Raw genomic sequence first — 279,744 nt, forward strand, 5'->3', positions numbered from 1 at the left:
CCCTGCTCGCTTCAGGGGCAGCACCAGGCACAGCAGCTCTCACCGAGCCCCTTCACAGGAGGCACTCTGCTGGGAGGCTCCTGTGGTGCACCCCTGATGTGCCTGTGCCTGTCGCCAGCAGGTCTCTGTCTCTCTTGGTCTGGGGAGTCCACAACTGAATGCAGTATTGCAGGTGTGGTCTCCTCAGGGCAGGGCAGGGCAGAGGGGGAGGAGAACCTCCCTAGCCCTGCTGGACTGACACGTGTGTATGTCTGTGTGCAGGTAATTGCCTTGCTGTTGGAGAAAACTTCATTGTCTCACACTTGTCTAACTCTCTATGCAGGCAGAGAAATACAGAGAGCACTCAGGTCTCCAGTGCAGGTTTAATCCTCTGAAGTGTTTAATGCCTTGGAGTGGAGTGAAATAGAATAGAATAGACCAGACCAGGTTGGAAGAGACCTTCAATATCATCGTGTCCAACCCATCAACCAATCCAACCCACCTAAACAACTCACCCATGGCACCAAGCACCCCAGCAAGTCTCCTCCTGAACACCTCCAGTGATGGTGACTCCACCACCATTTGACCCTGATCCAGCAAATCACAGAACCATAGACTGGTTTGGGTCAGAAGGGATCTTAAAGATCACCCAGTCCCAACCCCTTTGCCACAGGCAGGGACACCTCCCACCAGCCCAGGTTGCTCAAGGCCTCATCCTGCCTGGCCTTGAACACTTGCAGGGAGGGGGCAGCCACAGCCTCCCTGGGCACCCTGTGCCAGTGCCTTGCCAGCCTCCCAGTGAAGAATTCCTTCCCAATGTCTCATGTAACTCTACCCTCTTTCACTTTCAAGCCATCCCCGTGTCCTATCCCACAGGCAAAGGTCAGGAGCCCATCTGCATGAGTTGGAGGCTGAGAGATGCACTGAAGGGGAGGTGAGGTTTAAGCATCTCTGGCACTGGCAGGTGAGCACGTTTTCTTCTCCCTGCTGCTGGGAGAATTGGCCTGCAGGGGTTGTGCTGCTAGGAGTCCAACCAGAATAAGCTAGATAAGTAGCATCCTTGCACACCTCCTTATCCTTTAAGTTATCCTCTGCAGAGGATTAGGTATGTAAGAGAAGCATTAAAGCCTTCATAGCAAACAAACTGCTTTCCTTCTCTAATGGTGCATCTCCTGGATCTCCATGATGTGGACAGTCCTCAGCCTGGTTCTTGTCAGCTCCCTTTTTGTACTCAAAAGTAAGTCAATGCTTCCCTTTTCTTTCCTTTGTTATTTCTCTTTCCACTTCCTACTTGGGGCATGCCTGAGCCTCTTTGCTGCTGTGGGCTTCTGTCCTGGGCTGGGTCAGTGTCAGGGTGTTTTGTGTGTGTGGCTGGCAGCACAGGGTTTCACCTCTGCTGTGTGATGTACACAGGAATGTGTGTGCTGAGACATTTAAATGCCCTGTGCCTTCTGCAGGGGTGCCTTCTGCTCAGTTCAGCTTGCCTTTGGAAGTGGCACACGCTGAGGGGTGGTGGTGTGCCTTCCAGGTGGATTGGTGCCGTAGGAGAAAGCAAAATAGGGACCACAGTAAGAGTTGATGTGCTTGCAGTGTGCTTTTGGATGGCACTGTGGGCCAAAGAGCATGACAGAGGGGCTAAGCCCCACGATACTCTAACTTGTCCTGGGGGACTGTGCTCTGAAAGGGTCACAAGGAGGTGTGGAAGCAGCTACAGAGCATCAGGTGTTCTTGGGTTGGCTTAATTGCAAACTGTAGCAAGTAGTGAATGGTTCTGTGTGTCTGCTTTCTCTTCAAAGTGAGCATCTGGACCACCTCTATAAAACAAAAAGGCAGGATTAGCAGCAGCTTTAGGGGTTTCTGAAACCCTGGCAGCAGCTTTAGGGGTTTCTGAAACCTCTGCAGTTTTGTTGTATGGGCTCCAACCAGAAGAAGGCAGGCTGATGTTTTCCAGCACTTCCTGTGAACACTGCTGTTCTAAACCTTCTTCTTTCCCTCCACACCAGGTGAAGCACTGCAGTGTTACACCTGTGTAGGCTCTAGTGATGAAGACTGTAACAGACAAGGAGCCCAGCAGTGCCCAGGCTATTCAGATGCCTGTGCCATCATTAGAGGACAAGCAAGTAAGTTGTGGCTACCAGTTCAGACTCATTAGTTTGTTACTGATTGGTGGTGGAAAGAGAGGAGCATGGAGTCAGAGACCTGTTGAGGTTGGAAGAGACCTTTGAGATCCTGAGGTCCAACCACTCAGAATCTCACCAAGGAGAAAAGCAAAAATGAACCTTTGCTCTCCAAGGAAACTCTGCTAATAACTCCCAGTCCCTAACTCTGCTGCTTCAGCAGCAGTCTGAAACAAAATCCCCCAGGGTGTGATCTGTCAGTGTGCCATGGTAAATACCCACACTCCTTGGAAGCTTCCAAGTATTGTCCATTCCTTACCTGAGTCTGTCATGGTGTAGTTAAATGACTGATGTGGACATGAGGGATGAAAAGAAGCTCACAAGGTGCTGCACTTGAGGGTGTTCAGGGATAGTTAAGCTGCATCAGTGCAGCTAAGATCATAGAATCACAGAATGGCTGAGATTGGAAGGGACCTCAGAGATCATCTCCTCCAACCTCCCTGCCATGGGAGGGACTCCTCTCAACCGGCTTGGCTGCTCAAGACCTCATCCAGCCTGGCCTTGATCACCCACAGGGAGGAGGCATCCACAATCTCCATAGGGAGCCTGTTCCAGAGTCTCACCACCCTTGTATTGGAGTTCTTCATGAGATGCAATCTAAACCAGCCCTCCAGCCCTGAGCAGACCTCATGCTCCCCTAAGCACAGGAGCCAAGTGGAAGTGCCATGGGAAGCTGAATTTCAGTTACGAGCTGAAGTTCGTTAGTGTGCTGCAGCCTGATGGTAATCACTGACTTGTAAGGAACAGCCAAACCCCGGGGGTGGTGGTCAGGCTGGTGCTGAGGGGATGACCAGCAGCATGCAGGTCCCTCTGAGCTCACTGTGGCTCTGTTGCAGGTGGTGTGATGAAGTCCTGCTCGTTCAGGTCCTTCTGCGAGCGGGCGAGGCGGGACGGATCCAGAGCGCCCGGAGTGAGCGTCCACTGCTGCTACACAAACAACTGCAACGCAAAGGGCCTGGCCCCAAGGGTCACCGCCTCCACAGGATACTTCTCTCTCCTCATCTTTGCATTGCTGTGGCACTTGATGAAGCTGACATGAGGGGGGCACCAGGAGAGTGTCCTGAAGCAACGACCTGCCGCCTTCGGAAGGGATGAGTCTGTTTCCGCCCCACGTTACTCCCTGTCCTGTATTTCTCAGTAGGCAAAAAGCAGTAGGCAGAGCTGACAGATGTTCAGATAAAAATTGTTCCATCTGCTGAATAAGTCTTGAGCTCTCTGTAAGAAACACTGCCCTCTTCTTCTGTGTTGTCAGGGGTTGGTTGTGAGAATCTGTGAGCTTTCCTTTCAGCGTAGTGTTTAAGGAGAAGGACAGAACGTAGCTGCGAGTAGCCTTTGTGGTAGGGGAGGAGCACCAACGCCTTCCAGATAGCTTTTTCCTGTTGGCAGACGTTCAGAAGCCAGCTAAAATTTTCAAGCACAAAGTGACTGAAAACTCTAGCAAGCAAAGGAGTCTGTCAGGGGATGTTTGTGAGCTGGGCAAAGCCAGGGAACCTGAGCTGAAGATGGCTTAGTATTGATGCAAGCTGGTGAGAGGAGGTCGTAAAGAGAACAGTGCATGGAGGCACCTCGTGCTGTGTGTGCTTCCTGGGGGACACCTTAGAGTCTTCTCTGTTCTGATGCTTTGAGAATCCTACCACAGCACTGAAAGGAGAAAGAAAAAGAGCATGGAAGTTGTTTTGAACTGGGAGGTCCCCTCCAAAGGTCAGCTCCTTCCAGCTCTGCTGCTTGTTCAGAGAACAAGTGGTTAATCCCTGTCCTGTAGGCAAACTATAACCTGAGTAAAAGCAGACTTCTTTAGCCAGATTCTTCTTGTGCTGTAGGCTGTGTGGTCAATCCCTCACTGTCCTAACCTTCATTCTTTGAGAGTAAGAAAGGTATCTCCCCCTTCAGTGATGTGATTGAGTTGGCCTGTGGTGGTTTATGGGTCCTTTTCATTTAACAAAGCGAAGGAAACCACTTTGAGACTTGTGGAGATCCAAGGAACTCAATCCAAGGAAATCAATAGTTTCAATAATCCCCTTTGTTGCAGCCTTGCCAAAGAAGTGACCCAGCATGGGCCACGTGGCAGAAGGCATCCTGCATTAGGAGGGCAAGGAAGCTGGGAAGGGCCTGGAGAACAAATCTGATGAGGAGCAACTGAAGGAGCTGGGGATGGTTGGTTTGGAGAAGAGGAGGCTGAGGGGAGACCTCATTCTCTCTACAACTACCTGAAAGGAGGTTGTGGAGAGGCTGCTGCTGCTCTCTTCTCACAGGTACTTAGTGATAGAACAAGAGGGAAAGGCCTCCAGCTGCAACTGGGTAGCTTTAGACTGGACAGTAGGAGAAAATTTTTCCCATGCAGAGTGGTCAGGGACTGGAATTTGCTGTCCAGGGAGGTGGTGGAGTCCCCAGCTCCAGACATGTTTCAAGGTGGTTTGGATGAGGTGCTTTGGGATGTGGTTTAGGGGTGACCCTTGTAGGGTTCTGGGTTGGAGTTGGTGATCCTGGGTTGGAGTTGGTGATCCTGAGGGTCTTTTCCAGCCTGACTGTTTCTGTGCTTCTGTAGTCAGTGGCTGGCAGGCAGGTGCTCCTTTGAAGTGGCTGTGTGGATGCTGTGCAAGGTGAGGAGAGACTTAATGTACGATGTGGTAGTGCCAAGCAGGCTCTTGGGTCTGTGATGTTGGAGAGAAGCGTGGGACCTCCTTTGACTCCAAACTTGGAGGCACAGAGCAGCAGATGAGTGATATTTCTAGATGTTGATGTCCATCTGTGATGCTCTGGTCTAATCTCTGGCACACAACAGCCAGGAGACTGGCTTTAGAGTCCAGCTGGTGTCACTGGAGTAGAGGTTCTTGTTTCCAGTTCTAGTTTTAGTTGGTGATTTGCAGAAAGATTTGCTCATCAGGCTTATGGAACTCACTAAGTCCAGGGCAAAGTAGCCTTCCCACTAGCTTTGTTCTTGGAAGAATCAGTTCCAGGCAGAACTCTGCAGGTTCACCAAAGTGTTACTAAGACTGCAAACTCTAGAGAGCTTCTTCAGCTGGTGCCAGTGAAACCTCCACCTAGACCATAGCCCAGGCCTGTGCTGTAGCTGTTGCCTGTCACATGGACCAAACTGTCCTCTTCCTTTTGCTGTCCTCTTCCCTCTGCATGGCTCAGTACGTCATCTCCTGTGGGCTGTGGCCTCAGACTGCACTGGGGCTCTGTTGGAAAGGGCTCTCAGGTGGGGAGGATCTGCTCTGTGTTTAGTCACTGGACACAGTGCTGATAAAGCTGTGGAGTACAAAGATGGCAACAGTGCAGCAGATCTGGGCTGGGAATGTTCATTTGCCCTTAAATATCTCACCAGTGTAAAGATAAATTGCTTGAAGAGTTTTCCATTCCATTCTCAGCTCGAATGCCTTCCTTGGACCTGCTCTGCTGCGGGAAGCGTTGTCCTGATGGTGTCTTTGTGTTCTGCTGGCTCTGTAAGGATAAGTCTGTGGTGAATGTAATCCCTGTGTAAGCTCAGTGCACTTCCTGAAGGAGAAAATAAAACACATGCAGTGGCTGATGCTGTCTCTCCATAAACAAAGCTGCATCTTTAACCTGGGCTCTCCAGGTGCCCCTGGAGAGAGGAACTCTCTTGCTGGGGGCTGTGTTTCTCGGGTCTGGGGGATAAGAGAGTGGATGGTGATCCTTGTCTTCCTGTGATGTTTCCATGATAAAATAAGAAGGTAAGGCTCTGTCCTCTTGACAAACACCATCTGTCACTCCTGGCTGCAGCCAGGGCTGGGATCTTCAGGCAGCTCACAGCCTCCCACCACCTCCGTTCGGTTCTGTCACCCGGCACGTAGCAGGCTGTGGTTTGCTTTGTACAGCGCTGGCACTCCCCTGCCTCGTTATGAACCTGGAGACTGCATGCCTCTGTTTGCCTGGAAATGGTAGACCATACTGGTGGGCTGATGGTACCAAGGGGGTTTCACCATGGTCCTTGGCATAAACACAAACAGGAAGACAAGCACAGAAGAAAATGGAGCAAAGCAGAAGGAATCCTTTTTAATCCCTGTTAAACCTGGGGTTCAAAACACAATGTGCTACACCAAAAACACAGCAAAAGCTTCAACCTTTCCCTTGCTGTGAATTTGTGCAGGGCTAACCCCAGTCACATGCAAGACAGAAGGTAAGTGGGTTTGCTTTGGCTGGTCTGAAGTCTAATCATCCCTGGCTCAGCAGTGTACTCTTTGTCTTCCTTCATGTCACAGTATCACAGTATCAGCCAGGGTTGGAAGGGACCACAGGCATCATCTAGTTCCAAGCCCCAGCAGACAGTTGGGACAAGAGGAGCAGAGAGTGATAACAAAATGCCTTCTGCTGCAGCTGGGAATGATAAGGCTTCCTTTTCATCTGTTGTGTTAGGTGGATTTATGCAGTGGATCAGTTGGGCAAGTACTAGGTTGGAGTTTAGTGCCAGCCTCTCACCTTGAAGAAAGGATCTCCAAGGCTAGAGATTGATCATTTCTGATGGGTAAGTGAGAAACTCTCAGTGATAACTGTCGCTTGCAGGACTTGGAGCTGGCCTCCAATCATGATTCCCATGGTTTCCTTCTATCCTCTTGCCTTTGGCACTACAGAGAGAGTGTCCTTGTTTTTCCAGCCTTGGCCAAGGCAGGAGGCTCTGGGAGCTGCCAGGAGGGCACATCTGAAGGCTGCCCCCATGCTTCCCCCAGGAGCTGCTGTGCAAATGGAGGGCTTCATGTGAGTCACTCTGCATCCACACTGGGAGCAGGCTTCCAAGCTGTCTTTGTTATTAGTCAGGAATGAGCAACTCTGGAGGCTTGGGAGCTTTCAAAGCTGGGTCAGGGAAGATTGCCTTGATAGCAGCTCTGCTATTCAGCAAAAGGAATGTGGAGTACATCTCAGTGTCACAGGCCAGAGCTCTGCACTAACCTTGTGGTGAGTGGGAAAGGTTAGTCTCGTGGCTCCTCCATTCAGCAGGGATTCAAGCACCTTTGTACCTTGGGCTCTCATCTCTTGCCGTGCACCTAAAGCCCAGCTGTGAGAGGTTTCCTTGTGAGCATTCCAGCCCCTAATACCCTGTGATTCTCTGTGACCCTATAGATGTTCAGGGCACAGCCTGGGGCTGTCAGCTGTGGCTGGCAACTGCCCTTGGGGGGCAGAGTTTCATGCTTTGGGATAGGGAATTCCTGACAGCAACTCGTAGAGCTCAAGGTTATCACCCTGCTAACACACACTGCCTCTGATCCTCCACAGCCAGCAGGGCACAGGGGGAGTTTCAATTGGGGAATTGATGATGTGCTTACCTGGAGCATATTCACTCACCATGGGGTGGAACAGAACTGGTAAGAGCATTAATCTGAGGGCTTTGCTGGAAACTGGTGGTGTCAGGGACAAGTCAATTTGGTCAGCATCTGAACAAAGCTGGGGAAAGGCTGGGATTCAGCTCAGAAAGAGCCACAGAGGCAGTGTGTGGTGCTTGGCAGGGAGGCTTTATGGACAGTAGGTCCTGTCAGAAACATCTCATCTGAGGGAGTTTTGCTGATAAATGCACTGGTTTTGCCACACATTTCAGATGAAATCACAGTCATGCCACACAGACTGAGCGCTCCAGAGCTGGAAGAGTGAGAAGCTGCAAAGCCAAGTTCTCAGCAGCAAATCATCCAAAGGGTGTCTCAGGCACAGGCGATCTCCCAGCACTGACAGGCTCGGGATGGTACCACCAGAAGTGTCACAGAAAGCAGCTGTCAACTCCCAGCCTCGCTGCAGCAAGATGGTCCTGAGTCTTCCCTCTGTGTTGCCATAGGGACAGGTTTCCAAGGGAGACAGGAAATGCACTTTTCTGGGAGAAAATGAAAGCAGAGAGATGAGAGTGGGGGGAGGGGGGGTCAAGCATTCTGTAGCCACCCAGCCCCTGCTCTGCCCTTGGCACAGTGCTCTGTGAAGCAGCAGTGACCTGAGGAGGGGACCACTGACAACTACAACTGCTCACACCTGTGCCAGGAGCGGGAGTCAGCCTGGCAGGCAGTGCTGCTTCCAAAGGATACCCTTTGAGACTTGTAAGCATGGGATAATGTGTGAAAGCTGAGGGGCAGTTGCTCAGAGTCCTCTCCCTTTTCTGCAGACTTCCAGCTCTTCATCCTCAACAGAATGTTTTTCTTAGTCTATTATTTCAGCTGAAACATTGAAGGTGGAGGGGTTTGAAGGAGGTGCTTGCCAACAGAGGCTTGGCCAAAAAAATGAAGACTGATGTTCAAGTGCAACCCTGATGGCCATGAGGATGAGCAGGGGCCTGGAGCTCCTCTTCTATGAGGACAGAGTGAGAGAGTTGGGGCTGTTCCCTTTGGAGAAAGGAAGGCTCCAAGGAGACCTCATTGTGGCCTCCTGGTATCTGAAGGCAGTTACAAGAAAGCTGGGGAGGGACTGTTTAGGGTTCCAGGGAGTGATAGGAGTGGGGGGATGGAGAAAAACTAGAAATGGGGAGATTGAGATTGGATGTGAGGAAGAAGTTGTTCCCCATGAGGGTGGTGAGAGCCTGGCACAGGTTGCTCAGGGAGGTGGTGGAAGCCTCCTGCCTGGAGGTGTTTGCAGCCAGGCTGGATGTGGCTGTGAGCAACCTGCTGTGGTGTGAGGTGCCCCTGCCCATGGCAGGGGGTTGGAAGTGGCTGATCCTTGAGGTCCCTTCCAGCCCTGACAATTCTGTGATGCTGTGATTCCTACCACCTGCACTTCAGACTTCTGTTGTCTCATTTTAAGCACTGCTGCTCACCCTCAGGTTTGTGAGCTCCAGAGCTAAAAGGTCAGTGTGTGCAGAGGTGGCCTGGAGCTCAGGCAGGCTGCATCTCTTCAGTCAGGTAAGAGCCTGAATTTGCTCAAAGGCAAGTTTCTGGTGCAGGGTTGTGCTCTCCCAGTCCTCACAGAGCTTTTGCAGCCTCGTGTCTCCCTTCAGCAGCTTCTTCTGGTCCTCCTTTGCAGCTTTCAAAGGACTTTTACCAAATGCAAAGAAAATCCCTAGCAGTTTCAATGAATGTCAGGTCCTCCTATCTATGTGTCAATAGAGTGGAATTAATGGCTAGTAGCATAACTACTTCTACATTGTGATTCCCAGTTATCAGCCTGATAGGTTTCACTCTGTTGTATGTAGTGCTGAGGGTATGAAAATTGAATGGCTGAGGCCCCCAGAAGCTGTGGGGAAGAGGTGCTGCCACTGGCAAGTGTGCCAGAAGCTGTGGTTAAGGCAGAACCCATCTAGATCACAGTTAGCTGTGGGCACAGAGGCTTGGGGGGCTGCAGAGCTGGGGGCTAGGTCACACATTTGAAGCAAGCCAACCCCCTGGCCCAGAAGCACCCTCCCTGTATCAAATGGCCTCAGTGCTCTTTTCAGTCTGGCCTCTATGATCCACTGCCCCAGTGAGAGCTGCCACCACCAGCTGGGCAGGTAAGGGCAGTTAGGGACAGTCCCTGACTGCATCTCTCCTCTTGTTCAGTTGTAGAATCACAGAATGGTTTGGAAAGGTCCTTGAAGGTCATCCAGTTCCAACCCTCCACTAGCCCAGGTGGCTCAAAGACTGCTCCAAGCTGGCCTTGAGCACTTCCAGAGATGGGGCATCCACACCTTCTCTTGGCAGGGTGGTCCAGAGCCTCATTACTCTCACAGTGAAGAGTTTCTTCACAGTATCTAACCTAAACCAACCTTGACCTCAGGCCTTGTAAGGGTTAAGCTTACTCTTGGGAGCCATCTCTTTGGAGATGTCTTTTGCACTGTGCTGTTAGCAGTGATTATGAGTACTTGGCAGCCTCCATCACTCCAGATTCCACATTCTCCCAGCCAGCCATGGCTCCTCATGTTGGATAAACACATCTGGGTTTGTTAAATATTCAGTTTCAAGGCGTATGGCTCTGGAAAGAGCACATCAGGTACCAGGATGAGGGGAACTGATGAGTGGGGCAGTTAACTGAGCCAGGAAAAGCGTTCCTGGGGAAGTCATGCAGCAGGCTGTGCCCGTGGGGCATTGGCAGTGGGTTGGTAGCATTCCTGCAATCAAGCCTGGGAGGAGCTCGTGGAGAGGAGAGATCTACCAGGCTGCTTTGCAGCTGGCAGTGGCTGTGCAGCAGGGGCAAAGGAACAGTTCTGTCCCTGGGCTGGTTTGGTTAGCTCTCCCCAAGGGACAGCAGAGGGAGGAGCTGCTGCTAAAGCACCTTCCCAACTCCTCTCAGCTCTGTTGGGGTTTTCCAGATTTTGTAGATGATCCTTGTGAATCCCAGCACAGCCTCAGGGCCAAAACCCCGGCCCCAAGGTGGATCTGTGCAGACTGAGAGTTGGGGCTGTTCAGTCTGGAGAGGAGAAGGCTCCCAGGAGACCTCATTGTGGCCTTCCAGGATCTGCAGGGGGCTCCAAGAAAGCTGGGGAGGGACTTTTGAGGGTGTCAGGGAGTGATAGGAGTGGGGGGGATGGAGCAAAACTAGAAATGGGTAGATTGAGATTGGCTGTGAGGAAGAAGCTCTTCCCCATGAGGGTGGTGAGAGCCTGGCACAGGTTGCCCAGGGAGGTGGTGGAAGCCTCCTGCCTGGAGGTGTTTGCAGCCAGGCTGGAGGTGGCTGTGAGCAACCTGCTGTAGTGTGAGGTGTCCCTGCCCATGGCAGGGGGTTGGAACCGGCTGATCCTTGAGGTCCCTTCCAGCCCTGAGAGTTCTGTGATGCTATGACCACAGTGTCTGTGTGTTAGGGATGGTTCTCTTGAGGATGCTCTTGCAGCCAAACAGGTTTCACCAACTGCTGCCAGTTTCAGCTGTGATACTTTAGGAAGGGTGCAAGCCATGAAGGCATCCAGAGCTGGCCCTGATGAGATTCTTCTGAGGATGTGATGACAGGAGGGAAAGAAAAGGAGGCTTTGATCTGACAGCTCCTGTTAACTTTAGAGAGAAGCAGTCCCTCAGAAAGCCATCTTCTGCCTGCTGTGAAAGCAGGGTCCCTTGTGGCAACTGAAAATAATACTGTGCTCCTTGGGGATCAGCAGTGCCCTGATCTCATCTGACCTTTGCTTTGACATGGCTTATCCAAAGCCTTTTATGCTTATCCAAACTTTGGCTCCAGATCACACTGTGAGCCCAGGCTATTTGGGGCAAATCCTGGTGACCTCTCTTTCAGCTTGCTCTCATCAGGAGGATGAAGAAAGGATTATTAGCTCATGGATGGAGTGTCTGGAACCAGCAAACACAACAGTCCTGGCTGTCTTGGAGCTGAATTCTAAACCGTGGTGTGCTGGAGGATCTTTTTGTGCCCAGCCTCAGAGACCATTTCTCCAGGAGACAGATGGCCTGAGGGCTGCTTTGGTCTCAGGAACTACAGAGTCAGCTGCAGTGCTTAAAATAGTCCTTAAAACGTTCACTCCTCTCTCTCCATTTCTTTTCCCTCTTTCTTTCCCGTGTTTTTTTCCCCTTAAGCAGTTTTGCTCCAGATTTGCCCAGCAACCACAGAAGCATTTTCATTCAAACCGGGAAACTGAGGCCAAGGTGGCCACAAGCCCCAGCCAGGTGTTGGGGATGGCTGAATCGGGCCAAGGCTTAGCGATGCTCCTGTCACTGGAAGTTTGCCCTGCCGGGAGCGAGGAGCCTGCAGGCAGACACCAGCCCGCAGGGGGCTCAGCCCTGTCCCAGCGCCAGCTCCCCTCTCGGAGCTGGCCGTCTGGATGGCAGCTTTGTCCTGCTCCCCTGCTGGCTGCTGCTGGGAATTTGGATGCATTTGAAATCGGATTAGACTGTGCTAGTGCTGCATGAGAAGTTCAGAGGCTGCAGCGCCAAAGCAGGGCTCCTTTGTGGAGTTTTGGCTGAGCATCGGCGTGCTCATCCCTCCTGCTTGCTGTGGCGAGAGCAGCTTCATTGCTTGGCTGCAGCGCTGGCAGGAGGAACTCTTCAGGGTCTCATTTAATCAGTGGGCTCCCACTCAGCCCACAGAAAACTTGTCTGTGAGCCCTTAGCTGAGGCACGTTGGTGTCCCCAGGCAGTAGAGCAGGTCTGGCATCTGGGCTGGGCTGCACAGGAAGAGCTGCTCAGATGCACATCCTGCTGCGAGCTCTGTCTGGCAAGGGGCAGCTTGCTGGACAGGTAACACAGACACATCTGCTGGGCTTGCTGCTTGTCTGCAGGCAGAAAAGCTGCACAGCAGCAATAACCATTTGGCATAGGAAACAATGGCACAGGTAGGTTTTGCTTTGGGTAATGCTCTTGCAGCTGTGACAGAGCAAAGGCAGAGTTGAGGGAAGGTTGGGAGGAAGGGGAGAGACTTTACTGACCCAGTGAAAAGAAGCAGACACCTAGGTCCTTCTTCAGGTAGGAAAACTCCTCATGCTTTTTCTCCCATATTTCTTTTCTTCTTCTTTGAGGTTATGTACCCAGAAACCAAAGGGATTTGTTTTGCCACAGGCAGAGAAGCTGCTGGTCCAAGTCAGGAACAGTGACCCTGGGAGATGTTCCTTGGAAACTGCACTTCATTTCCCCTGATCCAAGCAGCAAGACTTCAGTGCAAGTCTTGTGTGTGCTGTTAAGTGTTGAGCTTCCTGTGGGATCCTCGCTGGGTGGGTTTATGTAAATCCAGGAACTCTCAGAGCTTTTTGCCTTGCTTGTGGGTGTGCTCCTGAAAGCTTGACCTCAGTCTCAGCAAGGGGAGTGGATGGCAAGCACAGGACACTGCAGATCAAGTGACCGAATGGTTGGCCACTGCCAGCTCCCCTCTGTCTTCAGCCTTACCCTGCTGCTGCAGCCCTGCCCCTCTGCAGGAGGGTGATAACAGATCACAGAGCTCACTCCACACGAGAGGGAAAGAAGCCTGCAGCTTGGTTTCTCCCAGCTGGGCACATCTGTATTCTTTGCTGTGGGGGTGCTGAGGCACTGGAAGCAGAGAAGTTGTGGCTACCCCATTCCTGGCCATGTTCCAGGCCAGGCTGAATGGGACTGGTCCAGGGCAGGTGTCCCTGTCCAGGGCAGGGGAGTTCATAGAATAGAATCATAGAACTGTCAGGGCTGGAAGGGACCTCAAGGCTCAGCCAGTTCCAACCCCCTGCCATGGGCAGGGACACCTCACACCACAGCAGGTTGCTCATAGCTACATCCAGCCTGGCTGCAAACACCTCCAGGGATGAGGTGTGGCCCTTCATTCTCTTCAGGTGAAAGAGCAGCAGCACTGCTGCTCACACCTGCAGAAGGACAGGAGACAGCCAAGCTACTCCAGAGGTGTCAGCTGCCTGCTTGATTTGCTGATCCTCAGCACTGGCTGTGCTAAAAAGCAGGAGAAATGGGACTGGGGAGGATGGGAGTGGGACAGAAGCTGCAGCTCTTACAGACCACTATCAGGACAGAAAGGAAACAGCTCTCAGCCACAAAGGCTGTGGTGAGCTGAGGCAGTTCCAAGGAAGAGCTATCTGTAGCATTTTTGTGACCTCAAAATCCAGTTCAGAGCAGGTTCTTCACCTGGAATTGCCTATCTCAGCAGCACCAAGAGGCCTACAGCTGGCTGCAGGTAAGCACCTGGACTGGCAGGGACTGGGGGGAGCCTGCGGGGGGCTCTCACTCAGCTCTTTCATTGCTCTGACAAACAGCAGCAGACACGAAGCAGTGTGTTAGCCCACGAAGAGTCAGACTGCCTCACTGATGGCAAGGGAACTGCACTCACCCCCAGGTCATGCCCCAGAGGGACACTGATGTCAGCAGGCCCCAGTTTTCTCCTACCCATCCCGGTGACGGGGCGGGCAGGCTGGCAGGAGCTGCTCTTGCCATTCATTTGCTGCCCAGCAGCCATGGAATGCTTTTTGCTGGACCAGTTCCCCAGCAATGCCTCCAGCCCCAGAGCCAAGCTGTTCTCTCAAGATAGCTGAAGCCCAGGGTTTGATGAACACCACCACACAGGACAGCTCTGTCGTGCTGACAAAGCCTGCCCAGGATGAAAGCAGTCTGAAAACTCCATCCCAGGCAGGAAAGGGAATCCCTGCCATGGTGTGTGCTCATCTCATGCCCTGGGGGGAGGAATGGAGAGCTGAACGGGGAGCTTTTGAATTTGAAACCAAACTAAACCCAAACTAACAGAAAACCAACAACAACAAGCTAACAAAAAATCCCAAAGGAAAACAAGCTCAAAAAAACCTCCACCCAGCCAACCCCCCAAACCCCCACCCAGCCAACCCCCCACCCAGCCAACCTCCCAAACCCCCACCCAGCCAACCCCCACCCAGCCAGCCCCCACCCAGCCAACCTCCCAAACCCCCACCCAGCCAACCCCCCAACCCCCCAACCCCCCACCCAGCCAACCCCCCACCCAGCCAAACCCAGCAGTAGAAGGGAAATCTGCAGCACCTTGTCAAACCCTCTTGATGTCTGCAAGGAATGGGATGAGAGGCTCTGGAGTGTGGCACTGGAAACACTGCTGTGTGCTCTGAGAGCAGTGATCAGCTTCAGACAAAGCTTCAGCCTTCCAGCTTTGGAGGATTGCTCTTGGAAGGAGCCTGGGTTTGCACTGCTGAGCAGTAGAGTATCTGCAAAGTCTCTTGCTGGGATGAAGAACCAAGTACTCAGCTCTGGGGAGGCCGCACCTGGAGAGTTGTGTCCAGTGTTGGGCACCTCAGCACAGGAGAGATGTGGAGGTGCTGGAGCCAGGGCAGAGCAGGGCAAGGAAGCTGGGAAGGGCCTGGAGAACAAATCTGATGAAGAGCAACTGAGGGAGCTGGGGATGGATAGTGTGGAGAAGAGGAGGCTGAGGGGAGACCTCCTGGCTCTCTACAGGTACCTGAAAGGAGGATGTGGAGAGGTTGGTGCTGGTCTCTTCTCATAGATAATTAGTGATAGAACAAGAGGGAACGGCCTCAGCACCACATCTTGGCATCTTTTTAAACTCCTCCAGAGATGGGGATTCAAGCCCCTCCCTGGGCAGCCTGTGCCAGGCTTTGAGAACCCTGCCAGGGAAGAAGTTTCTTCTAACGGAATGGAATGAAGCTGGAGGTGGGGAGATTCAGGCTGGAGGTGAGGAGGAAGTTCTTCCCCATGAGAGTGGTGAAGCCCTGGAATGGGTTGTCCAGGGAGGTGGTTGGGGCCCCATCCCTGGAGGTGTTTCAGCCCAGGCTGGATGAGGCTCTGGCCAGGCTGATCTAGTGTGGGGTGTCCCTGCCCATGGCAGGGGGGTTGGAACTAGGTGATCCTTATGACCCCTTCCAACCCTGACTGATCCTATGATACTATAATATCCAACCTGAACCTGCCCTGGTGCAACTTGGAGCCCTTTCTTCTCACTCTAGCACTTGTTCTTTAGAGAAGAGACCAGCCCCCACCTGCCTCCAACCTCCTTTCAGGGAATTGCAGAGAGAGGTCTCCCCTCAGCCTCCTCTTCTCCAGCCTAAACAATTCCCTGTGCTCCTCCCCAGCCCTGTTCTCCAGAGCCTTCCCCACCTTCCTTGCCCTTCTCTGGACCTGCTCCAGCACCTCGACGTCCTTCTTGGAGTGAGGGGCCCAAAACTGAACCCCCAGTAGCCAAGGTGTGGCCCCAGCAGTGCCAAGTGCAGGGGAGAGCCGCTTCCCTGCTCCTGCTGCTCACACTATCTACTGCTTTGGGATTTACACTCGAAGTAACACACAAATATTTACATCTTTTTCCATTTTCTAGATGGAGCAGAGCAGCAAAACCTCTTGGCAAGCAGCAAGCAGCTGAACTTCTCTTACAGTCAGAGGCTGCCATTGCCTCTCTCTCTTTCTTGTGTCTGCATGTGCCTGATGTGATTTATTCAGCTGTCTGGTTTGCAAACCCCGTTTTTCTTCTGCACATCAAAAATAATGACAGCAATGACTGACAGGGATGCTGAAAACAAGGAATTAAATCCTCTGTGCTTTCATCTGCAGCCCCACTCTGCTAGTATCGCAGTGGCCTTGAATTGCACTTAATTTGCAGATCCATGGTTTGTTGCTTTGATGGAGCAAGGTAGCAAACAGCAGTGGGGAGCTGGCTGATTAGGATCAGCAGCAGTCCTTTCTGCTGGGCTCCTTAAGTTAATTCACAGCTGCCTGATGTTCTCCAAGCAGGAGGAGGGCTGGAGGAGCGTTGGTGCTCAAATCAGGTGAAATAAAATAAGTAGCACAAAATAAACCAAGATAAGATAAAACAAGAAGATAAAATAAGGTAAAATAAGATAAGATGAATGACATTAAAATGATATAAAATGAAAGGAGTCTGTCCAGAGGAATATGAATAATTACCAGGGGCCTGTGTCTGAGTGTGGGTACCCACTGATAGCCCCCAGCAGGCTGAAGAGCTGGAGTGCCTGTGTTACCTTTTCATGCTGATGAAAGGGAGAGGCAGGAACTCAGCTGTGATGGCATCAAAATCAGGCAGATGTCTTTACAAGGGGACATAGATTGGCTCCTGGGAATGGAAAAGGGTTTTTCAGCAATGAGGTGATACAAGAGTTAAAGCACCTTGCACCTGAGGGCTGGGGAGCCCTCCAGACAAGCGCCTCCCATCCAGCTCACACCTTCCCGAACGCCTTCTCTTCTCTCTAGGATTATAGAGGGCGTTAGCAGCCGCCCTGTTCGGGAGTGCTGCGTCTCTTCCCTCTCGCAGCTCCTCTCCTGCTGCCCCTGGTCTCTTCAGAATCGCTACAGCATTCCCCCACCTTTTCCTTCAGACACTAAAATACCAGAGCCGTGACGTTTCATGCTCCTGCCACTCGAACTCGGATTCAAATTCCTTCTGAGCTTCTTTGGTTTGTTTGTTTTTAAAGGAATTCCTTCTTTCTTCCAGTTGGCAGCAGTGCCTGGTCACTTCTCAACTGTTCCTCAGCCGCTGCCCTGGCACCAGGCTCCCACGCAGAGCACCAAGCTTCCCATGCTTTGCTTACAATTATAGGAAGCTTAAAGCCCATTAGCTGGAGCCCATTAATGCGAAAAGGTCTTTTGAGGTTTCCTCAGAGAAAATGCCAGGGAATGTTTTGTTGGCAAACAGCTGGCTTTAGCCAGAGTCCTCACTCCCTTTCTGTTTAACTATTAAGGTTACCTCTCTAACTTTCATCTCTTTACTCTGATTACCAAACAGAAATATTCCTCTTGAAAGGCTTAACAAACAATATATTATCTTCTCCTCTTTGTGGCAGGTGCCAGCCCCCCCTGAACTGTGGACTTTGCTCAGCTCCATCTCCTGCTGCTGGCCAGGTGAGACAGAGGCACTGCTGGGGTCTGGGAACACTCACTGGGGTGGGAGATACCGAGGTGATAAAACTTAGGACTGGCCTGGGAGCCTTCAGACTGCTGTTAGACACCTCTAAGCTCTTGGTGAAATCCTTTCACAGGCACTGACTTGCAAATCCCTTCACCCTCTATGTCTTTATCTTATGTTAGCCGACAAAAATTGGGCGTCAAACCTAACTGACATCTGCCCGACTGCAAGGTGCTGGATAATCCCCCACCCATTTCTGCCTGCCTGGGGTGAGGTCTTTCCAGCCCATTAACTTCTTTTCTTCGGAGTCTAAGCGTGAACAAGGCGCTGAGAGCATGCTGAGGACAAAACGCCTGCCGCGGGGGTGCGGAGGGCTGCCCGCAGCCCCGGCCCGGCGCAGCCCGCTCATGCCGCGGCACTGCCCGCGCTCGCCGGCAGATGGCAGCAGGGAGTCGCGGATGGACCCCGGCCCGCGGGGCTGCGCTCGCCCCTGCTGCCTCCAGCGCTGCGCCGCCCCGGCGGCAGCCTGCCGGGAGCAGCCCCCAAGAGTCATAGCTTCATAGAATCATTAGTGCTGGAGAAGAGCTTTAAGATCATCGAATCCAACCCTAACCCAGCTGCCATGACCACTGACCTGTACCCTGAAGCGCCACAGCTACACTCCCAGGGATGAGGACTCCACCACCTCCCTGGGCAGCCTGTTCCAAAGCTTCACCTCTCTCTCAGTAGAGAATTTTTCCCTAGTGTCCAATCTAAACCTCCCCTGGCACAACTTAAACCCATGTCCTCTTGTCCTTTTGCTAGTCACTCAGCTTCCCTGCCAGATGCCACTAGGGACCCTGCCCCAATACTCAGTGCCTTGTGTGCCTCTTCCTAACCTCCAGCCTAAACCTCCCCTGGCGCAGCCTGAGACTGTGTCCTCTTGTTCTGGTGCTGGCTGCCTGGGAGAAGAGACCAACCTCTGCCTGGCTACAACCTCCCTTCAGGTAGTTGTAGAGAGCAATAAGGTCACCCCTGAGCCTCCTCTTCTCCAGGCTAAGCAACCCCAGCTCCCTCAGCCTCTCCTCACAGGGCTGTGTTCCAAGCCCCTCACCAACTTCATTGCCCTTCCCTGGACACCTTCCAGCAAGTCAATATCCTTCCTAAACTGAGGGGCTAATGTGCTTGCTCATTGCAGGAGGCTTGGACTAGATGATCTTTAAAGGTCCCTTCCAACCCAAGCCATCCTATGGACAGGTTGCCCAGGGAGGTGTTTGGGGCCTGATCCCTGGAGATATTCAAGGTGAGGCTGGACAGGGCTCTGGGCAGCCTGAGCTAGTTGAGGATGTCCCTGCTGGCTGCAGAGGGAGTTGGAGTGGCTTTGGAGGTCCCTCCCACCCCAGCCCATCCCGTGGTTCTGTGTGACATTGGCATTGTCAAGAGTTTGCTTGTTACGAAGGCAGTGAAGTTCCTGGTCATGTCTGCCAGCTACAGGAGCAACCACCAAAACACAGTTGCATGTCAGCCATAAAACTATGAAAAACACAGTGCCAGGTCTGCCCTGTAAACATGAGCACAGTGACCCAGAGCAGAGGGGAGGCTGATGGGACCAGGCTCTGTCCAGGACATCAGCCTTTCACACCCACAGACACAAACAGCTTCTTTTGAAAAGATAGCTAAATCTTTCCCCCCAGCTTCATAAACATTCCTCCATGTCTGGGAAGGCTGTGCTGTAAGCCAGCATCCCATGGCCACCAGCAGAGTGGAGCAATGCAAAACAAACAAACAGCAAAGAGCTCGCCATGGCCATGAGCACAGCACAGCCAAGCCTCTGGAAGGGTTGCTGTAGCTGCTGCCCTTACCAAATGAAACTGTCTGCAGGCTCAAAACATTGACAGTCTCCTTCCCCTGGCTTTATTGTCTCTGAGCTCTTCCACCTGCAGCTGTGCCCTGCAAGGCCTTTGGATCCAGTGCACAAAATCCCACCTGCTGAAGGCAGTGCTGGGGTAGCAGCTGGAGCTGGGGAGGGACTGCTCACAAAGCCAGGTAGCTAATGGCTTTACACTGGAGAAGAGTAGACTTAGGTTGGACACTAGGAAGGAGTTCTTTACTGTGAGGGTGGTGGAACACTGGAACAGTTTGCCAGGTGTTTGTAACCATGAACTAGGAAGGAGCAGTAGGGAACACAGCTTGAGGAGGGCAGGTTTAAACTGGAGACTAGGAAGAAATTCTTTAGAGTGAGGGTGGTGAGAGCCTGGCACAGGTTGCCCAGGGAGGTGGTGGATGCCTCCTTCCTGGAGGTATTCAAGGCCAGCTTGGATGTAGCTCTGAGCAACCTGATCTAGTGTGAGGTGTTCCTGCCCATGGCAGGGGGGTTGGAACTGGATGACCTTTAAGGTCCTTTCCAGTCCAAACCGTTCTATGTGATTCTGCCCAGCCTCATCCCTGGAGACATTCAAGGCCAGGTTTGGTGGGGCTCTGGGCAGCCTGACCTAGTTGAGGTTGCCCCTGCTGACTGCCGGGGGGCTGGACTGGATGACCTTTAAAGACCTTTTCCAACACAAACCATTCTATCATTCTATGGTCTTAAAGGTCTTTTCCAACCAAAATGATTCTCTGATTCTAATTCTGTTCTAGCAAGAAAGAAACTCAGCTTTGGTGCGAGGCAGCAGTGCTCAGAGAGTGCCACAAGCCGCTCATCACCAACGCTGGCTTAGGATAAACCTGCTGAAGAGCTTTTTCCCTCCAGGTGCCTGCTTTCAATACCTAATGAGGAGCTGAAAGTCAGTAAAATGAGAACAGTCTTGATAGCTAAATCTAGCCAACACTCTGGTAAACAAGAGCAGCCAGCCCCTAGCCCATGGAATATTCTCATTACTGTTAATTAACTGGAAATGAAAGAGCAGGCTGTGCAACGTCCTCAGAACTGATGCAGCATCTTCACTGATCTCCTGCTGACAGGAGGGAAGGCTGGGGCTGAGGCAAGGCTGGGGCCTTGACTCACTCACGTTTGCCATTTACCAGCAGCTGGGGTTTGCTGCTCTAACAAGGGGTGGAGGAGGCTCCTGTGGCCCTGGGCTCCACCGGAGGTGTCAGCTGTGGGAGCTTCACTTGCAGGCAGACACAGCACAGAAGTTTCATTCTAGAAGGACCCAGCTCTGCTCTGCTGAGACCCCACCTGGAGCACTGCATCCAGTTCTGGAGCCCCTAGTACAGGAAGGACCTGGAGGTCCAGAGCAGGGCCACAAAGATGAGCAGAGGGCTGGAGCTGCTCTGCTGTGAGGACAGACTGATGGAGTTCGGGGCTGTGCAGTCTGGAGAGAAGAAGGCTCCCAGGAGACCTAATTGTGGCCTTCCAGTATCTGAATGGGGCTACAAGAAAGCTGGGCAGGGACTTTTGAGGTGTCAGGGAGTGATAGGACTGGGGGGGATGGAGCAAAACTAGAAGTTCTTGCCCATGAGGGTGGTGAGAGCCTGGCACAGGTTGCCCAGGGAGGTGGTGGAAGCCTCCTGCCTGGAGGTGTTTGCAGCCAGGCTGGATGTGGCTGTGAGCAACCTGCTGTGGTGTGAGGTGTCCCTGCCCATGGCAGGGGGTTGGAACTGGCTGAGCCTTGAGGTCCCTTCCAGCCCTGACAGTTCTACAGTTCTGTGAACATCTGTGCTATTACCTCCAGCTTCCCATGCATCACCCAAGCCTCCCTTTGCAGAGGCTGTCCTTCCTGTCAGGTTTTGGAGGTGCTAGTTCCCAGCTGCACTAACCTTTTCCCTCCCCAGCCCAACTTTCCAGCTTGAATGTCAAGTTTTAGGTAGAAGCAGAAATCCCTGGCTGCTCCTGTTAGCTCACTGCCCTACAACAGATGCCTTTCTGACTCCTGGTGTAACTCATTCTGACATTGCCTTTTCCACTGGAAGGCCAGGCCTTTTTCCTTCCCACCAGCTGTCCCCACAAACACCCATGGCCACTGGGCTCCTCCAGGCAGCCATCCACCTTGCCACACACATTTTCTCTGGCAAGGGCTGGCTTCCTCCCGGGCAGCCAGGAATGCTTTCTGTCTTCTGGCTCTGAACAGCTCACTCAGAAAATCTGCTCACTCAGGCTGGGATGAGTTCCCTGCTTTCTCCCTTCCAGGTTAGTGCTGGGTATGGACTGCAGTGCTCCTAAGCCTCTCAGACTCGATGTGGCCCTGGGCAGCCTGCTCTAGTTGGAGGTGTCCCTGCTCACTGCAGGGGGGGTGGACAAGGTGACCTTTGAGGGTCTCTTCCAAGCCAATGCAATCTGTGTTTGGATCCCCTGCAGCCTGAGCTTGTTTCAGAGTCTCTCTTCTGCAGTTCTCTGTATCCCTCTGATGCCCATAGTCTGCAGGCCTTCCTCCCCAGCTGATCCAAAATCTTCAGGCCCTATGGAAAGGCTGATGTTAGGAAAAACCTCTTCCCAGCAAGAGAGATTGGCCATTGGGATGTGCTGCCCAGGGAGGTGGTGGAGTCACCATCCCTGGAGGTGTTCAGGAAGAGCCTGGATGAGGCATTGGTGCCATGATTTAGTTGATCAGCTGGTGTTGGGTGGGAGGTTGGACTGGATGATCTCAAGGGTCTTTTCCAGCCTGGTTAATTCTGTGTTCTGTAAAGTCATGGTGTAGGTCTCACTACTCCCAGCTGCTTTCCTTTGCCTCCTGACACAGAACTCACCTGCCACGTTTGGGGTTTTGTTCTTTGCTTGTTTGTTTCCTCCCTACTAATTAGGTGGCCACTCTCTAACACAGAAGTTGAATGAAAACACGATTTAATAAGCAAGGAATGCCAGTATGCCTCTGGTAGGCACAAAGGCACAGTGAAAACCTATTGCATTTGTCATTGTGATAAGGACTTCTGATGATTTAGGCTGCTGGACCCAAGACTCAAGCACTCCCCCCTCTACAAGCTCTAATGCAAGAGAGTGGCACTGAGGGGTGGTAGGAGTGACACTGCTGCAGTGCTTTCTGAAAGGCAAGGTCTGGTGTCCTTGCTCTGCCAGTGCCCTCCAGCAGGCACCTGCACCCCTGCAGCCAAGGGAGAACAGGACAACCAAAAACTGGAAAGTGTTTGGCTCCCACCTGTGGGCTGGGAACAGCTGCCTGGGGCTGGAGAGCTTTGTGCCCAGCAGCAGGTGCCTTGGTAGATGCTTTAGCCCTTACCCTGGAGCCTTCACCAGCAGCCATGCAGGGGGAGATGAGTCCTTTGGGCTGTTACATCTTGCAGGACCAAAGCCCCTCTGGATATACAGGCTTGCCCAGTCTGTGACTTCCCTCCCAGTGCTTCCCAGTCTGGCACAGCTGGTTTAGGGCTGATCCCTCCCTGGAAATATGGAGTAAATAGTTGATACCAATCCCTTACTAATCAATCTCTTCTCTTGCAGGGTTTTTACATGCCCTGAATGTCACCTACTGCAAACAGCTCCCTGGTGGCTGTTCCTAGGGATGGATCCAACTGTCCAGCTCATTCCAGCTTGTGGAACAGTTCTGCTGCACTCCTAGGGATGGATCCAACTGTCCAGCTCATTCCAGCTTGTGGAACAGTTCTGCTGCACCTTAAGAGGTAAGGAAGTGAACTGGAGTGGGGAGAAGTTGATTAAGTTCCAATCCAAGCTTTCTTTGGAATGCAAATTTGAACTTTGGGAGGCATTTGCCTACACCAAGAGGAGGCTGAGGGGAGACCTCATAGCTCTCTACAACTCCCTGAGAGTAGGTTGGAGTGAGGTGGGGGTTGGTCTCTTCTCCCCTGTTACTCACAGTAGGGTGAGAGGAAGTGGCCTCCTGCTGTGCCAGGGGAGGTTTAGTTCGGATATTAGGTCAGAGGTTGGCACAGGCTGCCCAGGAGGCTGTGGAGGTGTTCAGATAATATGCAGACATGGGGCTTTGGGACAGGGTTTGATGGGCCTGGTGTTATTGGTTGGCAGTCAGACTCGATGATCTTAGAGCTCTTCTCCGACCCCAATGAGTCTGTGACTCCTTGATGGCCAAGAACTAGCTCTGAAATAAGCCTTCCAAAGGGCAGTCCTCCTCTAGGAGCAGAGCAATCTGATGTGTTTCTCACAGCAATCCTAGCACATGAGATCCGTTTGCTGTGGCACCCCTGTGAAGGAAAGTTGTTGAGCAGGTAATTGCCCCCAGGCTCCAAGTTAGATCTTGCTGGAACCTGAATGGCTTCCTTTTTTTTCTGAAAGCTCCTAAAATGTGTGGGAGAGAGAAATGATCTGTACTGAGGTAATGCAGATCACTCTCCACAGGCTGAAATTAACTGGTCCTGAGCAGAGCCTTAAATAAGTGACAGTGTGGCTGTCCATGGGTCCGTGTCCCAGGGGAGGCCAGGGAGAAGCAGAGTCCCTCAGGGATCAGCCCTGGGCCCAGGCTTGTTCAACATCCCTGTGGGTGCCAGGGACAGTGGCACTGAGTGCACCCTCAGCAGGTTTGCTGATGACACCAAGCTGTGTGGTGCAGCAGACAGCTGGAGGGAAGGGATCCATCCAGAGGGACCTGGACAGGCTGGAGAGGTGGGCACAAGCCAACCTCAGGAGGGTTTGGAACACAAGCCCTATGAGGAAAGCCTGAGGGAGCTGGGGCTGCTCAGCCTGGAGAAGAGGAGACTCAGGGGTGACTTTATTGCCCTCTACAACTACCTGAAGGGAGGTTGTAGACAGGCAGAGGTTGGTCTCTTCTCCCAGGCACCCAGTACCAGAACAAGAGGACACAGTCTCAGGCTGCGCCAGGGGAGGTTTAGGCTGGAGGTTAGGAAGAAGTTCTACACAGAGAGAGTGATTGCCCATTGGAATGGGCTGCCTGGGGAGGTGGTGGAGTCACCATCACTGGAGGTGTTCAGGAGGAGACTTGATGGGGTGCTTGGTGCCATGGGTTAGTTGTTTAGGTGGTGTTGGATTGGTTGATGGGTTGGACACGATGATCTTGAAGGTCTCTTCCAACCTGGTCTGGTTTGGTTTATTCTAAAACAAGACCAAGTGCAGGGTCCTGCAGCTGGGTGGAGGCAATCCCAGGCACAAATCCAGGCTGGGCAGGGACTGGCTGGAAAGCAGCCCTGAGGAGAGAGACTTGGGGGTGCTGGGGGAGGAGAAGCTCAGCAGGAGCTCTCAGTGTGCACTTGCAGCCCAGAAAGCCAACCAGAGCCTGGGCTGCAGCAGGAGAAGTGTGGCCAGCAGGGCAAGGGAGGTGATTCTCCCCCTCTGCTCAGCTCTGGGGAGACCCCACCTGGAGTACTGCCTCCAGGTCTGGAGCCCCTATGCCAAGAGGGATCTGGAGGTGCTGGAAGGTGTCCAGAGACCTCATTGTGGCCTTCCAGTATCTGAAGGGGGCTACAGGAAGGCTGGGGAGGGACTGCTCAGGATCTCAGGCAGTGATAGGACTAGGGGGAATGGAATGGGGCTGGAGGTGGGGAGATTGAGGCTGGAGGTGAGGAGGAAGTTCTTCCCCATGAGAGTGGTGAAGCCCTGGAATGGGTTGTCCAGGGAGGTGGTTGGGGCCCCGTCCCTGGAGGTGTTTAAGCCCAGGCTGGATGAGGCTGTGGCCAGGCTGATCTAGTGTGGGGTGTCCCTGCCCATGGCAGGGGGGCTGGAACTGGCTGATCCTTGTGGTCCCTTCCAGCCCTGACTGGTACTGTGGTACTCCTATGATTAAAGCAGCAGGTAGCTGCCCTACAGGAACAAGCCTCCCTGCCTTCGGGTGCTGCACCATTGTCTCACTTTGTGTCTCTGGCCACACCGTGTCGGCCCTGGGACAGGAGGCAGGATCTTTTAATTAGTCATAAATCATTATGTAAATGTAGCTAGCAGTGCTGGTTTAAATTAATCATCCATTAGCACTCTGGGAAACACAGAGATAGAGGGAGAGAGGTGGTGATCAGCTGAGACTGCTGCTGAAGGCTGAGCTGAAACCCTGTCTGGTTTCACAAGCAGCTTTGATGGACCGTGCCTGATGAATACCAATTCACCCTGATGAATAGATCTGCCTGGGGGAGGAGACACTTCCCAGAAAGGACAATTAATATTTGTAGCAATTCAAGGACCATCAAGACACCACAAAGCAGTTTCTGGAGGAGGATGAACGGCTCTTAGTCACGCTTGTGAACAGGAAGAGTAATGCAAAAGAGACACTGGAGTGAGGTTAGTGAAAAGGTGCTGGGGTCCTTTGTTCTGGAGGGGGTCCAGAGAAGGGCAACAAAGCTGGGGGGGGTCTGGAAAACAGGGCTGGGGAGGAGCAGCTGAGGGAGCTGGGGGTGCTCAGCCTGGAGAAGTGGAGCCTGAGGGGAGACCTCATTGCTCTCTACAGCCCCCTGAAAGGAGGCAGGAGGCAGGTGGGGGTTCATAGTATCATAGTCTCATTCAGGGTTGGAAGGGACCACAAGGATCATCCAGTTCCAACCCCCCTGCCATGGGCAGGGACACCCCACACTAGATCAGGCTGCCCAGAGCCTCATCCAGGTTGGTCTCTTTTCCTAAGGGACAAATGCTAGAATGAGAAGAAATGGCCTCAAGTTGCACCAGGGGAGGTTTGGGTTGAATATCAGAAGAAACTTCTCCACTGAAAGGGTTCTCAGGCACTGGCACAGGTTCCTCAGGGAGGTGGTGGAATCCCCATCCCTGGAGGTGTTTAAAGGAGGCAAAGATGCAGTGCTGAGGGCCATGGTTTAGCAGCAGCCTTGGTAAAGTTAGACAGCAGTTGGGCTTGATGATTTTAAAGGTCTTTTCCAACTGAGATGTTTCCATGAGTCTGTCCTATCACTACAAACCCAAAGGTGCCTGCTGGCTCTGCACTGTCCCTTCCACCACAGATCACTGGCACAGAACTTGCAGGGTCACTTTCCCACCCAGGACAACCCAGGAAAACCTCCACTCCCAGTGTCTTGTAAGATGGTGTGAAATGAGTTCAGAAGTCTGATTTTGGGTTCTTTAACCAGCCCCTGGGCTTAGGCTGGCCCTTGAGGTGCAGAATGGAATAGAATTAACCAGGTTGGAGAAGACCTTTGAGATCATTGAGTCCAACCTATCACCCAGCACCATCTGATCAACTAAACCATGGCACCAAGTGCCTCATCCAGGCTCTTCTTGAACACCTCCAGGGATGGTGACTCCACCACCTCCCTGGGCAGCACATCCCAATGGCCAATCTCTCTCTATGAAGAACTTCTTCCTCACATCCAGCCTAAACCTCCCCTGGCACAGCTTGAGACTGTGTCCTCTTGTTCTGGTGCTGGTTGCTAGAGAGAAGAAACCAACTCCCACCTGGCTATAATCACCTTTCAGGTAGTTGTAGAGAGCAATGAGGTCTCCCCTGAGCCTCCTCTTCTCCAGGCTAAGCAACCCCAGCTCCCTCAGCCTCTCCTCCCGGGGCTGTGCTCCAGACCCCTGCCCAGCTCACCTCCCACAGAGCCTCAAACCTTTCCTCCTTGGGGTGCTGCCCCTGCCTTGGCAGATGCCCGAGGAGCTCTGGGGGAAGAGCTGTGGCAAGAGGGGCTGGAGAGTACTGAGGAGGCCACAGGCACATCACAGAACCAGCTGAGGACCTTCTCTGACCTTTTGCCCTCTACTTGGTTACTTCAAAGTGAATTTTCTTGTGTTGGGGTTTAGTTTTTGGTTATTATTTAGCTTTTTCTCCTGCTACCCCCATGAGACATTCTTTCCTATGAGTCATGCACACCATAAAGAAATTACTGTTTGGCTCAAAGCTCTGCTCCCATGCCTGGAATCAACATTTCTTCAGTGAGAGATAGGAAATGAGCTGAATTCGTGGGTGATTCACTCTTTACTATTTTGACCTGGGATGTGTTTCTGCCACTAAGCTTTAACAGACAAGAAACTCACACAATGAACTCCCCAGCCCACAAAAGCCAGCCCTACCTATGGCTCAAGACACTGAAGGTGCTCTGGAATGGCTTCTTTACATCCCAAGCAGGAACCTTTTGATGAGGAGCTGATACTTTATCAGGATTGTCAGTGTCATTCATTTTATCCCTTGGGTGGTGTCTCAGTTAATTAAAATCCCCCTCAGAAGTATATTTGCTCAGAAACACAGTGGTCATCTCTGTGTGCATGATGCAACGTAAGGAAGCTCGTTTGAAACACCAAAATGGGCTGGCTATAGAGAGAGATTGGATATAGATAGAGACTACATATGGATAGGGATTAGATATATAGATTAGATAGAGATTGGATTTAGATAGACATAGATCATATAGGTACAGATATAGGTAAATGGAGCAGTCCTGAGCACCAAAGCCTATCTAAGCTCAGAGTCCCAAATTTGAACCAAAACAGAGTTCCAGCTGACAAAAGAAGCAAAAGCTGGCAACCAAAACCTGCTGCAAACCCCAGAGGCAGAGACCCAGAAGCCACTTCCACTGAGGCCAGCTGGCAGGGCCCCAGCAGCAAGGCTAGGAATTGGAGTCCCAAGTGGAGGCCTTCCCATGAGCAGGATAATTTTAAAGGGCATTTCACTATCAGTTCCAGGGGGATTCTAACCAGTTCCAGTTGCTTTTCCAGCGTTACTTGCCTGAGGTCCAGCCCAATGGGCAGACCCAAAGGCAGCCCAGCACAAACCACTAAAATCCTGGAATCCAAGAAGGTGAAACCTAAGCACTGCTGCCTGTAGTAGGAATATTTGCAAGGTACCTGCAAAGGCTGACCCTGGGATCAAAGGTGATTGCAGATTGTCCAGGGCAAGGACTTCTTGGACCACACCACTGCTGAAGGTTGGCTAAACACCGAGTTCTTTCCCTGCCAGGTGGTGCACTGAAATCTCTGTCCCTACAGGTCTGCCTCTCTGTGTCAAACCATTAGTGACTGTAAGGGGTTGAGCCTCCTCCATCTGTCTCAGAATCACAGCATGGTGGTGGTTGGAACAGACCTCTGGAGATCATCTAATCCAAACCCCCTGCTAGCACAGGTTTGCCTGGAACGAGTTGCACAGGGACCTGTCCAGCTGGGTTTCAAATCTCTCCAGAGAAGGAACCCCCACAGCCTCTCTGGGCAGCCTGCTCCAGTGCTCAGGAAGCTTTTCTTTAAGTTCCAGTGAAAACTCCTGTGCTCTAGTTTGTGCCCACTACCTCTTGTTCCATCACCTGCCACCACTGAAAAGGACCTAGCCTAGGAAAAGAACCTAACCTCCACCCCACCTCTTGACCCCCACCCTTTAGATATTCATATGCATTTATAAGACCCCCTCTCAGTCTGTTCTGTCCCAGGCAGTAGAGCCAAGGTCTCTCATCCTTTCCTCCATCACAAACAGCACTGATGTGCTTCTCTGAGCATGTAGAGGTCTTGCCCCAGGTGTGAGTAGGGGTCACAGCTCAGCTCAGGACCCCACTGTGGATCCACAGAGCAACAGCGGCGGTGGAACGGCCACGGAGCAGCTCCTTGCCGAGAGGAGCGCAAATGAACCCAGACCCAGCTCTGAAAGCCTTGCTTGAACCCTCTGCAAGTCACTTTCTAAACTTAGATTTAGACATTTAGGTCATTATGCAGCAGATGCTGCCACCAAATTTGTTTGGATGTAAGTTACTGAGGCACTTCTGCCAGTAGAAACAAATTAGCCACTGCTGGCTGCCCCATCAGGCCCTACTGATTTATTCATCCGGGGCTGGGGCGGCTGCAGGCAGGGCTGCGGTGTGCATCTCCCTTCTGGGCAGATGGCTGTGACAAAGGCAAGGCTTTGAGGGCTTACTGCAGCAAATGCAACACGTCTGGGATCGAGAAGGCTCTTTCACAGTGCCTATCGCCTCAGGTGGGAGGGGAGGAGGAGGAAGAGGAGGTGAGGAAATGAATTCCCCAGGAGAGGACACTGTGTGTATATAAAAACAAACCCCAACCCCCAACCCCCAAAATCTCGTTCAGGATGCTTTCTCCTGGCTGCAGTGGCCATTCCTCGTTTTGTTCTCCCAAGGATTTGCAGATGGGTCCTGACAAGCCCTTCTGACTGGCTCCTGCAACCTCAGAGAGCTAAGATGGTGTGGCAGGGAGGCTGCCCTTGCTCTGCTTGCATGCAGACAGAGGAAAGCAGAAGCCACCCCTGACCTCTTCTCCTGTAAAAGCCACCCAATATCTGCACACTGTGGCCAGCTTGCCAGCTTTGTCCCAAGCTCCATGATCTCCAGGTGAGAAGGAGAATGAGTTTCAGAGCCCCACAGGCTGGAAGCAGCTGGCTCAGCCTGTACCAGCCCGGAGTATCTCCACGTGCATAAAGCCAGAGGGGAGCGAGCAGAGCCCCCAGACTAAAGCTGACAACCACCACCACCATTTGAAGTCATCTCACCCTCTCTGCAGCCTGATTAATGACCCTGAGCAGTGGTGTGGGCAAGCAGCACACAAACAGCACCTAACATTTTCCAGTTTCTGCTTGGCTGCCACTCCTTTAAACAATTACTTCAGAAGGGGTTTGAGTCCAGCTGGGCATATGCTGTGCTGCCTGTGGCAAGGGGACCGAGGCCTGCTGCCCATCATGGGACACCTCTCTCAATTACCAGGCGTGGTGAGGGTGTTCTAGCGGCAGAAAGGTCCTGAGGCTTCCCTCCCACTCTTCATCAGAAGAGGTGAGTGGATCACAGAATGATAGAAGGCACTGGGTTGGAACAGACCTCTAGAGGTCTGCTAGTCCAACCCTCCTGCAGTCAGCAGGAGCATTCCCAAGTAGATCAGGGTGCTCAGAGCTCCATCAAGCATGACCTCAAGTGTCTCCAGGGATGGGGCCTCCACCACCTCCCTGGGCAACCTGTTCCAGTGTTCCACCACTTGGAAAGTGAAGAATTTCTTCCTGATGTCCAACCTGAGCCTACCCTTCTCTAGTTTCAAACTGTTTGTAACTAGCCATTCCTCAGCTTTCTTCTACATCCCTTCAGGCATTGAGATGCAGAGCTCTAAGGTCTCTCTGGAGCCTTCCCCTCTCCAGACTGAGCCACCCCAACTCACAGCACTTCTTTGTAGGAGAGCTACTCCAGCCCTCTGATCGTTTTTGTGGCACTTCTCTGGACCCTCTCCATCATGTCCATGTCCTCCTTCTGCTGAGGGTCCCAGAGCTGGTCACAGGACTCCAGGGGGTCTCTGCTCCCCTTCCAAAGAGGCTGTCCTCAGCTCAATCTGCCCAAGCTCTTAGGGCTCTCTCACTGATTAGAAGAGAGCCATTTTTAGTCTCTTTCATCTTGAGTGAGTGACTTCAGGAGGGCGCAGCTGATGTTACAAATCACAACACTACTCAACCCCAGCCCCGGTCTGCAGAGACCGAAGCTCTTGCAAGCTCCTGCACAGGAAATGAAATCTCAATGGCATTTCTGTCTCGTTTCTGCAGGAGCCCAGCCCGTTCCTCTTCCTTTTCAGCACACAACAATGTGCAGGACAGAATATATATGTCTGGATTCCTGCTGCAAACTGTGGGGCTGTTCATTTTTAATGCAGTAAAACCGACAGGCTTCTCACAGAGCTTTCTTTGCGAGGCCAGCAGCTGGCGAGAAGGAAATGCCCTGCAAGAACAGGATGCACGTTTTGGGGCAGAATGCTCCTGGACTGGCAAAGCCAGATCCAGCAAAGCAATTCAATGATGGGATTAAAACTCCCTATACAATCCTGAGCCTCTGCCACAAGCACTGTAACAACTGAAGAACCATTTTTGTCACCACATCCCTGCTGCAGAGAGAAAAAGTGTTCAAAGGTGAGCTGTCTGCATGGCTGTCTTCTCCTCCTCATTGCCCACTGCATCCTGCAATGAGCTGCTCAGACCTCATTTCTTTAAAACCATGCCACTCCAGGTCACCAGCAGGCTTCTGAGGGTTCTCATCTCAGTCTTGCCCAGTGAACGCTGCAGGGGTTTGTTCATGATGTATTTTTATCCCAGTTTGATGGGTGAAGGTGAGACACCTCTGAATTCTCCTCAGGCCCCCCCTTGGGGGCTGGGCTGGATGACCTTCAGAGGTCCCTTCCAACCCAGACCCTTCTATGATTCAAGGGCAGGGACACAGAGGCAGGAGTGTGCACTTTCCCTGAGCTTCTTCCCTTTCTCTTCTTCTTTTGATTTGTTTGACATGCGACTTCAGCTGCCCCCAGATACTCTGAGCTCCTGCCAGCTCTGGGGCTCTGAATCAGAGCCACTCAGAAAGTAGACCACTACTAACTGGTGACTGGCCAGCCTGATCTAGTGTGGGGTGTCCCTGCCCATGGCAGGGGGTTGGAACTGGATGATCCTTGTGGTCCCTTCCAACCCTGACTGATACTATGACACTATGATACTATGACTGTGTGGGGAACTCCCTGAGGCAGCAGATGTTAGAGGCAACTCAGCCTCTTTTCCTAGACAAGCCTGATCCATGCCTGGGCAAGGTCCATCTCCTGCAGGGCAACAGGCAGGTGTCATATAGGCAAAGTAAAAAGCAGTATCGATGGAATTGTGCTGAACAAGTGCTCTGTTGGGACACTCTGAACTCATTTGGGATATCATCAACTCATTTGCCCTATGAGAGGACGCTGAGGGAGCTGGGGTTGTTTAGCCTGGGGAAGAGGAGGCTCAGGGGAGACCTTCTTGCTCTCTACAGCTACCTGAGGGGAGGTTGTAGCCAGGTGGGGGTTGGTCTCTTCTCCCAGGCACCCAGCACCAGAACAAGAGGACACAGTCTCAAGCTGTGCCAGGGGAGGTTTAGGCTGGATGTGAGGAAGAAGTTCTTCAGGGAGAGAGAGATTGGCCATTGGAATGTGCTGCCCAGGGAGGTGGTGGAGTCACCATCACTGGAGGTGTTGAGGAAGAGCCTGGATGAGGCACTTGGTGCCATGGTTTAGTTGATCAGCTGGTGCTGGGTGGTAGGTTGGACTGGATGATCTCAAAGTTCTTTTCCAACCTGGTTAATTCTGCATTCTGCATGTTTTAATGTGCCTTTGTGCATGACTTCCCTTACGCCTGGTTGAGATAACCACACGAGGGGAGGTGATGCTGTCCAGAAGGACTGGCTTGGTTTCAGTACCTGTGCCATCACCCTCTGTCAGAGGCAAGAGTGCACTTTCTGGGTTGAAAAGAGTAAACATGAGAAGCACTCACCAAAAGCAGAGCTGTCAGGTAGAATTTCATGCTGGGGAGACAGGATAGGTTTGTGTCTGGACATGAAAGCTGGTGTGAAATGTAGCAGTATGGTTTGGAGGGGCTGGTTCAGAACAAAACAGAAAGAGGATCTGAGGCTTTTCCAGAGGCACTCTTGCAGTATGTTAAAAAGTCAGAGTGAAAAAGCCACTTGCTGGACACTTGTCTAGGATCCCCCCACAGCTCAGTGGGTGAGCCAGCCCATACAATGTCAGTCATTTGTCCCTTGGAGTTCATTCCTGCTCAAGAGACTGACTTTAGGAGCAGGTCAGTGTGTTTCTTGTTTTTCCCAGCTGAGGTTCTGCAGCAGGGCTGCCACCTCTCAGGTGTGGCACACTGTGTGTGAGGCAGCAACCCCCAGCCAAGAAGCCAGAGACACACTGCACCTCCAAGTGGCACGGTGCTGTGAAGCCTGAATGCTTATTTACCCCGGGGAGAGGCAATCCAGACAACGTGTTCGCTTCCAGAGGTAAGATGAGCTTGCTCTTTAACTCCTGTGTTACCAAGGGCTGCTGAACTCCCAGGCCATAGCACGGCTGAGACAAATGACCATTTCCTCTTCAGAACATGGAAGTGCTCTACAATTGGCTCTTTTTAATTGTGTTTCTTTTCTTTTTGTGGGAAAAAGGAGTTCTGAGCTCCTCTACCACTTTCTGAGCTACAATGGGGCCAACTGTGACCTTGCACAAGGTGGGGGAGGAGACATGATGGACTTCACAGCTTGGTTCTGGTTTGTGAGGAGCCCTTTGTAAAACACCACCTCCGTTTCCAGGCCCCAGGAGTGCACAGCTCCACAGAGGAGCGAAAGAGCAATCTTCCTCTTTTATCTGCTTCAGGAGCTTCAGCAGTGGCAGTGTTCAGCTGACCCACAAGTGAACATACACACAGGTATCTCTGTGTGTGTGTGTGCTCTCTTCAGAGCATTTGCAGCTCCTCAAAACACATCAGCAGATGGGAATTCCTGGTTGCAAACACAGGGGAAGTTGCCTCAGAAATGGAGACTGTTTTCTCCTCTGGCCTTCTGCGGATGTTGGTTTGCTCCACTCACAACTATTTGGGGAAAGAGCAGGGAAAACACATTTCCTTTCTTTTGCTGAGGGCCCTCCAAGCCCTGTGGATTGATAGCCTCAGCACTGCTGAGACCTCTATCACCTTCTGCCAGCTGAGAGAATTTTGTCTTGAGTCCTGTGCTTCCTACTGACAATTGCTCAGCCCAAGTTTGGGGAGGGATTACTCAGAGCTTTTCTCTGAAGCCCTTGACACCACCTGCACTCCACTCTGAAAGCCTGAGTCAGCTTTCACAGATCCCCACCAGGTCTGGCTGTCACCAGAGGAAAAATAGAACTCTTACAGTAAAACTATTTCTTGCCTTCCCCCTCCCCTTCCTAGCTGTAATTGTTTCAATTATTTACCACTTTGTTTCCTACCAGTAAGCAGCTGCAGCTCCGTGCCCTGGCTGTAATTGTGTTCTGGTTAATGCCAGAGACAGGACAGGGAGCCACCACAAAGAGTGGAAACGATCCTAAATCACCTTCACTCACGGCTTGTGTCTGGCACAGCCTCATTCATCTAACAGAGCTCCTCTGGTTCTGTGCAGCAGGCAGGAGCCTGCGTTCTCACACCACCACGAAAATCAAACTGAATCAGCTGTGGACTTTGGAAAGAGTGTTAATCATTGCAGAAAGCTAAGCTGCCAGCATTACATGTCCTGCAGCTTTCTTCTCCTTTATCCTGTGCACCTCAGGCTGCTGCAGCTCTTCAGTGTGAATAGCAGAGCCTCACATGGACCTTTCAGGCCAAGGAGAAAATAGGCAATGTGCTCATGAAGTGGTTTGGGTTGGAAGTCTCCTTAAAGATCATCCAGTTCCAGCCTTGCTGCCACGGGCAGGGACACCTTCCACTAAACCAGGTTGCTCAAAGCCCCATGAGGAGAGGCTGAGGGAGCTGGGGCTGCTTAGCCTGGAGAGGAGGAGGCTCAGGGGTGACCTTCTTGCTCTCTACAACTACCTGAAGGGAGGTTGTAGACAGGCAGAGGTTGGTCTCTTCTCCCAGGCAGCCAGCACCAGAACAAGAGGACACAGTCTCAGGCTGCACCAGGGGAGGTTTAGGCTGGAGGTGAGGAAGAAGTTCTACACAGAGAGAGTGATTGCCCATTGGAATGGGCTGCCTGGGGAGGTGGTGGAGTCACCATCACTGGAGGTGTTCAGGGGGAGACTTGATAGGGTGCTTGGTGCCGTGGGTTAGTTGGTTGGGTGGTGTTGGATTGGTTGATGAGTTGGACACGATGATCTTGAAGGTCTCTTCCAACCTGGTCCGGTCTGGTCTGGTCTATTCTATTCTATTCTATTCTATTCTATTCTATTCTATTCTATCCAGCCTGGCCTTGAACACTTCCAGGGAGGGGGCCGTATAACCAGGGTGATTTATGCCATGTAAGTCTAAATTGACAGTTTCTTTCTGTCCACAAACAAGAGGGGGAAAAATGAACACAAACCAAAAACCAAACCCAAGCCCCCAAGAGAAACAGAAGGATCTGGCAAGGAGGAGGTGAGCTTGGGAGGTCCCTTCCAAGCCAGAGCAGGCGATGAGTCTGTGACCGGCGCCGCAGTGCACGTGCCTGCTCCAGGTGCTGCTCCTGCCAGCACCACAGAAAAAGGCAGATGCAGCCTGCACCACTGCACTTGTAAGCACACAAAGCTTCTCATTTCACTTTGCATTCAGATGCTGGGTTGTAATCAGATGGATGTTGGGCTGGGGAGCCAAGCAGCTACAGAAGCTCCCTGTGCAGTAGGGCTAAAGCTGGGCAGGAGCTGTGGCAGGGAGTCCTGGTGGGTCTCATGGTGGGGAGGGGGTGCAATGCAGGAATGTAGCCTGGAATTGCCTCTCCTAGCCAATCTGTCAATGCATTCATCACTCCTTTCAATGATTTTTCTCGCAGCGGACCAGAGGCAGTCTCAGCTCTGGCAGGAAGTTCAAGCAGTACTTTACTAACACAGTTATTTTGTACTTGCACAAGTTGTTGTGGTTTTGGGGTTTCATTCACTGCCTTAAAAATGGTTTCTTCTCTTCCATTCCTCTTCCTCCTCCAGTGTCACTGGACTGAGGTGAGCAGCAGGCACTCTTTGGTCATCGGTGCAGTGATAACCTGGTACCCTGGTAGGTATCTCCCTACCCTGGACTGACTCCCACCACAAAACCCTGATGCTCAGGTAGGTATGAGAAGCAGCACTGTGTTGTGGGCTCTGACTTCCCCAAACCTCTACATGCAGAAGCAGCATTTGCTCTCCATTTTAGAGAGCTTCTGTTACTCTCCTACAGAACCATGGAATTGTTTCATTGGAAAAGGCCTCGAAGACCATCCAGTTCCACTGTTGTTTTCCCTCCAGAGTGCATACACCTTGAGCTGACAGCAGTACAAATAATTTCTGGCCTTAAAATGAAAGGGCTTAGAAGGGCAGAGGCAGATGGAACAAATAAAGTTTCAAAAACTTTCCAAGCCATTTGTCAGAGCATTTTTGTTCCTGTAGCAGGAGGCTGGCAGCAGCGACCTGTGCTGGGAAATTCTCAGTGCCCCAGCGTGGCCTTGCTACTTGTAGGCTAGTTTTTGTTTTGAGTATAACTTTTGACTCATGGAAAAATAATCTAAGTGTTTTGGGCCAGTCTCTGACTTGATCTTCCTTGAACTAATGACTGTCTGTTTCAAAACAAGTGTGGAGAAGCTTTTATGATAGTGTTTTTATCCCCTTGCTCTCTTCCTCGCCTGCTCTCTGCGCAGTCACTGCAAGTCAGTTCCCAGCAGCTCTTCCCTAGGTGGGGTGGTTGGGCTCTTCCAGGGAGCAAAACTCAGTGACCTGCTCTCCTGCTGCCACCCCAGCACTGCTGTCTCCAAACACCAAGTGACATTTCAGCTCACAAATTCATGCTGAGATGTGAAGCTCCATCAGCCAGTTTGAACCGGAGGGCGACCACGGCTGCTGGAGGCGAGCGGCAGACATCCCTCTGCGAAGGGAGGGAGGCACACACCCCCCAAGCAAAATCCCAGCAGCTAAATTTAGTCTGGATAGGAAATTAGCTGGAGGTTAAGTAAAGTTTTCTGCTACTTTGTTTTGTTTTTAGATTACCCAAGAGATGTTCCTTCCTGGAAAGGGAAATAGGACGGAGATACAGAGCTGTTTTTCACTCCCTCCCTTTACGTGGACTCGTTTCAAGTACGTTTTATTGTGTGTTGGTGATCTAAACCTCAGCAGCTCCTACTTTCAGATGGAAAGATTGGCAGTGCCAGCACCAGGTCTGTGTGAAGCCCAGCTCCTCTCAACACCTCTCTCCTGGGCAGGGGGGGTACCTTGCTTGCAAGCCCTTCCCTTCTCTGAACACAGGTGGACAGTCTGAAAGTTTCTTGTCAGAGCTTCCTCCGCACCCAGCGCTCTGAGTCGGTGTTCATTGCACAGCTGCCTTCCAGGAGAGGTGGAAAAGGAGCAGCTCTGCTATGCAGTGTCTCAGCCAGAGCAGACAGAGCTCCTCAGTCCAGCAGCACCAGCCAAAGCTCAGTATAATCTAAGCCACAGACTTCCTGGATTCACATTTTATCACCCACCCTGACTTTTTCTTTATTCTCAGAGACCTGCTTCTAAAGCTACATTCTGCAGCTAGGCAGCCACCACTCTCTGTGTGTCTGTGTGCACACATCAGGCTGGGTCCAGACTTGCTGGGCTTTTGCCTTCAAAGACAGCAGTTCTCTCAGTGTGTGTGTCATTCTGGTTTATGTTGCAGTAACCAGGGTAGAAGGAGCTGTAGGAAAGCAGAGAGTTACAGCTTTAGTTACTGATCCAGGATCTAGACCTAGCTGCCTGAGCAAACACAAACCTTGAAACAATTGGTTAAGCAAACATGCAGGATGAGGTACGCTGGGAAGGCTTTTCAAATGCTCTGGAAATGGAGGGGTTTGGTGGGATTCCTGTTTAACATGGCTCTGCCGTCACTTCTTATAACAGCTGGGGAGGTGATGGGAGAGAAGGAGGACCCTCAGCACTTGTGCAATGAGGGTTTATGTGTTGGTGAGCTGCAGCCTGCGCTGCTGAGGAGTGCTTGCAGGGAACTTGTACTTCTACAACCTCCTGCAGTGCAGTCCCTGCAGCCTAGGGGGGCAGAAAAAGGTAGACAGAGGGGGCAGCTGGCCCTGGCTGGGTCTCTCTCCATCCCCTTTTGCTAGAAGCATGGCAGGGTGGGGAAAAACTGGTGCAAAACTGCTGTGATGGCACAGAGCGCTCGGGGACTTCCAGAGCTGCGGCTGTGCCAGGCTGAACAGCACTGCAGTGGAATCTCCCTTGGAAGAAGGCTTCTGTTTGCCTATGCCAGAGTTGTTCTTTCAGAGGAAGAGACAGGAATGCACAGCTCCAGAGCAGGAAATACCTCTGTCTTAATAATGCTGTGTGTAGGAATGCAGGGGAGGGTTGGGGTGGCAGCAGGCTGGAGAGGGAGCTGCCGAAGCGCTCTTGCAGCTGGGGGGCTTGCAGGAACCACGGAAGCCTTTAGGCTGGAAAAGACCTTTGAGATCATTGAGTCCAGCTGGTGACCTAGAACTGCCAAGTCCACCACCAAACCTTGTCCTTAAGCACTGCAGGAGACTGACTGCTTCCCAGTGCCCCAGCTGATGGGGTCCTAGCCAAGCATGGCTGTGCACTGAGGTGGAAGTGTCGTTTGTAGAACAGGAACACTGGAGGTTGTTCCTTGAAACTCAATTTCTTGTTGCATTGCATCCTTATGGAGTGCCCTGAAGCCCTGGCCAGCCCTGGGCCAGAAGAAGGGTGTCAGAAACAACCTCTGAACTGCAAAGCTTTGACTGCCCTGGTGCATGCATAAAATGCATTTGGAACTACAGCTCAGGGTGTAAGGTTCCCTGTAACTACTGCTAAAGAGGAGAGGACAGAAAGACCTCTGCAGCTCAGCACACAGGCTCCTGGTATCCTCCCATGCACTTCATAAATAATTGTTTTTCACTTTCTGGAGGTTTCTGAGGAGTGCATTATTCAAAGCTAGTCCTTCTGAGGCCGAGAGTGCTCACTGGCATCTGATGAAACACTCACTGCATTTCATTATTCATAGCTTTTCAAGCAGCCTTGGCTCTTACCACTCTGCACAACATGGGCAAGTTCAGCTCTCCAAACAAGAAGGGAGATGGGGCTGGGAGGTCATCCTGGCCATGACACCTTTCCCATTGGATTTCTTGCCAACTTGCCTCAGGACCCTTGTCAGGCCAGCCTGGTTTCATCACAGCATTTCACCCCACGGCTTCTGATGAGGCAAGATGAGATGTGCTGCTGGAGAGGACAAAAGCCAAGCAGAAAGTGCTTGTTGAAATGACAGACTGGATCAGAATTGTATAGGGATTTCTTTTGCATGTTCTGCCTTCAGAGGATCACAGCACCACAGAATGTTAGGGGCTGGAAGAGACCTCAGAAGATCATCCAGCCCAGAGCAGGAGCACCTAGAGCAGATCACACAGGAACACATCCAGGTGGGTTTTGAATATCTCCAGAGAGGGAGACTTTATGACCCACCCTGGGCAGCCTCTTCCAGTGTTCCACCACCCTCACAGTGAAATAAGTTTTCCTCCTGTTTGCATGGAACTTCCTCTGCCTCAGCTGCCACCACTGCCCCTTGTGCTGGCATTGGCATCACCCAGCAGAGCCTGGCTCCAGCCTCTGGGCACTCAGCCTGCACAGCTTTGTCAACATGAATGGGGTCACCTCTCAGGTTCCTCCTGTCCAAGCTACAGAGCCCTCAGCTCCCTCAGGCTCTCCTTGTGAGGAAGATGTTCCACTCCTTTAATTGTCTTTGTGGCTCTGCACTGGACTCTCTCTAGTGGGTCCCTGTCCCTCTTGAACTGAGGGGCCCAGAACTGGACATAATATTCCAGATGAGGCCTCACCAGGGCCTTAGCAGACATCAGGACAGACCTTAGCAGACAGGTCTGTCCTACAGCTCCTGATGCTTCATCTCCTTGAACATTCCCTAGGCTCCTGTGCCACTGGAAAAAGCCATTACAGATGGCACCAGTTCCAATCGTGTTCCCTCATAAGGTGCAACCACTTTCCTTTAGTGGAGAGTGGTGATGGTTCCTTTAGTGGAGAGTGGTGATGGTTCAAGAGACCACAAAGAATTTCCCCTGGTGAGCTGTGGGATTCAGTGTGGTGTCTGAACACGTCCACAAGGCAGAGGAAGAGGAGCAAGATGGTGGCAGTTCCAAGATGTAGCGTGCTCCCCAGCGGGTGCTGCATGTGTCACCTCTGTCCTTCTGGAAAATCATGAATCACATACTGCTTTCCTGGAAAAGGAACAGCTGGTTTCTAGGATGGCAGCTCTGTAACTCCTTCCAAAGAGCAAAACAAATTAAGTAAGAGCAGAGCAGAGCCTCCCACTTTGCAGAGGGGCTGGCTTCAGGAGAGGGCCATGAGGAACACGTGCTCCACGCGGGGGACTGATGCATGGCAATAAAAACGGTTTCTCTTATCAGACATCATTCTGGTGATGACTGAAGGAGGATTTTCCTAAGGATGAGGGCTTCTTGCTGTGGTCAGCGTGCCTGAGGGACAAGATGACATCCAGAGAGACCCTGAAAGGCTTGAGAGGTGGTCCCATACCTCACCTCATGAACTTCAACAAGGCCAAGTGCAAGTCCTGTAAGCTGGGTCAGGGCAATCCCAAGCACAAACCCAGACTGGGCAATGAGTGGATGGAGAGTGGCCCTGAGGAGAAGAACATGGAGGGTGTTGGTTGAGGAGAAGCTCATCTTGACCCAGTGGTGCTCACTGGCCACACAGAAAGTCAACTGGATCCTGAGTTGCCGTGGCCAGCAGGTCAAGGGTCTGCCCCTCTACTCTGCTCTGTTGAGATCCCATCTGGAGTACCTCATTGAAGGTCATGGATCTGCTGGAGCAAGTCCAGAGGAGGGCCATGAGGATGAGAGCTCACCACCCCTCCTACAAAGACAGGTGAAAGAGCTGGGGCTGTTCAGCCCAGAGAAGAGAAGGCTCCAGAGAGACCTTCTAGTGAGCTTCCAGTACCCAAAGGGGTGCTACAAAAAAGCTGCAGAGGGACCTTCTATAAGGGCCTGTGGTGACAGCACAAGGGGCAATGGCTTCAAACTGGTTTGCATTAGATTCAGAATAGATATTGGGATGAAATTCTTCACTGTGAGGGTGGGGAGGCCCTGGAACAGGTTGACCAGAGAAATTGTGGGTGCCTCATCCATGGAGGTGTTCAAGGTCAGGTTGGGTGAGGCTTCAAGCAGCCTGGTCTAGTGAAAGTTGTCCCTGCCCATGGAACAGGGTTTGGAGCTAGCTGATCTTTAAGGTCCTTTCCAACCCAAAGCACTGTGTGCTTCTCTGATTCTTTACTACACAACACAGTTCACACATCTGCCTGCTGGCTCTTCTCCTCTGGGTGCCAGACTAAAGGCTGCAGCAGATCATCTGCAGCAAACCAGGTGAGACACCAGCTCCAAATGGGCAAGGACCTTCTAGCAAACACTGAGCATAAAAGAGCCAAAGTCCAACAGTCTCAGAGAGGATGTGCTGCAGAGACAGGAGCAAACTTGCACACATTTGGGAAAGGCTTCATGGCCTTTGCAGTGCTGCAGTGTGCTCCTTTCTGTGTGACACCTGCCCCTCTTAGTGAGCTTATCTGCTACCAGTGCTTGTCTGCTGCAACCACCATTGAGCAGCCAAAGCACCACAAAGGAACAATTCCCATGCAGGAGCTCTTCATCCTGGCAGAAGCACTTCAGTGTGAAGCTTCATCAGGCAGGTTTCAGGCTGGAGTCAGAATTCCCCCAGTGAAAATGGTGTTCCTGCCTGTTTGTGCAATTACCTTCCTTTAAAGCAGTAATTTGCTGTGGAGAAGGCAGGCAAACAATTACAGCACTCACTGCTGCAAGTGCCTTCATGCTTCTGCCTGCTGACTGCAAAGACAATATTGACACAAGCACACAAACCATATCACACCTTGGCCTGGTGCTAGCACGGCAAATACTCAGACTGCAGTGCCAGTCTGCTGGTACTTCAGCCCCTGCTGATGAGGAAATGCCAAGGCAGCGATGGAAGGGCTGGCTGTCAGCTGTTTTGAGAAGCCCATCTTCAGGAAGGCCCTGCTGAATGTCTGCAGGCATTAAGGGACAGGAAATTCATGCCATCAGCTTATTTCTGATGAAGCCAACAGGGCATGACAGAAGAGACCCATCCTGGCACTCAGCTGGCACTAGAGGTGTTCAAGGAATGTGTGGACAGGGCACTCTGGGGCATGGTTTAATGGCCAGGGTAGTCTTAGGCTGATGGTTGGACTCGATGATGAGGCTCTGTCCAGCCTGATCTAGTGTGGGGTGTCCCTGCCCATGGCAGGGGGTTGGAACTAGATGATCCTTGTGGTCCCTTCCAACCCTGACTGATACTATGAAACTATGAAACTATGATGCATCACAGAATGCACTAGGGTGGAAGGGACCCTCAAAGGTCATCTTGTCCAAACCCTTTGTGCTAACTCAGTAGAGTTGCTGAGGGCCCCATCAAGCCCTGCCTCAAATGTCCTCAGGGAGGGGGCATCACAGCCTCCCTGGGCAGCCTGTTCCAGTGTCTCACCACCCTCACTGTAATGAGCTTCCTCTTCATGTCCAACCTAACTGTACCCTGCTTCACTTTCAAACCACTGCCCCTTGTCCTAGCACTGCAAGTCCTTGTGAAAAGACCCTCCCCAGCCTTCCTGGAGACCCCCTTCAGGTACTGGAAGGCCGCTGTAAGGTCTTTCCAGAGCTTACAGCTCTGATCTTAGAGGGTTTGGATTGTTTAGCCTGGAGAAGGGGAGGCTCAGGGGAGACCTCATTGCTGTCTACAACTACCTGCAGGGAGGTTGTAGCCAGGTGGGGGCTGGTCCCTTCTCCCAGGCACCTAGCAACAGAACAAGGGGACACAGTCTCAAGCTGTGCCAGGGGAGGTTTAGGCTGGCTGTTAGGAAGAAGTTTTTCACATAGAGAGAGATTGGTCATTGGAACGTGCTGCCCAGGGAGGTGGTGGAGTCACCAACCCTGGAGAGCTTCAAGAAAAGCCTGGGTGAGGCACTTAGTGCCATGGTCTGGTCGATTGGATAGGGCTGGGTGATAGGCTGGGCTGGAGGATCTTGGAGGTCTCTTCCAACCTGGCTGATTCTGTAATTCTGTGACTTCCCCAAGTGAAGCAGTTCCGTGGTCCTGTTCCCCCTAGGAGCAGGTAATGCTCTGGGAATGTAAGGAGCAGCACTGAGAGTCCTGCTGCCTTCAGTAGCAAGCTGTCTGCTCAGATGCTGATGGAGAAGATTATCACAGCCCACATGTTGTTGGCATTTAATTATTCCCTTTCCTGTAAAGAGCCTGGCTTTAATTAAATGGCAAAACAAAGTGAGAAGTTTTCTCCAAGCCATTTTCAAGGGCTGACTTCCTCCTCTGTGTGTTCTGTGGTGGTGAGATTTGCATGAGTAATGGGGTGCTTGCATTTGTTCAGTAAAATTAAAGTGGTCAGTAACAACTTCCCGGCTGAGCAAGCTGCTGGCCCATTAATAACATTGGCGTGGGGGTTGTGAGCAGGGGGGGTTGCTGCTGCTGCTAGGGGGTTTCCAGAGCTGCTGGCACTTAGCAGGCTCAGTCTCACCCCGCACTGAGGTGAAGGCTGTGCGGGCAGGGCAGGGCTGGCACAGCCCTGGCACAGGGAAGGTGCCTCAGAACTAACCCCAAAGCAGCGTGGAGGAGAGGTGTTCTGAACCAAACTTCATCTTCCTTCCTACACAAACACTAATTGATTTGCAGCACTGCAGACACTGGTGAGGGGGTTAGGCTTGGAACATGTGTCTGGGATGGTGGAGAAAGTGTTTGCCTGCTCCTCTCCGTTTGCCAGCCTTGAGGCAAGAATGGCCATCCCCAGCAGGGAATCCCTTTGCTTTTAACTGAAAAGCATTTGCCTGGTCTTGCTGGGGCAGACTCCTAGGCCAGCTATGGTCTGCAGGACATTAGCAGTTTGGAGTCAGCCAGGGCAGCTGACCTGAGCTGGCTGCAGGTGTGCCCTGTGCTACAATCAGGCTCACTATAAAGGGGGAAGTTTGGCAGGGGGAGGAGGGTCTCCTGCTTGGGTTTCCTGATGATCCTGCTCCTCTTCCCTCTCCTGAGGCTTGCCTTCCTGGGTGCTGTGGCTGCTGTATCTTCAATGGGCTGAGTATAACTTTACATACTTCATGCCAAGCTGTAGATCTGCTAGAGGGCTTTACAACAGGATCTGTGCAGGTGAGACCCATGGGCCAAGGCTGATTGTGTGAAGCTCAACATGGCCAAGTGCCAGGCCCTCCAGATGGGTCACAAGCACCCCATGGTGAGCTATAGATCTGGAGATGTGTGGTTGGAAAGCTGCAACTTGGAGAGGGTCATGGTTGAGAGTTGACTGAATGTGAGCCAGCAGCATGCTCAGGTGGCCAAGAAAGCCAATGGCATCTTAGCTTGGAGCAGAACCAGGGTGGGCAGCAGGGACAGGAGGTGACCATCCCCCTGCACTCAGCCCACAGCTCGACTGTTGTGTTCAGTTCTGAGCCCCTCACTCCAGGGAGGACATTGAGGAGCTGTGAGCGTGTCCAGAGAAGGGTAACAAGGCTGGAGAAGGGCCTGGGCTATGAGGATTGGCTGAGGGAGCTGGGGGTGCCCAGGCTGGCAAACAGGAGGCTGAGGGGAAACCTTGTTGCTTGCTACAGCTCCTTGAAGGGAGGTTGGAGTGAGGAGGGGGCAGCCTCTTCTCCTTGGTGGCAAGCAAGAGGAAAAGAGGAAACGGTTTCAAGGTGTGCCAGGGGAGGCTCAGGCTGGATGCTAGGATATATTTCTTCACTGAAAGGGCTCTCAAACACTGGAATGTTCTGCCCAGGCCAGTGCTGCAGTCCCCATCCCTGGAGGTGTTTAAGCAGTGTGTGTACCTGGTGGTTAGGGACATGGCTCAGTGTGGACCCTTCAGTGCTGGGTTGAGGGCTGAACTGGATGAGCCTGGAGGTCTCTTCCAACCAGATGCATTCTGTGATTCTGTGACAGTGGTAACAGTTCTGCTGTTTCATTAAATCTGTTTTCATTTCAACCTATGGACAAGAGGTAATGAGCATGAACTTGACCATAGGAAGCCCCACCTAAATGTGAGCAGGGACCTCTTTTCTTTGAGGGTGGTGGAGCACTGGAACAGGCTGCCCAGACTGGTGGTGGAGTCTCCATCTCTGGAGTCATTCAAACCTGCCTGCCAGGTGAATCTGCTCTGGTGGGGGGTTGGCCTAGATGATCTCTGGTGGTCTCTTTCAGCCTCTAACATTCTGTGATGATCTCTCCTTTCCCTGATTCTCTTCCTGTGCTGAGGAGGAGTTATCAGGTGGTAGAGCAGCTGCTACCATCTGGCCCCAGATGGGGCTAAATGCAGGTATGCATTCTTCTGTAACCTGCAGGGAGACATTTTGCACAGCCTTGTGATTCTGAGTGGAGCTCTGGCAGGGGACTCAGTATTTTCACTTCTGCTGAAAAGACCTTGGAGAACTTTATCTCTCTTTATACCTGAGTTTAAAAAGGCCACACATAAGCAGAGGCTGCAGTCTCCCTGAACTGCAATGGCAAGTGGACACAAATGGTGTTTAGCAGGAGGGTTTTCTCCACAGGTTACAGATGTTGGGGTTTTTGCCTGAACTTTATTCATTGCCTCTTCAGCAAGTCAGAGGCACAGATGGGTATTGATCAGCCAAGCCAAACTCCAGGGTGACACAATCCTTTGCAGGAGGCATTTGGGGAAAAGGATGAACTCTACCACAGCTATTCTTGCTATGCCTAAATGCTGGTGTGGTATTTGTGGCAAGTAACTGCATGTGGAAGAGCTTGGACTCTGATATGACAAAAAATAATGGGGGGTGGAAATAGGCATAGTCCTTGGCTTTTACAATGTGGTGGCAGGGAAACATCAGACTTGTTGCAACACCTATTGAGTCCATGACACAGCTGCTGCTGTCTCCAGTTATTGCTGTTCACTTGATGACAATCAGAATGCCTTTGCCATTAGTAGGCAAATACAGGGGCCTGTCAGCACAGAAGGCTTCAAACCCCTGCATCAACAGCCAGCAGTCTGTTTAGAGAGCTGATTCAACAGACTGCTGACATGGCTTGTCACCAGACTTACTCCTTCAGCCTCTGCTTGCTGAGCCTCATGTCTGCAGTGACCGCTACCCACCTCGGCTCCTGCTGGGAGCTGCAGAGAGCTCCAGGGGCCTGGGGGGGCTGGAAGGCTGAGGGGAACACATCCTGTAAATAAAATACTGAGTAGCCAGCTGGGGGTTGGTCTCTTCTCCCAGGCCACCAGAACAAGAGGACACAGTCTCAAGCTGTGCCAGGGGAGGTTTAGGTTTGATCTTAGAAGTTCTTCACAGACAGAGGGATTGGCCATTGGACTGTGCTGCCCCGGGAGGTGGTGGGGTTGGTGTCCCTGGAGGTGTTTAAGAGGAGCCTGGACAAGGCACTTAGTCTGGTTGATTAGGGTTGGGTGATCAGCTGGACCTGATGATCCTGGAGGTCTCTTCCAACCTGATTGATTCTGTGATTCTGATTCTGTGGACACCCACAGCAGTGATTGCTGTGGAGGATGCCTGAGTGTGAGCAGCCTCCCAGAGAACTGTTCCACCCAAAGTTCAGTTCTGGATGATTTGATTCCCTGAGTTTTTACTGGCACTGGTGTGAAAGGAGATACTTAGCCCTCCAAAGAATGTGTTGGTGGTACATGGTCTCAAGCCCTCATGGAACAGGCTGAACTGTTATCTCGGGGACCTAATGCATTGGAACAGTTTTCAGCTTAGGGAAATAAATAAAGATCCAATGCCAAGCACAGGCTAAGCAGCTCTGTCTGAAATAGCAGACATGTCAGAAGGGCTTCTCTCCTTCATCACCCTTCCTAAGGCAGACAGCAACCAAGCCTTGCACAGAAAGGAAGTCAGAGCGATGACGCTGTTCCCTGTGAACAAGGCTGCGTGGGTGTAGCTGGCATCAGCAGTGGCACTAATAAATAATGGCTCCTCTCTGACGGGCCCAAGTGCCCTGCAAATGTTAGTTCAGCTGAGCAACAGGGGTGGGCAAAGATGTTACAGTTCTGGAGCTGAAGGCTGGGAGAAGTGCAGCAAGGCATCTTGCTGGAGGTGAGGCACAGGGCTGCCGAAGAGCGAGAGCAATGTGCCTGTGTTCGGACTTGCAGAGCTGTGGTCTAACCACCAGGCAAGAAAGGGCTTATTAAAATTTACAGTGTTAGAGGGGAAAAAAATCCTGCTCCCTACCAAAACAGCAAGTTCCTGTGAAGACCTGTGAGTGGCTTGTGCAGCCTCTGCAGAAAGTGGTTGAGGAGAGCTTGGCTGTGGTTCCTCTGGGTGCGCATCTACGTCAGGGCTCTCCAAGAGCTAGTCAGAAGCCCAACGTGTCTCTGTGCACCTTGTCTGCAAGACTCAGATTGCAGGTATAGATTACACCCTGTCTGCTCTGTGGCAGGAGAACAAAGAGCCTCCAGCCACCCCTTCCCCATTTCAAAAGAAGCTGTCTCTTTGCCACAAGTTCAAAGCCAAGAGGCTGCACTTCCTTTGCCCAAGCATTGTTTCACCAGGAGCCACCTGGGAATGTAACTGACTAGGAAGTCAGATCAGTCCCTCCAGCATGGATCCTGGTCTGGGTTTGGGTGTGGGTGCTGAAGCATGGCTACAAGCTGTCCCAAGCCAGGTGACACATGCCCATCCTCTTCCACCTCTTTGAGTCAGTCCTGGTGTTTCCTCACTTGAGGAACTGATTTGGGCACCTGATTGGGTCGGTGAGGCAGCAGTGATCACTTCAGCCCAAATCCCGTTTGGCAGGGAGTGACAATAAGCAACTGCAGCCTCTCCTCGTGTCACACTCATTTGGAGGGTAAATTTGATCAAGAGCCAGTTTCCACTGCCCCCAGGCCCTTGCTGAACATTGGCAGTTCCCTCTGTATTAAGGCCTGTGCTTGGATGAAAAACCTCTGGCTCAGAATTATAGGAAGAAAACTCTTGGGGGTGTCCAGGCCTCAGCTTTCCTGCAGGTCCCCACAGTTCCTAATCTCTTTTTGGTAGAATAAGACTTTCTGATTGGGCTCTAACTGTACAAGCCATGATTGAGCCTCATTTGTGCAGCTGCTTTTGTGACCCCCTGTGAGTCTTACACAGCACACAAAGTGCTGTCCCTTCCTTCTACACCTTGAATTTTAGCTCTCTTGGCAGCCTCTGGTCCCTGCAGGTCTGGTGACTTCTGCAGCCCCCCATGAAACCCTGATGCTTCCAGAGGGGATTCAATGTAGCCTGTTCCAGAGCAAGAAACCTTGTTTGATGCCACTAGATCCACACCTTGGGTATGAAGTGCTGTTTGCAGGAGGACTCTGCTCCAGAATGTCTGTTACAGCAGAAGTGTTGTGCAACACAGCGATATATGGAGAGACAGGCTCAGGCCAGGACTGATGCAACAGTGCAATCCCATACATGGGTTATGATCACCTCTGCCTCTCAGCACATGAAACACAGGCCATCAGTCCCTTCCCCTCTTCTGCTTTAGGCTGAGCCACAGACACTACCTGAGCTCTACTGCAGAGCCCTAGAGGACGCTCATTGCTTATTTGGAGTAACTGCAATGTGGTCGATGGAGCGTGTGGTGGGCTCTGGGCCAGGGAGCAGGTTGTGGTGTTCTGGGCCCTGGTGCAGACAGCCTACAATCAGGGTTGGCAAATGAAAATCTGGGTCAACTCACAACTCTTGGACAGCTCATCTTGGCTGCAGCCCAGCTCCACTGCTGGTCCAACTGTACCCTTCTGCTTGACTCTCCCATCGCATGTGCTGGGAGCAAAACAGGCTCCAGCTCTAGATGAGCCCTGAACCCCTGGGGGACTCCAGAGACAGGGCACTCAAAGCTGTGTTTCCAGGCAGCCTCTGGGAGCTGCAGCTGCCTTCTGAGCAAGCATTTCCCACACACAGGGACAGGCACCGTGGGGACACTGATGGATACGTCAGGATCATGTTTGATCTTGCCTGAAGTCCAGGTGGTGCAGCGATCAGCCTGGTGCTGACCACCGTGCAGGCACCAGGGGCAGGTTTTGCTTGGCACTGGGCATCCTTCCTGTGAATACAGACTGAGATGTCTTAAGGGAATTACTGCTAAACTTTAGCTTCCTGTGCCTTGCCAAGTTCTCACTGTGCTCTCCAGAGGTCCCTGCACCCAGGGGATGGTGCAATGGTCAGAGATGAAAAGGAGCATGTGTCAAAGCCAAGCCGCACCGCTGGGGAGCAAAGTCACGTAGCCATGGGAAAAACATGTGTCTGTGAAGCCTTCCCCTGGCTGTAGCACACACATTCTGCTCCTTATTAAGTGTCTTTTTATATAACTTGACCTAACAACATCTGCAAAATTCTTGCCTTTCTGAAACAGCTATGAATAGGTCACTGTTTATTTCTGATCAAGCCCAACTCATTTATCATTCTGGTCAGGCTTTCGTTTCTCTAAATACATTCGCTCTCCAGACTCTCAGGATTTAAAGGAGATCTTTCACAGTAATTCTGAGGGCAGCAAAACACTCTGCCAAAGACCATGTGCACATTTCTACAGCACAAAGTTTATTTTCTTTCTGTACTTCCTAAAAACCCCCCAGCAGCATGCTTGCACCAAAGCACTGCTTGGAAAGGAAATTTAAGGCAATCGTTCCTGTAAAGAGCCTTAGCAGTTAACACTTGGCTGAGTACTCAAAGGCAAGCTGTGCCTAGAGACAGTTCAACAGCCTCCCCTGTTTAGTTGGTTGTACAGTTACAGCACTGGTGTAGTTGGTTGTACAGTTACAGCACTGGTGTACCATAGGCAATGTCGAATGTTGAGGGAGAGCTGTTAGTAGGTAAATTGTACAGGTAGCAAGCTCCCAGGCTCACACTTTTTCACGTGCCCCCTATAGAAAAGCCAATTTTGAAGTAGAATTGTGGCTAAAACACCTTTGGTCAGAATTCAGAACCCACTGGCTGGTTAAAATCAAGTTTGCAGGAGCCTGGCAAATCCCAGAGATAACAAAATCCCTATGTGATAACAGTGAGCAGGCAGGAGGGGAGATGGACATCTGTCAGGGTGCTGGTGGAGAGGAAGAGGGCTCCTGGGCTGCAGTCCTGCCTGCCGGGCAGCTGCTCGCAGTCCCAGCCCGCACCAGGGGACAGCCAGGAGGACATGGGAAGGAGCTGGGAGCCTTGTGCGTGGGCACAAGGGTCAGACACAAAGAGCAGTTTGTTCCTTTGCAAAATTTCCACTTGAGGCTTTGATCTTGTGGTTTCCATGTACTTCCCAAACTAATTCTGGTTCCAGCACCAGGTAACCCCAAGGGATGCCCTGGGAGGTGAGCTGCAGGTTGAATCTGTTGCAGGATGCACGCAGGGATGAGCCAGGAACTGCTCCAAGGGCCGAGGGGGCTCAACTAATACCCAGCCCCAGCTTGTAGCCATTCCACAGGTTTCAGCTCCAGCTGCTGTAAAGCCAAGCAACAACTGCACCAATTCTCCCACTGCTGTTGGACTAATTTTGGCCTGACAACAGAGGTGAAAAATGAGTTGCTGCTTCTCTGGACAGCTGCACTCTGATCTGGTTGTGCTTTCATCTGTATTTCTAGAAATACAGAAAATATCCAGACATATCTGGCTGTGTAAGCTCTTTGTGGATCTTCATGATCCTCACCAGGTCCTAGCACTCCAGCTCTTGGTTAGCTAAACCGCCACAGACAGGCTGGGGCAGCTCTCATCCCCTGCGACCTTGCCACTCTGGCGTTGTGCAGAGCGAGTTCGGCCACAGGGCATCCGAAGGAAGACAAACCAAACTGACCTTCCAAGAAAGGTCCATGGGCAAGGGTGGGAGCCTGCAAGAAGCATGAGGTAGCTGCTGGGAGAAGGCAGACAGATGTTGGAGACGTTGCTCTATTAGCAAACAAACAAGCAGGCTGACACCCGAGTCTGGCCAGCCTGCTGGAAAATATCAAAGTCATGACCTCCACCAGATCAGAGCAAACAGATGACACACCAGTGGGGCTCACTGTTTCCCCCATCTCTGGGGGAGTCATGCTGCCTCGAGGAGGCTCTCCAGGAGAGCTGAACCGAGGTGACCGCTGTAGGTGCCCCTCAGGACCTTTCATTGCACCATCACCATCTGAAAGGGCACAGCCTACTCTAGGCTTGGATTTGTTCTCTTCCTGGCAGTTTCCACTGGTTTTATGTCTGCTCCATAATTCCCTGTCTTATTTTTTTCACTGCTCCATGTTCTCCTCCTTTCCTCTCCTGTTTTAGCATTTCCATTTACTGTTGCTCTGTTCAGCTCTCTAACTCCTTTAGAGCTCTACAGTTAAAGCTAAGTCCTTAACCCACCCCTGTTATTTGTATGCATATTTGCTCGAGCAGTTGAGCTTAACCTGCCACTTGTCCTTCATGGAATGCTGGTGCCCAGCTGCAAGCAGGCCCATAGCCTACTGTAAACATTCAAACAAATAAAAAAGGGCTATTTTCAGCTAGTTTTTCGTGTGGCTGAATCAACTTATTAGACACAACTCAAGCAGTTGCAAATTCCTGGCCAAGCCTTTACTCCTGCTAAGGAACTGTTCCGTTATGCCACGCTCTCGTTCCTAGCAGCCAGTCACAAACTGGAAGCAGCACATGGCTTTGGCCACAGCGTTGGAGAGACAAAGCTCCATGGTGACGTGCTCCTCGTTTTGAGTTGGGGTGCCTCGCTCCTTTCCAAGGGGTGGGCTTCAGAGGTGAGCTCCCAGAGTGGGGTGGTCTGAGTTTGCAAACAGCCTTGGAGGTATTTAAGAGCTGTGCAGATGTGGTGCTGAGAGACATGGTTTAGTGGTGGCTGAGCAGTTCTGGGCAGAGTTGATGATCTGAAAGGTCTCCTCCAACAAAAATGGTTCTGAGAGTTAGCCAAGTGTGTGTTTGAAGGAGTGTGCAGCCAGGGCATCGCTGCTTACCTGCTCTACATGCCTGAAAGTGGTGACTTGGAACTGTATCATAGCTTCTGCAGAGGTCCTCCTCCCCCTCTACAGTGCCCTGGTGAGGCTGCATCTGGAGCATTGTTCAGGAAGGACAGGGAACTGCTTGAGAGCTCAGCACAGAGCCACAAAAATGATTAAGGGAGTAGAACATCTTCCTCATGAGAGCCTGAGGGAGCTGAGGGCTCTGTAGCTTGGAGAGGAGGAGCCTGAGGGGTGACCCCATTCATGTTGATAAAGCTGTGCAGGGTGAGTGCCCGGACAATGGAGCCAGGCTCTGCTGGGGGATGCCCAGTGACAGCACAAGGGGCAGTGGTGGAAGCTGAGGCAGAGGAAGTTCCATGCAAACAGGAGAAAAACTTATTTCACTGTGAGGATGACAGAACACTTGGAAGAGGCTGCCCAGGGGGGTGTGGAGTCTCCCTCTCTGAAGATATTAATAACCTGCCTGGGGGCGTTGCTGTGGGATTTGCTCTAGGTGCTCCTGCTCTGGCAGGGGGGTTGGACTGGATGAGCTTTGGAGGTCCCTTCCAGCCCCTAACACTAGTTCTGTGATTCTTCATAGAGGTTCACCATGGCCCCTGGGCCCCTGACTGCTGCACTGCTGCTCAAAGAGCAGTGGAGATGCTCCAGCGGGAAAGTCTTCATTGTTCTTGACTGGGGACTTTCCATCCCCCTTCCCCAGCTGTCCCTAGACACCTTCCTCTGGGACAACCCCACCTCAGAGCCTTCCCTGCTGGTAATCCATCCCTACCTTGCTCGCAGTGACTCACTGCTGTCCCCAGGGACGTAAGAAATGAATCACGATCTCAGCAACTTCTGCTGACCCTGCTCAGAGCCTGCAACACAAACACAAGTGGCAGACCAAAGCGGAGGTGGAAAGCTGAGCTTTTCATGAAGCAAGCACATTGTGGGACCTTGGAAAGGAGGATTTGTTTGCATGCTGCTCTCCCCAGCATGCCTGTGCCTGCTCGTGCTGCGTTCCCGAGGGAAGACGGGAGCTGGATCCGGGGCGGGAGCTGCATGGGAAGCCAGCTGCTCCAGACCCGCTCTTGGATAAAGCGGTGGTGGAGTCCACCTCTAAGAGAAGCACTTCTGTGGGCTTTGCTTTGGCAAGACTGGCCTCTAAGAGTAAATTGGGTTCCTTGCTTTGTGGTCTGGGAGGATTTTAAATCTCTTTTTTGAAGTCAGTCAGAATAATTAAAGTGGGGCTGGCAAACAGGCAATCTGCATGTGCCTGGGATCCACCTGATGAATAAAATGAAGCCAAAGGAGGACAAGCTAGTGGGGTTAGAGCAGGTAAGGAGAGGCAAACCCAAATTAGGCCTTTGTAGGGGAAAATAAGAAGAGGTACCACTTGTCCTCTTCAGACTAGAACTCATGCAGATAAGGTGGCTCCCCTGGCTCTGCAAAGAGACAGAGCCTCTGACACACTGCTTCATCTCTAGGGATGGCATGGGAGCTATCTGCACTGCATGCTCAGCATCTCAGGCTGAGGCTAGGCCAGCCAGAGGACCCCTCCCCATTACAGAGCCCCCTGTTAGGGAGGGTGGAGGGAGCTGGGAGGCAGATGCAGCCACGCTCGTCCCTCGCGTTCTGACCTTGCAAGGAAGACAAAGCCTTTGGGGAATTCAGAGGGGGGTTGTGTGTTTGCTTAGCTTGTGGGAGTTTAATGTTTAATCACGGCAGAGGAGTGAGTGGATGAGTCATGTAATTGTTAGCCAGGATTCCTGCCTCTTTCCCTTTTGTTCTTTGTTCTTCCTTATCATGGCTCTTGCGTACAGAGGACTCAACTGGCTTCCTATCACAGCCTGCTGGTCGGTGGCTTCACACCAAACTGCACCTTTCTAGCCTTTGCAGGAGGCTCTTCATTTAAACAGCTCACATTAAGGGCATGGGAGCCGGGGGTGGTTGACACTTAAGACTCCCTAACCCCAAAGGAGGAGGATGCTTGCCCAGGTCCAGGCTGGTGCCCATGGCTGGGAGTACCACCTTTCCCACACAGCTACACCGTGCCCCCAGCCCTCACCCAGGAGAAGCACCACTGACACTCCCCAGATTCCAGCAGTGAGCAGAGAATCACAGAATGGCTTGAGTTGGAAGGGACCGTAAAGATCTTCTAGTTGCAGCCCCCTGCCATGGGCAGGAACATCTTCTACTAGACCAGGCTGCTCAATGCCTCATCCAATCTGATCTTAAACACTTCCAGGAGTGAGGCATCCACAACTCCTCTGGGCAACCTGTTCCAGTGTCTCACAACCCTCACAGTAAAGAGCTTCCTAATTTCCAGTCTAGTTCTGCCCTGCTCTAGTTTAAAGCCATTGCCCCTTGTCCTAACACTTACAAACAGTCCCTCTGCTTCTTTCCTGCAGCTGCCTTCAGGTACTGGAAGGCTGCTGTAAGGTCTCCTTGGAGCCTTTTCTTCTCCAGGCCGAACAGACCTACTGCCCTCAGCCTGTCCTCATAGGAGAGGTGCTCCAGAGGTTGCTGATTGCTCAGATGAAAGACTCCCAAAAGGAATACATGGCACCAATAAGTGGCATAACTCCAAACAAAGGAATTGTTTGTGTGGAGTGAGCAGGGTGCCAGCCTCAAACTGCAGAGCAGCTTACAGGCTTGTTGGTTGGTAGGTAAGCATGAAGTGACTTGCAGCTACCTAAAGCAACCCCACAGGGCTGTTGCCTAAGGGGCAGGTTCGTGCCTCAGTGCAGCTCAGATCTGCCCCCCAGCAAGGGTTCACCTCTGCTCTCTCCCAGCATGTGCCACAACCCCACCCTGTTCTTCCCAGCCTTTTTTTCCTCCTTAGCAGTGTCAGATCTGGCCCTGGTCTGCTGCTGCAGCCCACACTGCTATGCTTTGAGCAGAGAGAGCCCAACTTACTGAATGATCTTGATTACTCTTGCTGGTTAATAGTGAATTCAAAGCAGGTCCCTAAGACACTTCTCCTGGGCTCATACTGCTTTTAACCAAACTGAGGGATGCTTTGAACCAACCTGTAACTCAATTAATCTCTGTAAAAGAAAGATAAGCATCTTCATTGCCATCAAATATTTATTTCCTCTTTCCCTCCCCCCTGTGTCAGCTCTACCTCACTCCTCTCTAATCTGAATTCACCCATGTGTTAGTGGTTCAGAACACATTCCTCAACATGTAGAGCAACGAGCTGGAGAGGGGTTTGGAGGGCATGTCCTGTGAGGAGCAGCGGAGGGAGCTGGGGGGCGTAGTCTGCAGAAGAGAAGGGTGAAGGGAGATCTTACTGCTCTCTACAGCAACCTGAAAGGAGGTTGGGGTGAGGTGGGGGTTGGTCTCTTCTCCCAAGTAACTAATGATAGGATGAGGGGAAATGGGCTTAAGTTGTGCAGGGGAGGTTTGGGTTGGTCATCAGGAACAATTTCTTTGCTGCAGGAGTGGCCAGGCACTGGGACAGCCTGCCCAGGGACGTGGTGGAGTCACCATCCCTGGAGGTGTTCAAGAAGCTGCAGCTCTGGCCCTTCAGGATAGAGTTTAGCTGGGTTAAGGCTGGGCTCAATGATCTTGGAGGTCTTTTCCAGCCATACTGATTCTCTGGTCGACAGAGGCATTTCCATAGCAGTCAGTTAATTACAAGACACGTGGCTTACACTGTTGGAGCTGATTTGAAGTGCTCCTAAGGTACAATAAGTCTGCCACATGACCCAAAGGATGTCCTTATGCTTTCTTTCCCCCAAGACAAACCAGGATTGACAGAACCACTCATCTTTTCATATTAATAACACAACTGCACTCAGCTGTACAAACGAAATCTAGGAGACACCATTCAAAGCACAGCTGTCTACAGAGCCTAAAGTGCCAGAGAGCAGCCCACTTCACCTGCTGCAAATGTTGCCAGGTAGCAGGAGAAGCACAAATCCCACCCACCTACCATGGAAAGAGAGCCTCTACTTTGAAATACAAACCCCCCTGGCTAACAGAGCCAGCAATGAGCTCTTGTGGCCAAGAAGGCCAATGCCATTCTGGGGTGGATTAGAAGGGCTGTGGTTAGTAGGTCAGAGAGGTTCTCCTCCCTCTCTTCTCTGCCCTGCTGAGGCTACATCTGGAATATTGTGTCCAGTTCTGTGGCACTCAGTTCAAGAAGGACCTCAGGAAACCGCTTGAGAGAGTTCAGCACAGAGCCACAGAAATGATTAGGGGAGTGGAACATCTTCCTCACAAGGAGGAGCTGAGGGCTCTGTGGAAGAGGAGTCTTGGAGGTGACCTCATTCATGTTGATGAAGATGTGTGGGGTGAGTCCCCAGACAATGGAGCCAGGCTCTGCTGGGGGATGCCCAATGCCAGCACAAGGGGCAGTGGTGGAAGCTGAGGCAGAGGAAGTTCCATGCAAACAGGAGGAAGAATTACTTCACTGTGAGGGTGACAGAACCCTGGAAGAGGCTGCCCAGGTGGGTTGTGGAGTCTCCCCCTCTGGAGATGTTCAAAACTAGGCTGGATGTGTTCCTGTGTGATCTGCTCTAGGTGCTCCTGCTCTGGCAAGGGGGTTGGACTGGGTGAGCTTTGGAGGTCCCTTCCAACCCCTAACACTCTGTGATTCTGTGGCTGGACGAGCACGATAGCTTGATGCAAAGGTAGCACTGGTCCTGAGAACAGCTGTCAACATCTGTCTGCTTTAGGGTGACAGATTGCAGGGCTCAGAGACGCCAGCACTGCCACCGGCTGCACAGAGGCGCAGTGGCCTGGCAGTGCTGCTGTTTACATAACCCCTCCAAGCTATTGCCACAACCTGTGGAGCTGGTTCCAGCAAGAGTGGAAAATGTGTGGAGAGGAAGGAAACGCTGAAAAGCCAGGACAAGCTAAAGCAATGTCTGGAGAGGCACTGGGTGCATTGTCAGTTACATCATTTTCAGCAGCAGTTCAGTTTCGTCCACATTCGGCCCTGGGTGTACTCCTGGATGGCCTCAAGGCTTAGAGAGAGGCTCCAGACAAAGAGAGCTATCTCCTAAAGCATCCTTGGGGGCCAAGGCGAGGCTGTGATTGCACCCAGTGGAGTATCCCTTAGTCTGGCAATAAATCAGCTTTACATTGTGGTCTGCTCTGCTGTGTAGACCTCCAACCCTTCACAAGAGGTGGTGACCAGGATCTGCTGAAGGGTGTCTGCTGCAAGCTCAGCACCCCACCTGTGACACAGCCAGAAAGCCAACTCACACATTCTGACCTCCTATTGTCACCTCAAGACCATTCAAAAACTGGGTGCTGGCTTTCTCTAGGGTGAGCCCAACAGCAGACCCCCAACCCTGAGCTGAGTAATTGACTCCAACAGCTGAAAGCCCCCTGGGTGGTTTGCATACATTTCAGTGCAGGAGGTGTCCTTTTCTGAAGAAGATTAAGCTCTTATCTCTCAGGCTTTGGAATGAAAGAAATAGTCCTGAGCTGAAGGAGACCCTTCAAGCTCTTTATTGCAAAGATACTCCAGTTTAAGGACAAGTTGCCTTCCATAGATATATATATTTCTATACAATTCTAGAAACATCTTCTATAGAAGATATATATTTCATATCTTTACAATTAAAGAGATATATATTATATATAATATCTATTGATGTGGAATGGCTTTGGGCTACAATGGAATAAGGGTGGGGGGGGAAGGGGCTGTTTGTTTTTCAGTCATAAACTTTATCTCTAAAAAGGATGGCAGCAAAATGAGGAGGCACTGCTTGATGGAGAATGAAGATGCATCATCTGTGGTTTAGTATAATGCTATGCACATAGGAATGAGGAAAACAACCTCAGCCTGGGAATATTAAACTCCTAGGACTAATGAACTCCAAGTGCTTAAATGTGACTTTCATGGAAATGGGGCACTTAAAAGGCTGAGAAATTACTTCATCGCTGTGTGTCAGTACTGATACATGGCAGTTGCAGCAGGGTATGCTTTTCCAGCTCACTATCAAATTAATAACAAGATGCAGGGACTGGCAGCTGAATCTGAATGAATTCAAGTTCCATGTGAGATTAAATTTCCAAGCTCTGTCAACATCATTTCATCAGAGGAGCTGAAGTGTCAGCTCTCACTCAGAGGCTTTAAAGTGCATATTTGTAAATACTCTGAAAAGCAGCTTTTGGATTAAACTCTCTGCTTAGATCTGCAGGGATTTTAATGCTTCTGCTCCTTTCCTCCCCCTGGGAGGCATGGAGGCAAGAGGTTTGCATTGTCCTCAAAGTGCCCCTTCCTCACAGGGCGTTGCTGTAAAGCAATGGCTGTAAGGAGGTCTCCTTCTCCAATCTTTTAGCTGATTGCCTGCAGGGATGCAAAGGCTGTTTGTCCTTCACTACCTGTTAGCTAGCAATAGCTTGGGGATCAGCACTGTCACCCTCTCAGGCTTCAGAAATTCATAGAATCACAGAACTGTCAGGGTTGGAAGGGACCTCAAGGGTCAGCCAGTTCCAAGCCCCCTGCCATGGGCAGGGACACCTCACACTACAGCAGGTTGCTCACAGCCACCTCCAGCCTGGCTGCAAACACCTCCAGGGATGAGGCTTCCACCACCTCCCTGGGCAGCCTGTGCCAGGCTCTCACCACCCTCATGGGGAACAACTTCTTCCTCACATCCAATCTGAATCTCCCCACTTCTATCTTGGATCCATTCCCCCCCAGTCCCATCACTCCCTGACACCCTCAGAAGTCTCTCCCCAGCTTTCTTGCAGCCCCCTGCAGATCCTGGAAGGCCACAATTAGGTCTTCTTGAAGCCTTCTCCTCTCCAAACTGAACAACCCCAACTCCCTCAGTCTGTCCTCATAGCAGAGCAGCTCCAGCCCTCATGGCTCTTCTCTGGACACCTTCCAGCACCTCCAGATCCTTCCTGTATTAAGGGCTCCAGAACTGGACCCAGAGCTCCAGGTGGGGTGTCACCAACTCTGTAGCAGGAGGTGAACAAGGATGTACTCCCGAGGTGGAGAACACAACCTTGTTTCTCAGACGCTGTCCTGCTCATATGTTTGACGTCACTGCAGCCAGGAGCCCTGAGGTACAAAGGTTGGTTCTTCCCCAGGTCATGCTGACAGCAGCCTTGGAGAACTTTTGTCTGTCTCTATGTTAACAGATCATTTAACTGGGTAATAAATATTACCCCATGGATCCCATGCCACTGCAGAACTCAGACATTCATCCTCTGGGATAAAGTTTAATGGCTGAAAAGATTTCCTTGGGTGCTAACACTGAAGGCATTAGCAGAGGCAGAGTTACTGAAGCAGAGGAATGTCCTCTTCTGATCACAGCCTCTAAGAATAGCAGTTTGGTAACACCCCTCTGAAGACAGTGCACTGGAGGAATACTGCATGTGGATGGAATCTGCTATGCTGGACCCATAAAAAAAGAAAAGGACTTTATTGAGAGCCTTTTGCTCTGCTCTTGGCAATTCACTGGCCAAGCTTTTTCCTGTTTTCCACTGTAGCAAAACTGTTAGTGTTAACAAAACCATTTTGTCCAAGGCAGAATGAGCTTCTCTAAGGCAATGAAGTGAGGGTTTGTTCATAGCTCTTTGTTTCTGCTTATGTATAAAGTTGCTGAACTTCCTCAGCTGGATAAAATTATCCCTCATCAAAATACAATTAGAACAGTCAAGGATGGGGTGGTTGTGAATTGATGAACCTTTCAGCTTCGTTGCCAGGACATGCAGGATGTGTGTTTATATAGGGAGGGCACACGTGTGATGATGTCCTGGTTCTGCTGGGCCAGAATCCTAGGCCAGTCATGGGCTGCAGGTCACTAGCAGTCAGCCAGGGCAGCTGGCCAGAGCTGGTTACAGGTGTGTCCTAGACCATAAACATCACACAGCACAAAGAGGGAAGCTTGCTGAGGGCAGGGGATTTTCTGCTTGCTCTTGCCTGGGCTCCTCCTCCCCTCCTGCTCTTGACAACTGCTTTGCTCTTTAGCATGACTGCTGTACCTTTAGCTGGGCTGAGGGTAGCTTTGTGTACCTTATCTGCCATTGGTACTACTGCTGCTGCTTCATTAAATCCATTTTCATTTCAGCCCATGGATCCCCTCTCCTTTCCCTGATTACTGCTGGGCAGGGCTCCTCCTGTATGAGAGCAGCTGCTGCAGCTTAGCCCCAGATGCAGGCTACACATAGACAGCTGTGCATTTTCACCCCTGTGTATCACAGAATCGTAGAATGGGTTGGCTTGGAAGGGTCCTTTAAAAGCCATCTCTTCCAGCTGCCCTGCAGTGGTCAGGGACATCTTCAACTGGAACAAGTGGCTCAGAGCTCCATCCAACCTGACCTGGAATGCTTGCAAGGGTGGGACTTTTACCACCTCTCTGGGCAAGCTGGGCCAGTGTTTCACCATCCTCAACACAAAAACATTCTTCACTATACCTAGTCTAAATCTCCCTTCTTTCAGATTAAAGAGGAGGTTCCAAGGAGACCTTACTGTGGCCTTCCAGTGTCTGAAGGGAGCTACAAGAAAGCTGGGGAGGGACTTTTGAGGCTGTCAGGCAGTGATAGGACTGGGGGGGGGAGGTGGGGTGGTGGAGCAAAATTAGAAGTGGGGAGATTCTGACTGGATGTCAGGCAGAAGTTCTTCCCCATGAGGGTGGTGGTCTCGTGTGAGGGGTTGGAACTGGGTGATCCTTGAGGTCCCTTCCAGCCCTGACAATTGTATGATCACCTCTTCTCCTGCCACAACAGGCCTTGCTAAAAAGACTGTCCCAAACTTTATTATAGTCCCCCTGTAAGTCCTGAAATGCCTCCCCATCAGCCTTCTCTTCTCCAGGCTGAACCACCCCAACTCCCTGCTCTTGTTCCTGTAGGTGTCCCTGCACTGTAATCATAAGGTCCATGCCCTTCTTGTGCTGAGGGCTCCAGAGCTGGCCCCAGATGGACCAGCACTGCAGGTGAGGTCTCACTGGAGCAGAGCAGAGGTGGCAGAATCACCTCTCTCAATCTGCTGGCCATGCTGCTTTTGATGCAGCCTAGGATGCAACTTGCCTTCTGGGCTACAAGTGCACATTGCTGGCTGGTGTCCAGCTTCTCATCCACTGTATGCACATTGTACATATACTGTGTGTAAACAGGGTATTTATAGCTCATATAAATACACATCTATCACTCCTTTGGACATAACTGTTACACAGGTATAGTAGAACTCCCACTCTCTACCAAGAGTCTCCCAGCCCTGTGAAATGAACACTTGTTCTGTAAGGTTCACACTGCTGCAGGTCACCCACCCAGTGTCATTTGTTACAGACAGTATCCTGAGCACTGGAAGCCCAGCAGGAATTGATGTCCAAACTCTCTTATTCCTGGCAGTGATGAGAATCATAAGCAGCTCCTGAGTAACATATTGGTACAGAGGGGGCCTGCCAATATTTTTCCCAGGCCTGAAGTCTGCAGTGAGAATACCTGCCAGCTTCTGGAAACTATGAATAGAGACAAGTGGAAAGGAAATAAGTGCCTGTCTCATCATTCTGCTGGAACACGCTGGGCTCCCTGCCAGCTTCTACACTGTGGCACTGCATGGGACAGGAGATGCTGCAGACTTTATTCTTGAACATTTTTAGACATTACAAGGTAGGTGAAAAATAGATTCTGACCTTTGTGGTCTCTGCACACCTACTTTGTACTGCAGAAAAATGGGAAAGTATCCACATGATCTAATCACTCCAGATCTGAACTTTGCCTGTTTGTCACCACAGTTTCTTTCAGCTGTCACGTTTGCACGCTGGACAGAGTGGAACACTGAAGATACTTGAAGTCAGTGAGCTCAGCTGAGCTTTAGCAGCCTGTGTGCCAGTACAATATCATGAGGATGAGCAGAGGGCTGGAGCACCTCTCCTGTGAGGACAGACTGAAGGAGTTGGGGCTGTTCAGTCTGGAGAGGAGAAGGCTCCCAGGTGACCTCATTGTGGCCTTCCAGGATCTGAAGGGGGCTACAGGAAGGCTGGGGAGGGACTGCTCAGGATCTCAGGCAGTAATAGGACTAGGGGGAATGGAATGAAGCTGGAGGTGGGGAGATTCAGGCTGGAGGTGAGGAGGAAGTTCTTCCCCATGAGAGTGGTGAAGCCCTGGAATGGGTTGTGCAGGGAGGTGGTTGGGGCCCTGTCCCTGGAGGTGTTTAAGCCCAGGCTGGCTGAGGCTCTGGCCAGGCTGATGTAGTGTGGGGTGTCCCTGCCCATGGCAGGGGGGTTGGAACTGGATGATCCTTGTGGTCCCTTCCAACCCTGACTGATACTGTGATACAACACCAGAACTATGAGCAGCCTCCTATTGAAAGAAATTTTGCTTTAAACTGAGGCATTAGGGATGACAATATTTATGTTTCTATGCACAGAAGGTTGTCTTGGACATCAAAGATTGATACCTAAAGGGTTTAGTGTTGAAACATAACCCTGTTGGGTTCACCTTGCATATCTGTAATTCCTGGGGGAAAAGCTGTGGCAGGGGCAGATGATTTCTCCACCTCAGCTTGGTCAGTGGCTGAGCTCTTCACCCTTTGGCTGCTCACAGGCACAGTTTGTGAATACACTTTTTGTGGCCTGTGGGGCTAACACAATTTGGCTATCTAAAAAAGGTTGTATCTCAGCTCAAGCAAAGAGAAGTTCTTTAGATACCTGATAGAGAAGCCCAGAGAAGATGTGGACACCTCATCCCTGGAAGTGTTTTAAGATGAGGCTGCATGAGGCTTTGAGTAACCTGGGCTAGTGGGAGGTGTCCCTGCCCATGGCAGGAGGGTTGGAACTGGATGATCTTAGAGGTCCCTCTCAACTCCAGTGACTCTGTGATTGCCTCCTCACTAAATAGAGGAAGAACCAGGCCATTTCTAAAGGAAGGTTGCAGAAGTATTCCATGAAGGAAATTAAGGTAAACAACAAGAGGAGGTTTGCTACCCGACTTCAGTGGAGGAGACTTGATGGGGTGCTTGGTGCCATGGGTTAGTTGTTTAGGAGGGTTGGATTGGTTGATGGGTTGGACACGATGATCTTGCAGGTCTCTTCCAACCTGGTCTGGTCTAGTCTATCCTATCCTATCCTATCCTATCCTATCCTATCCTATCCTATCCTATCCTATCCTATCCTATCCTATCCTATCCTATCCTATCCTATCCTATTCCCCAGTTTAAATGTCACCATCATCTTTTTTCCCTTCCTTATCACAATGCATGGTTATCCAAACCTTGTTTGGGAGGCTGGAGAAGGTGCTTGGCAGACTGCAGGCTGCCACGGTTCTCTCTCCCCCATCTTCTGCAGGTGTGCAACGAAATGTTTTTTGACTGCATGGCTTTATGATGCCCCAAAAGGCATATTGCTTTTGCAAATGGCTCTTCCACGAGCAGGGCAACCGCAGGCCACATCCTGCCATCATTTAGTGGGCTTGCCAGAGTCTTGATAGTTCTGTCAGCACCAGAAGTGTCAGCCTGGGACCCAAGCGGGGGAGGGACGCAGAGCTGGCTACTGTTAATTGTCTTACATTAACCCCAGTAAAACACTGTTAAGTGAAAATCATTCCAAAAATGTATGAATAATTGTGAATGGAGTCCAGATTGAAAAGCTTTTTGGCTCTTGCAGCTGCAAAGTATGTGACCTAGCCGGGCTTTGATAGGGAAAAGCTGCCATGGGAATGGTATGGCATTGTTTGGGGCTGACTTCAGCTTTTATTGTTGAGCTCTGATTGCAGCTTTTGTTTCACTGCAGAGCGAGTTTGGTCCTTAAATGCCAGCCCCAAACAAAGATGTATTGACAGGCAATGGCCGAGTTCAAATGGTTTCTATTTTTAGATATATCATGGCTTTAAGCTAGCAGGGGAAAAAATAATGTATTACTATTTGGGAAAGCATTGAGCAAAAAAGAGTCCAGTGGAGGGTTACAAAGATGAGGAAGGGACTGGAGCATCTCTCTGATAAGGAAAGGCTGATAGCCCCGAGACTGTTTAGCCTGGAGAAGGGCAGCCTGAGAGGGGATCTGATCAATAGCTAAAGGGACGGGGGCAAGAGGATGGAGCCAGAGTGTTCTCAGTGGTGCCCAGCACCAGGCACAAACTGGAGCAGGAAGTTCCACCTGCACATGAGAAACAATTGTTGTCCTGCGAGGGTGCCGGAGCCCTGCAGCAGGCTGCCCGAGCCCTGCAGCAGGCTGCCCGAGCCCTGCAGCAGGCTGCCCGAGCCCTGCAGCAGGCTGCCCGAGCCCTGCAGCAGGCTGCCCGAGCCCTGCAGCAGGCTGCCCGAGCCCTGCAGCAGGCTGCCCGAGCTCTGGAGCAGGCTGCCCGAGCCCTGCAGCAGGCTGCCCGAGCCCTGCAGCAGGCTGCCCGAGCCCTGCAGCAGGCTGCCCGAGCTCTGGAGCAGGCTGCCCGAGCCCTGCAGCAGGCTGCCCGGAGCGAATCTCTCCTTCTCGGGAGAGATTCCACACCCGCATGGGCATTGCCATCCCAGGCAGCCTGCTCCAGCAGGGAGGTTGGGCGGGGTGGCCCCCAGAAGAGTTTGGAGTGTAATTCCCGGTAGAACTGGTTCAGCATCATTACTGGAAGTTGCTGTTTGCCGCTAGAATCGTAGTGACAGTGCCTTCAGAAGGCTTTGTGGTGGCATCTAAGCTGACAAAGGCTCTGTGGGAGGTGTAGGGAAGCTTCTCCCCGCATGCAAGCTGCTCATTCCGCCTCTGAGAGTCCCTCTGCTTTAAAGGCAACACCAAACCCAACGTAACCGCACATCCCCCAGAGAGCAGAGCTGCAGGAAATCACTGTGAGCAGTGACCGGTGTCTTTGTGTCACGGCCGATGCCTTCCCCCGGGCTTCCCTGACGCGCCCCAGCACCCGCAGCCCCACAGCCAAGCCCACGCCCGGCTAACAGCTCCCAGCAAGCCTCGCTCCTCAGGGCACCTTCCGGACTACGGCTCCCGTCAGGGCCTGCGCGGCAGGGCAGCGCTCCGCGGGGCCGCGCCGACGCTGCCCTTCCCAGCGCACTACAGCTCCCAGGAAGCCCCGCAGCGCCCGGTGCCGCCCGGGAGGTGGCGCTGCGGCGCATGCGCACGGCGGGGCGGGGGCCTCGGCGCTGTCGCCGCGGTCAGTGAAGTTTCTTGGGAGGAAGAAGGGGGCGGGCGGCGAGAGCGCCGAGCCGGGCCGGGAGGGGAGCGCGGCAGCAGGCGGCGAGTCCCCGCACGGCCCGGCTCTCCTCACGGAAGCTCCTGGACTGCACTGGGCTCCAGTAAGTGTCTCGGCCCGGGGCGGGATCGCTGAGGCGGGGCAGCGCGGTCCGGCCCTGTGGGGAAGGCGCCTGGGTGATGCTCTTCCTTCCTTCCTTCCTCGCTTGCTCGGTGTTGGACCGGGCAGGGCACTGTCCTGGTCCTTCGGCGCTTCTGCCTTTGTGTGGCTCCCCCATCGCAGCCGCTTCGTGCCCTTCCCTCCCCTCCTCCGTGCTCCTCCAGCCGCTGCCTTGCCGTGGGGACTGGCCCCTGTGGCACCTCGGGGACGGCGTACGGGAGGGCTGGGGCGGACCTGTCCTGGTGAAACAATCAAGGCTCTGTCACGTCCCCAGAGGTAAGAGGATGATCTCATAACCCGTAATATATTTGTGTGTTTTTCCTTGCCCCCCCCCGCGCCTCTCTCTCCGTCTGAACTTGGGTCTTTGAGCAGGACGGGAAGGAGCGATCTTATCTGGGCAGCGCCTGCCGCGATGGTGCCTGCCGCGATGGTGCCTGCCGGGCTGTGGGCTCCGTGGGCACCCGCCTGCCCGGCGGGGCCTGCCTCGGTCCCGCTCGCCTGGGGTGCGGGAAGCTCAGCTGGAGCTCCCTGGGCAGCCGGGTGTGACCGGGACAGCTAACGTGTGGTGGCTGGCTTTCGAGGGCGCTGGTTCTGAGGAGCGCTCTGCAGGGAAGCTGGAGCCTGTGCTAGCAGTGCCAGCCGGCGCCCTGCGAGCTGTGTCCCAGCTTCCCTGTAACTGGGGCTGGTTATTTACTGAAGCAGAGCGTCTTTACGTGGATAACTGGACTGTAAATCAGTGTTAAACTGTAACTAAGGCTGTCGTGTGCGCTGGCTTTAGCAGATGCACAGGTCCAGGTAGGCGTTTGACGTGCTGCTAACCTAACGCGGATTTGAATGCCGCCTGTGTTATGGGCTTCCCTTAGGTGTAACCAATGCATAGCCTTCATTGGAGGCGTTCTGTTAGCACGGAAAATGTTTGAGAGGTAACATCAAGAGGACAACAGCTCCTCTCTGGGGAAGGGCCTCCTGTTCTGAGGTCTCTTTTCAAACAATACTCCTCCTTGGTCAGGTTGTAACCAAGCAAAAGGAGCAGTTTACCTTCAGGTGTGGAAATGGCTATTAGTTTCTTAGGCACGGACACAGTGACGGTGCTTAGCTGAGCTAAGCTGCACGGGAGAGAGGTTTTCAGTCTCATTTTTTGAGATTCTGAAGAGCTGGGTTCTCTCCCTGTTTCACCCTCTTAAAAAAAGCACAGTGCATTGAAAGAGTCTGCTAGACTGCTGCCTTCTGCAAATGTTCTAGTGTACTAAAAGAGGCCATCACATCTGCAAGGATCTCTTTTCTGCCCTCCTTACCTAATCCCAAACAGGACAGAAGACAGTGCCGTGTTTGATTATGCAGTTTGGGCCTATGGGGTGCCAGGGATAGCTTCTCCCTGTTGAAACCGGCAGGATTTGGGTTTTTTGTTGTGTTGGTTTTGGTTTTTTTCCCTTTTCTCAGGTTTCTTTCTTTGATTTGTTCACTTCCTCTTTATCTTCAGCTGTGTTCATTATGATGCAGCACAAACAGTCTTCGCTGTGCATGGCAACTTAGCCTGCTTGCCCTGCAATGAGTTAGTCTGTCTCTTAATGACTGTGCTGCACTTCTAAGGATGGGGGTTTTAGTTGTGATGGAGTAGGATGAAGTCTTGTGTCAGTTCGTTTCACAACAGGTGCAGCTTTAAAGCAGCTTCAGTGGTTCTTATGAAGGTCTGTACATCCAGTTACAGATAGGAAGGCTTTCTGAATTTCATCACTTGCTCTCCTGAGGCTCTGTGTTGACAAAATCACAGGACACTTGCTGCACTCTAGCAGGTCTTTGCAATGGGTTTGCAACAGTGCGTTTGCCTTCATGGTCCCTGCAGTCTTGTCTCCTACTTCTGGTTGTTATTTTGACTTGAGAGAGTCCCACAAGCAGCAATACACAAAGCTGTCAGATAATGTGGAGCAGAGAAGTGTAGAAGTGCTGTTTTCCTGTTTGTCACATGAGTCACTGTTAAAAGTGGGCTGAAATCTCTCATGGTAGAGAGATTCTTAGCCTGGTTGATATTTGGAGAAGAGCCTTGCAATTCAGGGATAAATAAGCACTGATGCTGCAGAAAGTGGTAATTCAAGAGGCAGTATGTGGGGAGTCTGTGTATGTTGGATATCACTGATGCTGGACTGCTGGAGACAGCTTTGCATGAACAACAAAACTCTGTGGCTCTCTCACGTTCACTGCAGTTATCAGGCACTGTGATGTTGTTTTGGTAGTGTAGAAGACTGAGCTTTGAGCTGGTAAATGATGAACACAGAATTCATTTTCTTAGGCTGTTTCTGTGTTTTCTAGCTGTGGTTTGCCTTGTGTTCCGTTGCAGAGCTCTGCATTTCAGGGGCAGAAAGAAAGAAAGAGATGTGCAGAAGGTCACTGACAGGTACAGGGCAGCATTGAAATGCTTCAGAGGAGCAGATGCATTTGTGGAGTCATAGAATAGGTGAAGTCCCAACAGTTGATAAAGAAAATAAGAAGCATTTTACTATTTCCCCTTCCTTTCTCCTTTGATTTATCCTTCCTCGGGAGTGGTAACTGAGTGACAGGAGAGAGGCACACACAGGGCAAATGAGGCAGGCCTGTAGGTGAGGGGAAGGCCTGAATACAGGAGGCCTTGGGTTTCCCAAGTAGCTGTGGCTCATTTCAGAAGGTGAGGGAGCTACTTCAGCAGAAATGATGGAGGCTGGCTGTATGTCAGGGAGTCAGAGTGCAGGAGAGGAAGTGCAGAAGGCAGTTTGTATTGGCTGTAACGAATTAGAAAGAACTTGAGGACGTTACTGAAATGTGAACAGATCTCCACTTGTAATGCAGCCTCCAGTGTGGTGTTGGACATGACCCAGACTGCCAGGCCTGCACAATTCCTAATCTATTTTAGTAGATTTGGAATTCCATCAGTGCCTTTGTTACCCAGGGTTGCTGGCCATTTAAGCTGACAGTTATCACGGTAAGGGTAGCTCCTTCAAATGCAGCAAAGCGGCGGCAGGGGGGAGTCACTGCATGTTACAAGTGAGACGTGGCCTTGCATCCTGGGATGCCCTCCTCCTTCTGTCCAGCTGGATGTCTGAAGAGCAGCTTGTGACACAAGAGCAGGCCTCTTTCTTGTCAGGGGGGCCTTGGGGTTTATTTCTCCTGATTAATTCGGAGCAATAGAAAGGTGATTAGAAAATACTTAGCGAGGTTTGGATCCAAAGAAACCTTTGTGCAGCTGTGTGGAAATACAGGAGAGCAACTTCAGTGCCAGAAGATGGGAGTTCTGCTAAAGCCAGTTAGCTAAAAAGATTTTCTCGAAGCAGAGCAAGTGCTGTAGATGGCAGCAGGAAGCAAATGAAACCACAGATTGAACAGTGCAGGTATTTTGGGGGATTTGAGCCCAACTGCATCCAGATATGGCCAGAAGCACTGCTCTCAATGCTTTTTGAAGTTATACATCAATGTCACAGCTCTAGAGAGCTTGTCTGGCACCTAGAAATAATGCAGCTGCTTTTCAAAAGCCCCTACCTGCTAACAGGTAGGATTCAGGTTTTGAAGGCTCACTGTAATGCACAGAATGACTGAAATGAGTTGGAATGGGAGGTGTGGCTGAGCTGTTCCAATGTTGTTGTTTTGCTCTGCTCTTGCAGTGATCTCTCATGTTAGGCCTTTGAAAATGTCTAAGTCTAAGGTCATCTTGCTGCATGCTGTAGCCTGCCATTGATAAACATGTAGATATGTATTCATATAGGGCTCAATTGTATAAATAACACTTTCCTGTTAGTGCTAGGTAAAGCAGCAGGGGTTTGTTGCTGTTGAGGAAGGAAGCTTGGTTCATTGTCTCAGCACTAAGCAGCATTTTTTCCCTCCAGGGACTTGCAGAAGCATCTAGAATGTGTAGGTGTTTCTTTAATCTTGAAGAGGGAACTCATTAAGCTTTCTGGTGCAGAACTGTATGAGCCACTTTCAGCAGATGTTATCTGCATGAGCAGGGAGTTGCAGGTCTGGTAGACATTTGTGGCATTCAACAGTTGAAACAGTTTTCAGGTTTGAACATATGCCCTTGCCTTGAAAATCTGAATAGTTTCAGGTATTTTATGTAGAAGAAAGGTGGTTCAGTGGTGAGGTTGCTGCTCTGGGACTTGGGAAACAGGTTCAACTCACTGTGTTGCCAAAAGCTTCCTGTGTGGCCTGGGACGAGCTGCTTCTCTGTCCCTCGGTTCTCATAGTGAAAGTGCAGAGCAGCAGCAGCCCTGCGTGGCATCGGTGTCACAAGGAGACGTCAGCCAGGTGCGGTGGTAACACGGGGATGTGGCTCCGTTGTGCCAGGAGGAAGAGGTGCAGAGACTGCCTGCATTACAAGCTGAGGATAAGCCCCAGGCAGAAGGAATAAAACCAGAAAAATAGGGCAAGGGGGAAAAGGTTTGACTGGAAATCTCTTGTGCCAGCTGAGAAAGCAAGGCAAGTCCTTCAAACTTAAGGAGCATTGCATGGTGCTGTTTGTTTAACAGAGTATGAAAACAATGCCCAAAACACCTGAATGAGCCAGGCAAATCTTTTCTCTTACAGTTCAGCCACACAATGAACAATAGCAAAACTGTCTCTGTCTGCTCTTTGGAAAGCTTTTAATTCTGGCTGGCCATTACATCCAAACCTTTGAGCTATCAATTCTGTTCCTTTGCTCTGCTGACATGATAGACAGCATCTCTTAAATTCAGTCTGATTTATTGCCTCTTCATGTGAAAGGGGTTGAGGAAAGATAGCTTTTCTACTTCCCTGCTCTCCCAAGGGGAAGCAGATTTTGCAGCCACCTCTGAAGAGCAGTGTCTTTAAGTTTGTAAAGCTTGAAGTGGTTTGGATTTGAAATCCTCCTGGTGGAACTACCAGATGGCATCGTCATCGCCTTAAACTGAGCATGGGGACTAGGCAGCAGTCACCGAGCTTTGTAAACATGTTTTCATCGGTGAGAGGCAGCACTCCCAGGAGCAGTCTCCCTGTCCTGGCAGCGAGGTGATAGATTCAGTAATTGAATATGGACTTGTTTATGCTCTTCACGGGTGCCGTGGTACCCACCGCCTTTACATCCCGTGGCCAAGGCAGTGTGTTTGGACTTGTTCAGACTAGCGACTTAATGAAGTGCTCTGCTGCCGAGTGCTGAAACAGTTACATGTCAGGTTTGTTGTGAGAGGGAGCCGTCCTCTTCAAGCTGCACTTCAAAAGATGTTGTTAAATGTATTGGTTAACTCTTTAGGGAGGCGTATCATAACAAAGGGAGACTTAGGCTGTGCTGCTAGCTCCTCTAGCGAGTTATTTCTATAGCTAGCAGACACTTGTGCTGCAAAGTTATGTAGCACTGCTCAGAGGATGTTCATGCCTCAGAAGTGCTCCTGCTTATGCAGGACTTCAGGCCTTGGTTCTGTTTCTTCATCCTTAATCTGTTCTTTTTCTGCTTAAATCAGGTTCACTGTGGGTGCTGTAATTTATGCTGTCTTGCTGATTAGGTGCTGGGGGCCTGAGTTTTGGCCTGAGGAGCAGGATTTCATTGGGAGGGCCATTTGCTCCCTCCGTGGGGGAAGGCCCCAGTACAGTCTGTTGAAACCCAGGCTGTTGCACACTCCTGGTACGTTCAGGATTCCCAGGCACGTTGTTGCACACACAGGGAACCTGTGATTCTCCTGGAGTGCTTCCATTTCACTGTGTGTAGGTCGGGCAGCAATGCTGTGAAGTGCCAGGAGCCTGGTGACTTCCTGGTGCAGCTGGGATTGCTCTGTAGATGGAGCATTGTTGTTCTCCATACTTCTGCTTTGAGAAACAGCAGTGTCAGTGCAGGCCAGCAGCTGTGCACAACTGGCATGTGTGTGTCACTGCACACCTGAGAGGAAAGGTAGGGAGGGTCTGCACCAGACGTGGGCTGTACCTGCAAGAGGACAATGCCTTGGGCTCGTGGCTTGCTTCCAAGGCTGAGGCCTGCTGGAAATGAGTTGTGTGAGAAGTTACAGTGGAGCATGTGCTGCCAGGGGAGTGTTGGTGTGCTGGTACTGTCTTACATGACCTGCCCTTGCAGATAAGCCTTTATTTTGTGGGCTTTCACTCTGTATCAGGGGAGGCTTTTGTGAAATACACCTAAGTGGCATTTGATTTGCTTAAATTAGAAGTATAAGAAAGCAGGGGAGGGGAAGGTCACTGCTTGAAAATGTTGCCATTTGATGGGAGTTTAATGTTCTCCTCCCCCCGTGCTAAATGAGTATTGGTTCCCTTTCATGAGATAGACAAAGCTTTCTTCTTTCCAAAGAACTTTCACTAAATGTGAGCTTACTGAAGGCTCTGGGATTAGTCCTAATTGCTGCAAATCCTTGTGTAGTGCTAATGTGGCTGGTGGATAAGCTGGATTCTGGAGGATATACCCAGTCTTCCCAGTAACAGGAACTTTGCCTCACCGAGGGGCTTGTGCAATGGAACGTGGTCTGTACTGCAAAGCCCACGGCTGAAGTGAGTGAAGTGAAAGCTGAATGGCCACAGTTTTTCCTTCCCAGAGTGTTAGTGTAGATGGAGCACTGCCTTTTTGTTCTGTTTGGTTTTGAATTGTGCATTGGATACAAAAAGTTGGTAATCAGTTACTTGTGTTTTCTGTTTGGTCTCATTGAGGCCTTTTGATGTTTTCAGTAAGGTCAACCCAAACATTCTTCTGATGGTGCTCTTTTCATTCTTTGATACTTCATATGGGCTGAAAAATCAGTTATTTGCAGCCCTTAGACTGCAGTTGGCTTGCCAGAGCTCACAAAGATGCATCTGTGCTGAGGTCACTGTGGATGAGATGGTTAAATGTCTTGAGCCTGTGTTCAGATGGCCTGTTGCTGCTGGTAGACATGTAATGTGAAATCACAGCTCCCAAGCACTGAGCTCTTCAGAGCTGCCTTTAGTGTGTGCAGTTTAATGGAATTAGTCTGAGGACAGGATTAGTGCTTTCAAACTTGGAACTTGCCTTTGGATCTGTATGGAGAAGGAAATCTTTTACTACTCCAGTGCTCTCTTAAGCTTCCCCCTCTCTGGCTTCCACCCAGTATTTGCAGCACAACCTTTCGGTGCTACTGAGGCACGTAGCTTTTTTTACTGTAAGTAGTACTTTCAAAATGAATTCACCAGACTCCTCTGCACATGCTGCTGTGTCCTCACTGATCTAAGAGGGCTCTGTGGAAACTGAAGAAGGCATTTTCAACTTGCTAATTTCCTAACCAGCTGGTCTTGTGAAGGTTTTTTTGTACTTCACAGGAAGGAGGTCTGTGTTTGTGCTGGGGAGTTTACACCCAGGATTCAGAGTGAAGTTCTGGCTCAAACATGGCATTCTTTGTTTGTTTTGGTTTAAACCATCCTCATCTTGCTGCATGGCACTTCCTCAAGTCAAGTAAGCATCCTCAAGATTGGTAGTCTGATGGAGAGAGTCTTTGTGCTTCAGAGTTGTGGGGATGCTTTTGAGACTCTTGCCCTTTCTTATCTGAACCCCATTTTGGGTTGAATTTGAAATAGCTGACAGCTGTGGCATCTGAGTGCTTGGAGTGGTTGGCCTAGAAGGAACAGTTGCTAGTAACTGAAATGAGAAAGGTTTCTGCTCATGACTGACTAGTAATAATAAGCAATCCTAGCAGGTAATGTGCTTCTGCCCTGCTTCAATTCTAATTGAGGTTAGTTGCCAGCAATGGAGCCATTCCTTTGGAGCAGTGCATGTGGGCATTTTGAAGAGCAAGCACCTCATTTGTCATATTTGGAGTTGCACACACAGCACCAAACAATTGCAAATACCAATCACTCTGAAGCTGCTGCATTAAGCACTGTAACTGCTCTGTAACTGGGATCAGTAAGCTCTTACAGATTTGTTTGGAGGCTTGCATGCAGTAAGTCCAAGTGAGTTAGTGTGACTGTGGTTTCTTTTCCTCTGTTGTCCTTATCTCTAGTTTCATCTCTTCTGGAGTAACTTTGTATTACCTACATTTAATGTGGAGTGATGAAAGCTGTTCTGTCTGTTGTGGAAATGCATTGAAGTGCTCTCGCTGTCTTGTAGCTTTGTTTTGCTTTCTTGCTTTCTAGGCTAGTCATCACTCATATTTTATTAATAGACAGATTTCAAGGCTGGCTTCATTACACAAGATGCTTCCTTTTTATTTGTGTTACTCAGTGCAGTTAGAGGGACAGTTAAAATGCTTGTTTAAGCTGGGCAAAAACCATCAATAGGTGAGGGGGTTTGTCTGGGCTGTTTTCAGAGATCAGCAATAGAGAGGATGTTTGCCTCCTGTGCAGGGCACTTCCTCATTTCATCCCATCCCAAAGCCTTGGCTGCTGTTGCACACACCTTAGAATGGAGGAAAGGAGTCACATTCAGAGCATGAAACCTCACTTAGAGAAATTCCTGCAAAAGCTTTTGGGGAAGTAGGATTCTGTTCCATGGTGGAACCTGTAGATATTTGAAACGAGCATGATGGATTCAAGGTAACTTGAGAACGTTTTCCTAAGCATTCCAGTTTTCCTCTAGGTCCCACTGATTGTCTTTACATAGTCCAGGGCAATCTTGCTGCACTTAGCTAAAGGTGAAGAGCTGCTGCGTGGGTTGATGCCATTGTCGTGGTGAGTGTGGTTTGCTGCTGAGCAGTGGGGCTGGGGGGCTGTGAAAAACCTTAGCTGCCAGCGTAGCAAGGAGGGAGGTGATGCTCTGAGTTAATTCACTGCATTTACCTTTGGTGATTAACTTCATCTCAGTTGTTTCTTGCTTCACTTTGGGCCAGTGGTTTCTCATTGTTATCCCAAGGGTCTTGAGGTGTCACAAGTCTGACTGGATTGAATCTGTGCTGAAACAAGGCTTGTCAGCTGCCTGCTTTGGTGCTTTTCCCTTGTGAAAGGTGTGTTTGCATACATGTTGGTTATGTGTGGATGTTGCTGTAGCATTTCAGTGAAGGGTATGGAATAAAATTAGTCATTCAAGTTGGCTGAGATACAATGGGAAAGAAGGGAATAGTTAGTTGGCTTACCCTGGTTTTTATAGCAAGTCTTCCTGGAAAAGAGCAGGCCAGATCATTCTGGAGACAGAACGGTGAGGGAGACTCGAGTGCAAGATAAGGTAGCTGGTTTGGGGAGCTGATGCACACCTGCAAATGATGATTCTTCTCTCTTGCAGCCTGGTTGGAATTTGGATTAGCTACTGGGGAAGGGATGTGTTGTTTGCTTGAGGACAGGAGAGGTCAGTGATGCCAGCATGTATTTCAGGGGTTTTCATTTTGAAGATTAACTTGTGCCCAGCAATTCCCTCGCAGGTGAATAATGGCCTTTGGCAGCTGCTTTCTTTCCTGCCTGACCACGTTAGAGAAGGAGTCTAAATTTAGGGAGCAGCATATCCTGGAGTTCTCATTTGTTGATGTAGGTAAAATGTTGCTAGTAGTTTCACACACTTGAGCAAATCAAAGCCACGTCTCTTCTGTTGATCAGAATCGCAGAGTCTGTTGCACCCTCCAGAACCAACGTGAGCCACTGAAGCCCCTGTGAGAAATGGGAAAGCTCAGCCTGTGGTTTAGAGCAATCCCAGATTATCATTGGTTGTCATCAGAATTGTGCCCAGGCTCTCTCTCCAGTTCCTGGAACAGTGTTTTGCTGTCATGTTTGGCTATGTGGGAAATAGTGGCTTTAGGGGGTTCTGGAACGTGAGCAGAGGTGTTGGCTCTCCGTTTGAATCATATGTAGGGTTTTGTGCCTCTACTGCAAGCTTTTCAAGGTGTTGAAAATACAGCAGCTTGAACAGCTGTCCTGGAAGATTCATATGACTTGTTCTCAGAGGTTGTTCTAAGCTGGCTGTCTCAGGGTTGGGCTGGTTTCCACTCTTGTCCTCTATCTTGTCCTGGATATATGCAAGGAGGAAAGTTTTCATTGCTGCGTTCTGCAAAGTATAAGCAGTATAAGTATAAGTATAAGTCTGAACTCATCCTTTACCCTGGGGAGTCAGCAAATGCAGTCAGTGGCCAGTAAAAGAGATGACCAACGGGAGAGTAGCTGATTTACAGCAGGAAGCTGGTAGCAATTGCCTAGGCAAAAGCCAAGAGCACTCAATCTTGGAATTACAGGAGGGCCTGGGAACTTGCTGGGGGTGCTGCTCACCTTCCCTTTGCCCCCGTGGAGCTGTTGATAATGGTAGAGCTTTAAGAGGGAATGGGGAAGGAGGAGGATGGGCATGAGTCATGGCATCATAATATATTTATTGAGTGGAGTTTTATGAATGGGGTTCATCATTTCATGGGGATGAATAAGTAGGTATTGTCTGTTTGTTAATCTTCTTAGCTAATAGAAGAACAACCCCAAAGTCATCTCCTGTGGTAAGTTAAACCCGGAGGCCGACGCTTCGACAGGCTCCCAGAGCAGGGAGGGAAACTCTTACTCTGAATTTAAAGAAATGTAAAACTCTGTCCCAAGCTTGGGGAAAACCCATGTAAAAATAAAGCTAAAGGTATTAAAAGCAGTGTTCTTCCTTCTGTATTTCTTAATCCAGCTCTGCTGTGGGTAGTGCAGAGCCTTGCGTGGGTATTTAGCCCTACAAAGTTCTACCTTCTCCAGTAAGCCACTGGTCAGTGGTTTGTGCCTGCTGTGGAAACCAAGTGTTAGCTGTCAAAGGAGAGTGGCCCATAGCAATGCTCCCTTGCATGCTACTTTACTACTCTTGTATATGGCCTTTGCACTTGAGGATGGGGAGGCAAACTGGAAAGGAGGAGAAGGCAAGAGCAGGTGCTGGCGTGGCACTAAAAATAGAGATTCCCGTAAGGGAGTTGAAGCAGCCAGCGAGAGGCTGGTGTGCTTCAGCAGGTTCCAGTTGTGCAGCCATGCATTTGCAGCTTCAGCCTGGGAGAAGGTGAGCTGTGGGTTTATTTATAGTGGTGCCCAGGAGGCCAGGCAGCCCTCAGTTTGAGATATAAATGTCGAGGCGTGTTGGCGCCTGGTACAGCTCGGAGGAAGAGCGCGGCGAGAGGGGAAATCCGAGAGAGGCCGGGCTGGTGAGCCATGTACCTGCTGAAATTAGTACACTGCTGCTGGAAAGAGGGATGTGAGACTGCAAAAACAAGTGAAGCCTCCTCTTTGGATTCTAACACAACCCTCCAAGAAGGAATTTTAAGGAGCTGAGAGTTTCTGAGCTCTTGAATGTGAGTGTCAGTATGCAGGACAAAACAAGCTGTAAAACTATTCTAGCTTCTGGTGGATTGTGGCAAGAACAAAGAGGAAATGGGCCACAGGGATTTGGGGTTTGTCTGAAGCAGCACTATGTCACTGACCCACTCCTCCCTCCCCTGCCTCCCATCCCCACCCCCACACAACCCTCTGGGGAGGGAAGGCAAACTAAAATGAAGCTGTATGTAATCTCTTAGGCGCTTAATGCCTTCGGCTTTCCTCTCTAAGAGTCCCTAATCTGCTTCTCTTATTTGATTCTAAAAATGGGTGGAAGTTATTACACTGTGCTGCAGGTTCTGCTGCAGGAAAGAGCTCAGTGTGCATGGAATAAGAGCTGTAAAACAAACAGACTTTTTTGTTGTAGAACCACCTGGAATAATGTCATGAGGAATAAATCCTCTGTGTAAGGAGGGATCTGCAGGCTGAGGACACTGAAGTTGAGGCTGTGGTGAATTGGGAGGCTCATCTTCTTACACATCTCTTACAGTGAGGAATTTGTGTTGGAGCTCTGTAGTTCCTTTTATGCACCTTAAGAAGTGAATGTGGAAGGTGTCCAGAGAAGGGCCAGGAGGATGAGCAGAGGGCTGGAGCACCTCTCCTGTGAGGACAGACTGAAGGAGTTGGGGCTGTTCAGTCTGGAGAAGAGAAGGCTCCCAGGTGACCTCATTGTGGCCTTCCAGGATCTGAAGGGGGCTACAGGAAGGCTGGGGAGGGACTGCTCAGGATCTCAGGTAGTGATAGAACTAGGGAGAATGGAATGAGGCTGGAGGTGGGGAGATTCAGGCTGGATGTGAGGAGGAAGTTCTTCCCCATGAGAGTGGTGAAGCCCTGGAATGGGTTGTGCAGGGAGGTGGTTGGGGCCCTGTCCCTGGAGGTGTTTAAGCCCAGGCTGGCTGAGGCTCTGGCCAGGTTGATGTAGTGTGGGGTGTCCCTGCCCATGGCAGGGGGGTTGGAACTAGGTGATCCTTGTGGTCCCTTCCAACCCTGACTGATACTATGGTACTGTGATTCCATGGGTGCTGCTGGTTTGGGCTGTCTGGGGCTGTCAGGAAGGGTGTCGTGGTGGTGGCTCTGCCATGTGTGTGTTCAGTGCTTTAGGAACTGGGAGGAAGGCACAAATTGATTTGTTTTGTACTGCACATTACACATTGTGGTTCCTCAATGAATGCTGAACACAACTGGTATTAAATTTGAGTGGAACCATGCCAAGGTGTAACATGGTGAAAGCAGAGTTTGAAAGCTGGAAAGCAATTGCATGATTTCATCTTTGTTTGATTTCAGTTTTACACTAAAGTTAGAGTGGCTTCAATCACTCTTTCTGTAAGACCATCCATCTGGTAGCATCAGTCATTCCATGAGGATTGTTGGGCTGATAGGAGGAAAGCATCAGTTGCACCACTGAACCCTTGAATGATAGTTTATGCTGTATTTTAATCAGAGCACAAAAGAACTGCAAGTAGCATCCTTTGGTGGACTAGGAATTAGCTAGCTTTACTCTGAAGTAGAAAATCCATCAGTGTAGGGCTGGTTTCTTCCCACTTACAAATTGACTTAATGGCAATGGAGAGCTGCTCAGTTTTGTCATTTGCCAGGTGGGGAAGTAAGTGTTAAGTTCAGCAGCAGTGAATTGCATGCCCAGGATGGAGCACTGGGAGTATTCTCCTTTCATTTTTATTAGAAGGGTTTCTGAAGCATAGAGAATAGAATAGAATAGACCAGAATAGAATAGACCAGACCAGGTTGGAAGAGACCTTCAAGATCATCACGTCTAATCCACCTAAACAACTAACCCATGGCACCAAGCACCCCAGCAAGTCTCCTCCTGAACACCTCCAGTGATGGTGACTCCACCACCTCCCCAGGCAGCCCATTCCAATGGGCAATCACTCTCTCTGTGTAGAATAGAATATATGTATAGAATAGAATAGATTCTCCTGTAGGAGAGAAGTGCTTTGAAAATCCAGTTGGTTTTAGTCAATGATTCTTAATCCATTTGTATTTAAAATGCCAGTTTTCCTTGTTTCATTTTCTTCACATCTGCAGAGGACACAGCTTAAGCCTCCTCAAACTGCAGACCAGCCTCCAATATTTGCCTTTTTTAAGCACAGGGCTTTTCTGGGCATCAAAAATTGATGATGTTAGGCTGCCTTGGTGTCCTGGAACTGCCATGTGTTTTGTTGAGAGAGCACCTGGCACAACTTAGGACAAGAGTAGCAAAGGACACGTTTTATCTTATCTAAATGAAAGCAATGTGTGCTGCCAAGTTCTGCCAGCCAAAGGTGTGACTGAGAGAGCAGCCACCCTTGAGCTCCCTCCTCACTGCAGATGTGTTCATGGTGAGATGTTGCCTCCATGTAAAGTGACCCCAGGAGCCAGAATGTGAATTACTGATGAATGTTTGTCATCATCATAACATTGTCTTAAGAGTGCTTAAGTGTCCCTGCTGCTACTTAGAACTGGGTTACAGAAATTGCCTTAGCTCTGTGGTACTGCATTTGAGGAGCACACCAAGAACATGGAGATTACCCTAGTAAAGTTTGCTACTCCTTTGAGGAGTTAAATTCAATCAATACCTTCAATGTGGAGTCTTCTGCCTGCTGGAGGCAGAAAGAAAACCAAATAGAGTAGAATAGAACAGAACAGACCAGGTTGGAAGAGACCTTCAAGATCATTGTGTCCAACCTATCATCCAACACCACCCAACCAACTAACCCATGGCACCAAGCACCCTGTCCGATGACCAGCAAGCCCTCAGTGGAAGGTTTATAGACATTGAATGTCCTTGTAGCTGTATAGAAAATGTCTTGCCTCTCAAACAAGTGTGTAAAGTTTGTTGTACACAAAACTGCCTTTGGCTTTCGAATGTAATGGCTAAGATTAAGCAGCCCAAAGCAGCAGTGTGCTTAGCAGTCACTGCTGTCATACTGCAACCTCTGCAGCTCTTCTTTGCAAGCACTGCTGGACTGAGACTCTTAGATCTGGTCCCTGCTGCCAGACTTCATGTACTGGCCTTGAGTTCACAGCAAGTGTTGGTGTTGGGCACAAAGCAGGTTGGTTAGTTTACAGGTTGAGTTAAATCATGGAATCATTGAATAGTTTGAGTTGGAAGGGGCCTTAGAGATCTAGTTCCAACCCTGCTGCCATGGGCAGGGACCCCCGGCTATTAGCCCAGGTTGCTCAAGGCCCTATCCAGTCTGGCTCTGAACACTTCCAGCTCTGGAGCCACCACAGCTTCTCTGGGCAGCCTGTTCCACTGCCTCACCACCCTCAGAGGGAAGAATTTCTTCCTAATGTCTGATCTTAAAACTGCTTAGTAGAGATTCTTCTCCCTCGGGATGAGGATCATGATACTAGATGTTAAGTAATTGCTTTCCAAAGTAGCTGAAGCAAAATCTGACTAATGTTCTAATCAGTCATCTGAACTGTCAGATGTAAATGCAAGCATCTATCTATATATTCCTACATCTGGACCTCCAAAAGAAATGTGTGCTTAGCTGGAGAGCTGACTCCTCGAAATCCACGCTTCCAAGTGTGCTTAACCCTGTGCTGGGTTTACTGGGCTGTATCAATAGCTAGCTACAGGTAGTTATCAGACATCTGCTTCACTGTGTGTGTTTATAACTGTATTTAAATCAAATAAATTAAGGAAGCAGGAAAGGTAAACAAGCTCAAGAAATATTGAAAAGAAACTTGCCCATTCCCCAGGGAAGGCTGGAAGAGGTTTCGCAGTGTGAGACGTGCTTGAGCCTCCTGTGTCTCGTGTTCATGGTTTTAGCTATGTACTCTCTCTGAGATTTGTAACAAAGATTGGCAGCAGCCTGGTTTTTATCATACTTAACTCTTGGTGCAATTTCTAGATGCACATGCAAGTTCATCTTTGCTCTTAAGTTAGATGGCTGTGCTGCAAGGGAAAAGGAAGCAGGTAAAAAGGGCGGCCAGGGGCTTGCGGTAAGACAGAGCAGTAAAAGGTGAAGCAGGCAGAATGGGAACAGGTGGTCAGCAGGACAGATTTGTAGTTAGTTTCTAAAGCAAAATAAAACCTGTCCAAAAATCCCCAAACCACCCCAAACTGATCAAAAGCCTGCCAGGCTCGAGCTTAGTAGCATGTGGGGGCTGAGGATTTCGGCTGTGTGCTGGCAAGCGTGTTCAGTCTCTGCTGCTGCACTCAGGACTTCACTCTGACTATTTAAGGATGAAAAGATGTCTGTTCTTAGACATTGTTAGCATCCAGTTCTGTCTGTGGGAGAAAAGGAAAATGGGAAGTGTTTCTAAAAGCCTTTTGTTGGATTTGCCTTAACCAAATCTGAGGAATCCCTCTGGACAGTAGAGCTGCTATACAAAGTTCCTTTCTTGACCGTGAAAGGCAACGTCCAAGAAGGAAGTCTAAACCTAGTTGTCTTGACTTGGTGTTAGTTGTGGAGGTGAATCTCTGATTATTCTGTGGTGATCTTGTGAAAGCTACTCTTCATGCTCATGGGCTGTTTAGCTCTTGTATCTTTGCACTTAGGGTGTTAGAAACCTCAGAGAGATGCCTCCAAGAAGTGAGACTGACCTGTGTGAAAATAAAGGGGTGGGTGTGGGGGAGCAGCTCCACCTCACTGAATTCCTCTCTAGAAACTTCTCTAAGCTGTTGGTTGAAACTGCTCAAAATGTCATGGGTAGGCACAGAAGAGTCTTGAAGTCAGTCATGAGGAACCTTGCTGAATGTCTGTGCTTTGTGTTGTGCAGTGTGATGTTGAGGGTCAGCAATGCCTTATGTGGATCGGCAGAATCGCATCTGTGGTTTCCTAGACATTGAAGAAAATGAGAACAGTGGCAAGTTCCTGCGGCGGTACTTCATCCTGGACACCAGGGAAGACAGCCTGGTGTGGTACATGGATAACCCACAGGTGAGACGTTCTTGGCAAGAGTTTTCTGGCTTCTGCCAATTGCCACCTTTGAGATACTTGTAACAAAGTTTAAAGTGGTGTTAGCCTGTGGAGCCAGAAGGGAGGGAGGAAAACAGTTGCATGAGTGCAAGAATTGCAGCCAGTGTTTCTTCTTTGCCCATCTGTGCACTCTCTTCAATAGAAATATGAACTGTATTTTTTCCCTGTAGGACTTTACCCATTACTCTTAATAGTAAAACCTCCAAAACAGCTTGGACAGAAATGAATTGCCAATGTATGGAATCTCAATATTGGCAGGGGATACAGGGGACAGAGGGAAGTGAGAGTTTGATCCCACTTAAAGTCAGTAATTACTGCTGAATTGTGATGAGCTATATTTGTTTTCTATTGAGTATCTTGAGTGTGCATGGCAGGTTCCCACAGGCACTAGGCCAGTGCTGTACAGGATAACCAGATGAGCCAAATCACATACTAGTTCTACTACACAGGTCTTTTAATTCTCCTTAAACCCTGGGTGCCAGTATGTAGTGCTCTTACCTCAGCAGAGTCAGCCATTGAAAAGCAATTTCTAAGGATGCCTTCAGTTTCCGCACACCATGACTGGTCTGTGAGTGAGAAGAGCTTGTGTCCCCCATGATGGACAGCATCCCTTACACAAATGCTACTTCTGCAAAGTACACACATCACTGTGTTTTCTAGCACAGAGGAGAGCAGAGAATTACTTCAGGTTTGGGCACAGAGTCAGTAAAAGTGTAGGATCTGGGTCAGCTGCCAAGTGTCAGCCAGCAGAATATTCATGTACTGTTTTGCCAGAAAGACCAGACCCCCATGCAGTACAACCTGGCTGCTCAAAGGAAGCAGAAAGAAGGCCTGAAATGGTGTGCAGCTCGATGCATGTGGCTTGTGATCGACCCATTTGGCAGTTCTTGCTGAGCAGAAAAAGGGAGGTTTTGGGAAGTAAGAGAGGCTGCAAGCATTTGATCTCAGGCAGTGAGATGAAGCAATTATTGTTACAGTTTCTCCTGTGATACACCCAGGCCACATGGGCAAAGACTTGAAGTGCTGTAGCAATGGCATTTCTTCAGAAGCGTTGAGACTAATGATCTATGCAGCACACACCTCCTGCAGCTTTCACTTCAGGCTTCCTCATTTGCTATGTACAAATGAAAGGCTGCCTTGCAAGAGGCAGGCTGAAGCTGCTTGGTTTTCTTCCACTGCTTTGGTTTTGGAGAAGGACAGTTTCTGCAGAGCCACTGTGTGGAGATTGTTCTTAATCCTTGAAGTGCTAAAACTCCTCATACAGGATGAGGCTGAGGTGTGTGCAGAATGTCACTGGGCCCTTTGTTGCTGGTAAAAGGGCTCCATTTGTGTCTGTGAATACAATTCATCTGTTGAAAGAAACAGTGTTTTAAATGCCACTGTTAACCACACATCATTATCCTAGTAGAAAACCTGGGGTGCAGTCAGGTAAAGCAAAACTGAAATGTGTCTGGACAGAATGGACAGGCTTGGTGAACTGAATGGCAGTCCTGTTAGTCTATAGTAAGCCTAACCTACTTCTTACTGTTGAGATACAAATGGAGGACAAACCAAGGATTTGTCTCTCTGACTCTCTGGCCAGTATTAGGCTTTTCATTGCAATGGCAAAGTTCCCAAGGAATGGAATAATGATGGGCACTTGAGCTGGGGGAAGGATCAGCAAGCAGATGCAGTTCCATTGTAGTGGCTGCCAGAGAAGCCTGGGGGTGGGGAATGATACTGTAATACAAAAGGCCACTTGAAAAGTCAAAATTGTATGGGGGAAAATTGTTTGGGACACCTTATATGGAGGGATAAAATCTTGGGACACTTTATATGGAGGGATAAAATCAAGGAGACTGTCAGGAAGCTGACCATGTTTGGTGACTGTCAGTCTTTCAGCTGTTGTGTTTCTAGGCTACTAGCTGCTGTGAGGAGTAAAGTACATGGTAAAACTAGTGGGGAAGTTTTGAAGGCCAGGCTGCATGTGCTTCTGGGCAACCTGCTCTAGTGTGAGGTACCCCTGCCTGTGGCAGGGGGCTTGGAACTAGAGGGTCCTTGAGGTCCCTTCCAACTCTGACAGTTCTGTGATCCAAAGCAGCAGATGGCTCCTGTTTGGACTAAGGAAATGTACTGAGGTTTAACTGCAGTCTGCAGAAGAGAAGGCTCCGAGGTGACCTAATTGTCGCCTTCCAGTATCTGAAGGGGGCCTACAGGAAGGCAGGGGAAGGACTTCTCAGGATATCAGGTAGTGATAGGACTAGGGGGAATGGAATGAAGCTGGAGGTGGGGAGATTCAGGCTGGATGTGAGGAGGAGGTTCTTCACCATGAGAGTGGTGAAACCCTGGAATGGGTTGTCCAGGGAGGTGGTCGAGGCCCCGTCCCTGGGGGTGTTTAAGAGCAGGCTGGATGAGGCTCTGTCCAGCCTGATCTAGTGTGGGGTGTCCCTGCCCATGGCAGGGGGGTTGGAACTAGATGATCTTTGTGGTCCCTTCCAACCCTGAATGAAACTATGAAACTATGAAACTATGAAACTGCAGCTTTAGGAAGTATCAGAGTCTTCCCCTGCAAGAAATTTCCAATCAAATGAGAAGACTGCTTGCTTGATTCTTTGTTGCAAACATCTCTTTTTGCAGTCCCTTTGGGAAAAATCTGAGACAGCCTTTGAAGCTTCTGACATAAGAGATGGGTGTCCCTTCTTGTCCCTCCCTCCTGCCCTGCTTAAACCACAGCAGGCTCCAACATCTGTTGAGGAAAAAGTATTCTTCCCAGATTTCCTGGATGCAGACCTGCAAGAATCCTTTTTCCTCTAGCAAAATACAGAAAGCCCTGGAACAATTGCTGTTGGTATTGTTTCTAGCAGTGGCTCTGTTTTTAGGTGATTAACAGATGTGTGTGTAATAAACAAGCAGTTGAGATCCTGTTGGGGGCACACATTGTGTATTGTCTGTGAAACCACGCAGGGGCTTCCTTTTGGGGCTGGAATGATTTGCTTTTGCTGTAAACACTGACTGTGATATGAGAATAAACAAGTTTCACTTTGGAACATGTGATTTATTTCAGAATCTTCCTTCTGGATCCCCACCTGTTGGAGTCATCAAACTTACCTATATTTCAAAGGTAAGACAGGACACTCACTGCTGGGCTTTTGCTGCTCTCTCCCAAGGGCCACTTCTGAAGGCCTCAACTTGAGACAGTTTTAAATGCCTCTTCCCTAGCACCTGGGAAGCTTTTTGCTTATGTGCTGCTCCTGAGTTTCTAGAGAAGTGCTACAAGCACTCCAATGGTATCAAGTTAAAATAAGAGCAGACTGGTTGTTGCCTGGGCTTGTCTTGTGATTTCAAATGACAGCTCTTTGTGCTGCATAGAATCAGTGTTTCTGAAGTGTTTGCTTCAGGTCTTTATGAGTGTTTAAATTTCAGTTAGTCTTGGAGAAAAGACAAGGCATTTATGAAGTTAAATAAGCCTCTGTAGATAAGTCTCTGGGTGTGATAGTTTGCAAGTAGTAATGAACTGTAGTAAACAGAACAGAAAGAAGTCTAGAAAGTGCTCAGTTCATTATACTCGCTGAACACTCCCCCAAATGCCTGGAGGAGGACTGGACCAAAAGTCTCAATAGGTAAAACTGTGGCAGGATCTGCTGCAAATAAATTATTAACCAATAACTTGATGATGAACCTGTTAACAAATAATTGACCTCCTCTTGTCTTTCCACTCATTTCTTGTCCTGTCTTTCCTTTTCTTGTCATGCTGCATCACCCCACCTCCCTTCTTCTGGGGTTTTAATTCTTGTGAAAGACGTTATTGATGCTGGTTGTATCATTAGTACAGAGATGTCTGTGGGAACTTGCTGGTTTCCTCCTCCTCTGCTTATTTTGCCCCAGAGCTCACAGTTGTCATCTTAAGAAATCTGAAGTCTTGTATCCCACTTCTGACAGGAGCAGGGATGGTCCCCTGTGCCTGCTCACCTGTGTGCAGCTTGGAGGGCAGCTCAAGCGTGTGGACATGTCACTTTCTGTAGTTCTAGTCATGTAGCATGTGGCTTTTGTTTCTGGCCACAAAACAGAGGTTTTGATGTGGGCCTGCTTTGCCTTCTTCCCCACCTTTGCTAGGAATGGTTTCCACTGCAAAAGTACCAACAAAACAGGGCACCTGCATCCCTCCTCCAACACTGCAACATTTTAGAGCCTCCTGAAGAAAACTGCTCTTTTTGTGTTAATGAACCAAAATACAGCTGATGGCCTTGACAGTATGAAATGCCCTGGGTTTTTCAGTTCAGCTGAAATGTAGAACTTCAGAATGCAAATGGAAGTGTGATGTTGTCAGAGTTCAATGTTTCTCTGGTGAGGAATCCTGAAAATTGAGGAACGGGAATGTGTGACTGAAGGTGACCTCTGCCACAGGCTGCATGCCTTGAATCGAATGCATGGAGCATTTGCTGTTATATTTGTATGTCTTTGCACCTAACAAGTTTGCTATGCTGCTAATCTTCCAATGCTGCTACTTGAGAGGGAGGAAGCTGTGCTAGCTGATGTACATCTCTCTGTGCACGGTGGTGTTGATGATCTTCGTTTCCCTACTAGGTGAGCGATGCAACGAAGCTAAGGCCAAAGGCAGAGTTCTGTTTTGGTAAGTTCCCTTCCTGTGGCATCTGTATCAAGTACAGCCTTCAGAAATCTGCAACAAAGATCATGTTCTGCAGTTCTGTTACTGGATACAACTGGGAGCTAAAGACAGCTTCATTTCCCTGTTTCTGCTGTAGTGTGATGTAAACGTTGGCTTCTTTCTAAGGGGCTTCTGTGGCTTTTCTTATTGCAGCTCCATGAGGAGTAGGTGAGAGCTCTTTTCCAGACATTTGAAATTCCTGAGGCATTAATAAGCTGGTCAGTAGTGCTGGGTGTTTTCAGACTCAGGGCATGCCTGCCAGCTCTAGAAAGGGGTGGTTTAACTCTCAATCTATATTGCTGATGAAAGAGTTGATTTAGTTGCTCTCAGCCAAGGCTCCTGCATTAAACTTCAACCTCTGCTGCTGCACCCAAGAAAAAGAATTTGCTTGGGGTACCTTCTAGTTTTATTGGTAATTAAACTCAAGTAAAGCTTCAGATAGTCATAAAAGTCCCTTTTAAGTCATTAGTCCAGCCTTTGCCATAATCCCAGATTCTCTGTGGTCTTCAAGGTTCAGCTGAAGTAATTCTGTGAGTCTAGGATTCTTTTGACCAGCAACTGGCATTCACCAAAGCCATGTGCAGAAGCTGGACTCAGCCTCAGCTCTCTCTTTATGGCTAACCATTCTTTATGGCTCCATTCATCTAAGAGTTTCAGCTCAGATGTGGGGGCTGAAGCAGCCTGAAGGTTTTATGACAGTTAAGTGTCCCCTACCATGTGCAGTGTTCTACAGGCCTAGGGAGGGCAGCTCCCCCAGACTTGCACCATCTCTGTGTTGGAGCTCCTGCAGCACTTGGGAAATCACCTCTGTGTAAGGCTTCAGGGATTCTAGGCTGGTACTTCGTGTGTCAGCTCAGTGCCATCTACAGATTCCTCTGCACATGGCTTTGTAGAGGGCTTTGCCTTTGTTGCTTGTCAAGTTGCTCCTCTCAGTGGGCCAGCTCTAAAAAGCCTTCATGATCCAAGATGCTGGCTGAAAGGCTCTAATACTTCTGATGTACTGCAATGGTTTTGTTACTTTCAGGGGGAAAACTGACCTTTATGTTCTGTTTGTTTAAATACCAGGAGTTGTTGTCTGGAGCAACTCCTTGTCCTGAATTTCTGTTTGCTTCCAACTATACACTTGAGAAGAAAGATGGCAGAAGAGTAAGAAGTGGCTGTCTCTGGCATGTGGTTGCTGCTGGGGATGATCTGAAGAGCTGTCATGTTCTAGGCAGAGCAGGGAGATCTGTTCAGACTTCAGCTGTAAAGCTTCCAATGTCTGGGAATATTTTAGTTACTGGTCACCTTAAAAATCAATTTCAAGTTCATTTCTTCATCTGTGAGAAAACCAACTGTGCTTTTTCTGCTTCCCTTTTGGTTTGGGTTTTTCCCTCTCCTGCTGTTGTGCAGGAATGTTTGTGCTTTTTGGATACAGCTTTGCCTGGAGCTGCCAGGTAGAGAGATAAACTTAGTCAAAAGTAGACTTTCTCTGCCAAGGCACTGAAGCAAAATGGAGTTTTATTTTGTGTCTGTTTTGAAGTGGGTTGGTCCTGCACATCATATACTTGGTAACTGAGACTGACTTTTCCACAAACCAATAAAAAAAAGAATTGAAATGAGTGATCAGAGTCATGGTCATGGATTTGTTGTGACTGATAACTGGACTCAAAGGAGAAGTTGTGGAGATCCCCAAACAGAAAACTTTCTGTTGCTTAGGGAAATGGAGAAAAGGGAAATGGGACTGTAGAAACTGCTGCTAAAATTCAAGGCTTTATTTCTGTGGGATAAAAATAATTTCCCTGTGATGCTCTTTAAGTGGAGAGCTTAAAACAGTAGAAAAGAGAGAGGTAGGGGTTTGTTTTAAACTAAAGCAAGCCTGTCAAATGCTTTAGGGATCTTAAAATGACTTGTTAGAAAGCACTGCAGCAAGGAGCTTCAATACTTCAACGTTTGCCATCTGAAATCAGATATTTTGATGCTGGTGTTATGTTTGCTCTTCAGTGTCAGTGGTGGTAACTTCTCATACTGCTCTTCCACAGTTATGAATGCAGGGATGAGAAAATACTTTCTACAAGCCAATGATCAGCAAGACCTGGTTGAATGGGTAAATGTTCTGAACAAAGCTACCAAAATCACAGTAAGTGCTTTGGTTGATACTTGGCAGTGCTTTCGAAGGGTGACTGTCTCAAGGAGTTTAAACCTTTGCCTCCAGTTTTGAGCCTAGAGTAGTCTCTCAATCACTACAAACAAGCTTTGGGCCTGGCTTTCCAAGAGTTGGGAAAAACTGGACAGAACTCCCCCTAACTTGAGTGTCCAATTTCCAAAGGAAAATGTGAAACAAGAGTTGTGATTTGAAGATATGAAGAATAGAATAGAATAGAATAGACCAGACCAGACCAGACCAGGTTGGAAGAGACCTTCAAGTTCATAGTGTCCAACCCTTCAACCAATCCAACACGACCTAAACAACTAACCCATGGCACCGAGCACCCCATCAAGTCTCCTCCTTTCACTACACATATGTTGGGTTTTAATAATTTAACATTAACTCTACAGACTTAAGATGAATTGAAACCTCCAGAGGACACTTGCAAGCACTGAAGAGAGACAAGCTGAGAGGAGACCACATTGTGCTTTACAACTTCCTGAAAAGCAGTTGTAGAGAGGCAGGGGTTGGTCTGCTCAAGTAACACACAACAGGACCTGAGGAAGTGGCCTCAAGTTGCATCAAGGGAAGTTGAGTTTGGATGTTAGGAAGAATTCCTTCTCTGAAAGGATTCCCAGGTGTTGGAATAACTTGCCCAGGCAGGTAGTGGAATCCCCATCCCTGGAGTCATTTAGTAGGCATGTAGATGTAGTGCTTAGGGCTATGGTTTAGACAAGGACCTGTCAGTGTTTGGTCAGTGTTTGGACTCGATGATCTTGAAGGTCTTTTCCAGTCTAGGCAATGCTGTGATTCCCCTGGTGTCAAAAGTTTGTACTTCTCAGAGTACCACTAAAGCACTGAGCAAACACATCTTGCCATGCTCCTGGTTTCAGGTAACAGCCATTCAAAGACACCCAAATGCATTCTTCTGATAAGGGTTAAATCACTTCCCTGGTTTGGAGCAGGACAGCTTGTTAACACACAGTGAGAACCCTCCATACTGCCTCAGTTATTTCAGGAGGCAGAAGTTATGGGCTGGTTTTCTCTTCAGTTTTGGGGAAGTGCTGACATGATCTGTTCTGAGGGCACAGCCTTACAAAGAAGGGGCTCTGAGCACAGGTACACTACTAACTGTCAGTAACTTTCTCATTCTTGGGTTATGGGAGGGTGTTTCCACGAGCTGTCTGCCTCATTTTAATAGAGCTCGCTCTTTGGAGCTATAAAAACGTTGCCTGTAACTAATAACTAACCCCAGAAGCTGCAAGCCCTCTCATTTGGGATTTTCAGGAGGCCACAGCACGGCCAGGCTGGAATTGTTGCTGCTTCAAGAAGTAGGGTGAATAAGAATTAATTGCATCCAATGAGAATTTAGTCTGAAAGCTGTTTGTTTATGTGTTTAACTTGCCTCCTGAGTGGCTGGTGAAATCATTACTCATTTTTTGCCTTTGAAAGAGCAAGCCTTTGAACTCTTCATCTGCTCAGAGGTTATTTAGTGTGGCAAATTACTTAATCAAATAATGAAGATCATTCAGTTAGTAATTTCCATGTGCTGTAGATGGTAATCTTCCAAGAGCTGTTGCATGTTTTCAGTGCTCTGAGTGCTGAGAATTCCAAAGCAGCTCTGAACCTTTGCAGCCCAGCACATCATGTACCTGTTTGAGATTGCATTCATGTGAGGAGAAGGTGGCTGTGGCTTTGCCCTGTGACACCTCAAGGAGCAGTTTGTGATGGCTGAGGCACTCACCCAGAAAGCTGTGGCTACAGGCCCCTTCCCTTGAAAGGGTGAGGCCCATGAGCTATGTGCACTAGGAGGGTGTCTTACCCTCCAGCACAGGCTTGCCTGTAACTGGAGTCACCTTGTACCCGTGTCAGCTAAGCTGGGTGTTGTGCAAGGCTGAGGGGACATTGGAAGCGAGAGAATGAGCCTGAGGCCACAGCAGAGCAAGCTGCTGAGTGCCACCTTCCCTTAGCCAGGAGGAGGCTGTCCTAATGTGACACTTGTGCTCTCAGGACTGTTTGTACTTCCTTGCAGGCTGGGGATTTTTGTGAAATAAGCAGTCCTGGGTGCAGGAACCAGACTCACAGCAGGCTATAGAGTAGCTTTGTGTTTGTCTGGATCAGTGCAGTCTCGGGCTTCCAGTGTGCCACAGTCTCGTGTGGGTTTCCCTGTGTAACAACACTCTGTGTCCCTTCTTTCTGTAGGAGCTTGGAGGTTCTGGGCACATATCCAGTGGGCTGCTGGCTAGAATGTTTTGATGGGAGGCTGGATCTCTGCTTGTTGAAGTCACTTGAAGTTTCCTATAAGAGAGAATGCAAATGCCTTAGGTAGCCAGCCAGTGCTTTTCTTTGTGCAAGCAGTAAATACCTACAACCTAGCTCATAAATCCCAGTGCCCAGTTGACATCAAAATGCTTACTGGGGAAATTAAATTCCTGTGGTGGTTTAATTGCTTTGTTAGGTAATTCTCTCAAGTGTGGCTCTAGTTAATGGTAGCTGGAAAGAGGTATTTAGGGGCATTTGGCAGAGTTCAGCACTATGGTAGGATTAATGGGGGCAGTGCATGCAGTCATGATGCCAAGTGCTGGAATCTGAGTGCAAATGTCACGCTGCTCAGGCATCCTCTTTGACAAAAGCCAATGCTCTTGCCCTGTGTTGGTGGCCTTACTGTGCTAGCTCTCCAGGCCCTGGGGCACTTCCAGTCTTAGCATTTACTGCTAGAACCGAAACCAAGTGAAAAACAGGGCACCAGTTCTTCTACAGACTAGCAGTGCTTCTGGGAGGAGGAGCATAGCACTTAGGGCAGTTGGAATTGATGTTTAGACTGCAGGACAAGTGGCAAAATGTCTTTACTGGCACCAGTTTCCTTCTGAGAACTAAAGTATAGCCACTGCAGGAAACTCTCCTATTTCCAGGCTTTTCACAGTTAGAGAACATCTAAATCCTGCTGAAGACAAATGAAACTCTTGAGTAATGATGCAGGCTGCTTTCAAAGTCTCTGTAAGACCTGTGTTAATGGCCACACTGCCCTTTCAGGTACCAAAGCAGTCTGATCCTCTGTGTCAAGTGGACAATGCAAACCGCCAAGCGGAAAGCCCCGGTGGGAAGAAGCAGGTCTCCTACAAGACAGAGATTGTTGGTGGTGTTCCTATCATTACCCCTACCCAGGTAATACCCTTAGAACAAGTGGGCTCTTCATTGGTAGAGGAAGCTTGGCTTTGAGCAGGCAAGAGCAGGTATCACAGTATAGTTCTCACCTTGCTCAGGGGACTCTGCTGTACATCTTTTAGTCATTCTCTCTGCTTGGGGAATTTTTTTCCCCTTTATACAAGATTCTAGAGAATTATACAAGACTATAAAGACATACTGATGATTATTACCCTCAGATATCAGTTAGTATGCTGAAACCATCTTTCTGTGTGAAATGAGTTGGTGGTGTCACCAATGCCAAAGTTGTTTCTGTCTTTTGGCTGCCATCTGGTTGCACGCACGCTGTGTTCGTAGAGGTAGTAAGGATGAGAGCAGATTCAACTGGTGCAGAAGGGCCTTTGTGAAATACATGGACAAATAAGATAGGAAGTGAGATTCAGGGAACATAAAATGTGGTGTAAGGGATTCTGGGAAGAGCAATCCAAGTTTTGATAGGAAATCCTGGATCATGAAATAAGCATTTCCACTTGAGTGAGAGGCGGGAGCTGCCATCGTGCTAGGAAAGCATCAGCCTAGGCTATGGTAACAGTGGAGGGAAAACCCTACAAAAAATAGGGAGTTACTAGGAAAAGAAAATAAAGAGCAAACCAGAAAACATCTTTTTTTGCTGTGTAAATCCTGGGTTTGACCAGCCCTTGGTTACCTTGTCCTGTTATGTGCTCAGCTGAAAGGTGAGAGCTTCCAAGGGCAATTGATCCAGATGGAATCGTCTCCATATGAGGAGCAAGCAGTAGGCTTAGTTCTCTTCCTCGTGCAAAAGATTGAACAGGGGGAGGATGCAAGAGCCCTATGAAGTCACAGCTGGCAGGAGTGGATGGTGTGAACTGCCATCTCCAGTATGGGCTTTCAAACAAAGCTGCTGGTACAACCCCGTGAAACAAAGGGAGGGAGTTCTTCTGAGTAATAAAGCAGAAGGTATTCCTTGCCAAGAGATGGCATGGGTGCTAGAAACTTCTCTGAATTGGAGAGCTTGGGCAAGCTCATGGGGGAAGAGTAAGACCTATAATCTGTTCCTGGAACTTCCCTGAGCTGAAGTTGTAGATGGGATTAATATCATGTGACTGAGATGCCTGTACCTGGACTGCATAGAAGCTGGTCCTAGAAGTAGCTTTTTCTTTGCTGTAGCCACCTCCAAGTGTTTTGCCCTTTAAGTCATGTTAGAGTTTGCACTAAACACATGTGTATCTTGGGTTCAGGTCTGTAACATTCTTCACTCTCTGGCAATAACTGAGAGTACTCAGCAGTTACACTGCAGTTTGTAACTGGAGCTTGCAAGAGCTTGAAGCAGAGTCTTGGAGAGTGTTACTCCAGACATCAGCTGCAATATTTTACTCTGTCACACAGATCAGAAAAGAGATTTGTGAGATGGGAGTGGTAAAATTATCTCTTACTATAAGCTGACCTTAAAAACCAGTTGAGACTGTTTTCCATTTGCCTGCCTTTTCTTTTCTAGAAGGAAGAAACCAGTGAGTGTAGTGAAGGGGGAGACAGGAATTACTTGAAACGCTCACAAAGTCACCTTCCCTATTTTACTGCCAAGCACCCCCCAGATAATGCTATTATCAAAGCTGGCTACTGTGTAAAGCAAGGAGCAGTGGTAAGTGTTTGAGACCAGTGTGCTTCATTAATCCCAAGTCCTAAGGTGGTGGTTCTGATTACCAGGGAGATGGTTTAAAAAACCCCAACAAATCCAAAGCCTGAATTGCCAGTGGGTGCAGTACTACTGACAGCATTAAGAATGGCTGAGGACAAGGCTTCTCCTCCAGTTGCAACTCATTTGGTCTGTCATTACCTCTTTTCACTATTTTCTTCACTTTTATGTTGTTGGAGATGTTCTGATGTGTAGGAAAGGAAAAGTTCTGTGCACAGAGATTTTCACATTGTGGTTAATGCATGCATCCAGGAGTTGGAAAGAAATTCTTTACCTGCTAAAGGTGGGGAGACACTGGAACAGGTTGCCCAGGGAGGTTGTGGATGCCTCCTCCCTGGAGGTGTTCAAGGCAAGGTTGGATGAGGCCTTGAGCAACCTGGGCTGGTGGGAGGTGTCCCTGCCCATGGCATGGGGATGGAACTAGATGATCTTTAAGGTCCTTTCCAACCCAAACCATTCTGTGACTTCTTTGATCCTAGTTATGTAGAGGTCCTTATTTCACTTACTAGAAGCATCTAAACAGATGCTTCTAGAGGCAGAATTTCAATGTCTGCATCCTTTTAAAGTCACTAAAATGCTTAGAAAAAGCTAATTTGTCAGTTGAGAGGAAGAGCAGGACAGCTTACCAAACTGAGTAACACAAGTGGAACCATTCACATAATGCCCTGCTAAAGGCAGGAAGAGAGAGTTCAGATCAAAGAAGATGCACATGCTTTGTGAGTCCTCAGACACATCAGCTTGGATTATAAGCTGCTTTTTGTGATGTGCCTTTTATTAGCCAAAAATAATCTAGACACCTTTAATGTACTGCCTCTTAATGCTCCTCCAGGGTGCATGCTGCTGAGTTGTTTCAGTGGAGATTGAAAAGTTCTTAGCACAGGAGATAGTAGCTTCTAGCATTGTTAATTGCTGCAGTTAGCAAAGGAGAAAGAAAAATGGGCTAGAGTCTTGCAGAGTTATTTGGGGAGCTTTAAATAAAGATACACAGCACACAAGTAACATTTAACAGGTAGAATGAGATGTGTACATAAATGTGTGTGTGTGTATAATGTTACTGATCAAATAGGAGCTGTACACTCTCACAAACCAGAATTGTAACTATACTGAAATGCATAAACCAGAGAATGTGTATTTTATATGTGGAATACCTAAGCATTTCTTGATTTCTTTTTCCCTTTACCAGATGAAGAACTGGAAGAGAAGATATTTTCAGTTAGATGAAAACACCATAGGATATTTCAAGTCTGAACTGGTGAGTTCCTAAATGAGTGCTGTTTCCCAGTGATGGCTCCAAGAGAATGTGAAGCAGCACACTTGTGTTTGAAAACTGTGCTGTGTTGCTCCTGCAGCTCTTAGCACAACCTCTCATGATGGGGAAGAGCAAAAGAAATTCCTCAAGTGTCTGTTAACTCAGGCTTCAGGCCCATGCTTGGGAAGCTGTCTGCAAGGCACCCTGGAGCAGTAACACACAGCAAGATGCATTCCCTGACCAGCCTGGCTCTTGTGTTAGTATCCTGTGTCACTTTGTCCTCTGGCAGCAGCTGGCCAGTGTGGAGAGACAAAAGCTGTCACCTTGCAGTTCTTCATTTTCAGTTAGGGTTGTGGGGTGTTCATTTTGCAAGTGCTGGGATCTTTTCCCACACACTTCTTTCACCAGGGCAGCTAAGAGAGGCCAACAACTCCACTGCTTGGAAGCAGCTCTTGGAGGGTTTGTTACAGCTTCATGATTTTTCTTCCCCACTCATCTCTCTTGAGCCTTTTGACCAAATTTGACCAAATGTTAAGTGCCTTCAGGCTTCACTGAGAAATGTAAGTGGCTGGTACCAGAGATGGCCTGCTTTCCCTAGAAAGGAGTCCCACACTTGGTAAACAGCAGGAAATCTACTTCTAAGGAATGAAGTCTGAGTTGTGGAGTATTATAAATCAAACAAAACTGAGTTAGCAGGCCAGCTGGAAGATGTAAAATGTCCAGAGCCCACATTTCAGGCTGTTCCTGAAGAGCACTTTTGCTTTACTCTTAATGAGGGAGAACACAACAGTAGCAGGAGTGTGACCTTACATCATTATCTTTGTTAAACTGTCAGCAGAACAGAGTTCTGACTCACTGCCTGTAATAAACCCTCTGGTTCTATTTCACAGTAAATAAATCTGAGTGCAGATTACTCACAAGCAAATTCTGTCTCAGTGAAGCCTTGTCCTGTGTGAGAGGATAGTAGAAGGCTGGCAGGAGTACATGACACTTGCAGTGCTTCCTCACGCTCCTTTCCAGCTGCAGCTATCCTGAACAACATAAACTCCAGTGGTGTGTTCTCTGCTTCAAGCTGATGTCCCCCTGCTGCAGTTTGAGGCAGGTGTTGGACAGAGCAGCTGTCAAACAGAAGTGGTTCCTGCTTCACAGTTTGTACTGAGATGAGGTTTTTTCCCATTTGTAAGAGTGTCATTCCCCTTCAGGGCAGTAAGCCCTGAACAGAGGATGCAGTGTCCTCTTCTTGGACTGCAGTGGTTAAGCCAAGAGCTGAATGGTTAGCAAACCTAACTGTGAGCATCGTGCTTCATACAGTCTTTGTAAGCCGTGATCATCTGCCTGGTGTGAGGCATACACCTTAGAGAGGTGTGTGACCTGCACTGGAGAGAGCAAGACAGAGCCCACCAAGGAGAAGACAGCTGCAACAACTTAAACACACATCCATCAGACTTATTTCTGTCCTGCAAACACAGTGAAGGGAAAGTGCTCTCCCCTGAGGATTTCAAGTGGTGAATGATTGCTTCAGTGATGTGTGGGATCTCCATTTCTGCAAGTCTCCTCTTCCTAGTGGGAGCAACACAAAAGCAGGGAAGAAGTTCAGTAGCAAATGTTTGTCGTGCCTGTGTGGCAAAGACTACAGCAGAGATGTCTGCTTCACCCACTGTAGCATCAGACTTCTGGTTCTGGAGAACTTCTTTCTGCTGCTGTTCAGTTCCCAGTAGTCTTCAGTCAAGTATGGCTCTAACTTGATGTGACTTTGGACAGCCAGCCTGCTCACTGAGAGTCCAAATGACCTACTGGATATCTTGAGATGCTGTGGTTTGGCTTCTGGAGGAATCTATCCAAGTTCTCTGCTACCAAAAATGTGAAGAAGTTTGGGGGTGGGGTTTAATTCTGGGAATTTCTGCTTGTAATAGTTTATAGTTTTGTTGTGCTCTCCTCTTTTCAGATAGAGGAACAGCCCTTGGCAGTCTTCAGGTGGGGTATATTGGCATCTAGGCAATGTCAGAATTACCATCTCTGAGCTATGGTCTTACTGCAGTGGGTGACTGTATTCCAGGAGCAATCTTGCAGTTCCTATTTGTTGTATTACTTTAAACTCTGTTGTAATGGATGAGAGAACCTAGGAAGAGCAGGGTGGGAGAAGGGCAAGGTAACTGAACACACTGAGCTCTCTACTCTGCACACTTGTTGTCCTGTAGAGACAAGTGATGTAATGCAAACTGACACTCGGAGTGCTTATGTTTGGGTGATACTTGCTGGCTGCTGTAAAACACAAATCTCTGCAGTGTACATAACAGAAGCTGTAGAGGAAGTTGTCATTCCAGAGCTGTCAGCTTTTGTTTTGTCTGGAAGCTGAAGTAGCTCAGTGTGACACTGCTTAAAGAAAACACCTTAGGAGTTAAAAGAAGTTGTTGTTTGTTTGTGTTTCACTACAACCACCACAGGAACCTGCTGCTGTGTGTGAGGTGGTGTTGGGGTGGCAGAGGTGAAAGTGTTTGAATGTTCTTGCTCTATTTCCCTGCTGTGTGAACCTTTGACAGAATGGGAACACTTGTTTTTGCTGCAGTACCAGGATTTTGGTGTGCTTTAGGACACTTTGCTGGTGCAGGTGTTGGTAGGACAGAGTTCTTGGCATTTTTAACTGCCTCTAGTCTAGGATACAATTAATCTTCTTGAAAGCCATGTCACACAGTGCAGTTAGCAGAGCATCTTGTGTTGTAGCATTTCATAGCAGATTAATGTAGTCACAGTGCAACTGAAATCACAGAACACATGGAGTTGGAAGAGACCTCCCAGCTCATCCAGCCCAACTCCCAGCCCAGCACTGAAGGGTCCACACAAAACCATGTCCCTAAGCAGCAGGTCTCACAGAAGTCTGCTGCCATCAGCTGTCCTGACCACTGCCTTTGGAGAATGTTCTGGTTGTTGGATATGTTCTGACTAAAACACTTTTGCCTCTTTTTTCCTTTTTCTTCTCTTTTGCAGGAAAAGGAACCTCTCAGAGTTATACCACTCAAGGAGGTCCACAAAGTTCAGGAATGCAAACAAAGGTGAGGAGAGCAGCACTAAGTGGTCATGCGGGACGTCCACTACTTTGTCATGGCTAGACTGTCATTGGGAACAATGGGGCAGTGATGTGTGCATCTGTGGTGCTCTTCACTTGGAGGACAGCCAGCAGCTTTCTGCATAAAGCTGGTGTTGAGAGTTCTGCATTAGTGTGTGTTTCACACTTGGAACTGTCAGCAGAATGTGAGTGGAACAAAGGAGTACCATGCAGTCAGGAGGCAGAGGGGCCTGGGTGCTGTCTGGTGTGAGCAGCAGCTGTAGGAGTCTCCATTCTGCTTATCATTTCTAAACATTCAGAGAACATTACATTAACTATGTGAGGGAGAACACTCTTCCTCCTGCTATTTCCTTCCCACCAAATTACTGAGGAATGAATTGCCTTTGTTAACTAATTAATTTGTTAATTAATTGTCTGTTGGTTTTAGCAGGGTACCACTTAGGTGCAAACACAAAACAAAACTCTGGGAAGCTACAGAAATGGGACTAGAACAATAAATGTCTTTAAACTTAGCCTGAGCTGTTCCAGTTAAAACTACACATAGAGCAGCAACATGCTATGGACTAAAAAACAGCCTCAGGACTAAAATGAGTAAGAAATGTTGCTGTTCTACTTGGCATTTACTCAAAGCCAGTAGCAGAGTGATAAAGAAATGCAAAGGTCTTTGGACAAGTGGTGGTTTTCTCAGTGGTTGACTCCCCATCCCTGGGTGTGTTGGAAGGCCCAGGGATGTGGTGCTGAGGGAGAAGGTTTTGCACCAGACTCAGCAGAATTGAGAGAATGGTTGAACTTGGTGATCTTAAGGGTCTCCAACAAAACTATTCTCTGACAATAAATGCTGGGGCTCCCTTGCACATCCTGGAGTCTTCTTGAAACAGAAAGTTGTGCTTGCTGTTGAAGTGTGTTTGTGTTTCATTTGCAGTGATATAATGATGAGAGACAATCTCTTTGAAATTGTAACAACTTCTCGAACCTTTTATGTGCAGGTAATTCCTTTATTAAACTTTGGGCCAAGCCAGGAGGCTGCCATAGTCAAAGCCAAGGAGCTGCTTTGCTTTTGAAGTTGTCTTTAACTGTGCCATGAGTTTCAGAAAGATGCCTATGAGAAACATTCCGCATCAGAGCAGCTGCTGTGCTGGTGACCCATGGTAGCAATCCACAGGAAGTCCCAATGTGACTTTGTTGTCATGTGAGACTTCAGATTCTGTAGGGTCAGCTCAGTGTTTAAAATCTTGGATTTTGAAGTACTGAGTGTTTATGTATAACTGAGCTCTCAGGTTCAAGTTGGTTGCCAGTTCAAAGTATCTACTAATGCACAACAGTTAGGTTATTTTTTGAACACCTATTTGGTAATACGTAACCTTATGCACTCTCTCCACTGCATCCTTAGGTCACTTTCTGCATCTTTGGCTGTAATACAAATCACAGAGGTCTGCTTGTCCTAGCTCTGTAGGAGTGTAACGCTTACAGTACTGGAAAGCAGTTTTTGAGCTCCTCTTGTAGGGGCACCAAGACCTGTGTAGTCTGCTAGGGGTGGTGGTGCCAGATGCTGAGTTGGGAGCTGTCCTATAGCTCAACATAATGAAGTGATGTCTTGCAGATGATTTTTACTGGGTGGATGCAGTGATTTAATTGAGCTGCAACCTAATTAGGAGACAGCTTTAGGTTTCTATCTGTCTTCATCTCAGATGTGCACATCCTTGGTGTATTCACTGTTCATCTGCTGCATCTTTGTTGGGTTGCTACTCTAAGTGAATGTACAGCTGACCCTTGACAGACGAGTTCTGATTTGGCTACAACTCCTCAGGAAGTAACTGATGCAAGTGAAGTGCAGCAGTGTCCAGGAATTGATGTCCTTGGCCAAAGCCTGCTAGGAGACCCCAAAAGTGATGTCCTTGGCCAAAGCCTGCTAGGAGACCCCAAAAGTGATGTCCTTGGCCAAAGCCTGCCAAGAGACCCCAAAAGTGATGTCCTTGGCCAAAGCCTGCTAAGAGACCCAAAAGTGATGTCCTTGGCCAAAGCCTGCCAAGAGACCCCAAAAGTGATGTCCTTGGCCAAAGCCTGCTAAGAGACCCAAAAGTGATGTCCTTGGCCAAAGCCTGCCAAGAGACCCCAAAAGCGATGTCCTTGGCCAAAGCCTGCCAAGAGACCCCAAAAGCGATGTCCTTGGCCAAAGCCTGCTAAGAGACCCAAAAGTGATGTCCTTGGCCAAAGCCTGCTAAGAGACCCAAAAGTGATGTCCTTGGCCAAAGCCTGCTAAGAGACCCAAAAGTGATGTCCTTGGCCAAAGCCTGCTAAGAGACCCAAAAGTGATGTCCTTGGCCAAAGCCTGCTAAGAGACCCCAAAAGTGATGTCCTTGGCCAAAGCCTGCTAAGAGGAGGCAGCAGATCTCCTGTAAGATGATCTGTGGGCACTTCAGTAAAAGCAAGAATTTGAGCCTAGAGCATGCAAGTGACGTAAACCCAGGCTTATTGTTTGATATAACTGTGCAGCCCCCCCAGTAAATTCCGGGTAGAAGCTGAAGGGCTGCCCAGGTAAGCCCTGCGGCTTTCCCGAAGGGCCGCTGGCGTAGGGCGAGGCTGCGCGCCGGGCGCGAGTGGCGGGTTACAGACGCTTGCTGTGGTTTGCCGCAGGCGGACAGCCCGGAGGACATGCACAGCTGGATCAAAGCCATTTCCGGGGCCATCGTGGCGCAGAGGGGACCTGGAAGATCGGCAGCTTCCGTATGTTGCTCCGCGACCCGCTGGCCTTCCCTCGCGCGCGTGACGGTCTCGCTGGTTTTGCCTCTCCTCTCTCCTGTCCCCTAGCCAGGCGGTGTCTGTGCATGAACTTCCCTACGGACTGGCCTAAAACAGGGCTGCGGTTTCCACTGAGCACTCCTCTTAGTCCTGCCCGTACGGAGCTGTGTGTGCATTGTGTGGTCTGGAACACGTAGATAATGCAAGTGCTAACCTAGGCACATCCTTCTGAGGTCAGTAAGGGCTTTGGCGCTGTAGTCTGGAATGAAAACGGAAACCTCCTGATTCCTGCGAGACGCTTCTGCTCCTCGCTGAGCTTTGCAGTCAGATGACGATGTCCTGACTGGGGTTTGACAAGAGCCTAATTTGCCTTGAACAGCTCTCACTACCCAGCTGTCACTCTGTGCAGCTGGTAGCTTGTTGTACCTGCAGATACAGATCCAAATTCCAAGTCGCTTCTCCAAGAGGTCTCTGCTCGCACAAATTAGTTGCTGGTGTTGAAAACATGGCTCTGAACAGCGCCTAGCACCACTGAACTGAGGCACTGTGGCAAATCTTGGTCTTGGAAGTTGTGTGGGTGCCCAAATTTCACACAGACATTTAGCCTCTCTGCACACACAGTACATGAACCAGTAGTGAGGATTCTGTAGTGTCACACTGTCCCCAAGTCCATCCAGAGTTAACAGATGGAATACTTCCCAGTTCAGATGTTGCAAGCTGTGGTTCTTATTTCCTGGCTGTGGGATGGTCTCTCATAAGCGGAATGTATCATTGCCCCCATAATCTAAAATCCAGTAATTGAAATCTGGCTCTGGTCTAGGCCTTTGCATCAATATTGTGTTTCTTTTCATTAAGTTCTCTCAGTTGTTTTTTGCAGCTGGGAGCTGCTTCCTGCTTTTAAGTAAAACTCCTGTGACCGATTCTGTTTCCTTGTGGGGGGAATGAAAATCCACAGGCAGCTTTCCCTTGGTGTGTGCTCTTTGGTTTATTTTTTGTGGGGCTAACTGAGCAATCTAGCTGTGACTGTCTGCATCACTTCTGTCTTTTTCCCTCTCTTCTCTTCTTTCCCCAAGTATAGGTTACTCTAATCTTAGCTTTGCACTGTGTTCCAGATGCGGCAGGCCAGAAGGCTGTCGAATCCTTGTATACAGAGGTATACATCAAGAACTGGTGAATGCAGCACGTATGTGGGCTCTCATGTAAACTCGCCTTCTTAACAGAGGGCTAGGACTAGAGACTAATTTGCACTACAAGAAACTAAAAGCAATGCTACCTGTTGTCATAACTAACTCCTAAATGAGATCCTTCACTTGCAGGTTTGCACCGGTTTGTCTCACTTTTAAACAATTGGAAACGAAAAATGGCCAAAACCAAGAAGTGTGTTTATGCTTCAGAGCAGACTGTGTGCCTCAAGATAAGTTCTGTGGCACCCTTCTAAGAGGAAAGTCTTAAAGCTCATTTGCATGAGAGTTCATATTTCATATCTCCATTGTACTTTTCTGTTTTGAAACTGCGCAAAAGCCAAATGAAGTCTAAGCTCTCCACCAGCTAATGCAGATGAGTGCACCCAGAAATGCAAGGTGGAACTCTAGCAACTGGAAGGGCTCTGTCGTAGCCTGATTTGCATGGCTTGGAAACCTCTGCATGAAATGACTAGCTCAAACATAGAAGCATTATAATGTGCAACTGGTACTACACTGTCCAAAGCAGTACAGCCTAGGAGGGGTACGGCAGCAGAGTCTCTTAAGTGTGAAATTGCAGGCAGTGTGGGGAGTAAAATCTGAGTCTCCTTCAGTGCCCTCGAGCAAAGTAAGTGCTACCAGCCCTTACTTTTGTCCTGGTCTCAATAAGCTTGTCAATAAGAAGGTACATTGCTGGATCATAACTTGCTAAAGGAATTGGCTTTTGTTGGAGTATCAAATCAGGTATGGACTAAATGTGAAATACTTCCCTGAAGTGGAACATAAAGCTACGCAGCCACAAACCCAGCAGCACAGCTTCTTCACCTGCTAGGATTCATTGACGAGCACGAACACGTGTCTGCTTGGCAGAATCCAGTGTGATTGAATGGGCGAACTCCTGCCAGTCCACTTGAAAGAAGCTGGGGAAACTGCCATGGAAAACCCAGCCTTTCATCTCAGATGGCTATTTGCATCTTGGACACACACCTGGGATGTGTTTTGGTTAACAAAGCTGCTTGAGACAAGCCTTGGTTTGTGTCCAGCCACGGGTTTGCTGATTCCTGTAGCCATGTTGTACTAACGCTGGCGACGGCAGAAGTGGCAGCAGCTGCAGCTCCTCACTGCACCATCACACCTCATGCTGGTCATACCATGTAACACCTACCCTGCCCTGGGCATTTGTGAGACAGCCTTATGGAACTGATAGGTACAGTGCAGAACCTGAGGAGGTACAGCTGCAGGCCAGGCAGGATAACTTAGCTCATCTAAAACAACACTCGGGGCTTATGCTGTAGCCATCTAAGTCACAGTATCACCAAGGTTGGAAGAGACCTCGAGGATCATCGAGTACAACCTGTCACCACAGACCTCATGACTAGACCATGGCACCAAGTGCCACGTCCAATCCCCTCTTGAGTCACTTCTAGGTAGCCTGGGAGCTTTGTCTCTCAGTAGGGGAATGGGGGAGAGTTATTTTCACAGTATCAGTGTAACGGAGTGGCAAGTAACAGTAACAAACACAAGCAAATAGCCTGCCAGTTAGAGGGGCTTGCCTAAAGAGCAGGTTTTGCCTGGGTCCCTTACCTTTGGAAATTGTTACACACCCTTGACAGCATAACAGGTCACTGGCACAGGCTGCCCAGGGAGGTGGTGGAAGCCTCCTGCCTGGAGGTGTTTGCAGCCAGGCTGGATGTGGCTGTGAGCAACCTGCTGCAGTGTGAGGTGTCCCTGCCCATGGCAGAGGGGTTGGAACTGGCTGAGCCTTGAGGTCCCTTCCAACCCTAACAATTCTATAACGTAGCTGCTGTTTGTGTTTGGCCCCTGGAACAAGCTGGGGAGATATGTATCCCAAGAAGACAGAAGAGGAAAGCGTGCCTTAGTGCGGGATTTAGGCTGCAGGTCCCTGATGTTGATGGAATACATTTTGCTCTTGGAAAGGCCCTTTCAGTGGCCTTCACAGAGTGTAGCTTCAAAAGGTCACTTAACACCTTAACCAAACAAGAGGCTTCAGCTTTCTGGAGTGTATTGCAGTGTCTGGAAAGCCACTGATCTTAATTTGAGACGTTTAATTCCCTAAACTGAAGGCCCTGATGTTGCTGTCACACCCTGCTGTAAGCTCACATTTAACAACCCATTGCCTCCTGCTGCTGTGGCTGAAGCTTTGCTTTCTGTGTTTTTCTGTCTTGAGATTTTTAGTTCTGTTTGTTTGGTGCTTTTTGTTCCAAGAGTGACATCTGAAGCTGCACCTTCCCAGCATGGTGTCAGTGACCTCAGCTGACACAGGCTTCTTCTCTTCCAGGAGCATACCGAGTCTGCTGCCGAACCCAACCATGCTCTCCGTCCTGCCCTCCCAGCCCCAGCCGCCGCACATTCCGCAGCCGCTCACGGCAGCCCTCTGGTCCCAAACCCTCACACCAAGCACCCTGCCCTGGAGAAGCGAGGATTTCACCAATCTTTTACCAAGGCCAAGCCAGGGAGCTACAAGGTCCAGGCTGTCGCTCCAAGAGAATCAGCTTCCAAAGTGACTGAGCGGGGCCTCGCTGAACCCCAAAGCAAAAATGGCACTCAGGAACAGGATCCTGGCCTGGTGGATCTGGATGATGCAAGCCTTCCAGTCAGCGATGTGTAGTGATGGAAGGGTTTGGAGAATGATCCATTGGTTCAGTCCTCTGATTTCCTTGTTGGGACTTTTAACCAAAGAGAATGGTAGGGAAGGAGAGCAAAGAGCCGGAGCACTGCTGTCTCGATGCGCGCGTGTGTGTGTGCTGCTGTGCACACCTCTGTGTGTATCCTCTGTGTGTATATTGCCTTGCAGCTGAGGGTCGGAAAAGGGCCTTGGGGGTGTTCTCAAAGCCTGACAGTAAGTCACTTACTAGGGAGGGGCCACACTGCACAGTTTAGAAGGAAAAACAAAGCAAAGCAAAGGACTAAACAAGAACATAAAGTACTTCTGCCAGTAAGCAAGGTACCAGCAACTTCTTACTCCTAATCTGGCAAGTTGACTAAATTCACAGCTAATGCTGCATTGTGGAGAACTTCCTGCCAGCAAATGTGATCACTTCATTTCATTTGGAGCTACAGTGAAATTTGAGGCACAGGCAAGAAGTGTTTCTCCCTGTGACTTGCAGGTGCCAGGAGATGCACAAAGCCTTCCTTCTGTTCTGGAGGATCAACCCATTTGTTGTCAGAACAGGAGTTCTGAAAGCCCTGGGAATTCTAGCTATGGTGCTGTACAATCTCCACTAAAGTAAGATTCTGGATAGTCAGCCTGGTGTTTTGATGCACTCCCCAAGGTGGGTCCTAACCTTTTTGCACATTTGGATTTTAATGGGCTGCATGTGAGGGCGTTTGGGAGCGGGGAGAAGGGAATCTGGACTTGAGAGTTTGGCCACTTTAGACCTTTGGAACCCAGTAAGGTTTCTATTGTGTTCCATCAGGCTTTGCAGCAATTTCTTTTTCCCTTAGCTGTCTAGATGTCTGCCTGGGGGTGTGTTTTGAGAGAGGGTTTCCTTAGCAGTGCTTTGTGAGCAGCTCTTGTTTCTGGGCGTGAGCAGCAGCGAGGCCTCTCGGCTGAGTTCTGTCCTTGCTGGTACTGAGCTGCTCACAGTCATGCAGTCGTGGCCTATACCTTTTTTGTGCACTAATAAGCTGAAGTGCCTGTGTTTTTCTCACGTTGTGGAAACACTCTGGGGTCAGGTATGTACACAAACCATTCCTGATGGTTCTGAGGCCTTGGCTTGGAGTCGTTCTGAAGAGCTTAGGTCGACACAACCATTCAAAGCGGAAAACTTGGGCTAGGGCTAGCAGTGGCCTGGTGTTGCACCTACCAGCTGTGCAGTATTTGTCTCTGAGCGATGGGTCTGCCCTTGTGCACGCTGTCTTGGGGGCTTCAGTGATGCCAATGGAAAGAGCCTTCACATTCCAAGTGCTGGCTCAGCTCCAGCCTCTCCTGTCTCGTTGTTTCTGCAAGACGTTTGCTTCAATCAACCCCCCACAAATCTCTCATGCTGCTGCTTACTGTGATCCAGATTGTCCAGCTCTGGGATACTTACTTGTCTGCTGAGACACATATCACACGAGTCCATCTCCTCTCCAACTTCCAAACTGACTTCCAGCTTGAGAGATAGGGACGGCTTGCCCAGGGTGACTTGGCGGTCCGAGGATGGGAAAGGCGCTGTCATCTAGGGATGGAATGGGATGGAATTTCAGAACCTTAAGTTGTGTCAGCACCTTCATGGTTGTGCTTTTACTTGTCATATCCATAAGCTAACTAACCACTGTCTTGAGGCAGTGGTGTTTGTAAATGACTGGGTTTGTTTGACTCTTTTAGATACATGTGAAAAGCACCCCAGACCTGGGAGCTCCTGTAAATGTCTGTACTAGCACTGTAGGTTGTAACTACTCTAAAGGTAAACCAACAGCTCTTTCAAAGCTTCTCTTCTCACAAGTGCATTCTGTGTGGAAGCCACTTTGCATTGAAATATTTTTACTGTAGCCTAACATCTGAAATCACTCACTCTGGTACAGCTTTCACACTGCATGGTCATGGTATTCTATTTTGGCAGTTCTACACTTTGGGTGGAGGTAAAGCAGCTCCATTATGGGACTTAGAAAAGAGGAAAAAGGAGGGGAAAGAAAAAAAGAGAAGAACTACTGTTGTAGTTCAGTAGCATAGGGAAATACTTGTGGTTGGTAACTGTCAGGGTCTCCTATTTATCAGTACTTTTATAAATCTATGAAAATTGTTAAATTATTTTAGAAACAGTGCTGTAAATATGTCACATTTAAATTGTCAATAAATCAGTTTGGGTAACTTAAAACAACAGCTGGCTGACTTTCCTTGCACCACGTGGCAGTATTTTGTCAGAGCAGTATGTTCCTTCTTAGCATGTAAGGTGTCAGAGAATCAAAGAATGCTCTGGGTTGGAAGGGACCACCAAAGCTCATCCAGTCCAACCCCCTCTGCACTCAGCAGGGACATCCCCAACTAGATCAGGTTGCCCAGAGCCCTGTCCAGCCTCACCTTGAATATGGGAGGGGGCCTCAACCACCTCCCTGTGCAACCTCTTCCAGTGTTCCACTAGTGCAGAACTTATTCCTAACATCCACTCTAAACTGGCTCTTCTTTAGTTTGAAGCCATTGTGCCTGGTCCTGTCCCTGCAGGCCTTTGCAAACCTTCTCTCTCCAGCCTTCTCGTAGCCCATTTCAAGTACTGGCAAGCTGAGAATAGAATAGAATAGAATAGAATAGACCAGACCAGACCAGACCAGACCCGACCCTCAAGATTATCGTGTCCTACCTATCATCTCCCTTGGAGCCCTCTCTAGGCTGAACAGCCCCAGCTCCCTCAGAGGTCAGATTATCTTTTATCCAGCAATCACAGCTCTTTGGTTCTTCAAAGCTGCTCAGGTTGTGTAGCCTGAGAGAGACACTGAACAGCATGAGCTGATTTTTCTCTGGGTGTTCTCAATTCGTGCTGTGGAGTTTCTGCCTGCTGCTGAAGGCAAATTGATCAGGTTTCGTTTGCACTGATGGGAGGGGGGACCTGATGCACAGTGACATCAAGTTTTAACCATTTGGAAGCTCTCAAGCACCATCTAAAAGGGGAGAAAATGTACCCCAGAAGAACAAAATGTTAACAAGCATTTTTTTCTGCATGAGAGAGGTTCTCTCTCCAATGTTTTCCTGAAATAACACCACCTGCAAGCACCTCACTGCCACCACCCTTGAGTCACCGCACTTCTCAAGTCCACATCTCTCTCTTGTCCAGTGGCACACTGGGTCAGTCTGTCTCACAACTCAATCTCCAGATGAAGAGCAGCACCAAGGGTGATGTTATTTTGTACATGGGCTGTACATAATTGAAGTTGCAGTGTGACCCTGACACCTGCCTGGGGGTTAGTGCAGGTGCACAGGCAGCTGCAGCTGCCCTGGTAGCAAAATGCACATGCTACTGCCCCAGGCATTGTGCTTTGCAGCATCCAACTGCTGCAGGGGTCCCTGCCCTGAGTCTCTTGAAACAGCCACTGTAGCCAGTTGCAGCACAGGCCAGAGCTGAAGTGTGGATGTGATTATACTGGCTATATTGGTATGTACTGACTGTATTGGCAGCCCCTCCACTTAAACCAGGCATTTGCAGCTCTCTCTCAGCATGACTGAGCTCCAAAAGCAGCCTAGTGGCAGCAGTCTGGAGCTGGTGTTGCAGCAAACTCCTTGGTGCCTATACCAAGTTAGTTACTAATCCATGTACAGCAAAACCATTTGTTTGTTCTTCCTGCTAACAAAAGTCAGAATAAAATGCAATTGCTGGCTGCAACTTAAATGAGGTGGAACTACCCCTTCCAGTTAATTTCTCTTGTCACATGCACCTCTCTTCTTTAGCTTGCAGCTTTTTAATCCTCTCATTGTTTTTATCTTTACCTTTCACACTTCAGTGACCACAGATCAGGCCTCAGTGGGCTGTGGAAGTGACTTGGATGCTCTCTTACTACCAGCTGCCTTGCATGCTGTCATTTGCTGGCTGCTTGCTGTTAACCTCCTTACTGAAGAGGGAACGGAATGATTGGTTCTAGATTTAACCCCCCTGTGTTAGAAGTTGTGACTGCTAAACCTGCAGTCCTGAAGGTAGCTGCCAAAGGGCAATGGTGCAGAATCTGGTTTGATCAGCTGGCAGCTGCCTTCACGCAGGACTGGCAGGACATCAGCACCACCTAGGGGCAATGCTCCAGCTTGGGAACCTAAGGACTGGATTGGACATGCTCTGAAGTGTATTTCTGAATCCCAAAGCCAGCCTGAAATTCCAGTTGTTAAGTCACTGGACCCCTCCAAGCCGGTTGGGTTTGGTTTTTAGTTGTTAAACTCCTGCTCTTTGTGAGCTCTGAACAGTAAGGGCAGCAAACTGGTTGAAGACAAACCAAAACGTTCACCCTGAGACTTTTGTTTGCAGTGCCAGTGTACCCCTGAGGCAGGGGGTAAAAGGGAACAAGCTGTTAACTTGTGCAGTGGAAAATGGAGATGTGAAGCTTCCGTGATGATCCATCCAGCCTGTGGAAAGCAACTGCAGGTAATCAGAGGATAGAGGGGAGGGGGGAGGGAAATGTTTGAAAGGTAAGAAACTCAAGAGCTAACACTTGGAAGCATGAAAAAGATTCTTCAGCACAGCTAAACTCAAACCCAGACCATTAGTGATACAGATTGGTGGTAAAGGACCCGGCAGAGCAGTACCAGCTAATAGCTAGAGTGGGGTTCAGGCCGAGTAGCCTTGTGTGACTGCAGAGCAGACACATCTCTTAGGTGAGTGCAGGGAATGTGTAGGCCCAAAGCAATTATTGCCTGTGAGACAGATGCCTGCAGCTTCTGTACCCAGAGGTCTGGAGCTGAGCTTTCAGTTACTGCAGTTTAATGGTTTTTGGATACCCCTGGGACAATGCTTACCCAGAATGATGCAGCTGCTCAGAAGGCCCCTGGTAATACCTCATCTCATACAACTGCTTCAGCTGCAGGACCGAGGAGGAAGTATCTCTGCTGCTTCTGGTAGTCCCAAGTGATGTGTCACAAAGAGGGGTTTGGAGGCAGAGCAGTGTGATGAAGGAGGGACCTGACCAGTCTGAGCGCTTGTTCTTTCCTGAGCTGTCACTGGAGTGATTGCACTTCTTGACTTGGAGGGGTTGCCTTTGCTTGCATGGGTTCAGGAGTCAAAATTCCATGCAGGAATGAGTTTCAAGTGCATACAGCATGGCAGAGACTCCTGGCATAGAGAAAAGGCTGTATTGCTAGGAAAGAGTGACACTCAAAGGCAGATCTTGAAGGGTTAGAGGCAGTCTGTATTGTCGTGGATGGAGGCATCAGTGAGCACACCAAAACAGTGCCCTGTGAAGGAGGGGGGCAGAATTATTACTGTTCTTACAAAGGTTCTATGTTAATGTAAGGTGGGAGAGAGAAGAAACTGGGGGCTGGGGGAAGCATTTTTACTCAAAATGAGATTTAGAAACTGAATCTGTGATCTGTAGAGTTGTACTTCTTAGTAGCTTAAGGTTTGAATGTGTGCCCAGGTGCTCACACCAGAGCCACCTCCTGCATGGCCATGTGCAATGTAAGAAAGGAAGCCACAGGAAGTAGCAGCTCTTACTGTGAGGTGCTTTGCTGCCTCCCAAACCTGAGATTTCACAGGCAGTAAATGATACCTCTTGGGCTAGCTTGGCCACAGCTTCCTGGGCAGCCTCACACTTCTAATAGGTAAGACAAAGCCTCCTGTCGGGCTGCAGCAAAGGCTGAGCTCTTCTGTCCTGACCCATGCTGAGAGCAAGGCTGAGGCTGAAGGTTGGGGTAAATTCTGGATCCCTCCCTGCCAGCAGTGTCCCAGCTCTCAGGCTTCTGGAAGAACTTGTGGCCAGGTGGAGGGTGGAGGTTGGTCTCTTCTCCCAGGCAACCAGCACCAGAACAAGAGGACACAGTCTCAAGCTGCACCAGGGGAGGTTTAGGCTCGAGGTGAGGAGGAAGTTCTTCACCGAGCGAGTCATTCGGCATTGGGATGTGCTGCCCAGGGAGGTGGTGGAGTCCCCATCCCTGGAGGCGTTCAAGGGGAGATTGGACGTGGCACTTGGTGCCATGGTCTAGTCATGGGGTCTGTGTTGATAGGTTGGACTCGATGATCCTCGAGGTCCTTTCCAACATAAGTTATACTGTGATACGGTCTCTAGGTGGAGCCTCTTCTCATAGAGTTCCACGGGAAAAGCAGGAGATGAAGTATTTTTTGCCTGGGGAGGTGGTGGAGTCACTGGAGGTGTTCAGGAGGAGACTTGACAGGGTGCTTGGTTACATGGGTTAGTTGATTGGGTGGTGTTGGGTGATAGGTTGGACGTGATGATCTTGAAGGTCTCTTCCAACCTGGTTTATTCTATTCTATTCTATTCTATTCTATTCTATTCTATTCTATTCTATTCTATTCTATTCTATTCTATTCTATTCTATTTCATTAGTGAATCTCTGCAGTGTGATTAAGGTTTGGTCTTTGTCTTGCTGAGTGTTTGGTAACTGCCTGCTGGCTTGGGTGGCAATTCTGTGTGCAAACTCTGCTGGGGAAGAAATCAGTGTCTGGGTTTCTAGCGCCTCATACACCTATGGGTGTGAGGGGCTTCTGCACAGGTTAGATGGAGAATTGACAAATAGAATCATACAATTATCGGGGCTGAAAGGGACCTCAAGTTTCATCCAGTTCTGACCCCCTGCCATGGCCAGGGACACCTCACACTACAGCAGGTTGCTCACAGCCACATCCAGCCTGGCTGTAAAAACCTCCAGGGATGAGGCTTCCACCACCTCCCTGGGCAACCTGTGCCAGGCTCTCACCACCCTTGTGGGGAAGAACTTCTTCCTGACATCCAATCTGAATCTCCCCTCCTCTATCTTGGATCCATTCCCTCCCCCCCTCCCCCCCCCCCCCCCCCCCCCCCCCGGCAGAATCCCCTCCCTGGCTTTCCTGGCTCTGCTTCTCTTGCTGCAGCCCAGGCTCTGGTTGGTTCTCACTGCTGGCTCCTGTTGAGCTTCTCACCCACCAGCACCCCCAGCAAATTTGTCAGCAAATTAAGTTATTAACCCTCCAAAGACTTATCTCAGTTCTTGTAGGAGGTGCAATGTTTATTTTCAGTTGCAAGTGAAACCTGTAGAGGCTACCTTATGAAACATGATGTTTTTAATACCCAGTAGATTTACATCCTGACTTAAGAGATTCAACAGCAAAAGGTCCTCAACACTACTTCACTTATTTGTCAGTGAGCTGCTAATTAATGTTTCTCACGTCAGACCTTGGGATATATTCTCCTTCCTTTGCAGTGTTTAACCCCCGACTGCCCATCAACAAATGTACTTTGCTTTTGTGTGATACTTAAGGGGGGGAGGGGGGAAGTTATTCAGTGTGCTACAGGTCTTTAGGAGTCTGTAAAGCTGCTAGCACTGGCTGAATTGTGTAGGGAAAATACGGCTCTGCCTCATGGGAAAGGTAACTGTGCCCAACTGGTGTTTCACACTGGTCCCTGAGCACACGATACACTTGCAGTAGTTCTCAAAGCAGTTAAATATTTAGCCTAAGAGCTGCAGACTTTGTGAGGTGCCCAGTTAAGGAAACACTTGGTACTTCCATTGATTAATTCCTCCTTTCCCGAGGCAAGGATGCATTCACTCTGGCTAGGCTTTGAATGAGGATATTGAGTTTCTGAAGGATAACTGTTCCGAGGGGAGGTCTGTCAATGGGGCTTTTGTCGATGTACTTTGAGCCTCTGCTCACGCCTTGCCTTTGCTCCCCAGGATGACCCAGGTCCAAGGATATGAAGCTAAAACAGACCCAACATCCATGGAGAGGGGATGACTGAACCTGGAGCTTTCCTGCTGCATTTTTTCCTGGAGATAAGGCTCCAATGGCTTCAGTGAGTCACCCAACAAAGGCAAGGCGATGGAGAAGCAGATAAGCTTTTCTGGGTGGGGTGGGACTAAGCCGCTGCTGCTTCCAAAAAGAAGCTTGTAAGAGTTTACCTGAACCTGTGTTTCTTTTCATTCTTTATCCCTCCCTTCTCTCTAGTAACTGCTCATCTTGCCCTAAAAGCTCGTTCGTCTTTAGTGAAGAGGGGAGGGAAAAAATACAACCAACAAACATAAAACAAACCCTGAAGCTTATTGAAAGCAGGAAGTAAGTAATGAATCATAGCACCACAGGATGGTTTGGGTTGGAAGGGACCCTCTTTTAAAGGTCATGTAGTCTCCCCACCCCTCCCACCCCCGGTTTGGATAAACAATCACCTGGAAACGCTTTGCCATAATATCTACCCATGGTTTATACAGTTATGTTGATAAACACATCAACTTTTTGTATGGATTTGAACGTGTGGTACCACTTTGGCACCTTTCCCTAGCATGATGATCTTCATACTGAAAAGGTTTTGCTGTGAGTTGTTCCTGATTCCACCTTTACCACCTTGGCCGCTTCTGAAATCAAATGATTCTCCTGAAATCTCTTCTCTTGCACAGTGCAGAAGTTCCTGGGAAGCAGCAGATGTAAGGTGTCTGTAGCTGAGCTTTTCTTGCAGTCTGTGCCGTTTCCCACCTGCAGCTCAGTCAGTTTTGCACCTCTGTGGTTTTGTGGTCCCAGTTTGATAACGCTGCTGGAACAAGGAGGTTTGAATCCTGACACTTGGGGTGCTCCTCCTACCGGCTCAGGTGGCTCCTTGGTAAAGGTTATTCCACTTGGGTATGAATGCAGTCGCTGGCACCCTCAGCCTCTTAGTCACAGCTCATCCAGCAGTTAACAGCAGTTTATCTGGCCTAATGGTTTGTGAAGTTCGTTAGGTCCTTGGCTATGGGCTGCCTGATAAAGAAACACTTAAGCAATGACGGGTTGCTCGCCTGTTCAAGGGTTGAGTCGGCCCCTTGCGAAAAAATGGGCTGTGCTCAAATTCCAGCTGTTAGTTCTTGTTGTACCTTTCCCTGCTAGCTTTGGAGATGGTGGCTTTGCCCTCGGAAGGCGCTCGGGTGTGATGAACCTGCCCTTCAAAGCACGGACGAGGTGCTAAAAGAGCGTACGGTGGAGAGGTCTCCGCCGATAGGTTCTGGATGTTGCACAGCTGGCAGGTAAAGGGGATCAGCCCGCTTGTGGGATGATGGAAGAGCACTCTCTTCCTTTATTGATTAATCGTGTGCTAATTGCTGGTATCCACCTCGCCCCGAGGCCCTGAGAACCTCCGGTGAAGCCAAGGGCGAGCCGAAGCGACGCCCGGGCATCTTTCCTCCCATTCTCGGTCCCAGGTCACGTCAGAGCCGCGAATTTTTCAGGTCACCACAGGCCGGAGTGCCTGGCATTCCCGGCGGGAATGCCTTGCATTTGCATACATTTGCATATATCGCGTTACCCTTCCTGCCGGGGGATCTGCTGGCATCCCTGCTCTGCCGCCCGTCTTATCGGTTAGAAATCTCATCGCCCGTGGCTTGCGCTTGTGTTTCCCGTCATTGCCCGAGAGGGGAGAGTGCGGACGCCCTCCTCCGGGTTGGCAGGAGCCCGTTAGCAGCCTTTTGGCTGATGGGGCGCGGATGCGCCTTCCAATGCCGAGTTCAAGCGCTCCAGCTCGGGGGCGGACCCCTCCACTTTGCCCCAAAACAGCAGACAAGGGGGAGGGGGAGGGAGGGCGATGCAGGGGTTATGGGCCCGGGGGAGGAATGTTACGGTCCCAGGGGAAGCGAGAAAGGGTTTTACAGGTCGGAGGGGTCCATGTTACTGTCCCGGGGACGACGGGATGGGTGATCGTGGCTCTGGGGGCGGTGGGGGGGTCCATGTTACGGTCCCGGTGCGGCGGGAAGGAAGCAGGGGTTACGGCCATGGGGAGGGAGGGGGGGACTGTGCTCCCTACCGCCCCGCCCCTCCCCCGGCCGCGCCGCCCCCCTCCCCACCCCCCCGGGCCCAAGCCGCCGTTTAAAGCCGGCCGGCCGGGCTCGCCGCCCCACGCCTGCCCTTCTGCTCACCGCCGCGATGCCGCTGTGGGTCTGGAGCCTGCTGCTGGCGTCCCTGGTGCTGCTGCTGCCCGCCGCCGCCGTCCCGCCGCCCGCCTGCCCCGAGCGCTGCGACCGATCCCGCTGCCCGCCGCTGCCCGCCTCCTGCCCCGGCGGGGCCGTGTTGGACGCCTGCGGCTGCTGTCGAGTCTGCGGGGCAGAGGAGGGAGAGCCCTGCGGCGGACCCGGCGGCAGCCTGCCCTGCGGCGAGGGGCTCCAGTGCGTGGTGCCGCCGGGCAGCGGCGTGGCCGCCTCCGCCACCGTCCGTAAGCGGGCGGGCGTCGGGCACTGCGTCTGCTCCAGTTCCGAGCCCGTCTGTGGCAGCGACGCCGTCACCTATGCTAGCCCCTGCCAACTGCGGGCCGCCAGCCGCCGGGCAGAGCGGCTCCGGCAGCCGCCCATCATCGCCATCCAGCGCGGAGCCTGCGGGCAGGGTAAGGGCAGAGTCGGGGGGTGGAGAGAAGAACCGGGGTGAGTGCTGCAGGGCCGGCACCTCGGAGGGTTTAGTGTCCTCCGCCTGCATAGAGGGCTGGCATCTTGCGGGCTGTGCTCCTGGCGGCGGTACAGAGGAGCGATCCCCTCTCGGAGGTCTCTCTTTCTGGAGGCGTCTCCTCACGGAGAATACCTTCTTTTGGAGTTCTTTCCCTTCTCTTGGAGGTCTCTCCTTGTGGAGGTGTCCCCTCTTGGAGTTCTCTCCCTCTCCTGGAGGTCTTTTCTCTTAGGAAACAGGGATCGAAGCAGAAAAGGCATTCCCCGTCCCGGATGGTGCCTGGCATCAAGAGGAGGGGACCAAAGAAAAGGGTTGGCCTTGGCTCAAGTTTGGTATTCAGGTTCAGTGAGAAACTAGAGCAAGAATGCAGTGTTTGTCTTCGGCTGCCAAGTGTCAGGAGAAAAAGAACCTTACATCCAACTTTAAAGCTAAACATCTCCTCGCACCCCCTTGCTTCCGCCCCCGAGAACTGATGCCAAGCACAGAATCCGGGGAAACTGGTTGCTGGAAGCCGGTCAGATGCGACCCCGAGTCGGACGGTGCAGCTTCAACAAAGTTTGGAGCAGGACTCGAGCGCGCTCCTGTCCAGGCACTTTGTCACAAAGAAACGCCCTGGGAAATGAAGCCAAGAATGCGGACGCCGCTCAGAGCCGATCCCTGCCTGCCCCTGCCCGTCTTAGCAGATACGCTCTGATTATTAGCAATAGGTCTGCTCGAAAGGCGAATGCCTGTAACTCGACAGCCTGCTCAGCTCTCTTCAGGGTGGTTGTGTCGGTGGTCGTTTGATTTTTGGAGGATGAGAGTAGCCCTTGAGAAGCAACCCTGTCGTGTTTTCCCCTCAGCGCGGTTACCATCATTTAGCTGTCACTTTAGGTTATTGGGATGTGGCTTGAATAATGGGAGGTGTCAGAGGGATGCCAGTGATTTGTAGAGCATCTAGAGCTGTGTTGATGGGTTATGAAACTGTGGCTCTGCAGATGGAGGTTCTGGGCACACCAGCCTGCTGGAGTTCAGTCTCGTTGGAATGATGGGTGCAGGATGTGGCACCACAAGGAAATACCCTGCTGGGGTAAAAGCAGGAGCTGATCTTTGCAAGTTGCAACCCCTAGCACAGGCTGACTTAGACCTCATCAGCTGAGGCTCCATGCTCCTTCCAAGCCATGGAGCAAGTTTGGGGGGTAAGGTGTAAAAGTGAGCATGAATTATTCCCGAGCTGGTGGTCATTAGGAAGGCAGTGCTGTTCCTCTGAGGTTTGCATCTGCTGGTACAGGTTGTACCATTTCTGCACTTTAAAACCCGATCTTGCTCTGGATGTAGCCATCATCTCCCCAGCAGATGTTCTGATGTTCAGCCCGGGCAAAACCCTGATCCTGCCTTACAGAGCAAGCCTACCACGCTGGTGTCAACACGATCCATTGCTCGTGCCGCTGCTCTTTCGCTGGGTTCCAAAGCTGCCCTGTGCTCTGTGGGACGTCGCTGGCATTGACTGACACTGCAGACAATTAAAGCTTTCACGCTCTGGTTTCCTGATCCCCAGGATAACATCATGCCTTCTGATTTTTGTCCTCAGCTCCTGAAACCAATATTGTTTTCTCAGTCGTTTGTGCTGAACCTGTGCAGAACTGGGGCTGTGTCAGAGCAGTGCATGCCTCTGAGAGGTCAGGCCGGTAACACGCAGGCTGCATGCAGAGCTCCTAGGGGAAGACCTCGCTGTAGTAGCTGCATCATGTGTATATCCACACAATCGTTCTACCCTGTTGCACTTCTGGTGGGAGCAGCGCTTGTTTGCTGTACCCCTGGGAACAAAAGGAAGGTGCTGGAGAAGCCGAGCAGTTTATCCCTAGGCCAGAGCAAACGGTGCTGCGAGCAAAGCTTTTTCCCTGTGTAAAGAACCTAAGGTAAAAAGGGATGGAGCACAGCTTTCTCCTCCTGCAGGCAGACCGAACCCGAGTTTTGGGCAGCCTTTGCCTCCTGTGTGGTTCCTTGGAGTTGTTAATTTCTCATTTCACTTTGGGTTCATTTCCAGGAGTGCTTTTGCTGCCTGGAGGTGGAGTTACCTTTGCTGGAGTGTTTTTCTGCTTTCCTAGTGACATGTCTATGTCAATAGTTAGTTGAACGCAGCGCAGTGGCCATAGGGATGTACACAGTGTGCTTGGGAAGCACTTGCCGGCGTTGTGTTGAAGTTTCACTTTGCTTTAGCAGCTGCCCAAGTACAAGGTTGTGAGTAAGGGATAATGTAAAGAAAAACTTCATCTTTTCCGGGTTTCACTTGCTGCAGTCCACTGTCAGTGCTGCTTTGTCCTTCAGTGGCTCTTAGGGCATCTGCTCAGATCCTGGGCGCGTTTAGGAGAGGATGCAGGAGAGGCAGGAAGGTTGTTCTGGGTCTGGGTGTGCAAGGGAGAGGTTTTCCTTTGCAGAGAGGGAATGACTCTTAAACTCAAGGAAATGTTCAGAAGCCTCAGAGCTGACTGTATCCTCAGCTCCAAATGCTGCTGCTGAGAGGAGGGGTGGTGCTGAGGGGACAGGGTGCAGCTGCATGGCACTGAGATGCTCAGCCAGTCTCCCGCACCGTGGTGATGTGCTCTGGGGAGCCCACGGCTCACTCTGAACCAGACAGGCAGAAAGAGCCAAGCAGGCTCTCTCTGAGGAACCTCAGGAGCCAAGAGAGGGAAGGAGAGCCTGGCTGTGGCTTTTAGCCAGGAAGAGCATGGGCTGCACCAGTCCAGTGAGTATATGGGACAGAAGCAAGGCTGAAACTCCCTGCTGATAGTCAGGCTAGGCAGGTGAGGAGCAGGGTGACACTGGTGGCCCATCAGCCCCTTCCATTAGTCTTTGTCCCTGTCTGGGGCCCTGCATCCTTTCCAGCTCTCCCCTCCTGCGGTGTGGCCACAGGCAGTGTAACCAGCAGGACCTGTTCTAACAGGGGTGCCCTGGGCAGCGCTTCCCTCTGCCTCCAGCAGATGATGCAGCCCTGCTTTGCTTGTCAAAACTGCTAGCAGCCAGATGAGTGCTCACAGCAGCAGCACCAGCAAGCTGTTCCTGCACCAGCCTGGGCAGAGCTACTGAGCTGCAGCTTCCACACAAATCTTCACTGCCCATGAGGGAGATGAGTGGTGTGGGCAGGGGCGCTCAGGCCTGCAGAGCACACGCTGGTGCAGCACGGCATGGGTTGGTACTGATGGAAATACAAAGGCACGGAGGAAGGTGAACACTCCCGGCAGAGCCCGTGACTGTAAAGCCCATCCCACGCCCACGAGTGAGGTCAGCGCAGCGAGACCTCGGTGCTCAGTGTGATGAGGTTCAGTGTGCTGGGAGGATGTTTTCTTTTGCTTCTGCAAATATGGTTTTGGTGCTCTTAAACCCCTCCTGCTGACCGAGGGAAGAGAGCCTGAGATGTTTAACACACAACTTAAACCACTCTTCCTTCCCCTCCTCAGCTCTTGCACATGCTGGCAGGCACTTGAGGACACTGTGCCCTGCTCTCCGTGCTGTGCTCTTCACACTGTAAAATGCAAACTAACCTGGATCTGTCCTTTCACCTTTAACCAGAGTGGTTACACTCGGCTCCCAACTCTCCTCTGCCCCTTTTTGAACTAGCTGTTTATGTTTTCATGGTTTTATTAGGCTTACCATGCCTGATGTGGCTTCCCAGTGTCCTTAGGAGTCCTCAACATGCCTGCATCTGTCACAGGCAGTTCATATTGTGTCTCAGGCATGCCAGCACCATGTTGTCACATCTGGAGTTTGATGTGAGCTCGCCTGGTTTGGATTAAGCAGGTCATTGCTGCTTGCTGCAGGGGAAGGTGGGGGTGAGTTCAGGGCAACTCTCGGTTCTAGAAAGGGGAGTATCACTAGCAGATACAGGCTTTGCTATTTCTCTTCATCACATTATCATTTCATAGCTCTAGAGACAAGGGGCAGGGAGCAAAACCACTCAGCACTCAAACTCAGTTTCTTGCAAAGTGGCTGACTTGGTGTTTTGAAATGCACCAGGCAAAACTGCATCCAAGTGACTCTCTGTAATTATCTGGCTGAAGAAAAGGACCTCCACAGTCAATAATCCATTTGTCATCAGCTGAGTTCTTAAAAGACAGCCCAAGAGTAAGATCCAGGGAGCAGAGAATGGACCTGGCTGACTCCCTCTGCCTGTTGTATGGATAGGGCTGGCAGCACCAAGCCTCACAGGAATGATTTATCAGGGCAGGAAGAGAAACTCAGCTGAGAAATCTGGGAAGGTCAGGAACCAAGCCAGATATTTATCAAGAGGAAAGTTGATATGGTGGTGCTGAACCAGGCTTTCAGCTGTTTCCCATAAGATAATAGCAGGCACAGGATGGTTGGGTGCTGCAGAAACGCTGGGAGACCTTTGCAGGTCACTTGGCACGTGTGGAGTCTGTTAACAACGGCCTGGGAGGACCTGGTGCGGAGGACCTGGATGCACAAATGAGTTTTCTGGTGCCATTAATAGTTTTTTAGCTGGCTTCATCTCCTTTGGTTGCTGTGTTTGGGTGGTCCAGAAGTCATTATCTTCTGACTTTTCTCTGCGTCTGTTGCAGCAGCAGAAGGGGAGGGAGGGAAGAGGCAGCTGAAGGCAATGGAAATAAATAGCAACATGTTTCCAGAAGAGAACCAAATCCCAAGTGTGGGATTAAAAAGCTTTTTCCAAAGCCAAGTGTTCAGCTCTGGGAGGAGGGAACTGTAAGAAGTGGTTTGTCTGAAGCAGCTCACCTTTTCCCCTCTCCACATCTAGAGTTTCTTCCCAGGGAGCTGCAGTGACTCTGTAGTCTCTGAACTTCAAACAGCCAAGGCAGTAAATACGGATTTGGAGCATGGAAAGATTCGGGCCTTTCATCTTCTGGGCTTCGAAATTGAAAGGTACCTGTGGGCTGCACAGGAATACTTGAAGCCATGAGTAAGCAGCAGGAGTCTTATTAAGTAGGGTCTGGATGCAATGGAGGCAGCATATCCTGAGCAGCTAAAGGAAAGACTTTGACGTCCAAGAAATAGGAGAAGCTGGAAAATATTTTCCAACTGTGAATTTCTGTGTGCTTGGAGTGAAAGAGAGCAATGTCAGAAACTGGGGTACTGTGAACTTCACTTTTGTTGTAAATGAAAGTCATCCCACACTCCCATACGCTGCTGGGGCCTCTAGGATCCCTGGCTGGACTTGGCAGTCAGTCCTGCAGCATTTGCAACTGGGCCCAAGTGAGTATCTGGTATTGTTTTGGAGGCTGTGTTCAAAGTGTAGAGAGAAAAAGATTTCATTCTGCCTTCTGGATGCAGGTCATGGTGATTCCCAAATCAGTTTGCCTGCCTTGAAGGGAAGAGTATAACTACAAACTAAGTCTCAGCTCCCCTGTGTCATAGGGCTATCAAATAATGCCTTCCTCTTCTCCTGGCTGATGATGTTGAGCTCATCTCTGTAGGTAGCAGGAGGCTTATCTTAAACTTGTAAGGCAGGACACAAGTGAGGAGTTATCTTATTGCCAAGTGGAGTGGATTGAGGAAAACTTCTCTGCTGTATTTGAGGTGACTGGAGGTGAGTGAGGCAGCCAGACAGGGCAGCTCTTGAATTGCTGGGTTAATATCAGGGACCCTGCTGCACCGGTAGGATGAAGTACAAGGCTGGAAGCCACCCAGGTTGTGCAACTTGCTGTGAGTGCTCTGCCAGGGGCTTATTGCTGGGGACAAAAACCTGTCAGAGTGTGTACACATGCTGCAAAAACCTGACCTGTGAACAGATCCTTTAGCTTTTGCTGCACAGTGGTGCAGGCAGCGGGACCCTGGCTGGTGCTGTGGGTGTGAGCAGCAGCATGGCAGTGGCACCAGTGGTGGGACTGTGCTGAGGTGTCAGGGCTATCCCAGCTGTGCTACAGGCATCCCCCTGTGACCTTCTCTGTTAACCAAACCTCCTCCTCCTGTCTGTCAGTTTTTCCAACCAAATGCTATAAGGGTTTCTTGGTCTTTCCACTTCTCTTCTCTTGTAAAGCTGCTATTTTGCTGTGATGAGAGGGAAGGATAGACAGTGAGTAATTCCTCTTGCCAGTTGTACAGGCCTGTTACCAGAAAAATTGATGAGATGGAGCTCATCGAACTAAACCCCAAACAAACCACTTTGTGTTTCTGACAGCAGCTGGATTTGCATGTATTTCTCCTGGCAGACAGCTGGCAGATAAAGTGATACATACTAAATCTAATGACCATGCACAGAAGTTACCCAACTGTCTAAAATGTGCAGTAGTTTACCCAGCAGAGCACGAGGAGAAGCTGACAACAGTTTTCCAGAGGCCACTGTGGTTACGCCACCTTACCCAGAGTGAATCTGGGGCAGGAGAAGATAAAGAGCTTGGCTGAAGGTCAGCCACTATGCCAGCAGCAGAGCTGGGAGCACATGGAGGCTTCCTGAGTCCCTGCTCGTTTTCCTGCCCCTTGCCAGCATTGCTGCTCCATTTTCCATTGCTTTCCTTTTCCATTACCCTGTTTCTTAGCCTTGCAGAGTGCAGTGCTGGCTCCACTCTGCAGACAGCATCGATGAACTGTCAATCTGCATCTGCAGAGAGCAGCAGGGTAAAAGTGGGTAGGCCAAACCCTAACAAGGAGAGAAGCTCATGCAGCTCTCTCCCCTCCCTGAAATAAATAATCCCCCAGGAATCTCCCACTTCAACATTTGTGGCGGTGGAGAGATGATTCATCTAATTTTCCAGGGCAAGTGCATGCACTGTTTGGTGTGCTTGCCCACCCCTATCAGAGATCTGTTTGTAGAACCCTCTCTGTGCCAGGTGAGCCAAGCCCTGCCTTGCATTATTCAGTGGTCAGGCAGTGCAAGTGGACAAGGGGAAACCACTTATAAATCAAGTATGAAGAACCTTTAGATGATCCATAAAATCAAGCAGAAGAGATGTGTGGATTAGAAACAAACCAGCCACTGTGTGAACAGTGAATGCTGTTAGGAGAGCAGGGAACATGATAATTGGAGCTCTGAATATTGTAAAAGCAGACATATCTGAGGAAGGGAACCAGGAACCTGCTTTCCTTTGAGCCTTTCAGGAGAAGCTATATGTGCAGAGGGGCAGGGTGCTGCCTGACAGGGGCTGTCTCCCTGGTGGCAGTGGTCTGTAGCAAATTAGGAGGGCAGAAATGCTCTCTGTGTTACTCCAGGTTCCTTTCCCACCCCCCACTGATTTCTGATGTCTGTATCAGTCCAAATGTGGATGGCCCTAGAGCCATTCTTCAGTAAAACACTGCCAGAGGCTGAGGGATGTGTTCAGCCTGGGGATCCTGTGTGGGGGTTGCCATGCAGCTGTGCTGGATTTATGCATTTTGCAATTGCAGAGCCCCAAAGTAGGAAGGGGATGTGTTTGATTGCCCTTCTGAGGTTTCTTCTATAGATTTCATCTCTGTGTCACTGTAAGGAGAGTCCTGCCACAGCCAAGTGATGCAATCAATGCCTTTTCCAGCTGCAGAGAGGCAGCATCTTAGGAGGCTTTTTTTTAAGCTTGCATCTTAAGAGGCTTTTTTTAGGCTTCTCCTTGGAGAGAAGAAAACGTTTATGAAGCATGAAAACAAGAACTTGTTTTTATTCCCTGGTGTTTTCATACCAGGGTTCCTGGAAGTTGAGACTAAGCCTCTCTTAAGCAGGGATTCCTTTTAAAGATGCAGTGCAGAAGTTTCTCTCATACTTAGAATGAGACCTTAATGGGTTTAGAGGGCTAAGAGGAATTGTCCGGATTAGGCAGCTGCGGGTCACACGCCGGCTGTAGGACTTGCCACGCTGCTGTTACTTAAGAGGCCTTTTTGAAGCTGTTTTGCTGGTTCTCTGCCTGAGATGTGTGGAGCTGGGAGGTAGAGCAGGCTGATGATCTGCCTTGGAAGGGATGTAAGCTGAGCAGGGCTGGAAAAAGGAGAGGAGAAATTATTCCTGACTCATCTGTTATATTTTCAGCCTTTAGCAGAGAGGAGACTACCACGTCTGCTTTAACCTGGTGACTGAGATACTCTTCTCAGCTGTCTGCACAGGCAGACTCTTTGCCACAGCTACCTGTCCTACGTTCCTTAATGTTTCCAGTTCAGACAGCACTGCTGCTAATGATGGCTTTGAGCTCAGCATTCTTTGCCCTTGTCCTGAGTTGCTCTGCACCTTTTGTTTATCTGGGTGTGTCTGAGCACTCTGCCTTCCTCCCTCGCCCCCCTGGCCAGACCCGTGCAAGGCACTGCGAGCCCGCTGCCGGTCTGGCCGCCCAGAGCTGCGCATCCTTGTCAGAGATTAGTTATGCGCTTAATTTGTCACTCCTCCGACGAGCCCCAGCTCCGCGTTGTATTAATATGGCCATGGTGCTGTGGGAACAGCCTGTTCCTGCCGGCAGGGCTGCGTTCCTGCAGCCCGGAGCCCCAGCCTGGCTGTTTATGCAGAAGTTGGGTTTCCTCCCACCTCACCGCTGCTGTTTACAGAAGGAATCGCAGCTTCCTGTTGTGTTAGAGGGAGCTGTCGCTTCGCTCTCCAGTCCTGCCCTCCCTGCTCACTGAATTGCTTCGGAGCCTCATCGGCTTCGGAGCCTGCTGCTCTTGCTCACTGCTGCTGCAACACCGAGGCTGACTTTGTGCAGGGGCAGGCAGTGCCCGTGTGTTAGAGAAGGATTTCTGGCTTTTCTGAGAGGCTTTGTAAACTATTTATTTATTCTCCCTATGGAGTTCTGCAAAGGTTGCCAAACCCCAGGACTGCTCTGGTGAGAGAAAATGGGGCTTATGCCCATTTTGAAGACAAATGCTAAGCCACTGAGGATTCAAATTACTTTTCACAAGCTACATAGAGCTTGAGTAACACAGCTCAGACCAAGATGTGCACATCTGGAGAGTTCCTTCTCCTGCAGAGCATTCCAGAGGTTTGACATCTCTCTAGCAGCTCTGCAGTTGTGTTGCAAGGGAAGATGCTCTGTATCTGATTCACTTACTACTTGCCCTGCCTCGTAGACAGGTGGTAGGAGCAGCTCCTGTTTGGCTAAAATGTTAACATTTGCATCTGAAGCTGCGTAGGAACTTGCTGCACCGAAGCTGCAGGCAGCTCGCCCAAGGACGCTGCCTGTTGGCTATTTTCAGTGGCAAGAAAATCTTGAATGGCTCAGGGACAGGAAGCCCAAGAGGTCTGCTTTGTACTAAGAAAGGAGCTGGAGCAAAGAGGTTGGACCTGAGTTCTCTGAAGGCTCTGTGCTTCGCAGTGCAGTTGTCTCCAAATACTTGGCTGCTGTTTTCTTGTTCTCTGGGTGCAGAAGAGCTCTGCCTGTCACTGTGCTCCCATGGCACGGTCAGTCGTGTGGCACTAGTAGCTGCTTTGACTTACTCAGACATCTGCTTTCTCAGGAGCTTCTCCTCTCCCCAGGAGAAGCATTAATTGGTGGCTGGTGCTTGGGCATCAGGGTGCACACAGGGACCAAGCTGCCCAGTGCCTTGCAGCAACCTCTGGGCCAACAGCAGGAATATGCTGCTGCTGCTGGAGGGGTTTGCCTGCTCCTCCACACCCTTTTCCCTGAGAAACAATAAAGGCAGCTTTTGTTCTGGAGAGTATCAATTAAAACATTTCTTAACCTTCAGTTTTCTCCTCAAGCATGCTCTGTTAGCAGCGACCACACACGGCTCTGAAAACTGGTTGGGGTTATTAAGTTGGGAGCTGTTTTATCCTACAAACTTCATATGGATTCCTCATTTTGGTTAGGTTGGCAGCTTCCTCTTTTGCTTCCCTTCCCTTCCTTTCTGCTTTCCCTTCCCTTCCTTTCTGCTTTCCCTTCCCTTCCTTTCTGCTTTCCCTTCCCTTCCTTTCTGCTTTCCCTTCCCTTCCTTTCTGCTTTCCCTTCCCTTCCTTTCTGCTTTCCCTTCCCTTCCTTTCTGCTTTCCCTTCCCTTCCTTTCTGCTTTCCTTTCCCTTCCTTTCTGCTTTCCCTTCCCGTCCTTTCTGCTTTCCCTTCCCGTCCTTTCTGCTTTCCCTTCCCGTCCTTTCTGCTTTCCCTTCCCGTCCTTTCTGCTTTCCCTTCCCGTCCTTTCTGCTTTCCCTTCCCGTCCTTTCTGCTTTCCCTTCCCGTCCTTTCTGCTTTCCCTTCCCTTCCTTTCTGCTTTCCCTTCCCTTCCTTTCTGCTTTCCCTTCCCTTCCTTTCTGCTTTCCCTTCCCGTCCTTTCTGCTTTCCCTTCCCGTCCTTTCTGCTTTCCCTTCCCTTCCTTTCTGCTTTCCCTTCCCGTCCTTTCTGCTTTCCCTTCCCTTCCTTTCTGCTTTCCCTTCCCTTCCTTTCTGCTTTCCCTTCCCTTCCTTTCTGCTTTCCCTTCCCTTCCTTTCTGCTTTCCCTTCCCGTCCTTTCTGCTTTCCCTTCCCTTCCTTTCTGCTTTCCCTTCCCGTCCTTTCTGCTTTCCCTTCCCGTCCTTTCTGCTTTCCCTTCCCGTCCTTTCTGCTTTCCCTTCCCGTCCTTTCTGCTTTCCCTTCCCTTCCTTTCTGCTTTCCTTTGCCTTCCCTTCCTTTCTGCTTTCCCTTCCCTTCCCGTCCTTTCTGCTTTCCCTTCCCTTCCCGTCCTTTCTGCTTTCCCTTCCCGTCCTTTCTGCTTTCCCTCCCTGTTTTTCCTTGCTGTTGTTTGTTTGAAAGCAGTGATTAAAAGTAACAGTTTCAGGGGGTTGGATTAGCAGGCAAACCACCACTTGCCAAGCCTATTACTTGCAAGATCTCTGGTGCACGCCACAGAGTCCTTGTTAAAGGCTGCCAAGAAAGAATTGATCATCTAAGTATTGTGATGGTGATGGTGGAAATGGATTGTGTTTTCCCTTTGCAAGTTTGCAGCCGTGCCAAAAAGCAATTTGATTTTAAATCCTCACTTTCATCTTGCAGTGGTTCTTGCTGCAGGAAATATTTTGTGTTGGACACCAGATCAGTGCAGTTTACTGCTTGGTAGAATCAAGGGCTTGAAACCTCTCCATTATTTAGAGCTGGCAAAATATTTTTGCTCTTAGGGACGTCACAGCAATGCAGGATTTCTTCTCAGAAATCTCAAAGTGCTTTTAGTTTCTCCTTGGGCTGTACAGGGTAAAAAAAATAAGTGAGGTAATGGTGGTTTTCTTAGTAAGGTGCTGTGGCTTAGGCCTCTTAATTCCCTCCATTGATCTAAAAGTGGTTCTCAAGCAAATCGTCTGTGATAGGTCGAGAGTTGTTTCTTACTTTCTTAGTGCTTTCATTGGATGATATTCCCTCTTTGGGGGTGTGTTACACAACTGAATTTATCCTTGCATAGGAAGTGGGCTTGCAGTTTTATGCCATTGCAAAGCAAAAGCTTTGTGGCAGCAGATTCCCCTCCATCCGTCACTTTTTCCTCGTGTCTCTCCAGTGCAGCTTGCTGATGCCACCGTTTTCAGCGTGAGCTAAGCACATTTGCTGGAGTTTGTGTTTCCAGAGCAGCCTCTGAGGTTTTAGCATTTTCCTATAGGACATGAATGGGAGTTTGTACAAACACCAGTGGTTGGAGTTTTATTTGGTAAGGGGGACGGGGAAGTTCTCCAAGTAAAACTTGACAGTCTTGTGGTTTGTGCTAGTAGCCACCGCTTCTGCCAGCACAGAGGTTTCCTGAGTGCTTCAGCCCTTCCAGCTTTGCTCTGCAGAGAAACCCAAAGCCATGCTGCTCTCCCAGCCCCTGGCGTGCATACGCACCTGGGATTGTGTCTCAGAATACAACACTAAGCAAGCAGCAAGTACAGGAGGCAGCAATCCTCTCTTTTCAGCAGCTTAGCTCGGGCCACAGGCTGCAGCAAGCTGTGGTGGCTCAGCTGGTGAACTGTGTTACCAGGCAAGAATTTCACAGACATGCTGCTGATGGTTGTGGAGCTAACAGGAAGAGACAGATTAACCAGAGATCCCTGGACCCAAGCCACGTTTTAGTCCACTGGCACCAGCCTGATGTTAGCAGACCACGGGACCCTGCCAGTTGAGATGGTTATGCTTGGTCTGATGAAGGGTATGGGGCTGAAACAGCCTTTCTGGCCAAGTGTGCTTGGGTGCAAGCATGAGGCAAACCCGAAGGACATGGACCTCTGGCTCCCCTGGCAGCACAGGGCCTTGCACTTTGCCAGTAGGAAGCACCTGTAATGCTGAAGCTGGAGATAGTCCTCCACCCTCCCAGCAATTTGTACTTGAGTGTCCTTTGTGACAGTTGTAACCTGGCAAGTGCTGATGGCTGCAGCTGCCGTGGGTCATTGCTGCTCCACGGGAGGTTTGAAATCCTTTTGGTTTAATCTTGACGGGAATGAAATTTTCTTGCTGTTTTTAGAGGAACCAAAGGCTTGATTCCAGACCAAATCTGAGCTGCCTGCTTTAGCAGGGGGGTTGGAGTAGGTGATCTCCAGATACCTGTTCCAACCCCTGCTGTTCTGTAGTTCTGAGCTTTTTGGCTTGGGACATGAAGATACTGAGTGTGGTGACGCTGAGTGAGGGTGGAAGGAGAGACTTGCTGATGTTTGCTGGGATGGGCCTTTTTTTCTGCACCACTCTGTGTCTGGAGATAAGAAGCCACGTTGAATGAGGTAGTTGTGTTGGTTCTGACTTCAGCCAGTGGAAAGGAGACATGGGAGGGGAGGGATCGGGAATGTCAGAGCAGGTTGGCTGCATTGGATGCAGCTGGGAATGGGCAGAGAGCTGAGCTGGTTGTGATGGATGAGAGCAGAACCTCCTTGTTTGGCAGAGGGGAAAGCAGGATGGGGAAACAAAAATATCCACGTTTGACTGAGATCACAGTATCATAGTATCAGTCAGGGTTGGAAAGGACCACAAGGATCAGCCAGTTCCAGCCCCCCTGCCATGGGCAGGGACACCCCACACTAGACCAGGCTGCCCAGAGCCTCATCCAGCCTGGGCTTAAACACCTCCGGGGATGGCGCTCCAACCACCTCCCTGGACAACCCATTCCCAAAGGTTTGTGTGAGGATCTGTTGTCATGAGAGAACTGAGAGAAGACCTTCCAGAAGAGCAGATGCAGCTCTCAGAGCTGCAGGGGTGAGGCTGTTCTCACGAGATTCCTGTCCCCAAAGCATCTCTGCAGTTCAGCTCAAAATATTACCCACAGCAGCCTGTGTGAGTTGTAAGCATTAAAGCATCGATGCCATTTTGAGTAATGACTTAATCAGAGCCTAGATCTTAATCTGCTTCTTGGCTCATCTTGATGAAACAAAATTATTTCAGTTGTTTACAGCCAAGTGTTCTCTCTTTCCATGGCTTGGTATTCTGTCTGGTCTCCTAGCAGCTTGTTTGCTGATCTCTGTCCTATTAGTGTCAGTTGGCAGAGGCTGTCACTCACGGGCTGACAGCCAGCACACCTTTGATGCCCTTGAGGAGTGAGTGAGTTGCCTTGGGAGTCTTTTCATGCTGTAACCTATTTCTGGGGTTTTTTAAGTGACTTTTTTCTTTGCTGGTTAACTGAATTCACAACAACCAGCTTTATAATGTCATTAAGAAAGGTTTCTTAACCACGCTCAGGGCATTCAGGGCATTGTGCAATAGCTCAACAGACACATTGCAAAACACAATCTATATAAATAGAAAGAGGAGCAGTCTGCAAAGACCTGAGCATGAAAACCTCAAGTTATTTAGGAACCAGAGCTTTAGTCAAGCTCACCTCTCAATGATTTAAGGGGGGGGGAAACAACAACAGTGAAAAAAACCTCCCACAACTTTCAGCCCCAAACACCAAATTAAAAAACACCTAATGGAAAGACTCTGCTAAGAATAAAACTCCAGAAGAGTGTGGGTTACAGGGAAATAAAACAGGCAGAGACTTGGGGAACTTTATTAGCAGTAAATCAATGCTGCTCATACCAGAAGAGCAGCTCTGAACTGAAAAAAAACCCCAATATTTTGGGGGCAATGTTAAGCACAGGATTCAAGACCCCATCCCCTGCTCATGGAGACTCTGTTAGGCAGGCTGGGTGCCAGGGCTGGATGCATGGATGAGAGTACACAGGCAGTGGGGATTAGTCGAAGCTCCATCATCAGTCAGAACTTGAAGCTATTACTTTTCTGTTTGCTTGGCAGTGAAAGCTGCCAGCTGTGGTGAGCTCTAGGTGTGTGCACAGAAGACAGAGGGTGTGCATGCATGCAGGTCCATCTTGGGCTCCATTTCTGCCCCCCCTTTCCTCCCTTTATACTTCTTCTCAGTGATAGAAGAAATTTTCAACATGGTCACAGAATGTTAGGGGGTAGAAAGGACCTTGAAAGCTCATCCAGTCCAACCCCCTGCCAGAGCAGGGTCACCCAGGGCAGGTCACACAGGAACACATCCAGGTGAGTTTTGAATGTCTCCAGAGGAGGACACTTCACAACCTCTCCAGGCAGCCTGCTCCAGGGCTCCAGTACCCTCACAGTGACAAAGTTTTCCCTTCTGTTCCCATGGCACCTCCTCTGTTCCAGTTGGCACCCAGTGCCCCTTGTGCTGTCCTTGGACATCCCTGATCAGAGCCTGGCTCTGCCCTCCCCACACTGCCCTGCACATCTTTGTCACCAGCAAGAGGGCACCCTCAGGCTCTTCTGCTCCAAGCCCCAGCTCCCTCAGCCTGTGCTCACAGGGAGATGTTCCACTGCCTGCAGCAGCTCTGTGGCTCTCTGCTGGACTCTCAGGCAGTTCCCTGAGGTCCTTCTTGAAGTGAGGGGCCCGGAACTGGGCACGATATTCCAGATGTGGCCTCAGCAGAGCAGAACTAATGCTTTTACTACAGCCTTCTGATTTCATGTTGTCACGTGATGGCAAAACCCAGTTGACAGGAACTTCTTGTGTGAGCATTCATCAGTGGGCTCCTCTGCCGGGTGCTTTGGCTTCTGTTGCCTTGCTTCACGAAGGTGTTTTCCCTCCTGAGGGGCAGAGGTTCAGCAGCTGTTGCAAAACTCTCTTACACAATGCAGAATTCCTAATACATAAGCGAGGCGTGGCCAGCTCCTCTCAGCTTTCTAGGTCAGTGTGCCACGACTCACTCTTTGTTATCTAACTCTCTTTGGAGTATGAAGTTTCACCTTTTAACTGTGTGGCTTAGCTCAGGAGATGGATTCTGCACAAACCACTGCTGCTTCTGAGCCCTTGCTGGCTGTAGCCTCCAGCCCCAAGGGAAGGCAGGCAGCTCTCTGAGGTGCAGTATTAGTAGTCTCACCATGCACGGCTTGGGCATCCTTTCTCTTCTTGAATAGCTGCGGGCAAAAAGAGAGATTGAAGGCCTAAACCCAAAGCTGTGAGTTCCTGTGCAGTGCCCTCGTCCGTGGGAGCTCTCTCTCTCTTTTCAAGGACAGGATGTGACCTTTGAATGTCTACAGCGTTGTGGCGGAGATGAAATCATTTTATAAGCTGGGATCAAAAAGTATATTAATGGATGCAGTCGTGCCCTGCAGCGTTTTATCCCAGCATGGCATTCACCCAACCTGATCATCTGGCAAAGCTGCTGCCCGGTGCGAGTGAGGCCATCCAAGCTGCAGCTCTCACCGCGCTGCAGCTCTCCCCGAGCGCTCCTGCTCTGGCTGTCAGCTTCGCGGCCGTGGCAGCATTCCTTTGCTGTGGAGTGAGGAAGAGAGCACAGGGCTCAGCTGATGTGGGGCATCAGAGGGCTGGAGAACCTCTCCTTCCAGGACAGGCTGAAAGCATTGGGGCTGTTCAGCCTGGAGAAGAGAAGGCTGCAGGGAAACCTCAGGGCTGCATGTCAGTACCTGAAGGGGACCTACAAGGAAGGCTGGGGAGGGTCTGCCAAGAAGGGCTTGCAGTGATAGGAGCAGGGGCAATGGTTTGAAACTGGAGCAGAGGAGATTTAGGTTGGACATTAGAAAGAAGTCCTTCACAATGGGAGTGATTGCCCAGGGGTGTGGCGGGGGCTCCATCCCTGGAAGCATTCAAGATCAGGCTCCATGTGGCCCTGGGCAGCCACAGGGGGCTTACAGCAGGGGGGGTAGGACAAGACGACCTTTGAGGGTCCCTTCCAACCCAATCCAACCTGTTTGTATTTCCAATATGGAGAAGATCAATCCTTGGGCGGATGGATGTTTGTCGATCAGCAGGCCCCTGTGCCATTCGGGCACCAGAGCCCAAGGACAGCTGGGGGTGTCTGTGTGTGTCACAGGAAGCTTTGGGAGAAGGGGAGGACACAAGTTTGCTGCTCAGCGTTCCTGCATCACAAAGCTGATTAACATCTCCAAACTGATCTGAAACTGCCCGGCAGATGATGTGGTTACTGCCGTTTGGGGCTGACTGCATTTAGAAGCCCTTTAGGTGCTTCTCAGAGCATTTATAAATGGGCAAAAGGTGTTCTTGAGTGGTCAGGTGGTGGGAGGCTTTCTGCCCCCAGGATGTGCTTAGAAAGGTCATTCAGATATCAGTGCTGGGATGATTTTATCGGCCAGCTTCCTTCTACAGTTCTGCAAACACATCATCAGAGCCACTTAGAGCACCCCAAGCCGCTTAGCGCTGTAATCTCTGGACAGATTTAGAAGCCAAATGGCAAAGATGGATGGGAGGAGCACAGCCCATTAACACTCCTCTGAAAGTCAATGGCAGATTTGGGTTGTGCATTGATGAGGTGAGGAGGCATCTGATGGGATGGGAAGACTGAGGGAAGCAAGGGGTATTCCTTGCCCCTAGGGGAATGCAGAGTAACTCCATGGGGTGCTCCAGTAGCTCCCAGTTTAACAACACCAAAAGGTTTTGCCCCTGAACTACCTGCAGAGATGCGGTGTCAGAAGTGTGAGGGTTTTGCTTTGCAGAGACCTGTAGACATCTGATGGTGCAGACAGGTTTCCTGATGGCCATGAAAGGAGTTTGGTATCCAGTTGGTTTGGAAAATCCCCCTGCCCGCTGGCTGCCCAGGAGCTTTTGTGTTACAGCACTCCCCAGGAATGCAGGGCTTTGTGGCCCCACTGTTTGTCTGTGCCTCTCTGTCCTACAGCCTTGAGGGTGGTTCAGTAACTCCAAAGCATGTGGGATCCGCTCCTCTGTGGAGCCAATGGACCCCAGGCAGCTGCAGTAGCAAGGAGGACACCTGAGTGTGGTTGTGTAGAGCTTATGCAATGAGCATCCGTGCTTCAGGTGCCAGGCAGAGGCTGGTGGCTCAAGCTGTGTGGGGACACCGGTGGGAAGGGCAGCACAAAGCTCCCACCCAAGCTGAACTTTCACAGCAGCTGCCGTAGGCTTACCCTGGGCTTAGGACCTTGTTGTCTTCGGCATTTATCAGAGGCAGCAGCATGAGACTTCAAAACCCACTGAGCAGACCTACTCTGGCAGAGGAACAGAGCCTGTTTGTTTGATCTGGGGAGAGCAGGCAAGCTAAACAGACTGTCCAGAACAGGCAAAAGCAGAAAGGGAGGCAGCTGAGTACAAAATCCCTTTCATAACGGAGGAGCAAGGCAGTGCAGAAAGGGACTGAACCCCTGCTCCTCCTGTGCCTCAGCCCTAGGAGCTGCAGCAGTGGGAAGGGCTGAAATGGGGCTGCCAAGCACAGGGTCTGGTCTGCAGCTGCAGCCACGCTTGGAGCAGCAGATCTGTTGCGGTGTGGCCCAGTGAAGGGCACTTGAAACCAGAAGGGTTTCTGAATCTGTTTGTCTGAATGGTGAAGAATGCTGCCTCTTGGAGGAGGGCCCAAGGGCTGCAGCACCTCTCCTGTGAGGAAAGTCTGAGAGAGCTGGGGTTGTTCAGCCTGCAGCAGAGAGGGCTCCAGGGAGACCTTACTGTGGCCTGGAAGAAAGATGGGGAGAGTGGTTTGGGGGTGATGGTTTTAAACTGAAAGAGGAGAGATTCAGGATGGATGTAAGGAAGAGGTTTTCTAAGCTGGAGGTGACGAAACTCAGGTTGCCCAGGGAGGTGATAGATGCCCCATCCCTGCAAGCATTCCAGCTCAGGGTGTTTGGGGCTCTGAGCAACCTGCTCTATCTGGGGATGTCCCTGCTGACTGCAGGGAGGTTGGACTGGATGAGCTTTAGAGCTATGTTACAGGTTGAGGGCTATGTCCTGACCACAGAGATGGTTCCTCCAGAACACCAGAGGCTACAAGGAGCTGACCAGTCCTTCCCTAGTGGTGGCCACGGGGGATTATGTTATTCCATCCCAAATCAAGTGGCTGCATGGTCAGTTCTCCCCTGCTCTCCCTCTCTCTGCTCCCGGTGCAGGCTGTTAGCCGTTGTTTGCTATTCCAGGGGAGTCTTTCAGTGGCCTGGCTAACTTCTGCTGTGCAATTTTCACCTGGCTGGGGGGTCAGGGAGGCATGGCTGAGGACATTGAGCCTGGGTTTTGGCCTGGTTGGGGGGGAGGTTTTGGAAGGTTTTGTTCTAGTGTGGTCTTGGGAAATGCCCAGGTGGAGACCTGGGCTGAGGCTGTGAGTTGTGTGGGTTGGTATCTACTTGTGAGCAGTATTTCCACTTGAATTCCCAATTCTGTGAGGGCATTTTCATTTTGCTCCATTGGGGGTGGGGTGGTAAAATATCTTTCTGTCCACTCAAACCAAGACAAGGTCCTTCCAACCCAACCCAACCCAACTTATGACTCTCTTCTGAGCAAAGAAGCAGAAGTGAAACCCAGGGGCAAGAGCTGTGCTCGCAGATGACTTTTAAGGAAGGGAGAGACAGCCACTGGGAGCTTTTTTTAACCCAGGTGTTTTGCAGTGAGGCTTCTCCTGTCACTTGCAGGACTCCTGATGTTTTCTGTCTCTGTTCCAGGCCAAGAATATCCCAACAGCCTGCGGCACAAGTACAACTTCATTGCAGATGTGGTGGAGAAGATCGCGCCGGCCGTGGTCCACATCGAATTATTTCGCAAGTAAACAAGATGCCCACTTCTGCTCCTCACCAGCTGCCAGCCAGCCTGCCAGAAATGTTGACTGGTGCTGTGTAATAGCCAAGAGCTTGTTGAGATGATAAATGTTTGTCATGCTTCACAGTCAAAGGTCATTGGAGAGTTCTGGCAAAGAAACCCCCACAAAACCCCAAAGCAACCAAAGATGACCTAATGAATGTAGATTAACGACAGGAGTGGCAGCAGATGTCCTACAGCAAGCAGATGTCCCCCCAAGCTCTCTTTGACTCTGTGCTGTATGTGTGCTGCCCAGGGAGGTGGTGGAGTCCCCAAGCCTGGATGTGTTTAAAGGTGGTTTGGATGTGGTGCTTGGGAATGTGGTTTTAGGGTGAGCCTTGCAGAGCAGGGCTCTGGGTGGGACTTGGTGTCCCCCAGGGTCTTTTCCAACCTGAACGTCTCTGTGGTTCTATGGAGTGATGTTTCAACTCTTTGCAGTGGTTAAGGTTTCTTTCTCATGCCTTGCAGACTTCCTTACTCAAAGAGGGAGATCCCTGTTGCCAGTGGCTCGGGGTTCATCGTCTCAGAAGATGGGCTGATAGTGACGAACGCCCACGTGGTCACCAACAAGAACCGGGTGAAGGTGGAGCTGAAGAACGGGGAAACCTACGAAGCTAAAATCAAAGATGTTGATGAGAAAGCTGACATTGCACTAATTAAAATAGATGCTCAGGTGAGTTCTGCAAGGGAGACACATTTCATGGCTCTGACTTTGGTAGGCTCCTCTCCAAAAGCTGCTGCTGTTCGTGGGGAGGGGAGGCTCTCGGTCACAGAGCACTTCTGAGCTGGGTGGACACCCGTTTCTGCAAGCCACGTCTGTGCTTGGTAGTGGTTCATTTTCTCAGGCCTGTAACAGCTTTAAATGCCTCCTCAAAATAAACCCCAACAGAGTCGTTTAGGGGCTGCTTTGCACAGGCATTGGCCAATAGACATCTTCCTCTGAGCAGAAGTGAGGCTTGTTCCACTGTGCTTGGCAGAGGGACGTGTCAGTCCTCCTTGCCTGGCTGCACTGAAGTTGCAGGTTGCTTTCAGAGGATGAGTTTGTGCTCCCAGAGGGCTGTGCCACATTGATGCAGGTACTGAAATAGAGAATCTTTTAGAAAGCACCTTGAAAGTGCAAACTAAAACCCCCTTGGAAGGATGTGAGTACTGGGTTCAGTTTTGGGGCCCTCACTCCAAGAGGGATGTTGAGGTGCTGGAGCTGGTCCAGAGCAGGGAAACAAGGCTGGAGAAGGGTCTGGAGAACAGGGCTGGTGAGGAGCTGCTGAGGGAGCTGTGGGTGTTTGGTCTGGAGAGGAGGAGTCTGAGGAGAGACCTCATTGCTCTCTGACAGGAGGCTGCAGTGAGGTGAGGGTTGGTCTCTTCTCCCTAGTCTAACATGATAGAAGGAGAGGAAATGGCCTGGAATTGTGCCAGAGGAGGATTAAATTAGATATTAGGAACAATGTCTTTGCTGCAAGAGCAGTCAGGGATTGGCACAGGCTGCCCAGGGAGGTGATGGAGTCCTACCCCTGGAGGTATTCAAGAAACCTGTGGCCATGGTGGGGTTGGGGTGATGTTGGACTGGATGATCTTAGGCATTTTTCCCCTCCTCCAACCAAAACCATTCTGTGATTCTGCTGCCCTCACACTGCAGTAGTTTCCTGAGCACAGGAGATTGCAGCTTCCCACCCATGGTGTTCCCCCATGTCAGGCATGTGGCTGTCAGCAGTGTCCTGCCCTGTGCAGCAGCAGCAGAGCTGCTGTGTGGCTCTGCAGCGGTCAGCAGCACAGCACAGTGGAATCCTGTGTTGCAACACTGCCAGTGCAGATGCAGCTAGGTGCATGTGAGTGATGCCTTGGGGTGCTGCTCACATGGGTTTCCTTCCTCTGAATTTAAGGGGCAAGAAGGTTCATTTGAAACACATGACTCAAAAATGTGTAGCTCTTGCAGACCTATTCCCCAGCGAGGTCAGAAGTGTTTGTGCCAGAGTTCATGGCTGAATCACTCCTCCAATGCACAGCTCTTGGATGACCCCAGATACGAAGTGCTCCTGCTGCTCCCTTGCCACTTTTGTTGCCATAGAAAAACTCCTTCTTTTCTTTCTTCTTGTTTAAAAGCTTCATAACAGCAACATGGCAGAAAACCTGAACACCACCCAGAAAGGTGTCGGCCAGGCTGCTTTTTCTCTCTGCTTTCCTTAGGTAACAGCTGTGCTGAGTTGTCACCTTTAGCAATCACTTGTTTCCTCTTTCTTTATATGCAAAGAAGGAAGAGCAGATCCCCAGTCACAAGGAGATGAGAAATGGCAGCACTAGACCAAGCAGGATATGGCAGGGAGCGAAGGGCAGCTGGAAAACTGATTTGAAACTGGAAGCACAATACAGTGGTGGCACCAGAATGGGGCAGTGAGGAGAGGGCTTCAAGCAACAGGAGGGTGAGCTTCAGAGGAAGGGAAGATGGTGAGTCAGGGAGGATAGGATAGGATAGGATAGGATAGGATAGGATAGGATAGGATAGAGTAGGGTAGAGTAGGGTAGAGTAGAGTAGAGTAGGATAAGATAGGATAGGGTAGAGTAGGATAGAACAGAATAGAGTAGGATAGGGTAGAGTAGGATAGGATAGGATAGGATAGAATAGGGTTGAGGGGAAAGCCTCAAGCCTTCTTTCCCCCCCTGTAAGTAAAGGGAAAAACAAATGAAAGAAAACCACAACCAGATTAGCAAAGGATTGTGTAGAGTAGAGTAGGAAAAGAGACAAGACATTGAACTGAGGTGACAGATTGTTTTGAGGGCTGAGGGAGAGAGCAGAGATGGAGTTTGATGTCATTTGATACCCTACAGAAACAGCTCCAGCATTTCCCTGGTAAACTGCTGTCGGGAAGGGAGAGCTGGAAGGCTGGGATTAGCTTGGAAAAAAATGGACTGCAGCCAGATGAGTTGTCTGCACTGGAAACCACTGCCAGACAGGACTGGAACTGGTGATTCAAGTCAGATCTTGCACAGAAACTCTCCTTAAAACCTGCTGCAGTGTAATTAAGTGCCAGTCATCTTCAGCTCCTCCCAGGTTAGTTGGTGAAGGTAGCTGTGACCTCGTTGTGCAAAGGGCACAGCAGCACTGCAACTGAGTCCATTGATGTATATTTGCACATTCTTTAAGGCAGGAGACTTCTTCTGTCTCAGAGCTGCCTGGAGCCAAATCAGCTGGATTTCAGGGAGGGAGTGACCATTAATATCCAGCTGGCTGTGAGGAAGAGGGTGGGTTGCAGTGAAACCTTGGGCCGCGTCTCGGTGCCTGGAGGCTGAGCTCTTGCAGAAGGAGGCAGGGAGGCCTCCTCGTGTGAGGTCACCTCAGCACATTTGTCTGGACAGCAGGAGGTCAAACTTCATGTGTCTGCTCCAAATTAAGGAAAAGAAGGATACCAACTTGGGTCTGACATAGCCTCAGTAATTGTCCTATCCAGTGGTACAACCCACGGCCTGGTGTTGTTCCCCCCTGTTGTACCTCAGAATGCTTTTGAGGAGGCTTGGGGAAAACTTCCTGTATCCCTTGTCTGCTGTTTAATGGGGTGGGAAACCAGAAACCAGTTTTCCAGCTAGCTCTAGTGACACAGCACTGGGAAAGCCCAACACAGGGTGAGGTCTGAGGCACCTCTGTTCACGGGACAGATGATGCTCTGCACTTGAAGGCTTAGAAACAACAAAAGTCTTCACCAGAAGCTAAAGTGGGACCAGAGAGGTTGATTTTTTTGGGCTGAACTTTGATGTGAGATTTTTATCTGCCTTTTCAAGTTCAGTGCTTGAGCTTTCCTTTTTGTACTGAAGAGCCTGCCAAGCATCCAGATTCACACAAGCCTTTTGAATTTGTTGGAGCTGAAATGTATTTGATGACTAAAGGAGTCCCTGTGGCAGGACAAATAACCCTCTAAGAATCTGGATATGGCAGGAAAGGAAAGCCATTCCTGAGAATCCTTCTGAGGAGATGAAGTTCTTCCTTTCTGAACAAATTGTTTGAAGGTGCCATCAAAGGTGCAGAAAATGTTCTTCCCTCCTCTCTTCCTGTGGCATGTTAAGGCAGGATCTGAAGGGCGAAGAACGCCCCTGCGGCTAGGAGCAGAGCTGGGCTTGGAGGCTGAGCCCAGGCTGTCGGTTGGTATTCCTAACATGGTCACAATTCCGCAGCAGCCTGCATATTGTTTTTCTTTAAGGTGTGAACATCTGGCCAGGGACATTGCTGAGACTCATTTGGCCTCGCTGAGAGCAATAGGAAATGAAGGAGGGTGGTAAAATCTGGGCGGCAGTGAGGCTGAACTGCTTCCCCCAGTAAATGCTTCTCTGTGGAAAAACATTTCTCAGTCAATGAGGAACAGTTGGCTTGGAGTTGCTCTTCTGATCCTAAAATACAGTGATTGTTGCATCCCAGAAAAGAAGAGGCACCTCCATTTCTCGTGTCCAACACTTTGCTGAAGTGTTGAAAGTCAGAAGTAAGACTGGAGTCAAATGTGGTAAACATGAATGCAGTACAGCCATCCTTCCAGATGGGAGCAGATGGTGGGGACAGCAGAGCTGGAGAGCAGCAGCACGGGTGCAGGCAGTTGGGTTATGGACACACAAAATCTGTAAAGCCTCCCCAGCAGGAGTGGGACTTGGGCAGCAGAGGGAGAGGCCGGTGGAAGAATCCATCCTTCGTGGCACGTGTGATGCTGCGGCGAGCGTGAAACCCGTCGGAACTATTGCACAACACTCCAGAGCTCCCAGATGCTTTTGAGCTGGCAGGGCTGGATTATGAAATTCATCTCAGGACAAACAACTACCTTGTTAAATGAGAATGTGTGCTGCAGCTGCTGAAAACTGTAAACACCAGGAGGAGGAAGACCGTGAATTTTAGGGTAGTTTAATGGGCAAGGTCAGGGTTAATCGAGGGTAGAATTGTAAAAGAGCCCTGTGCACTCAGCCAGATTGAAGCTGGAAGCTAAAAGTAGTGGGAAGCAGAGCTGACTTTTGCCTGGAGACCCCTTTCAGCCCTGTGTATTGGACTCTGCCCACAGAAATGCCCTCCACGGCAGGTGCCTATGGCTTGGCAGTGAGTACAGACCCAGGGGGCACGGGGAGCGGCTTTGTGTTGAGCTGCATCTTCCTACAACGCTTGAAAAACTGCTGTGGAACACTGGCCACTGACTGCAGAGCAGTGTCTGTGTGGAGGAGGACATGCCATGGTCTGAAGGAGTTTGTTCCTCGATGTGAGCAGTTGCTGCCTCCTGCATTCCAGGCAGGGTTTGGCGTCTGAGGGCTTTGGTGGTGCGGCGGTGAGCGAGCTCTAATTGCGGTGGCACTGCGGCCCTGTTGCCGAAGGCTTTCCCTGCACCTTACCAACAACCATCGACTCTGACACTCCTAAATCAACAAGGCCTCCTGCCCTCGTTCCTTCAGAGGTTCATGAGGCAGTGCAGTGTCTGTATCTTTGTGGCCAGGAGGGATTTGCTGGTTTTGCCCTCTGTGTTTATCTGTCAATATTTTAACAGCCCGGCTGCTGGCAGCCCAAGCTCCCTGACTCCACATCTGAGAGCCTGCTCTGAGATGCAGTTTTGCTTTGAAATCTCTCCCTGGATATTGCACTGCTTCCTCTTGAGAGGCTGAGGGAGCCCACGTGTTGCTTGCAGAAGCTCTCAGGACCCACAGAAGTGAACCAGCTTGTGCAAAGCCTGCATGTTCACTCCTGCTTACTCCTCACTTCAGTGGTTTGCTGCCAGGGTCAGCTCCTAGCAGCCCTCACTGCAGGACAATGCACAGGTCCAGCTCCTCACACAGCAAAATGCACAGGCACCTCTGGGGTGAGTCTACCAGCAGCAGGGTGTTCTGTTTGGAGGGAGAACAGCCACACAGAATCATAAAATTGTCAGCCTTGGAAGGGACCTCAAGGCTCAGCCAGTTCCAACCCTCCTGCCATGGGCAGGGACACCTCACACCACAGCAGGTTGCTCACAGCCACATCCAGCCTGGCTGCAAACACCTCCAGGCAGGAGGCTTCCACCACCTCCCTGGGCAACCTGTGCCAGGCTCTCACCACCCTCATGGGGAACAACTTCTTCCTCACATCCAATCTGAATCTACCTACTTCTGGTTTTGTTCCATCCACCCCAGTCCTATCCCTCCCTGACACCCTCCAAAGTCCCTCCCCAGCTTTCTTGTAGCCCCCTGCAGATACTGGAAGGCCACAATGAGGTCTCCTCAGAGCCTTCTCTTCTGCAGACTGAACAGCCCCAACTCCTTCAGTCTGTCCTCACAGGAGAGGAGCTCCAGCCCTCTGCTCATCCTCATGGCCCTTCTCTGGGTATGTTCCAGCATCTTGCAAGGCAACTGAAATCCTGATGACATAACAAAACAACATGTCATGCCTTTTGATTTTTTCTTCCCCTGCAAGCTTCCCATGCTCCATATTTAGCTAAAGAAACTCGGTTTTGTTTTTCTAACTATAGATGAAATACTTTTGGAGGTCTGTAATGCATCCAGCTCGGGCTTTTCATTTTCTTTGGCATTTTGTCAGGCAGTTTCTAGATTGTAGATGATACTCTCCACCTTTATATGCTCCTGGCCTGTGTTTTTGTTTTGCTGTGCCATATTCTGAAAGCTAAACAGTTTCATTAATGAGAGCAGACGTGAAATTCCCAGGGAAGCTGCATGATGTGCCAGAGTGACTTACAGCTGAATTAACAGACCGTGCAAGAACCTTTTCTTTTCCACCTAGGATAGAAAGGCACAAAGGGAATCTGTTGCTGTTGAGCTCTGAGCATTTGTCTCCTCCTCTTCAGTTTACTGAGCTGCAAACTCCTGCAAGTTTGTGATCTTCTGGCCAGAAACGAAGGGGATTACAGAGGAGAGGAGGGATTTGCTTGGCTTTCTGTGCCAGCACAGGGCCAGATTCACTCATTTCATGGATCACAGAATCACAGACCGGTGGGGGTTGGAAGGGACCTCTGGAGATCCTCTAGGTCACCCCACTGCATCAAGCAGAGTCACCCAGAGCAGGTTTCCCAGGGGTTTGGAATGTGTCAGGGAGAAGGAGACTCAAAACCCTCTCCAGGCAGCCTGGTCCAGTGCTTAGTCATCTTCACAACGAAGAAGTTTTTCCTCACGTTCTGGATAGAGCCTCCTGGGCTCCAGTTCGTGCCCACTGCCCTTTGTCCTGTTGCTGGGCACCACTGAAGGGTCTGGCCCCTTTCCCCTGACCCTTGATAAGCACAGAGAAGATCCCTTCTCAGTTTTCTGCAGACTGAACAGCCCTAGGTCCCTCAGCCTTTCCTTGTCGAAGAGCTGTGCCAGTCCTCTCATCACCTCTGTAATTATTGATGATAAAGACCCAGCCCAAACTCCTACTCATTGTGACCATCTGTCTCTCGGCTTTTATTCCTCTGTGGCACTGACCAAGCCCAGTGGTGGTTATGTGCTGCCTCTTTTAGTTTCAGAGCTGATGTGTTAAGGCTCCTCATGCTTTTCCTGCCTGGAGCCCAGCTGCTGAGGGGAGCATCTGGCTGCTGCTGAGGGATGCTGGCCTTCGATGCTTGCCCCAGTCTCTCGTGCCACAGGAGCTGGGTCTGATTCTTGCATGCAGCTCTCCTTGTGGGTGATGAGCAGCTCTCTGCTCTGTGGGAGTTCTGTTTATCCAGGGTTTGAGTCAAATCCATATATAAAAGTGTCTGAAGCCCTTTGGGATGAGAAAGGCTTAAAATATTAACACTAATTAGCAGCTGCTTCTCTGGCTGGCTGTAAACAGTGAGTCATGTGCCACTTATGGCTTTGCATGTTTAGTCCTATTCCTGTGTGCTTGCAGAATTCCTGCTTGCAGATTTGCTTTATTGAGTAAACAAGGAAGCCAGCAGAGCCCCCAGGCTTCATCAAGTGAGAAAGGGAGGGAAGGAGAAGGCAAGACAGTTATGTGTTGCCCAAGGTCATGCAGTGAGTCACTGGGAAAGCTGGGGTTAGGTGCTGGGTGTTTTTGGCTCCCAGTTCATTGTGCTGCAAGGCATGCTCCTTTGCCTAGGATTTTAATTAGCTGTTGTGGCAAATCTGCAGTTAACTGAAGAGAATCACGAGTTGCAGCAGGAGCTGCATCATCCTGATGGCCATCAGACTTTGTGTCAAGATGCAAGAGTGCCACTTCAGTGTAGTAACTAAGGGCCGTAGACCCAAGCACTCAACTTGGCTTGCGAGGGCTGCCTTGACCTGGTTAATTCTGTCCTATTCTATCCCAGGCAGGAGGTTCTGACACATTAGGAAAAATTTCTTCACTGAAAGAGCATCAGAACAGGCTGCCCAGGGAGGTCTTGGAGTCACCACCCTTGGGGGTGTTAAAAACCCCCCACGCAGAGATAGTACTTGGGAACATGGCTGAGTGGCCAGGGTGGCGTTGGGTTGGGTGAGACAGTTGGACTCCATGGTCCTGGAGGTCTCTTCCAACCTGAGTCATTCTATGCTGCTATGAACTCTGGTTCCAATGCTGCTCTGAGTGCTTGCTCTGCATTTTCAGGACTCCCCTTGTGAGCTGCAGAAGCACTGATGCCCTACTGCACCACTTGATGCCCAGAGCTATGGATTGCTTTTGTACTGGTTCCACTTCAAAGCCACCTCTCCACTTTAAACACACACTTGGAATTTTTTTGAGAAGGGAAAGAATGTGGCAATGTTATCTTAAAGCTTTTTCAGAGGTAAACCCCCAAATTCAAAGCTCCTACAAGGCCTATATGAATCCTAATGAAGGTGGTCAGAGGGTTGATGCACCTCTGTTCTGAAGACAGGCTGGGAGAGTTGGGGTGGTTAAGCCTGCAGAAGAGAAGGCTCCAGTGTTTGAAGGGAGGCTACAGGAAAGCTGGAGAAGGACTTTTTCCACAGGCATGGAGTGGTAGGGTGATGGGAAATGGCCTCAAACTGGAAGAAGCTTTATTTAGGTTAGACCTTAGGAAGAAATTCTTTCCCCTGAGCTTGGTGAGGCAATGGAACAGGTTGCCTGGAGAAGTTGTGGAAGCTCCAACCTTGGAAGTGTTCAGAGCCAGGTTGGATGTGGCCTTTAGCAACCTGGCCTAGCAGGAAACAAAGAAACATTTATTCAGGTTGGTTGGAAAAGACCCTCAGGACCACCAAGCCCCACTGAGAACCCTACTCTACACAGTTCACCCCTAAACCATGTTCCCAAGCACCACACCTAAACGACTTTGAAACACATCCAGGGTTGGTAAGGGCACCCCCATGGCAGGGGGTTAGGACTAGGTGATCTCTAAGGTCCCTTCCAAGCCAAACCATTCTGAGTGTCTGTGCCAGGCAGTTCTTCATGTCATGTAGTTGCAGAGGCACTGATGAGAGTGTCGATGTGCAGAGCTGTTGGAGTGCCCTGCTCCACACTATGCAGGAGCAGAGAACACATTTCCCAGGGTGATGTTTCATGACAGGAGCAGGAGAAGGTGGATCTTTGTTCCTGGCAAAGGAAAGGTTAGGCAGACTCTTTCCAGAAGGTGTGCTGGATCACAGGGCTGACCCACAGCCAATCCACACAGCGTTAGAGGTTGAACTGAAGCCCAGCGAGGATAGGCACAGGCTTGAGAGCTCAGCACAATCAAAGGGAATTGTATTAGTCAGAGATTGCTCATGTGCCTGCTGTCTGCTGCCAGATGGGAGTTTGGCTTCCTGACTGTTTTTATAACTCAGGAGCATTGTATAAATCTTTAACCTTGTACATGACCAATCTTATTTTGAACAATACATACTTCTCTGGGCTGGTGTTTGCTGGCCTAGGAGTGCCTGCCCATATACATTCTCCTTCCCAGTTTTCAGCACACCAGGACTCAAACAAAGGCCACTGTTTGGTTTTAAAGGAGGAAAAGTAGTGCCAAAAAGAGATGCACTGCTTGACCCACGACATCTTGCAAGCATGTCCTACGTAAGCCTAATGGCATCTGGGGAAGGGAGGAGGAGCCAGGGTGCTGCCTCCAGCCAAACAATACCCATATGGAGCTGTTTGTGTTGCATATGCTGCATGCTTCCCAGCACAGCTAATAGTGGCTGCCTTCTCTCTGCTGTCCTGGAGAGAGGTCCCTTGGAGTCATCAGGGCTGTGGCCTGAGATGCTGAACTGCCTTGGGATGTTGCTGCTTGGCTGCCCCACTGCAAACACCATGGGGGGACTGGGCAGCATCACTGAACCTTCCCAAACTCAGCCATGGCCTTGGCTGGGATTGTCCATGGCTGTGGCACTGATGGGGATCCTGGTTAATGATAATGCTCATCTAATAGGAGAGCATTACTGTCTGTGAGAGTCTCCTTCTGCAAGAGAATTAGAAAGGGAAATGTTTCCCTCCTTGCTGTGTTGCCTATTCCGTTGCTCTTCCAACTTGATTCTGTTTAACAAGCAGTTGGTTAATTATTTCTTTGGTGTCTGGAGACTGAAGGATAAGTTTCCATAGAGCATCTTGCCCTGCCTAGGATTTGGCAATGAGTCTTACTGAAGCAATCTGTTCATCTAAGGAAACTTCTGCTGGTGGAATTCTAACAGAGCTGGATAAAGTACACATGGGACCAGGCTTGTTAAATATTAGGGCCCAAAAGTCTGTGTCTGCAACAGCAGGTGGTGGTGACTGATGTCTTCTTGCTTTCTACTGCACAGGCATTGTGTGCCTCCTGGGAGGTTAGAAATAAAGCTACAGGTGAAAAATGCAAAGGGATGGGCATTTAGCTTAGGTTATATTAGCTTCTTGCCCCTAAGGGTGGCTTATCGATACAGGCTCTCAAGCTGCTCAGAAGGCTCTATAAGAGCCAGGCCTTGATTTTGATTTAAACATGGGACATTTTCCCTTTTTGCCAGGATTTATTAGTCCAACTGCTGCTAACTTCTGCAGGAAAATAATCCCCAACCTGGGAATATGTGCAAATAATCAGGGCACAGTTCGTGTGGCACTGCAGGCAGGTAGCTCAAGAAAGTGTTTAAAAAGAGCCTGGCTGAGGCACTTGGTGCCATGGTTTAGCTGATCAGATGGTGTTGGGTGATAGGTTGGACTTGGATGATCTTGAAGGTCTTTTCCCACCTGGTTGATTCTGTATTCTGTAACACCTTGAAGGCAGCCTGGTTTTGAATACAGTGACTGTGTCACCCCCTCCTTGGGAAGAGGTTAAGTTAATCTCTAGGTGGGGCTTCCACTGCATCTCAACCACTGACCCTAAAATTTATCTTAATGCTTTGCTTTGGTTTGTTTTTTTCCTTTGGAAGCAGGTTTGCTGAGCAAAAGGATGAATTCTGAACTGGGGCAAGCTTGGAGGAGAGCTGTGTTAAATATCCCTTGAGATCTATGGTTTGGCTGAGGGTTCAGCAACCTCGTAATCCTCCAGAGCTTTAAGTCAAGGCCTGAATTTATCCATATCCAGGTCCTTTAGTGCTAACAGAAATCGTCTAATGCCATGAGTAAACAGCTGGAGAGGGCCAGAATTGTTTGGACAACAAGTTAAACAGGAAAAGGTTACAAATGTTGCAAGATCACTGGAAGGGGAAGGACCAACTTTTAACAGTGAAAGTAAGATTTTGCAGGCAGATGAGCAATAAAGGCAAAGCACTTCTCTGAAAGCTGCTCTGTTTCAGAACTCACTTTTTGCTGAGCAGGAGGCCTTAAGAACTTGCCAGCTGTTTTCTGCTTGCTGTGTGGGGGTGTGACTGGTCCACTTTGAGTCATTTATTGCCCAGTTCAGTTCCTGTGCAGATACATGTCTTGGAGAAGCCATACTCAGTTCCCTTGATCCATTGCACTGGCAGGGGGGTGTGGATCCGACCTCTCCTCCTGTTGGTTGTTTCACTGTTGTAAAGTGCAGTGATCTCGTGATGCTTTGTGACTCGGTGGAAATTGCCTTCAGTGTCTGTTGATAGTTACCAGGTTTAGAGGTAAGCTCTTGAAAGGAAACTAGAATGCTGTCCCCTACTGCCATCACAGCAAAACTCCATCCAGTCTCAATCCTGACACTTCCAAAAGGCACTGGTGCATGGAGGAGGCAGCATAGTGGTGTAGAGGAGGTCTGACAGTGGAAAACATAAAGCTGAACCATTATCTGGTGCCCTGTGAGACTATCAAATGCTCTGAGTGCTACCTGCCTGATACTCTTCATCTGTTTCTTCAGTGTTCACTCTTCAACAGTCTCTTGTTTTTACTTCAGCAGCTGTGGGTTAATTGTTTCAAGAAGCTGTCAGGAGCAGCCCATTCCTGCTGTCACCAGATGTTTGCTTTGTACAGCACGCCAGAAACATTCCTTTGGCCTTTTCACTCTTTCTGATTGAATGGGCACCTGTTGTGGAAGGAAGGTGCTCCTGCAGGCTGAGGAGCCCACTCTCTGGAGCAGGAGTTTGTGGAGATGTGGCTGTGCATGCAACACTCAAAGAAAACAGTGAGCAAAGCTCCCCAGGGCTGACAGCCTCTCTGCTTTGTTGGTTCTTTCTCCCTGCTCTATTAACGTGCTCACATTCCTGCAGGATTTCTTCTACCGGTGTCTCAGTTTCGGTTTGTTTTCCTTTGCAGGGTAAATTGCCAGTTCTTCTGCTTGGCCAGTCTGCAGACCTGAGGCCAGGAGAGTTTGTGGTGGCCATCGGAAGCCCCTTTTCCCTGCAGAACACAGTGACCACAGGGATCGTTAGCACCACTCAGCGAGGAGGGAAGGAGCTGGGGCTCCGCAACTCCGACATGGACTACATCCAGACCGACGCCATCATCAACGTACGTCCTGCTCCCAGCCTCGGCCCCTCCAGAGGAGATTTCTTGAATGGGTGCTGTCAGACCTTCCCTAGTGGCACAGCTCTGAAGAGCAGGGAGCGTGGTTGGCTTTTCTTTTATGCCTGCAAATGTGGACATCTGTGGTGCAGCAGCACTGGATGTTGTTGAAAAATCCCCCTGGAGCCGCAGCGAGCACAGTATCTGCCTTCAGAGTTACGAGGGATGAGGCAGGGCTCATTCTCTGGCACATAAGAATCTTTGTTGAAATCCATCATGTTTTCTCAAAAGAGAGGCCAAGCTTAGTTTAAGGATTCAAGTTTCCTTCTGCAGTTAAGGCAAAACAATAGTTTTTGTGCTGCTACGGTTTGCCCAGTGAGAAATCTTCACTAACAGCTCCCAGAGCAGCCCTAACATCTTCTAAGTTGCTAGTGTGGCACTGCTAAAACAAAAGAACAGCCTTGGTCTTCTTGGCTTCCTCTGGCAAGAGAAGAAGGGTTAAGCATTTGCAAAGCTCAGCTACAAGGGGGTGGTGGTGAATGCAGTGGATGGGTTTGGCTGCCCAGCCATACTGCACATGTTTAACAGACAGGGAAATGACTGCAGCAATATGTCAGAGGCTTCCTCTCTCCTTTGCTTGCCATGAATTAAGAGGTAGATATTAAAAGCTTGTTCCTCTCATGTGTTTGTTTTTTTCCTTTCAGTATGGAAACTCAGGAGGACCCCTAGTAAATCTGGTAAGAGTTTCTTTGAGTCTGCTTCATGTCAAGGTCATTCCTTTAGAACTCAAACCCCAACCCAACCAACCAACAGACCCCCACGCCAGAAATGTGATGAGGAGCTTCCAGTAACTGGCTGATGGCACAAAATTCAGGTGGTTCTTGCTCATCAGGGGTTTCATTTGGATTTCAGTGTTCCAGGTGCTTGTGGTTGGCATAGTTTCAGGCAAGTGTCCAATGTAATGCCCAGTTATTGGGGTGTTTTGCCCATGCTTTGCAAAACAAGAGTAAGCAGCACACTTTAAAGCTGAGGTGTTTGCCCTAGCTCTATACCATGCAGCTGCTGCTATGGAGTGTTTTGCCTGCTGAAACTCAGCCTAATGGCTCACAAATAGATACCTTTATTTTGTATCTCACTGAGAGGGTTGAATGCCCATGCATTTAGCAGGATGCTAGGGATCATGTGCTGATATTGTAGAACAGCCTGAGCTGACCTTACAGCAGTGCTGGATGAGCTCAAGAGAGAGGAGGGTGCAAAACCTAACTGCTGGGTGAGAGCTCTCCCAGGGGGGCTGCAGGGTTAAAGACAGGAGAGGCAAAGGTCCTCAGTGAGGGACAGCAGGATTGGAAGGAGGATCCAGGCAGAGTTTCTGCCTCAGAGATTTGCCTCTTTCTCCAAATCATTATTATTTCACTGGACTCACTGTGCCCCAGCACCATCAACAAATTATGGTTGGGTAGTTTTTATCTGGGCCAGATCAGGGAAGGAAGCTGTGAGGTTCCAGAGGTGTTTGAATCATCAGGTGAGAGCAGAGGTGTTTTACCTGAATCCCTTCTCTTGGGGTCACACTGCTGGGCAAAGCTGTTGGGCTGGCGAGGTCTCAGCTTTCCCCATGCTGTTATGCAATATTTGCTCAGAATCAGCTGGCACCAGGCTTCAGGAGGTGCCTGCAGAAATAAACAGACCAAACTTGGCTGCAGAAGAGGCTGCTCCTCTGCTGCAAGCAGGAGGGCTGCCCAGTTCTGGTGTCTGTTTTGCTGGTGGCAAGATGAAAAGTGAAATCCGGCTACGGAGTGTGTTGTGTGGAGTCGTGTTTGTGATACTTGGGAGGAATCATCCCACTCTCTTGGAGGTGTTTCACATTTGCTCACAACAACCTCTTGTTTCTCCAGGATGGTGAAGTCATTGGAATTAACACACTGAAAGTCACAGCAGGGATCTCCTTTGCCATCCCCTCGGATAAAATAAAGAAGTTCCTGACCGAATCCCACGACCGGCAAGCTAAAGGTACCGCAGCCCACCCCTCTGACAAGCGTGAAAGCAGGCACAAACCAGCCAGTCAGCAGCCTTGAGGCTCTTGTGGCAAGAGCAGGTGACCAAGACCTGTTTTCCTTTTGCAGGGAAAGCTATCACCAAAAAGAAATACATTGGCATCCGAATGATGTCCCTAACCCCTAGGTAAGTAAGCACGGTGGCTCCTCACCTTTCCAAGCACGGTGGCTCCTCACCTTTCCAAGCATGGTCACTGCATGCACTGGGATCAAGCCCATGATCTGCAGAAGCAGCCAGGAGGATGACCCAGCAGCGTGCACTCCGCGGGTGCTGGTGACAACCAGCAGCCAAGGGTTGCTCCCTTTGCCTCTGCATCTGCTCCATGGCTGAACTGTGCTGTACACTCTGTACTGAGCTAGTTTTTTGACAGCTCCCTGGCTCTTTCTTTTCCTTAATGCTTCAGAAGAGAACAGCTAGTGACTGTTAACTTGTGCTGGGCCCCTGTCACTCCTGTCTCCATCTGTGCTGTGGTGTCCTGTGGCTCAAGGAGCAAAGAGGGCAGTGTATTTCCGAGAGCTCCAGCAGCTCTGTGCATGTGTCCCTGTCTATACAATTTACCTTCATTAAACAGTTCACTTAATTTAAATGAAGCTTTTGTGTGGACTTGCTTATTCATACTCAAAGCAGAACAATCTGTGAGTGGCTGATGCCACGTCCTGTGGAAGTGACCAGGCTGAGAGAGTTGGGGCTGTTCAGCCTGGAGAAGAGAAGGCTCTGGGGAGACCTTAGAGCAACCTTCCAGTACCTGAAGGGGGCTACAAGAAAACTGGGGAGGGACTTTTGGCAAGAGCTCATAGCGATAGGACAAGTGGGAATGGATTGAAGCTGGAAGAGGGGAGGTTTAGACTGGAAATTAGAAAGAAGTTCTTTACAGTAAGAGTTGGGAGATGCTGGAACAGGTTGCCCAGGGAGACTGTGGATGTCTCCTCCCTGAAGGTGTTCAAGTCCAGGTTGGATGATGCCTTGAGCAACCTGGGCTGGTAGAAGACATCCCTGCCCATGGCAGGGGGATTGGAACCAGATGATCGTTAAGATCCCTTCCAACCCAAACCATTCTCTGATTCTGTGAAGCAGGCATCCTCCCAGGGGCATGGCCACAGGTGTAACAAAGCAGTGGAAACTGAAAGGGCCTTGTTATAGGTGTTCAGGATCTGCTAGTTCCCAAGCAATGGCTGAGTCTTGAAATGTTCTAGCTGGGAGCCTCTGAATCCATTAGCAGCAAGAGGCTTTACAGAGCCCTGTGCATACAGAAGGTGTAAGTCATTCTCTGAGCACTGGTAAGGGTTACAAGCAAACTGTGCAGTGTCACATCGGCAGTGGAGCGCCGCAGCCAGCGAACGCTGGGTGACTTCACGGAGTAAGAATGCCTCAGTTTGGTTTGGGGCTTGGGGTTTGTTTGGTTTTTGTCTTTCTTCCCATCTTGTCAAAATACTTTTGTTGCTGTTTCTTCATTTTCCAGCAAAGCTAGAGAGCTGAAGGAGCGCCACAAAGACTTTCCTGACGTTGTCTCTGGGGCCTATGTAATTGAAGTGATTCCAGAAACGCCAGCTGAAGCGTAAGTCCCAGGGCTCCTCTTTTCCCCTAACCACTGCCACTGACTTCAGGAGGGAATGGCAGGGAGTGCTCCCCTGCTCGACTGACTATCCAGATTCTGCTGCATTAAACAAATTGCAAGCAGCTGATTGCTATTAGGTTGTCTGCGTGAAATTAGTTTGTGGTTTAGGCTGGTCCCCGATGGGCAATAGCGAGAAGCTATCAGGGTACCGCAGCACAGCCCTGCCGCTGCTCCTGGCTGGGAGGGCAGGGACTCGGTGGGCATGGAAACTCCCTTTGCATTTTTCTCAGCAAGCCTTTCCAAGACCTCTCTTGTACCAGTGCCAGTGCTGAATAAAGGAGGTTGCCTGAGCACGCTCCCCACAGCCCTGCTGGCCACCGCTGCAGGAGAGGGAGGGAGAAGCTTTGCATCCACCTTGGGAAGATGTGTCCTCGGTGCTGGGCAAACATGCCAGCTCTCCTGGGGTCAGTCCTCTCTTGGCAGGAGACACTCTTCTCTGGGAAGGCTGTGTCAGGAGGCATACCACTGGGAAGAGGTTGTAGTTGTGGCCAGGTGGTCTTTTTCTTCCTGTTATTCAGGATTTGCTCAGCAGCTCCACGAGATGCTGGCATCTGGTCTGTGACCACCAGCACTGGCCTGGCCAGCTCTTGCTGAAGGCACATTTCCCTTCAGACTTTGCTTGATACAACCTCCCCCACCCCAGGAATCCAGAACAGAAGATGGGAAACTTTGTTAATTTTCTGAAACTAGAGATCACTGAAGAGTAAATCTTTGTGGCCACGCAGAGGTGTGTGTGGCACCAATGGCACCTGGCAGAGAGCTGCTGGGGGCAGGCACATTACCCTGTAGGAAGGCTGCAGGGGTGAGGTCTTTTTGCTGCAGTTTGGATGCCAGTGTAGGATCTGCAGTGTCAGCTGTCTAATGTGCTCCCTAAATCACTGCTGTGTTTTGTAGACCATTCTTGCTGGCAGCACTGCTGCTGCACAATCTGGTGTCTGTCTGTCATGGGAAATTCAACCACCATTAGTGCAGGAGTCCTGTAGCTGCTCCAGTGTGGGGCTGAACTTACTGCCTTGATGTGCAGCTCCAGTCTGAAGGCACAGAAAATCGTGAGGGTGTAGGCAATGTTAGCAGAGAGGTGGGAGAAGCACGTCAGAGAAGTAGAGGAAATGCAAGGCAGTGGAGCTTCGTAACTTGAAGGCAAACTCGAATCAGGATGCTTCATCCAAAGGGTGACCAGGCAATTGAAATGCAGCCCATGATGTTTGCTTGTCATCTCCACTCCTAATTCCCTTGCCCCTAGGGGTTGCCCCTTATGCTGATTTCCTCTCCAATGCTCTCTGTGCAGACCTGCTGGGTAGGGGATCACGGACCTGCCGTGATTAGGGGATCAGAGCAGCTCTGCAGGGACCTGCCCTGGCTATGAGTTGAGTGGAGAGGCTGAGTGACAAATCAGTGATACCCTAGAATGGCTTTTCCCATGCACATGCTCTAAGCCATGCCTTCAGCAGGCATCCAGACTTGTTGCCAGGGCGGGCCAAGGCCTCCTGCTTGCAGGAGCCACCCATGTAAGACATCTTCTGCGGGCGGAAGAGGACGATGACTGCTCTGTGGTTTTGTGAGGAAGGGTTATGCTGAAGGGCTGAATCATGTCTGATCTAGTTACTTGGTTAACATTTCCATCGCTTGGAGCCAGGTGGTTGTGCAAGAGCAGGCAAGATGTTGTGGTCGATGGTATCCCTCACCACCCGCTGGCTTGGTCCTGTCAGCACTCTTGGCCAGCTCGGGCAGAGACCTGTGGCCCTGGGCAGAGGAGCCTTGCAGTGCTGGCTCCCAGTCTGCCCTGTCTTGCTTGGAGTCAGGAGGGCTCTGCTTTGGTTTGTCTGTGGTGCTGAGGTCAGGAGCAGGGTTTCTGGGCAGCCAGGCAGCAGGAAAGTCACATATGCATGTTGGGTGACTGGGCCAGACTGCTGTGTGCCTGTGTGCTGGGCTGGAGGTTTGGCAGATTTCAAGCCTGAAGATGAGGGGAAGGGGCTGCCAACGAGCTGTGTGTGGAGAACAGCATGGATGTGGGACCCAGACCCCTCAGATGTTAATACAGTGCCACTGCTTTGCACGGTGTGTGAGTGATAGCCTGGAACGTTTCCACTCTAAAATGAGTCACAATTAGTCCAAAAGGAAAATCTGCCTCCCTCTCCTTGCAAAGCCCTGCATGTCTTGCAGCAGTGAATCCCAGGGAAGGTATGGCAGACTCCTACCTCCATACAGGAGAGATGTGGAGGTGCTGGAGCCAGGGCAGGGCAGGGCAAGGAGGCTGGGAAGAGCTTGGAGAATAAATCTGATGAAGAGCAAGTGAAGGAGCTGGGGATGGATAGTGTGAAACAGAGGAGGCTGAGGGGAGACCTCCTGGCTCTCTACAGCTACCTGAAAGGAGGTTGTGGAGAGGTTGGTGCTGGATTCTTCTCCCAGGTATTTAGTGATAGAACAAGAGGGAATGGCCTCAAGCTGCCACTGGGTAGGTTTAGACTGGACTGTAGGAAAAAATGTTTCCCAGCAGGAGTGGTCAGGGCTTGGAATGTGCTGCCCAGGGAGGTGGTGGAGTCCCCAAGCCTGGATGTGTTTAAAGTTGGTTTGGATGTGGTGCCTGGGGGCTATGGTTTAGGGGTGAGCCTTGTAGAGCCGGGTTCTGGGTTGGACTTGGTGACCCTGAGGGTCTTTTCCAACCTGAGTGTTTCTGTGATTCTGTGATCTGATTTGTGAGGTTTTCTGCATTGCTTTGTGATCCTCCCCACTTCACGAGGTCTGCTGGCATTTCCCATGCCCTCTGTGTCTGTGTGCAGCTGCTGTTGGGTGGGAAATGGGTGTGTGTCTCGAGTCCTGTGTCCAGTTCTGGGCCCCTCAGGTTAGGAAGGAGGTTGACTTGCTGGAACGAGTCCAGAGAAGGGCAACGAAGCTGGGGAGGGGTTTGGAACACAGCCCTGTGAGGAGAGGCTGAGGGAGCTGGGGTTGCTTAGCCTGAAGAGGAGGAGACTCAGGGGAGACCTTATTGCTCTCTACAACTACCTGAAGGGAGGTTGTAGACAGGCAGAGGTTGGTCTCTTCTCCCAGGCAGCCAGCACCAGAACAAGAGGACACAGTCTCAGGCTGTGCCAGGGGAGGCTTAGGCTGGAGGTTAGGAAGAAGTTCTACACAGAGAGAGTGATTGCCCATTGGAATGGGCTGCCTGGGGAGGTGGTGGAGTCACCATCACTGGAGGTGTTCAGGAGGAGACTTGATGGGGTGCTTGGTGCCATGGGTTAGTTGTTTAGGTGGTGTTGGATTGGTTGATGGGTTGGACACGATGATCTTGAAGGTCTCTTCCAACCTGGTTTATTCTATGTACTCTGTGTGTGTGTGTGTGTCTGTGTGTGTGTGTGTGTGTGTGTGTGTGTGAGGAATAAAGCCAAGGCTGCAGCCATCCTTGCCTAGGCAGCGCTGTGGAGCCAGCCCCAGGGCACTGCCACTAACGCCTTGCTGCTTTGTGCCCGCAGCGGCGGCCTGAAGGACAACGATGTGATCATCAGCATCAATGGACAGTCGATAAGCTCAGCCAGTGATGTCAGTGACATCATCAAAAGGGACACTACCCTGAACATGGTCGTACGCAGGGGCAACGAGGACGTGATGCTAACAGTAGTGCCCGAAGAAATCGACCCCTGACCAGAAACATGAGCTGGATTTCATGTTTTGTTTTGGGTGTTTCCCCCTCTCTTAACAGCATTGGACTGCTTCTACTCTCTCTGTGCTGGTACAGGAACCCTTAGACTTCTGACCAATATTCTGCTTCTCCAGTGGATTAGCATTGGCCGACAGAGTAACTTCTACTAGGTTTAAGGTGCAAGATCAGTTTAATTTCACATACTCCAGACGGTATATTTTATTACCTTTGTTTCCCTTCTGTACCATGTATGCATTGTATCCTTGGCTGCCTGCTGCATCCCCCTGCTTAACAAACCGACCTTCCCTTCCCTGTGTTGAAGTAGATTTCTACCATTGTTTCCTCTGAGGTTTGAGCAGAACCCCAGGCACACCATGTGTGGTGTGGCATTCAGGTATTTATGGGTTAGCTGTGCTTTAACTGGAAATACCATTGTGAAGGAGTAGTTGGTTTAAATGGCAACACAACTGGGGGGGGAAAAAAACAGCAACAAGAACAAGAAGAACATGAAAAAGAAAAACCACAAAGAAGAAAAGGACAAAAGTTTGGTTTCTCAACACAAAGAAATCCCAACCACAGTAACCTTCTGAGGATCTCGTGCAGGACTTTAATACTATGATATCTTCCTAGTGTTATTAAAAGAATTCAACAGTACTGCTCCTCCTGAGTGATTCATTTTGCCCCCCCTCTGAGAAGGGTTTCTCTTTGAGCAGCACATCTGCCTGGAAGGGTGGCCTGGTGGTCTCCTTTGTGTCACCACCAAGCAGAGAGCTTGTGTTTTCTCAGTGTGTGTTTGTACCTGTGCTCTCGTACATCTGCTCCGCTTAGCTTAGCGTGGCTGGCGTGGATGTCTCCTGCTGGCTATCGCGCACTGCCAGGCCTCCAGATGTTCTCCCTTATTGCTTCAATTACAGCTTCAGCACTGCCTGAAATCTTCTTTGCCCACTCTAGAAACTGCTGTGTTGTGGATCACAGACGCTGTCCCATTCTGGTTCTGATGCTGGGGCACCTGTAACTGTTCTAGAGCTGGCCATGAGCTCTTTCCAGCAGGCTGGCTGCCTGCCTCACAGCAGTGAGTGCTGGGGGGTGGGAGGTGTGGTAGGACCTGGCTTTGACTAGGATATCAGGAGGCCCCCTGACACAGACTCATCTTTATACATCAGACTCAGTGTGGCCCTGGGCAGCCTGATCTACTTGGAGCTGCCCCTGCTCAGTACTAGGGGGGTTGGACAAGTTCACCTTTGAGGGTCCCTTCCAACCCATTGCAATCAGTGAAGAAAACCACAAAAAAGAGAGAGGCAATGGCCTGAGGTTGTGCTGTGGGAGGCTTAGGTTGGATATTGGGAAAACTTTCTGGAGCAGGCTGCCCAGGGAACTGCTGTACTCACTGTCCCTGGAGGTGTTCAAACAAGGTGTGGACATGGCACTTCAGGACACCCTTTAACGGCCAAGGTGGTCTTAGGGCAACGTTTGGGCTTGATGATCTTTGAGGTCTTTTCCACCTGCAATGACTTCATGATTCTTTTTCTGGATGCCCTTGAAGCTTAGATAGTGGATGGGGTTATCTCAGTGTGAAGGGGAGCAATCAGCTGCATTTAATTACAGTTGGGCAATTACTGTTGGGCAAACAGTAAGATGAGAGCTTTCCCTTTCCTCTATTGAAATGTGTATCTCCAGGAATAAACCCAAGGGTTATAGATGACTTTTGGAGACTCCCATTCCCAATCATGTTCTTCTGCTTGGAAACCAGGCAGCTGGCAGTTTATGACTGCCATCTCTGGAGGTTTTGACAGCCAGGCTGGATGTGGCTCCGAGCAACCTGATGTAGTGTGAGGGGTCCCTGCCCATAGCAGGGGGCTTGGAACTGGATGATCCTTGAGGTCTCTTCCAACCCTAACAATCCAATGATTCTGTGACTGTTAAAGGGCTGCAGTCCTTACAGCACGAAACCCTCCCCACCCAGATGCCTGCCAGTGCTCCTTCTCCCTCCAGCTGAAACATCATTTCTGCTTCAGCCAGTTCACCCCAGCCTGGGGAGCCTCTGTGTCCCTGGGTGCCAGTGCCCACCCTTGGATCACTCTGAATTTACTCAGTGAGCCTGTGTGTTGAGACTTGACCTGACTGAACAGCTCATTATGGATTTAGTCCTTCCATCACTGTGGTAAGTCTGAAGAGCTTCCAAGATATTATTGTGCCAAAGACTGGAGGTCTGCAGGACTTTCTAGAATGAAAGATGCTAAGTAGAGTGGTCTTGCAGAGCTGCTTGCTTGCACTGCAAGTTTATCTTACTGATGATGAGTAAAGCTTCAGCTGCCTGTTGAAATGCATCTTATGATGATGAGTAAAGCCTCAGCTTCCTTTTTAAGTGTATGTTATTTTGCAGACCACCCATAGCCTGTGTGAGTGACATCCAGCTCTCAGCAAAAATGAGTGCAAGCCCTACCTGCCTTTATACCAGAGAGGAGGAAGACATGTTTTATGATGAGGGTGGTGAAACACTACCTCAGGTTACCCAGATTGGTGGGAGATGCCTCATCACTGGGAACCATTCCAGGTCAGGTTGTTTGGGGCTCTGAGGAACTTGATCTAGTTGCAAGATGTCCTTGCTGACTGCAGGGCAGGACTGGGTGACTTTTTAAAGGTCCTTTCCAGCCAAAACCTTTCTGTGATTCTATGATCCTCTGCACCTAACCCAACCAGCAAAAACTGAGCTAAAGCCCCAAAGCCAGGAAGCTGTGTTAAAGCTGAGGTTGTTTTCCATTTGCCTTTTCATTTCAAAGCAAGTGGTTGCATAATTTACAGAGCTGATTGATTCTGTTAGTTCCTGTTGTTTGTTGTTGTGGTCTCTTAATAACCAAAGTCATTCAATGTTTGGTTTGGTTTGGTTTTGCTTGGTCTCTAGCTGGCTGGGTTGGGTTTTATCAGCAGTGCCTGGGATGAGCAGCTGAAGCAGGCTGAGATGGAGAGTGGTTGTGGAAAGATGTGTCAGCTAATGTTTAAAGTGCAGGAAGGATTTTCTGTTCAAAGGCTGGAGGGAACTGCCTGCCCTAGATAAATGCCTGGTCCATCTTACTAACAGAACCAGACCAGGCTCCTTTCCCTTCCTCCATCCCCCTCGGTTCATCATTTTACTCACATTCACTGTTGGTTTTTCCCCTGTATGTTTATGGTTTTAACTGACCTCAAACCAAGCAGGCTTATCTCAGCACTGAAACTGACCCTGCACTTGCATTTCTGCATGCTCCCCTGCATTCATTTGAAGCCCCACAGAAGAGTTTCAGCACCGTGACCTGGGACTAATTCATCTTCCTTTCACCTCCAAGGTAACCCTGCAAGCACAGACCCTTTCCAGCTGCTGATCTTCTTGCAGCACTTGCATGAGAAGTGGAGTTCTGAATCATCCTGCTTGCCCCTGCTGAGTTCCTGGGGCAGATGGCACACGAGAGGTTGTTGCTTCTCTTCTGTCCGTCGTTCGTGGATGGCAGACAGCTGCTTCCAGGGAGCCGCAGCCTTCCCTTCTGCTTTGGGATGGAGCTGAGGGCGCAGAGCGCTGCGAAGCCTTTGCCCATGGCGCCCTCTAGCGGCCTGCGCTGCGATTTGTTGCTGCGAGCGGTCGCTGCCGGGCATGGGCTCGAAAACTTTGTTCTGGTTTCTCGTGTTTCTTTACAACTCATTTCTTTGCAGCAGATCTCCACAGCCACATGCATATCCCGAGACGTCTTTAGCATTTAGTCTTCTCGAATCCAGCTGTGGAAGCGTCGTTGGCATAGAAGTCTGCCTCGAGCAGCCTACTTATCTGCTCCCCTTTGTAATCACACATCATAGGGATCGCAGGATGTTAGGGGTTGGAAGGGACATCCGGAGATCATCGAGACCAACCCCCCTGCCAGAGCAGGGCCATAGAATCCAGCACGAGTTGCACAGGAACAGATCCAGATGGCTCCTGAAAGTCTCCAGAGAAGACTCCACAACCTCTCTGGGGTGCCTGTTTCAGGGCTCTGTGACCCTCACAGTGAAGAAGTTCCTCATTTTCAGCAACCATCAAGCAACCACTGCAGTCTTGGAACAGGAGGTCACAATTCAGATGCTGCTTGGGTGCCTACACCAGTTCCAACTCGAGGCTGTTGCTGCCATCTTCACAACTGAGCCTGCACCAACTGAGGTAAGGCAGCAGGCACCCAGGATACTCTGTGCAGGCACCCAGGATACTCTGTGCAGGCACCCAGGATACTCTGTGCAGGCTCCCCAAGAAAGACTCAGCCAGACCAGGGTCCCAAGGTGCCTGTGATCCACCCTGCCCTGGGAGCACCTGCACCCACAATCCCAGGCTGGGAGTGAAGGGGAATTCAGGAATAAAAGGCAGCACCAAGAAGACATCAACCATGTGGAATGCACTGGGCTTGGGTGTGGTGATACTTCTCTTGCCTTCTCCCTTCTCTCTCCACTCTTTCCCCTCTCTGGCATGTATGAGGTTATCACCTTGCCTGCTTTAAGGGCCACCACATGATCAAAGTGATCTGCACAAACACATAATTAGTAAATCTGTAATCACTTTAGCCACCTTGGTGTCAGTTTCCCTCACTTCACCCCTTAGGGTATCCCTAAAGAGCCTCCCATGAGCCCCTCCTCCCAGGGGTTGGGTCACGACACCAGCCATAACTACCCAGATGGTTTCTTACAACCAAAGGTGTCTCTAAATGGTTTTTCAGTATTTCAGATAAGGTTACTGATGAGCAGAGGCAGGGAAGGGAAGCTTTTCACCCATGCAATTGGTGAGCCTGTACTTTGGGGCTCAGGGGTTTGGTTCTCTGCTGCCTCAACACACAGCTCCTCCCAGTGTGCAGATGCTTTGCACAGGATGGCTTTGGCATCAGTTTCCTGGGGATGTTAGCAAGTGTTGGATGCTAAATCAGGGGGATTGGACAGCCTGGATGGACTGCCAGTAGTTTGGAGTGTCTGAAAGGGAAAGCAGAGCTGCTGCTGCTGCTGCTTTGTGTGATGCTGAGCCGATGGCTGCGTCTCCCTGAGCTGGGAGGCAGCTTCGAGAAGCCAGCTCACTGATTCCATGAGGCAGGGTCTTGAGCTGTAAGAGAAATGATCATCACTAACAGTTGTCTGGTTTCTGTGCCTGAAGTGCCAAGCAGTAAGGTCTTGTGGTCTCAGTACCAGAGGACTACAGGTTTTGTTTGGGGCTGTGGTGGCTTGAGGCTGGTTTGTGGTGTTGGGTTTGGTTTGGACCCTGCCTATAGCTATTCTGCATTTATGTTGAAGAATCTGAGTGAGGATGTTTTAAAAGCTACACCTTTCCAAACTGCAGTGGGAGAGACATCTAGGAGGGCATTAGGATACATGCACATCCTTGTTGTGGAACAGAAGAGCACTCCAGAGGTGGTCAAAGCTGCAGGTGCAAGTATCCAGGAGGAACAGTGGTGATGAAGAGGTTGGCAGTCACCAAACCAGAGCAGTGAGTGATGAGTGCCACTGAGTGTGTCTCTTGTTCATGGATGCCAGGCAGCTGCTTCCAGTGGAACCACAGCCTTCCCTTCTGCTCTGGGATGGAGCTAATGGTGCAGAGCTCTGCTCTCCAGGGGCAAACATAGGTTTGGTGAGGGGTTACTGGTTGAGAAAGCAGTGACCCAGGCTATGCCCTGTGGTAGCTGTGGGGTTTTGCTGTGTCTGCCTGGTTGCTTCTCTTTCCCAAAGCAGAGGGAGCAGCAGCAGACCATGGGGCTGACCCTACAGCTGTGGTCCTACAGGAGAATGAGGGTGGTGAGACAGTGGAAGAGGTTGCCCAGAGAAGCTGTGGATGCCTCATCCCTGGATGTGTTTAAGACCAGGCTGGAAGAGGCTTTGAGCAGCCTGGTGTGGTGGGCAGTGTCCCTGCCCGTGGCAGGGGGGTTGGAGGTGGGTGATCTTTAAGGTCCCTTCCAGTTCAAGCCATTCTGTGATTCTGCATCAACCTCTGGTCGGGCAAGTCCACGAGGGGGCGAATGGAAGCTCCGCGGGAGCTGCACACAGCTGTGCTTAGCAGCACCTCCAGGCAGTGCTGCGCACAGCGCTGCTGAGTGGAGCTGACCTCCTGCAGGAGGAGTGATGCAGGGGGCAGATGGCCATGGAAATCTGAAACGAGTGGCTGCTCAGAAAGAGGAGCTGAAAGTTCTTCTCACAGCGGCGTTGATTCCACCTTCCTGAGAGGCTGGCAAGGCAAGAGTAGATTTTGTCTACATCTTTGTCTGAATTGGTGTGCCTGGCCAGGGAAGACACTTGATGAGTGGAAAACTAGAAAGCCTCAGGATGCTGTGCTCAGTTTAAAACCCTCTACAGGCTTGCTCTTGTAGGTTTGCCTTCTTTATTCCCTGCCTGTGACTGCCTGCATCCGCTGGGCTACTGTCCTGCTGCACCTCTGGTGACTGCAGCACAAGGTGGGACACAGCAGGGGCAGGGCACAAAGGTGTTGGCAGTGGAGCACACCTTATCAGAGCCCTTCCTGCACAGCAGCTGTGCTTTGCTTTGATGTTGCTGGAAAGAGAGTTTTCATCCTTAATGCTGGACGGTGTGGGATCAAGACTGGCCCTGGACTGTGGCCAAGGCAGGTGGAAATGGACTTCAGTGACAGCTCTCAGATCATCTCCACCAGAGTCAACAGACCTTTGGCACCTTTATTGCAGTAAGTATTCAAGGCCATTGGAAGAAGGGGGTAGGCAGCTCAGCAGGGCTATGAGGATGTTGTGAGATTATGCAGGGAGACAACTGGAAGGGCCAAAGCCCAGCTAGAATTTAATCTGGCTACTGCCAAAAAAAGACAGAAAGTGTTTCATTCAATACATCAGCAACCAAAGGAGGACTAAGGAGAATCTCCCTCCTTAACTGGATGTGTGAGAAAGCACAGTGACAAGAAAGAGGAAAATGGTGAGGTACTTCATGTCCTCTTTCCTCAGTCCTTAACAGTAAGACCAGTTGGTCTCAGGGTACCCAGCTCCCTGAACTAGGAGTCAGGACTAGGAAGCAGAGTGAACCCCCCATAATGCAAGGGGAAAGGGTTAGTGACCTGCTGCACCCCCTAGACACACACAGGTTTATGGAGCAGGATGGGATCCACCCAAAGGTACTGAGAGAACTGGGGGAAGGCACTTCCCTGGCTAGGTGGGGAGGTTCCTGTTGGCTGGAGGTTAGCAAATGTGGTGGCAGGCTCTGAGAAACTGCAGGGTATCAGCCTGACCTCGGTGCTGGGGAAAGTTTTATGGAGCAGGTAATGCTGAGTGCCTTCACAAGGCATGCTCAGGACAACCAGGTGATCACAGCCAGTCAGCACAGGTTCTTGAAGGGCAGGTTCTGCTTGGAGGAGCCTGATTTCCTCCTGTGAGAAGGTGACCCACCTAGTGGATGAGGGAAAGGCTGTAGATGTTGCTTAAAGCCTTTGGCACTGTCTCTCCCAGCCTCCTCCTGGAGAAAGTGGCTGCTCATGGCTTGGATGGGTGGCTGCTTCCCTGCCTGGAAAGCTGCCTGCATGGCTGTGCCCAGAGTGCTGGGGAGGGGAGCTAAATCCAGTGGGCAATCAGCCATGAGCAAAGTTCCCCAGGGCTCAGGTCTGGAGCCAGTTGTGTTTACTATCTTTATCAATGGTGTCCCCCCCATTCCTTGGCTCTGCAAGCTAAGTCTCCTCCCTCTGTGCACCAAAGCTGGTGTCAGGTCAGGCAGTGCAGTCGCTGAAGGGCTCTTAGTAACTGTGAATGATAGCTGTGGGTAACTGACATCTGCTCTTACATTTCCTCTTCTCCTCCCCTGAAGCATTCCTCTAATTCTCAGGGCTTGTTAGTGTTCAGTCCTCTCTCCAAGCTTGCTGTCACTTCAGCAGAAGCCTGTACCATTACCACTGCTTTTAAGTCAGGTTCTTGGCTCAAAACCACACCAGCCTTCCTAGCCTGTAGGGAGGCAGCTCTGCAGAGCACAATGGACTCAGTCAGAGGCTGCTGTATCGACTGTTTTGTGAGAGATGACTCATCCTTATGACAAGACAGAGCAGATTCATTGTCTTATTGTACTGATGTGAACCAGGGAACACCAAAGCCAGAGGCAGATGCAGCACAGTGAAATCCTCAAGAAAAAAAATACATAGGTCATTGAGGGGATGAGGTGTAGGAGAGCCTGGGGACAGAGAGCCTGCAAAGAAAATGCAGGATCTCTTCAGAGGAGTTTAAATGCTCCTGTAGATCTGCACTGCTCTTGGGCCATACTGCAGAGATTCTTAGAGTGCTTTGTGCTGGAAGGGCCCTTAAAGATCACCCAGTCCCAAGCCCCCACCACAGGCAGGAACGAGCCCAGGTTGCTCAAGGCCTCCCCCACCCTGGCTTTGAAGACCTCCAGGGAGAGGACATCCACAACCTTCCTGGGCAGCCTGTCCCAGTGTCTCACCACCCTCACGGTAAAGAATTTCATCCTAACCTCCAGTCTCAATCTACCCTCCTCACACTTCAATCCATCCCTTTTCATCCTATCACTACAAGTCCCTCCCCAGCTTTCTTGTAGCCCCCTTCGGGCACTTCCAGCTCACAATCAGTCTAACCAAGCTGAATGTCAGTGACAGCCATAAGAACATCATTTTATAACACCTCACTTCAAGGCATTGCCCCCAGCCTCCCCCTTTTTATCTCTCTTGTTCGGTTTACACAGACAGATCAGTACAAAAGTCTTCCTATCTAACCAAGCTAGGGCTCTTATCTAAGCAAGCTAGGGCTCTTATCTAAGCAAGCTAGGGCTCTTATCTAACCAAGCTAGGGCTCTTATCTAAGCAAGCTAGGGCTCTTATCTAAGCAAGCTAGGGCTCTTATCTAAGCAAGTTAGGGCCCTTAGCTAAGACGGCCAGCCTGGATGGTTCATGAACTTTTAATGGAACTGAGGGAAAAAAAGAAGGTGTATCACCTTTGGAAGCGAGGGGAGGCAACCCACAGAATGTTTAAGGATGTTGCTAGGTCTTGTAGGAAGAGAATTAGGGAGGCAAAAGCACACTTGGAGCTTAAACTGGCCTCTACTGTGAAGGACAACAAAAAGTCCTTCTATAAATACATTAATAGTAAGAGGAAGGGGAAGGAAAACCTCCACTCCTTGGTGGATACGGAGGGGAACATTGTAACCAAGGATAAGGAAAAGGCAGAGATACTTAACACCTTCTTTGCCTCAATTTTTACTAGAAGGGCAGAACGTCTTCCTGACAGCTGGCCTGCAGAGCTGGCAGAAGGAGCCAGGGAGCTGCACAGTATCCCTATGTTCCATGAGGAGGTGGTTGGAACTCTCCTTAGCAGCCTGGATCCCCACAAGTCCATGGGACCAGATGGGATTCATCCTAGGGTGCTGAGAGAGCTGGCAGATGAGCTGGCCAAGCCACTCTCCATAATTTTCCAGCAGTCCTGGCTCACTGGCGAGGTCCCAGAGGACTGGAAGCTGGCCAACGTGGTGCCCATCCATAAGAAGGGCCGGTTGGATGAGCCAGGGAATTACAGGCCTGTCAGCCTGACCTCAGTGCCAGGCAAGATCATGGAACAGGTCATCCTGAGTGCAATAACACAGCACTTACAGGATGGCCAAGGGATCAGGCCTAGCCAGCATGGATTTAGGAAGGGCAGGTTCTGCCTGACCAACCTGATCTCCTTCTATGATCAGGTGACTGCCTGGTGGATGTGGGGAGGCCTGTTGATGTAGTCTACCTGGACCTCAGCAAGGCCTTTGACACCGTCCCCCATAGCAAACTGCTGGCCAAGCTGTCAGCCCATGGCTTGGATGGGAGCACACTGCGATGGGTTAGGAACTGGCTGGAGGGCCGAGCCCAGAGAGTGGTGGTGAATGGTGCCACATCCAGCTGGCAGCCAGTCACTAGTGGTGTGCCCCAAGGATCAGTGCTGGGCCCTGTGCTCTTTAACATCTTTATTGATGATCTGGATGAGGGCATTGAGTCCATCATCAGTAAATTTGCTGATGACACCAAGCTGGGGGCAGGAGTTGATCTGCTGGAGGGTAGAGAGGCTCTGCAGAGGGACCTCGACAGGCTGGACAGATGGGCAGAGTCCAAGGGCAGGAGATTGAACACATCCAAGTGCCGGGTTCTGCACATTGGCCACAACAACCCCATGCAGTGCTACAGGCTGGGGTCAGAGTGGCTGAGAGCAGCCAGGCAGAGAGGGATCTGGGGGTGCTGGTTGATGGTAGGCTGAACATGAGCCTGCAGTGTGCCCAGGCAGCCAAGAGGGCCAATGGCATCCTGGCCTGCATCAAGAACAGTGTGGCCAGCAGGAGCAGGGAGGTCATTCTGCCCCTGTACACTGCACTGGTTAGGCCACACCTCGAGTACTGTGTCCAGTTCTGGGCCCCTCAGTTTAGGAAGGAGGTTGACTTGCTGGAACGAGTCCAGAGAAGAGCAACAAAGTTGGTGAGGGGCTTGGAACACAAGCCCTATGAGGAGAGGCTGAGGGAGCTGGGGCTGCTTAGCCTGGAGAAGAGGAGACTCAGGGGTGACCTTATCACTCTCTACAACTACCTGAAGGGAGGTTGTAGACAGGCTGATGATGGTCTCTTCTCCCAGGCACCCAGTACCAGAACAAGAGGACACAGTCTCAGGCTGCGCCAAGGGAGGTTCAGGTTGGATGTTAGGAAGAAGTTCTATACAGAAAGAGTGATTGCCCATTGGAATGGGCTGCCCAGGGAGGTGGTGGAGTCGCTGTCATTGAAGGTGTTCAGAAGGAGACTTGATGGGGTGCTTGGTGCCATGGGTTAGCTGTTTGGGTGGGTTGGATTGGTTGATGGGTTGGACACGATGATCTTGAAGGTCTCTTCCAACCTGGTCTGGTTTATTCTAATAGGTTTATTCTAAAGTTCCATTTGCAGGGTCTGCAGTGGCAGGCTCAGGCAGCTAAGCCTTGCCTAAGCCTTTTCAGCAAGCTGTGAGCACTTGGGCAGTCAGTTCCTGTGGCCAGTGCCTGCCTGTGCATTATGCTATGGTCATATTCCAGGCTCTCTTCTTTTTACCAGTTCTTGGGGTTTTTTAGCTACTAGCAAACAGCCTGGTGCCCCCTGGCCAGGCCTTATTGCTTGTTCAGACTTGCCAAGAGCATTGCCCTGGGTGATCCTGCTTTGGCAAGGATGCTGGACTCGATCTCTAGAGGTCACTTCCATCTTTGCTCTTCCACTTAGCTCTGCTCAGTTGCACCCTGTGGTAGGACAAGGGGCAGTGGACATAAACTCCAGCACAGGAGGTTCCAACCCAACATGAGGAGGAACTTCTTCACTGTGAGGCTCACAGAGCACTGGAGCAGGCTGCCCAGAGAGCTTGTGGCTTCTCCTTCTCTGGAGACTTTCAAGAGTGATCTGGATGTGTTCCTGTGTGACCTGTGCTGGATTCTATGGTCCTGCTCTGGCAGGGATGTTGGACTTGGTGATCTCCTGAGGTCCCTTCCAACCCCTAACATCCTGTGGTCTGTGATCTAACCCTTTCCATCCTATGATTGCTGTGTTTTCTCTGTATGCAAGGAACAAACCCCACTGCTTGGCAGTGGAATGGTCATGCTCTGCTGCTCTGCAGAAAGCTCTGGCACAGTCTGATTTGGCCTTTTGGAAGCTTTCCAGTGTGGAGGGTGAGGTATGCTGCCCTGAGTGGGCACCCTCCTTGTGCAACTTGTGAGCTGAGTGCACCAGTGGAGCAGTTAAGTGTTTCAGCAAACACCTTCAGAAGGGATTTTGAGAAGTGCTCTGGAGGCCTGATCTTGCTGAGATCAAGGCAAACATTTATCTACCCCCATGGCTTCCACAGACTTTGGGAAACTATTCACAGCAGAAAAATTATTTCAAGGTTTGTGAAGTTTTCTTGCTAGGGCAAATATTTAATTGCAGTGCCCAGTCTTGGCTCCCAGGTACATGTCAAATGATAGTGCATTACCTAACACAGGATGAAATCTGGACAAGAGCTGGCAACGTGCTCTCACAGCCTAGAAGGCTAGCTGTGCCCTGGGCTGCATCAAGGGAATCATGGGCAGCAGGTATAGAGAGGGGATTCTGTCCCTCTGCTCTGCTCTGCTCTGGTGAGACCTCACCTGCAGTGCTGGGTCCAGCTCAGGAGCCTTCAGCACAAAAAGGATGTGGAGCTGTTAGAGTGGGGCCAGAAGAATGATCTGAGGGCTGAAACCCCTCTGCCGTGAGGCCAGGCTGAGAGAGCTGGGGTTGTCCAGCCTGGAGAAGGGAAGGCTCCAGGGAGACCTCCTGGTGGCCTTTCAGCGCGTCAAGGGGGTGGTACAAAAGATGGGGACAGACTTTGAGCAGGGTCTGTTATGACAGGCCCTGGGGGGATGGATTGAAACTAAAAGAGGGGAGTTTTGTACTAGAGATGAAGAAGAAACTTTTTACAAAGAGAATGGTGAGAGACTGGCACAGGTTGCCCAGGGAGGTGGCAGAAGCCTTATCCCTGCAAACATTCCAGCTCAGCTTGGCTGGGGCTCTGAGCAAGCTGCTCTAAGTGGGGATGTCTCTGCTGACTGCAGAGGGCTTGGACTAAATGGCCTTTCAAGGTCCCTGTGCGGTGTCCCTGCCCAGGGCTGGATGGCAGGGGGTTGGGACTGGATGATCCTTGAAGTCCCTTCCCGCCCTGACAACTCTGTGATTCCATCTGCCCGGTTAGTTAGGGGGGAAAAAGTAATCCAAAGGCAATAGCTGCTCATGAGATTCACACTCTAGCCTGCCATTGTGGTTCAGAGAAAGTCCCCACACAGCTGATTTAAGCTGTTAAAGCTACACATTCCTAAGTCCAGCTGCTCCATCCCTTCAGCTGTTGGATTAGTGCTGGAAACACCTCCTGAAAGGAGCTGGAAGGGTTAAAAGCATTCAGACAAAATGGTGTGCAAAGGTCACCTTCAGCTCTCTGTAGGAGGACTCTGCCCTTTACCAGTTTGTATCAGATGTAAAGGAGCATAAAAGTTGAGCAACACCTTGCAAGGGAAAGTGCTAAGTGGATTACTCCTTTCCCACTCTTCCCCTGAAGGAATCTCTCACGCAGAACAAAATGCCTGTTGCTGCCCTCTGAGCTTTCCCTGGGTTTACATCGGTGCCCTCAGCACACACCTGCAGCACAGCACCTCTGCTGGGCTCTCTTTTCAGGACCTGTGGCTGTCCATGCATTGAGGTGTTCCTGCACTGAGGAGATGACTTCCCCTGAGCAATTCCCTCTGGCAACCAGCAGCAGCATCTCCTTCCTGCTGGTCCTTCTCCTGGTTTGAAGGCAAAGTTAGGGGATGAAAGTGAACAGATTGTAGGACTGAAGAGAGTTGGAAGTCTTGGAGCCAAGTTTTCTTCTTGGTTCACAGTAGCCAGCTTCCTCCTTCAGTAGCCCCCTGCCTCAGGCTCCCCCCAGAGCTGGTATAGTTTAGAATGGAAGTTGGTATTGCTTGAAGACTAGAAATCACTCAGCTGAAAATCCTTCAAAGAACTAAGGATGATCTGAAGAGAGAAGTATGAAAAGAGGCTAGAAGGCAAAGAGTGCTCCTGAGGATCAGGTGTAAAGCAGTAAGAAAGAAGACAGCTGCCAAAACCAACATAGACATGGAGGTCATGGAGCAGGCCCAGAGAAGGCCAACAAAGATGGTGAAGGGCTCTGGAGAACAGGGCTGGGGAGGAGCAGCTGAGGGGGCCTGGGCTTGTTTAGCCTGGAGAAAAGGAGGCTGAGGGGAAACCTCCTCACTCCCTGCAACTTCTTGAATGCAGGTTGGAGCCAGGAGGTGGTTGGTTTCTTCTCCTTAGTAACAAGTGACAGGATGAGAAGAAATGGCCTCAAGTTGCACCAGGGCAGGTTTAAGTTGGATGTTAGAAGCAGCTTCTTTCCTGGAAGGGTTCTCAAACACTGGCACAGGCTGCCCAGGGAGGTGGTTGAATCCCCATCCCTAGAGGTGTTTAGAAGACACAGATGTGGTGCTGAGGGACATGGATTAGCACCAGGCTGGCGGAGTTAGAGAATGGTTGGACTTGATTCTCTTAAAGGTGTTTTCCAACCAGAATGGTTCTGTGATTCTATGATAGTGTAAGACAGGAGCAGATACTGTCCACAAGGAGCATTCACCAAGGCTGCACTCCTGCTCTGCTCCAGAAATCTCTCAGAGGTAGGCTGTTCTGACCACTGAGGACCTTCACTCAGAATGTGACTGAAATGCAATGTATCATGTTGTGGAAGAAGTGCAGGCCTGGTCACACCAATGCAGAGAGGCTCCCGTCTTGTCTTGCAGCCTTGATGGCTACTGGGCTATGTGTTCCCCAGTCTTCCTTGCAGGACCCTGGCCACCCAAGGTCTGCAAACATAGGATGTTCCTTGAAACTGGCAGATGGTGCAGGGAAACTCACAGAGCATCCAAAATGTCTTTAACAGCCCTCAGTGCTACCAAAACAGACTGACAATTGTGTTTGAAAACTTCAGTCTTCAGCAGTTTGGACCTGCCTTTCCCATTGAACTGGCACAGAGAAGCTCACCTCTGTTTCTTGGACCCACATAGAGAGAGTAGTTGTTCCAGGGAGCAGCTGACCTCTCACAGGAGATATCCTGAGTTACCCAAGGATGATTTCCTTAAAGAAACATCTTTAGGTTTCGTGTTCCTGAAAGCTTTGCTGTTACAGATTTGCTCCCATGTGCTTTGTCTCAGTGGACTGTGGTCAAGAGCCAAGGCAGCAGTTTCTGTTTCCTGCTGCTGTGAGAATAGCAGAGGACCACCAAGCAGCTACTAGGAGTGCAGCCTCACACCCCAGGTTCTTCACAGGTGTTTATGGGGCTTTATTCTTCTGCAAACTTCCTTCTCCTCTGATCTCAGAACATGCAACAGGAAGGAGAGGTTATCTCAGTCGCTTTGTACCTTTGTTAGAATAAACCTTTATTAGAATAAACCAAACCAGGTTGGAAGAGACCTTCAAGATCATCGTGTCCAACCCATCAACCAATCCAACCCACCCAAACAGCTAACCCATGGCACCAAGCACCCCATCAAGTCTCCTCCTGAACACCTCCAGGGATGGTGACTCCACCACCTCCCCGGGCAGCCCATTCCATAGCGCAATCACTCTCTCTGCATAGAACTTCTTCCTAGGACTCTGTAAATCACCGGTGCCTGTTACCAAACCCAGAGGCACAGAGCCTCACTCAAGCCAAAGAGCCTTTCCTGGCAATGCCAGGAGTGCAAGAGTAAGCTGGAAGCGACAAGGCCTGGCAAGAACTCCAACGGCAAAGTTAGTGTTAGAGAAGCACGCTGGCAGAGTTGATTGTGGTGGATAACCCTCAGTAATTCATCATCCCTGGGTGTTTTGAAAGGTTGTCTAGACAAGGTGCTCCAGCATATGGTGTAGTGGTGGCCCTGGTAGAGCTAGATGATGGTTGTAGCTGATGGTCTAAGGATCTTTTCTAAACATTGTGGTTCTGTGAAACTTAACCACAGGACATTTAGCCCTCCTCTGCTCCTGAATATCCTTGGTGTCATCCATAGATTTTAGGGTTTACTGTGCCACTGGATGTTCTGGAGAGTCTCTAATCTATCCCATTCCTCAAAACAGGGTCAGAGAAAGCAGGTTACTCATGAGTCTGTTCAGCTGGGTTTGGATGCCTTGAAGAATGGAGGGAATGGAACTTCTCTGGGTAACCTATTCCACTGCTTTATCACCCTCACAGTGAAGTTCCTGTGTACTTATATTTAGATGCAACTCACTGCACTTCAGTTCATGCCTACTGCTTCTCATCCTGCCAACAGGCACCACTGAGAAGAGCCTGGCTCTGTCTTTAGGACAAGAGGAAATGGCCTTGACTTGCAGCAGGGGAGGTTTAAAGCCAATATGAGAAAAAACTTCTTGTCTGGAGAGGTTCTCAAAGCCTGGCACAGGCTCCCCAGGGAGATGGTTGAATCCCCATCCCTGGAGGTGTTCAGAAGAGGCAGAGATGTGGCACTGAGGGACATGGATTAGCACCACACGGTTGGATTTGATGATCTTAAGGTGAGTTGTTTTTTTTTCCCAAGCAAACTGATTCTGTGATCCTCTTCTATGATTTACTCCATCCCATCAGGTACTGGTACACATTTATGAGGTTCCCCATAGCCTTCTCTTCTCTGGGCCTCTCCTTGTATGAGAGATCTTCCCGTCTCAATCATTTCAGCGGCTCCTTGCTAGGCTTCCTCTAGTATGTCCATGCCACACAGAATCACAGGCTGGTAGGGGTTTGGAAGGGACCTCTGGAGATCATCCAGTCCAACCCCCCTGCTAACACAGGTATACCTTGATCAGGTTGCACAGGATCACATCCACTCAGGTTTTGAATCTCTTGCAGAAGGAGACTCCACAGCCCCTCTGGGCAAACTCTTCCACATCTCTCTCGTACTGGGGAGCCCAAACTGGAACCTGCACCCCACCTGTGCCTCACTGGTGCTGAGCAGAGAGGGAGGATCACCTCCACTGACCTGCTGGCAGGTGCAAGAGGCCACTGGCCGTTTTTGCTCCAGCAGCACATTGCTGGTTCATGATCAATTCCTTCCCCAGAACCCGCAGCCCCTTTTCTGCAAAGCTGCTTTCCAGGCACTTGGGCTCCTCGCTTAGTTCTCACGAGGCAAGGTTCTGACCCCATAGCCCCTTCTCAGTGGTGGTGTGGGATTGCTCCACTGAGAACATGCTGTTGTTTTTGCTGTGGTCAGGAAGTCCTGAGCAGCAGAGCTGTGGATAGCAGTGGTCAGCTTACATTTCTTTGTTAACATCTGAATACAATCGGTTTTATTTACCATTGTCCTCCGCTTTGCTCTTCTCAGTGACCGCTTTGACAGCTTCTGATGCTGTTTCTGCACTCTGGCCTTTTGTCTTTCTTTCCTCTGTTCTACTGCTGTGAAACTTTGCAGAAAGAGGACTCTTTGCTCCCTTTAGACCCAAGCTGTGCTTTCCTGCAGGAGGAAGGCTGGAATCATAGAATTATAGAACCACAGAATGGTCTGGGTTGGAAGGGACCTCCGAAGGTCATCCAGCCCAAACCTCTACACAGTCATCAGGGACATCCTCAACTAGATCAGGTTGCCCAGAGCCCTGTCAAGCCTTCACCTTGAATATCTCCAGGAATGGGACCCCAACCACCTCCCTCTGCAACCCGTTCCACTGTTCCACTCTCCAGCCCTTTTGCCCTTCTCTGCACACCTTCCAGCATCTCAACATCTTTCTTGAATTCAGGAGCCCAGAACCAGACACAGGACTCAAGGTGTGGTCTAACCAGTGCTGAGCACAGGGCAGAATGAGTTCCCTGCTCCTGCTGGCCACACTCTTCCTGATGCAGGCCAGCATGCCATTGGCCTTCCTGGCCACCTGGGCACACTGCTGGCTCATGTTCAGCTGCTGTCCAACGCTACCCCCCAGGTCCCTTTCCGCCTGGCCACTCTGTCCCCAGCATCACTTTGACCACGCCTCAATCTACTTAATCAAGCCACTAGCTATGAGCAGTAAACAAATAAAATGGGGCTGGTGAGGGCAAAGAAACACATAGCTACCCCAGCCTGGTTCCAAAGGTAGTGCTGGGCCTATACACACAGCTAAGATAATTTCTAACACGGGCAGTAGGAAAAGCTATCAGCAAATGGCAGCTTGATGTAATCGCCCTGCAGGGATCAGGTAGTCATAAAAGTATTGCACAAGAAACCAGCCACACCATTGGCCAGACTGCCCTGGGCAGCCTCACTCTTTGACAGCAGCAGGGTATAAATTCTGCTGCTGTGCCTTAGTGCCACCTTTTAACAAGATGGGTACCACCATCCCCTTGCTGTGGTTACTGCTCCTGAACACAGCACTCCTGGGTGCCACCTGGGATGGACAACCTGTCACCTTGCAGGAGCATTCTTCCAAAGGAGGTAGGAGTAAGGGGAGGGCTCGCTCTCTACTTTGGTTCCATGCATTCTGCTCAAGAGCTAATTTAATCAGCTTCTGTCTGCAGAGCTCAGCTGTAAAGCAGCCTGCAGGGAGATCGCATCATGCTGTCTCCTTAAAACCCCCAACCACCAATGTTGTGATTGACCATTCCTTCCTGCTGAAGTAACTGTAGTGCAGTGCAATGGATGCTGCTCCCACTGGGCTGCAGGTTAAACCAAATGAAATAAAATCACAATGCCACCACAAAAAGACTACTGAAAAACTTTGCTCTTATGTTGCTGTGATTTTCAGCAGGGGATGAAGGGGGACTGGGGCTGCTTTGGCTGCAAGGCATATTTGCTTTAAAGGACTTCAAATTCAACCTCCTGAAAGCACTCAGCACTTAAGTCCCTCAAATTTAGCAGAGGCACAGGAGGGTTGCCACCCTCTGTGCTGTCACCACGGCCCAGAGGGTTGTGTTTTGCTCATGGTTGTGCCCTTGAGACTATCAAGTATGTGGCTGAAGGTGACTAGGGGACTGGAGCATCCCCCTTAAGAGGAGAGGCTGAGAGACCTGGGACTCTATATCATGGAGAAGAGAAGATCAAGAGGACATCTAATCAATGCTGATCAATAGCTAAAGGTTTAGATCCAGGAGAATGGAGTCAGACTCTTTCCAGTGGTGCCCAGCCACAGGGCAAGAGGCAGTGAGTACAAATGGCAAGAGAGGAGGTTCCACTTAAACATGAGGAAAAACTTCCCTGTGAGGGTGACAGCACTAGAAGAGAATGCCCAAAGAGGTTTTGAAGTATCCTCTGGAGACCTTCAAAAGCCACCTGAGGTGAATTTCAGAGGACTGTTCAGGGGAGGGGTGATTAGAATAAACTCCATGTTACATAAGCGTAAGAGTGTGACCCAAAAGCATGGCTTTACACAGACTACCTTAAGGAAGAGCACTTCATTTGGAGAGCGTTGAAGGGACCATTGAAGGTTTTCTCATCTCTTCCCTCTCTCTCCTCACACATTCACACATTCAAACAGTGACCCTTTCTAGCCACACCTGGCTGTGAGTTCAGACATTGTGTTCCAAGCTGTGGAAAGCAGCTCTGCAGAGAAGCTTCTGCTGCTGCTGGCGGATAAGTTCCCCATGAGCCAGCCACGTGCCCTAGAGGCCAAGCACACCAGTGGTCACCTGGGCTGCAACAAGGCGAATGTGGCCTGCAGGTCAAGGGAAGTTGTCCCCTCCTCTATTCTGTCGTGGTGAAGCCACATCTAGGGTAATGTTTCCAGTTCTGGGCTCTCCAATTCAAGGAAGAAGGGAAACTACTGCAGAGAGTCCAACAGGGGGCCTAGGACTCTAATCAATTATGATTCACTTTGCTCCCACTGTGGCAGACCACCCCACAGAATCCCTCCGGCTCTGCATTGCCATCCGACAGGGTGGCACCAACATCCCCGCTGCTGAGAGCAAACCTGGACATGCTCCTACACCCACAAGCTCCTCACTTCTTTCTTTCTCTTCCTCCAATACAGGTACCACAGTGACAACCCCAGCCAGCTCCACAGCTCCTCCAGGTGGGTCTGAACAACTTGTCATGATTTTCAAGGCCATTACTTTTGGGGCTCACAGGGTGGGGATTGCTCTTGCCCAGGGCAGAGCAGAGCCAGAGAAGCAAACAGCCTACCTGAGCTGGAGGTGGCAGTTCTGCTGGCCTGAAACTGAGCAAGTGTGGCAGTGCCACGCTGAGAGAAGGCACCAGAGTGCTAGAGAGATGGTTTTCCCATCTCTTCCCTCTCCCTCCTTTTCCAAGGTGCCTCCCTGAGGCCGGTGAATGGCACGAACCGCTGTGAAGGTCGTGTAGAGATTCACACCAACGGGAGCTGGGGCACTGTCTGTCATGACAGCTGGGACCTGAGCGATGCCCAGGTGGTCTGCAGGCAGCTAGGATGTGGCTTTGCTCTTTCTGCACCATCTAATGCCTACTTTGGACAAGGCTCTGGCAGCATCTACCTGGATGATGTGCACTGCACAGGCAATCAGTCCTCCCTCTTCCAGTGCAGGCACAACGGCTGGGGCATCCACAACTGTGGCCACCGTGAAGATGCTGGAGTTGTGTGCTCAGGTAGCATTGCTTGTGCCTCCTAAGTGCTGGCACACATTCACACAGTGACCCTTTCTAGCCACACTTGGCTGTGTGTTCAGACATTGTGTTCCAAGCTGTGGAAAGCAGCTCTGCAGAGAAGCTGCTGCTGCTGCTGGTGGACAAGTTCCCCATGAGCCAGCCACGTGCCCTAGAGGCCAAGCACACCAGTGGTCTCCTGGGCTGCAACAAGATGAATGTGGCCTGCAGGTCGAGGCAGATTCTCTTCCCCTTCTACTCTGCTCTGTGGAAGCCATACCTGGTGTGGTAGGGTTGGAAGGGTAAGGCCCGAAATCCTCCTCCCTCCCCCCTGCAAAGTAATGGGAAAGAAAACTGAAGGGAAAGGGGAAAAAAAAAACCTCACAGCTGAATTAGCAAAGCAGTGGAGCTGTATATTTACAAAGCAATGTAGGATATGCAGGGGAATATATACAAATTTACAATATCTACAATATATACAAAGATATAGAATAAAGCAACACAGAAATGAGAGTTCCCCCCCACTGCTGAGGGGGTTCCCCACCTCCACTCTCCCCCTCTCTCTCCCTTTTCCCCAGAGTGGGTTAGAAAGAGAGAGAAAGAGAAAAAAAAAGTTAGAAGCCATTTGTGTTAACTGGGAAGGAGTTAATACAGGCCTTTATCAGTTTCAAGGCCGAAGCCTTAGCAGAAAGCCCAGCACAGAAAGCTGCTGCCCTGCGGAGGAGCGGAAGCAAGACTGAAGATAAAGTGCCGGAATGCCCAGGTTACTACTCCTGCACTCCCAGTTCAGAAGGTGCTTCCTCCCACTTTACCAATGAAATTAGTTTAGATTGTTCTTTTCATTTACCAACTTCCGTCCACCGTATTCCCTTTCTTAAGGGGACAGCCCCAACCGGTGACACCTGGGATACTGTGTCCAATTCTGCGCTACCCAGTTCAAGAGGGAAGGGAAACTCCTGGAGAGAATCCCAAGCAGGGCCACAGGGATGATTCGGGGACTGGAGGAACTCTAATATGGGGAGAGATTGAGAGGCTTTGGCCTCTTTGGCCTGGAAAACAGAAGATTCAGAGGGGATGTGATCAGTGGCTACAAATATCTAATGAGTGAAGGTCATGAAGATGGGGCCAGGCTCTTCTCAGTGGTGCCCTGTGGTAAGACAAGGGGCAGCGGGTACAAACTAGCACACAGGAGGTGCCGCTTGAACTCAGGCTGAGAGAGTAGGGGCTCTTCATCCTGGGAAATAGAAGGCTCCAGGGAGATCTTCTAGCTGCATTTCAGTATGTGGAGGAAACCTACAGGAAGGCTGTGGAGGGACTTTTTTGAAGGGCTTGGAGTGACAGGATGAGAGGCAAGGCTTTGAAAACAGCAGATTGAGGCTGGACATCAGCAGGAAGTTTGTTACAATGAGAGGGGTGAAATAGTGCAAAAAATTGCCCAGAGATGAGGTGGAGGCTCCAGCCCTGGAGACATTCAAGGTCAACTTTGACCAACCTTGCTTAGCCCCTGAGCAACCTCATCTGCTTGGAGATGTCCCTCCTCCCTGCAGGAGAAATGGACAAGATCACCTTTGGAGGTCCCTTCCAACCCAATGCCTTCAGTGATTCTGGGAACTTAAGCAGAAACTGCTTTACTTTGAGGGTGCCAGAGCACTGCAACAGCATTCCCAGAGAGGCAGTGGAGTCTGCTTCTCTGGAGACTTTATAAACACACCTGAATGTCTTCCTGTGCAACCTAATCAAGGTGTGCCTGCATTGAAAGGGAGGGTTGGATTAGATGACCTCCAGAGGTTCCTTTTAACCCCCACCACAGTGATTCTAGCATTCTAGGATTCTATCATCTTCATTGTTCCCACTGTGGCAGACCACCCCACAGAATCCCTCCGGCTCTGCATTGCCATCCGACAGGGTGGCACCAACATCCCCGCTGCTGAGAGCAAACCTGGACATGCTCCTACACCCACAAGCTCCTCACTTCTTTCTTTCTCTTCCTCCAATACAGGTACCACAGTGACAACCCCAGCCAGCTCCACAGCTCCTCCAGGTGGGTCTGAACAACTTGTCATGATTTTCAAGGCCATTACTTTTGGGGCTCACAGGGTGGGGATTGCTCTTGCCCAGGGCAGAGCAGAGCCAGAGAAGCAAACAGCCTACCTGAGCTGGAGGTGGCAGTTCTGCTGGCCTGAAACTGAGCAAGTGTGGCAGTGCCACGCTGAGAGAAGGCACCAGAGTGCTAGAGAGATGGTTTTCCCATCTCTTCCCTCTCCCTCCTTTTCCAAGGTGCCTCCCTGAGGCCGGTGAATGGCACGAACCGCTGTGAAGGTCGTGTAGAGATTCACACCAACGGGAGCTGGGGCACTGTCTGTCATGACAGCTGGGACCTGAGCGATGCCCAGGTGGTCTGCAGGCAGCTAGGATGTGGCTTTGCTCTTTCTGCACCATCTAATGCCTACTTTGGACAAGGCTCTGGCAGCATCTACCTGGATGATGTGCACTGCACAGGCAATCAGTCCTCCCTCTTCCAGTGCAGGCACAACGGCTGGGGCGTCCACAACTGTGGCCACCGTGAAGATGCTGGAGTTGTGTGCTCAGGTAGCATTGCTTGTGCCTCCTAAGTGCTGGCACACATTCACACAGTGACCCTTTCTAGCCACACTTGGCTGTGTGTTCAGACATTGTGTTCCAAGCTGTGGAAAGCAGCTCTGCAGAGAAGCTGCTGCTGCTGCTGCTGGTGGACAAGTTCCCCATGAGCCAGCCACGTGCCCTAGAGGCCAAGCACACCAGTGGTCACCTGGGCTGCAACAAGATGAATGTGGCCTGCAGGTCGAGGCAGATTCTCTTCCCCTTCTACTCTGCCCTGTGGAAGCCATACCTGGGATACTGTGGCCAATTCAGGGCTACCCAGTTCAAGAGGGAAGGGAAACTCCTGGAGAGAGTCCAAAGCAGGGCCACAGGGATGATTTGGGGACTGGAGGAACTCTAATATGGGGAGAGATTGAGAGGCTTTGGCCTCTTTGGCCTGGAAAACAGAAGATTCAGAGGGGATGTGATCAGTGGCTACAGATATCTAATGAGTGAAGGTCATGAAGATGGGGCCAGGCTCTTCTCAGTGGTGCCCTGTGGTAAGACAAGGGGCAGCGGGTACAAACTAGCACACAGGAGGTGCCGCTTGAACTCAGGCTGAGAGAGTAGGGGCTCTTCATCCTGGGAAATAGAAGGCTCCAGGGAGATCTTCTAGCTGCATTTCAGTATGTGGAGGAAACCTACAGGAAGGCTGTGGAGGGACTTTTTTGAAGGGCTTGGAGTGACAGGATGAGAGGCAAGGCTTTGAAAACTGCAGATGTAGGCTGGACATCAGGAGGAAGTTTGTTACAATGAGAGGGGTGAAATAGTGCAAAAAGTTGCCCAGAGATGAGGTGGAGGCTCCAGCCCTGGAGACATTCAAGGTCAACTTTGACCAACCTTGCTTAGCCCCTGAGCAACCTCATCTGCTTGGAGATGTCCCTCCTCCCTGCAGGAGAAATGGACAAGATCACCTTTGGAGGTCCCTTCCAACCCAATGCCTTCAGTGATTCTGGGAACTTAAGCAGAAACTGCTTTACTTTGAGGGTGCCAGAGCACTGCAACAGCATTCCCAGAGAGGCAGTGGAGTCTGCTTCTCTGGAGACTTTATAAACACACCTGAATGTCTTCCTGTGCAACCTAATCAAGGTGTGCCTGCATTGAAAGGGAGGGTTGGATTAGATGACCTCCAGAGGTTCCTTTTAACCCCCACCACAGTGATTCTAGCATTCTAGGATTCTATCATCTTCATTGTTCCCACTGTGGCAGACCACCCCACAGAATCCCTCCGGCTCTGCATTGCCATCCGACAGGGTGGCACCAACATCCCCGCTGCTGAGAGCAAACCTGGACATGCTCCTACACCCACAAGCTCCTCACTTCTTTCTTTCTCTTCCTCCAATACAGGTACCACAGTGACAACCCCAGCCAGCTCCACAGCTCCTCCAGGTGGGTCTGAACAACTTGTCATGATTTTCAAGGCCATTACTTTTGGGGCTCACAGGGTGGGGATTGCTCTTGCCCAGGGCAGAGCAGAGCCAGAGAAGCAAACAGCCTACCTGAGCTGGAGGTGGCAGTTCTGCTGGCCTGAAACTGAGCAAGTGTGGCAGTGCCACGCTGAGAGAAGGCACCAGAGTGCTAGAGAGATGGTTTTCCCATCTCTTCCCTCTCCCTCCTTTTCCAAGGTGCCTCCCTGAGGCCGGTGAATGGCACGAACCGCTGTGAAGGTCGTGTAGAGATTCACACCAACGGGAGCTGGGGCACTGTCTGTCATGACAGCTGGGACCTGAGCGATGCCCAGGTGGTCTGCAGGCAGCTAGGATGTGGCTTTGCTCTTTCTGCACCATCTAATGCCTACTTTGGACAAGGCTCTGGCAGCATCTACCTGGATGATGTGCACTGCACAGGCAATCAGTCCTCCCTCTTCCAGTGCAGGCACAACGGCTGGGGCATCCACAACTGTGGCCACCGTGAAGATGCTGGAGTTGTGTGCTCAGGTAGCATTGCTTGTGCCTCCTAAGTGCTGGCACACATTCACACAGTGACCCTTTCTAGCCACACTTGGCTGTGTGTTCAGACATTGTGTTCCAAGCTGTGGAAAGCAGCTCTGCAGAGAAGCTTCTGCTGCTGCTGCTGGTGGACAAGTTCCCCATGAGCCAGCCACGTGCCCTAGAGGCCAAGCACACCAGTGGTCACCTGGGCTGCAACAAGATGAATGTTGCCTGCAGGTCGAGGCAGATTCTCTTCCCCTTCTACTCTGCCCTGTGGAAGCCATACCTGGGATACTGTGGCCAATTCTGCGCTACCCAGTTCAAGAGGGAAGGGAAACTCCTGGAGAGAGTCCAAAGCAGGGCCACAGGGATGATTCGGGGACTGGAGGAACTCTAATATGGGGAGAGATTGAGAGGCTTTGGCCTCTTTGGCCTGGAAAACAGAAGATTCAGAGGGGATGTGATCAGTGGCTACAGATATCTAATGAGTGAAGGTCATGAAGATGGGGCCAGGCTCTTCTCAGTGGTGCCCTGTGGTAAGACAAGGGGCAGCGGGTACAAACTAGCACACAGGAGGTGCCGCTTGAACTCAGGCTGAGAGAGTAGGGGCTCTTCATCCTGGGAAATAGAAGGCTCCAGGGAGATCTTCTAGCTGCATTTCAGTATGTGGAGGAAACCTACAGGAAGGCTGTGGAGGGACTTTTTTGAAGGGCTTGGAGTGACAGGATGAGAGGCAAGGCTTTGAAAACTGCAGATGTAGGCTGGACATCAGGAGGAAGTTTGTTACAATGAGAGGGGTGAAATAGTGCAAAAAGTTGCCCAGAGATGAGGTGGAGGCTCCAGCCCTGGAGACATTCAAGGTCAACTTTGACCAACCTTGCTTAGCCCCTGAGCAACCTCATCTGCTTGGAGATGTCCCTCCTCCCTGCAGGAGAAATGGACAAGATCACCTTTGGAGGTCCCTTCCAACCCAATGCCTTCAGTGATTCTGGGAACTTAAGCAGAAACTGCTTTACTTTGAGGGTGCCAGAGCACTGCAACAGCATTCCCAGAGAGGCAGTGGAGTCTGCTTCTCTGGAGACTTTATAAACACACCTGAATGTCTTCCTGTGCAACCTAATCAAGGTGTGCCTGCATTGAAAGGGAGGGTTGGATTAGATGACCTCCAGAGGTCCCTTTTAACCCCCACCACAGTGATTCTAGCATTCTAGGATTCTATCATCTTCATTGTTCCCACTGTGGCAGACCACCCCACAGAATCCCTCCGGCTCTGCATTGCCATCCGACAGGGTGGCACCAACATCCCTGCTGCTGAGAGCAAACCTGCCCTTGCTCCTTCACCCACAAGCTCCTCACTTCTTTCTTTCTCTTCCTCCAATACAGATGCCATCGAGACAACCCCAGCCAGCTCCACAGCTCCTCCAGGTGGGTCTGAACAACTTGTCATGATTTTCAAGGCCATTACTTTTGGGGCTCACAGGGTGGGGATTGCTCTTGCCCAGGGCAGAGCAGAGCCAGAGAAGCAAACAGCCTACCTGAGCTGGAGGTGGCAGTTCTGCTGGCCTGAAACTGAGCAAGTGTGGCAGTGCCACGCTGAGAGAAGGCACCAGAGTGCTAGAGAGATGGTTTTCCCATCTCTTCCCTCTCCCTCCTTTTCCAAGGTGCCTCCCTGAGGCCGGTGAATGGCACGAACCGCTGTGAAGGTCGTGTAGAGATTCACACCAACGGGAGCTGGGGCACTGTCTGTCATGACAGCTGGGACCTGAGCGATGCCCAGGTGGTCTGCAGGCAGCTAGGATGTGGCTTTGCTCTTTCTGCACCATCTAATGCCTACTTTGGACAAGGCTCTGGCAGCATCTACCTGGATGATGTGCACTGCACAGGCAATCAGTCCTCCCTCTTCCAGTGCAGGCACAACGGCTGGGGCATCCACAACTGTGGCCACCGTGAAGATGCTGGAGTTGTGTGCTCAGGTAGCATTGCTTGTGCCTCCTAAGTGCTGGCACACATTCACACAGTGACCCTTTCTAGCCACACTTGGCTGTGTGTTCAGACATTGTGTTCCAAGCTGTGGAAAGCAGCTCTGCAGAGAAGCTGCTGCTGCTGCTGCTGGTGGACAAGTTCCCCATGAGCCAGCCACGTGCCCTAGAGGCCAAGCACACCAGTGGTCACCTGGGCTGCAACAAGATGAATGTGGCCTGCAGGTCGAGGCAGATTCTCTTCCCCTTCTACTCTGCCCTGTGGAAGCCATACCTGGGATACTGTGGCCAATTCAGGGCTACCCAGTTCAAGAGGGAAGGGAAACTCCTGGAGAGAGTCCAAAGCAGGGCCACAGGGATGATTTGGGGACTGGAGGAACTCTAATATGGGGAGAGATTGAGAGGCTTTGGCCTCTTTGGCCTGGAAAACAGAAGATTCAGAGGGGATGTGATCAGTGGCTACAGATATCTAATGAGTGAAGGTCATGAAGATGGGGCCAGGCTCTTCTCAGTGGTGCCCTGTGGTAAGACAAGGGGCAGCGGGTACAAACTAGCACACAGGAGGTGCCGCTTGAACTCAGGCTGAGAGAGTAGGGGCTCTTCATCCTGGGAAATAGAAGGCTCCAGGGAGATCTTCTAGCTGCATTTCAGTATGTGGAGGAAACCTACAGGAAGGCTGTGGAGGGACTTTTTTGAAGGGCTTGGAGTGACAGGATGAGAGGCAAGGCTTTGAAAACTGCAGATGTAGGCTGGACATCAGGAGGAAGTTTGTTACAATGAGAGGGGTGAAATAGTGCAAAAAGTTGCCCAGAGATGAGGTGGAGGCTCCAGCCCTGGAGACATTCAAGGTCAACTTTGACCAACCTTGCTTAGCCCCTGAGCAACCTCATCTGCTTGGAGATGTCCCTCCTCCCTGCAGGAGAAATGGACAAGATCACCTTTGGAGGTCCCTTCCAACCCAATGCCTTCAGTGATTCTGGGAACTTAAGCAGAAACTGCTTTACTTTGAGGGTGCCAGAGCACTGCAACAGCATTCCCAGAGAGGCAGTGGAGTCTGCTTCTCTGGAGACTTTATAAACACACCTGAATGTCTTCCTGTGCAACCTAATCAAGGTGTGCCTGCATTGAAAGGGAGGGTTGGATTAGATGACCTCCAGAGGTCCCTTTTAACCCCCACCACAGTGATTCTAGCATTCTAGGATTCTATCATCTTCATTGTTCCCACTGTGGCAGACCACCCCACAGAATCCCTCCGGCTCTGCATTGCCATCCGACAGGGTGGCACCAACATCCCTGCTGCTGAGAGCAAACCTGCCCTTGCTCCTTCACCCACAAGCTCCTCACTTCTTTCTTTCTCTTCCTCCAATACAGATGCCATCGAGACAACCCCAGCCAGCTCCACAGCTCCTCCAGGTGGGTCTGAACAACTTGTCATGATTTTCAAGGCCATTACTTTTGGGGCTCACAGGGTGGGGATTGCTCTTGCCCAGGGCAGAGCAGAGCCAGAGAAGCAAACAGCCTACCTGAGCTGGAGGTGGCAGTTCTGCTGGCCTGAAACTGAGCAAGTGTGGCAGTGCCACGCTGAGAGAAGGCACCAGAGTGCTAGAGAGATGGTTTTCCCATCTCTTCCCTCTCCCTCCTTTTCCAAGGTGCCTCCCTGAGGCCGGTGAATGGCACGAACCGCTGTGAAGGTCGTGTAGAGATTCACACCAACGGGAGCTGGGGCACTGTCTGTCATGACAGCTGGGACCTGAGCGATGCCCAGGTGGTCTGCAGGCAGCTAGGATGTGGCTTTGCTCTTTCTGCACCATCTAATGCCTACTTTGGACAAGGCTCTGGCAGCATCTACCTGGATGATGTGCACTGCACAGGCAATCAGTCCTCCCTCTTGCAGTGCAGGCACAACGGCTGGGGCATCCACAACTGTGGCCACCGTGAAGATGCTGGAGTTGTGTGCTCAGGTAGCATTGCTTGTGCCTCCTAAGTGCTGGCACACATTCACACAGTGACCCTTTCTAGCCACACTTGGCTGTGTGTTCAGACATTGTGTTCCAAGCTGTGGAAAGCAGCTCTGCAGAGAAGCTGCTGCTGCTGCTGCTGGTGGACAAGTTCCCCATGAGCCAGCCACGTGCCCTAGAGGCCAAGCACACCAGTGGTCACCTGGGCTGCAACAAGATGAATGTGGCCTGCAGGTCGAGGCAGATTCTCTTCCCCTTCTACTCTGCCCTGTGGAAGCCATACCTGGGATACTGTGGCCAATTCAGGGCTACCCAGTTCAAGAGGGAAGGGAAACTCCTGGAGAGAGTCCAAAGCAGGGCCACAGGGATGATTTGGGGACTGGAGGAACTCTAATATGGGGAGAGATTGAGAGGCTTTGGCCTCTTTGGCCTGGAAAACAGAAGATTCAGAGGGGATGTGATCAGTGGCTACAGATATCTAATGAGTGAAGGTCATGAAGATGGGGCCAGGCTCTTCTCAGTGGTGCCCTGTGGTAAGACAAGGGGCAGCGGGTACAAACTAGCACACAGGAGGTGCCGCTTGAACTCAGGCTGAGAGAGTAGGGGCTCTTCATCCTGGGAAATAGAAGGCTCCAGGGAGATCTTCTAGCTGCATTTCAGTATGTGGAGGAAACCTACAGGAAGGCTGTGGAGGGACTTTTTTGAAGGGCTTGGAGTGACAGGATGAGAGGCAAGGCTTTGAAAACAGCAGATTGAGGCTGGACATCAGCAGGAAGTTTGTTACAATGAGAGGGGTGAAATAGTGCAAAAAATTGCCCAGAGATGAGGTGGAGGCTCCAGCCCTGGAGACATTCAAGGTCAACTTTGACCAACCTTGCTTAGCCCCTGAGCAACCTCATCTGCTTGGAGATGTCCCTCCTCCCTGCAGGAGAAATGGACAAGATCACCTTTGGAGGTCCCTTCCAACCCAATGCCTTCAGTGATTCTGGGAACTTAAGCAGAAACTGCTTTACTTTGAGGGTGCCAGAGCACTGCAACAGCATTCCCAGAGAGGCAGTGGAGTCTGCTTCTCTGGAGACTTTATAAACACACCTGAATGTCTTCCTGTGCAACCTAATCAAGGTGTGTGTGGCCGGTTGACGTTGCCCCCTTAAGAAAGGGAATATGGTGGACGGAAGTTGGTAAACGGAAGGAATAGTCTAAACTAATTTCATTGGAAGAGTGGGAGGAAGCACCCTCTGAACTGGGAGTGTAGGAAAGATATCTTGGGCACTCCGGCATTTTATTTTCAGTCTTGCTTCCGCCTCTTCTCCGTGCAGCAGCTTTCTGTGCTGGGCTTTCTGCCAAGGCCTCGGCCTTGAAAACCAGATAACAGCCGGTATTAACTCCTTTCCAATTAACACGAACTGCTTCTAACTTTTTTTTCCTTTCTTTTCTTTCTCTTTCTATCCCATTCTGGGGAAAGGGGGGGAAGAGAGGGGAGAGCAGAGGTGGGGGACCCCCTCTGCCGAGGGGGTCACTCTCATTTCTGTGTTACTCTGTTGTATATCTTTGTATATATTGTAGATATTGTAAATTTGTAAATATTTCCCCGCAAACCCTACATCGCTTTGTAAATATAGCTCCACTGCTTTGCTAATTCAGCTTGCGAGTTTTTTTTCCTTTCCCTTCAATTTTCTTTTCCCTTCACCTTACAAGGGGGAAGGGAGGAGGCTTCTTGGCCTTGCCCTTCCACCCACCACATTTTTTTATTGGCGCCCAACGTGGGGCAGATAATTAGTTTAATTTATTATTTGATTGATTTAGTGTTTTCTAGCTGAATTAGCAATCATGAAGGTATTGTGGTTTGTGGAGCGATTATTCTTTTCAATTTTTGGGGCTCTGATTTACAGATATTGTTTGGGTTTGATTTTGGATTACCTGGGCAAATATTTGGTGCGGACAATTTATATGTGGGTTATGTATAAAGTTAAATTATGGTATGGAAAATGTATTAATATCTTATGGCCAGTGAGATACAGGAATGTTACCTCCACCACTCTCCCAATTGAGATAAAGGGTTTTAAGATTCCGCCTGAGGAGACAGTAACTTTAGGTGATGCCTGGGATCCAAAGATGATTTATGTGATGTGTATAATTCTGCTGCTGGTGATAATTATCGTGTATCTCCTGATTTCTTTGCGGCGAGAGAGAAAGGTGTCCAGAGCTTGTTTTGTTATTAAAACTAGATCAAAAAGGAAACGCCGTGGCTCTCGATCAGTCCCAGAGTCATCTAGTGACGAGGACTGTGCAGAACCCGTGTCAGTTAAAAAGAAGGCTAAAAAGTTAATTGGTAAGGCAGCTCTAAATGACTTTTCTGCTGATTCTAGCAAGCAGCCAAGGGCATCGGCTGGTATCAACATGGCACCTACTCCTTCTCCCACTCCTTCTCCTCCTTCTTCTTCTCCGTCGGCCAGTAATGGAGCAACGTCACTTCCACCCACTCCCTCGGTGGGACCGGAAGTCACTGCCCCAGCAGCTGATTTATCTCAGGACCTGTCAGCTTCCATTAAGGTGGCTGTAAATTCAAACACAGCTCCAGTTAAGGTGGCTCCTTTAAAGACTAGAGCTGGAAAGGCCAAAGATGGAGAAGAAGAGGAGCTGGAGACTGATCCTGGTGAGGGGCCCTCTACTCTAAAAGATCCTGCTCAGGAGGAAGAGAAGGTTTGTTTTAAAGATCTAGCTAACCTAGTGAGATCAAAGCAGGATAGAGATGAAGCTAGGAAAGCAGCTGGCAAAGGTGGTTCTCAGCTTAAAGAGATCCTTAGGAGAATGACAGCAGGATTTTACGGGCAAAGAATTCAGGGAGATGAAGATCAAGATGATATTACAGACTGTTCATCACCACGGGAGGAATTGAGAAATGTCCGTAAAGATTTCACCAGGGCAGATAAGGAGCCAGTTCTAGCTTGGCTTAGTAGGTGTTATGATACAGGTGCTTCAGCTCTAACAGTTGGAGACAAGTCAGCAGCTCAGTTAGGAACTCTCTCAAGGGACAATGGAATAGATAGACATCTAGGCGAAGCTCTCGGTAAGGTTAATCTGTGGATACGCCTCTTAATAGCGGTTGCCCTGAGATACCCTTCCCGAGATGATCTTCCCTGGAATCCTAAACCCTGGACTACCATAGATGAGGGAATTAAGCGCTTGAGAGAATTTGCTGTTAGAGAGCTACTCTATGGTGAACATGAAACTCTGAATCCTGATGACGTTCCTGTGGGTATTGGTCTTGCTAAAAAGATCATCAAACTTGCTCCTTCCAATTATGCAAACATTCTGGCAAGCAGAATTGTGTCAAGAAGTTATGGTGGAGCTTCTCCTACGGTTGGCCAATTCAGTGATCAAATGAGACAATTGGAGGATAGCATGACACGTGGTTCTTTGGTTTCAGCCATTGAAACTCTGTCTGGAAAAATTGAAAATTGCATGAAGGATCTAAAAGATTCCATATACCAATTGGCACAGAAGGATAATTTCAATTCTTCCTCCAGGTGGGTACAAGTCTCATCTGTGAGGAATACACGTCCTCCAAGGAGGTCATTCCAAAACAGGACATTCCAAAACAGGTCATTCCAAAACAGACCACCAAGGCAATCACGTAGAACTATTTGGGTAACTCTGCGTGATCAGTTTGGTGAGAACATGAACCGCTGGGATGGCCAACCAACTTCTAATCTTTTCAGGAGACTGAGGGAATTGCAAAGTGGCAGAACCCGAGGTAGCAATACCAGAAGGGTAGCTGTTACTTCCACAGTTCCCCAGAACGACTCTTATGGCTCCAACAGTGGCTCCAGTTATAACATGCAAAGTTATAACCCTGCAAACTATGTGCAATGCACATGTGCACATGTTCCCCATAACTAGGGGTGCCCTGCCTCCAGCCAGGGGGAGGAGAGGGATAACAGAGATAATAGAATCTATTGGGATGTGTACATCCAGTGGCCTGGCACTTCACAATTTCGGAAGTACAGGGCCTTGGTTGACACAGGAGCTCAGTGCACCATAATACCATCAAATTATCAGGGATCAGAGTCTATAACTATTCTGGGAGTCACTGGTGGATCTCAAGAGTTAAGTAAGGTAGAGGTTAATATAAGTTTAACTGGTAAACAATGGAGGAAGCATACAGTTGTGACCGGACCTGACGCACCTTGTATTTTGGGAATTGATTTTCTGAGAGAAGGGCGTTTCAAAGACCCTAGAGGTTACAAATGGGCTTTTGGAGTAGCTTCAATAGAAATTGATGGACAAAAATTGAAGCTGTCTGCCAGACCTGAACTTTCTGATGAATCTGCAGTTGTGGGACAACATAAGATACAGGACATTAAATTGCCGGTTGCTTCTCAGACTGTGCATCACAGACAATACAGAGCCAACCGTGACTCTTTGTTGCCCATTCAGAATCTGATTCGTCAGTTGGAGAGTCAGAAAGTCATCAGCAAAACTCATTCACCTTTCAACAGTCCACTGTGGCCTGTGCGGAAGCAGAATGGAGACTGGCGTCTGACGGTAGACTACCGAGCCCTGAATGAAGTAACACCACCTATGAGTGCAGCAGTACCAGACATGATGGAACTGCAGTATGAGCTGGAATCCAAAGAGGCCAAATGGTATGCTACCATAGACATTGCTAATGCATTTTTCTCTATTCCCATAGCAGAGGAATGCAGGCCTCAGTTTGCTTTCACCTGGAGAGGAATCCAGTACACTTTCAACAGGCTGCCAATGGGCTGGATCCACAGCTCAAGCATCTGTCATGCAGTGATCCACGATGCTCTGGAGAAAGGCGGTGCTCCAGAACACATCCAGTTCATCGATGATATCATCGTCTGGGGTAAAACTGCTGAGGAAGTCTTCAAGAAAGGTAACAAAATAATTGACATTCTTCTGAATGCAGGTTTTGCCATCAAGCGAGACAAGGTGAAAGGACCTACCACAGAGATTCAATTTCTGGGAGTGCGGTGGCAAGATGGACGCCGACACATTCCAGTGGATGTGGTAAATAGAGTCTCTACCATGGCAAGTCCCACAAACAAACAAGAGACCCTACGTTTCTTGGGGATAGTGGGATTTTGGAGACTGCACATTCCTGGATACAGTCAAATTGTGAAACCTCTGTATGATGTGACTCGAAAGAGAAACCATTTCCACTGGGGACCCGAACAACAAGCAGCCTTTGACCAGATAAAGCAAGAGGTAATTCAAGCAATGGGTCTGGGACCTGTCCGAGATGGTCCAGACATTAAGAACATTTTGTACACAGCTGCAAGTGACAATGGTCCAACCTGGTGCTTGTGGCAAAAAGCTCCAGGTGAGACACGTGGACGACCTCTTGGTTTCTGGAGTCGAGGTTACAGAGGTTCAGAGGCTAATTATACTCCAACAGAGAAAGAAATCTTAGCTGCCTATGAAGGAGTAAAAGCATCTTCTGAAGTGATTGGAACTGAATCACAACTTCTCTTAGCTCCCAGATTACCAGTTTTAAATTGGATGTTCAAAGGCAAAGGCTCCACACCGCATCATGCCACAGACTCAACATGGTCTAAGTGGATGGCTCTGATAACACAGAGAGCTCGAATGGGAAATCTTGAAAGACCTGGTCTAGTGGAGGTGATCTCAAGTTGGCCTGAAGGTACCAACTGTGCTAAACCTCCAGAGGAGAAAGTAACTCGTGCTGAGGAAGCTCCTCCTTACAATGACCTTTCTGATGATGAAAAGAAATACGCTTTGTTCACAGACGGTTCCTGTCGTCTTGTTGGGAACAAGCGAAGGTGGAAGTCTGCAGTGTGGAGTCCAACACGCCGAGTTGCAGAGGCGAAAGATGGAGAAGGAGAATCCAGTCAGTTCGCAGAGGTAAAAGCTGTCCAGCTAGCTCTCGACGTGGCTGAACGTGAGAGATGGCCAAAGCTTTATCTCTACACCGACTCATGGATGGTAGCCAATGCTCTATGGGGTTGGCTAAAGAACTGGAAGAAGAGTGGTTGGCAGAGAAAAGGAAAACCCATTTGGGCAGCCAACCTGTGGCAGGACATTGCTGATCGAATCGAGAGAATTCCAGTGAAAGTGAGACACATCGATGCTCACATTCCTAAGAGCAAAGCTACTGAGGAACAGCAACACAACCACCAGGCAGATCTAGCTGCAAGAGTTTCTCAAGTAGACATGGACTCTAATCTTGATCTCGACTGGAAACACCGAGGTGAGATATTCTTAGCTCAGTGGGCTCACGATTCGTCAGGACATCAAGGCAGAGATGCAACATACCAATGGGCTCGTGACAGATCCATAGACATTTCCATGGATGCTATCACACAAGTCATCCATGACTGTGACATTTGTGCTGCTATTAAGCAGGCAAAACGACTTAAGCCCTTGTGGTATGGTGACAGATGGTCCAAGTACAAGTATGGTGAAGCTTGGCAGATTGACTACATCACTCTACCACGTTCTCGTTCTGGTAAGCAGTACGTGCTTACTATGGTAGAGGCAAACACTGGATGGTTGGAAACTTATCCAGTTCCACATGCAACTGCACGCAATACCATTCTTGGTCTGGAGAGACAGATCCTGTGGAGACATGGAACTCCAGAGAGGATTGAGTCAGACAATGGAACTCATTTCAAGAACAACCTTGTAAAGAACTGGGCAAAAGAGCACGGTATTGAGTGGATATTCCACATTCCCTACTATGCACCAGCTTCAGGGAAGATTGAACGCTACAACGGTTTGTTGAAGACCACTCTCAAAGCCATGGGAGGTGGATCTTTGAAAAACTGGGAAAAACATTTAGCACAAGCAACTTGGCTGGTAAATAGTAGAGGTTCAGTGAACCGAGCTGGACCTGCACATTCAGATTTGCTACGGAAAGTAGAAGGTGATAGAGTTCCTGTTGTTAGAGAAAAGAATCTGTTAGGTAAAACTGTTTGGGTATTTTCACCCTCAGGAGAGGCTAAACCTGTCCGAGGGGTGGTTTCAGCTGAAGGTCCGGGTCACACTTATTGGGTAATGCAAGAGAATGGTGAAATTCAGTGTATTCCACAAAGAAATTTAACTTTAGCTGAAAGAGGTTAATTTCGAACTGTTGTACAGCTACATCGCGTCCAGAGGAAGAATTAATGAGGAATCTACGGTGCACGAACCCTGAGATCCCTGAGAGCCCTGAGTCAACTAAGAGACCCTGAGAATCCCTGTTTCCCTTTTCTTCGCTTCGTTGGTGAAGAAATGAACTGTTTTCCATTTTTCTCATTTTCTGATTTTCTTGGACTTTTGAATCATCTACATCTGAGCATAGCCGGAATGGACTATGAACTTTACTCACGAACTGTAAATATCGTTTTGGATTGGATGGACAGTATGAACAGTCAATGAAATTGTTTAGAAGGGGTGGACTGTGGCCGGTTGACGTTGCCCCCTTAAGAAAGGGAATATGGTGGACGGAAGTTGGTAAACGGAAGGAATAGTCTAAACTAATTTCATTGGAAGAGTGGGAGGAAGCACCCTCTGAACTGGGAGTGTAGGAAAGATATCTTGGGCACTCCGGCATTTTATTTTCAGTCTTGCTTCCGCCTCTTCTCCGTGCAGCAGCTTTCTGTGCTGGGCTTTCTGCCAAGGCCTCAGCCTTGAAAACCAGATAACAGCCGGTATTAACTCCTTTCCAATTAACACGAACTGCTTCTAACTTTTTTTTCCTTTCTTTTCTTTCTCTTTCTATCCCATTCTGGGGAAAGGGGGGGAAGAGAGGGGAGAGCGGAGGTGGGGGACCCCCTCTGCCGAGGGGGTCACTCTCATTTCTGTGTTACTCTGTTGTATATCTTTGTATATATTGTAGATATTGTAAATTTGTAAATATTTCCCCGCAAACCCTACATCGCTTTGTAAATATAGCTCCACTGCTTTGCTAATTCAGCTTGCGAGTTTTTTTTCCTTTCCCTTCAATTTTCTTTTCCCTTCACCTTACAAGGGGGAAGGGAGGAGGCTTCTTGGCCTTGCCCTTCCACCCACCACAGTGTGCCTGCATTGAAAGGGAGGGTTGGATTAGATGACCTCCAGAGGTCCCTTTTAACCCCCACCACAGTGATTCTAGCATTCTAGGATTCTATCATCTTCATTGTTCCCACTGTGGCAGACCACCCCACAGAATCCCTCCGGCTCTGCATTGCCATCCGACAGGGTGGCACCAACATCCCCGCTGCTGAGAGCAAACCTGCCCTTGCTCCTTCACCCACAAGCTCCTCACTTCTTTCTTTCTCTTCCTCCAATACAGGTACCACAGTGACAACCCCAGCCAGCTCCACAGCTCCTCCAGGTGGGTCTGAACAACTTGTCATGATTTTCAAGGCCATTACTTTTGGGGCTCACAGGGTGGGGATTGCTCTTGCCCAGGGCAGAGCAGAGCCAGAGAAGCAAACAGCCTACCTGAGCTGGAGGTGGCAGTTCTGCTGGCCTGAAACTGAGCAAGTGTGGCAGTGCCACGCTGAGAGAAGGCACCAGAGTGCTAGAGAGATGGTTTTCCCATCTCTTCCCTCTCCCTCCTTTTCCAAGGTGCCTCCCTGAGGCCGGTGAATGGCACGAACCGCTGTGAAGGTCGTGTAGAGATTCACACCAACGGGAGCTGGGGCACTGTCTGTCATGACAGCTGGGACCTGAGCGATGCCCAGGTGGTCTGCAGGCAGCTAGGATGTGGCTTTGCTCTTTCTGCACCATCTAATGCCTACTTTGGACAAGGCTCTGGCAGCATCTACCTGGATGATGTGCACTGCACAGGCAATCAGTCCTCCCTCTTCCAGTGCAGGCACAACGGCTGGGGCGTCCACAACTGTGGCCACCGTGAAGATGCTGGAGTTGTGTGCTCAGGTAGCATTGCTTGTGCCTCCTAAGTGCTGGCACACATTCACACAGTGACCCTTTCTAGCCACACTTGGCTGTGTGTTCAGACATTGTGTTCCAAGCTGTGGAAAGCAGCTCTGCAGAGAAGCTTCTGCTGCTGCTGGTGGTGGACAAGTTCCCCATGAGCCAGCCACGTGCCCTAGAGGCCAAGCACACCAGTGGTCACCTGGGCTGCAACAAGATGAATGTGGCCTGCAGGTCGAGGCAGATTCTCTTCCCCTTCTACTCTGCCCTGTGGAAGCCATACCTGGGATACTGTGGCCAATTCAGGGCTACCCAGTTCAAGAGGGAAGGGAAACTCCTGGAGAGAGTCCCAAGCAGGGCCACAGGGATGATTCGGGGACTGGAGGAACTCTAATATGGGGAGAGATTGAGAGGCTTTGGCCTCTTTGGCCTGGAAAACAGAAGATTCAGAGGGGATGTGATCAGTGGCTACAGATATCTAATGAGTGAAGGTCATGAAGATGGGGCCAGGCTCTTCTCAGTGGTGCCCTGTGGTAAGACAAGGGGCAGCGGGTACAAACTAGCACACAGGAGGTGCCGCTTGAACTCAGGCTGAGAGAGTAGGGGCTCTTCATCCTGGGAAATAGAAGGCTCCAGGGAGATCTTCTAGCTGCATTTCAGTATGTGGAGGAAACCTACAGGAAGGCTGTGGAGGGACTTTTTTGAAGGGCTTGGAGTGACAGGATGAGAGGCAAGGCTTTGAAAACAGCAGATTGAGGCTGGACATCAGCAGGAAGTTTGTTACAATGAGAGGGGTGAAATAGTGCAAAAAGTTGTCCAGAGATGAGGTGGAGGCTCCAGCCCTGGAGACATTCAAGGTCAACTTTGACCAACCTTGCTTAGCCCCTGAGCAACCTCATCTGCTTGGAGATGTCCCTCCTCCCTGCAGGAGAAATGGACAAGATCACCTTTGGAGGTCCCTTCCAACCCAATGCCTTCAGTGATTCTGGGAACTTAAGCAGAAACTGCTTTACTTTGAGGGTGCCAGAGCACTGCAACAGCATTCCCAGAGAGGCAGTGGAGTCTGCTTCTCTGGAGACTTTATAAACACACCTGAATGTCTTCCTGTGCAACCTAATCAAGGTGTGCCTGCATTGAAAGGGAGGGTTGGATTAGATGACCTCCAGAGGTCCCTTTTAACCCCCACCACAGTGATTCTAGCATTCTAGGATTCTATCATCTTCATTGTTCCCACTGTGGCAGACCACCCCACAGAATCCCTCCGGCTCTGCATTGCCATCCGACAGGGTGGCACCAACATCCCCGCTGCTGAGAGCAAACCTGCCCTTGCTCCTTCACCCACAAGCTCCTCACTTCTTTCTTTCTCTTCCTCCAATACAGGTACCACAGTGACAACCCCAGCCAGCTCCACAGCTCCTCCAGGTGGGTCTGAACAACTTGTCATGATTTTCAAGGCCATTACTTTTGGGGCTCACAGGGTGGGGATTGCTCTTGCCCAGGGCAGAGCAGAGCCAGAGAAGCAAACAGCCTACCTGAGCTGGAGGTGGCAGTTCTGCTGGCCTGAAACTGAGCAAGTGTGGCAGTGCCACGCTGAGAGAAGGCACCAGAGTGCTAGAGAGATGGTTTTCCCATCTCTTCCCTCTCCCTCCTTTTCCAAGGTGCCTCCCTGAGGCCGGTGAATGGCACGAACCGCTGTGAAGGTCGTGTAGAGATTCACACCAACGGGAGCTGGGGCACTGTCTGTCATGACAGCTGGGACCTGAGCGATGCCCAGGTGGTCTGCAGGCAGCTAGGATGTGGCTTTGCTCTTTCTGCACCATCTAATGCCTACTTTGGACAAGGCTCTGGCAGCATCTACCTGGATGATGTGCACTGCACAGGCAATCAGTCCTCCCTCTTCCAGTGCAGGCACAACGGCTGGGGCGTCCACAACTGTGGCCACCGTGAAGATGCTGGAGTTGTGTGCTCAGGTAGCATTGCTTGTGCCTCCTAAGTGCTGGCACACATTCACACAGTGACCCTTTCTAGCCACACTTGGCTGTGTGTTCAGACATTGTGTTCCAAGCTGTGGAAAGCAGCTCTGCAGAGAAGCTTCTGCTGCTGCTGCTGGTGGACAAGTTCCCCATGAGCCAGCCACGTGCCCTAGAGGCCAAGCACACCAGTGGTCACCTGGGCTGCAACAAGATGAATGTGGCCTGCAGGTCGAGGCAGATTCTCTTCCCCTTCTACTCTGCCCTGTGGAAGCCATACCTGGGATACTGTGGCCAATTCAGGGCTACCCAGTTCAAGAGGGAAGGGAAACTCCTGGAGAGAGTCCAAAGCAGGGCCACAGGGATGATTTGGGGACTGGAGGAACTCTAATATGGGGAGAGATTGAGAGGCTTTGGCCTCTTTGGCCTGGAAAACAGAAGATTCAGAGGGGATGTGATCAGTGGCTACAGATATCTAATGAGTGAAGGTCATGAAGATGGGGCCAGGCTCTTCTCAGTGGTGCCCTGTGGTAAGACAAGGGGCAGCGGGTACAAACTAGCACACAGGAGGTGCCGCTTGAACTCAGGCTGAGAGAGTAGGGGCTCTTCATCCTGGGAAATAGAAGGCTCCAGGGAGATCTTCTAGCTGCATTTCAGTATGTGGAGGAAACCTACAGGAAGGCTGTGGAGGGACTTTTTTGAAGGGCTTGGAGTGACAGGATGAGAGGCAAGGCTTTGAAAACAGCAGATTGAGGCTGGACATCAGCAGGAAGTTTGTTACAATGAGAGGGGTGAAATAGTGCAAAAAATTGCCCAGAGATGAGGTGGAGGCTCCAGCCCTGGAGACATTCAAGGTCAACTTTGACCAACCTTGCTTAGCCCCTGAGCAACCTCATCTGCTTGGAGATGTCCCTCCTCCCTGCAGGAGAAATGGACAAGATCACCTTTGGAGGTCCCTTCCAACCCAATGCCTTCAGTGATTCTGGGAACTTAAGCAGAAACTGCTTTACTTTGAGGGTGCCAGAGCACTGCAACAGCATTCCCAGAGAGGCAGTGGAGTCTGCTTCTCTGGAGACTTTATAAACACACCTGAATGTCTTCCTGTGCAACCTAATCAAGGTGTGCCTGCATTGAAAGGGAGGGTTGGATTAGATGACCTCCAGAGGTCCCTTTTAACCCCCACCACAGTGATTCTAGCATTCTAGGATTCTATCATCTTCATTGTTCCCACTGTGGCAGACCACCCCACAGAATCCCTCCGGCTCTGCATTGCCATCCGACAGGGTGGCACCAACATCCCCGCTGCTGAGAGCAAACCTGCCCTTGCTCCTTCACCCACAAGCTCCTCACTTCTTTCTTTCTCTTCCTCCAATACAGGTACCACAGTGACAACCCCAGCCAGCTCCACAGCTCCTCCAGGTGGGTCTGAACAACTTGTCATGATTTTCAAGGCCATTACTTTTGGGGCTCACAGGGTGGGGATTGCTCTTGCCCAGGGCAGAGCAGAGCCAGAGAAGCAAACAGCCTACCTGAGCTGGAGGTGGCAGTTCTGCTGGCCTGAAACTGAGCAAGTGTGGCAGTGCCACGCTGAGAGAAGGCACCAGAGTGCTAGAGAGATGGTTTTCCCATCTCTTCCCTCTCCCTCCTTTTCCAAGGTGCCTCCCTGAGGCCGGTGAATGGCACGAACCGCTGTGAAGGTCGTGTAGAGATTCACACCAACGGGAGCTGGGGCACTGTCTGTCATGACAGCTGGGACCTGAGCGATGCCCAGGTGGTCTGCAGGCAGCTAGGATGTGGCTTTGCTCTTTCTGCACCATCTAATGCCTACTTTGGACAAGGCTCTGGCAGCATCTACCTGGATGATGTGCACTGCACAGGCAATCAGTCCTCCCTCTTCCAGTGCAGGCACAACGGCTGGGGCATCCACAACTGTGGCCACCGTGAAGATGCTGGAGTTGTGTGCTCAGGTAGCATTGCTTGTGCCTCCTAAGTGCTGGCACACATTCACACAGTGACCCTTTCTAGCCACACTTGGCTGTGTGTTCAGACATTGTGTTCCAAGCTGTGGAAAGCAGCTCTGCAGAGAAGCTGCTGCTGCTGCTGCTGGTGGACAAGTTCCCCATGAGCCAGCCACGTGCCCTAGAGGCCAAGCACACCAGTGGTCACCTGGGCTGCAACAAGATGAATGTGGCCTGCAGGTCGAGGCAGATTCTCTTCCCCTTCTACTCTGCCCTGTGGAAGCCATACCTGGGATACTGTGGCCAATTCAGGGCTACCCAGTTCAAGAGGGAAGGGAAACTCCTGGAGAGAGTCCAAAGCAGAGCCACAGGGATGATTTGGGGACTGGAGGAACTCTAATATGGGGAGAGATTAAGAGGCTTTGGCCTCTTTGGCCTGGAAAACAGAAGATTCAGAGGGGATGTGATCAGTGGCTACAGATATCTAATGAGTGAAGGTCATGAAGATGGGGCCAGGCTCTTCTCAGTGGTGCCCTGTGGTAAGACAAGGGGCAGCGGGTACAAACTAGCACACAGGAGGTGCCGCTTGAACTCAGGCTGAGAGAGTAGGGGCTCTTCATCCTGGGAAATAGAAGGCTCCAGGGAGATCTTCTAGCTGCATTTCAGTATGTGGAGGAAACCTACAGGAAGGCTGTGGAGGGACTTTTTTGAAGGGCTTGGAGTGACAGGATGAGAGGCAAGGCTTTGAAAACAGCAGATTGAGGCTGGACATCAGCAGGAAGTTTGTTACAATGAGAGGGGTGAAATAGTGCAAAAAGTTGCCCAGAGATGAGGTGGAGGCTCCAGCCCTGGAGACATTCAAGGTCAACTTTGACCAACCTTGCTTAGCCCCTGAGCAACCTCATCTGCTTGGAGATGTCCCTCCTCCCTGCAGGAGAAATGGACAAGATCACCTTTGGAGGTCCCTTCCAACCCAATGCCTTCAGTGATTCTGGGAACTTAAGCAGAAACTGCTTTACTTTGAGGGTGCCAGAGCACTGCAACAGCATTCCCAGAGAGGCAGTGGAGTCTGCTTCTCTGGAGACTTTATAAGCACACCTGAATGTCTTCCTGTGCAACCTAATCAAGGTGTGCCTGCATTGAAAGGGAGGGTTGGATTAGATGACCTCCAGAGGTCCCTTTTAACCCCCACCACAGTGATTCTAGCATTCTAGGATTCTATCATCTTCATTGTTCCCACTGTGGCAGACCACCCCACAGAATCCCTCCGGCTCTGCATTGCCATCCGACAGGGTGGCACCAACATCCCCGCTGCTGAGAGCAAACCTGCCCTTGCTCCTTCACCCACAAGCTCCTCACTTCTTTCTTTCTCTTCCTCCAATACAGGTACCACAGTGACAACCCCAGCCAGCTCCACAGCTCCTCCAGGTGGGTCTGAACAACTTGTCATGATTTTCAAGGCCATTACTTTTGGGGCTCACAGGGTGGGGATTGCTCTTGCCCAGGGCAGAGCAGAGCCAGAGAAGCAAACAGCCTACCTGAGCTGGAGGTGGCAGTTCTGCTGGCCTGAAACTGAGCAAGTGTGGCAGTGCCACGCTGAGAGAAGGCACCAGAGTGCTAGAGAGATGGTTTTCCCATCTCTTCCCTCTCCCTCCTTTTCCAAGGTGCCTCCCTGAGGCCGGTGAATGGCACGAACCGCTGTGAAGGTCGTGTAGAGATTCACACCAACGGGAGCTGGGGCACTGTCTGTCATGACAGCTGGGACCTGAGCGATGCCCAGGTGGTCTGCAGGCAGCTAGGATGTGGCTTTGCTCTTTCTGCACCATCTAATGCCTACTTTGGACAAGGCTCTGGCAGCATCTACCTGGATGATGTGCACTGCACAGGCAATCAGTCCTCCCTCTTCCAGTGCAGGCACAACGGCTGGGGCATCCACAACTGTGGCCACCGTGAAGATGCTGGAGTTGTGTGCTCAGGTAGCATTGCTTGTGCCTCCTAAGTGCTGGCACACATTCACACAGTGACCCTTTCTAGCCACACTTGGCTGTGTGTTCAGACATTGTGTTCCAAGCTGTGGAAAGCAGCTCTGCAGAGAAGCTGCTGCTGCTGCTGCTGGTGGACAAGTTCCCCATGAGCCAGCCACGTGCCCTAGAGGCCAAGCACACCAGTGGTCACCTGGGCTGCAACAAGATGAATGTGGCCTGCAGGTCGAGGCAGATTCTCTTCCCCTTCTACTCTGCCCTGTGGAAGCCATACCTGGGATACTGTGGCCAATTCAGGGCTACCCAGTTCAAGAGGGAAGGGAAACTCCTGGAGAGAGTCCAAAGCAGGGCCACAGGGATGATTCGGGGACTGGAGGAACTCTAATATGGGGAGAGATTGAGAGGCTTTGGCCTCTTTGGCCTGGAAAACAGAAGATTCAGAGGGGATGTGATCAGTGGCTACAGATATCTAATGAGTGAAGGTCATGAAGATGGGGCCAGGCTCTTCTCAGTGGTGCCCTGTGGTAAGACAAGGGGCAGCGGGTACAAACTAGCACACAGGAGGTGCCGCTTGAACTCAGGCTGAGAGAGTAGGGGCTCTTCATCCTGGGAAATAGAAGGCTCCAGGGAGATCTTCTAGCTGCATTTCAGTATGTGGAGGAAACCTACAGGAAGGCTGTGGAGGGACTTTTTTGAAGGGCTTGGAGTGACAGGATGAGAGGCAAGGCTTTGAAAACAGCAGATTGAGGCTGGACATCAGCAGGAAGTTTGTTACAATGAGAGGGGTGAAATAGTGCAAAAAATTGCCCAGAGATGAGGTGGAGGCTCCAGCCCTGGAGACATTCAAGGTCAACTTTGACCAACCTTGCTTAGCCCCTGAGCAACCTCATCTGCTTGGAGATGTCCCTCCTCCCTGCAGGAGAAATGGACAAGATCACCTTTGGAGGTCCCTTCCAACCCAATGCCTTCAGTGATTCTGGGAACTTAAGCAGAAACTGCTTTACTTTGAGGGTGCCAGAGCACTGCAACAGCATTCCCAGAGAGGCAGTGGAGTCTGCTTCTCTGGAGACTTTATAAACACACCTGAATGTCTTCCTGTGCAACCTAATCAAGGTGTGCCTGCATTGAAAGGGAGGGTTGGATTAGATGACCTCCAGAGGTCCCTTTTAACCCCCACCACAGTGATTCTAGCATTCTAGGATTCTATCATCTTCATTGTTCCCACTGTGGCAGACCACCCCACAGAATCCCTCCGGCTCTGCATTGCCATCCGACAGGGTGGCACCAACATCCCCGCTGCTGAGAGCAAACCTGCCCTTGCTCCTTCACCCACAAGCTCCTCACTTCTTTCTTTCTCTTCCTCCAATACAGGTACCACAGTGACAACCCCAGCCAGCTCCACAGCTCCTCCAGGTGGGTCTGAACAACTTGTCATGATTTTCAAGGCCATTACTTTTGGGGCTCACAGGGTGGGGATTGCTCTTGCCCAGGGCAGAGCAGAGCCAGAGAAGCAAACAGCCTACCTGAGCTGGAGGTGGCAGTTCTGCTGGCCTGAAACTGAGCAAGTGTGGCAGTGCCACGCTGAGAGAAGGCACCAGAGTGCTAGAGAGATGGTTTTCCCATCTCTTCCCTCTCCCTCCTTTTCCAAGGTGCCTCCCTGAGGCCGGTGAATGGCACGAACCGCTGTGAAGGTCGTGTAGAGATTCACACCAACGGGAGCTGGGGCACTGTCTGTCATGACAGCTGGGACCTGAGCGATGCCCAGGTGGTCTGCAGGCAGCTAGGATGTGGCTTTGCTCTTTCTGCACCATCTAATGCCTACTTTGGACAAGGCTCTGGCAGCATCTACCTGGATGATGTGCACTGCACAGGCAATCAGTCCTCCCTCTTCCAGTGCAGGCACAACGGCTGGGGCGTCCACAACTGTGGCCACCGTGAAGATGCTGGAGTTGTGTGCTCAGGTAGCATTGCTTGTGCCTCCTAAGTGCTGGCACACATTCACACAGTGACCCTTTCTAGCCACACTTGGCTGTGTGTTCAGACATTGTGTTCCAAGCTGTGGAAAGCAGCTCTGCAGAGAAGCTGCTGCTGCTGCTGCTGGTGGACAAGTTCCCCATGAGCCAGCCACGTGCCCTAGAGGCCAAGCACACCAGTGGTCACCTGGGCTGCAACAAGATGAATGTGGCCTGCAGGTCGAGGCAGATTCTCTTCCCCTTCTACTCTGCCCTGTGGAAGCCATACCTGGGATACTGTGGCCAATTCAGGGCTACCCAGTTCAAGAGGGAAGGGAAACTCCTGGAGAGAGTCCAAAGCAGGGCCACAGGGATGATTTGGGGACTGGAGGAACTCTAATATGGGGAGAGATTGAGAGGCTTTGGCCTCTTTGGCCTGGAAAACAGAAGATTCAGAGGGGATGTGATCAGTGGCTACAGATATCTAATGAGTGAAGGTCATGAAGATGGGGCCAGGCTCTTCTCAGTGGTGCCCTGTGGTAAGACAAGGGGCAGCGGGTACAAACTAGCACACAGGAGGTGCCGCTTGAACTCAGGCTGAGAGAGTAGGGGCTCTTCATCCTGGGAAATAGAAGGCTCCAGGGAGATCTTCTAGCTGCATTTCAGTATGTGGAGGAAACCTACAGGAAGGCTGTGGAGGGACTTTTTTGAAGGGCTTGGAGTGACAGGATGAGAGGCAAGGCTTTGAAAACAGCAGATTGAGGCTGGACATCAGCAGGAAGTTTGTTACAATGAGAGGGGTGAAATAGTGCAAAAAGTTGTCCAGAGATGAGGTGGAGGCTCCAGCCCTGGAGACATTCAAGGTCAACTTTGACCAACCTTGCTTAGCCCCTGAGCAACCTCATCTGCTTGGAGATGTCCCTCCTCCCTGCAGGAGAAATGGACAAGATCACCTTTGGAGGTCCCTTCCAACCCAATGCCTTCAGTGATTCTGGGAACTTAAGCAGAAACTGCTTTACTTTGAGGGTGCCAGAGCACTGCAACAGCATTCCCAGAGAGGCAGTGGAGTCTGCTTCTCTGGAGACTTTATAAACACACCTGAATGTCTTCCTGTGCAACCTAATCAAGGTGTGCCTGCATTGAAAGGGAGGGTTGGATTAGATGACCTCCAGAGGTCCCTTTTAACCCCCACCACAGTGATTCTAGCATTCTAGGATTCTATCATCTTCATTGTTCCCACTGTGGCAGACCACCCCACAGAATCCCTCCGGCTCTGCATTGCCATCCGACAGGGTGGCACCAACATCCCCGCTGCTGAGAGCAAACCTGCCCTTGCTCCTTCACCCACAAGCTCCTCACTTCTTTCTTTCTCTTCCTCCAATACAGGTACCACAGTGACAACCCCAGCCAGCTCCACAGCTCCTCCAGGTGGGTCTGAACAACTTGTCATGATTTTCAAGGCCATTACTTTTGGGGCTCACAGGGTGGGGATTGCTCTTGCCCAGGGCAGAGCAGAGCCAGAGAAGCAAACAGCCTACCTGAGCTGGAGGTGGCAGTTCTGCTGGCCTGAAACTGAGCAAGTGTGGCAGTGCCACGCTGAGAGAAGGCACCAGAGTGCTAGAGAGATGGTTTTCCCATCTCTTCCCTCTCCCTCCTTTTCCAAGGTGCCTCCCTGAGGCCGGTGAATGGCACGAACCGCTGTGAAGGTCGTGTAGAGATTCACACCAACGGGAGCTGGGGCACTGTCTGTCATGACAGCTGGGACCTGAGCGATGCCCAGGTGGTCTGCAGGCAGCTAGGATGTGGCTTTGCTCTTTCTGCACCATCTAATGCCTACTTTGGACAAGGCTCTGGCAGCATCTACCTGGATGATGTGCACTGCACAGGCAATCAGTCCTCCCTCTTCCAGTGCAGGCACAACGGCTGGGGCATCCACAACTGTGGCCACCGTGAAGATGCTGGAGTTGTGTGCTCAGGTAGCATTGCTTGTGCCTCCTAAGTGCTGGCACACATTCACACAGTGACCCTTTCTAGCCACACTTGGCTGTGTGTTCAGACATTGTGTTCCAAGCTGTGGAAAGCAGCTCTGCAGAGAAGCTGCTGCTGCTGCTGGTGGACAAGTTCCCCATGAGCCAGCCACGTGCCCTAGAGGCCAAGCACACCAGTGGTCTCCTGGGCTGCAACAAGATGAATGTGGCCTGCAGGTCGAGGCAGATTCTCTTCCCCTTCTACTCTGCTCTGTGGAAGCCATACCTGGTGTGGTAGGGTTGGAAGGGTAAGGCCCAAAATCCTCCTCCCTCCCCCTGCAAAGTAATGGAAAAGAAAACTGAAGGGAAAGGGGAAAAAAAAAACTCACAGCTGAATTAGCAAAGCAGTGGAGCTGTATATTTACAGAGCAATGTAATATATGCAGGGGAATATATACAAATTTACAATATCTACAATATATACAAAGATATAGAATAAAGCAACACAGAAATGAGAGTTCCCCCCCACTGCTGAGGGGGTTCCCCACCTCCACTCTCCCCCTCTCTCTCCCTTTTCCCCAGAGTGGGTTAGAAAGAGAGAGAAAGAGAAAAAAAAAGTTAGAAGCCATTTGTGTTAACTGGGAAGGAGTTAATACAGGCCTTTATCAGTTTCAAGGCCAAAGCCTTGGCAGAAAGCCCAGCACAGAAAGCTGCTGCCCTGCGGAGGAGCGGAAGCAAGACTGAAGATAAAGTGCCGGAATGCCCAGGTTACTACTCCTGCACTCCCAGTTCAGAAGGTGCTTCCTCCCACTTTACCAATGAAATTAGTTTAGATTGTTCTTTTCATTTACCAACTTCCGTCCACCATATTCCCTTTCTTAAGGGGACAGCCCCAACCGGTGACACCTGGGATACTGTGTCCAATTCTGCGCTACCCAGTTCAAGAGGGAAGGGAAACTCCTGGAGAGAGTCCAAAGGAGGGCCACAGGGATGATTCGGGGACTGGAGGAACTCTAATATGGGGAGAGATTAAGAGGCTTTGGCCTCTTTGGCCTGGAAAACAGAAGATTCAGAGGGGATGTGATCAGTGGCTACAGATATCTAATGAGTGAAGGTCATGAAGATGGGGCCAGGCTCTTCTCAGTGGTGCCCTGTGGTAAGACAAGGGGCAGCGGGTACAAACTAGCACACAGGAGGTGCCGCTTGAACTCAGGCTGAGAGAGTAGGGGCTCTTCATCCTGGGAAATAGAAGGCTCCAGGGAGATCTTCTAGCTGCATTTCAGTATGTGGAGGAAACATACAGGAAGGCTGTGGAGGGACTTTTTTGAAGGGCTTGGAGTGACAGGATGAGAGGCAAGGCTTTGAAAACAGCAGATTGAGGCTGGACATCAGCAGGAAGTTTGTTACAATGAGAGGGGTGAAATAGTGCAAAAAGTTGCCCAGAGATGAGGTGGAGGCTCCAGCCCTGGAGACATTCAAGGTCAACTTTGACCAACCTTGCTTAGCCCCTGAGCAACCTCATCTGCTTGGAGATGTCCCTCCTCCCTGCAGGAGAAATGGACAAGATCACAGTATCACAGTATCACTTAGGTTGGAAAGGACCTCGAGGATCATCGAGTCCAACCTATCAACACAGACCCCATGACTAGGCCATGGCACCAAGTGCCACGTCCAATCTCCCCTTGAACGCCTCCAGGGTCGATGACTCAACCACCTCCCTGGGCAACCGGTTCCAATGCCGAATGACTCGCTCGGTGAAGAATTTCCTCCTCACCCCTGGCGCGGCTTGAGACTGTGTCCCCTTGTTCTGGTGCTGGTTGCCTGGGAGAAGAGGCCAACCCCCTCCTGGCTACAACCACCTTTCAGGTAGTTGTAGAGGGCAATGAGGTCACCCCTGAGCCTCCTCTTCTCCAGGCTAAACAATCCCAGCTCCCTCACCTTTGGAGGTCCCTTCCAACCCAATGCCTTCAGTGATTCTGGGAACTTAAGCAGAAACTGCTTTACTTTGAGGGTGCCAGAGCACTGCAACAGCATTCCCAGAGAGGCAGTGGAGTCTGCTTCTCTGGAGACTTTATAAACACACCTGAATGTCTTCCTGTGCAACCTAATCAAGGTGTGCCTGCATTGAAAGGGAGGGTTGGATTAGATGACCTCCAGAGGTCCCTTTTAACCCCCACCACAGTGATTCTAGCATTCTAGGATTCTATCATCTTCATTGTTCCCACTGTGGCAGACCACCCCACAGAATCCCTCCGGCTCTGCATTGCCATCCGACAGGGTGGCACCAACATCCCCGCTGCTGAGAGCAAACCTGCCCTTGCTCCTTCACCCACAAGCTCCTCACTTCTTTCTTTCTCTTCCTCCAATACAGGTACCACAGTGACAACCCCAGCCAGCTCCACAGCTCCTCCAGGTGGGTCTGAACAACTTGTCATGATTTTCAAGGCCATTACTTTTGGGGCTCACAGGGTGGGGATTGCTCTTGCCCAGGGCAGAGCAGAGCCAGAGAAGCAAACAGCCTACCTGAGCTGGAGGTGGCAGTTCTGCTGGCCTGAAACTGAGCAAGTGTGGCAGTGCCACGCTGAGAGAAGGCACCAGAGTGCTAGAGAGATGGTTTTCCCATCTCTTCCCTCTCCCTCCTTTTCCAAGGTGCCTCCCTGAGGCCGGTGAATGGCACGAACCGCTGTGAAGGTCGTGTAGAGATTCACACCAACGGGAGCTGGGGCACTGTCTGTCATGACAGCTGGGACCTGAGCGATGCCCAGGTGGTCTGCAGGCAGCTAGGATGTGGCTTTGCTCTTTCTGCACCATCTAATGCCTACTTTGGACAAGGCTCTGGCAGCATCTACCTGGATGATGTGCACTGCACAGGCAATCAGTCCTCCCTCTTCCAGTGCAGGCACAACGGCTGGGGCGTCCACAACTGTGGCCACCGTGAAGATGCTGGAGTTGTGTGCTCAGGTAGCATTGCTTGTGCCTCCTAAGTGCTGGCACACATTCACACAGTGACCCTTTCTAGCCACACTTGGCTGTGTGTTCAGACATTGTGTTCCAAGCTGTGGAAAGCAGCTCTGCAGAGAAGCTGCTGCTGCTGCTGGTGGACAAGTTCCCCATGAGCCAGCCACGTGCCCTAGAGGCCAAGCACACCAGTGGTCACCTGGGCTGCAAGTAGACCTCCTCTTCACCAACAGGGAAGGACTGGTGGGCGATGTGGTGGTTGGAGGGTGTTTGGGGTCCAGTGACCACGAGATAATTGAATTCTCGGTTTTTGGTCAAGCCAAGAGGGGCGGCAAGAAGACCTCCACTCTGGACTGCCGGAGGGCAGACTTCGGGTTACTCAAGGAACTAATTCAGAGGGTTCCTTGGGATAAAGCCCTTAAAAACAAAGGGGTCCAGGAGAGCTGGACCTACTTCAATGAAGAATTGTTGAAGGCTCAGGGACAGGCTGTGCCAATGTGCCAGAAGATGGGCCGCCGGGGCAGACGGCCAGCCTGGATGGTTCATGAACTTTTAATGGAACTGAGGGGAAAAAAAAGAGGGTGTATCACCTTTGGAAGAGAGGGGAGGCAACCCACAGAATGTTTAAGGATGTTGCTAGGTCTTGTAGGAAGAGAATTAGGGAGGCAAAAGCACACTTGGAGCTTAAACTGGCCTCTACAGTGAAGGACAACAAAAAGTCCTTCTATAAATACATTAATAGTAAGAGGAAGGGAAAGGAAAACCTCCACTCCTTGGTGGATACGGAGGGGAACATTGTAACCAAGGATGAGGAAAAGGCAGAGATACTTAACACCTTCTTTGCCTCAATTTTTACTAGAAGGGCAGAACGTCTTCCTGACAGCTGGCCTGCAGAGCTGGCAGAAGGAGCCAGGGAGCTGCAGTTTCCCTACGTTCCATGAGGAGGTGGTTGGAACTCTCCTTAGCAGCTTGGATCCCCACAAGTCCATGGGACCAGATGGGATTCATCCTAGGGTGCTGAGAGAGCTGGCAGATGAGCTGGCCAAGCCACTCTCCATAATTTTCCAGCAGTCTTGGCTCACTGGCGAGGTCCCAGAGGACTGGAAGCTGGCCAACGTGGTGCCCATCCATAAGAAGGGCCGGTTGGATGAGCCAGGGAATTACAGGCCTGTCAGCCTGACCTCAGTGCCAGGCAAGATCATGGAACAGGTCATCCTGAGTGCAATAACACAGCACTTACAGGATGGCCAAGGGATCAGGCCTAGCCAGCATGGATTTAGGAAGGGCAGGTCCTGCCTGACCAACCTGATCTCCTTCTATGATCAGGTGACCCGCCTGGTGGATGTGGGGAGGCCTGTTGATGTAGTCTACCTGGACCTCAGCAAGGCCTTTGACACCATCCCCCATAGCAGACTGCTGGCCAAGCTGTCAGCCCATGGCTTGGATGGGAGCACACTGCGATGGGTTAGGAACTGGCTGGAGGGCCGAGCCCAGAGAGTGGTGGTGAATGGTGCCACATCCAGCTGGCAGCCAGTCACTAGTGGTGTGCCCCAAGGATCAGTGCTGGGCCCTGTGCTCTTTAACATCTTTATTGATGATCTGGATGAGGGCATTGAGTCCATCAGCAGTAAATTTGCTGACGACACCAAGCTGGGGGCAGGAGTTGATCTGCTGGAGGGTAGAGAGGCTCTGCAGAGGGACCTCGACAGGCTGGACAGATGGGCAGAATCCAAGGGCAGGAGATTGAACACATCCAAGTGCCGGGTTCTGCACATTGGCCACAACAACCCCATGCAGTGCTACAGGCTGGGGTCAGAGTGGCTGAGAGCAGCCAGGCAGAGAGGGACCTGGGGGTGCTGGTTGATGGTAGGCTGAACATGAGCCTGCAGTGTGCCCAGGCAGCCAAGAGGGCCAATGGCATCCTGGCCTGCATCAAGAACAGTGTGGCCAGCAGGAGCAGGGAGGTCATTCTGCCCCTGGACACTGCACTGGTTAGGCCACACCTCGAGTCCTGTGTCCAGTTCTGGGCCCCTCAGTTTAGGAAGGAGGTTGACTTGCTGGAACGAGTCCAGGGAAGAGCAACAAAGTTGGTGAGGGGTCTGGAACACAGCCCTGTGAGGAAAGACTGAGGGAGCTGGGGTTGCTCAGCCTGGAGAAGAGGAGACTCAGGGGTGACCTTATCACTCTCTACAACTACCTGAAGGGAGGTTGTAGACAGGCGGATGATGGTCTCTTCTCCCAGGCACCCAGTACCAGAACAAGAGGACACAGTCTCAGGCTGCGCCAGGGGAGGTTCAGGTTGGATGTTAGGATGTTAGGATGTTAGGATGTTAGGAAGAAGTTCTATACAGAAAGAGTGATTGCCCTCTATGTCAATAGCCAGTTGGAATCAGTGGAGCTCCAACTGGGGAGGGATGATGAGCTAGTTGAGAGTGTATGGGTCAAAATTAAAGGCAGGACAGGGGAAGAAGATATTACTGTGGGGGTCTCCTACAGGCCACCTGACCAGCAGATCCAAGCAGATGAGGCCCTCCATAGGCAAATAGAAGCAGCTTCCAGGTCACAAGCCCTGGTCCTCATGGGTGATTTCAACCACCCGGATATCTGCTGGAGGGACAACACAGCAAGGCACCAGCAATCCAGGATGTTCCTGGACTGCATAGAAGACAACTTCCTCCTCCAAATGGTGGAGGAACCAACAAGAAATGGTGCTATGCTGGACCTTGTTCTCACCAACAGGGAAGGGCTGGTAAGCAATGTGAGGCTCATAGACGGCCTTGGCTGCAGTGACCATGAAGCAGTTGAATTTAACATCCTCAGGGCAATCAGGAGGAAGTATTCCAAGCTCACGACCCTAGACTTTAGGCGTGCAGATTTTGATCGCTTCAGGGATCTGCTAGCCAAAGTGTCGTGGGACAAAGCCCTGGAGGGAAGAGGGACCCAGGACAGCTGGTCAGTGTTCAAGGACCACCTCCTCTGTGTCCAGGAGCTCTGTGTACCAACAAAGAGAAAAGCAGGTAAGAATGCTAGGAGGCCTGCCTGGATGGGCAAGGAGCTACTGGACACACTATTACTTAAAAGGAAACTCTACAGGAAGTGGAGGGAAGGACAGGTAGAACAGGGGGAATATAAGGAAGCTGCCCGAGCAGCAAGAGTCCTGGTCAGGAAAGCCAAAGCAGAGTTTGAGTTGAATCTAGCCAGGGAGATTAAAGGGAATACTAAGAACTTTTACAGGTATATTAATGGGAAGAAGAAGACTAGGGAAGGTGTGGGCCCCCTCAGAAAGGAAACTGGTGACATGGTCACATGTGATGAGGAAAAGGCTGAGGTACTTAATAACTTCTTTACCTCAGTCTTCACTGCAAGGGCCTCTAGCCACACTCCTGATGTTATGGAAGTCAAAGCCAGGGACGGGGAGGAAGAACTGCCCATTGTAAGTGCAGATCAGGTTCGTGATCATCTGAAGAACCTGAAAGTGTTCAAGTCCATGGGACCCGACGGGATACACCCACAGGTGCTGAGAGAACTGGCAGAGGAGGTTGCTAAACCCCTCTCTATTATATTTCAAAAGTCCTGGCAGTCTGGTGAAGTCCCCACAGACTGGAAAAGGGGAAACATTGCCCCCATCTTCAAAAAGGGCAAGAAGGAGGAACCAGGGAACTCCAGGCCAGTCAGTGTCACCTCTGTGCCTGGAAAGATCATGGAACAGATCCTCCTGGAGTCACTACTCGCTCAAAAGTATAGTGAAGAGGTGATTGGGAACAGTCAGCATGGCTTTGCCAAGGGCAAATCCTGCCTGACCAACCTGGTGGCCTTCTATGAGCAGGTGACAAAATTAATAGATGAGGGGCGAGCAACTGATGTCATCTACCTGGACCTGAGCAAAGCCTTCGACACTGTCCCGCACTACAGCCTGGTCTCCAAACTGGTGACACATGGGTTTGATGGGTGGACCACTAGATGGATAAGGAACTGGCTTGATGGCCACACCCAAAGAGTGGCTGTCAATGGCTCCATGTCCCAGTGGAGGCCAGTGACAAGTGGAGTCCCTCAGGGATCAGTCCTGGGACCTGTCTTATTCAACATCTTTGTGGGGGACATGGACAGTGGCATTGAGTGCACCCTCAGCAAGTTTGCTGATGACACCAAGCTGTGTGGTGCAGCAGACACGCTGGAGGGAAGGGAGGCCATCCAGAGGGACCTTGACAGGCTGGAGAGGTGGGCACAAGCCAACCTCATGAAGTTCAATAAGAGCAAGTACAGGGTCCTGCATCTGGGTCGAGGCAATCCCAGGCACAAATACAGGCTGGGCAGTGACTGGCTGGAAAGTAGCCCTGAGGAGAGAGACTTGGGGGTGCTGGTGGACAAAAAGCTCAACATGAGCTCTCAGTGTGCACTTGCAGCCCGCAAAGCCAATCAGATCCTGGGCTGCATCAGGAGAAGTGTGGCCAGCAGGGCAAGGGAGGTGATTCTCCCCCTCTACTCAGCCCTGGTGAGACCCCACCTGGAGTACTGTGTCCAGTTCTGGAGCCCCTATTACAAGAGGGATGTGGAGGTGCTGGAACGTGTCCAGAGAAGGGCCACGAGGGTGATCAGAGGGCTGGAGCACCTCTCCTATGAGGACAGACTGAAGGAGTTGGGGCTGTTCAGTCTGCAGAAGAGAAGGCTCCGAGGAGACCTAATTGTCGCCTTCCAGGATCTGAAGGGGGCCTACAGGAAGGCTGGGGAAGGACTTCTCAGGATATCAGGCAGTGATAGGACTAGGGGGAATGGAATGAAGCTGGAGGTGGGGAGATTCAGGCTGGATGTGAGGAGGAAGTTCTTCCCCATGAGAGTGGTGAAACCCTGGAATGGGTTGTCCAGGGAGGTGGTCGAGGCCCCGTCCCTGGAGGTGTTTAAGAGCAGGCTGGATGAGGCTCTGTCCAGCCTGATCTAGTGTGGGGTGTCCCTGCCCATGGCAGGGGGGTTGGAACTAGATGATCCTTGTGGTCCCTTCCAACCCTGAATGAAACTATGAAACTATGAAACTATGAAACTATGATTGCGCTATGGAATGGGTTGCCCGGGGAGGTGGTGGAGTCGCCGTCATTGAAGGTGTTCAGGAGGAGACTTGATGGGGTGCTTGGTGCCATGGGTTAGCTGTTTGGGTGGGTTGGATTGGTTGATGGGTTGGACACGATGATCTTGAAGGTCTCTTCCAACCTGGTTTGGTTTATTCTAATAAAGGTTTATTCTAATAAAGATGAATGTGGCCTGCAGGTCGAGGCAGATTCTCTTCCCCTTCTACTCTGCCCTGTGGAAGCCATACCTGGGATACTGTGTCCAATTCTGGGCTACCCAGTTCAAGAGGGAAGGGAAACTCCTGGAGAGAGTCCAAAGCAGGGCCACAGGGATGATTCGGGGACTGGAGGAACTCTAACATGGGGAGAGATTAAGAGGCTCCTTCATCCACAAGGCCTTCACTTGTTTCTTCCTCTTCATTCCCTTACAGATGCAAGATACACCACCCCTGAACCATCAACTTCTCCACGTGAGTCTGCTCTTTGCTGCTGCTTGCTTCTCTTTGCTGCCTTCCTTTGCACCTGCAGTAGCTGCTGCTGCACGGCTTGGAGTTGTGTCACTTGCTGCCCCCAGTGCCCTTGGAAGAAATCACTGCTGGCTCTAACTCTTCATGTCCTACACATCAGTTCCCTTTGTCTCTATGACTCTGTTGCCTGCCATGGATTCCAGAGTGTGTTGCCTGTGGGCAGTCTTCCTTCTCCACTTTTCACGTTCCCTGGGCCAGCAGCTCTTGCTTGCTCTCATCCACCTCTGCCTTTAGCCTATCAGCTGTTAAATGGCAAGGGACAGACAGAGGTCTGTGCAGAGATCATCACACTTGTAGCTTACTGTTCAGCCTCGCTAGAGATACAAGCTGCTGTTGCCATGGACTCCACACCTGCAAAGTGTTTTCATTTGATCAGAACTGAATTTAAATGCAACTGCATTTTATTTCTTGACTTTTTCCCTCTTTTTGTTGTTGGTGGTGGTGATTTGTTGGTTTGTTTGTTTGTTTTCCAGCTAGGAATTATAATTGTGGTGGCTTTCTCTTCAATTCCTCTGGAATACTTGAGAGTCCTTCATACCCTTCCAGCCACTCAGCTAATGCAGATTGTTTGTGGGAAATACAAGTGGCAAACAACTTCCGCATCAGCCTCAATTTCTGGAGTGTTCAGTAAGTAAAACTCCTTCTGCCTGGGCAGTGAACAGGTTCCAGATCTCAGCTACATCCACAGTTCCCCTGTTGATAATGCTGCATGGGAACTGTGTGAGGGGCTGGTTTGTTCAGCACTTCCAACCCTCAAGCTTACCAAATGCTTTTTGCTGTTCATTCCTCAGCTTGCAAGGTGGATGCCAGAGTGGCTACATCGAGGTCCACGATGGGCCACCCAACACTTCTCCTCTGCTTGGGAAAATCTGTTCCAGTTCTTATCCCAGCTACACATCGTCCTCGAACCTCATGACTGTCAGATTTCACAGTGACTCCAGGTACTCCAGTCAGTGGTTCCGTGCTCACTACCAGTCCTTCCCAGCCGACAAGAACTTCTGTAAGTTTCAGCTCTGCCTGTAATGTTTTCCTTGCTCAGAAGTTTTCACGCCCTGCTTTTGTTTGCTGAATAAGGATTTGTGAAGGCTGCAGCAGAAATCCCCAGCAGAGGCCACTCCTGCCTGAATTTCAGAACTGCCCACTGACCAATCACTTTCAGACAGCCAGTATTGGTTTCCATTTTAGGAAGACCTCCAAGCACATGGGACATTTTCCCTTTTTGCCAGGATTTATTAGTCCAACTTCTGCTAACTTCTGCAGGAAAACAATCCCCAACCTGGGGATATATGCAAATAACCAGGGCACAGTTCGTGTGGCACTGCAGGCAGGTAGCTCAAGAACACTGGAAGTGTTTTAAAAGAGCCTGGATGAGGCACTTGGTGCCATGGTTTAGTTGATCAGATGGTGTTGGGTGATAGGTTGGACTTGATGATCTTGAAGGTCTTTTCCAACCTGGTTGATTCTGTGTTCTGTAACACCAAAATAATTCCCTTCAGCTGTTTTGTGCCATGGGCAAGCTGTATTCTTATTCCTCCTCATCACATCATTATTCCTGCATACTTTTTCTGCTTTTGTGGACAGATTGTCATAGAATCACAGAGCATTGTCATAGAATCACAGAGCTATTCTTATGAAAGGACCTTTAGACTGTGTCCAGTTCTGGGCCCCTCAGTTTAGGAAGGAGGTTGACTTGCTGGAACAAGTCCAGAGAAGGGCAACGAAGTTGGGGAGGGGTTTGGAACACAGCCCTGTGAGGAGAGGCTGAGGGAGCTGGGGTTGCTTAGCCTGGAGAAGAGGAGACTCAGGGGTGACCTTATTGCTCTCTACAACTACCTGAAGGGAGGCTGTAGCCAGGCAGAGGTTGGTCTCTTCTCCCAGGCAGCCAGCACCAGAACAAGAGGACACAGTCTCAGGCTGCGCCAGGGGAGGTTTAGGCTGGAGGTCAGGAGGAAGCTCTACACAGAGAGAGTGATTGCCCATTGGAATGGGCTGCCTGGGGAGGTGGTGGAGTCACCATCCCTGGAGGTGTTTAGGAGGAGACTTGATGGGGTGCTTGGTGCCATGGGTTAGTTGTTTAGGTGGGTTGGATTGGTTGATGGGTTGGACACGATGATCTTGAAGGTCTCTTCCAACCTGGTCTGGTCTATTCTATTCTATTCTATTCCATTCCATTCCATTCCATTCCATTCCATTCCATTCTCCTAGTCCAACCTCTCACAGCAGAGCTATGGCCAGCACCAGGCCTGGCCCATTATAAATGTATTTCCTTGAGTCTTTAGAAACATTCAAAGGATGAAATCTTCAGAGTCACTTCTTTGGGCAACCTGTTGCAGTACTGCAGCCCCAGCAGCAAAATTTATGCAATATGCACCCTCAGCCTCCTCAGGCACAATCAGTGGCCATCACATCTAGCTCTGCTGTCTTTGTTAGTAGGTCCCTGCCATTATGTCACTACACCCAGGGCCAAACTCTCGCTGGGATCATCGCTTTTCATGTCCTGGCCTCAGTGAACCCTCATAAAGATGGTTTCAGGACCTCCTCCCACCCAAGCAGTGTTTCTGTGAGCCAGCATTTAGCCCTGTGCTTTCCACAATGTCTTTTGAATTCTGATTCAGGAAAAACTCCCCCTGGGCAGTTTTGGTGGCACAGTCTGGAGGCAGAAGCCCGTTGCAGGCTATGTATTTTTGCTAGCAGAGCCACTGAAGGTGAGCTGGAGCTTGTCAGGAGCTGTTGCCTATTCACAGCTGAGGCTAAAGGGTAAAAGTATGTGGTTGGGCTTATGAACTCTCTCTTCTCAGTGGCAGCAGCTACTGCATTTGTTGAAGCTGTAACATGCAAGTGTGATCAGGTGCCTAAAACTACCAAATAACTGCTGGTTTTCCCCCCAGCCCTTGTGTGCTTGTCGAGCTCCATGCGCGTGGCTCTGGACAGACGCTGCCTGGAGGCCCAGGGCTACCCCGTGTGGAACATCAGCTTGTCTGACTCTTACTGCAGGCCAACAGTTACCTCAGCTGAGGTGATATTCAACGTGCCATACAATGGATGTGGTACACGAAGAGAGGTTGGTATCAGTGGGTTTGGAGAGCTCTCCAAGCCTGGGTGTGGGAACTGAACAGGTGCCTGGGAAAGTGGCAGGGATTGTGAGGGGCGTTGTAGCCCACAGCTACTGCGAAGCCCAGAGAGGCAGTGGGTGATTCTGGAGCCTACCAGGGGATTGTTTGGGCTGGGAGAGATGTTTAAGATCGAGTCCAACCTTCAACCTAACAGCACCATGGCTATTAAACACGTCCCAAAGTGCCATACTCCTTGAACAGCGTCAGGGATGGGGACTCCACCACCTCCCTGGGCAGCACATCCCAATGCCTGACCACTCTTGTGGCAAAGAAATGTTTCCTCCTCTCCAACCTAACTCTCCCCTGGCACAATTTCAGGCCATTTCCTCTTGTTCTATCACCTATACTGGGGAGAAGAGTCCAATCCCCACCTCACTACAGTCTCTCTTCAGGGAGTTGCAGAGAGCAATGAGGTCTGCCCACAGCCTCCTCTCCTCTGCACTAAGCAATCCCAGTTCTCTCAGGTGCTCCTCATAAGATTTATTCCCTAGACCCTTCACCAGTTTTGTTGCCCTTCTCTGGACATGCTGCAGCCCCTCAATGTCTTTCCTGTAGCAAGGGCCCAAAACTGAAGGCAGTATGTGAGAGGCAGCCTCACAGTGCCAAGCAGAGGGGCACAATCCCTTCCCTATGCTTTGTTACACAATTCCTACTTACCCTTCCCCCAGTTCAGGCAATCCCTGTGTCCATTTCACAGTGGTGTTCCAGAGAACAAAGTAGAGGAGACAGTAAAGTGAGCAATCCCATGCAGGCCACCTAGGGGGTTGAGGATGTTTTCTGCCTAAGGCCAGGACCTGGCACATGCAGAGGTTCACCACAGTGCCTGCTGTGAGCATGGCTGCAGGGGATAATGTGATGCTCATCTCATGTGTCGAACAGGGCGATGGTGAAACCATCACCTACTCCAATGTGATAAAAGTGCCTGCTCCTGGTAGCAAGATCATCAAGAGGGAAAAGGACCTTCACTTCCACTTCAACTGCAGAATGCTCCAGAACACCTGGGTGCAAGTCATGTACATTGCAGATGACGATGTCTTGGATGTCAGTGAAACCCAGTACGGCAGATACGACGTCAACCTGACCTTATACAATTCCTCATCCTTCCTCTGGCCAGTGCAGGACTTCCCATACCATGTTGGCCTGAACCAGAATTTGTTCCTTCAAGCCTCTCTTAACAGCGCTGACACAGGTCTGCTGCTGTTTGTGGACACGTGTGTGGCATCGCCTGACCCCAACAACTTTGAGACAGGGACCTATGAGCTGATCAGAAGTGGGTAAGAACTTGCTAAAGAATTACTTTCAGTGTCTGTCTGCGTACTTCTGAGAGTGCCTAATTTATGAGGGAGGTTATTTAGGGCCAGCAAATGTTGGTTGCAATTCTCAACACAAATACAGAATCACAGAATCATTAGAGCTGGAAGGGACCTCAAGGCTCAGCCAGTTCCAACCCCCTGGCATGGGCAGGGACACCTCACACTACAGCAGGCTGCTTACAGCCACATCCAGCCTGGCTGCAAACACCTCCAGGCATGAGGCTCCCTGGGCAACCTGTGCCAGGCTCTCACCACCCTCATGGGGAACAACTTCTTCCTAACATCCAGTCTCAATCTCCCCATTTCTAGTTTTGCTGCATCCCCCCCCAGTCCTATCACTCCCTGACACCCTAAAAAGTCCCTGCCCATCTTTCTTGTAGCCCCCTTCAGATAATGGAAGGCCACAATGAAGTCTTCTCAGAGCCTTTTCTTCTCAGATTGAATAGCCCCAGCTGTGTCAATCTGTCTTCCCAGGAGAGAATATATTTCTAAGGAAGACTTTTTGGCAAAGCCTGGAGAAAAATCTAATAGGACAAAGAACATTCAGCAGGTGCAGTCCAGCACCCAGGCAGGCAGTGTAGAAGGAGAAGTCTGAAACAGATGCCTCAAATGCAGGGATGCCAAGGGCTCCACATTTCTGTACATCAGAATTCTAGAGCTTTGCAACAGCAGAATACAAACCAGTCTGTTTTCCAAGAGATAAGTTGATAAAGTCCTTAACCTGTTCTTACTGTTCCAGACTTTGAAACCATTTTGCTTAATTTGATACAAAATGTGCCTTTAGATTTGGAGTGGAAAAGTTGTGGATTGTTATCAAGAGTGCAAAACCCACAGGGAACAAGGAGCATAAAAGTACAAGGGTTGTCAAACCCAGGAACAGGCTCCCCAGGGAGGTGGTTTGATCCCCACCCCTGGAGGTGTATCAGAGACACAGAGATGTGGTGCTGAGAGACATGGTTTAGCCCCAGCCATGGTGGAGCTAGAGAATGGCAGAACTGGGTGACCTGAAAGGTCTTTTCCAACTGAAATATTCCTATCATTCTCTGGCTCTCAGTGTTCCAGGCATGGAAGACTCATGCTACTTTATTTCCCTTCTCTGCTTGGTGGGATTTGAATTTCTCTGCTTCCCTGGTGGGTGTTCACATCAGTAACAGCAGTGTAGGGACCTACTGCTGAGTCAGGCTCATGACAGGTTCACAGTCCCACACCTGAGTCAGGACAATCCTTGGTATCTCTGCTCTGGTGAGACCTCACCTGCAGTGCTGGGTCCAGCTCTGGAGCCCTCAGCACAGGAAGGCCATGACCTGTTGGAATGGGTCCAGAGCAGGCCACAAAAATAATCAGAGGGCTGGAACACCTCCCTTATGGAGAAAGGCTGAAAGAGTTGGCATTGCTGAGCCTGGAGAAGAGAAGGCTTCAGGGAGGCCTTAAGGCAACCTATAGGAAAGCTGGGACAGACTTCTTAGTAGAGCCTGCTGTGACAGGACAAGAGGGAGATTTAGGCTGGATAGAAGCGAGAAGTTTTTTATCCTAGGGAGCTGAGACACTGGTCCAGGTTGCCCAGAAAGACGGTAGATGCCCCATCCCTGTAAACATTCCAGGTTGAATGGGGCTGTGAGCAACCTGCTGAAGCTGAAGCTGTCCCTGCTGATGGCAGGGGGCTTGGTCTAGATGACCTTTAAAGGTCCCTTCCAACACAAACCATTTCATGACTCTGTGATTCTATATTTAAACTCAAACCATACTGCACAGAGAGAGTGTGAGAGTGTTTCTGTTCCCAGCAGCTAATGCACTGGCTTTATATCATCTTCCCAGGTGCATTAAGGATCCTACCTACTCCTCTTACTACTCCCCATACAGCAGCACCGTTCGCTTTGGCTTTAAAGCCTTCTCCTTCGTGAACCGCTACCCAGCAGTGTACCTGCAGTGTCAGCTGCTGGTGTGCAGGCACTATGACGACTCCTCCCGCTGCTATCAGGGCTGTGCTAGCAGGTCCAAGAGGAATGCAGATTCTGCTCATGAAACAGTGCATGCTGTTGTTGGCCCTGTCAAGCTCCAGGAAGGTCTCACCGGGCAGAGGAACGCTGGTGAGTTGGATTAGCTAACAACCTCGGACCCCGAGTGTTTGCAGGCCGGCTCAGGAGCGGCACCCAGCTCTCAAATGCTCCCTTCCTGGCTGATTCATGGCTCTGCTCCAATTCTGATGGGGGGGTAAAAATGGTTTGGCAGGTTTACAAGCCCTTTCCTTTCCATCACAGTTTAGATCCTGCACCTGTCAAAATGCAGCTCTATATAGGAGGAAGGCTGAAGTGGAACTCATCTCCCTGCAGGGTTTACACCATTGTGTCAAGGCTGTCTGTGCCTGATTGCCAGCTCTCTGATCTATTAACAACCAATCTGCAGGTCCCCTTGGAAATGTTGTCTTCCAGTGACCTGTAGCTGCTGTTTCCTCTATCAGAAGCCAGCATCTCACAGTCTTTGAGGGTAAAGACATCACAAACTCTTAGCTGCACTTTCGTTTCTTGCTTGCTGTGGCCATTTGTGAAACAATCTGTAATAAAAGCAGTTTCTGATCAGCTCCAGATTGCAACACTTCAACTGCACTTCACCTTTGAAATTAACTAGCTCAGCAAAACAAATCTAAGCCTCTCTCTTTCTCTTTTATGCACAGAGCTCGTCTCTGACATCCAGGTGAAAGCAGAGTCGGAGAGCTCTGAGCCTGCTGCTGGCTCCCAGGTTCCTCTGGTGGTGGTGCCCACCGTGGTGGTGGTGCCCACCGTGGTGGTGGTCGCTGCTGTTCTCACAGTAGGAGGCTTCCTTTTGAAACAAAAGCTGCAGGAACCCATCCCCTACCAGATCATGTGAGAAGCAACCCAGGATGTGCAGGAGGAAGGATGCTTTCACCACCCCCCCGCTTCTTTCTTGGGTTTTGCAGCCTGTGTAGAAGACAGCTCTTAGGTGACTGTTCCACCAACCAGACCTTGTCTGAGGGATGTAACACACAATGGAACAATGGAATTACCACAAACTGGACTCACAAAGGAGTTTGGCTTTACAATCTTCAAGTCCAAACACATCCAAGGCCTGAAGAAGAGTCTATCCTTGCATCCCAGCATCCAAAAGAGCTGCCACCTTCATTGCTGGACATGTCAGAGCATCTCAGCTGAGCTCCTGGTTGAGTGTCTGGCTTGAGCAGACTGATTTAGGTGACTTGAGAAGAGCTGGTCTCTTTTGCCATTGCTGCTACGCAGATGGAACTCAGCCCAAGAAAAATGTGTCCTTGTGATAAAAACCCCTCAGTGATAAGCCATGAGTGAAGGTGCACAGGCACTGCATATAAGGAATTGCTCCTGTGCAGAGTTCCATATTTTGGGGGCATGGTTCTGCACATTTCTCTGAGAAAATGCAGTCCATATCCAAGCCTTTGTGTAAGGATGACTGTGATCAAATCAGTTGTGTAAAGATGTAATTAAAACAGCAGGGGGGAGACCCAACCAAAGAGGTTTTTGAGCAATACTTTCTGTTTTTGAGAAGGTGGCTTCTGACAAGGCAGCTGTGCCAGGCAGTGACTCCTGCCCTCCTTCCCATGCATTTCTGCCCCTGCTCTGGTGGGCAGAGGATGTGTGCAAGTGGCAGTGGGACCTGTCCCCTGTCACCACGTGAGCAGGCAATAAAACCAGAAGCTGGAAGGTGCTGCTTTCTACAGGTCAAAAGGTCATTAGCACTGGATTGAGAAATGCTCTTCTTTAAACTTTCCTATTTTGTAGCCAGCTATGAGAGGGAAGTTGGTTGGGAATGGTGTAATGTACAAGGTGTGAGGTGAGTCAGAGGCGAAGCAGTGACGTGTAAGGAAGGTGAGCTGTGCTCCAGGGTGACATCCTGACCTGATGAGAAGGATGTGGGCAGCTGACAGGAATCATCATCGCAGCCTGTACCATTTTTCCCTCCAAGCTGCCTTTTCCTGGTGAATCCAGGCAGACCTCCTGTCACCTCTCCGTGCTTTGGAGAAGGGACCATGCAAGGGGGAACTGACACTGCCCACAGAAAATGAAAAGGGATTTTGTTGCCCACATATGAGCACCAAGAACTGAGGGAGGGTCCTCCCCTCTCTGCCTACAGCCACCTTGGAAGGGCAGAGCAATCCAGGAGGCTGCCCTGCCTTTCATCTGGTCCTGTTCTGAGGACCAGACATTGTCCAGGCTTAGAGGAATCCAGCAACCTGCTCAGCAGCATGAAGGCTTTCCTGGACCTGGGCTTTCCTACTTCTCTAGAAGAGGACCTTCTCCCCTGCTCCTCCCAGGCCTTCTCTTTTCTCTCCTGACCCTGCTCCTGCTGTGACCTTGCTGTTGTGGCATTCCTTCCCCGCTGTTTTTCAGGCCATAGCTTGATGGCACTTTTCTACCTCTCCTAGTTTCTGAATATTATTGTGATCAGAGAAGCAGCAAGATCCCAGACCTGGGGTGCTGGTGCCTGCAATCTGCAATGTGCCTGTGCTGTTCAGAGCTGTCTTCTCAGAGCTCCAAAATGGAGATACACAAACCTTGCACCAGAATGCAAGGCAAGAGTATCCAGTTCGGTTGTTTCCATACTAAACACTGCTGTAGAAAATGCCTCTGAACTGCTTGGGCAGCTGGTGTCCCAGGCTCATCCTTCTTTCCTGACATTTTCCTTGATTCCCAAGTGCTGTAGAAATGCAGGTTCAGGAAAATTTGATTTAACAATGAGGAAAGAGGAGTGCTCTAAAATACACTTGCCTGGTGAAGGATTCCTCTGCCAAGAACCTTTCTTCTCACCTCCTGCTGCCCCACATGCAGGGAACCTTCTACTAGTAAATCCAGTGGGTTTGACTCTCAGTGGTGGGCAGTTGTGACCCACTTGCATCCTCCCCATTGAACAAATGCAAATTGATCTGTAATGATGTGCTTCACCTGACACAGCTAACAGAGCCCAGGAGGCCATCCAGCAGCCTGCTACCTTAGACTAAGCTGCCTCATTGCCTCATGGACCCAGGCTACCATCCCTTTGTGCAGAAGTCTGTGGATACCCTTACTGCAGTGTAGGTACTTTCTCATAGGCAGAGGTGAAAGGTGGTTAACATTTTTTGCCCTTTCAATGGTTTCCATTTGGACCTGACTAAACCAGGCAGAAGTCTCCTAACAACAGCCAGCAGAACAGAAAGTGCTGTCACAGCTTGGTGAAGCTTCTTTCACAGAGTAATGTCCTGAGAAACACTTCAAGCTGCCAGAGGAAGTCCTGGACAACAAAAAATATGTTCCTGCAAGAGATTAGCCAGCCAGGGGGGAGGATTAAACAGGCTATGCAGTATCCACATGAACAATTGAAATTAATTGGCACGGAACATTGAGCTATTGCTGCTGCACAGAGACTGTCTGACAATCAGGGTCCTCAGAAACACCTAGAGCTTGGGTCTTTGTACTCGAAAATTCCCTTGCAAAGGATGTAGTGAAGTTTGTTGTCCAGACTGTCCTGGGCAGTTTGATGGGTTAAAGATTTTTCACCTGAACCGCCTGGGAATCCCTTCTGTGTTCCCCTTCCTCACCACCCTTTACAGTTGTTACAAGAGCCTGGAGAAGATTTGCTGTCCACCTCTTACTCTTGCTTCACTGGCTGTAGTGCTTGGTTGGTCAGTGGGTTTTTCTTCTTGCCAAGATGTCAAAACATGAAGAGTGTGAACAGCAAACACCAGGTGTTGTCTACATTTCCTCATTCATGTGCTAATGTGGTTGTTTGGATAAAAAAGAAACATATTTACCCTTCTCAGCATTCACTTTCAAGGCTTCCAGCATTATCTTTGGCCTCTTGTGATTTGCACTTCCTTCTTCCTTTGTGGAATGGCCTTACAAGTCATTCCCATTTTCTCTTGGTGCTCCTGGACTTTAGTCTTCATCTTTGAGGATTTTCCTTTGGGCTCCTGGGTTTTAGTTTCATCCTTGATCACTGCTCCTAGAGGGAATACATTTGTACATGGCAGCACTCGTCCCAGAGACTGAAGCTCCTGCTAATGCCATCCAAGTTGTGACGGCCGCAGAGGTGAGAATCGGATGAGGAACAATACTTTGGTCTTCAGTGTGGGGATGCTTATCAGCTTTCTCTCATTAAGTGGTTAAAACACAGAAAGAGAGGGAAGTAACCACCCTGGCAGGAGTGATGAAGGACAATTCAGCTCTATTGCATGTTGGGGAAAAGCTCTGGCCTCGTTCCTCAAGGGATGGCACAGCTGTAATTCTCACGACACGAAATGAAACAAGGAACATTCTTCACAGAAATCTCAACCTTTTTCCCCTCCTTTTGGTGGTTCAAAGGAAACATTAAAGTTAAGGTGCAACCTCTGTAATTGCTTAACTATACATAACTATGCAGGTGGGGGTTGGTCTCTTCTCCCAGGCAACCAGTACCAGAACAAGAGGACACAGTCTCAAGCTGTGCCAGGGGAGGTTTAGGCTGAAGGTTAGGAAGAAATTCTTCCCAAAAAGAGAGATTGGCCATGGGAATGTGCTGCCCAGGGAGGTGGTGGAGTCACCATCACTGGAGGTGTTTAGGAAGAGCCTGGGTGAGGCACTTGGTGCCATGGTTTGGTTGATTAGATGGTGTTGGGTGATAGGTTAGACTCAATGATCTTGAAGGTCTTTTCCAACCTGGTTAATTCTATGCTTTCTATTCCATTCCATTCCATTCTATCCCCCACTGAATGTTTTTGTGTAGCTTTCACAACAAGTTCTGGAGCCCCTATTACAAGAGGGATCTGGAGGTGCTGGAAGGTGTCCAGAGAAGGGCCAGGAGGATGAGCAGAGGGCTGGAGCACCTCTCCTGTGAGGACAGACTGAAGGAGTTGGGGCTGTTCAGTCTGCAGAAGAGAAGGCTCCGAGGTGACCTCATTGTGGCCTTCCAGGATCTGAAGGGGGCTACAGGAAGGCTGGGGAGGGACTGCTCAGGATCTCAGGCAGTGATAGGACTAGGGGGAATGGAATGAAGCTGGAGGTGGGGAGATTCAGGCTGGATGTGAGGAGGAAGTTCTTCCCCATGAGAGTGGTGAAGCCCTGGAATGGGTTGTCCAGGGAGGTGGTTGAGGCCCTGTCCCTGGGGGTGTTTAAGACCAGGCTGGATGAGGCTCTGGGCAGCCTGATCTAGTGTGGGGTGTCCCTGCCCATGGCAGGGGGGTTGGAACTGGATGATCCTTGTGGTCCCTTCCAACCCTGAATGAAACTATGAAACTATAAGTTATCAGTTGACCCTGATGCCCTTGAGGCTTCCTTGCACTCTAACACCCTCCCAGTGAATGGGGCTTTGACTTGAACTTAGCAGAGCCTATATGAAATGGGTTACCCCCAGTCACACCTGAACAGGGCCATCAGGTCTTGTGTTATTTCAAGTATGCTGAAGCATTAAGCCATTCATAGTTTCATAGTTTCATTCACGGTTGGAAGGGACCACAAGGATCATCCAGTTCCAACCCCCCTGCCATGGGCAGGGACACCCCACACTAGATCAGCCTGGCCAGAGCCTCATCCAGCCTGCTCTTAAACACCCCCAGGGACAGGGCCTCAACCACCTCCCTGGACAACCCATTCCAGGGCTTCACCACTCTCATGGTGAAGAACTTCCTCCTCACCTCCAGCCTCAATCTCCCCACCTCCAGCTTCATTCCATTCCCCCTAGTCCTATCACTGCCTGAGATCCTGAGCAGTCCCTCCCCAGCCTTCCTGTAGCCCCCTTCAGATCCTGGAAGGCGACAATTAGGTCACCTGGGAGCCTTCTCTTCTGCAGACTGAACAGCCCCAACTCCTTCAGTCTGTCCTCACAGGAGAGGTGCTCCAGCCCTCTGCTCATCCTCCTGGCCCTTCTCTGGACACCTTCCAGCACCTCCACATCCCTCTTGTAATAGGGGCTCCAGAACTGGAGGCAGTACTGCAGGTGGGGTCTCCCCAGAGCTGAGCAGAGGGGGAGAATCACCTCCCTTGCCCTGCTGGCCACACTTCTCCTGATGCAGCCCAGGATCTGATTGGCTTTGTGGGCTGCAAGTGCGCACTGAGAGCTCCTGGTGAGCTTCTCCTCCCCCAGCACCCCCAAGGCTCTCTCCTCAGGGCTGCTTTCCAGCCAGTCCCTGCCCAGCCTGCATTTGTGCCTGGGATTGCCTTGACCCAGCTGCAGGACCCTGCCCTTGCTCTTGTTGAACCTCCTGAGGTTGGCTTGTGCCCACCTCTCCAGCCTGTCCAGGTCCCTCTGGATGGATCCCTTCCCTCCAGCGTGTCTGCTGCACCACACAGCTTGGTGTCATCAGCAAACTTGCTGAGGGTGCACTCAATGCCACTGTCCATGGCACCCACAGAGATGTTGAACAAGCCTGGGCCCAGGACTGATCCCTGAGGGACTCTGCTTGTCCCTGGCCTCCACTGGTACATGGAGCCATTGACAGCCACTCTTTGGGTGCGGCCGTCAAGCCAGTTCCTTACCCATGGCTCCCTAGGAACATTTCACACTAAGTTATGAGGCATTTTATTATTTGGCTGAGGGAAGCCCACTGAGGTTTCAAGATTCCACTACCTTCCCCAGACCCACCAAGGAATCTCACCATAAAACACTGAGATCCGTCATCCAGAATCAGAAAGTATCTTTGAATCTCACAGAATCACCGAATGTTAGGGGCTGGAAGGGACCTTGAAAGCTCTTCCCGTCCAAGCCCCTGCCAGAGCAGGATCATCTAGAGCAGGTCACACAGGTACACATCCAGGTGGGTCTTGAATATCTCCAGAGAGGGAGACCCCACAACCCCCTCTGGGCAGCCTGCTCCAGTGGACAGGAGATCATTTTCTTTGTACAGTGAGATGATTGTGAAATCTGTGGTAGCACAAAGACTTCCTTCCAGGCAGTGGAAAATGTTGCTCTTGAGATATTATCCTTCTAGCTGACCCAGGAAGTTACCAAATCTGAAATAACAAATCAAACATGTCTTGTTTCATTTTGGTTTGGCTTTGTTTCATTTCAGACCAGAGGGCTGTGTTCCGTTTATTGTTCTGCAGTGGGAAGAGAACCCTATAGAGCCCCTCCCCTCCAGAAGGAGAGAGTATATAGTGTGGCTGTGCCTTCAGTCAGCGCAGCTTGGTGAGATGGGCACCACCATGACTCTGCCCTGGCTGCTCTTGATAGGTTCAGCACTTCTGGAGGCCGGATCAGGTAAAGCACTTAGACTTGTTCCAGGGCACAGGGGGGGAAAAAAGAACTGTAAAGACTGTTGGGATCCTCTGTCCATTCCATGGACAGAAATCACATTTGTGTTCCTGCTGCTATCGGTTTGGGCAGATGATCAAAGGGGAATTGGATGAAAGAGATTGCACAGTGCTGTTCTGCTAAAATGCTGAACTAATCACCACAGTGGGGAGTGGTAAGAAGGATTTAAACCATTTCTGTGGAGTTCTTTTTACTGCCAGAGGCTCACACTTGTCTCCAGTACCTTGTATGACTGTGGGAATTGTGGCTGTGAGGATGTTATGAAGGAGTCACTCTTCCAGCTGCAGAAAGCTGACCTAAGACTGAAGGAAGAATTTGTTTTCTCTTTGACTGCATAACTATTCCAGAGAACACACACTCATGCATGTGCCATCTATTTAATACTGCTTCTGCTACTTGAGCCTTCCTGATCCTATGTGCAACCTCATGAAACATAACACAAAGTTAGCTTTTGTAATCCAGTCCTGTGGACAAAGGAGGGACATCTAGAAGTAATGAAAGACATGAAATGCTTTTAGTCCAGCTGCTTGGGTTTTTTGGTCATTGATTTTCTCCTCATTTTATTTGCTTCTATCTGCTAAGTGACTTAGGTGGCTCTGAGCTAAATAGAATAATTGCAGATAGTTCCTCTGACTCTGACTAGTTATTCAAGCATCATTATGGCCATTCACACTGCAGCCATCTGTCCTTTGCTTGCTTGGTGATAAACTTTCTCGCTCTGGCTGCTCCTGCTCTCTCTGCTCTTGGCTTTGTTTCCCCAGCCCCTGCCTCTGCCTCCTGGGTCAGAGTAGGTGCTGTGTTTGCATGACCACAAGCTCTTGTTCTTTTGACACCTCCAAAATGTGAGGCAGGACTCAGCCTACTGAATTACATGCCCAGCTGATGGTTATGCTCTCAGGGTGATGACAGGCTCTGACTGAAAGCAAATAGAACTGGCTTAGAACAGCTTTGCTTTCCTAATCCTGCTCTGACTTTTTGCCAGGTTTGCTGTGAGTGTGGTTCAAAACTGTAGGTGTAGAAGCAGATATTTGAAGAAACAAGTCAAGGGGCAATTTAGTTTGGACACTGTCTTGACTGTTCTTCTGGTCCAATAACAAAGAATTAGATGCAGTGAGGAAATTCTAGAGCTGTTAACTTCTCAGATTTGTTTTGCTCTGGGTGACTTATTCAGAGTTTAATAACAAGCTAAATTTGGCAGAAAGGCAAAATGTAACAAGTGCAGCATGCTTGGTTTGCTTTCCAAAGTGTAAATACTGAAATCTGGTTACAACATTTATTTGCTCACTTACACCTAACAGCAGAACCTTCTTTAAAGACAGGAGGCTGTTTTCTCTTGTCCTATTGCTTGTTACTTGGGAGGAGAAACTAACACCCACTTTGCCCCAACCTCCTTTTATGTAGTTGTAGAGAGCAAGAAGGTCTCCCCTCAGCCTCCTCTTCTCCAACCCAAGTTCCCTCAGCCACTCCTCATAAGATTTGTGCTCCTGACCCTTCAGCAGCTTTGTGGCTCCTCGGTTTTTGTCTGACTGTGTGTGTGCTCAATTTCCTCTCTCTCAAAGCGAACCGTCTCCTGCTGGTGAATGGAAGGCACAGATGTGAAGGTCGCGTTGAGATCTACTACAGAGGCCAGCTGGGAACAGTCTGTGATGATTACTGGGACCTCTCTGCTGCCCAGGTTGTGTGCAGACAACTGAACTGTGGCCCTGCCATTGCAGCTCCAGGCAGCGCTTACTTTGAACAAGGCACAGGCCCCATCCTGCTGGACAACGTCAAGTGCAGGGGAGATGAGATCTCCTTGTCAGCCTGTAATCACTCTGGCTGGAAGGTCCACAACTGTGCCCACTATGAAGATGCTGGTGTTGTCTGTTCAGGTGCTGTCACATTTTTTCTCTTCTAGCTAGTCCTGCTCTTTCTTGCACTCAGTATGCACATGTCAGCACAGGGGTCCACAGATATTCTCCTGAGACAAGAATCCGTTCAGTCGAGACCTGTGGTGGAAAGCTGTGGCAGGCAGACCAAATGTTTGGCTAACCCTTTTGTTTCTACTTTATTATGAGCACTTTTCTGTCTGTGGAAGAGGATGCTCCCTCTGAAAAGGCCTGTCCTCAGCAGGCAGAGTCTGACCTTCCAACAAGCCTGTCTCTTCACTCCACTGACCATGCAGCACCAGCACAGACTCCTGTTTTTCTCCCGAGGGTGGTACAGAACTGTGCTGACTCTCTCCATGCAAAACAATTAAAACCCCAGGGATCAGATATGCACTGCAGTGTGCACAGCTCTTATTCCATCTAATCCCTCAGCACTGATAAAGAGAGTAAGTCAAAACTAGAGACAAGGCTGGGTCTGAAAGGCAATGTTCATCAGAGAGGAACAGGGTGAGGTGAAACCCATTTTATCATGGCAATCCTTAATGCTTTCATTATGGCAATAATAATTTTGCAGCCACAACCCAGACTGCCAAACTTTGCATTGTTTCTGTGGGGTTGAAGTTTTCCTTCAACTTTAGGTCCATCCTTCGCCAATATCCACCCATTTTGAGTACTGTGTCATTGTGCTGCCCTTCTGACTTCACTTTCCCCTCACTCTTGAAGGAAAGCTGGTTCATTTCCCTGTCATTTTCTCCTGTATTAGCAACGGATTGTCATGAACTGAGACATGGCTGGTGACAGCAGGTTGCTCAGGTCTTTCACACATATATTGAGGTCTTCCACATTTCCTCAGAGAGGGAGGGAGCTCCATGCTACCAGAAAATTCTGGCTACATCAGTGCTTTGCACTTAGGAGAAATCGCCCTGACTTGCCATGACACCTCCATCTCCATCCACATGCTGTGTTCAGGGCTATTTTAAGCACCATTTATTTCTTGCTTGCATTTGTAGCTCCAGCACCTGCAACCAACTGGCCATATGCAACAGGTGATTCATGCTGGCCTGATCTATCTCTTGTTGTCCCAAGCACCACCCCATGACCACTGCCCAAGCTGCTCCTAGGGGATGACCTGATCCCCTGCAGAAGGGCATCCATGACAGTGAGAGGTCCAAGTTCTGCTGTTGCCATCAATCCTGCTAGCAGCCATCAGTAGCTCCTGGCTCTGTGGCAGGAGCATGTAGACAGCCTGTGGCCATGCCTGAGGCATGGTGTCCCACAGCTGGGAGCAGATGCCACATCAGTATCTTTCCTTGTTGTTGCCATCCCAAAAAATACTGCTTCAAGAAAAGATTTCAATCGGCTCTTACCCACCTCCAAAATCTGACTGACCCCAGCCAGGATGGAGAATGCCACCAGAGTAATTTGTCTTGATTCACTTCATCCTTGAGGAACAGTACCCTCTGCACAAGCAAGCTTCTTACATGGGTGATGTTTTACTTCCATACTGACAGAAAATGATGCTGCAGAAAGGACAGCCTCAGATCTGGAGGAAACCTCATTAGAGACAGCCACCATAGAACCCAGTACCGCTGCAGCAGAGACGGGCATCACAGAGCAAACAACCCTCACAGAAGAGATGTCTTCCTCAGCGGGCATCAGCACAGCATTAATCATCTCGACAGAGGACGCAACAACCCAGGAAGACACAACCACCGAAGTACCACAGATAACCACAGTACCACAAACCTCCGCAGCACCCCCAAGCACTGCCATGGAGACTTCTGCATTGCCCGCGACTACTGCGGTAGACTTACCCTCCCTAGCAGAGGTGACCACATCAGCGCCATCGACATACGCAGGTAACTCCCGGCCCCCCGCCCCCAGCCCCGACCCATCCCTGGCCTCGCAGCAGCCGCGCAGGCTCCCCGGGAGCCAGCCGGGCAGCGCAGGGGGCCGGGCTGCCAGGGGCCCTCACCCCGAGCCTGCTGCCTCTCCCCAGACGGCCGCCTGCGTCTCTCCGGCGGGAGGCACGGCTGCGAGGGACGCGTGGAGCTGAGCGACGGCGGCAGCTGGGGCACGGTGTGCGACGACTCCTGGGACCTGCGGGACGCCGAGGTGGTGTGCCGGCAGATGGGCTGCGGCCAAGCCCTGGGCGCGCCGGGCAGCGCTCGCTTCGGCCTCGGCTCCGGCTCCATCTTGCTGGACGACGTGGAGTGCAGGGGGAGCGAGAGCTCCCTGCGGCTGTGCCGGCACCGCGGCTGGGGCGTGCACAACTGCAACCACGGGGAGGACGCCAGCGTCGTCTGTGCAGGTGCGTGGCCAGCGCAGGGCACCAGCTCCGTGGGCATGTGGCTCCTGCCCAGGGAGCTGGGGGCTGTGGAAACAAAGAATCCATGCTGGTCACCGCAGAGGAATGAGAGATTTCACTGGCATGAAGTGCCATAGCACAGGGGCTCGCTGGGCACAAGCGGCTTTGGGGGCAGGCGAGACACACTGAGTGTGTGCAGAGCCTTACTCCTGGCTAATCGATTCTTTCTTGCTTGCATCCAGCAGGCACCACCACAGGCTGGACATCTTCAACAGGTAAGTCCTAGCCGCCAAAGCCAAAGCTGGCCTTGCAGCAGCCACATGGGCTCCCTGCCTGCCATCTGGATACTGCAAGGGTCTAGGCTGGAGCGAGCCTCACTCTGACCACCAGCATTTAGCTCCCTTGTAGAGCTGGGAAACATCAACAAGCTGAGGGGCATTTGTTGCTGGGTGCTGGAAGGGCCCCAGGCTGTCACACAGAGGGCACCACAGGCCATTCACACTCACAGGCATCAGCCCTGGGTGTGTTATCAAAGAGCAGCATTTCGGGATTGTGCTCGGGGCAGGATCAGGTAGCAATGGGAACTTGGTGTCAGGCTGGTGTCTGGGGAAGAATGGCAGCACAGAGCCCCGCAATCCCCTCCCCCATTAGTGCCCCAAAGTTGTATTTACATGCTTATATCCCTTTCCATAGTCACATCCTCTTCCATTCCCATTTCCACTTTGGCGTCCAGGTGCAGGTCCACCCATGGCCACATGCCTGCTGCATTCGCTGCCCTTTCATTCACTCTCTTCTTCCTTGCAGCTCCAAGCGCATCCACCGCTGCCCCGTTGCCATACTCCACAGGTAAGCCCTGCACACCCAGCCCATTCCTGACCTTGCAGCCAGCCTCAGCTCTGCATGACAGAGAAGAAAATGGGACATGCTGGCCTGAGCCTGCCTGGCACAGGGCTGCAGCTGCCCTCTGGCCCATGAGGGGAAGCCATGGCTTTGGGGGCTGCTGCCAGTGAAGATCTCAGCCGATGCAGATGGACATCCGCAGTGGTGACCTGTGCAAGCCTTGCTCTCCCAGCCATCCTGTGGCACTGAGCTGTGGGGCAGAAGTGCTGAGTGGGTGGGAGAAATCCCTCCCGTGCGTCCTGTGCGCCTGCAGGGGCAGACCAGGACACAGCTTGCTGCCCTGATACCAGCTCTGGGTCTGCTGGGGAGGATTTGATCTTCAGAAGGGAGGCTGCAGTAGTGAGAGGTCAGGAGTGGAGAGGCGAGGGCATGGAGGCAGCACTGCCAGAGCCCTAACGTGGTGCGCTGTGCCATGTCCCAAAGGTAGTGCCACAGCCATTTCCTAAAACCGATGCTCTAGGAGGCTGGGGATGAGTGGAAAAGAGAAAAGCTTCTGCAGCCAATGCTTGCAGTGCAGGAGAGAGCTCTGGGGGCAAGTGGCTCCTGCCATGGAGTGGAGGGAGTGAAAGAGAGAAGTCACAATGCTCATTCCACTGGGATGAAAGACCTCAACAGAAAATTAAGTGCCACAGGACAGGGCTCCTTGCAAAGAAAGCTGCTCTGGGGTGCAGGGCACAGCATCTGCGTGCAGCCTTTCCCACTCTCACCACATCTTCTTTGCCCCTGCAGCTCCAGCGGGCACCGCCGAACGGCCATCCTCAGCAGGTAACTCCTGCACCCCCGCCCCCAGCCCCGACCCATCCCTGGCCTCGCAGCAGCCGCGCAGGCTCCCCGGGAGCCAGCCGGGCAGCGCAGGGGGCCGGGCTGCAGGGGCCCTCACCCCGAGCCTGCTGCCTCTCCCCAGACGGCCGCCTGCGTCTCTCCGGCGGGAGGCACGGCTGCGAGGGACGCGTGGAGCTGAGCGACGGCGGCAGCTGGGGCACGGTGTGCGACGACTCCTGGGACCTGCGGGACGCCGAGGTGGTGTGCCGGCAGATGGGCTGCGGCCAAGCCCTGGCCGCGCCGGGCAGCGCTCGCTTCGGCCTCGGCTCCGGCTCCATCTTGCTGGACGACGTGGAGTGCAGGGGGAGCGAGAGCTCCCTGCGGCTGTGCCGGCACCGCGGCTGGGGCGTGCACAACTGCAACCACGGGGAGGACGCCAGCGTCGTCTGTGCAGGTGCGTGGCCAGCGCAGGGCACCAGCTCCGTGGGCATGTGGCTCCTGCCCAGGGAGCTGGGGGCTGTGGAAACAAAGAATCCATGCTGGTCACCGCAGAGGAATGAGAGATTTCACTGGCATGAAGTGCCATAGCACAGGGGCTCGCTGGGCACAAGCGGCTTTGGGGGCAGGCGAGACACACTGAGTGTGTGCAGAGCCTTACTCCTGGCTAATCGATTCTTTCTTGCTTGCATCCAGCAGGCACCACCACAGGCTGGACATCTTCAACAGGTAAGTCCTAGCCGCCAAAGCCAAAGCTGGCCTTGCAGCAGCCACATGGGCTCCCTGCCTGCCATCTGGATACTGCAAGGGTCTAGGCTGGAGCGAGCCTCACTCTGACCACCAGCATTTAGCTCCCTTGTAGAGCTGGGAAACATCAACAAGCTGAGGGGCATTTGTTGCTGGGTGCTAGAAGGGCCCCAGGCTGTCACACAGAGGGCACCACAGGCCATTCACACTCACAGGCATCAGCCCTGGGTGTGTTATCAAAGAGCAGCATTTCGGGATTGTGCTCGGGGCAGGATCAGGTAGCAATGGGAACTTGGTGTCAGGCTGGTGTCTGGGGAAGAATGGCAGCACAGAGCCCCGCAATCCCCTCCCCCATTAGTGCCCCAAAGTTGTATTTACATGCTTATATCCCTTTCCATAGTCACATCCTCTTCCATTCCCATTTCCACTTTGGCGTCCAGGTGCAGGTCCACCCATGGCCACATGCCTGCTGCATTCGCTGCCCTTTCATTCACTCTCTTCTTCCTTGCAGCTCCAAGCGCATCCACCGCTGCCCCGTTGCCATACTCCACAGGTAAGCCCTGCACACCCAGCCCATTCCTGACCATGCAGCCAGCCTCAGCTCTGCATGACAGAGAAGAAAATGGGACATGCTGGCCTGAGCCTGCCTGGCACAGGGCTGCAGCTGCCCTCTGGCCCATGAGGGGAAGCCATGGCTTTGGGGGCTGCTGCCAGTGAAGATCTCAGCCGATGCAGATGGACATCCGCAGTGGTGACCTGTGCAAGCCTTGCTCTCCCAGCCATCCTGTGGCACTGAGCTGTGGGGCAGAAGTGCTGAGTGGGTGGGAGAAATCCCTCCCGTGCGTCCTGTGCGCCTGCAGGGGCAGACCAGGACACAGCTTGCTGCCCTGATACCAGCTCTGGGTCTGCTGGGGAGGATTTGATCTTCAGAAGGGAGGCTGCAGTAGTGAGAGGTCAGGAGTGGAGAGGCGAGGGCATGGAGGCAGCACTGCCAGAGCCCTAACGTGGTGCGCTGTGCCATGTCCCAAAGGTAGTGCCACAGCCACTTCCTAAAACCGATGCTCTAGGAGGCTGGGGATGAGTGGAAAAGAGAAAAGCTTCTGCAGCCAATGCTTGCAGTGCAGGAGAGAGCTCTGGGGGCAAGTGGCTCCTGCCATGGAGTGGAGGGAGTGAAAGAGAGAAGTCACAATGCTCATTCCACTGGGATGAAAGACCTCAACAGAAAATTAAGTGCCACAGGACAGGGCTCCTTGCAAAGAAAGCTGCTCTGGGGTGCAGGGCACAGCATCTGCGTGCAGCCTTTCCCACTCTCACCACATCTTCTTTGCCCCTGCAGCTCCAGCGGGCACCGCCGAACGGCCATCCTCGGCAGGTAACTCCTGCGCCCCCGCCCCCAGCCCCGACCCATCCCTGGCCTCGCAGCAGCCGCGCAGGCTCCCCGGGAGCCAGCCGGGCAGCGCAGGGGGCCGGGCTGCAGGGGCCCTCACCCCGAGCCTGCCGCCTCTCCCCAGACGGCCGCCTGCGTCTCTCCGGCGGGAGGCACGGCTGCGAGGGACGCGTGGAGCTGAGCGACGGCGGCAGCTGGGGCACGGTGTGCGACGACTCCTGGGACCTGCGGGACGCCGAGGTGGTGTGCCGGCAGATGGGCTGCGGCCAAGCCCTGGCCGCGCCGGGCAGCGCTCGCTTCGGCCTCGGCTCCGGCTCCATCTTGCTGGACGACGTGGAGTGCAGGGGGAGCGAGAGCTCCCTGCGGCTGTGCCGGCACCGCGGCTGGGGCGTGCACAACTGCAACCACGGGGAGGACGCCAGCGTCGTCTGTGCAGGTGCGTGGCCAGCGCAGGGCACCAGCTCCGTGGGCATGTGGCTCCTGCCCAGGGAGCTGGGGGCTGTGGAAACAAAGAATCCATGCTGGTCACCGCAGAGGAATGAGAGATTTCACTGGCATGAAGTGCCATAGCACAGGGGCTCGCTGGGCACAAGCGGCTTTGGGGGCAGGCGAGACACACTGAGTGTGTGCAGAGCCTTACTCCTGGCTAATCGATTCTTTCTTGCTTGCATCCAGCAGGCACCACCACAGGCTGGACATCTTCAACAGGTAAGTCCTAGCCGCCAAAGCCAAAGCTGGCCTTGCAGCAGCCACATGGGCTCCCTGCCTGCCATCTGGATACTGCAAGGGTCTAGGCTGGAGCGAGCCTCACTCTGACCACCAGCATTTAGCTCCCTTGTAGAGCTGGGAAACATCAACAAGCTGAGGGGCATTTGTTGCTGGGTGCTGGAAGGGCCCCAGGCTGTCACACAGAGGGCACCACAGGCCATTCACACTCACAGGCATCAGCCCTGGGTGTGTTATCAAAGAGCAGCATTTCGGGATTGTGCTCGGGGCAGGATGAGGTAGCAATGGGAACTTGGTGTCAGGCTGGTGTCTGGGGAAGAATGGCAGCACAGAGCCCCGCAATCCCCTCCCCCATTAGTGCCCCAAAGTTGTATTTACATGCTTATATCCCTTCCCATAGTCACATCCTCTTCCATTCCCATTTCCACTTTGGCGTCCAGGTGCAGGTCCACCCATGGCCACATGCCTGCTGCATTCGCTGCCCTTTCATTCACTCTCTTCTTCCTTGCAGCTCCAAGCGCATCCACCGCTGCCCCGTTGCCATACTCCACAGGTAAGCCCTGCACACCCAGCCCATTCCTGACCTTGCAGCCAGCCTCAGCTCTGCATGACAGAGAAGAAAATGGGACATGCTGGCCTGAGCCTGCCTGGCACAGGGCTGCAGCTGCCCTCTGGCCCATGAGGGGAAGCCATGGCTTTGGGGGCTGCTGCCAGTGAAGATCTCAGCCGATGCAGATGGACATCCGCAGTGGTGACCTGTGCAAGCCTTGCTCTCCCAGCCATCCTGTGGCACTGAGCTGTGGGGCAGAAGTGCTGAGTGGGTGGGAGAAATCCCTCCCGTGCGTCCTGTGCGCCTGCAGGGGCAGACCAGGACACAGCTTGCTGCCCTGATACCAGCTCTGGGTCTGCTGGGGAGGATTTGATCTTCAGAAGGGAGGCTGCAGTAGTGAGAGGTCAGGAGTGGAGAGGCGAGGGCATGGAGGCAGCACTGCCAGAGCCCTAACGTGGTGCGCTGTGCCATGTCCCAAAGGTAGTGCCACAGCCACTTCCTAAAACCGATGCTCTAGGAGGCTGGGGATGAGTGGAAAAGAGAAAAGCTTCTGCAGCCAATGCTTGCAGTGCAGGAGAGAGCTCTGGGGGCAAGTGGCTCCTGCCATGGAGTGGAGGGAGTGAAAGAGAGAAGTCACAATGCTCATTCCACTGGGATGAAAGACCTCAACAGAAAATTAAGTGCCACAGGACAGGGCTCCTTGCAAAGAAAGCTGCTCTGGGGTGCAGGGCACAGCATCTGCGTGCAGCCTTTCCCACTCTCACCACATCTTCTTTGCCCCTGCAGCTCCAGCGGGCACCGCCGAATGGCCATCCTCAGCAGGTAACTCCTGCACCCCCGCCCCCAGCCCCGACCCATCCCTGGCCTCGCAGCAGCCGCGCAGGCTCCCCGGGAGCCAGCCGGGCAGCGCAGGGGGCCGGGCTGCAGGGGCCCTCACCCCGAGCCTGCTGCCTCTCCCCAGACGGCCGCCTGCGTCTCTCCGGCGGGAGGCACGGCTGCGAGGGACGCGTGGAGCTGAGCGACGGCGGCAGCTGGGGCACGGTGTGCGACGACTCCTGGGACCTGCGGGACGCCGAGGTGGTGTGCCGGCAGATGGGCTGCGGCCAAGCCCTGGCCGCGCCGGGCAGCGCTCGCTTCGGCCTCGGCTCCGGCTCCATCTTGCTGGACGACGTGGAGTGCAGGGGGAACGAGAGCTCCCTGCGGCTGTGCCGGCACCGCGGCTGGGGCGTGCACAACTGCAACCACGGGGAGGACGCCAGCGTCGTCTGTGCAGGTGCGTGGCCAGCGCAGGGCACCAGCTCCGTGGGCATGTGGCTCCTGCCCAGGGAGCTGGGGGCTGTGGAAACAAAGAATCCATGCTGGTCACCGCAGAGGAATGAGAGATTTCACTGGCATGAAGTGCCATAGCACAGGGGCTCGCTGGGCACAAGCGGCTTTGGGGGCAGGCGAGACACACTGAGTGTGTGCAGAGCCTTACTCCTGGCTAATCGATTCTTTCTTGCTTGCATCCAGCAGGCACCACCACAGGCTGGACATCTTCAACAGGTAAGTCCTAGCCGCCAAAGCCAAAGCTGGCCTTGCAGCAGCCACATGGGCTCCCTGCCTGCCATCTGGATACTGCAAGGGTCTAGGCTGGAGCGAGCCTCACTCTGACCACCAGCATTTAGCTCCCTTGTAGAGCTGGGAAACATCAACAAGCTGAGGGGCATTTGTTGCTGGGTGCTGGAAGGGCCCCAGGCTGTCACACAGAGGGCACCACAGGCCATTCACACTCACAGGCATCAGCCCTGGGTGTGTTATCAAAGAGCAGCATTTCGGGATTGTGCTCGGGGCAGGATCAGGTAGCAATGGGAACTTGGTGTCAGGCTGGTGTCTGGGGAAGAATGGCAGCACAGAGCCCCGCAATCCCCTCCCCCATTAGTGCCCCAAAGTTGTATTTACATGCTTATATCCCTTTCCATAGTCACATCCTCTTCCATTCCCATTTCCACTTTGGCGTCCAGGTGCAGGTCCACCCATGGCCACATGCCTGCTGCATTCGCTGCCCTTTCATTCACTCTCTTCTTCCTTGCAGCTCCAAGTGCATCCACCGCTGCCCCGTTGCCATACTCCACAGGTAAGCCCTGCACACCCAGCCCATTCCTGACCTTGCAGCCAGCCTCAGCTCTGCATGACAGAGAAGAAAATGGGACATGCTGGCCTGAGCCTGCCTGGCACAGGGCTGCAGCTGCCCTCTGGCCCATGAGGGGAAGCCATGGCTTTGGGGGCTGCTGCCAGTGAAGATCTCAGCCGATGCAGATGGACATCCGCAGTGGTGACCTGTGCAAGCCTTGCTCTCCCAGCCATCCTGTGGCACTGAGCTGTGGGGCAGAAGTGCTGAGTGGGTGGGAGAAATCCCTCCCGTGCGTCCTGTGCGCCTGCAGGGGCAGACCAGGACACAGCTTGCTGCCCTGATACCAGCTCTGGGTCTGCTGGGGAGGATTTGATCTTCAGAAGGGAGGCTGCAGTAGTGAGAGGTCAGGAGTGGAGAGGCGAGGGCATGGAGGCAGCACTGCCAGAGCCCTAACGTGGTGCGCTGTGCCATGTCCCAAAGGTAGTGCCACAGCCACTTCCTAAAACCGATGCTCTAGGAGGCTGGGGATGAGTGGAAAAGAGAAAAGCTTCTGCAGCCAATGCTTGCAGTGCAGGAGAGAGCTCTGGGGGCAAGTGGCTCCTGCCATGGAGTGGAGGGAGTGAAAGAGAGAAGTCACAATGCTCATTCCACTGGGATGAAAGACCTCAACAGAAAATTAAGTGCCACAGGACAGGGCTCCTTGCAAAGAAAGCTGCTCTGGGGTGCAGGGCACAGCATCTGCGTGCAGCCTTTCCCACTCTCACCACATCTTCTTTGCCCCTGCAGCTCCAGCGGGCACCGCCGAATGGCCATCCTCAGCAGGTAACTCCTGCACCCCCGCCCCCAGCCCCGACCCATCCCTGGCCTCGCAGCAGCCGCGCAGGCTCCCCGGGAGCCAGCCGGGCAGCGCAGGGGGCCGGGCTGCAGGGGCCCTCACCCCGAGCCTGCTGCCTCTCCCCAGACGGCCGCCTGCGTCTCTCCGGCGGGAGGCACGGCTGCGAGGGACGCGTGGAGCTGAGCGACGGCGGCAGCTGGGGCACGGTGTGCGACGACTCCTGGGACCTGCGGGACGCCGAGGTGGTGTGCCGGCAGATGGGCTGCGGCCAAGCCCTGGCCGCGCCGGGCAGCGCTCGCTTCGGCCTCGGCTCCGGCTCCATCTTGCTGGACGACGTGGAGTGCAGGGGGAACGAGAGCTCCCTGCGGCTGTGCCGGCACCGCGGCTGGGGCGTGCACAACTGCAACCACGGGGAGGACGCCAGCGTCGTCTGTGCAGGTGCGTGGCCAGCGCAGGGCACCAGCTCCGTGGGCATGTGGCTCCTGCCCAGGGAGCTGGGGGCTGTGGAAACAAAGAATCCATGCTGGTCACCGCAGAGGAATGAGAGATTTCACTGGCATGAAGTGCCATAGCACAGGGGCTCGCTGGGCACAAGCGGCTTTGGGGGCAGGCGAGACACACTGAGTGTGTGCAGAGCCTTACTCCTGGCTAATCGATTCTTTCTTGCTTGCATCCAGCAGGCACCACCACAGGCTGGACATCTTCAACAGGTAAGTCCTAGCCGCCAAAGCCAAAGCTGGCCTTGCAGCAGCCACATGGGCTCCCTGCCTGCCATCTGGATACTGCAAGGGTCTAGGCTGGAGCGAGCCTCACTCTGACCACCAGCATTTAGCTCCCTTGTAGAGCTGGGAAACATCAACAAGCTGAGGGGCATTTGTTGCTGGGTGCTGGAAGGGCCCCAGGCTGTCACACAGAGGGCACCACAGGCCATTCACACTCACAGGCATCAGCCCTGGGTGTGTTATCAAAGAGCAGCATTTCGGGATTGTGCTCGGGGCAGGATCAGGTAGCAATGGGAACTTGGTGTCAGGCTGGTGTCTGGGGAAGAATGGCAGCACAGAGCCCCGCAATCCCCTCCCCCATTAGTGCCCCAAAGTTGTATTTACATGCTTATATCCCTTTCCATAGTCACATCCTCTTCCATTCCCATTTCCACTTTGGCGTCCAGGTGCAGGTCCACCCATGGCCACATGCCTGCTGCATTCGCTGCCCTTTCATTCACTCTCTTCTTCCTTGCAGCTCCAAGCGCATCCACCGCTGCCCCGTTGCCATACTCCACAGGTAAGCCCTGCACACCCAGCCCATTCCTGACCTTGCAGCCAGCCTCAGCTCTGCATGACAGAGAAGAAAATGGGACATGCTGGCCTGAGCCTGCCTGGCACAGGGCTGCAGCTGCCCTCTGGCCCATGAGGGGAAGCCATGGCTTTGGGGGCTGCTGCCAGTGAAGATCTCAGCCGATGCAGATGGACATCCGCAGTGGTGACCTGTGCAAGCCTTGCTCTCCCAGCCATCCTGTGGCACTGAGCTGTGGGGCAGAAGTGCTGAGTGGGTGGGAGAAATCCCTCCCGTGCGTCCTGTGCGCCTGCAGGGGCAGACCAGGACACAGCTTGCTGCCCTGATACCAGCTCTGGGTCTGCTGGGGAGGATTTGATCTTCAGAAGGGAGGCTGCAGTAGTGAGAGGTCAGGAGTGGAGAGGCGAGGGCATGGAGGCAGCACTGCCAGAGCCCTAACGTGGTGCGCTGTGCCATGTCCCAAAGGTAGTGCCACAGCCACTTCCTAAAACCGATGCTCTAGGAGGCTGGGGATGAGTGGAAAAGAGAAAAGCTTCTGCAGCCAATGCTTGCAGTGCAGGAGAGAGCTCTGGGGGCAAGTGGCTCCTGCCATGGAGTGGAGGGAGTGAAAGAGAGAAGTCACAATGCTCATTCCACTGGGATGAAAGACCTCAACAGAAAATTAAGTGCCACAGGACAGGGCTCCTTGCAAAGAAAGCTGCTCTGGGGTGCAGGGCACAGCATCTGCGTGCAGCCTTTCCCACTCTCACCACATCTTCTTTGCCCCTGCAGCTCCAGCGGGCACCGCCGAATGGCCATCCTCAGCAGGTAACTCCTGCACCCCCGCCCCCAGCCCCGACCCATCCCTGGCCTCGCAGCAGCCGCGCAGGCTCCCCGGGAGCCAGCCGGGCAGCGCAGGGGGCCGGGCTGCAGGGGCCCTCACCCCGAGCCTGCTGCCTCTCCCCAGACGGCCGCCTGCGTCTCTCCGGCGGGAGGCACGGCTGCGAGGGACGCGTGGAGCTGAGCGACGGCGGCAGCTGGGGCACGGTGTGCGACGACTCCTGGGACCTGCGGGACGCCGAGGTGGTGTGCCGGCAGATGGGCTGCGGCCAAGCCCTGGCCGCGCCGGGCAGCGCTCGCTTCGGCCTCGGCTCCGGCTCCATCTTGCTGGACGACGTGGAGTGCAGGGGGAGCGAGAGCTCCCTGCGGCTGTGCCGGCACCGCGGCTGGGGCGTGCACAACTGCAACCACGGGGAGGACGCCAGCGTCGTCTGTGCAGGTGCGTGGCCAGCGCAGGGCACCAGCTCCGTGGGCATGTGGCTCCTGCCCAGGGAGCTGGGGGCTGTGGAAACAAAGAATCCATGCTGGTCACCGCAGAGGAATGAGAGATTTCACTGGCATGAAGTGCCATAGCACAGGGGCTCGCTGGGCACAAGCGGCTTTGGGGGCAGGCGAGACACACTGAGTGTGTGCAGAGCCTTACTCCTGGCTAATCGATTCTTTCTTGCTTGCATCCAGCAGGCACCACCACAGGCTGGACATCTTCAACAGGTAAGTCCTAGCCGCCAAAGCCAAAGCTGGCCTTGCAGCAGCCACATGGGCTCCCTGCCTGCCATCTGGATACTGCAAGGGTCTAGGCTGGAGCGAGCCTCACTCTGACCACCAGCATTTAGCTCCCTTGTAGAGCTGGGAAACATCAACAAGCTGAGGGGCATTTGTTGCTGGGTGCTGGAAGGGCCCCAGGCTGTCACACAGAGGGCACCACAGGCCATTCACACTCACAGGCATCAGCCCTGGGTGTGTTATCAAAGAGCAGCATTTCGGGATTGTGCTCGGGGCAGGATCAGGTAGCAATGGGAACTTGGTGTCAGGCTGGTGTCTGGGGAAGAATGGCAGCACAGAGCCCCGCAATCCCCTCCCCCATTAGTGCCCCAAAGTTGTATTTACATGCTTATATCCCTTTCCATAGTCACATCCTCTTCCATTCCCATTTCCACTTTGGCGTCCAGGTGCAGGTCCACCCATGGCCACATGCCTGCTGCATTCGCTGCCCTTTCATTCACTCTCTTCTTCCTTGCAGCTCCAAGCGCATCCACCGCTGCCCCGTTGCCATACTCCACAGGTAAGCCCTGCACACCCAGCCCATTCCTGACCTTGCAGCCAGCCTCAGCTCTGCATGACAGAGAAGAAAATGGGACATGCTGGCCTGAGCCTGCCTGGCACAGGGCTGCAGCTGCCCTCTGGCCCATGAGGGGAAGCCATGGCTTTGGGGGCTGCTGCCAGTGAAGATCTCAGCCGATGCAGATGGACATCCGCAGTGGTGACCTGTGCAAGCCTTGCTCTCCCAGCCATCCTGTGGCACTGAGCTGTGGGGCAGAAGTGCTGAGTGGGTGGGAGAAATCCCTCCCGTGCGTCCTGTGCGCCTGCAGGGGCAGACCAGGACACAGCTTGCTGCCCTGATACCAGCTCTGGGTCTGCTGGGGAGGATTTGATCTTCAGAAGGGAGGCTGCAGTAGTGAGAGGTCAGGAGTGGAGAGGCGAGGGCATGGAGGCAGCACTGCCAGAGCCCTAACGTGGTGCGCTGTGCCATGTCCCAAAGGTAGTGCCACAGCCACTTCCTAAAACCGATGCTCTAGGAGGCTGGGGATGAGTGGAAAAGAGAAAAGCTTCTGCAGCCAATGCTTGCAGTGCAGGAGAGAGCTCTGGGGGCAAGTGGCTCCTGCCATGGAGTGGAGGGAGTGAAAGAGAGAAGTCACAATGCTCATTCCACTGGGATGAAAGACCTCAACAGAAAATTAAGTGCCACAGGACAGGGCTCCTTGCAAAGAAAGCTGCTCTGGGGTGCAGGGCACAGCATCTGCGTGCAGCCTTTCCCACTCTCACCACATCTTCTTTGCCCCTGCAGCTCCAGCGGGCACCGCCGAATGGCCATCCTCAGCAGGTAACTCCTGCACCCCCGCCCCCAGCCCCGACCCATCCCTGGCCTCGCAGCAGCCGCGCAGGCTCCCCGGGAGCCAGCCGGGCAGCGCAGGGGGCCGGGCTGCAGGGGCCCTCACCCCGAGCCTGCTGCCTCTCCCCAGACGGCCGCCTGCGTCTCTCCGGCGGGAGGCACGGCTGCGAGGGACGCGTGGAGCTGAGCGACGGCGGCAGCTGGGGCACGGTGTGCGACGACTCCTGGGACCTGCGGGACGCCGAGGTGGTGTGCCGGCAGATGGGCTGCGGCCAAGCCCTGGCCGCGCCGGGCAGCGCTCGCTTCGGCCTCGGCTCCGGCTCCATCTTGCTGGACGACGTGGAGTGCAGGGGGAACGAGAGCTCCCTGCGGCTGTGCCGGCACCGCGGCTGGGGCGTGCACAACTGCAACCACGGGGAGGACGCCAGCGTCGTCTGTGCAGGTGCGTGGCCAGCGCAGGGCACCAGCTCTGTTGAGCTCATGCTCCCTTCTGCCCACCCTCTTGTGTCCCCATCCCCTCCTCACTCTGATGCCCATCCTCGTGCCCTATGTCCTCATCTGGGGCCAGGTCTGTGCCCAAGAACCTTTCAATTGAGCAACACTTCTCACTTGTGGCTTTTCTTCCTCCACATGTGCAGCTCCTCTGACCACCCCTACACCTCCATCAGGTAATGCTCTTCTGTGTCTCTTGTCACCTTTTTCATTTGTGGGCCTTCTCTCTTCTGGGCTTTCATCAATTTCATTTTAAACTTACACAAGAATCCTTGATCAGGATGTGATCTCCCCTTTCATTTCAGTTCTGCTGGTTGACTCTGGCCAAACCACTATCTGGCTGTGCTCTCAAGATAGGTCAAGACAGAGAAAATGTCTTAATCTCTGGTTTTAACCTCATACATCAGTCTTGGCAGGGTGATGCATGATTGCAATCTGTAGTTTGGGGCTATTCTGTATAATAGAGTTGTTTTGATCTTATCCTGCTATATTTACTTTAGAAAGGGGATTTTAGATTCAGATTTTGGTACTTCATAGGAGGAAATAGTACAAAAGGCACCTGAAAGCCTGTCCAGTTGAATCAGTAGAAAGTTCAGTGCCTGGGTATAGCTGATTCTCCAAGCTTGGACCAGCCTGCATTTCCCCAAATCCCAAGGCTGAGAGGAGTGTGTTGCAGTGTGCAGGAACATGAAATGGGTGTTTGTTGCCTTTACATCTCATATCTGTTAAGTTCAGAGCTTGTGCTTACCTCCCTATATGAAAGACTTTAGGGTTGCCTGTGTGTTTAACATAAGAATTATATATTGTTCATAGACGTGAAAGCTTTCTGCAGCTACATTTACAGGAGAAATGAGATATACATAAGACTTGGCCCAGCAGCCTGGAGTGCTTACTTCAGTTTGAGACCATCACATTAGTGATTTGCCTAGAAGACTTCCAGCTTACTTATCCTCAAAAGCCCTGAGGAATAAAGAGAAGCAGCAGAGCAGCCAAGGGGATGCTCTCTGTTCAGGAAGATGCTTCCGTTTTGACTGTTAGGACACCTCCCACAACCAGAGCTGAACTGCAGAAATGTGAAACCAGAGCAGAAAGGTTCGAGGTGTTACCAGCCCGGCCTGAAGAGGCTGGTCTGATACCACAGATGGGAAAGGGAATCCCAAATCCAACATGAAAGCAAGCCTAATGTAAACCCAAATATTAGCTTTGATTGGGGTCACACAGAGGTCACCTGCAGCCAGCAGCTGACCTGCTTTTCAGTAGCTCTGGCTAGGACACTTACCAGCTCAGGTACAGTTTTGTAGAGGTTACTGTAAATAAATTCTCTTCCCTGTCTTTTTGCAGCACCTTATTTTTGTGGTGGCTTGATCTCAAATTCCTCTGGGATGCTGCAGAGTCCCTTCTACCCTGGGAGCTATCCGAACAACGCTGACTGCGTGTGGGAAATACAAGTGGAGAGCAATTTCCGCATTGCGCTCACCTTCAGAGACATCGTGTAAGTAAAGCTGTGACTCCCTGGGCAAGGAACAAAGCCAAAAGCTGCTTGAGAAGTTTGAAAACCTGCTTAGGAGAAGGCAGCCTTCCCAGTTTTAAAGGTACTTTCGGTAACATCCCGTTGGAAGCCCAGAAGGAAATCTGGATTGCTGTAGGATTTTCTGCTCACAATGTTCCGCTACAGCTGCCTGCAAAAGGAATAAAACCTGTGAAAGATTTGACCATAGTACCGCAGTATCAGTCAGGGTTGGAAGGGACCACAAGGATCACCTAGTTCCAACCCCCCTGCCATGGGCAGGGACACCCCACACTAGATCAGCCTGGCCAGAGCCTCATCCAGCCTGGGCTTAAACACCTCCAGGGACAGGGCCCCAACCACCTCCCTGGACAACCCATTCCAGGGCTTCACCACTCTCATGGGGAAGAACTTCCTCCTCACCTCCAGCCTGAATCTCCCCACCTCCAGCTTCATTCCATTCCCCCTAGTCCTGTCACTACCTGAGATCCTGAGCAGTCCCTCCCCAGCCTTCTTGTAGCCCTCTGCAAATACTGGAAGGCCACAATGAGGTCACCTGGGAGCCTTCTCTTCTCCAGACCGAACAGCCCCAACTCCTTCAGTCTGTCCTCACAGGAGAGGTGCTCAGGCCAGTCAGGGTTTCTGAAATGCATTTGACAAGGTGCTGACATTTTCTCTCCAGGATGCAAGGTGGCAGTTGCCAGCATGACTATGTTGAGCTCTACGATGGGCCCCTACACTCATCCCCGCTCCTTGGGAGACTTTGCTCTGGTTCCTTCCTCACCTACACATCCTCCTCAAACATGATGGCCGTCCGCTTTCACAGCAATTCTACACACACCTTCAGAGGCTTTCAGGCCCACTACTCCTCCATCCCAGCAGATCACAACACCAGTAAGTCCCCAGTCAAGCCTGTTTATTGCTTTTGGTTCCAAAATAAACGTGTGCTTAGAGGTGTTAGGGAAATGAAATGAGGTGTGTGAAACAGGATGCGCTGGTGCGTTAATGCTCACCTTCTAAACGACGAACACCCTGACACTTGGTTCAATTACAGCCTTTAATCAGTGACAAATTCCTGAATTCATTGTGTCTTCTTCTTCTACCAGCCCTTCTGTGCTTACCAGACTACATGCACGCCGTGGTGAGCAGGGAGTATCTCCAGTCTCAGGGCTACTCGGAGCAGATGGTCACCCTGGAGGACAGTAGCTGCAGACCAACAGTCACCCCACATGAGGTTATATTCAACATCCCCTACACCGGCTGTGGGACCACACGAGAGGTACGGTCACCCTTGCGTGCCTGCAAGAGGAGTGGCCCCTAGTGCTACGCAGTGAACTAGCCAGAGGAGTTTAGTGCTTTACCTTTCCATGCCTGAGGGAATCCCCATGCTTCATTGAAATGAGCTACTAGGGAGGAAAGCCTGGGAGGGAGTCACATGAACTTCCCATGATATAAAGGATGTAGCCTTGCAGGTGCCACGCAGCTTTGAGATCGCTCTGCACTATGCCAGTGGCGTGTTGTACAGATGGTCAGTGAGTGTGCTTTGCCTTGGATTTGGCAAGGAGGATTTCTCCACTGGTTTTGAGGGACTTTTTAGAGTGTCAGGTAGTGATAGGACCAGGGGGAATGGATCCAAGCTAGAGGAGGGGAGAGGTAGATTAGACGTTAGGAAGAAGTTGTTCCCCAGGAGGGTGGTGAGAGCCTGGCACAGGTTGCCCAGGGAGGTGGTGGAAGCCTCCTGCCTGGAGGTGTTTGCAGCCAGGCTGGATGTGGCTGTGAGCAACCTGCTGTGGTGTGAGGTGTCCCTGCCTGTGGCAGGGGGGTTGGGACTGGATGATCCTTAAGGTCCCTTCCAAGTCTGACAATTCTGTGACTGTGTTTGATTACATACTTCAACACGCTGATTTACAGCGTGTGAGCAGACAAGGCTAACACTGAGCTTCTCAGTTTAAAGAGCTTAAGATGACTCTGTTTTTAAAATTGCATATTACTGTAGCAAAGCTTAGAACGCTGAGTCTGGAAAAAAACCAAGCAGTTCCTCATTTTGAATTCCCTGTTGAACAGGACACGAACGACACAATCAACTATTCCAACGTGATCAGGGCTACATCTTCCGGCCACATAATCAGGAGGACAAAGAACATTAACTTGCACATCAATTGCAAAATGCTGCAGAACACGTGGATGCAAGTCATGTATGTGGCTGAGGATACTGTGGAGGTGGATGAGAGCCAGTTTGGAAGCTACGACATGAACATCACCTTTTACGATTCCCCGTCCTTCGTGCGGCAAGTGCACGACTCTCCCTACTACATCGACCTCAACCAGAACTTGTACCTCCAAGCTTCTCTTCACCACCCCGACCCAAATCTGGTTGTGTTTGTGGACACCTGTGTGGCATCACCTGATCCTTATGATTTTAGCACTGTGGCCTACGATATAATCAGGGATGGGTAAGTGAGCTCTCAAAGGGTTAGAAACGTGGCTGCAATACCCTCTCTGTATCTGTTGAGCAGAGCAGAGCCAGTCTGAGTTGCTTGAGATCTCATTGCCCACAGACTGCTAAAAGAGGGGGTTGATTTTGATTTTCATTCTTACAGTATGAGCCTGGATATGGAAAATGCCATTCAGATCTTACCAACACTTCATTCTTCTCTTACACACAAATTTCAGAGCAGTGAGACTGAGGTAGATGAGAGAGTGGAAAGTGGCAGCAGAAATCTATTGTCCTAGAGGTTAGGTATTTTATTAACACCAGGTCCAATGTTAGACTGATTTTTTTTTAAGCCTCCTGTAGCACAGACTTTAGTAAGAGTCTGTTCTCCACTCTTCACCGCTGCTAGGCTTCTTTTGGGGAGAAGGGAAAAAGGAGATGTCAGTGCTTCAGCTGCCTCACAGGACTTCACTACGTCCGTATTGGAGAGGATAAGGAGGAATGGCTTTAAATGGAAAGAGAGTGGATTTAGGTTAGATGTAAGGAAGAGAGCGTGGTGAGACCCTGGCACAGGTTGCCCAGGGAAGTTGTGGATACCCAGTCCCTGAAAGTGTTCAAGGCCAGGCTGGGTGAGGCTTTGGGCAACCTGGTCTAGTGGAAGGTGTCCCTGCCCGTGGCAGGGGGGCTCAAACTAGATGTTATTTAAGATTCCTCCCAATGCAAACCATTCTCTGATGATTCTATATTTCAGAAGTCTCTACTCTGCTCTAGAAGCAGCATTTTTATCCCATCACTGTGTTCCCAGCACCTGGCTATGACATACCTTGGGTTTATTCTATTGGATTCTGCAGAACTGTGCACTCCTGTATCCCTGGAGACCAATTCTCTTGTTGGTCTTTTTCTTTCTAGATGTGCTAGAGATCCTTCCTACACCACCCTCTACTCTCCCCAGAGCCGCTTTGCTCGGTTCAAATTCAGTGCCTTCGAGTTCCTTAGCCGCCACCCGTCAGTGTACCTGCAGTGCCGGCTGGTGGTGTGCCGGCGCTGGGACAGCTCCTCCCGCTGCAGCCGGGGCTGCCTGAGCAGGGCCAGGAGGGACACAAGCCCTGCTGGGGAAAACGTCAGCGTCGTGGTTGGACCTCTTCGGCTTCGAGCAGGGGGTGCTCGGAGCAGGAGTGCTGGTAAAGGCAAATGAATTTCTCTGCTTTTATGCTTCAAGAACGGCCACAGCCCTGCGGATCTGACCTGTCACTGAACTCTGCTGTTGCTAACTTCACCACGAAAAAGGGAGGGAGTGCTTGGCTGACCCGAATGTCCACAGGCTGCTTCTTGCAGCACCTTGCAGACCCCTTGCTTTCACCTGCATATGTAAAAAGTATAACTGCCTTGGCTGTTCCAAAAGAGAGGCAGCATCTAATTCGTTGGGGTCTGGAGAACTGGTCTTGTGAGGAGTGGCTGAGGGAGCTGGGATTGCTTATTCTGGGGAAGGGAAGGCTTTGTTGCTCTCTACAGCTACCTGAAAGGAGGTTGGAGTGAGGTGGGTGTTGGTCTCTTCTCTCAAGTAACTAGCAATAGGTCAAGAGGAAATGGCCTCAAATTGCTCCAGGGGAGGTTTAGATTGTGTACTAGGAACAAATTCTTTCCTGAATGGGTGGTCAGGCATTGGAACAGGCTGCCCAGGGAGTCACCATCCCTGGAGGCGCTCAAGTAAGTGTAGATGTGGCACTTCATGACATGGCTTAGTGGTCATGGGGACATCGGCTTGACAGCTGGACCAAATTACCTTAGAGGTCTGCCCAACCTTAACAATGCTATGATTCATTGTAGTACTCTCACTCCATTAAACTGCTTAGCTCCAACCTGCTTGTGTAATGTGATGGCCAGCTGGCAGCAAACTGCCAGCCTCCTTGAGAGCCTTTTAATTGCCTGTCTCCTGCTCATGAAGTTTGCTCAGCTGAGTTGTCATCCCTGCTTAAGTAGTTTTAAAACACAGATCTGTTCTAAGGGAGCTCATTTCTGGTCTGTCAACCATCCACATCTTTAGCATACTGAGCTCAAACTCCCTCTGCCTCCACTCACAGGGCTGGACTCCGCCACGTCTCCTCCCCGCGCTGTCCCCACCGCTGCCGACAATCCTCTCGCACCGCTCATTGCTGCCGTAGCCCTCCTGGCAGTTGTGGTTTTCGTTCTCGCTGGTTTCCTTGCAAGGTCTGCACTGAAGAAACCACTTTCACGTCAGATAATGTGAGACTAGAGGTCTCCTCAGCCACCAAGCTACCAGGGGGCAGAAGTCCTATGTTATGAGCCACCAAAGTGCTTCAGTGACAGTCGCACACATCTCATTTTTAAGGAGCTGTGATGCTGGCATCTTTCCCTGCAACGAATCCTAGCCTGTGACAATGCCTTAGGAGAACTTTCTAACCCTGACCTCTTTTAAGTGACTCAGAGATCGTTTCACAATCCATGCCATGAGTTGTCTGGTACAATCACTTTGCCCTTTTTCTCTAGTTCTCATCTCGCGTCCTTCATTTATTTAACTGCTTGAAATTCCGTGAGCTGGAGAGAAAACACAACCAAGGTGCCAATAGGTACTGCAAGGTTTATTAAACTGGAGGAATATTTAATTAGGAGAGAAGTAATAGGACATGTCTGGCAGGGAAATGTGAAAATTGATCTTACCAGGGAGCTGTGGCTATACCATATGTGAATTATTTTGAGCGTTGCCTTTAGCGCCAAATTTCTCACCGGAACCATGATGATCTGTGCTTGGCTTTAAAATGGAGAGATTTCCCAGCTGAAGTAGTCTTGGCTTTGAGCAGTGCAACTGAAAATCAAAGGCAGGCCTGTTTACAAAGCAATCATTCTGTTTTGTCCTTCAAATCCCTGCTTTTGTGATTGAAATAAAAACGTGATGAAGAACGTGTTCTGCTGGACTGACATTTCCCCAAGCGCTGGACTGAGCCTCTGCTGATCAAATACTGCAGGTGGAACTTTGAAATACCTCAATGCAGCCTGCAGAAGGAAGGAGTTCATTCTGTTCTTTTCTGTACATGTAGATTTACAGAAGGCTGGGGAGGGACTGCTCAGGATCTCAGGCAGTGATAGCACTAGTAGGAATGGAATGAAGCTGGAGGTGAGGAGATTCAGGCTGGAGGTGAGGAGGAAGTTCTTCCCCATGAGAGTGGTGAAGCCCTGGAATGGGTTGTCCAGGGAGGTGGTTGAGGCCCCAGCCCTGGAGGTGTTTAAGCCCAGGCTGGCTGAGGCTCTGGCCAGGCTGATCTAGTGTGGGGTGTCCCTGCCCATGGCAGGGGGGTTGGAACTAGGTGATCCTTGTGGTCCCTTCCAACCCTGACTGATACTATGACACTATGCTGGATCCTGCCATCCCTGGTGACAGGCTCAGAAAGCCCCAGTGAAGCCCTGATTGCAAGAGGATGGCCAAATCCTGTTGCTTCAGCTTCTTTTCAAGGTCCTGGACAGCTTGGGCAGTGTGCATCTGAAAGCTGCAGACTGTGCATGTAGAGTAAACACTTGATGTGAGCCCTGTCAGCGTGGAACAAGCCTTCTTTGTCTCAGAAAAGTTCACTGGAGTCCTCTGAGGAATGCATTGTTGAGGAACACAAGTGGATGACTCTGCCAACACTGCCAGGATTAATCCTGGCGTCACAGGAGATGCTGCCCGAAGGCTCTGAACTATGACAGCTGGCATGACACTGACAGGTCAAGCTGGAAATTAACTCCTTCAAATCCAGACTAGGGTTTCTACAGCATTGAGGGGGTTCTGGCAGCCTGGAAAGCAGCATTTCATTTCCTAGCAGGTACAGCAGTCCACTACCCTGGTGGTGCTTACAGCTGAAGATGCTCTGGTGTGCAGGGCCTGGGTGTGTGAGCCACGGGAGCACAGGGCCACACCTGGAGAGTTGTGTCCAGTGTTGGGCACCTCAGCACAGGAGAGATGTGGAGGTGCTGGAGCCAGGGCAGAGCAGGGCAGGGAAGCTGGGAAGGGCCTGGAGAACAAATCTGATGAAGAGCAACTGAAGGAGCTGGGGATGGATAGTGTGAAGAGGAGGAGGCTGAGGGGAGACCTCCTGGCTCTCTACAGCTCCCTGCAAGGAGGTTGTGGAGAGGCTGGTGCTGGCCTCTTATCACAGATAATTAGTGATAGACCAAGAGGGAATGGCCTCAAGCTGTGATAGGCTTAGACTGGACATTAGGAAACATTTTGTCAGGGCAAGAGTGGTCAGGGCTTGGAATGTGCTGCCCAGGGAGGTGGTGGAGTCCCCAGCCCCAGATGTGTTTAAAGGTGGTTTGGATGTGGTGCTTGGGGCTATGGTTTAGGGGTGAGCCTTGTAGAGCAGGGTTCTGGGTTGGACTTGGTGACCCTGAGGGTCTTTTCCAACCTGAATGGTTCTGTGATTCTGTGACTCAGACAAAGTCTGACACACTGGAAAGAGATCCCAGCAAGCAGGTAAGAGCAGTTGGTAAAAGCAGAGAGAGCTGCAAGTCAGTCACAGCCTCAGGGTGAGACACAGCCTAGGTCTGAATGACTGCTTTGGATACAGCAGTGCCAGCAGATCTGCTCCTTGAGGTGTTTGGTTCCTTGAGCTTTGGGAATAACCTTCACCAAAGCAGGTGATCAGCAGGGAGCTGTTCAGAGCCAAGGGGTAGCACAGTGGTCTGCCCTGTGCAGAGCCACATGCACCCAGCACAAAAGCAATCCCTAAGGGGACAGCTGAATGCCAGGTTTGATTCAAGAAGTGAAATGCCAATGTCAGTGACCTGCTGCTAGGTTGCTCTCAGCACTGGCTTCCTCCTGAAGTGCATTGCTGGCCAGATAAAACACCATAGGGCATGCTGGAGCCCACGCTGGGTGAAGACAGCACAGTGTCTGTGCAAGCACCCAGGCTTTGTCCCCTTGCCACTCCTGTCTGGTCATTTCCCTATGTGATGAGAATAACATCTCTCAGGAGGCACTCTGGTTTGTGTGCAAAATACATGCCCCTATGAATTACAAACATGGAAATATCCTAAAGACAAAATGACTGAGAGCTGCTGGGGGGAGGGGGGGTGGTGCTTCTTGCAGGCAGTGTGGGTAAATAATCTCTGTCCATTCTATTGAGCCTAAGGTAGATCTCTCCTCTCCCTCTCCCTCTCCCTCTCCTCTCCCTCTCCTCTCCCTCTCCTCTCCCTCTCCTCTCCCTCTCCTCTCCCTCTCCTCTCCCTCTCCTCTCCCTCTCCTCTCCCTCTCCTCTCCCTCTCCTCTCCCTCTCCTCTCCCTCTCCTCTCCCTCTCCTCTCCCTCTCCTCTCCCTCTCCTCTCCCTCTCCTCTCCCTCTCCTCTCCCTCCCCTCCCCTCCCCTCTCCTCCCCTCCTCCTCCTCTCCTCTCCACCTCCTCTCCTCTCCACCTCCTCTCCTCTCCACCTCCTCTCCATCTCCTCTCCTCTCCTCTCAACCCCCTCTCCTCTCAACCTCCTCTCCTCAAGTCTCCCCGTGTCTCCTCCCCTCCCCTGAATCAAGAGCCCAGTTGCCTCTTTCTGTTCTCCTCCATCACCTCCCATGCTGATGGGAGTGGAGGAAGAAGAGAGGTTATGGCTGAGAGAGTTGGGACTGTTCAGTCTGGAGAGGTTGGATTGATGGTCCTCGAGGTCTCTTCCAACCTTAGCGATACTGTGAGAGGAGAAGGCTCCAGGGAGACCTTGTTGTGGTCTTTGAATGCTTAAAGGGTCAACTCAAACTGTGAGGAGATAGACTAGAAATGTGGCTCTGCTGAATGGGGTTTGTTTCTGGCAGGAATCAGCCTTTGCAGAGTTCACCTTTGCTCAGACTGTGCACTTCAGACATCCCTTATTGCTCTTATTTGGCTATCAAAGTCCACTTAGAGGAAACTTAAAGGCAGTGTTGGTCACCTGCAATGCACGGGGAGGACACTTCCATTCTTGTAGCAGCAAATGTTTAAGGGGTGCTGGAGGCAGGCACCAGCACAGGTGGTGCTCTCTGTGCTCCCCACCCAAGGTATCTGCTGAGATGGAAGGTATTTCCTAGCAGCTGAGAAACCCTCTGCATCAGACTCTCTGGTTTGATACTCTGTGCTACCAGCTCCTTTCCTGCTAGTTCCGTGGGCTCCCTGTTTTCCCACGTGAACGTCAGCAGCAGGGAAACCTGCAAGAAGGCAGCACAGGCCAAGGTAAGCAACCTGTGTTGACACAAAGCCTTAGCTGGGCAACAGCATGAAGTGAGCTGCCCTGCCATGTGTACCTGTGCTGTCCATTTACCTTGGCAGGGACCTCACCCCTGGCAAAGCCTTTCCTGCGCAGGATTCACAGGGGTGGCCTGGGGCTCGCAGAGGCCGGGTGGACATCCTTGTCCCAAGGCAATGCTTCTCCAGGACCAGGAATTCAGATCCGGCACTTAATGCTCCAGCAGGACTGGGGAGGTGATGGTCTGCCTGCTCTTGGCACTGCTGAGGCTGCCTCTCCAGTACTGCGCTCAGTTTGGGGCCCCTCACAGCAGGAAGGACTTTGGCAGCCCAAGGAAGAGCAATGGAGCTGGCAAAGGCTCTAGGGAACAAGTCCTGTGAGGAGAGGCTGAGGGAGCTGGGCTTGTTTAGCCTGGAGAAGAGGAGGCTCAGGGGTGACTTCATTGCCCTCTACAACTACCTGAGGGGTAGTCGTGGCCGGGAGGGGGTTGGTCTCTTCTCCCAGGCAACCAGCACCAGAACAAGAGGACACAGTCTCAAGCTGTGCCAGGGGAGGTTTAGACTCGAGGTGAGGAGGAAGTTCTTCACCGAGCGAGTCATTGGGCATTGGAACGGGTTGCCCAGGGAGGTGGTTGAGTCATCGTCCCTGGAGGCGTTCAAGGGGAGATTGGACATGGCCCTTGGTGCCATGGCCTAGTCATGGGTCTGTGTTGATAGGTTGGACTCGATGATTCTCGAGGTCATTGCCAACCTAAGTGATACTGTGATACTGTGATACTGTGATCTCCCAAGTAACAAGTGATAGGACAAGAGGAAATGGCCTTAAGTTGTGACAGGGGAGGTTCAGGATGAACATTAGGAAACATTTCTTCCCCAAAAGTGTTGCCAAGGCCTGGAACAGGCTGTGCAGGGCAGTGGTGGAGTCGCCATCCCTGGAGGGCTTTAAAAGCCATGTAGATGTGGTGCTGAGGGACGTGGTTTAGTGTTGGGCTAATAGTTGGACTTGATCTCTTTCAACTGAATCAACTCCATGATTCTATTCAGCTTTGTCCACAGAAGATGTCTTCATGTGAGAAGTTTCCACTTTACCAACAAATTCATCATAAATGCAGGGAACCTTCCTGGAGGTTATCAGGGATGTGACCTCTGTCCCTTGGGGGTTGCCTTTTCCTCCATACGCTCCTCAGTGTGCAAAAACACCTTCAGAGCTTACAGGTGTTGAACTGAGTGGAGTGGCTGGTGGAGACAGCAGGAAAACAGAAGGCTTCCAAAGAGTGTGCATTGCAATCACAATCCAGAATGTGTCTGGGCAGACAGGCAACAGGTATGAGGGCACCTCACAGCTTCACAGATGGCTGCAGCAGGGCAGATGCAACATCGTGGCCCTCAGCATGAGGGAGCAAACATTTCAGTTGGAGAAGCCCTGCAGGATCATCAGTCCAACCCAAGTCTGGTGCTAAACCATGCTCCTTAGCACCTCATCTCCGTGTCCTTTAAACACCTGCAGCTCTTCAAATGATCCATCCACCTCCCTGCAGGGTGATTCCACCACCTCCATTCACATTAACAACCTGAAAGCCTCAAAGTCCAAGTGCCGAGTGCTGCACTTTGGCTATGGCAATCCCATGCAGAGCTATAGGCTGGGGTCGGAGTGGCTGGAGAGCTCCCAGACAGAGAGGGACCTGGGTGTGCTGATCGACAGCCACCTGAATATGAGCCAGCAGTGTGCTCAGGTGGCCAGGAGGGCCAATAGCATTCTGGCCTGCATTAGGAATAGTGTGGCCAGCAGGAGCAGGGAGGTCATAGTGCCCCTGTACTCTGCTCTGGTTAGGCCGCACCTTGAGTACTGTGTCCAGTTCTGGGCTCCTCAGTTTAAGAAGGACATTGAGACACTTGAGCGTGTCCAGAGAAGGGCAACAAGGCTGGTGAGAGGCCTTGAACACAAGCCCTATGAGGAGAGGCTGAGGGAGCTGGGATTGTTTAGCCTGGAGAAGAGGAGGCTCAGGGGTGACCTTATTGCCCTCTACAACTACCTGAAGGGTGGTTGTAGCCAGGAGGGAGTTGGCCTCTTCTCCCAGGCAACCAGCACCAGAACAAGAGGACACAGTCTCAAGCTGCACCAGGGGAGGTTCAGACTCGAGGTGAGGAGGAAGTTCTTCACCGAGCGAGTCATTCGGCATTGGAACGGGTTGCCCAGGGAGGTGGTTGAGTCATCGACCCTGGAGGCGTTCAAGAGGAGATTGGACGTGGCACTTGGTGCCATGGTCTAGTCATGGGGTCTGTGTTGATAGGTTGGACTCGATGATCCTCGAGGTCCTTTCCAACATAAGTTATACTGTGATACTGTGATACTGTGAAGTTTCCTTGGAGCTGGTCCTCCTGCTCTGCCTGGAGAGGCAAAGGAAAAGCACTGAGGCAAAGCATGACATTTCTTCTGAATCAGTGCTCTGGTTTGGCTTCATGATGTTTAACAGAAGACGTTCTCATCATGCTTCCAAAGGCAATCTTTTCCAACCAACCAAACAGGTCCTCACCCAAGGCGTTTCGTCTCCTCACAGAACTGTTTGCCTTGTCTCCCCAGGCTGGCCCCGAAGGAGCAGCTGAGTTCATTTGTGTGGGGATCCAGTTTTCAGCACGCTGGGTTCTCACCCCCTAGCTGAGAGCTGCTGGGGCTGCTTCTGCTTGGCCCTGAGAACACCTCCACCGTGGCCATTAGCAGCTAGGTGTCGTGGTTTGTGACCTCTTTGCGGGATAGCAAGGGAAGAGCTGCAGAGGAAGATGAACAGATGGATGCCTGGCGTGATGGGCACATGGGCAGAGATCCCCTGTGGGCAGAGGCATAGCCTCCAAACTGGGCAGGAGGCAGATGAGGAATGGAAACAGCTGTCCTGCTGGCTCTAACTGCCTCTTTTGCAGGTGCTGATGTTCACCTCTGCAGACCTTTAAAGGTATTTGCTGGAGTGGAGGCCGCTGAGGACCCTCCAGAGCAGTGTGTGGGTAGAGCACCTCTCCCTGCCCCGTGCTCGGTCCCCCAAGGACAGAGCCTCGCTGCCCTCCAGTGGTAGCAGCCTCCAGCACAGCTTTCAGCACCGTCAGCTGTGTCAGACCCAGACCCTCATGGAGATTACTGCACTAGTTTCCCATGAGAATTAGATATTTAAATGTCTTTGGTGAGCTTACTTTTGCTTGCAACTGCTGGAGAGGCTGTCTGCTCAGAGAGGAAGAGCAGCAGGAGGCCATGGAGAAGCTGCTCCTTAGCAGAAGTGTCCTATGGAGAGCATGTCCCAGATCCAGACCTCTGCAGCTCTGTGCATGCACACACATCTCCCAGACTTGAGGGATCCTGCTTCCCCATTGTCCGAGTGACAGGGCCAGAGCAAACAGCCTTACACTGCGCCAGGGGAGGCTCAGACTGGATACTGGGGAGAATGTCTTCCCTGGAAGGGTTGTGAGGCATTGGAGCAGGCTGCCCAGGGAGGTGATGGAGTCCCCATCCCTGGAGGGGTTTGAGAGCCAGGTAGATGGGTGCTGAGGGACATGGCTTAGCTGTGGACTGGGCAGAGCTGGGTTAGAGGCTGGATTCGATGGTCTCCTAAAAGTCTCTTCCAAGCAGAATGAGTTCCTGAGTCTGAGTATTCAGAGGCAAACCACACACTGCAGTTCACATCTAGACAGAACAGGCTGCTTCCAGGGAGGGGTGGGTTTGCTCCACACAGGGAGATCAATATCCACCCTCCAGCTCAGAACTACTTCACTGCAGACAAAAAGCTGTTGATTTTCTGTAAGGCAGTTCTGATAGGTTCCATTTCAAAGATGTTCTGGGGAAGAGCTTTGCTATTCCAAGAGCACAGAGGTCAGCCCTGCTGCCACCGCTGCCAGCTCCTGCCATGCAGGGTCAGTCTGCTTGCTTAGCTCTGGGATGAAGTCTCACCAGCTCCTTTCCAATGGCCCCTTCAGTGTCTGTGATGGGAGCTGCAATGTTTGACATGGAGCCTGCTCACCAGTCCCTGCAGATGAACTGTACAGTCTTCTGGCCCTGCCAGCATCTGCTCCTACCACTGCTACCACTTACATGTGGTGTAAACCAGCCTAAGACCCAGCCTCACCAGGCAAGAGCTGGCTGCTGGAGTTCTCAGCCTCCCACACATTTGCTGGGGCTGATCTCTTTGACATCTGCTCTACAAAAGAGGCTGAAGAATGCTGCAAAGGCAAATCCTCTCCACATTCAAGGGGTTTGCATTCAGCTATGGTCCCCAAATTTTCCTGTCCCTATATCAAGGCTCCAAATAGGGATGCCCAGAAATGCCACTGTTGAGGAGCTTAGCTTATAGCTGCCCTTGATGCCTGCAGCAGGAAGGGTGTCCCCACTTCCCACCACCACCACCCACACTCCTGCTGCATGGCATTTCTGGGGCAAGCAGCTTTGCTGCTGAGCAGGGTTCTGCTGAGTCAGCAGACTGACACTAGATGTGTTTCTGCAGGACTTTGCTCTTCCCAAGGAGAATATCATCGAAAGCCCAGCAGCAGAGAAAGGAAGACTTTTGTTGTAAGGTGGATATGGAGTGGCCTGCAGTGGGACCTCTTCTGTGGCTTCTCTGTGACACTGCTCAGATCCAAACCTGTAAAGCCAGAGCACTCTGATCCAGGGCAGCTCACAAGACAGAACCAATCCCTTGTCATTGCTTTTAATAGTGAAAACTTCACGAGGAGCTCTCAGCTGGAGCTGGGGATTGTTTCTTCTTCTCCCTTTTTCTCATTCAAAAGCAAACAGTGCTTGTACAACCTGCACTAACTGCTGCCAGGAGAGAGGGCTGGCACATGCTGTGCTGTCCAGGCCCAGCTTAGAGCCCCCTGGACAGTGTAAGGGTCTCCCATAAGCCCACTTGTCACTTCAGGAAATGACACTGAGTTGAATGGCACACACAGGGAGCTAGGAGTTTAGCTGCTTGGCATGGCTGGGTTTGCTCAGGAGGGTACTGTGAAGGTAAGAACAAGGACACCTGGATAGGTATCCCACAAGCACTATGCTAGGAGGGTAAGAAGCATAGAATTGTCAGGGCTGAGAACAGACCTCAAGGCTCAGCCAGTTCCAACCCCCCTGCCATGGGCAGGGACACCTCACACCACAGCAGGTTGCTCACAGCCACCTCCAGCCTGGCTGCAAACACCTCCAGGCAGGAGGCTTCCACCACCTCCCTGGGCAACCTGTGCCAGTTGAGCAAGAGCATTTGTGGAAAGAGAAAGACATTACCAGGGGAAGTTTAGGCTGGAGGTGAGGAGAAAGTTCTTCACTGAGAGAGTTGTTAGCCATTGGGATGTGCTGCCCAGGGAGGTGGTGGAGTCACCATCCCTGGAGGTGTTCAAGAGGGGATTGGATGTGGCACTTGGTGCCATGGTCTAGTCATGGGGTCTGTGGTGAGAGGCTGGACTGGATGATCCTCGAGGTCTCTTCCAACCTTGGTGATTCTGTGACTGTTTTCCTTTTTAAACCAGCTCAGAAGGTTTACCTTTGCTTGTTTTTCTCTCTCCAGCTGAAACTCATCTTCTCCCTGATGGTGAGACAGAGCTGGAGGCATCCTTTGGGATATCAGAGGCTGCAGTGGTGTTGCCATCACCACCTTGTGCCAAGGGGAGAACTGTGTGGCTGGAGGGATCTTGCTGGTTCCATGTCTTTGCTAGAGGCAAATCTCCAGCTGTTAAAGGATGGCTCTCCTGGGTAGGATTCCCTTTTTTCATGCAAGTCACCTCATCTAAAAAGACACCATGAAAACAGGTGGCAAAGGTTCATCTCCAGCATGAGCTGCTGTGTATTTCACAACAGCTCTCTCCCAGTCCTTTATTAACTGACCCTGCTGTATCCTCTCTCTCTCATCCTACCACTGCACATCTCTTGCCAGTGTAAAAGAGCAAAAGGTTTCTGGTTTCTCTCCTTCACCTGAAAAATATGTGCTGTCTCACTCTCTCTGTCTAGTATCTCACATAGCCAAAAGTGTAGGGCCCAACAGACCAAGCCTCCACTTCCCTAGGCTCTGTGCAGACCACGTTCATGAGGTCTGCCACACATGGGACTGTCAGAGAATGTGTGCTTGCCCTTTGAAGGCAAGGAGAACATCGCAGTGCGGTTTGATCAGAAACACACCAGCTGGGAAGGTGCTAGGTGGAAAGCAGGCACTGTCAGTGGAGTCTTCATCTTCTCCAGCACTTATGGAAGTGCTGGAAGGTGGTTGATTCCCTTCAGCAACCTCATGGCTCCCAAGGATAGCTTGGATTTTCCTTGCTGTGCTCTTGGTGCTCACCATTTGCTTGGGGATGACAGCAAATGAGTGAGTGCAGATCACTGCACAGGGCTCTGTGCCTGCAGTCTGTGCTGGCCTTCCCCAGAGCAGGGCATGGCAGCTGGTCATGCTCCTCTGCTTTTACACACAGCTTCCTTCACTTCATGGTCCAACTTCATTTAGCATCCTCCAGCCCTACCTTGTTCCATGTACCTTGGCTGCCATACTCTAGCCATACTTGTTTACAGCCCCTCTTACCCAGCCATGCCTGGGCCAAGATCTCTTACAGCCAGGCTGCAAGTGAGAGAGGGAGAACTGCAGGTCTGAAACACACTGGTGGGATCTAAAGAGGAGTCAGAGAGATACCAGGAAGCATAGAAACTGCTTGTTGGAGGAGTAGCCTGTAGAGGTCAGGGAGGATTTGGTTGAGGCTCTCCTGACATTTCAGGATGCTAATCTTGGGGCACGGTGCTTGCACCAACTGAACCTGATTTAGTATGGTTCCCTGTTGGAGACCATCTGAACTGGTGATATGGGAATCCTTACCAAACAGCCTAATCTCCCAAAGTAAATCACTGCTTCCTGGAACAACCACCTCCCAGGTCACACAGGTGCCTGGGGAGTGTTTGGGAAGGTCCTGGTAGCCAGTGCAGAACAGCACCGTGATCTGGATCTATTTATCCGGATGTCTGGCTGTAACCCGAGCAAGGAAAATACTCAGTAAATCACTTCCTTGGCATGGAGCTGGAAGTTCAGGAGGAAAGATCAAATTGCACAGCACACACCTTTGATGTAGACCAGCACCCATTTAGTATAAATTCTGGAGCTGCCTTGGGTTGGGACAACCACCGAGAACATGGACCGGCAAGTGAGCCTCACCTGGCTGCTGCTGCTGAGTGCTGCCCTTCTGTCTCAGCCAGGTACTGTGCCTGAAACACGGTCATGATTGCAGGGGCATGTTGGAGCTAGCTGCTAGGACAGACTGCCTTGCTGGGGAGTGGTCACAGGATGATAGGATCCTGTGTTAGAGACAGAACTAGCTGCTAGGACAGACTGCCTTGCTGGGGAGTGGTGGCAAAGAGCCTTCTAGAGTATTGCTACCAAGCTTTGTACCATAAAATTGATGGTTTCATCTGTCTTCTAATTCAGAGTCAGATCAAATCCCTGAAGGCTGCAGAAGGTTGAAGGACATTTTGTTTCCCTGCTGTGAGGGAGTGGTTGGTGGGAGCTGTTTTCTAAACATTCCCCTTCTAACACTCTAGTTTTGACTCCAGCCTCCCCTGCACTGTACATTCAAAAAGGGAGAAAAGGGGAGAAAGAGAGGCAGAGAGCAGCCTGCCAGAGCCAGGTGGAACTACACTTTACTGCAGTGCTGTGCTCATTCAAACTTCAAACCACCACCCCAACCCCTCCTTCTGATCTTCCTGGCTTGAATGAAATCCTTTGATCTCTAGTTCTGGACAGCATGAGTAGAGTCTTGTCAATCCCTCACAAAAGAGATGGAGGTTCAGATGATTTCATGCAGTGTAGATGAAGGGATTGACTACACTGAATCATTTCTAAGACAAGAGCAAAAGCAATCCAGATGGAAGTTGAGCATCAAAGAGGACTAAGCTGCATTTCAAGGAGGTCATCAAATCCTTCAGCAGCCCCAGAATCTTTGACCTTGCTCCAGAGGTTCCCTTCTGTCTTTGGTTTGACCTGATGCAGAGTGGATTAACCTTGACTGGGAAAATCACTTTGCATCTTGTCTTGCAAAGCCAAGAGTTTAGTACCACTGCTGTAAAAGTCTGTGCAAGTGCCTGGAGATAAAATACCAATTGGAAAACAAACAAACAGATCAATGCAAAGCTGACATTCCCCCTGATCTCAGTGACTGGATGTGGCACAGCTCTTCAGAGCCTGCTGATTCTGAATGGACAAGGATGCCACTTGCTAACATTCCTTGGCTCCTGGCACTTTCAGTCCTTCTTTCCTTTGGATGGCTGTGAGCAGCTTTTCAAAGGTGTTGATGGTGACTAAAGCTCCATATCAGCAAAGCCACAGGATCAGACCAGAGGTGCACTCTGGTTTGGGAGACCATGTCATCCCTTGGTGTCTGAAGCAGGACGTCATGGCCTGGCTCCATCAGACTGACGTTTTCAAATGCCTTAAGCAGCAGGCAGCATATTCTTCATGCAGAGACAGAGAGAGCTGGGCTTCCCCTGCAGACCTGAGCAGGCATGTGCAAGGGTTCAGGCTACCCTGCTGGGCTGTCAGCCAGAACAGCTGTCATGGTCTGCAAAGACAAATGGTTCACAGTAATCACACGTGGCAAAGGTAAGCAACATTTCCTACTGCCCCAGAGGGACCTGGCAGAGCTCAGCTCCCAGAAGGAAGTGAAGGATGTACATGAGGATTTCTGGGGTCAGATGCCTTTACTCTTCGTGCTGCCATAAAATAAGGTCCTCTTCCACTGAACCACGGAGGAATGAGCATATCCATCCAGACATGGTGGTGACCTGGTCTGGCTGGGGATGTCCCTGCTCGCTGCAGGGGGGCTGGACTGGACGGCCTTTGGAGGTCCCCTCTGGCCCAGGTGACTCTATGATTCTAAGACACAGGGAAGGAAGCACAGGGTTGCTTTGAAAGCAGACCACATACACCACTTGCTCTATCCAGGTCTGTGTCAACAACAGGCACCAGCAAAAGACAAAGCACCCCTGGAACTGTGCTGTATTGCAGCAGTGCAAAACTGTTTTCTTGTCCACAGCAAGCGGCGCGTGGTGGAGCTCACCGGGAGGCGCAGAAAGGGTAGGAGACCTCTGGTCCAAATTTACAGACTGGATTAAAGGCAAATTTGACTCCAAAGGTAAGAGGCTGAGAGTGTGAATGTACCAGGCACAGCTGCATGTTTGGAACTAGAGAGCTTTAATCCCTTCCAAACCAAACCTTCCCATGAGCCAGATGTAAGGTGGATGTCTCACCAGCAGGGCAACCACAGCCAGCCAGGAGAGCTCAAGCCCTCGTGCAGCAGAGCCCTGTGCACAGGGCTGAACTAACCATTCTGATGTGAGCTCTGCCCTGTGCTGCTCTGTGCACTGCAGGTGTTCCCCAGTAAGCCCCAGGGACTGGGGACCGGCAAACCTGTCCCTGCACAGGGAGGTGCAGCTGGAGGTCCCTGGTCTGCATGGCTGAGGATCAAAAAGATGTGCAGGACAGAACACCAAGATTGGCAGCAGCAAGCTCTGAGTAGGAAAATCATGAAAATAAGCTAGCTCAGGACCACCTGAGCCAAAATCTGATGCCAGGCTGTTCCCATGCTAAGCAGCCAGTGGAGAGGAGATAGAAGCACCTCCAGGGGCGAACCCTGTCTGAATTGAGAAGGAAAACGAATACTCTTGGCAGGAGCTTAACTGAAATCAAAGATTCCATAGCCAGGAGCAGCTCATTTTGAATCACTAAACATCACACTCTGGCTGTTGGGTTTGTTTGAATGTTCCCAGACACACCACGCTCCACGGCTGCACCACCAGGGAAGGCAGGGCTTTGGAAGTCCTTCAGCTCTCCACAGCCTCCCCAGATGTTCAGAGATCAATTGTAATTCAAAAACTAAGTGGGCATAGCCCCTTGGCAGACAGTGTTCTGGCAGGGTGCATGCTCTGAGTTACTGCTTATTGCTCCAATGTACTCTCTGCTCATCCACCACCATATGTTTCTGCTCTTTGGATTGCTCAAAGGGACTTCATTTGTCACTCATCTGCTAAGGATTAGGGGAAATACAAGGCAAGTCTTAACATTCCAGGTCTAAGCCTCTGACTCCTGCCATTTTTACTGTTCCTGAAATAATCATAGCATCCTGGAAACCTTAAAGTACTCATGCTTCCTGGGGGGGTGAGTGTCAGATTACTTATGCTCTTCATTACACTCAGCCACAGAGCAGTGGGTACTAACATGTGAGTTTCTATCATATGTAGCCCAGAAAGGAAAGCTTGGCTCTCCAAACCATTTCTGCTCAAGACTTGACCCCAAAGAGCTCACTCTTGTGTCCCTGAACTGTTGGTGCATATTCTGCACATCTATTCTGAACTAAAAGTAGGACAGGAAAATGCCTCTGGAGTTCATGTAGAGCAGGGACCTCCCTCACCCTACCAGAGGTTAAGGCCTGGTGCTGCACAACCCCTGGTGCTTCAGTTGTTCCAGTGGTGCCTCAGCTCTCATCACCATTCCCACAGCTCTCTAACACTGCATTTCCTCTGTCTTCCTGCATCCTCAGAGGCACCTCAAACCTCCGCTCCTGCATCAACACTTCCTGCAGACACCACTGTTGTGACACCTACCACAGCAGCCCCAACGTCTGCTGACCAAGGTAAGAAACCAACTGCCAGTGTTGTGTGAGGAAGTTTTGAGGGATACCTGCTATTTGTTAGAGTAGACAGGAGGAGCCTTGGGAATTAAGGGAAATATTTGAATAACTCTGCAGATCATTAGCCTTGGAAGAGCTTCATTGTCATAGGCAATGTAGCTGGAGGGAGAATGGGCACGGGATTAAACCCACCTGCATATACAGCTGTCAGAGCCCCATCTGTGTGTGGTGAGAGCTTCAGTCAGTTCCCCTGAGGCACTCTTACCTGGATGGCTCTAATCACCTTGCTGACCTTTTCCTGGTTCCTCAGCTGGTGCAACAGTAGAATGGAAATAAGCAGTGTTCATGTCCTGCTCAGAGGTGCACCACCTGCATCTGGCTCTGGAGTTCACACTGCTTGGAAGATGCTCTTCTGAGCCACATCATTGCAAGTTAGAGCCCAGGGAACTGACTTTCTTTTCCATGAAGCCTGAAGTAATAATGGTTTCCCAGAGCCTTGAAATGCTTTATCTTTTGCATGATGCTCATTCTGTTTGGTAATGTATTTCCTCACCCCCTGGCTACCTCTGCAGAGCCCACCACTGCAGAGCCCACCACAGCAGCTTCCACCACTGCAGAGCCCACCACTGCAGCCCTCAGCTCAAGCACAGCAGAGTCCAAGACATCATCTGCTCCAGGGCCAGCCCCTGAGGAAGGTGAGGCCTGCTGAGAGTCACTGCCCCAGCACAAATCTCAGGCTTTGTTTCCCCTAACAATGGTCACCTTGCATCTTTCCAAACGGCTGCTGCCCCTCTGAAGCTGAAGCCTGCAGTGAGAAATGTCTGCTGCCTCTGCTATGCAGCATCAGATGGAGGTGCAAGTCCTTTTTCTCCAGCAAAAGGAAAGGGCTGTGCATCAACTCCCTCACTCATCAACTGCAAAGCCCAAATCCCTCACTTGCAAGGAGATTTCAGTTGGTTTGTTGACTCCTGATTGCTGCCAACATAACTTTCTCTTGGCTTCAGTCGCAGCTCCTGAGTCCACCACTGCCACAGCGGAAAACCCCAGGGCAGCTTCTGAGCCCCCAGCCGTAACTTGTAAAGGTAAGAGCAGCCCTTTGGCAAGGGCCAGTTGGAACAAACACTCTGTTAGCCTGGGGCTTGGAGCTGAAGGAAGATGTGACCACAGAAACCTGCAAGATATGCATAGCAGCCACTGCACACTAAAGGCCCCTGGGAAGGAGCAATTGCCTCACAGCAGCCCCACTGAAAAGCCTCAGCCTGGCAGGGCAAATGCCTCTGAGCCTGTGGCCCTAAGTCCTTACAGGTTACAAAGCAGAAGTGCCCAGATGGTTGTGATTGTGTGTGCCCAAGGCTCACACCAACTCCAGAACCCTTGAGGAGCACAGCCAGGCATCTGTGCTCATCTCCCCCAGCTGGGCCCCTGCCTCTCCACCTGCTCTGTGCAAGGCCTGCAGAATCGGAACCACAGGGTCTGAAGGAGTCCTTGTCTTTATTGATTTCTTTAAGAAGCAGGACTCAGGACAAAGCCACCCACTTTCACCTGCTGTACCATTCCTTGTCTGGATTCTAAACCACCTGTAAGCCTTCAGGCTTTGGCTTTCTGAGCCCCCTGACTCAAGGGGATTAAGTCTAGGCCAGGTTGAAAGGCAGGTCCCATTGTCTCTCTTGAGAGCAATCAGCTCAGCTCACTGCAGATTCAAGCTTCTCCCAACCTGTGGGCCAGGATGTTGCAGGCTCAACCCAGTGAGCTGGGGATGAGGGAGGTGGGGGTGAGGGAGATAGGGATGAGGGAGCTGGCTCTCCCATCTTTGGCACAGCTCCCACCTGCTAATGGGGATGCTCCACAGGGCAAGGAGAGCCAGCACAGGATTGCAGGCAAGCCAGGTGGTGCATTTCAGTGTCAGTCCTGATGGCCTCTCTCTCCTTTTTCCGATGACTACCACACCTCTGGGAGCTGGATAAGCCAGGACTAGCTGCAACAGAGCTTTCCCTCTGCAGAATCAGCATCTCCTTTCTTCTTTCACGTTCTGAACCTCTCAGTGAAGCTGACAAGACATGCCCCATTGCAGCACTGGGAAACCACCCACTGTGACTGCCAAGTGCAAACCCTCCTGTCTAGTTTTGCTCTTCCCACTGCTTTTGCTCTTCTTGCTCTGGGTGGAAGAAGTCTGAAACCTTGCTGATGTTTGCAGTGCAAAGCTTTAGCACGAAGATCCACGTCTGGGCCACGCCAGTGGGGGTAGAGGACAACCAATACACAGACTCCCTTTGCCAGAGAGCCTGAAGACGAATTCATCAAGAGCTAGTTTCAGTCATTCAGCCCCACCTGGATGCTCTTTCCCTCTCATTTCCATGTTTCTGCCTTCTCCCAGCTCCTGCAGAGTCTGGCTCACCCGCTCCACCCACAGGAGATGAGGCTGCCTCTGCTCCAGAAGTCACTTCCACAGCTGCTGAAGGTAAGAACAGACACCGTGGCACAGCATCTGGTAACAGCAGTGTGTGTTTACAACAGATTACACTGGCAGGCCTACAGTAGCTGACTAACATTTAAGATCAGTTAGCTGTTAATTAATTGAAGAATCATAGAATTGTTTAGGTGGACAAGACCTTTGGAATCACGGAATCACAGAATGGGCTGGGTTGGAGGGGACCTCCAAAGGTCATCCAGACCAAGCCCCTCTGCAGTCAGCAGGGACATCCTCAACTAGATCAGGCTGCCCAGAGCCTGAGTGAGCTAAGGGGAGCCCATTGTGTGGGGGCAATATGCACACTGGTGTTTTCCTGAAGCACTGAGCACAGTGCTGCATTCCCCAGTAGCTAGGAAGCTTAGAAACCCACATTAGGAACATTCCTTCATCATGGTGTTAGGTGCTGACAGAGACTCAGGCAGAAGTGCAAGGGATGAGCCCATGCTTGCTCCCTGGAATAAAGCTCCCTTTAGTTTACACTTTTCTAGCAAAATGACACATTTTAACCACAAGTTTGATGCTGTTTCCTAGTCAGGCTTGGTCCTTATTATTCATTGCTCTTATTGGTTTGTTGGGTTTCTTTTCCCTCAAAGCTTCAAGTCACAGACAACCTGACCACAGCTGCCCCAGCCCCAGACACTTCTGAGCCATCAACAAGGCTGAGCCAAGGCAAGGAGCAGCCAGGTGGAGCCTGTGTGTCTTGTGCTCTTTAGGAGCGAAAAAGTCTCTGTCCTGCACCACCATGCAAGGCATCACTTTGCACTCAGGAAGTCCCTGAGAGGCACACAGGTGGCTAGCAGCCAGTCCTGGGCATACCTTGGATGCTTGCCCATCCATCTACTCCTCCTTGGCACATCTTAGTGGTCTCAGGGAGAGGAAGTGAACCTATCCCAGAGGCTGGGTGCAGCCCTTCTTTAGTGCTGCAACGTGTGGGCACTTGTGCCACCTTCCCCCCTTTGTCTCTGCTGAGGCAACTCTTTCTCTGGCATCTCTTTTGTGATGCACTTCACAAGCTTTTAATGAATGAGCTTTCTGAGGACTTTTTGAAGTAATTTCTTAGGTGTTGAAAGATCTTAAGTCCAGACTTTCACCAGAGAGGGCCACTGTACATCAGCTGAGGTGGGACCTCCCTCTCCCCCACATGCTGTCCTATCTCCTCTTCTAATGAAGCAGGAATTGATAGCATCAGTAGGCTTTGAGCTCCTGTGCAGATTCCCACTGGGGAGGGAGGTGACTGCTGTGTATTTTGCCTCTGGACCAGGCAGATACCTTCAGGACACACCAGAAAATGTGTTGGACACAATACACAAGGTTGTTTTATTGATGGCTGTTTCTGTAGTGCCCATAGCTGCTCTTTTAGCTCTCTGTGGATGCCAAGGAGTAGAGGAACTGGTGGCCATCCTCCCTGACATCATATTTGGCAGTCCTGCAGAAGTTCAGATGTAGATCTTGGGAAGTGAGCCAAGAACATTGCTGCTGGCTTTTCTTTGCAGCCAGCTCTTGCAGAAGGAAATGATAAGCTCAGATGGAAGGAGCTTTGATCATGGCCAGAAAAAAGAAAGGGGGGGAATTAAAGAGAGTCCTAGGAAGCACAGCCCTCACTCCAAAGGATGTGCATTAGCCAGTTACAGATGGCTGCCAGCTGCCAGCAAGATGTCCCCAAATGCAAACCTCCTATTTACTGCCCACCAAGGAGCGAGACAGATCGGTGCGCTTGGTGCAGCTCACGAGGGCCACAAACTAGGAGGAACTCCATTACCTTGTCAGTGCTGCCTCTGATTTCTTTCTCTGAAAGAAAAATACACTCCAGGCCCATAAAAGTGATTTGGAACTGCAGATCTGCAAAAGCCTTTCCCTCTGAAAGTGAGGCAGAGGTGTGGAGCACTCCCCAAGTGCCCAGCTCCCCGGAGCCTGCTCGGTAGAAAGAGCTGCGCTGCTGCTGCGGGGGAGCGACGCTGTGCCAACCAGCCAGGGGGCCAGCAAGGCTGGGGAAAGGCACTGAACCAGGCAGTGCTTAAAGGAAGGGACAAAACCAACCCCAAACCACATCCCTTAGGTTGCCAGGTGTCCCAGGAAAATATTGGCTCTGGGTATTTAGGAACAAGTTCTTTACCATGAGGCTGCTGGAACACTGGAACAGGTTACCCAGGGAGGGGGTTGGGGCCCCATCCCCGGAGGTGTTCAAGGTGAGGCTGGACAGGGCTCTGGACAACCTGATCTGGTGCAAGATCTCCCTGAAGACTGCATAGGGGGTTGGACTGGATGACCTTTGGAGGTCCCTCCCAGGCCAGACCATTCTGTGATTCTCTTTGTGTTCACCCTTTGACAGCACTACAGCAGAGATGAGCAGGGTGGCACAAGCAGGAACCATTCCTTCTGTTGCACAGAGCAGGGGGCTGTGGGGGTGAGGCTCGTGGTCCCCAGAGGTCAGCACACTGTGGAAGGGGACTGAGCTCATGCCATCAGGTGGAGACAGGTGGGGTGAGCTCTTGTCATGTCCTACACAGCTGTCACTCGGGGCAGGATCCTGTGTCAGTGCAGTGCTGCTCGTGGGCTCTGTGCTCAGAGGTGTCCTGCCTGCCTGAGCTCTTTTGCCTCTATGGAGGAGCAGGCAGTGACACAGATGGTTTCCATCCTCCTTCAAGGGCAGGGGAAACCCCAGGAGCTGGGTTACACAAATGCCAAGTTCTGGGGTAAGCTGCTGCAATAGGGCTGGGCTGGGGATCTTACTCCATGAGGACTGAGCTCACTTAGCTGATAACCTTGCTTCACCTTGGCAAGCATCCTCCAGGTGCTGCTCACCACTGGAAGGAGCCCTGCAGGGCCCTGGTGCTTCAGGTATCTCGTGCCAAGCCCAGGGCTGACCTGCAGCTTTGTCTTCTCTCCTGTCTAGGACCAGCCCCTGCAGAGAGCACACCTGAACCAGGAGGTAGGTATGACTGCAGCTGCAGTGGAACTGGCCTTGCTCAGCACTGGGACAGTTACTGAAGTGTGGCTTTTGTGTTCTCTTTGACAGTGCCAGCTGAGTCCAGAACAGCTGAGCCAGCAGGTATTGATTTCTGGTCACTTACTGAGCCCTGCTGAGCAGAGCTACCTTCAGACCACAGGGGCAGCAGGAGCCCTGCCTCCCACAGCACTGCCCAGGCTGAGCTGAGGAATCCCCTGCCAGGCACCCACACCTCCAGCCTCGGCTCAGCAGCGAGCAGACCGCCTGCCCTCCTGGCACGGCAATGCTGGCTGCCTGTGCCAGGCCCTGGCCAGCTCTCCTGTTGGCTTCCCTGTCCAAGCTGAGGCTCTCACTGGGGCTTCCCAGAGGTGCTGCACACCACCACTCTGCCTGTGGCACCGTGGTGTGCATGTTCACAGCCACACACAGCAATGCTTGGGCTATGGTCAGCTGCAGCCAAATGCTCCCTGCTTGTACAGCTTCTGTGACATTGCTAGGAGCCAAGGCTGCTGCTGTGGCTTCTGAGGCAAAAACAGACATCTGAAATGCAGACAATATTTAATGTAATCTTTTCTTTCCCCCAGAAACAGACCCTCCTGCTCCTGAACCAGCAGGGGCCACCGCTGGTAAGTAGCTCAGCACTGCCCTGGCTTACAGGCGTTTGCCCACGCTGTGACCAGGCACTGGCTGGCTCCCTGGCTGCATAATCCCATGGATGCAACCTTGACCTTCAGGGATAATCTCAGACACCTCTGCCTTGGCTTCCACACACTGTGAAGGAGGGAAAGGGGCTTGGTGTCAGGACAGAACACTTGTACTGGGGAAGGCCCTAGGGAAGGGCAGCCTGCCAGGGCTGACACCCACCGCCAGTGTGCCCTGGGATTTACACCCTAGCCCCCCAGTCCAAGCCAGCCAGCCTTCCTGCACCTCCCAAACCTGCACCCCACTGCTGCACCAACCAGCCTGCACTCCCCACAGGAACAGCACCTGCTGAGCTGGCAGCACAGAGCTCAGCACCACCAGCGCAGTGCCAGCACTGCCGCGGGCACTGCGTGCCACAGAGACACTTCAGCTCTCTGCTCTTCAGCAAACAGCCTGCAGGTCTCCAGGGCCTTTCATGCAGCAGCCCAGCAGCTGGCAGAGACAGCCTGCCTGGGGATGTGTTTTGCTCACACACTCCAGGCAGACCTTGCTAATGCCTGCCCTGGGCAGCAGCAGCCTCTTGCAGGTGCTGCTCACCACTGGAAGGAGCCCTGCAGGGCCCTGGTGCTTCAGGTATCTTGTGCCAAGCCCAGGGCTGACCTGCAGCTTTGTCTTCTCTCCTGTCTAGGGCCAGCCCCTGCAGAGAGCACACCTGAACCAGGAGGTAGGTATGACTGCAGCTGCAGTGGAACTGGCCTTGCTCAGCACTGGGACAGTTACTGAAGTGTGGCTTTTGTGTTCTCTTTGACAGTGCCAGCTGAGTCCAGAACAGCTGAGCCAGCAGGTATTGATTTCTGGTCACTTACTGAGCCCTGCTGAGCAGAGCTACCTTCAGACCACAGGGGAAGCAGGAGCCCTGCCTCCCACAGCACTGCCCAGGCTGAGCTGAGGAATCCCCTGCCAGGCACCCACACCTCCAGCCTCGGCTCAGCAGCGAGCAGACCGCCTGCCCTCCTGGCACGGCAATGCTGGCTGCCTGTGCCAGGCCCTGGCCAGCTCTCCTGTTGGCTTCCCTGTCCAAGCTGAGGCTCTCACTGGGGCTTCCCAGAGGTGCTGCACACCACCACTCTGCCTGTGGCACCGTGGTGTGCATGTTCACAGCCACACACAGCAATGCTTGGGCTATGGTCAGCTGCAGCCAAATGCTCCGTGCTTGTACAGCTTCTGTGACATTGCTAGGAGCCAAGGCTGCTGCTGTGGCTTCTGAGGCAAAAACAGACATCTGAAATGCAGACAATATTTAATGTAATCTTTTCTTTCCCCCAGAAACAGACCCTCCTGCTCCTGAACCAGCAGGGGCCACTGCTGGTAAGTAGCTCAGCACTGCCCTGGCTTACAGGCGTTTGCCCACGCTGTGACCAGGCACTGGCTGGCTCCCTGGCTGCATAATCCCATGGATGCAACCTTGACCTTCAGGGATAATCCCAGACACCTCTGCCTTGGCTTCCACACACTGTGAAGGAGGGAAAGGGGCTTGGTGTCAGGACAGAACACTTGTACTGGGGAAGGCCCTAGGGAAGGGCAGCCTGCCAGGGCTGACACCCACCGCCAGTGTGCCCTGGGATTTACACCCTAGCCCCCCAGTCCAAGCCAGCCAGCCTTCCTGCACCTCCCAAACCTGCACCCCACTGCTGCACCAACCAGCCTGCACTCCCCACAGGAACAGCACCTGCTGAGCTGGCAGCACAGAGCTCAGCACCACCAGCGCAGTGCCAGCACTGCCGCGGGCACTGCGTGCCACAGAGACACTTCAGCTCTCTGCTCTTCAGCAAACAGCCTGCAGGTCTCCAGGGCCTTTCATGCAGCAGCCCAGCAGCTGGCAGAGACAGCCTGCCTGGGGATGTGTTTTGCTCACACACTCCAGGCAGACCTTGCTAATGCCTGCCCTGGGCAGCAGCAGCCTCTTGTAGGTGCTGCTCACCACTGGAAGGAGCCCTGCAGGGCCCTGGTGCTTCAGGTATCTCGTGCCAAGCCCAGGGCTAACCTGCAGCTTTGTCTTCTCTCCTGTCTAGGACCAGCCCCTGCAGAGAGCACACCTGAACCAGGAGGTAGGTATGACTGCAGCTGTAGAGGCACTGGTCTTTTGCTTCATCCTGGGAGTTACCTCCTAATTCCCTGCCCAGTGCCAGTCCTTGCTTTGCTCACACAGTAATGGAACAGTTACTGATGCATGGCTTTTGCTTCCTCTTTGACAGTCCCAGCTGGCTCCACAGCAGCTGAAAACCCAGGTACCTGGTTTTGGTCCTCTGTTGAGCCATGGTTTATTATTTTGTACCAGATTGCTCTTTTCCATGGGAGCCATCAATGCATTTGAAGCATGGGCAAGGCTTAATGTCCTGTTTTCTCTCCCCACAGTAACAAGCTCACCTGCCACGACAGCCTCTCCAGCTCCTAAAGCAGCAGCCACTGCCACCAGTGAGTAAGGCAGCATTGTCCTGGCTGCCAGCCTGGGAGCTCTCCAGCAGAGCCCTGATCTGATGAGGTGCTGATGTGGCTCCCTGGCCCCACCGTGCATAACCTCACAGAGCCACTGTTTCACTGGGAGGATAACTCCTTTGGCTTCCATCCAAATTAAGGGATGAAGAAATGCTGCTGGTATTGATATGGGAGAAGTGCCTTCACTGATGGAAGTGCTGAGGAAAGGGAAAGGGCTGGGCAGGCATTACACTGCTCTGAGTTCAGGTCTGCTCTGGCTCATCTCACTCCCAGAGGCAGGCTCCCTGCACTTTCACAGCTGCATCCCTGCTGGAAGCTGAGCTGGTGGGAGCCCTTCTGACACATTCAATGCTATTTGGTTTTGTGCAGTGGGATTTAGCTCCTTTTGAAACTTGACTTGCAGGCTGTGCTCACTGATTGGAAGCATTCTGCCTCAGATGCTCACCCAGCAGCCTTCAGGTTTAAGTCTGCCCCTGCCAGCTCCACGATGGCAAAGGGCACTTGGCTGCTCAGTAAAACACATACCTGTGCTGGCAGCAGACAGCCACCTGAAGCTGGAGGCACAGAGTGCATCTGAGCACAGGGCTCTCTGCCTGCACAAAGGCATCAGCAGAATTAAACCTCCTTCCCATTAATGCCACTAGTGTGTCAGCTGCAGTCTTCAAGCCCCTGCACTCTTGATAGGAGCCCTTTGCCCACCTCAGCTTTATCCTCAGAACTGTGGCTACTGCCATTCCCTAGCATCAGGGCCTGCAGCTGCTCACACTGTATGATCCCTGAGAGCAGGACAATTTCTCCCCTTGCAGTCTCAGTTTGGTTTTTTCTTTCTCTTTGCCTTCAAAGCCCATGCAGGAAGAGAGCAAGCACCCAAAGACACAGGTGAGGTCTTCTGCTTTCTGCTTTGTAATCAGTCACAGAATGGCCTGGGTAGGAAGGGACCTCTAGAAGACATCTAGGCCAACCCCCTCTGCAGTCAGCAGGGCCATCCCCAACTAGATCAGGCTGCCCAGAGCCCTGTCCAGCCTCACCTTGAATGTCTCCAGGGATAGGGCCTCCACCACCTCCCTGTTCCAGTGTTCCACTACCACCATAGCAGAGAACTTCACTTCCCATGGGCAGTACCTGCAGGGTGAGTGCTGTGTGCTGTGGCAGTTTAACTGCAGCAGATAGCTGAGTGCAGAGGAAAGGGGGAAGCAGGAGAGGGGAGGAGCAGGCAAAGAGCTTGGGGATGCCATAGGTTGCCCAGGGACCCTGCACCACCGCTACAGGGGCTGGCAGCCAAACCACCCTTGGTGGGAGGCAGCAAGGGCTGGCCTATGTCTGCACCATTCACAGCAAACCACACTGAAAAGGCCCTGCTGTAGCCTGCCAGGCTGCTGAGCAGCCAGTGCCCACGTCCTCTGAAGGGCTTACAGGCAAGGGGGCAGCCTGTGCACCACCAAAGGAAGAGCAAATCAGCTTCCTCTGCTCCCAGCTGCTCTCTGCAGGTGCAGCAGCAAGGCCCCCACGTGCATTTGCAAAGCCTACCAGGGTGTAAGAGCTGCTGCATTTCACTCTCTGCTTGCACCTGGTTTGAAACCATTCACTCCCTCCCCTCCAGGATCCCAAGCTTCCCTGCCCCCATACATGCAGCTGACCTTACAGAAATACCTCTCTGGCCTGTGCCAGCCAAGGAGACCTGGGATGCAAAGTGTGCAGCTGGAGAGGTAAGCAGCTACTCCTGCTCATCAGGTGTCCCAGGCACACTGGAGCACCACCAAAGGGGTTTTGCACAGGGTTCTTCCACCCCTCCAAAGCTCAGATGCTAACCACCCCCAGTACTGCTGGCCACTCGTGGTGAGCTCTGCAAACCACCTCTGCTCCTGCAGCCCTCTCCCTCCCTGCCCATTGATCCAGGTGGCCCCAGGGTCAGGCTTGCTGGAAGTGCTGGTCTATGGCACCAGATGATGCTGGGAGAGTTGCAGAGGTGTGGCAGGACAGCTGGGATTATCTTGGCTGTCTAGAGGAATGCTTCATGGATAGCTCCAAGCTTCCACAAAGCAAAGTCCTTTATTCCCAGGGTCAGGCTGCCCTTTGGTTTATTTTAAGCATGACCAAGAGTGGAGCCTCCAGTAGCATTCCACTGCCTCAGTGCATCAGTGTAGTGTGAACTGGGAGACATCACAAACTGAATGCATTTTCATTCTCTAAAGACTGGTATCAGAGCTAGGGAAGGGAATGTTCAGAACAATGACTAGGTCAATGCTAGATCCCCTCTCAGCCTTCTCCTCTCCAGCCTGAACAGCCCCAGGGCTCTCAGTCTCTCTCCACAGGGGAGATGCTCAAGTCCCCTAAGCATCCTCCTGGCTCTCCCTTGGACTCTCTCCAGCAGGTCTCTGTCTCTCTGGAACTGGGGTGCCCCAAGCTGGGCACAGTACTGCAGGTGTGGACTCAGCAGGGCAGAGCAGAGGGGAGGAGAAGCCCCTGGCCCTGCTGCACAGCCTGTGGTCGCACAGCCTGTGGTCGCACTGTGCGCAGGAGCTGTGCCAGGAGGGACGCTTCTGGCACGACAGCAGCAGGCTCAGTCGTGGCACAGCTTTTGTCAGACAGTCCCCTGGGATGACTTTGGTGATGTTTTTTTCCCTCTCCTTTTCTCAGGTGTGTGAAGGACCCAACCTGTGGGAAATACTACGTGGCAGGGGGGAGGGTGATCCACTTCAAGTACCCGGGCGCCCTGTACCCCAGGGCCTGCCTGCGGTGCGAGGTGCTGGCCTGCGACACGGCGCGCGCCCCCTCCCCGCAGCACTACCCCTACCGAGGCAGGCGCAGCGCTCAGGGCAAGCTCATCCTCATCATCAGCCCCCAGTGACAGCAGAGTGACCCTCCTCCTCCTCCTGCTGCTGCTGCTGCTGCTGCTGCCCACGAGGCCGTGCTGATCCCATGCCCCTCACCGGCCTGCGGCACAGCTGCAGCCAGCTCCCAGCACCACGTTATGGGGGGGGTAAAGCTAAAGGCTTTCCAACCCCACCTGGCCTCCTGCTCCCTCTTTGCAGAGCTTTTGATGCCAGGTTTATGAAAACCTAAACTTCAGTAAAAACTCTCTGACAAACAACAACTGGCTCAGCTGGCTCATTGTCCTCAGCAAGACTCTTCCCCTCCCACAGCTCTTCCACTTCTCCCCCTTGCACCACACAGCTCCGGTGCTGAGCACCTGGGGAGGTGCCTGCCTCACAGACACACATCAGGGGCTGCCCAGGGAGGTGAGGGAGGCACCAGCACTGGAAGTGTTCAAGGAGAGCCTGGATGAGGCACTTGGTGCCATGGTCTGGTTGACTAGATAGGGTTGGGTGAGCAGTTGGACTTGGTGATCTTGGAGGTCTCTCCCAACCTGGTTGCTTCTGTGACCACAGTGCTGCTTTCTGAGCTCACTGACACAATCAATCAAAGGGCAAGCAGCCCTTGTGACCACTGGTATCTGAAATAAACAGCCAAGAGAGAGCCTTAAAGCCAAGAATACCTGGGAAAAATACTGTGCCTGTATCAAGAAGTGGTCTCTGAAATGCCTACAAACAATGAGAACCTTTCCTTAGGTCAGCCTCTGGTACTGGAGAGCAGAGCTGCAAAAACCTCTGCACACCTCCACTCACATCATTAGAAGCATTTGGTTCAGCCTTTTGCTTCCAGTACCTGCTCACACAATCCCACTGAGTCAAGAAAGGCTTTCTGCACTTCCGTGCTAAGCTGCCCCACTTGGAATGACTCAGTGACAAGTGGGAATTCAGACTTCTCAGCTCATGCTGAACAATGAAATCTTGGCCTGACTGTGACAAGCATCTTTAAGGGCAACACTCCTTCCCCCATGGCAAGTGTGTGCAGATGACTCCAACTCACACCCAGATGCCCTGGGCCTGGAGGCTGTGCCACACACGACACAGAAATCCACTTGTTCCAGCAACTTCTCCTTCCAGGCTTCATCCTCTCAAGGAAGGGACAAGAGTCCTCCTGAAACTCAGCTCCTCCATGAACAGCTTAGCCAGCTCTCAGAGGCCAACAGCACACAAACCTCCCCCAAAGGCTTCAGAGGGAAGCTGAGCAGGCTCAGTGCCAAAGCCCTCCTCCTGCAGGACCATAATATCTGTCCTGAGCCACAGCATTGCCCAATGGTACTTAGCTCATGCAAAACTGCCTCACACTCATAACCCTGCGGCCCTGCTTCTCACAGGTAATGCTCTGAAGTGCTTGAAATCACATTTTCCCTGCTGTTGTGCTCCTGGCTGCAGGCAGTGAGAGAAGTGCCTGTAAACAAGAGCTGAATCCTTCTGCCTTTGTACTGAAAGGAGCACCAGTTTGCTCGGAGGAGCCACTCCCTGCTGCAAAACCCCTCCCCTGCTGCCATTCTCATCTCCCCTTGCAGGACTTCCATGCAGACTTGCTGGCCATAGTTCCTCTTGAGCTAGGAGAGGCAGTTCAAAGCAGGGCATTAGCACTCTGGCATCACCTGGTATCTGAGCACCTCTGAACACAGGCTTCCCACCCCAGCTCTGACAGCAGCTGGAACACTTGGATTGCAGCACAAGCACACCCAGCAGCAGCAGCAGCACAGCTGCTCAGGGCTCACCTGTGCAGGCCCAGCTGCCAGCCAGCCTCTGCTAAGAGCACAGGCCCAGGGAGCCAGGCCCTTAAGTACCAACTCCAGCACAAGAAAATGTTTTATACCTTCATGTCCAAGGAACTCCAAACAGTTTGACTACCAACTTGTAACTCCCACAGTACAGGGTACCACAGCCACAGCAGGCATTCCTGCCTTCACTCTGCTGGACACAGCATGGACTGGCAGGGCTCCAGCTCACAGAGTAAATGCTGTAGTCACACAGTCAATGCAGCTGAGAAAGAAGGTGTCTACCTAAAAACTAATTCTAGAGGTGCAAACTGACTTGGGAAGTGCCAGGTAATTCAGCTCCTCCTCATTAGAAAACAATTCTTCTCATGGTTTTGGATGATTTTGAACTGCACCTGGCAGGAGTTAAGCCCAGCACCAACTGGGAGATGTCTGCACAAAGCCAAAGCTCTTCAAAGATCTACTCCTGGGGGTTGCTACCATCAAGCTCCTGACAGTCCCCACAAGACATCAGTTACCATCAAGCTCCTGACAGTCCCCACAAGACATCAGTTTTCCTGGAGAAGAAGGAAGTATGAGACAGAGTAGATCCTGGACTGTACATACCTACACTTGCTTCCCCATCAGCAGCTTTTGCTCAGTGCATATGAAGACACCAAAGCCTAACCAGTGTCTGCATACCCAACTCAGGAGCTGACAATGAAGTACCTGCACAAAGCTAAATGATGCAACTCAGAATTCAAAGAGCAACAGACAGAAGGAAGGATGAAGCCTGACAGTCCAGGAAAGAGGGACTTTGAGTCACCTCTACTTCCCCAGCTGGCAGCAGAGCTGAGCCCCACAGGGTGTGATGAAGCTGCTCCTCTGGGCCACAAAATGCAGATCCTATACCCACCCCAGCATGTTCCATGGAGCAACAAAGCTCCCTCAAGGGGAGCCACAAACAAAGCACTTCCACCTCTTAGGAGTGTAACAGGGATATGTCAATGCAAGCCTGCCAAGTGCACATTCATTACAGTTGCTCCTGCAGGACCATTTTGGGAGAGAAGTCTGACAGTCTTGGTTCAGGTGCCACTTAAGGAGCTGAGCTTCCTAACTCAGGAGCTGGTACAGCCACCAAGGCTTCCAAAAGAACCCAGGCTGGGCTTCAAGTGTCTAAACCTGACTCCTTGAACAGTCCAAGTTAGGCAATGCCAGGAATTCCCCTCCTCTTCCAGCTGGAACAATCAACACTGATCTTTGAGGTCTCTTCCAAGCTTAGTGACACTGTGACACCTTGGACAGGAGCCATAGCCCAGTAAACCACAAGCACAAAGAAGCTACATTCTGTTCTACTGCTAACACCTTACACATCTGTGGTGGTGAGAGAAGGCCAACTGAGCCACAGTGGTATCAACCAAAAAATGACCAACAAAACCAGGTGAGTTCATTACAGTTAGGTAAAAAAGATAAGCTCTGAGTCACTTTATTTAAAGTACTTCTCCACTGTTCAAACTGAAGTAGGAATCTGTTTCAGGTGGCTTTTAGCAAGGCTCTGTGAATAAATAAGCCACAAAGGGCATACAAAAGTCCTGTATTTGGGGGGGAAAGGACCAACCAAGCCCACACATCCTCAGGGCATTTCATAAAACTACCAAGTGTGTACAAGAGTGAAGAGAGTTACAGTAACAAAATGCAAGCCAACAGCACTGAGGTTCTGTGGTTAGGAACTCCACCGGCGCCGAGCTCAGGGCAGGCCTTGTGCTGAGCTGCTGCCTCTGCAGACAGCTACCTCTCTCCATTAGAGAAGCCCTCACTAGAATCATAGTGTGCCTCTGACACTTTGTTTGGCTTGGAGTTCTGCAGCAAGTCCATTAAGAGAACTATCTTGTCATCTATGTGTGTCTGAAGAGCCTGGATCTGACGATCAATATAGTCCATTAGCTTCCTCTCCATCAGGTCCATGTTTTTTGAAATGATCCTTTCCAAGTAGGAGCAAATAGGCTGCTGCTCTGCCCTGTGGAGAGAGCAAACAGCAGAGTAAGTCTAACCTGCCTCCCAGGGACAAGAGGGGTGTCATGAGCATGCCAGGCTGTGCTTCTCTCAGCCTGTTTCTTTCCTAGAGGCTCAGTTAAGGGTCACACAGCTCAGCTATGCAGGACAAAAGCCACACCAGGCCACAGCACACAGGGCAAGCCCTGTCAGCATGGCAGGCTTGACTCCTCTCAGCTGCACAAACACACAGCCTCTACCATTCTTTGTTTTCTCCAACTGCACTCTCCAGAAACGCTGCGCTTCCCCAAGAGCTGGAGACACCCAGGCTCTATTAGAGCCCTGACCCCTGGGCAGCATCCTGACACCTCACCATCTCCACTGCTGTTCCTCAGGGATCAAGCTGGGTGCACTGCTACTGTGAGGTCTGCACTGTACATGCCAGCCAAGGGGGGGCAGGAAAGCTTGGTGGGGTGAGATGTGCCAAGCAGAGCGGAGAGGTCATGGCACGGTGTGAAAACAGGGAGAGAGGATTCAGGCTGCAGAAGCAGTCAAGGTGTAGGAACAAGAAAGACAAACCAAATGTGCAGGAAACTGCAGAAGGGCCACACTTGGAATCACTAAAGGTTAAATGGAAGCAAAAGACCATTCTGTAAAGGTGCTTTCTCCTGAAAAACCTCCCACACTCAGGCAGCTGATCTGAAAAGCTAACTGCAGTCATGGTCAGTGTGGGCTGGTTTAGGCTGTGCCTGGAAGATGAGGAGCAAAGGAAAGCTTGGGCCTTCCAAGCCACATCCCTCAAGATTCACTGTTGCTGTGAACAAGAACAGAATGCTTACAGTACCTACTTTATCTTTCAACCCTGGCATAGAATCATTTCAGTCAGAGACAGACCTTTAAGATCAAGTCTAACCATCATCTAACTCTACCAAGCTTGGTACCAACCCATGTCCCTCAGTACCACACCTCTGCAGCTTCTAAACACCTCCAGGAGTGGGGATTCAATCACCCCCCTGAGAAACCTGTCCAGTGGTTGAGAACACTTCCAGTGAAGAAGTTCCTTCTAACAGCCAACCTAAACCTCCCCTGGTGCAGCTCGAGGTCACTTCCACTCATCCTATCACTTGTTACTAGGCAGAACAGACCAGCCCCACCTCCCTGCAGCCTCCTTTCAGGAAACTGCAGTGAACAAGAACCCCTCAGACTCTTCTCCACACTGAACAACCCCAGGTCCCTCAGCCACTCCTCACGGGACCCATTCTCCAGATTCACTGCCCTGCTCTGGACATGCTCCAGCACCTCACTGTCTTCCTTGCAGTGCAGACCTCAAAGCTGGACACAGTACCCAACACATCCAGGGCACTTCAGGACTGGTTCAGTGGTCACAGTAGTGTTCAATGGTTGGACTTCAGGATCTCAGAGGTCTTTTCCAACTGAAACGACTCTCTGATTCCATGTGGCCTCACCAGCTCCCAGGACAGGGGACAATCCCATCCCTGGTCCTGTTGATCACACCATCCTGAGAGGTGAGGACACTGGTGGCGTTCTTGGCCAGCTGGGCACATGCCAGCTCACATTCAGCCAGCTGCTGATCAACACCCCCAGGCCCTTCTCTGCTGGGCAGTTTGCAGCCACTCTTCCTCAGCGCTGTAGCACTGCATGGGGTTCCTGTGACCCAAGTGTGGGATCCAGCACCTGGCCTCAGCCACCAGCCCAGGCTTTACTTTCTTGTCAATGCAGTCAAACTTCTACACCAAGCAGGGTGGCAAAGGTAGCTTACCCAACTTGCTGCATGCCGTCCTCTGTGGTCACTGCAGCTCTGGGCAGCTGCCTGTCGCCGTCCCTCAGCCGGAGGTGGCTCACCTGACTGCACAAGCTCTGCAGGAAGGGGAGCAGCACCTGGGGATTCGCTGCTCGGGGCAGCTCCAGCGAGCCCAGTGCCTTCAAATCATTTCTGAGGTCAACTGCATTTTGCTGGCTACTAAGCTGGGTAGGAAGTCCTTCAGAATCAGAAGTCTTCCCTCTTTCAGGCAGCTGTGTGTTCAGATCACCTGCTCTGAAGCCTTCAGATCCTGTTTCACTGGTTACATGATTCCTAACAGGGGGAGGTTCACCGGCCGCTCCATCCTGTGAGACCTGAGGGGCTGCACTTGGCAACCCATCCCTTGTGCAGTCACCTCCAAGGGCTGAATGCTTCCCCAAGATCCAGCTGAGTCTGTCTCCGAGAGGGAAACTGTTCTGATGGGAAGAACAACAACAGGATTGGTACTAGAAGTATACTTAGACAGCAACAGCAACAGGTACCTCGTCACTCAGCATTCTCTCAGCGATGGGAAGATTTTAACAGCAGTTCAGCAAGGGGAAAAGCAAAGGCAAAGATTTCCCCTGTACACAAGGGGCTAATTATCTTGTCAGTCACTTTGGCCATGCTGTGTCCCCAAGACTGAGCATTACCAGCATCAGATGGACCCATGACTGTGTTGAAAGAGGCTGCTTTGTAGGATTAGGGTCTAAACCAAATCCATCCTCCGCAGGAGCAGTCTCCCTTTAGCTGAAGGCAATGTACAGGTTGGACTTGATGATCTTTGAGGTCTTTTCCAACCTTATTGATTCTATGTTTAATAACCACACAGGAGACAAAACAGTCCACCTGCCTCCACCCCAAACATCACAGGCAAGATGCCCCCCACCCCTGACGAGCAGTTTAGGAAGAGCCTGGATGAGGCACTTGGTGCCATGGTTTAGTTGATCAGGTGGTGCTGGGTGATAGGTTGGACTCGATGATCCCAAAGGTCTTTTCCCACCTGGTTAATTCTGTTCTATTCTAAAAGGAGAGTAGAGTGGCAGTGAAGTTTCAAATGATGATGATACAGAGCTCTTAACTCTGGACTTGGTGTAAGCAGAGTGAATCCCCGAGCACACAATCCTGATTCACTGAGCTCATTCAGCAGTGGCAACAGCTAAACCAAGCTTAAAACGACAGAGGGGTGGGTTACAAACACACAAAGCACACCAGAAGTCTCTGCCCAAGTCAGTTCAGTACACACTTAGCTGAGGCCCCAGGGCAGCACTAGTCATGTGCAGGGACAAGAAGAGTGACTCACTTTCTGCTGGCAGCGGACCATGTCCATGAGCTGCTGAGCGCCCGGGGACAGCCTGGACCCCATGGATTCCATGATGGTTTGCACTCTGTCCAGGTCTATGCCGGAGCCTAGCGAAGCAAGATCCCGTGCTGGCTTTGCAGGCACCGCTCTCACTTGCACAGTTATCTTACTGATGAGCACCCTTTGCTTCTCACCAAGGGAGAGCAGCTGTTGCAAGGAGGGGAAGAAGAGCGTTTTGGTTAGGGGAAAGCAGAGTTGCACGTTTACTTTGTACGTCCCTGGGGCAAAGCATTCTTCTCTTGAGCCCTGGGAAGAACAATGCTGAGCTCTCTTCCAGGGCAATTAAGACAATTTCCCCTTGCTATGGCTCTGGACAATCCTGATTGGAACAGAGCTGTCCAAAGACAAACCAGGGCTTGATCTCAGCACTTATGAGTAGTCACCACACAGATTTTCAGAAGGTTATTTAACCACACCACAATTAATGGTTCTAATTACACAGCAAGTTGCCCCCCCCTAAGACTACATTCTCTCTCTCACATTAACTCAGCAGAACTCTGCTGTCAAGGCAGAAAGCCATCCAATAGCTTTCTAAGTGATTCTATGAAGTGATGAAATGTATAAAGCCAGTAAGAGCAACACAGTTTAGTCAATCAAGTGATTAAAAAGACAAAGGAAAAATAAAACAACTCTGTTCAACTCCCTACCTTAATCCTACAGGAGGTGGCAGGGCATTCAAACTTAAGGTGCTTTTGGTAGAGAGTAACCTTTTCACCTTCACTAGAAAGAGACAACAAACGAGCTGTGACATCACTGTATCAAGTGTTTTGCCTGTACTGCTGCCTCTGTACTGAAAGACGTTTAGGTACAAAGCAAGACTGACTGGGACATATTTCTAAGGTAGCACAGACATTTTAAAGCTCGCACTTGGGCCTGCAGCCTTGTAAAGAGAATTTCAGAGCAGCACTTTATGACTCACTGCAATGACTGCACTGCTTGCAGAACAACAACTAACCAAAGAACCGCAGCATTATGCCCTCTGTCACAGAGGCAGCGGCCGCGCAAGCTACCGGTAACTGCGAGGAGCACACCCCAGGCACCTGCGGCACCCGTGCCCATCCACCTGCGGCGCCCGAGCCCATCCACCTGCGGCGCCCGTGCCCATCCACCTGCGGCGCCCGAGCCCATCCACCTGCGGCGCCCGAGCCCATCCACCTGCGGCGCCCGAGCCCATCCCCCTGCGGCACCCGTGCCCATCCACCTGCGGCGCCCGAGCCCATCCACCTGCGGCGCCCGAGCCCATCCCCCTGCGGCGCCCGAGCCCATCCCCCTGCGGCGCCCGAGCCCATCCACCTGCGGTGCCCGTGCCCATTCAGCAGCGCTGCAGAGACCTGCCGGGACGCCCAAGCGGGCTTGCCCTGGGGCAGGCGTTGGGGCTTCACTAGTAGCGCACATTACAGATGCGCAGAGAATGGCGTTGCCAGCCAGAGAAGGACCAAACGGTGTCGGGGGCCCATGAGCAGCCCGCCCCGCATCCCAGCGCCCGCCCCGGGCCGCAGGCCCCGCCGCTGCTCCCACCACTCACCCCGGGGCCCGGGCGGCGCCCCGGCTCTGGCCGCGGCCGGTGCCGCAGTACTCCTCGCCCACGTACACCTCCATGTTGCGGGCCTCGCTCAAGACGCCGACGGAGACCATCTCCCCGGCAGGCCGGCACTCCAGCTGCAGCACGCAGGGCACCTCGCTCCCGCCGCCCGTCCGCCGCTCCACGACCACGGCCTCAGTGCTGCGGGGTGGGGGAAGCGCCAGGGCCGCGTTGCTGCGCCAGGCCCGCTCCCGCCCCGCCGCCCGCCCAGGCCCCGCCCGGCACCCCCTGACGCCACGGCCGCCTGCGGAGATCCGGCAGGAGGCAGCGAAACCCCCAGGGAGGAGGGACCC

The 279,744-nt window shown here is 51.2% G+C and overlaps 6 protein-coding genes and 1 long non-coding RNA gene across 39 annotated transcripts in view; 6 read left to right on the forward strand and 1 right to left on the reverse strand.

Moving 5' to 3' along the window:
• The first annotated feature begins 32,686 nt into the window (after positions 1 to 32,686).
• On the forward strand, positions 32,687 to 35,833 carry LOC137441636 (uncharacterized). Its single transcript, XR_010987458.1, has 3 exons — positions 32,687 to 32,858; positions 35,479 to 35,598; positions 35,708 to 35,833. It is a non-coding gene; the product is annotated as an uncharacterized lncRNA (long non-coding RNA).
• Positions 35,834 to 64,465: 28,632 nt separating this feature from the next.
• On the forward strand, positions 64,466 to 105,467 carry PLEKHA1 (pleckstrin homology domain containing A1). 18 transcript variants are annotated; one of them, XR_010987579.1, is made up of 14 exons: positions 64,466 to 64,624; positions 80,581 to 80,741; positions 83,824 to 83,880; positions 85,344 to 85,389; positions 87,447 to 87,544; positions 90,587 to 90,718; positions 92,214 to 92,357; positions 93,595 to 93,663; positions 96,646 to 96,710; positions 97,647 to 97,710; positions 99,359 to 99,448; positions 100,576 to 100,646; positions 100,780 to 101,675; positions 102,944 to 103,027. XR_010987579.1 is itself a non-coding variant. In XM_068140418.1 (13 exons), exons 2-13 carry the CDS (start codon positions 80,601 to 80,603, stop codon positions 103,271 to 103,273), a joined length of 1,311 nt encoding a protein of 436 aa, XP_067996519.1. In that variant the 5' UTR covers positions 64,466 to 64,624; positions 80,581 to 80,600; the 3' UTR covers positions 103,274 to 105,467. The 18 variants fall into 18 exon arrangements, 13 of the variants coding, with proteins under 13 accessions (XP_067996519.1, XP_067996522.1, XP_067996523.1 ...); XR_010987580.1 differs by having other exon boundaries at positions 100,576 to 100,616; XR_010987581.1 differs by lacking the exon at positions 97,647 to 97,710.
• Positions 105,468 to 113,110: 7,643 nt separating this feature from the next.
• Positions 113,111 to 153,153, forward strand: HTRA1 (HtrA serine peptidase 1). 2 transcript variants are annotated; one of them, XM_068140434.1, is made up of 9 exons: positions 113,111 to 113,610; positions 132,354 to 132,453; positions 132,955 to 133,159; positions 145,007 to 145,201; positions 145,900 to 145,932; positions 147,088 to 147,202; positions 147,316 to 147,373; positions 148,716 to 148,802; positions 152,333 to 153,153. In XM_068140434.1, exons 1-9 carry the CDS (start codon positions 113,157 to 113,159, stop codon positions 152,499 to 152,501), a joined length of 1,416 nt encoding a protein of 471 aa, XP_067996535.1. In that variant the 5' UTR covers positions 113,111 to 113,156; the 3' UTR covers positions 152,502 to 153,153. The 2 variants fall into 2 exon arrangements, with proteins under 2 accessions (XP_067996535.1, XP_067996534.1); XM_068140433.1 differs by having other exon boundaries at positions 113,113 to 113,610; positions 148,707 to 148,802.
• A 17,116-nt stretch (positions 153,154 to 170,269) lies between these two features.
• DMBT1 (deleted in malignant brain tumors 1) lies at positions 170,270 to 216,520 on the forward strand. Its single transcript, XM_068140484.1, is given in 24 exon segments — positions 170,270 to 170,378; positions 171,772 to 171,909; positions 172,188 to 172,499; positions 172,580 to 172,779; positions 174,731 to 175,097; positions 176,741 to 177,064; positions 178,708 to 179,031; positions 180,675 to 180,998; positions 189,564 to 189,887; positions 191,531 to 191,854; positions 193,498 to 193,821; positions 195,465 to 195,788; positions 197,432 to 197,755; positions 197,824 to 197,963; positions 199,356 to 199,713; positions 202,351 to 202,674; positions 202,819 to 202,850; positions 206,572 to 206,575; positions 208,720 to 208,873; positions 209,038 to 209,246; positions 211,135 to 211,307; positions 212,239 to 212,633; positions 214,488 to 214,759; positions 215,344 to 216,520. Coding segments are annotated over 24 exon segments (5,973 nt in total). The 3' UTR covers positions 215,538 to 216,520.
• A 5,249-nt stretch (positions 216,521 to 221,769) lies between these two features.
• Positions 221,770 to 245,872, forward strand: LOC137442115 (deleted in malignant brain tumors 1 protein-like). Of its 10 annotated transcripts, none has more exons than XM_068140435.1 (35): positions 221,770 to 221,864; positions 223,478 to 223,789; positions 225,298 to 225,645; positions 225,786 to 226,097; positions 226,337 to 226,369; positions 226,899 to 226,940; positions 227,724 to 227,759; positions 227,899 to 228,210; positions 228,450 to 228,482; positions 229,012 to 229,053; positions 229,837 to 229,872; positions 230,012 to 230,323; positions 230,563 to 230,595; positions 231,125 to 231,166; positions 231,950 to 231,985; positions 232,125 to 232,436; positions 232,676 to 232,708; positions 233,238 to 233,279; positions 234,063 to 234,098; positions 234,238 to 234,549; positions 234,789 to 234,821; positions 235,351 to 235,392; positions 236,176 to 236,211; positions 236,351 to 236,662; positions 236,902 to 236,934; positions 237,464 to 237,505; positions 238,289 to 238,324; positions 238,464 to 238,775; positions 238,972 to 239,001; positions 240,167 to 240,317; positions 241,015 to 241,226; positions 241,439 to 241,611; positions 242,397 to 242,785; positions 243,676 to 243,947; positions 244,848 to 245,872. In XM_068140435.1, the coding sequence occupies exons 1-35, from the start codon at positions 221,798 to 221,800 to the stop codon at positions 245,012 to 245,014; spliced, it is 4,971 nt and encodes a 1,656-aa protein (XP_067996536.1). In that variant the 5' UTR covers positions 221,770 to 221,797; the 3' UTR covers positions 245,015 to 245,872. The 10 variants fall into 10 exon arrangements, with proteins under 10 accessions (XP_067996536.1, XP_067996543.1, XP_067996545.1 ...); XM_068140442.1 differs by having other exon boundaries at positions 232,679 to 232,708; XM_068140439.1 differs by having other exon boundaries at positions 221,771 to 221,864; positions 236,905 to 236,934.
• Positions 245,873 to 256,049: 10,177 nt separating this feature from the next.
• LOC137442116 (uncharacterized) lies at positions 256,050 to 271,231 on the forward strand. 6 transcript variants are annotated; one of them, XM_068140446.1, is made up of 18 exons: positions 256,050 to 256,157; positions 257,990 to 258,088; positions 259,493 to 259,585; positions 260,155 to 260,277; positions 260,587 to 260,664; positions 261,957 to 262,040; positions 264,946 to 264,981; positions 265,069 to 265,101; positions 265,584 to 265,625; positions 266,330 to 266,365; positions 266,453 to 266,485; positions 266,968 to 267,009; positions 267,714 to 267,749; positions 267,897 to 267,929; positions 268,057 to 268,116; positions 268,981 to 269,016; positions 269,738 to 269,843; positions 270,775 to 271,231. In XM_068140446.1, the coding sequence occupies exons 1-18, from the start codon at positions 256,094 to 256,096 to the stop codon at positions 270,983 to 270,985; spliced, it is 1,245 nt and encodes a 414-aa protein (XP_067996547.1). In that variant the 5' UTR covers positions 256,050 to 256,093; the 3' UTR covers positions 270,986 to 271,231. The 6 variants fall into 6 exon arrangements, with proteins under 6 accessions (XP_067996547.1, XP_067996549.1, XP_067996548.1 ...); XM_068140448.1 differs by lacking the exon at positions 268,981 to 269,016; XM_068140447.1 differs by lacking the exon at positions 267,897 to 267,929.
• A 2,934-nt stretch (positions 271,232 to 274,165) lies between these two features.
• The window catches only part of CUNH10orf88 (chromosome unknown C10orf88 homolog), a 5,783-nt gene continuing 204 nt past the window's right edge, over positions 274,166 to 279,744 (reverse strand). Inside the window, exons 2-6 of the mRNA XM_068140453.1 lie at positions 279,395 to 279,592; positions 278,517 to 278,589; positions 277,810 to 278,016; positions 276,486 to 276,943; positions 274,166 to 274,730 (exon numbers count right to left, since the gene is read on the reverse strand). Of these exons, the coding sequence (XP_067996554.1) occupies positions 274,502 to 274,730; positions 276,486 to 276,943; positions 277,810 to 278,016; positions 278,517 to 278,589; positions 279,395 to 279,592 (1,165 nt within the window). The 3' untranslated portion in view covers positions 274,166 to 274,501. The remainder of the gene's footprint in view (positions 274,731 to 276,485; positions 276,944 to 277,809; positions 278,017 to 278,516; positions 278,590 to 279,394; positions 279,593 to 279,744) is intronic.

The sequence above is a fragment of the Melanerpes formicivorus genome, unplaced genomic scaffold (assembly GCF_026170545.1).
Source record: "Melanerpes formicivorus ecotype bairdi unplaced genomic scaffold, bMelFor1.0.p_v2 SCAF_6, whole genome shotgun sequence".
In the NCBI taxonomy this organism is placed as follows: Eukaryota; Metazoa; Chordata; class Aves; order Piciformes; family Picidae; genus Melanerpes; species Melanerpes formicivorus.

Bases quoted from the DNA above. Each gene is read 5' to 3' on its own strand.
- PLEKHA1 (XM_068140418.1), top strand. From the start codon at position 80,601: ATGCCTTATGTGGATCGGCAGAATCGCATCTGTGGTTTCCTAGACATT. The intron at 83,881-85,343 runs GTAAGACAGGAC...TTTCCCTACTAG, and splicing joins AACTTACCTATATTTCAAAG to GTGAGCGATGCAACGAAGCT. The intron at 97,711-99,358 runs GTAATTCCTTTA...GGTTTGCCGCAG, and splicing joins CTCGAACCTTTTATGTGCAG to GCGGACAGCCCGGAGGACAT.
- HTRA1 (XM_068140433.1), top strand. From the start codon at position 113,157: ATGCCGCTGTGGGTCTGGAGCCTGCTGCTGGCGTCCCTGGTGCTGCTG. The intron at 145,202-145,899 runs GTACGTCCTGCT...TTTTCCTTTCAG, and splicing joins AGACCGACGCCATCATCAAC to TATGGAAACTCAGGAGGACC. The intron at 147,203-147,315 runs GTACCGCAGCCC...TTCCTTTTGCAG, and splicing joins CCACGACCGGCAAGCTAAAG to GGAAAGCTATCACCAAAAAG.
- LOC137442115 (XM_068140435.1), top strand. From the start codon at position 221,798: ATGGGCACCACCATGACTCTGCCCTGGCTGCTCTTGATAGGTTCAGCA. The intron at 226,098-226,336 runs GTGCGTGGCCAG...GCTTGCATCCAG, and splicing joins CGCCAGCGTCGTCTGTGCAG to CAGGCACCACCACAGGCTGG. The intron at 226,941-227,723 runs GTAAGCCCTGCA...TTGCCCCTGCAG, and splicing joins CCCGTTGCCATACTCCACAG to CTCCAGCGGGCACCGCCGAA.
- LOC137442116 (XM_068140446.1), top strand. From the start codon at position 256,094: ATGGACCGGCAAGTGAGCCTCACCTGGCTGCTGCTGCTGAGTGCTGCC. The intron at 258,089-259,492 runs GTAAGAGGCTGA...CTGCATCCTCAG, and splicing joins AGGCAAATTTGACTCCAAAG to AGGCACCTCAAACCTCCGCT. The intron at 260,278-260,586 runs GTGAGGCCTGCT...TCTTGGCTTCAG, and splicing joins AGGGCCAGCCCCTGAGGAAG to TCGCAGCTCCTGAGTCCACC.